The sequence below is a fragment of the Lemur catta genome, chromosome 10 (assembly GCF_020740605.2).
Source record: "Lemur catta isolate mLemCat1 chromosome 10, mLemCat1.pri, whole genome shotgun sequence".
In the NCBI taxonomy this organism is placed as follows: domain Eukaryota; kingdom Metazoa; phylum Chordata; class Mammalia; order Primates; family Lemuridae; genus Lemur; species Lemur catta.
The window spans coordinates 35265659-35554016 of record NC_059137.1 but is presented as its reverse complement, the minus strand read 5'-3'; the positions used below and the strand labels follow the sequence as shown (position 1 = coordinate 35554016).

Below are 288358 nucleotides of genomic sequence, written 5' to 3'. Positions count from 1 at the left end.
TGTTGATCATGTCAACAGGGAGACAGAGGGGATGGGAGCTGACACTTAAAAAATTCCTATGCAGAGTCACCCTCTCATCAAGCTATCTTCTTTTGTCTCCAGGTCTTGCTTTGCACGTCTTTGTTCAGACCTGCAGTGCCCTCTCCAAAGGGGACCTGCTGCAAAGCTCTCCGTGCCAGGGAACCAGAGCTCCCCTCACGGCACAGCAGCTGCTCACTGCGGCTTCCTCACCCCTGCCCAGAACTGTGTGCAGGCGCGCGGCTCGGATCTGGTCTCTTCGGGGTCTCCTAGAGGCAGAAGTGCTTTCTTTCTTGGGCTCTGCTGTAAGTGATTGTCACCAAGGCTGGGGGTTGGGAAGGGGACCCTCTGCCCAGCCTGTGGGCACTGTCTTGGGGTGCCAGCACCCTTCAAGTAGGCAGGATTGGGTAGGATGTGGCACCAATGAAGAGAATAAATTTGCTCAGGTAAAAATCCCATTGTGGAGGGAAACTGCTGAAGTTTCCAAGATGATTGTGGCTTTAAAGCTCAGAGTTGCACGCACAATACCGACGGGGTGTTGTGAGGTACAAGCTCCTGACTCCTTTGCTGTTAGGGGTCAGCCTCTCCAGGTAAAGCAAGGGGTCATGACCCAGGTTAGAGGAGCATAAACCGGTGTTTGGCTGAAATCACTGAACTATTGATTGAGACTAGCGGCCTGGTTCCAGCATATTCTGATGTCTGGAAGTGGTCCAGTATAAACCTGGGACTATGGCGCTCTTTGGTTCTCCCTGGCAGTGTCCCCCTGAAGGGCTGCCTGTGCTGCCCCGGGCTCCCCCCAACCCCGTCCAGACCCCTGTGCCTGCTCATACCTGAGGGAAGCCGGAAGAGGAGCCAGTCACTCCCAATGGCTGGGAGCGGGGAGGGCGAGGGAGGGGGAGAGTGGGCGACACTCTGGAACGCAGTCCTGTGATGCTGACTGCGCTTGCAGCCCGGTGGGTGGGAGGAGGGAGACAGCTGGTCAGGGTTTTGGGATCAGGGACAGTGTTCTAGTAAGCTCCGTGTCCCCAGCACAGAGTACAGAGTAGGTGCTCAGAAAATGTGTTGCTGAGTCAAAGGATAGGTAAGCAGGGGTCCCACAGGTGGCAGAGAGGGGGCCTGGGCACCGCAGACTGAAGAAACTGCATGAGTGAAGGCCGCGGTGCCAGACGCGGCTGAAGAGGGCGTGCTGTGAACTCTGTGGTGGGGGACAGAGAGCTGCTCCCTTCACATCCCCCCCCATGCTGAGTCACGCTAGAGCCCCAGCAGCAGCCTTCCTGCAGGTATTCTGGCTGCACTTGAATGCCTCTGGAGGCAGGGAGCTCATTCTCCCCTTGACTTCCCTTTGTGTCTCAGGGCATCTCCGATGGCTACTAAACGAATTTCTTAAACTAGGTGGGCACTGATTGTTTTAGGGGCCCCTGCTGCCCCACTCCCCAGGCTGCCGGCTGCTTTGGTGCCACATTGCCAAGGGCCTTGAGTGTCAGGCCAAGGAATTTGGTCTTTACTCTGTGTGCAGAGCAGGACCATGAACAGGCAGAGCTGTGCTCAGGGAGATGCCTCGGCTGGCCCAGCCAGGCTGGACTCCTAGGGGCAGGTGACCTGAAGTCTGTCTGTCTCTGCACCTATTCATCCCCACTGCTTGAATTAAAGGACCCGAGGGCAGAAAACCGGTGATAACCATTTCTCTTCCCAGACAGACAGGTCCAAAGCCAGAATGGGCTGGGAGGAGGCACATGTAAAAGTTTGTATCTCAGGATCATCCCGAGTCGGTGTGTCATGGAAGCCAGCGCCTCCCAAACGCCATTGTCCCTCTGGAGTCTGTCTTTCTGCAGAACCGAAGATGGTGGGCAGGTGGGGGCGCCTGGAGTCTTGGGGTGAAGGGTGTCTCCAGCTTCCCTCTGGCACTGATGGAGGATTGGCTCTTACTGGGAGGGGCGCTAGGCCCTCATTCGAGATTGGGGTGCACTAAGGTGGGCCTGCAGCACCTTCACCCACCCCGGGATCCCTGCTGACCTTTACGTTCTCCAAAAAAAGTCAAGGTGATGACAAGACACATCTATCGCATCTCAGCCATCATTGCAGTTGAAAGATGGGCCCGGAGCAGGTGGACTGCTTCAATTATGATGGATGAGGACAGTGACAGCTCTCAGGAGAGCCGCAGGAACCTGGCAAGTGTTCACTCAGCTATGACTCCTCTGGTAGCAATTTGACAAGATCAGAGCACTTTATGGAAGTGGAAAGTTTGGGGACCTCGGGGTTTGCTTGGCCTGGGGACTCTGGCTGCGGAAACCCTCTGCCAGCAACACAGGGCAGGTCGCCGCTGCTGGCTGCTCTCCTACAAGGGCTGTGGGGCAGGCAGGTGTGGCTGGGGGGAGGGGCTCTGTCTTGGGAGGCCCCCTGGCCCCAGGCACAAGTCTGGGACTTGCCTGCTTCAATCTCTCTTCCCTGCCACTGAGAATGGTCCCCACTGCCCACCAGGGGACAACATCACGGCTATAGTCACAACCTCACAGGATGACTAGGCTTCTCCTCTGAGCCAGGCCCTGAGCTGGGCACTGAGCACCAACAGTGAACAAGAGAGTCACATCCTGTCCTCAAGGCACTCTCTGTGTAGACTCTGAAGGGACCAGATGGCCCCATCTGCGGTCAGATGTGACACTGGGCACGGCACCCCTCCTCTCTGAGCCTCAGCTGGACGGTCTCTTTATGGGGATGGTGGATGTGTATTAGGTGAGCTGGCCTGTGGGGGGCGCCCTGCTTGTCCAGAGGTGGTGTTTAATAAGTGCTGGCTGTGCTCCCTCACCAGTTCAGTTGTCCCTTGGTACAATTCTTCATTCATTCAGCAAACTGGGCAGAGCCCTTCCTGTGTGCCAGGCACTGGGCTTGGCTCCTAGGAATGAGATGTGGTTGTAGGTGGGGGGCTGGCAGCTTTACTTACTTAGAGGATGAGGGTGTGGTTGGATTAGACAGTCCTGTGCCCTCGCTGCCCTGCAGTGGCTGCTGGGTGGAGGCATCCCCCTTGCAGAATGATGGCGGGCACAGTCCCGGCTGCAGTGCTCCTGGGCTGGAAGCCAAGGCCTGGTGACCCCTCGGCCTTCCAGGCATTGGTGGGTTTCTCTGCATCTTCTGAAGCCAGGATTCAGGGAATTCTTCGCTCCAGAGGTAACCTTCCTACAGCTGGGAGGGACCCCCAGAGTGGGCAGCTCAGTCCAGAGGTGTTCCAGTTCCTTGAACTCTTATTAACCAACTGTTGTATACCCTGGGGAGAGAGGTGGGGGAGAAGCAGACAAGACTCAGCCAGGTCCTGCCCTCCAGGGGCTCTCGGGCTGGCAGAGGGATAGCAGGACAGCAGGCATCGAGGCACACACGTGCCGGCAGGGGGGCCCCGAAGGCTCTGGGCCAGCTCTGAGGAAGGTGCCATCCATTCCGGCAAGGTGATCAGGGAGGGCTTCAGAGAAGGGAGGTTCTGTGAACTCTGAGGAATGCCCCAGAAAGAGCACCACGTTTGAGCCCTCACCCAGGGCACCTAGGCAAGGCCTCTCCCCTGGCCTCTGTGTCCCCGTCTATGTGGTGACAAGGCTGCCTCAGTCCTTCTGGCCCAGACACTAACAGGCTCAGGTCTCCACTTTCCCCTCAGAGCCAACGCTCAGCACCCTACGGTCCTCCCCAGAGACCTCCCTGTGTGCCCCTGACAGCCAAAGACAGCCCCGGGAGCCCCGCTGCACCCCTCACCCCTCTACCCTGGGAAGGATGCTTCGCACAGTCATAGCCAAGCAGAGATTGAATAAATGGGGTTATGTGTTTCACTAAACTACTGTTATTTGGACTGGAGAAGAGAAGATTTTGATGGTGATGGCAAGAATATTAAAATCACTCCCTAGCTATGAGTCCTTGGAAAAATCATGCCCTCTCTGGGTCTCAATTTGCTCCTCTATAAAATGGGGGTGTCAGTCTTGCCCAGTCTCCACCCTGGGAATGTGTAAAGTGCTACCTCCAGGAAACAGCCGATGGAGGAGGAGACCTGGTGAGGGAGGGGCGAGGGGGGAGATGATTTCCAAGAAAGTCAAGGCCAAAGTACCCAAGGGGCTCTGCCCTGCCCTTGCAGCCTCCTGTTGCCGTGTGTGTGTGGAGGGGGTCAGTTGCAGCATTTTCCTCCCTGGCACATGTGGCCGGATCCTAACAGGGCTGGCTCCCCCTGTTTCCATCTTGGGCTGCCTGTCACGACCTCCCATTCCACACACAGCGCCCCCAGCAGGCAAGGGTGCCTGGTAGGGAGAAGGGCTGCTCGGCACAAGCCCAGTCCCCATCGAGCTTGGAGGGGCCCCCAGAATCAAGCCTGCAGCTCACCTGCGTCATCACCTGAATCTTCCTTTCTGTCTCATCTCTGTCCTAACGATCACTTCAAGGAAAACAGAAGAGACCAGTCCAGATGCCACATGCCAGGCTTGTGGGCCGAGGGGACTCTGGTCATGCCCCCCTCAGCCCCACCCTGTCCCACCATGTCTTCTTGTCTAGGAGCAAAACCGTCAGCTCTGATCCTTCAACGTTTTTGAGACTGAAGATTTTCCAGCGTCTCTTTCAACTTGCCACGTTAGTGTTGCCGGAGTCGGGGGGTAAAGACATTGGACTTTGGGGTCCGACTGACCTGGCCCAGCCGCTTTCTACCTGGGTGACGTCAGGCAGATAATTGAATCTTCCTGAGTCTCAGTTTCTTCACCTGCAAGATGGGGATTATGATAATGCCTGTTTCCTAGGGTGGTTGTGAGGAATCATGAGATCACGTGTGTGACATTTGAGTGAACTTTTATGGGTTTTCTGCCCAGTCGAGCATTCCCTTCTCCTGAGAAGGGCTTCCTGTTGTCCTCAGGGCTGCAGGTCACAGTGCTGCACTGCCCTGGCCAGGCATGTGACCAAGGGGAGCCCGCCAGAGTCTGTCCTTGGGGATTTTATGCTCTGGCTGGGGAAAGAAGGGCTCTTCCCTCTCTGTTGTAAAGATATAAGCTGTGAGCTTGAAGTTGCCTACAGACAGGGTTCTGGTCTTGGAAAGACAGACGACCCATCAAAAAAAAACAACCTGGAGAGAAGCAGAGAGAGAGAGAGGGAGGGAGAGAGAGCCCTGACTGCACTTGGATCCCTGGTTCCAGTAATTTCTTGGTTCAACATCATCCCCGTCCTTCCTGTGGTTTTGCTATTTGAGTGAATGCCCACAACAGTTCCCTTTTGGATTAAGCTTGTTGGAGTTGGGTTTCTGTAACTTGCAACCAAAGGATCCCAACTAATATAAATATACTTAACATAGTCCTTGGCTTACAACAAAGGCTCGATAAGTGGTAGTAGCTCTCAGTATTAACCGAGTCAGGTTCCATTAGGCTTGATGTTGGTGCTGAATTTCCATCTCCATTTACCTCCGGCCACCCTGTCATGAGTACGTGTGTGTCCTCCTTGCTATCCAGCACCCACGACTCTTGGGCTGCCTGTGTGCAGCACCAAGCTGGTGGGTGGCTTGAGGCCTGAGTCTGCCGGGAGAGGAGGCGGCAGTGTGGGCCTATGTAAAGCAGCACCATGGACAGTGGCAGCCCGGCATGCAAATGCCTGCCACAGGACACAGACACAATCAAGCTGCCGACATCTTTCCCTGTGTCGGGGCCTGATAATGAACAAGTAATTTATGTCCAGGAGTCAGTGGAGCCTGTCGCGGGCCAGGGCTGAAATGTTACTACGAGGGATTCCTATGAAGGTCATTGCCCTGCTCTTGTCACTGTTAAGGGTTGTCTGTAAATGGCATCCCCTTGGAGGTGTCACCTTGTTCTCGTGGCTTCTTTGAGGGGAGAAGGGTGCACTTTTGAGAAGGTGGGGTGGGAAAAGCACTGGGCTTCTTTTGAGCCATGCCCTTGCAGTGGTCCTGGAATCTTTGCAAAGCGTGACCTCAAATGGCCCATGGTTGAGGAGGGGTGATCCAGGGTGGCACCTGTGCAGAATCTGCTAGTGGGGAGGGCAGGAATTGGACATCATTCGTTGGGGACAAAAAATGGCTCCAAAGACCTTCTGTCTGAATTAATTTGAATCAAATGCTAGATATGACAGGAATAGTGTTCTGGGGACAAAGTAACAGAGCATCTCTTTTGAGATCATGAAAGGACAAAAAGGCACGAAGGAGAAAGCGCTAGGCTAGTGGGTAGGTGAATCACTCAGCCCCCTCCCGTGGGCCTAGTTTCCCTACCTGTTGATGGACTAGAGAGTTTTTGACATTCTGGGATGTGGTCAGAGCATGTTTTAACAGTCCCATTTCACGGATGAGGAAACTGAAGCTTAGCAGTTAATTCGTGCAGCTTCTGTGTTCCAGAGTCAGGTCTTTGGATTCCTAAGCCAGTGCTCCATTTATTGCCCAGCTTTGCCTGCTGTTCATAGAAACTATGGGCTCTCTCCCCAGCAGAGAGATCTCTTGGGATCCCAGCGGCCTCCACTCTGTCCCTCTCCGTTTCAGAGTAAGGCTTCCTTAAGACGTTGCGGGCTGACTCCTGATGGGAAAGCTGGAGGGGAGAGGGTGCCCCTCGAGAAAAGGTTTGTCTTATAGCAGAGGTTTGGCCGCTTGTGTTTGTGTTTGTGCCTCAGCTGGGCCAGGTTCCAGCAGAGGGTCTGGAAGGGAGACCGTGACCCAGTTCCTGCACCACGGGGCCCGGCAGTGGCGTCTTTCAGCTCCTCTTCCCTCTCCTGGAGGCTGGAGTTTCCTGCCTGAAACATGATCAATACACCCTGAGCTGAGTGCTGCAGTTTTCTTTTCCTCCCAGGCAGGGACTACATTTAACTTTACTTGAAGGTTAAAAAGTAATACCTTCTATGGGGGACAAAAAAAGAAAGGAGTGGGAACCTTTCTACTGACAAGAGAACATAGCAACCCCAGCCAACCCCCACAGCTGTGAACTGAGCCTGCTCTGGACACCTGGGCCCTGGTGACCACATCACAGGAGCTGGGAGTGTCCACTGCGTAGAGGGATGCTGACAGCTTGGTTGGCTCCTATGGCTTGGGCTTCTAGAAAATACCCCCACACCCAGCTTTGCCTTTTAGATCCCCTTTGTAGAACTCTGGGAAGCAGGTAGGTCCTGGAGTATCACGCCCATTTCACAGGTGGGGGATGTGGCTCAGAGAGGGAGAGTGGAGGAGAACAGCGCTGGGCTGCAGGCCCTCACACAGGGCCCTGTCTGCTGCATTGATGGCCCCTCTGTCCCTCCACCAGCAGCAGGTGCAGAAGGGGCTGCGCATATCCACAGGGCTCCCGGCCACCTGGCCAGACGCTCCCTGAGCAGGGGCTGAGAGTCCCTGAGCTCCACGCACCTTGGGCTGTGTTTCTTCTGTCCCTCGAATGATCACCCTCCTTGTCGGTGAGAATGTACCCATCACAAACTGTACTGGTTTTATTTTTACGGGGAGATTTGCAAAAAAGGATACATGTCTCCTTTGAAATATTGGGAAAATAAAGCTGAAAGGGAGGTGATCTCAGCCCTTCCTCCCTGGTCTGGCTGGTGGTTGTTTTTCTGCCTGTTTCTCCTGACTGTGCCCTTCTTTGTTGCTCACCAGCAACCTGCGCTTTCCAGAGGCACCTGGAGTCAGACTGGGTCCGGGTCTCAACCCCACCACATCCTAGCTACGTGACCTGGGGGAGGTTACCTGACTTCTCTGAGCCTCTGTCTCTTCATCTATAGAAGGGGATAATAATTAGGGTGACTGTTAAGGTCATTGAGATGGGGACACCATTGAGAGTGAAAGCGGCAATCTTAGTAAGTACGTTGGGACAACAGGCATAAACCAAGACTGTCCCGGCAAACCAGGGTGTGCGGGCACTTAGTGGTAACAGAAGTACCAACTCATGGGCGTTGTAAGGATGAACTGGTAAAGTGCAGGGGTTGCAAGTTCTCAATATAAGACAGCTTTCTTGTTTTGTGTTCTCTTTTCATCTCAAGACACCGTATGACCTTCTTTTGAGACTGGGGGAGAGGAAAGTAGTGTGATACAGGATTCCTGCCTTCTGCTCATGCATAATTCCCTGCAATGTTGGTATCTTCTCGTTTATGGCTGTGCTTTGGGAGTGGGCCCGATGGCTCCGAAGCATCCCTGACTGGGGTCTTCAGACCATGATGGCACGAGGTCACATGTGGCCCCACAAGGTCACTGGTCGAGACTCTGGAGGGCACACATCTCTGAATTGGGGATGAAGGCCACCTTTGTAAGTTTATTCTTGCTAACACTTCCCATTGCTTATTATGGAGTGGGGGTTGTTAGGGTGATGGGTGGGTGGTGGGAAGGCTGGTGCTGTAAGAGAGGGGTTAAGCCTAGACAATCCTTCTAGAAAGTTCACTGTCCTAACGGTCTACACTGGAGAATCCACAGAAGCCAGCTACTGAAGGGGCCCTCATAATTCAGAAAAAACGCAGAAGAACATCAAAGTAACTAGGAGTCCTGCCGTCCTTGGGCACGGCTAACCACACTAACATTTGAAGGCCAGGTATGCCCGTCTGGTGTGAGTGTGTATGCACAGGTACTCCGTGGGAAGGAGTTTCATAGCTCAAGGTAGTTGCACCCAGATGTTACTTGACTTTTCCTGGAACTGGATTTTTCTTCTGTCTTGTGCCCCTGTTCTGCCTGGTGCAGAAAAATCAGTCTAGTGATTTCTTACTGAAGTCGTGATTATTCAGGAACTTCTCAGTGCTCTGAGTTGTGCTCTGTCACACTCGGGACTGATTCCCCTGTCAGGGTTTCCTCTCCGTCTCCTGCCTTCTGGTTGGTGGTGAGGAAGGTTCTATGACTCTGCCTGTTCCCTCCAGCCCCCAGCAGGTGCAGCCCCTGGGGCTGGAAACCCACCAAGTGTGGCTGAACCTGTCCCCGGGCCCCTTGGGAGGGCCGTGCTGGCCTTGAAACTCTCACTGGCCATGACCTTCTCTTGGAACCAACTTCAGTGCGCCATTTAGAGCCATGAGAATGCTCTGAATGGGAACTCCCGAGCAGTCTCTGTGTGGCTGGGGCAACACTGGGCACCACATGTCTAGATGCACCATGTCGCTTGTGTTTCTCCAGTGGCTGCCTCCTTGATAGAGCTGGGTGGAGGAGCTCTCTGTCCTGGGGTCCTCACACTTATCTGGGGGCTTCTAGTGTCCTCTCCCCTCCCGTGAGATTTGGCCCGAAGCAGGTAGATGGCAGAGTTCAGGGCTCTCCGGCACCAGCAACACAGCGGCATCCTCATCCTCAGACTCCCGCTGCCCAATCCAGGCCCGTGTGCCTTTATCTAGTCTGCTGGGCAGGGGACAACTGATCCTGGTGGCTGTGCCCCCAACCCCCCAACTTGTCCAGCCTCCACCTAGCCCGTGGCTCCTGACTTAAAACCTGAGAACTTTCTGACAGTGACCCTGGGGGCTAATGATGGGTGTGGAGTGGAGCATGACACTCTCACAGGGCGGAAGGGGAGGTGGGGGACAGGGAGAACATGCCAGATTAATGTCCCGTCTCAGAGACGTGAAAACAGAGCAGCTGATGTGGAGCGACAGGGACTCCCATTCGTTGCTGGTGGGGATGCAAGATGGTACGGCCACTTGGGAAGACAGTTTGGTGGTTTCTCACACAAAAAAGCACACTCTTACCCTACAATCCAGCAAGCATGCTCCTGCAACCATGTTGAAAACAAAGGAATTGAAAGATTGAAATTTTTATAAATACCTGCACATGGATGTGTATAGCAGCTTTACTCTGAATTGCCAAAACTTGGAAGCAAGCAAGATGCCCTTCAGTAGATGAATGGCTAAGTAAACTGTGGTGCACTCAGACAATGCAATGTTAACAATTCAGTGCTAAAAAGAAATGAGCTATGAAGCCATGAAAAGACATGGAAGAAACTTAAATGCATATTACTACGAGAAAGAAGCCAATCTAAACAGATATGTACTGAAAGACATTCTGGAAAAGGCAAAACTATAAAGACATTAAAAAGATCAGTGGTTGCCAGGGAAGGGAGGAGAGAGGGACGAACAGGCAGAGAACAGAGGATTTTTAGGGCAGCGAAACTCCTCCTATATGCTACTCTAGCTAGAGTACCGGTGGATCCATGTCATTAAGCGTTTGTCCAAACGCACAGAATGTACAATGTCAAGAGTGAACCCTCACGTACCCTGTGGACTTCAGGTGAAGACAATGTGTGAGTGTAGCTTCATCAGTTGTAACAATGTACCACTGCGGTGGGGGCTGTTGGTAGTGGGGGAGGCTGTGCATGGCGGGCGGGATATGCAGGAACTCTCTGTACTTTCTGCTCAATTTTGCTGTGAACCCAACACTGCTCTAAAAAAATTATTAAAAAAATAAAGCAATATCATCTGTACTTTTATTAATTTCTTTTACACATCTTGAATATTTACCACTGTCATTATATCATGACATATTCTTTTATAATTTTTTAATGTGTAAAAATATTTCACACACCAAATGCACCATATTTCACTGTATACAAGTTTCATAATTTAACCATTTCTCTATTGTCAGATGTTTAGGTTTTCATTTTTTTTTCCTCTTAGCAAAAAAATGCTGGATGAGATTCCTTGGACATAATCTTTGTACAGATCTCTGTTCCTTCAGAATAAAAAAGGACATTTATTTTCACATAAACGTCTGAGGATATTCCCACGTCATCCCAACACATGCTCGTGTGCGTGTTCCCACAAATACACACAGAGACACAGAGACACATGCAGAAACTCAGAGCTGCTCACAGGCTGGACCTCACTGTTGAGAATTTAGCTCATCTTCTTGAATTTAGACACAATGAAAAGAGCTCTCTCTTTCCAGGCACCACCAGAAAGTGAAGGCACTGAGGGCTGGGACACCTTGGGGTGTTTAGTATTTGGCAGTTGTCACCTTCCTGCATAAGTGGCCTGTACAGGTGTCTTCACTGGGCAGTAGAGTCACCAATTCATCCCAGTTTGCCTGGTTTTAGCACTGAAAGTCCCTCGCCCTGGGAACCTGTCCTGGGAGAACCAGGATGGCTGGTCACCCTAAAGGGCAGAGGTCGGGGGAAGGCCCCTCCCCTTCAGTGCTGGCCTCCTGGGCAGATGTCAGGAGCCCTGGGCTTACCCTGGGGTTACAGTGGGAGTGGGGTGGGTGTGGGGGGGTGGAGCTGGGGAAGGGCAATTTTGACTCTATTGGAACAGAGTGTGAAGCCCTGGTGCTCTTCAGGGGAAGCAAGGAAAAGCTGTGAGTGTTCACGTGCACGTTGGGCTGCGCCCTGCCAGGTGAGCAGATGAACCCTCCCCATTGCCCTTGGGATGGCAGGATGGTGTGGGCAGACACAGGTTTCAGAGTTAAATAGATCGGGGTTCAAGCTCCAATATTCTCAGGCTATGTGACCTTGAACTTCTCTGAGCTTTGTTTTCCTCATTTATAAAATGAGAACAAAATCTCCTCTGTAGGGCTAAAGGGAGAAGTAAATGAAATAAGATGACATATGTGTGAAGTGCCCTGCACAATACCTGCTATGCAGTAAGTACAAAATAGACAGTCACTATTGTGACAGAACATCGTCCAGAGCCCCAGTCTGCCATTCAGCAACCCCCCACCACCTTCACAGCCCAGCTTCATATTCACATCACCCACACCCACACTTCTGACTACTCCCCAGGTGAGTCCTCCCCTCCTCTTTCTGTCCACAACTTTTGCTGATTTGTTCCGCTGCCTGGAATTCCATTCCGCTGTTGAAGCTCCTACTTGTCCTACCATAGCCCCATTCCACTTCCTCCAGGAAGCCTTCCCTGATGTCCCCAGATGAAATGGAGCTTTGCTTCCTCCTTTCTCTCACACTTGCCCTACCCAGCTTGTACTTGGCAGCTGGCCCTGCAGTCAGAATGGTTTCTTCTGTGGCTATCTGCATACATATCTATCTTCCCTTGTAGACTATGGGCTTGTGGAGAGCAGGGTCTATGAGCTATTCCTCTGTGTCAGCTGCAGAGCCCAATGCAGGGCTTGGCACAGAGCAGCTGTTGCAGTGAAAGTGCTCATTGCCCTAAGAGTGGCAGACACCTGGCTGTGGAAGAGCAGAGGGAAGAGGAATCACGTGGCTGGGAGGCATGGATGCTGTAGAGAAAGAGGCTCAGGAACTTGGCTCTGGAGGAACAGGAAGGCAGGAGATAAAAAGAGTCGCAGGAACAGAGAGTCCAGGCAGAGGAATGGGTGTGGGCGAAGGCCTGGAATGGGAATGTGAGTGTGTGTTAGAGACAGGCCAGGGGTCCTACTGCTGAAGGGTAGGGTGGGTGCAGGTGACAGAGAAAGTGAGGTTGAATCTGGCCAAGGAGGGAGAGGCCCGGCGACCCCAGCTCTTGCTTGACTGTGAAAACCTTCCAGCCCGGCATGCCCCAGAGGCTCCAGGAGGATGCAGATTAGGGATGTGAAATTAGATGCAGATGCCCTGTTAAACTTGAATTTCAGACAGACAAACAGTGCTTAGCGCAACTATGTCCCATGCTCATGTGGGACATACTTCTGCTTCAAGATTGTTCCTCATTTGTCTGTAGTTCAAGTGTAGCTGGGTGTTCTGTTTTGATTTGCTGAATCTGGCGACTCTGTATGTGAGGAACACAGAGACACCGCAGCGTCAGAGGTGTCATTACCATTTTTTGGGCCATTGCTTCATGAGCAAAGACAGATCCGAGTGTGTGAATCCCCACCGCACCTAAATGCAGATAAACATGACGAACGCTAACGGCTCCAGAGGAGTCGGCGGGAGCGATTCCAGCAGCAGGTGAGTGATGGATGATGGAAACAAGCATTTGGATGCTGGAACTCGGGCCCCACCTGCCATCCTGGGGTGCAAGGTTCACAAGGGGGTCTCTCCTGAAGGAGCAAGGCTAGAACTAGTGATTGGGTTCCAGGCTAGCCCACTCGAAGTCTGTCCTGCTATTAAGGGGCGGGGTTTCAGCAATATTCTGAATAAGGTTGGTTTTGGGGGCTGGCCTGGAGCCCTGTTTCTATGGTGATGGGAACTCTGTGGCCTCTGATTGGACTGGAAGATGGAGGCACGGGAAACACAGCTCCTTCAACCTGCCCCCCGCTGCAGTGGTCTCTGGGCCATGGTCTGAGCAAGTCGGGGTGGGGGACACAGATGTTATTGGAGACTGGGGAGTGATAATAACGTGGGGTCCCCTCACCTTTCTTCTCCAGCTGCCAGCCCCTCAGGGGAGGAAGTATCATTGACTAGGCACAAAAAATGAGCTAAATGCTTTGGATACATTGTCTTTTTTTAACTTTACAACACTTGTTTTGTTACCTTATTTTATGGAGATGGGAACTGAGGTTCAGAGAGAAGAAATAATCTGCCCAAGGTCATATAGCAAAGCCAGGACTGGAACCTATGTCTATGTAGCTTCAAAATCTTGTTTTTTTATTTTGGGCCCCATTGGAAATAACTCCCTGGGAGCCCCTGCCACGGGCCCCAAGATTCCCTGTTCCTGATCCTCTGAGCTGCTCACAGCTCCTGCTCCAGCCAGTCCCAGTGTGGACTGATTGGTCATTTGTTCACCAAGACACTTGCTCTGTGGGTGCCAAAGCTGGTGGCTGTTGTAGTGCTACTAGGGGGATTCAGTGCTGCTGCTACTTTCCCCCAAAGTCCTCCTGCTTTCCTTTTGTCCCTGAACTACTTAGTCTCTGGGCTGCTTGAGCCTTAGTTTGTACCTGTTTGTGGAAACTACAGGTGCAAACTGTAGTTCCTGGGATGGGGGTTGGGCAAGAACTGAGTCTGTTCTCTCTTCCTCCCTGGTGCTCCAAATATGTCCATGGAGGGAAGAGAACCCTACAGGCTTACTGAGCTAGAGCAGTCCAGACAAGAAGAGCGGGTGACAAGATGTCCACCTGCATGAATGCTGACCAGGCCAGACTGAGCTTATTGCTTGGATTATTTAATATCTGATGCCTCAAGAGAGCCATGGTGCACTAGTTAAGGTAATGCCAGTGACCATAACAAACTCTTAAATATATGATGGCTCAAACACAGCAGATGTTTATGTCTCACTTGTAAAGTACCAGGCAGCTGTTCTGGAAGGTGTAGGGTTGCTTGATAAAATATAGCACACCTCGTTAAATTTGAATTTCAGATAAACACAAATAATTTTTTAGTATAAGTAGTTTCCAAATGTAACTATCTGCCCAATTTTCCTAAGGGCCCTGAACTGCTCCGAAAAGGGGGCTGGGGTTGCCTCTGTCCCCAATTTTGGACATATTATACTAAAAAAGTATACATATTCATTGCTAATCTGAAATTCCAATTTAACTAGGTGTCCTGTTTTTGTTTTTGCAAATTCTGGCAACTCTAGATAGGTGGGTAGTCCTCCTTCAATATTGGTTCAGGGACCCAGGCTCCTTCATCTTCCAGCCCTGCCCTTTCAACCTACGGTTTCCAAGGTCATGACACTCATTTGTATCAAACTGATGAAAGGGAATGAGCATGGAAGATCACCTGGGGGAGGTTTTTATGGACCACATCTGTAACCAGGGCACATGCTCTGCTCTCGTTTCATTGGCCAGAACCAATCACATGGCCATGCCCAACTGCAAAGAAGGCTGGAGAATGTAGTCTAGCTCTGTGCTCAGGAAGAAATAGAAAGAGGTTTCATGAACAGCTGGCCAGTCTCTGCCGCGTGCGCGCGCGCGCGCGCACACACACACACACACACACACACACACACACACATGCACACATGCATACAAGGCTTTAAAAAGAAGGTGTGATGTTTTTCTAGGGTCATCTTTTTAAGATCACAGCTTTACTTCAGCAAACACTCCAGGAGGGAACAAATCTGTGCCCACGTTTCTTGAAGATAGGTCTTTCCTGTGCTTCGTTTGCAGAAAACAAACAAACAAAACATTTATTTCTTGTAAGTTGAGGATATTTTTTCTAGACAAAGTCCTAGTACTGGATTGTAAGTTTTATGTTCTTAAGCAGCAGGAGGGAAAGCCATAACTTTGAACTGTCCAAAGGCCTCCAAATTCGTGTGTTGAAATCCTATGCCCCAAGGTGAGGGTATTAGGAGGTTCAGCCTTCACTGGGTGACTAGATCACGAGGGTAGAGCCCTCATGAATGGGATCAGTACCCCTATAAAAGAGGCCAAAGGGAGCTTCCTTGCTCCTTCAAGGACAATACAAACCAAGAAGCGAGCTCTCACCAGACACAAAATCTGCACCTTGATCCTGGACATCTCAGATCTTCAAACTATGAGGAAGAAGCTACCCAGTCTATGATATTCTATTATAGCAGCCTAAATGGACTAAGACAGCATCCAACACACCTGGGGTGGATCCTGGTAGAGCCTGGAACAGCTTACTAGTGACGGAACCCTGGGCAAGTTACTTAACCTCCCTGAGTCTCAGTTTCCTTATCTGTGAAATGGGGCTAATGCCATTTACCTAATGGGTTGCCATGAGGACACAGCCTGGTCCAACACTTGGCATATAACTAGAATCCAACAAATAGGAGTGACCTTATAGCTCCTGTCCCCTCTCTGTGCCTGTACCAGGGACCCAGCTTGACCCTGAGCTGAGCTCACCTGGGGGCCTTATTGGAGGGTCCTGCAGGAATCTGCCTGTGGCAGGCAGAGCCAGGTTGACAAACATAGCCTGGCAACCCGCCTGAAGCTGTCAGCAAGGAGGAGCATTTGTCTCCCTATCCAAGCCCGTCATGGATTCATGTCTGGGGCTCTGGGGAAGAGGTTGCAGTGGGTAAATGTGGGAAGGCCTGTACTAATAAGACTTCTGCAAAACACCGGAAGGCAAGCTTCCCTGGAACAACACCAAAGTGGGGAAGAGGCAGTCCCCCCAGGGACACAGACTGGCTGTGGGCCACCTCGGGTACGGACACATTTGCGATAGAGATGGTGCTGCCCGGTGGTGATGGCTTCAAGGCGGGCTCAGAGGCAGTGAGGGGGGTGTTCTTCTCCCATGACGTGGAGAGAGCTGAAGGAGGAGGAGGGAAAGCAGTCGCTGATAAGACTTACTGATAAAAACATAGGAGTTTTCCAGAATTAATTAAGGAGGTGCTGGAAGGAGCTAGACAGCCAGAATTATCAGGTGGAGGGGCACAGTAAATCAGTGGAACAGTAGTTGTCAGTAGTGATGCGACTCCATTTTAAACCCGGAGCTGGTGTGGCTGGGCTAACCCAGGTCACATCATTTCCTTCAGAGATTAGCTCCCCCAAGTACATTTGGTTGCTCCTTGCATGGGTGGGTCACCTTGACTCCCACCTACCAATTGATCTGTCTCCCCCTGGGGGGTCTGTGTCCCCCAGTAGAAATGGTTTGCCACCCTTGATTCGGACACAACCTCTCTGCTCCTTCCCTGCCTGCATCCCACACTCCTCTGATTATGGAAAGATTGTCTTTGGGTCTCCAAATCATTCATTTTGGTCATGGAGCTTTTGCCTAGCAGAACTTTATCTGCTCTGAAAAACTCTGATTATAAATAGTTCAGTAATAAATGTCCTCCCGAGTTTAAGACTCTGGCTTATGTAATTGGAAATCTGGATGTGAAGCAAGTTAAAGTTGATGCCATAAAGACAGTAAAATAATTAATCACTTTTGCTCCGTTTAATAGATTCAAGGGCACAGGAACAGCCTTGTGGCCAGGGTGAGTCGTCTGGGGTGGCGCTTGCTGCGATGATCGTGGTGATGTTGGCAGGCGCTGGGGAGGCAGGCCCCAGAAATCAGCACCGGGGGTCAGAGGGTGGGGCCTCACAAGGGGGCCCCCCTCCAAACTCCCCGAGGCCCTACCTGTGGAGGTGCCGGGCATCTGTGCCCCTCTGATCACCCCCCTCCTGTCCCAGGATTCCTGTGTATTGTGCATGTCCTCAGCTCACACAAGCCTGGTCTACCCAGCTGACTTCCTGGACACGGTGGCTCTGATTAGAATAATCTCTCTTCTTCCCACAAAGGACTTTAACACCCCTTATCCTGCTCGATCCTCACAAGGCCGTGTGAGGCCGGCAGCACGGTTATTCTTTCCCTCCCACTTGTCCTAAGGGAAACCGGAGGCTCACTGGTTCCAGGGGAAATGGTCCATCTCACATGTACCTTCCTCAAAGTCACACAGCCAGTTGGTGGAGCCCGGTCTTGCATTCCCATCTGGGTGGCGACGCCTCAGCCCGTGCTGTCTTGGCTCTGCCTCACTGGCTCCCCGAGCAGCCAAGGGCACGAGGGTGTGTGTGGGCGTCCACCCGAGGGAGGCTGCAGGGGCCAGCTGGGAGAGCCAACTTTATTTGCACATTACCCATGTGCGACACTATTCTAACCACTCTCACACCCATTACCTCATTTATTCTTCAAATCACCATCTGAGGTAGCTGCTGTTGTTACCCTTTTATAAAGAAACCGAGGCACAGAGAGGGTAGGAAACTCACGTAAGATCACACAGCTAATAAATGGTAGAGATGGGATTTGAACCTGTGCTCTTAACTGCTGCAGCCCATGGGCTCCTGGGAAGCCCATAAGCAACTTGAGATGGGGTTGATCTCTTACGTCACCTAGCGCCTCAGGGTGGATTCCAGGGCTTGGCACAGAGGAGGGGTTCAGGAGATTTTTGCTGAAGGACAGGAAAGCCTTGCTGGCTGGGGTCCTGCTGCCTGTGCCCTGGCCAGCTCCTCACTGTCCTCATTCATCTGTTCCTGTCAAAGCGTTTCCTGGGAACACAGTAGTGGACGGGCCGCAGCCTCTGTGTCCGCGGGACTGGTGGGGTGCAGTGGGACACATCACTATCCGGTCATGTGGTAAGTGCAGGGATGAGAGCACTGTGGGTGCCCTGCAAAGGACCACCTGACCCGGTCTAGAGCAGGGCAGCCCAGCAAGGCGACAGCAGAAGAGGGCAGGCACGTCAAGTGGGGGGGACTGCATCAGCAAAGGCCTGGAGGCAGGAAACAGCACGGATGAGTGGGATCCCCAGGAGTGGTAGAGACGGGTGGGAGATTGTAAGGGCCTTGAGTGCCAAGGTAAGGACTTTGGACTTTCTCTGGAGCCACTGGGGAGGGTCCTGACTCAGGGTGCTTTTAGGAAGCCAGGTCTGGTGAGAGAGACTGGAGTCGGGAAGCTGGGGAGAGAGACGGGGTGGCAGTGGGAATCAGGGCAGTGGCTGTCGGGGGCATAGTAGGGGCAGGACTTGGGGACCTGCCTTGACTTATGCATGTTTGTGTCCCCACAGCAAGGCCAGTTTGAGGCTTATTCTGTGGGTTGTGGGTGAGCTCTGGGGAGCGGGCTGAAGTGGTGCATTTGAGATCCCAACCAGCTCCACCTTTCAGACTCTCTGATGACAGCAGCAACTCTTCCCTGGGGGTTCTTGGTCCTTTTTGCCTCAGTCTGTCCAAGGTGACTTCTGAGGGGAGAGGGGCAGCCTGAGGCAGTGGAGAACATCTCTGAAGCCAGACTGATCCAGGTTTCAATCTCAGTCCCCACCACTCAGAAGCTGTGTGACCTTGGAGAAATAATGTCCGCTCTTCAAGCCTCAGTTTTCTTATCTGTAAAGTGGGGGCAATCGTGATGCTGTTCTTATAGCTGCTGTGAGGCTTAGACAAGCTTTATCTGGAAAGTGTCCGGCACACCTTCTGGCACTGAGAGGTGCTCAGTTACAGGCCATTCCTGGGACCTTTGTCATCTTGTCTTCCTGCTGGGATCACCACACAGTAGGTTCTCAGCAAGCACTTAAGAAACTGCAAAGGGATGTTGTTGAAGTTACCTTGAGGCAGGCAGGCAGGCAGCACGCAGATGGTGGCAGGTGGCCGTGTGAGGGACGCACTGTCAGGTGAGGAGGGCCTTGCTCAAGGTGACTGTGAGCTCCCAGCTTCTCAGCGTGCTGGCGAATGGACCCCGCCCGTCCCGGGGAGGGAGGGAGCCCAGGCCCTCGCCCCGCCGGCCTGCTCGGGACCCCAACAGCTGAGGACAGTGCCCAGCTCCCGCCACCCAGTGTCTGCTGGATGATCTTGTGGACCCAGCGTCCCTGGTGAGGGCTGGCGGGAGTGGGGGGAGGAGCCCCCCATCAACCACAGGATGGGGGGGATGTGTGTGTGTGTGTGTGTGTGTGTGTGTAGCGTGGGGGGCATCTCCCCAGCTTCTTTGGGGGCAGGAGGGCATCCAGCTGGGTCTCCTAGGTCCTGTCAGCCCGTCAGGCGGGAAGGAAACCTGGGAGAGACTGGCCCAGGGCTGGTCCCCTCCAAGTCCTCCCTGAGATCTGAGCTGGAGCCTGTTTCTGCCCGGTCTATCTGACTCATCCACCCACGATGAGCTACAACCACAATCACAGTTAACAGGATGTGTCGAGTACTGTTTTAAGTACTTATGTATATATCAACCCAGTTAATCCCTACTTTACAGATGGGGAAACCAAGGCACAGGTCACACAGCCACCAAGGGACAGAGTCAAGATTTGGAACCTGCTCCCGACACTCACTGGTCACTGCCTCCCATCGTCCTGCCTCAGAGGGATGCTCCCGACCTAAGGCAGCTCAGCATCTGCTGGGGGTGAAGAGAGGTCAGGTAATGTCCTGCGTCCTCCCAGAAGGAAGGGGACCACGATGACAGGTGTGTGGTATGTGTGTTTGTGTGTGGCACATGGCATGTGTGTGGGTATGTGGTGTGTCCGTGTGGTGTGATGTGGTGTATGTGATGCATTTGTACGTGTGGCATGGGCGGGGAGGGGAAGAGTTATGGAGGAGGTGGCGTGGGCCCTTAGCCACACGGGGAGGGGAGGGCATTCCGGCGAGGGGACCAGCAGTGAGCGGCAGCACGGAGGTGGTGCAATGCTGTGAAACTACAGCTTGGTTGGGATGTTGAGGGTGCAAAGTTTCGTCATGACAAAATAAGATTGGGGTGGGTGGTTGGCACAAGATCGTGGAGCACGATGATTATCAAGCTACAAATTAGGAGATTTATTGCGAGAGCACCTGGTGGCCATTGCAGGTCTTTAAGCAGCAGAGTGACACGGTCCGAAGCTTGTTTCTGGAAGGCTAATCTGGCAGTGGGCGGGTACAGATGGATTAGAAAGGGACAAAGGATGAGATCAGAGGAGGAGAGGGATGAGACGAGGTGATAAAGACAGGAACGAGAGCAAGAGGGACACGGGGTGGGGTCTGCAGGGCCGGACTAGGGAACAGCTGGGGACACCGAGTTTTCTGGTCAAGAAAACTTAGAGACTGGAGACACCACTGACAGAAAGAGGAGGGACAAGTCTGGGGAGAACTGATGTTTCTCCAACCAAAACTGTCTGCTCGAATGTCATCTCCTCAGTGGGGCTCAGCTTTCACTCCTTTGCCACAGTGGTTGCTATTCGGCAGATACACTCACCACATATTTGGTTTTTGTCTTAGCCCAGCTACCACAGAGAGAAGGGATTCCGTCTGCCTCATTCACAGCACTGTCCCTGGAACCTACAATGGTGTCCAGCACATAGTAGGTGACCACTACGTAGTTTTTAAAATAAATAAATAAATGACTTGTGTGCTGGAAGGGGACTGTGGGACAAGTGTCCCTCTGAGCAAACAAGAATCTCCCACACTTGGAGGTCAGTAGCACTAAGCCCAGAGTGCCTGAGATGGTCCAAAGAGAATGAACAGGAGGAACACTGGTTCACCTTTTGTGCCCCCAGCACCAGTACACAGCCTGGCACATAGTAGATATTGAGTGTTTGTTGACTGAATTAATGAGTGTACCTGCTCCTTGGCCAGGAAGGAACCTTCTCGTGCGTAGGGCTGGAGCAGGAAGCAAGGGTCACTGCGTGAACTGGGATCCAGAGGTTGTCTCAGCTTCAGGGGTGCCTGAGTGGGGTGTGTGGCTCCTGGGAGGCTCTGGGCAGGAGGCAGTGGGAGCATGGGGCAAAACGTATGCGGCACTTCTGTGCCAGATGCTGGTCTAGGTTCTGAGGACACAGCTTCGGACCCTGCCCTCATGGGCCTCACGGTCTATGGGGGGAAATCAAGTAAACAGACCCTCAGTCTACTCTATAAATACACATTGTTATAAGTGTGCCAAGAAACAAAATAATGGGTCATCATTTAGGTAGCACTACTGGGAAAGCGACATTTGAGCGGGGCTTGAGAAAAGGATCCCATTTCAGGTTGGAGATTGGAGACGTCCCTAGGCAGAGGGAACGGCATGGGCGAAGCCCGGAGGCTGAAATGAGCTTGCCACATGCAGGCCTGAGCAGCCAGGCTACAGGGGAGGCCCAGGGTGGGAGCAGAGGAGGGCAGGAGACACAGAGCTCCTTTGACTGTTTTTAGCAGTTTAGATTTTTTTTCCTGGGAATACTGGGAAGCCACTGAAGATTTTTACAGGGAAGTGTCTTGTGATTTTCAAACAATTATTCTGACTTTGTAGACAGATTGGGGAAGAGCAAGACGCTTTGTATTGGGGTAGCCTAATTTTCCCCTTCATGGGAATTAAAGGGAATTTGAGATGAGGCAACATCTAGAACCTTGAGTTGAAGGGCAGTGCATCAGGGCAGGCACATATCAGCCCCGATCCTCTCCGGAAATACGTAAGTTTGCCACGTGGCCTCGGGCAAGTGGCTGCCAGGACTCAGGAATGGAGGGACGGGAGAAAGACATGGGATATCTCAAGTGACATACATCTGCCCAGGTGCACCCACATTCAAATACATTCCTTGCATCCTACCTGAGGCCAGTTTTCCGTTCCTACCACAATCCCAGCACCCACTTTTCCCAGCTGAGCTCTTCTCTCGTCCTGGGCAGCTGGGAGGCAGAACTTGCATTCCTGGGTTCCTCCATTTCCTTGCTGGAAGCGCCCCCGCCCCCCGCCCCCCGCCTTCTTGCTCTGATGTTCTGTTTCTGAGAGTCATTTACCTGTAAGAAATCTGACCACCCCCACCCATAGTTGAAACAGGGTCCAAACAGTCCACAGCAAGTGAGAAATGCCCTGTCCAGCCAGCCAGCAGGGGTTGGAGAGGAGGCTGAGTTGACCCTCCAGGTTGTAGAGACCATGGCGAGCAGGCAGTGGTCAGTTTCCGTGCATCATTCCCAGCACCCTGCCTGGAAGGTCCTTAATAAATAGTCGATGTATACATGATGCTTTTGCCATGCCTTCTCAACTCTAAGGTGCCATCAACTATAAGAAACACTGTCAGTTCATTTGTAACTTCTCAGGAAATACAAAAGGTAGACATGACAATAGATATGTATAGCAATTATAGGGTGCATTCTGACAACAGGAACACTAAAATGTGAAAAAACAATGCATGCATTTGAGAATCAAGAACTTGTGCGCTAACAATCACACAACCCAACTCATGTGACCAATTCAGCTGTGAAGGGTCCGTTGCTCTTTCATTCTCCTGCCACTGCTTACTTTCCTGTAGACACGTCCCCAGGCCTGTGGATTTCTCGAGCCCAGTTTTTCTCTCCTCCAGAAAGTAGCCACAGCCGTCCGTCAGCAGATGTGCACGGGTGAGCTCCCCATGCCATCTCACCACTGACTTTGTAAATGACCAGCTCCGCAACATATTTTCTTTGGAGTTTATAGGAATAATGGAAGTGACATAGAACTGTGCAGCCAGATTCAAATGAAAGGACAAATGTAGTTGGCCAAAATGAACAATTACAGGAAACAAAGGGAAAATAACGATTAAAGATCTTTCATTACAGCCGGCTAATTATCATGAGTTCTGGACTTAACTGTTCAGGCATAGAATTAAAAACCTTAATTATATTGTCACCTTTGTCTCTCAGCTCCCATTGCCACAAATGAATCCATTTACTGTAAGTGCTGCTGATGAGCAGAAATTGATGGCAGTCCCAGCGAGGTGGGAGAGGGGGCCCAGGAATGTGGGGGGCGGTGCGCCAGGCAGTACTACCAGGCCCGCACAGCTGGGTGGCATCTGCATTCCAGGACATTATAAATTAGAAACACTTTTAATGAGACAAATACAGGTTTGATGGATTTTATGATTTCTTCTCCCCTTCAAACCACTAACAACGCTCCTCCTCTTTCTTCCTTTCTATTAGAGCCGGCCTCTTGTTAAGTGATTGCGTTAATGGTCTTTGGAGACAGGCTGAGCGTGGGAGGACAAGAGGGACTTCCCTTGTGAGGGCTTTGGAAGGCTCTTCTCTCTGAAGGAAGACAATTCCTGGCTGTTGTTCCAAATGGGAGCCTTTTAAAGCCCAGTGCAGTGAGTGGAAATGTGAGATTACTTGGAGAGCAAAGGAAATTGGAAAAGAGAGCAGCAGGCTGGCTGCGGAGACACAATCCTCGCACCGGCCGGTTGGTCAGCTTGAAAGGCCGGCGCTGCAGGGAGAGCCAGGCGTGGCTACCGCAGAGATGGCCTAGTGGCCAATTTCCTGACTTCGGGGTGGGCTGGGTACAGCTGGGAGTGAGGGGCCCTAGAATTATAATCAAATGTAGTATTGCGGCTCTGGACACAAACTCAGGAGCCGGACTGCCTGAGCTTAATTAAGTGCAGGCTCCATCTCTTTCTTTGTGACTCTGGGCAATTTACCTAACCTCTCTGTGCTTCAATTTCCTCATCTAAGGTGGAGCTATTGATAGTACCTACCTCCTAGGGCTGTTATGGGGATAAAAAGAGTTAATATGCATAAAGCACCAAACAGGGCCTGACATATTATAAGAACTACATGAGTATTAAATATACCAAGTGAAAAACAGCCCTGAATTCAAATATTTAATAGTCTCCCTCTTAATGGCTTTGTGACCTTGGGCATGATAGTTAACCTCTCTGGGCTTCCATTTCTTCTGCAAAATGAGGGGAACCACCATCTATACTTCAGAGGTTTACACTAGGGCGTCGATGGGACAATATGAGTGTATGATTGCTACGTACTATCACTGTGTGGGCTCCAGGTCTGCTGTGCTTAGATTTTAGTGCTGTGCAGAGAAAAGGCAGGTAAGTAGTCATGGAGAAACTTAACCTAAAATAAGCTGAAAGCCATCTGCCAACACACTCAGTGGCCATGGGTGTCTTGGGTGAGGGATTGTTTCTGGAGGCAGGCGCTGTGCTGGGCGCATAGTAGGAGCTCAGGCAGTGTGGCTGCCCGACAGGAAAGGAGCTGAGGTCTCGGCCCTGCCTGCATACCTGGGGGTGGAAAGCAGGCCCACCCTGGGGTTGGTGGCACGCCTATCTCCTATCTTTGGGAGAGCAGGGAGCCTGTGTTGCCATGGTGACGTGGAGGAGTTAATGGGATGGAACTTGTCACAGGGCTGGCGGTGGGATGGCAGCAGTGTTAAGATTCGGAAAACAAAGGGTGAGCACCTCAGCCACCACGCAGGGTCATTCCCAAAGCCAGCTCCTGGCGTTTCCAGAGAGCAGCGGGAAGGAGCCTTCGCTGCCAAGGGCCTTCCTGCCACTGTCCGGCCGCACCGTCCACCTCCACGCCCCAAGGTGCCACCCCTAGCACTTTCAGAGAAGGGTCCTGAGGAAGGACAAAGACAAGGGCAGGAAGAGATGTCAGGGGGAGGCCAAACAGGCTGGGCAAGAGGGAAGTGGCACCAGTTAGACACAGAGAGCAATGGCTCCCCCACTCTCTCACCCCATGCCTCAGCGAAGACCCCAGACAGCTGTGTCTGCGGGTGGCCACGGGCTTTCATGCCCCTTAGCACCTTTGCTTCTCTAGAAACCTTGGGAGGAACCAAAGCAAGGTGTATTATGCCCATTTTACTGACGAGCAAGCTGAGGCCCAGTGAGGTGATGAGCCCTCCCTGGTGTCAGTGACAGAGCTGGGCCTCCTACCTCTAGGTCCTGCGTCCTTTTCCTTAAAACCATGAGACTGGCAGGACTTGGGGGTTGGGGCGGGCAGAGCCCCTGCTGCCCTCGCTCCAGGCCTCTGGGTCTTGCAGAAGCCCAGGCCCCTTCTTCAGCCCTGAAACCAAGTCTCTGTGCGAGGGAAGCCAACCAGGTGCTCCACCTGCGGGTCCAGCTCCTCCCCCGGGCTGAGCGTCAGCAGATAGAGGGCCTGGTGGACATCAGGAGAGGGCAGCCGACCTGCATCCTTCCCCTCCCACCTTCCCCTGGGAGACCCTGGGTCAGTTTCCCCATCTGAGCCTCAGCTTCCTCATCTGCAAAATGGGCCAGGCAGGTTGGCTGTGGGTGCTGAGGCTGTGAGGAGGCGCGAGCTGGGATGCTGGCGGGTGTGGAGGCTGTCCTGTGCCACCGTGGCTCCTGACACCCTCAGGATGCAGTCTTGAGCACTCGGCCTGGCCCTGCCCTCCTGAGCTCTCCTCCCATCCAGCATGCACTGCCGCTTGCTGTTCCCGAACTCCCGAGACTCTTTGACATCTGAGTCTTCGCTCCTGTTGGTTCTCCCACCTGTAACTCCCCCGTAGATGCTTTCCTGACCCAGGAGCTGTGCCTCCTCCCTGCCCCACTGCACTGCACAGTCGTCTGTCAACACCGTTGCCCTATTTGAAGCCCCTGTTTTCAGTCACTAAGCGTCTGAAGGTGCTGGCCCAGTGAGTGTTCACTAACAGCCCGGTGGGTGTGGTGTGCACGGCTGTCCTCATGGTGAAGATGTGGTGACAGAGGCTCAAATGAGGCCAGTGGCTCCCCGAGTGTCCCTGCAGGCTCAAAGCAGAAGTCATCACTCTGGCCCCTGGTTCAGTGCAGGGCTGTCTCCTTCTTACTCATTTGGGTCCCACTTGAGGCCTGGTAAGTGGGTAGGAGTGTACCTGCAGGAATCAGGGTCCGCTGAGTTGCAGATAACAGAAGTAACTTCAGCTGTTTAAGATAAAAAGGGATTTAAGACAGGGGATCAGGTGCTTACAGAATCACAGAAGGGCGAGGGGAGCAGGGCCTTGGCGAGGTCTCCAGAGTTGATCCCAGGACAGCACTGCAGCACTGGCCTCTGCCACCAACAGGGGAGTGGGGGGATGCAGAAGCAGCCACCAGCTAGACCCACAACAGCAAAAGAGTGATGCCCAGGGCGCTGCTGCTTGCCGTGCTGGGACTCCTGCAAATACTCTGTGCAAACTGAAGGAGCAGGGGCGGAGGAAACACAGCCCCTGCCACACCTCCCCCTGCCAGAGGCACTTCCCGAAGTACCTCTGATTGGCTGGACCTAAATCACACCTTAGCTTCCAGGGCATCTGGGAAATGTAGCTTTGGGCCTTCTTGACTCTATAGTTCAGGCTGGCCCACTGGAAGGAGGCTGGGAAGGACATTGAGCCCTGAGCCACCATATCCACCATGCAGCCATGAGCTAAGGACAAGAGTCAGGGACGAAATTGGACCAGGAGGGTTGTTTACCTAGGGAAGAACCTGTCCTTGGCCAAAGGCTCCTGCAGTGTCCCATTTGAAGAAAGGCAGCTTTGCGCATAAAGTCCAGTGTCCTGAGATTCCCATTTCTGTCTGTAACTGGTGGGTGACCTCGGACAGCTCCCCACACGCACACCTGGACACACCTATGCGCAACTTCCCATGGGGCGAGCGTGAAGGACTGACGGGCAGGAGCCTCGATGGCTTCGTCTCTACCTTGTCCACGTATTAGCATCTTTAAGATTTTGTCTCTGGAGTTGAGCCCTTGCCACCTGGGCCACCATTCTGTGAGCTTGCCTCATTCTGCCAACATCTGCTGACAGCCAGGCCCAGGAGAGGTGGGCGTGAGTCCACACCTGACTGTCAGCTAAGCCTGTGCGCTGCCTACTGCCCTGGGGCTACTTCAGAGCTGGGGCTGGCTGCCGCCTTCTGCCCCGTGACTTCTCTGTGCCCCCTCCTTAACCAAGGTGAGGAACTGACACTCAGAGAGGTGAGGTGATGAATGTGTCCCAGCCGTGGGGCTGGAGGTAAAACCTTGTGACCTTGGCCAGGTATTGACTCCTCTAAGCCTCGGGCCCTTATCAGTAAAATTGCCTTCCTATCAGTGTCACCTGAGGCTGAAGATGAGGATGAAATTCACGCCAAGTGCTCAGCACAGCGCCCAGCGCTCAGTACAGTAAACATCTGCTTTGCAGTCATCAAGTCTGTGTCCCCACTGATGCGTCATAACCAGTGTGTCATCATTTCCGCCTCTGCTTGTACAGGTCACTGCAGGGGCTATCCCTGAGCCCACTGAACCCTGTCCTGTGTTAACCATTTGGTGGCTGACAAGGAGCTGATCTCGGGGCCTGAGGAAAGGAACGGGTGTGTGAGCAAACGGGGACAGAGCTTCCCGGCCCTGGCTGCACATTGGCAAATCCTGATCCAGCTCCACCGGCAGAGCTGGGAGGCAGTTGGTCCGGGCTGGCGCCTGGGCATCATGACATGTTTTCTTGTTTATTTATTATCAGCTTCCTGGTGATGCTGACATGTAGCCCAGGCTGAGACACCTGGGCCAGGTGTTCTGCTATGATCTGATTTGGTCAGGACAGAATAATGACAGCACTTGCGTCTTACCAGGGTATATTCTCGGCTTCTCTGAATCCCTGCAGGGTAGGAATGAAAATCTCCTCCTTATGGATGAGGAAAGTGAGGCTTGTGGGGCTTGGGTGACCCTGACTCATCCCCCCGAAAGCGTAATGAGTGAGGGTTTGGACTGTCTAGTGAGGGCCAGGCTGGCTGTCCCACCTTCCCCTGTTCCCAGCTGGCCTTGTCACCTGCTGCAGGGGACATAGGAGGGGTCCTGCCATTCTTTGAGGCAGGCTGCAGCTTGTCCGCCCCCAGGTAATGAAAATACCTGGTGGTAGGAGGAAAGAATTCCTGCTTGGAACAGGGGACTCATCTGGGTGGTGGCTTCTGGAGCCCAACATGCCCCGAGAGCAGATTGTCACATGGGCTTGGCCCTAAGATCTGCCGCTTGGGTCTCCCAGTGAGAATTTCACCTCTCGCCCATGACTGGGGGACATTCATCACACTGAGTATCTCAAACGTTGAAAGAGATGGGATTATAGATGGCGCCAGGAGAAAAATGGAGCTCCAGCTCCTGAGTAAATGAATTTATCTATTCCTAGACCCAGGTTGGACAACGCCGGCGGGAGGAAGTCATTTATCTCTTTGAGAGATGATTTGAGCAATACAGTCGTGGATGTGTCAGTTCTGTGCTTTCCAACTTAAGGCTGAGATAGGAGGGACCGAAGTGTCTTCTGCCACTGCAAGGCGGCAGGAGGCCCCCCCGTGACCAACTGCTCTGCCTGCCAGCGGGGTCCCAGCGTTGGGTGCTAATTACTACATCCTTTGCTGAATTGGAGTCTGTGTTGTTCCTCTTCACTTCCTTTTGATTATCTCAGGGCAATTTTGAGAGAGCCGGGATGAATTAAGCAGAGCTGGTGTGCACATTATTATGGCCTCTCTCTGGGCTTAAATGGCTCTCTTGAAAATAGGCCTTTTTATTTATCCTCTTGTCTCCTCTCCTTACATTGTAGCCCAGCCCTGAAGGCGTGGATTGATTGTGCAAATCCTGTGCCTGTAATGAGCCTGTTCATCACTTCTGTGGGTGGGAATTGGGAGGGGACAGGGGCTGCTGGGGACGGGCTCCTCCCACCACCTCTCCTGCCCACTGACACCAAGGGCAGCTCTGCCTCCAAACTTTCCTTGCTTAAAGAAGCCATTGACACTTCCATTAGGGACTGGTGGACACAAGGTGTGTGTGGTGGGCAACTGGAGTTTTTGTTTACTTCCTATGAGTAGAGGGGCCTTGGCCCAGAACCAGTGCTGTTAAAGGTCCATTTAGATGGGGGAAGCCACGCCCGTTAATGTCCTGGCCACAGGCTGGTGGTGGAGTCATAACAGATGGCCCTGGGCCCAGAAGCGGACACCCAGATGCACTGTCATCAGTCGGGGCCTCAGATTTGCATCCCAGGGCAGTGATCTTCACCCTGACTTCTGATCATGGGAGTCAATGGCAAAGCTGGGACCAGAGGATGGGTCAGTGACCCTTTCCATGACAGCCTTCTAGTCTCTCCTTGACCTTGACTTTGTCAACATTTTAACTCTTTGACAACTTTTTTTGGGAGGGTCAGAGAGACAGAGCCCACGTTGCCTGCCTTGGCTGTGCCCCTTCCAGAGGCAGCTGGTCCTGCAGGCAACACAGCCCTCTCAGGGCATTATGAGTGGACTTTGGGTCGGAGGGAATGACACTCACTCACTCGTGCTTTGCTTGGGCCGTACGGCTTTAAAAAAGAAAGGGTTGGAAGCTTCACATGGATTAACTCACTGGATCCTCACAACAGCTCTCTGACACTGTGCTATTATCATCCCCATTATACAGGTAAAAACACTGAGGCACAGCGAGGTTATGTAACTTGCCCGTGGTCACACACTAGTGAGTGGTGAAGCCAGGATCAAACCCAGGCAGGCTGAAACCACAGCCTGAGCTCTAACCAGCACCCCAGGGAGCCTGTGCCGGGTCTTGGGAGACGGGCAGGGAATCGTCCACTGCCCTGGCTCAGCCCGTTCATCTCTTGCCTGGCTACGTTCCAGCCTCCACCAGGTGCGGGGCCTGCAGTGTGGCCCACGCCTCCACCCCCTACTCCAGCCTGCAGGGCCTATTCTGACACAGGAGCCTCCCAGCACGACACTCCTCTCGTGTCCCTCCCCACCCCCTTTTTATGGCTCCCAAATGTCTGATTTCTGCCTGCTCCCAGCCTTCTTGTCCGAACTCCCACCACACCTTTCACGGGTCCTAACAGCCGAACAGAAGGGTTCACCACCTTTTCCATACAACAGGTTTTCCCACGTCCACGCCTTTGTCCAAGCTGTTCCCCCGCCTGGGATGCCTGTGCTCATTCCCCACCAGCTCTCTCCTCCGTGGCGCCTTCTCAGGCCCCGCACAACTGGATGTTGCTTTGTTCGTAAAGGAATTTTAATTGTTTCTCTTTTGGGATCCTAAAAAATAATACAAGTTCATTTTAGAAAATTAGGAAAATCTAGGCAATCTCAGAAGAAAATAAAAAATATTTTCTGTCTGTGTTTATTTCATAATTTAAAAATGAAAGAAAAAAGATTGAAAAGATATATACCAAAATATTGACTTCCAGACTACCTCGGGGTGGCTTTTAGGCTTCAGCCAAGTCTGCGAAGTGACCACACAGCCAAAGTAATCACCCTTCCTTGGGCCAGGTTAATGCACTCCTCCCTTGCTGCTTGGATCAATACCATACTTACTGCAGATTAACTAAATGAGCCAGCGCAGCTGGGAATGAGCTTCTAGAGACAATTACTATGGAAAATGCAGCCATATTTTAGCGGGCACCACATGCATGAGGCTCTTTGCAAATATCAATATATATTTGCTTGCTTGACAAAAATAGATCAAACCTGAGTCAGGAGATTAATCCAAATGATCAGACTGGAAATGATCCTTATTGTGCAAAGTGTGGTGAAACCTTGACCTTTTCGACAGTTGCTGTTGTTCAGTTTGTGCTGGAAATAACCCAAGACAGGCTGGTGGTTGGCCCATGCAGTTGCCTGCAAGTTTATTGCGGGAAGAAACAGTAATGATGCTGATGGTGGTAATATCATATTTGCATAGCATTATCTCACTTGATCTTCACCGCAACCTTGGAATGCTCAATAAATGCTTATTTAATAAAGTCATTCATTTAACAAATAATTATTGAGTAGCCTTTATGTTCTGGGCATGGCTCTAAGTGTAGGGAAACAGTAGTGAACAGGACAGGGTCCTTGTCAGGGAAACTTGCAGCCTGGTGGGGCAAGACTGACAGTAGACAAGAAAATGATGCAAGCGGGAAAGTCAGCTTGCACTGAGGCTAAGTGCTACCCAGGGAAAGAAAGACGAGGCTGTGCAAAGAAAATACATGGGGTGGTGGTGCCGGATTTCAATGGGTGGTTGCAGAAGTCTTCTCCGAAGAGGCGACCTTGGAGTTAAACTTGATGGATGAGAGGGAGGAAACCAAGAGCGAGCCAGGGCAAGAGAAGAGGAGAGAGAGTGTTCTAGGCTGAGGGAGCTGCGTGTGCAGCGGGTGTGAGCTGGGAAGAGACGGGCAGTCCCAGGAACAGAAAGGCTGCCGTGCAGGGCAGGGCTGCTGAGATAGGCAGGAGCAGCGCACCACCGGGAGGGAGAAGCCGACAGAGGCCAGACCGCACAGAGCACTGCCGGGCGTGGTAAGGAATTCAGATTTTATTTCAAGGGGGATGAGAAAGCCAGCAAAGGACTTTGCACAGGGGAAGGACATGGTCCAATTTACATTTTAAAAGATCACGCTAGGTCCTGGCTAGAGAATGGGAAGTATTCTATATTCATTTTGATAGCTGGTTGCAGAAGAATAACAGATGTAAGTATACGGGCTGGCAAGCTCTGTGTGTGTGTGTGTGTGAGTGTGTGTCGACCTTGGGTAGATCCTCCAAAGGGCTCTCTGGGACGTGAGGGCCTGCCAAGGCTGCAGGATCTGGTTCCGAATTTTGTCTGGTTTCACATCTCATCTCACAGTTTCTCTTTCCCTTGGGAAGGCTTGTCACTGGTATGATGCTTGGCCCAGTAAAAAGGAAAAGCGAAGGATGGACAGCAAAAGAGAGGGTTGGGAATCTCTGAGGTCATTCCCAATGTCCCAGCCCCGGGTGCTCTGGTGTGCTAGTTTTCATCCCAAAGAACAGCAGGGGAGCCCCTCCTCACTGCCTGCTGGGCCGCTGGGCGCAGTTGGGAGGTGCCCTTGAGGGGGCTCCTCCTTGTTGGTGGCCCAGGCTCAGGGAGCAGGTGATCTGAAATTTACTCTTCCAAAGATTGAGTGGCTGGTTGGCAAGGTCTTTGGCCACCTGAACACTCAGACTGTGCCCAGGTTCTTCTGCTCACTCACCCAGCACTACCCTGGCAACAGCCAGTTTCCTGTCCTTGGACCCAACAACGTCCCCTGTCCTTCCCCCCTCAATCTTCTTGGTCCTCAATGCACCTTCCCCACTCTGTCACACAAGTTTCACCTGAAAAAATGGCAGCAATGCCTTTGTTGTGTGTTTGAAAACAAGCTGTAATTCTAGATGAAGAAATCTGGGGTGTGGGGAATGTGAAAGGAGTATGATAAAGGTACTCATTCACTTTAGACTTAGAGAAGCACAAAACTCAGTGTGTATTTAAATGTTCAAAGGGTCAACACCAAACAACCAGGAATAGAAATGTATAACCTCAAAACTAGTAGAGGGGGAAGGCGCTAGAGAAAACATAACCCAACAGATGGCTGGATGACTTCTAGTAGAGCAAGTGACAGAGAAAGGGGAAGGGAGGGAAAGAGAGAACAAGAACAAGTTGAATTTCATTTCATAAACAGGTTGAACGTTCTTATCTTACCACAGAAAACCTGGGGCACGTTCTCTTAGGAGGTTGGTGGAGGCATGACAGGTGTCTCCAGTCCCCGGGTGCCAGTCAATGGTTTACACATCTGTCTTCCCTAATTTTAAGTTCCTTGGGGGCAAGGCCAGAACTACAAAGAGTGTGTGCTGTTATCATCCGACACAAGCGTTGCCCTTCCTTTTGGCCAATGCCACTTCTGAAAGGGGTGAATTCACATCCTGCTCTGAAGGCAAAGAAAGGCAACAAAGTGAACCTAGAAGCTCAGGGACCCACAGAATGTCACTGTCATCATGGATGAGACTGACAGACAGAAAGCTCTGGATTTGGGGGATATGAAGCTTTCTTACCGCACGGGGCTCCCTTGCCATTTTCTCCTCCTCCCTCTTTTGACTTTACCTGGTAGGGTTGCTTGGAATAAAAGCAGTTTTCTGAAAGGTGAACATGAATTTCCCCCAGGGAATACAAGAAACTTGAGGGCTTCCCTGAAATTCTCTCTGGTTCCCAGAGCACTGGGGAGCCATGTGAGACTGGTGCCATCCCAGAACAGCAGTGACAAAGGCAGTGAGTGCCCACCACTCGCAGACACGCCTTCCAGATGAGTCTGCAGAGATGACTGACACCCGCACGGTGACCTCCAACACAAGCACACCGCCAAGGCAGGGAAAGCGCTGCGGGGCAGGCTTTGCTCTGGGCTGGGAAAGCAGGTCTGTTCGCTACCCGACCTTTGCTAAGTACACCAACTAATGGAGCGAGAGACATGAAAGATCTTCACGGGCCGCGTGCAAATGTAATTCAAACCCAGCCCGAGGAGGTCACAGTCAGCTAGATTAATTTTCATCCTGCCTTTCTTTACAATGCTAACCTTTGCCGCACAGAAAAGTTCTTTAAAAAGAGATAAGTCAGTGTTTATTTGGCATTCGGAGGAGTTCAAATCCTAGCCGTCCTATTGGAAGCGTTTCTGTTTCCGTGGGATTCAGTGCAGGAAACTGTGCATGGATCCTTTAACATCAGAAATACTTGTTCCAGGTCTGAAATCTATCAACTACTGGAAATTTAAATGAAGCCATTTGTGAAGTTCTGTTTAATGAGGGTTATCAACTGAGAGAGTCGTTTATTAGTGGCGTCTGTTGGCCTCTTAGCCCCCTCTGCCATGCTTAAGAAGGGCCTAAATCTTCCTTTGTCTGGGCGACTGTGCCCTGTAAATGGCAGGCAGCCCACCCTGCCCCACTGCCCAGTTCTCCCTCCATCCCCATCCTCCTAAAACTCTCCAAATCCTGCTCCCACATGTTGCATTCTTGAATTATTAAAGTTCACCACACATTTTTTATTTATAGCACTTTTAAAATATTTTTTTTTAATTTCAGCATATTACGGAGGTACAAATGTTTAGGTTACATATATTGCCTTTGCCCCACCCGAGTCAGAGCTTCAAGTGTGTCCATCCCCCAGACGGTGCACACTGCACCCATCAGGTGTGAATATACTTACCCCCTCCTCCCGCTCCCATCTGCCCAACACCCGATGAATGTTACTGCTATATGTGCACTTAAGTGTTGATCAGTTAAAACCAGTTTGATGGTGAGTACATGTGGTGCTTGTTTTTCTATTCTTGTGATACTTCACTTAGCAGAACGGGCTCCAGCTCTATCCAGGATAATACAAGAGGTGCTAGATCACCATTGTTTTTTGTGGCTGAGTAGAACTCCATGGTACACATATATCACATTTTATTAATCCACTCAGGTATTGATGGGCACTTGGGTTGTTTCCACTTCTTTGCAATTGTGAATTGTGCTGCTATAAACATTCTAGTAGCACTTTTTTTTTTTTTTTTTTTGGCCAAAACTCCATCTTCCGTCCGCTATGGGCTGCCTCCGAGCACCGGGGCTGGGAGTGGAGGGCGAGTTCCCTGAGTCTCTTCTTCAGCCCTGTGGGTTTTAGAGAATGCAATCTTGTGTTCTTGCAGCCCGGGGTGCGCCACACTGCAAAGTTCTGCTCACCGGGATGCAGTAGAGTGGTGCTTTTGAGCACTTTAACTGTCTTTCTGTGGGCCTCTGTCAGCTCTGGGGTTTCTTGTAGGCAACAAAGGGCCAGACTGGAAAGACGCTTGGAGAGAAAGGGCTGCGGGGCCTGGGAAGCACATGGCAAGGGTGACACTGACAATGTCTCTTCCTGCTCCTCCTCCCTTTACATCTCTCCCAGCCAACCAGCAAACCCTGGCGGGGCCCAGTTTCCTAAGGTCACACATAAACATCTCGCACATTTGCCTCCATTCCTCTTTCTTCTAATTCTCTCTGCTTCAAACCTGGGAGGGGGATTTTCCCTTATGGATTTTTTCAGGGAAAAATTCCCTTCAGGCCCCTGCCGCCCCCTGCTAGCCACTCTCTGGTGTCTGGTCCATGAGGACCAGCCAGAGACTTAGTTTGTTACATGGCAAGAAATTAAGGGCATCCTCAAATGTTAATGTACCCAGGGGAGACATGGAGGGGGCAAGATGACAAAGTACCTGGGACCCGCACTGGGGAGCAAGGTTCTATAGAGCTGGGGTGCCTACACATGAGTTAGTTAGTGACAAAACCAAATGCAAAGAGCTTGAGCAAAAACATGGGTATGCATTGACTTCTGCCACTGACCTCGGGCCCCTGGATCTAGAGCTTCGACAGGAGCATCATCAGGACCCCACCTCTCTTGAGAAGCAGTATTGGCTAGTAGTCAGCACTGTCTGGCCCTGCTGTACGGGCTGTACTACCCTAGGCAAGGTACTTAACATCTTCATGCCTCAGTTTCCTCATTTATAAAATGGTGATAAAAATAGCACTGCCTTATAGAGCTACTGTGACTAGTAAGTGAATTAGTACATGTAAAGTTCTTAGATCAGCGTGGAACACATGGTAAGTACCACGGAAGTATAAGTAGCTGAATTAGTTTCCTGTTTCCTAGGGCTACTGTAACAAAGTATCACAAACTGGTTGGCTTAAAACAACAGAATTTATTGTCTCACAGTTCCGGAGGCCAGAAGTCTGAAACCAAGGTGTTGGCAGGGCCACTCTCCCTCTGAAACCTGCAGGGGAATCCTTTCTTGCCTCTTCTATGTTTCTGTGGTTTGCCAGTGGCCTTTGGCATTCTTGGCTTATAGATGCATCACTCCAGTCCTCTGTCTTCACTCCATCTTCCCTTTGTGTTTGTCTGTCTTTGTGTCCATATTTCTCCTGTTTGTAAGGATGCTGCTCATATTGGATGAGGGCTCACTCTAATGACCTCACTTTAACTTGGTTACTTCTATAAAGACCTTATTTCCAGGTACTGAGGATTAGGACTTCAACATATCTTCCTCTCTCTGTATTTGTCCCCTTTCCTTACTTTCCTCTGTGTTGGCTTCATTCAATGGCAGATTTTCCCCAGGCTTTGGCCAAGATGGTCATTGCAGTTCTGGGCTTCTGGTCTACCATCTTAGCATCTACCCGCTTTTCTATTCTAATAGTTCCAGGAAAAGTCCCTGATTGTCTTTGACTGGCTCGGCTTGGATCATCTGCCCACTCTGGAGCCTGTGCCTGTGTCCACGGCACGTGGTGCTCACATTGCTCACATTGGCTCCCTATCCTGGAGCAGGGGCTAGGGTCAGTCCCACTCAAACCATGTGATTATGGGCTGGGCAGAGGTGGTTTCCCAGAATGAAGACCCAGGTCTTCCTTCCTTCCTGGGAAGGGGCTGCTGGGCAGGCAAGAGAAATAGATGAGCCTTAGAGCCTAGGATGAGCATGGTCCTGTAAAGATGTCTTCAACTCCCTTAATGCTGCCATCTGGAGTGGGCTTGGGTTTCTTTGGGGAGGATGGTCAGAGAGCTGGAGAAGACCAGTGGGAGGGAGGACAAGAGGCAGATTTAAGCTCAACGTGAGCGAGCACTCCCTCGACACACAGCAGTCAACAATGGGAGGGGCCTTTGCCTTGGGAGGGGCCCACATCGTATTCCTGGAGGTGAGCAGGAGTTGCCATGTATCTTACTGAGAATGCGATAAAGGCAGTTTACACAAGGGGAGGGTGGCTCTCAAACATGTGTTACTGAGACCCACAGAAATGGATTTATATTGCACACACACACCTGAAACAAAAGTTTCACAAAGCAATATTATCTTTACTATAAGCAATGCTGCACTCTGACATAGTCCTTTCTCTTCTATCTCATTTTTAAAACACTTACAGCTCAGTAAATTGATTTCCCAGCCTGGAGTTTGGAAACTTGGACTAGATGACCTCTGATGTTGCTGCAGCTCAGTGATTCTGGGATTCTGTGACAGGTACTGTTGGGCCAAGAAAGAGGAAATGTGGCTTAATATCACCTGCATAATTAGTGGTGCCACCAGACTGGATCCCAGCTCTCTGGACCCTCAATCAGTGTTTCTCTCACACAACCTGCTGCCCAACTTCTGATGCTCCTTCTGGGCCTTCTTTTCCCTCTTCAGTGGCTGCCCTATGTGCCTGTAAAATGGAGCATTTGTGACCACATCAGTCCTTTGCCCAGACACCTCCCGGGGTTCCCTATTGTCCACAGGGTAAAGGTCAATGTCTTCATCTGCCAACCTCAGATGAAAGAATCTCTTCCTGTGTTCCCCAAAGCTCTAGCCCCTTTGAGCTGTCACCTCCCCCACACTCAAAGCCATACCCTTGATCCTACCCTTCCTTTGGCTTGGGTGACCGCCTACATGCCCCCTTCTCTAAATTCTCTCTGTCCTCCCAGGTGCGATGTCAATGCCCCTCTTCTAGGGGCACCCCTGGCTGGTAGGGATCTTCTGCTCCTCTGAGTGCTCTCAGCCTTGTTTGAGATGCCCGCTAGCCATCCTGGAGGCATGGCTGGTCGACGTGGACACCCGGGTCTGCAGTGCAGGGCTGAAGCTCGGGCTGGATGTATCAATTTGGGGTCATTAGCACCTGGACCCTCCATTGGTACAGGGTGTGTGCGTGTGTGCATGTATGCACTTGTGTGACGCATATGGGGCATTGGTTGGGATAACCTATGTGTGGCCGTCTCAGACACAGGGCTGCCCTTTCCCAGACTGCAGGCTTGGACTGAAGGGTCTTTCCAGGGAGTGTCTCAGGCCAGACTGAGGGAACGCTGTAGGAGTTGCCCACCCCACCGAGTGTTGCAGTGGTCTGAGCTCGGTGGGCCCCTGTCCCTGAACTGGGGGGCTGACAGTGGGGTCTTGAAATCGGGACAAGGTGGAACAGGTACCTCTCAGGTCCCTTCCTGCTGTGATCCTGGGACTTTCTGTGGTCCAAGGGTTCCTCTCCCTTCACTCCTCATACACCTGGCCCCGTCCCCTCTGGAGCCACTTCCCTGGGAGATGTCGCCAGTACTTCCCTTCTTTTATTCTCAGTCTCCTCAAACTTCCCAAAGATACGAGGAGCATGCCACCTGAAGAGGAGAGAGGCGCTGACAAAATGAATTCTGACAAAGATAATTGCATGAATCCTTTGTAGCTCAGCCCTGAACATGGCTCCACACTGTCAGTTTTTATTTTATTCAAATCCTGGAGTTAGCATCCACTGCAGGTGAGGGAGTGGTGGGAGGCGAGGAGAAGGGGACCGGCTGCAGGCCAAAGGCAGGACTGAGCCCCCTGCTGCGGGAGCCTTCTGGGGACAGGCTACAGGGCCATGTCCCTGGGCTGTATTTGGTTTGGGGACCTGAACGCTCTCCGGGATGGAGAGACAGACACGTGAAGGGCTTAAGGGACCACCACGCTGGCACTGCCTGCCAGGCCAGGAATCGAAGCCTTAATGAACATTGAGTTTCTTGATGAAGTAGGCACGGGCTTCTCCCTCTTGGGTGAGAAGAGGGGGCCCCTGGCAGGAGGGGGTCACAGTGACCTTGCAGAATCGCACTGCAGCTGGCTGTCCTCAGGGCTTGCTGCCATTATAGCTGACAGGGGCCTCTGGACCACCACCGCCCTCCAAGCGTGCTCTCACTCCAAATTTCCCAGCTGCCGTTCACTGGCCTGCACCCCACCACCCAGGCTCGTGGCGTTTTTTGAGTCAGGAGCCAAGTGCTCCCGGGGTGCTTGGTGTGCGTGTTCCCATGGAGGGGCCCCGAGGCCAAGCATTCACCTGTCCTGGCCCCTTCGCCTAGGGTGACCTTTCTCAATGTCCCCATTTTTGCTCTGTGAAATCCAGGTCATCCATCAGCACCTTACTCTGGGCCTCAGGATCCTTCTCAACACAGGCTGTAACCAACTGCCACCAAACAGTGAACATTGACATGTGAGATGAAACACATTTACCCTCCCTGATCCAGAAGAGGGAAGCAAAATTTAATCAGCATTTAGTGTTTCAGTGGTATTGGTTAGTTTACATGCGACCTGTGCCATAAGTATCAGAAGGTAGCCTGGCCCTTTTAGGACAGTTTTTCATAATGTTTGGTGGTGAACATTTGATCATTGTGTATAATGGTCTTAATTAAAAAAGAATAAACTCAAAGAGCTGGCTGAGAGAACCCATCCTTTTGGAGATCAAGTTGAACTGCCCCCGAGCTCTTCAATGCCTAAAAAATGCATATGAACAAATGCCTACATACTCACATTAAAGGCCCAAACACACACACACACATACACACACACACACACACACACACATATACACACACATAAATATAAATTAAAAAAAATTTTTTAAAGGCCCAAATAGGTGGGTACTTATGTCATCAATCACCTCTGTCAGCAAATCAGTCAAATCAGTGAAACTGGCCCAAACCCTCACTGAGCCAATCTCCATAGAAACCCGCCATCCAGAGCTAATGGGGGCTTTTCCTTTCTTCTTTATCTGGGGTGCTCCCTTGACCACGATTGCACGGAATAACATCTCAAAGAGCTGGGAGTGGGTTGGGAGCAGGGAGATGTTTATTCCAACTGAGGACATCTGAGATGGCTTCCTGGAAAAGCGAGATTATTCATATTGGGAAGGCAGAAAGTCAAGGTGCATGTATCCTTCTCTTAACCTTAGTGTCTCATTTACAAAATGAGAGGGTTATGCCCAGTCGTACATTCCAGAGACCTGGTTTTGATGCCACAGTCTTGTATGAGCACCCATGAGGAGGCTAGACATGTTGAAGATCAAACATAAGGTCTAAATATATGTCAGGTAATCCACCCAAACTAGTCAGCACCTGCTCGGTGCTGGGCCTTGGGCAGGTGGGTTAGGTGCGCAGGAAGAGCCAGCTTCTGCCCCCAAGAACTATACGTACTAGTAAAGGACAGGACCAGGATGCACAGAAGTGTCATATTATACACTAGGGGCTGGGCATGGTGGCTCGCACCTATAATCCTAGCACTCTGGGAGGCCACGCTGGGAGGATCGCTGGTCAGGAGTTTGAGACCAGCCTGAGCAGGAGCGAGACCCCGTCTCTACTAAAAAATAGAAAGAAATTAGCTGGACAACTAAAAATATATAGGAAAAATTAGCCGAGCATGGTGGCACATGCCTGTAGTCCCAGCTACTCGGGAGGCTGAGGCAGGAGGATCGCTTGAGCCCAGGAGTTTGAGGTTGCTGTGAGCTAGGCTGATGCCACGGCACTCTAGCCAGGGCAGAAGAATGAGACTCTGTCTCCAAAAAAATAAAATAAAATAAAATAAAAAGATTTGAAATTTGCATTTCTTTCTTATTTAGAGGAATATAGAGCAATGTTGTCCAATAGAACTTTCGGCAATGATAAAAATGTTTTATATCTGCACTGTCCAATACAGTCACCACTAACTACATGTGGCTATTGAGTACTTGAAATGTGGGTAGTGCAACAGGAAAATGGAATTTTTAATTTTATTGAATTTTAATGAATTTATCTTGATGTTAATGAATTGAAATTTGAAAGTAAACAGCCTCTTGTGGACCTGTGGCTAGTGGCTGCTGTATTGAACAACGCATTATTATTAAGCTTACCAGCCCATCACAGACTTGAGGCTCCCATATGGGACAAATTAATTAAAGGTAACTGGACAAAAGCTAGAGAGGATGTGTGTTTACATATAAAAGAGTGTCTGACATGGCATAAACTGAGTTGTGAACAGTGAGAGTCAAGGGGAAGGAGGTGCTTGAAATAGTCAATATTCTCCTGTGGGTTAAATAAGGAAGTAGTGAAGAAACAATGGTTGGACAGTTCCACATCTTGGCCACCAGGGACCCCCATCAACCCAGCACAGCTTGGTTGCTGAGGCAAGAGAGGCGAGGTGTTCATGGTAGGGAGAGGGAGGACCAGACAGAAAAACAGCAGCCTTCCAGTGGGACAAAGAGGAGAGCATGATGGCTCAGCACTTTGTGCCAAGCACTGCTTTATGCACTTTACAAACAACACTCTGTGAGGTAACTACTATTTTATCACCCCCATTTTACAGATTGGGCAACTAAGGCACAGACAGTTTGGATAGAGGACTTGGCTAAAGTCACAGAGCTGTTAAGTTTAGAATCGGGAAATGAACTAAACAGTCTGGCTTCAGCATCTGGGGTAACTATTATGCTCTGCTACTCCCATGGGAATCCTGCCTCCCTACGATTCTAGAGCCCTGTCTAGAATGTGTGAGCTCATCGCCACTCAACTGGGTTCTCTCCACTCACCTCTTAGTACGAAGCTATTGGGAAGGTTTGTGTGAAATACTATATTCTTTTTATATGTATGTATGTATTTATTTATCTTTGCCTATAGCCACTTCCTTTCATTTTTATTCATTTATCCTTTCAGGTGTTCAAGATTTCAACATGGAGCATGCAATGTGCTGAGGCTGTCCTTGGGAATTTACAGCTCGGCAGGGGAGATAGGAAGTGGGGGGACATAGCCGCTACACAATGTGAAGGGCATACTGCCTTGGAGTGGGGACAGAAACAGAGCACAGAAGGGGTCCTGGCCAGCTGGGGTATCCCAGAGGGCTTCTCAGAGGAGGGGACCTTGGAGCTGAATTCTGAGGGCCAGGCAGCATTTGAACAGGTCCACAGATCTCTTTTTTGGGTTTTAGTGCCCTCCCAACAAGCTACATTGTTACTGGGAAGAAGACCTTTTACAGGAAGTTGAGAACTCAGGTCATCCAGTGCTGGACTACCCTGTCCCTTGCTTGCCGTGGTCTGGTGTGCTGTGAGAAGCCGCCCGTTCAGACTCCACCTGTCTCCTCCACACACCGACCTCCCTCAGCCAGAACAGCGACAGCTGACCTCTGAGGCCCGGCCTTCTGCACAGGCCTTGCCCACACGCCTGGATTCCTCAGAAGCTGGCTCCCAGGGCCTGTCCGGCAAGGCCTGGAAGCCGAGGTCCCCGCAGACCTGCTAGTTAATGAGTTCTGCAAAAACTAGGTCTATCTGTAATCGAAGTGGGAGTACAAGGCTCGCGCAGTCCCTGAATTAATTCAGCCCTGTTAGAAAGGGAGCAAGGCAGAGCTTCTGCTGCTGCCTGCAAGACCCATGGAGGGGTTCTGTGTGCCATTACTTCCATTTGGGGACCCATTGTTTTCCATCACTTCAGCACAATCTGGAAAACATTCTCCAAGTCTATTATTCCTGTCTCTTGCTGCCACACTGAGGCAGTTGTTAACAATGCCCTCTGCCCACCCCAGGCTGCTCCTCCATTTAAATACCAGTTTGATGGGCAAAGAGAGTATTTAATGACTGCTCCAGACTAAAACGTTCCTATTATTTTATTCCCTTCTTACTCTTGCCCGATTTCCTTCCAGATGGGGACAGGTGGGTATAAAATAAATGAAGCTGGAATTACAATTGCAAGAAGACAGGTCAGGATGCAGTTGGGAAATTAGATGTGGCTGAAAAATTTGTCCAGGTCCCTACAGGTGTGTCTCCTGAGATCTCTCAGGCTGCCCCCAACCCCACCCCCAGCCTGGCTGTCCTCTGAATGGTCTGGGAATGGAGAATAAGAGTGACCAAAATGTCCCTTCCCATTGGAGCTCTCTGACTATCCCAACAGGAGGAATGAGACACTCAGCAGGGGGCTCTCAAATGGAGGCCTTTAAGAGGTGCAGGCCATGCCAACCTGAGGCCACCTTGACCATCAGATGTTAGGCCCTCAGTGTGACAGAACATAGCAGTTGTGCCTTTCTTCTGGGATTCCCTTCTCGCCTCTCTTTATTCAAATGCTATCTCCACTGGGAAGCCTTCCTTGATTACCCTAGAGTCAGTTTCTTCCTCCTTTGTGCTCCCCCAAATGTCTGTTACTGTCCCCATTAAATGTGTTATTGGCTTACGATGCCCTTCTGCATTCCAAGCCTGTCTCTACTTTTGGCTGGTGACTTCCTGTCCAGAGGAGGTTTAGGGACAGTGTTCCTGAGTATATGACTTCTGTTTCCCACTTGCTTACTGTGTGACTTTGCGCAAATTTCTCAGATCGCTAACACTCAATAACTCCATCTACAACGTGAGGACAATAAAATCCATGTTACAAGGCTGTTGTAAGGAGTTAATGAGATCCCAACTCCCTCCTCTCTGCCTCACGACAGTTTGTTTATATTCACTACTGCTAGGGCACTGGGGTTCTAGGGTCAGACCAACCTGGGTTTGAATCTTGGCGCCACCATTTTCTGACTGTTTTGGGGTCCACCTTCCTGTATCGAAACCAAAGGCTAGTTGGGGTGGAGCCAAGGTTCACACCCCGCCCGTCGGACTCTGACGCTGGGGGGCTCCCTCCGCCGCATCACGGTGCCCGTGGGGGAGGCACACACAGAAACACACGATGGCTCACGGCCTCCTGGGTGCTTTCCTCAGCGACAGAGTCTTGGCTGTTTGAGGGGTCTTGGGGCAAATTCAGAAATAAACAAGCCCCACTCTCTATTCCCAAAGAGGAGTTGTGTGTGTGTGTGTGTGTGTGTGTGTGTGTGTGTGTGTGTGTGTGAGAGAGAGAGAGAGAGGGAGAGGGGGAGAGAGAGAGAGAGAGACAGACAGACAGAACAGAGGCCCCCTGGTGCATCATCGTAGTGCAGACTTGCTGAGGGAGAAATCAGGGGAGGTTCTGGGGGATCCCTAAGGAAGCAGACATGGCTTCCAGTTGGTGACATTGGGCAGGCTTCAAGGAGGAGGGGGCATTTGCTCTGGACTTTCTAGATTGGGTGTACATGGAGATGGGGGAGGAAGGGCAGGATTTCTGTTCAGGGTGTTTGGAGGCGCCAGAGTATGGGCTGGGGGTGGGGGGAGAGAGACTAGGAGCAGCACTGAGTATAGCAGCGTTACCGCTAATGGTCGTGCCCACCAACTTCGGGCTGCCATCCCAGTCACAAATACAATAGAAAGGAACGTTGATGGTGACATTCCGGCAGATGGCGGCAAATGTCTGGAGGAAGGAATGCTGGGCTGGCCATCTCTGCCCCCAACCCCCTCCCTGTTGCCCTGGGCCCTGGAAACCTGACATCTATGGCCAGTGTCAACCAGGTTCTCTGCTCTCTGGCTTCCTGCTTAGCCAATGGAAGGTACCAAGAGGAGACAGGGGGATGGTGGAGAGAGAGGCTGGGCTACTCATTCCCTGGGCTTCCTCCCGCTTGGCTTGGCCATGGCTATGTCCCTCTGTCAAAGTCTCCTCTCCAGAGGCAGCTCTAGTGGGATTTCATAACTGTTTTCTCCTGATGTCCCTGAGGCCTTAAGGGTGGTAACGGCTTCCCTTTGTTGCTAGGGTGTTTTGCCCTCCTTCGCTGGTCTTTTTTTAGACTGGCTGGTCTTCACTGGCCACACCTTCACAAATACTGTCTTCACTCAACTCTCTCAATCACCCCTTTTGAGTGAGCTGTCTGTCTCCTGCCAAAACCCTGACAATACAGGGCTCTGTCATAATGTACACAGTGATGATGGCAGCAGCTTCAAAGGCCATCTGACCTTATTCTGTGGGCACCTGGGCATTCTTCTGAGCAAGGCTATCAGGGAACAGCTCAGACTCCATCTGTCATGGGACGCTGAAGCAAAGATGCAGAGAACAGGCAGCGGCAGCCTGGTGAGATCTTTTGTCCTTTTTCAAGACTTCTGGCACCTACCAGGATGTCTGTGAATGTTGTGCTCAATTCTTTGAATTCTGCAAGCCCGGGTGGGAGAAGTGGGGGCTCTGGGTGTAAGTCACAATGACCAGCAGTTGCTTGCCCTGCAGGGTGGGAGTGTTGCCTCAGTTTCCCCATTTGATTGTGAGCTCTCCAGGGCAAGGCCTGGCCTCTCACCTTTCTGCTAGCACAGCCTCATGGGAAAATACCGGAAGTGGGCTGAGTTCAGGTGGTTTGAGTTGACCTGAAAACCTCCTTTTGGTGGACCCCTGGTCTATACTGGAAGGTACACCTGCCCATATCAGAGGAGTCTGACTCAAAAGGATTTTGGAAAATACCATTTTATTCTTTTTCAAAACATACAGTGTGGGATCAAGAACATTCCTTCTGAGTCCAGCTCTGTTTCCTCTCCAGGTCCTGCCTCTCGGGCCAAATCCCAAGTCTGCTTTCATGAATATAGAAAACTCACTTGTCATTAGTTGGGGCAAAGGCTAATGGACTGGAGTCCTTCAGGACAGTGGGTCTCTTGAGCAGATTAAACACTCCCCTTGCAATTTTGAAGTCACTGTTAAATTGTTTATCAAACCCTTCCTCCCCAGATAGCATTAAGGTGAAATTTCCCAAGTTCTGGCCATTAGGGCAGAAAATTTTATTGAGCTGGAGACAGGAAGAAGGAGGCAATTTCAAAACAGTTTTGTTTTGAAGAGGAAAAAGGCATATTGGTTAGGGTCTGGGGAAGGGTCCATAAATATACTTCACCTCTGCTGTCACTCTGGCCTTAGCTCATGACAGACATGACTAATCAATCATATACTCCTTCCTATCAACTCAGAACAAAAACTACTTGCAAACCAGGGCTTAGGGTAAGTAGGTCTTGTAGTCAGAAAAGAGGATGCATCGTGGGGCAAAAGACTGAGCACTGGGCTGGGTGTCAGCCTGGGCCCAATTCTGCTTTATGACCTTCCTCTTTGAGCTGGTTCTCCCTTTGCTCAAATGGGGAAGACTTCCTTGCCTGCCACCGGAGGCTGTCGTAGGGACCTGTCAAGGGCTTGGCTAGAGGAGCTTGCCAGGGCTGCAGAGCTCTGCCACGCCAGCTGCAGTCACGGTTGTCCTGAGCACTGCCATTCGGCACACACAGCAATGAGCTCTCCAAGGAGCAGAGATACCTCTTCAATGGCCCCTCCTGATAAGGCTGTTGATATTTGGGTGCTATGCGCTACACAAACGTGTGGTGGCCCGTGAAGTGAGGGATGTGACTTGGGAGGATGTCTTGGGTCCAGGGCTCCCAGGGCAGTGTCACAGAAGCAGAATGATGGAGCATGGAAGGGAAAAGATGGGACTCTTGTCTTAAGTGGCGAAGATTCACTTGGTTGTCCATTTGTTTAATCATTCACTCACACATTTATTCATTCATAAATGTCTTCTGCAAGGGTCTGAGCTGGGCTCTGGTGACTCACCATCATCTCAAGTTGGAGATGGCCAACGCCTTTTTATGGACTTGGTTCTGAGAAGCCCTACAAGAGGTCATGGCTTTGGAGATCGATCCACCGTTGACTGGCTGTGCATCCTTGGACAAACCATTTCACCTCCCCAAGTCTGTTTCCTCATCTGTGAAGCAGGGGAAACATTCCCCTCAGAGAGTCCTTGTGGGAGACAAAATGAGATCACACATGTGAAAATGCCTGGCACATAGCACTCAAGGAGCATCAGCCAATGCTGGGTATCGGGACCAGTGACACCTCAGCAAACACTTACAGAAATGGAATTCCGTGCAAATACCCAAAAGAGGGGCTTTCGAAGTGCTGGAAACATTTTCATATTTGTGCAGGAAGAGAACAAATATTATTTGCTCTAAGCTGTGAGGAGCATGCTAAAGGCTCAGAATGAGGCCGTTGAAAATTGAATAACTTCACTTGCAGACGTTGCATCAATTTCATTCAATTTGTAAGCACTTGTCTCTGTAGTCAGGAGGAAAAATGAATTCAGCTCGATCAGTCACCCTGTTCCTGGGTGGATTGGGGGAAGCTACCCTCTCTCAAAGGCCCAGGAGGTTCAGTGTCACTTGGAGCAGAGTGATTGGAAATTGATTGTTTTTGTGGTGAGTTGGTGATAGTACACACACACTTTATCCATTGCCTTCTTTCTCTGTACTCCCAGATGAGGTATATTTGCAAGGAACAGGTTTGAGAGGGTGTCTCAGGCCCCTGTTCAGAGGCATGTAGAGAGGGTCAGTGAGTGTATGCTATGGCTACTTCTGCACCTGCAGTTCAATGCCAAGGTGAGTAACACATACGCAGAATAGGGGCATGTCCACCCAGGAAGGACAAAGAGCAGATGGAAGGGAATTCCCAGAGGCAGCCACTCTCTCTCTCTCAGCCTCTCCTTCTTACCTCTGTTTTGCAGTACTTAACCTGAATTGCCCCTGATCACGCCCCTGGCCATGGTCAAGTCCAGAAATATTATTTCTCTGGGTGTGCACATGACTGTGGAGGAACTCTGGAACTGGGTCTCCAAGGCCCACCTTGCTATTCCTCCTGTGGCCCACAGGAAAGGTGCTGAAACCAGAAACCTGACACTTGGAAGCAAAGAGGACCCTGATGGGATCACGGATGTTGATGAAAACAGTTTTACCTACGCCTTAGTGATCTTCTTTCTCCTTCCTGTCCCCTTCTTTAAACATGCCAGCCCCGCCAGCCCCGCCAGCCCACCTGTAGTCCCACCGGGATTCTTTAAGTCAAGACTTTCCACTGAGAGCTGTATTTCTATAAATCGCATGCTCAAGTACAGCAGTTGCTACAGGAGGCATGACAAAGTGTAGATGACCTATATTCCCCAGTCCCTGGCCACTGAAATGAGGCCAAGGCATGTCAGAATCAGGAGGTATGGCCAAGGTGGGAGAGGAGGCCCTCGAGTGGGGCCCATGTTTGCATTTGTCCTGCCCCACCTCCTCCATGAAAGGAAACCAGGAAACGGGGAAGGAGGAGGACGGTCTCCAGAGAAAATCCCGTCTGTAGGCGTTTGCACTCAGTTCAGAAGACAAGCCGTTCTCAGCCCTGCTCAGCCCTGCCAACACCACCCCCCGCCATGGAACAAGCTCTGATTGTGTTAAATGTTGACTATTCTCGTGCCACAGCCCCTTGGGGACAGATTCTGGCGAAGATGATAGATAGACCTTGGAGTGGGAAAGCAGATGATGTTTGAAAGCACAGCGCCTGGGGAGAACCCGGCCGGCCGGGGCTCAGAGAGAACACATTTTGTTTGTTTTTGTTTGTTTCAGCTGGATCGCATTGAAGGGAGCAAGAGGGGAGGTTGCAAAATGCCCTTTTCTGTCCGCTGTGGCAGCTTAGACTTTGGGCAGCTGGTGTTTAGCATCCTATGCTGCAATGTCAGAAGCCCTCCCCTCTGGATCAGACCCTATGGGGTGTCTGGGGACACAGAAAGAAATCAGATGTGGTTCCTGCCCTGAGCGCCTCAGTCTGAGGGGAGACAGAGCACACACACAGCAGGATGGTGCAGAGACTCCTGCTGAGATGGGGCAGGTCCTGGGGGCTGGGGAACGGAGGGAAAGAGGAAGGAACCGACATGCTTGTGTGTGTGTGTCTGTGCATGTGCATGTGCGTGTCTGCACGTGCATGTGACGGCCAGAAAACAATGAAAAGGATCAGGGAGGAGGGGATTCCTACCTGTTCATGGGAGGTGAGGTCTGGGTAATATGAGGTTTCTTACGGGTGGTGGCCAGTGCAAGGGTCTCATGCAGAGGAAAGACAGGAATACACACTGGAGAGGAAGCAGGAAATGGTTCACGGTGGGCCTTGAGTGCCAGAGCTTTCTTGTGAGAGCTCTGGGGAGACATAAAATGATCTTAACAAAGTGAGGGACCCAGTGAGGTTGGAGCTTTGGGAGAAGGGTCCTTCGGGATGGGAGGGAGAAAGAGAGGCACAGGAGAGTGGAACAGTGGGAGAGACAAGTCCATTCACTTCCTCCCCTGCCCTTGGGGTCCAGGCTGCCTTTGTAAACACCGTGGCTGCCCCATCAGCAGGCTGGGGTGGGAAGGCTGTGGGGCCCCAGGGAAATGGAGGAAAGGGGGCAATGGAATAATGTAGTGGTTGGAGCACAGACTTTGAAAGCAGACAAACCTGGCTTGAAATTCCAACTCCACAATGATGTAACCTTACACATATTCTCTAACTTTTCTGTATCAGTCAGGATAGTCTGGGTTATGCTGCAGTAACAAACAGTTCTGAAATCTAAATGGCTTAAAATGACAGAGGTTGATCTCTTGCTCACGATACATGTTCATGAAGGATTTGCGAGAGGCTGTGTTCACAGCAGTAACTCCAGAGCCCTGGCATATGTGAAGAGAGCATGGTGACTCATGTACTGACCCTTACAGTGGGCCCCTCCCTTCCATGCACATTTCCTTGGCAAAGCCAATCTGGCCATGCCTGTCTTCACAGCGTGTGGGGAGTGAGAACAGAAATAGTTGTGAACAATCTAGATGAGCCTTGACACGTGTCTCCATTTTCTTATCTGTAAAATGGGAATGAAGCTACCAACCTCAGATGGGCATTGTGAGTCTGATGAGATAGTGCACGCTGCAATCACACAGGTGAAATATATTCACACTCAAACAATGACAGCCCAAACCAAAAAAAGGTGTGGTCAAAAGGGGGATTAAAGTAAAGCATTTCTTGCTTTTGGGGTTTCCTAGAAAGCACGGTTCATTAACCTGGGAAAAGCCACTGTGTCTGAGACAGCTGTATCGGGAGCTGCCACTTCGTGTGTGACCCCAGGATGGGTCCCTGGTGCTCCTGGAACTTCAGCTCGTGAAAGGCTTTCGCATCCTCCATGAGTCTCGGAGCTGAGCTGGGGGTGTTCTCAGAGGCAGCTTTGGGGCTCCTCTCCAAGACTGTGCATTTCAAACACCAACCAAATGCCTTTCCTGCTGCTGCCACAGCCCCATGGAAATAGCATTTCTATTCCAAGAATCAGTTCCCATTCATCACCGTGAAGCGCGATACCTGGGGGGAAACAGTAACTGAGACTTTGTGATTCTCCAAAGACGGGAATGTGTCTGCATGAGCACAGTAATTAGAGCAGTTTTCTGCACACATGCCTAATCTTTATTTAAGACATTTCACTTAGGTACACATCTAAGTTATTCAAAAGTCAGTTAGATTTGAGACATGTATATCATCAAACAATTTCTCATCTCTATTGGAGAATAGTTCAATAAGCACCAACAACCATAACTGCAAGTATTTATTGTGCTAACTATGTAGTGAGCAACTGTACTCCACATTTTCCTTGAAATAACTCATTTAATTTTTACAACAACCCTTTATTGGTGTTTGTACCTGATCTGAGAAACTTACAGGACTTCTGAATTGTTTCCATATGAAGGAGTCTTAAATATCTTTCAAGGGAAAATGGTGAATAAATGGTGAGCATTTAGTCTATGAGACTAAGAAAATAGTGGCAGCCAACATGTACACAGGGCCTAGCATGTTCCAGGCACTGAGGTATATGTACTCATTAATCCTCCCAACAATCCTTTGAGATAAATGCTATTATTACCATTTCACCGTTAACTGAGGCATAGAGAGATTATATAACTCTCTCAACATAATAATAGCTAGTAGTTGATAAAAGCAGGATTTGAACCCAAATAGTTAGGTTCTTAATCACTATACCATACTGCCTCTTGGGGTCTAGCAATGTCAGTATCTTAAGATAGAGGAGGTATTGTCATGTGGATGACAAGGACAGGTTGACTTTTCACTTACTTCTAGATAATAGACCCCGGGCCAATGGTATAAAGCCACAAAGAGGCAGATTTTTGCCTCTACCTATGGAAGAACTTCCTCTCAACTGATGTTGACCAAAGGTCAGAGTTCCTTGTGGATAGTTAAGCTCCCTGTCACGAGAAAGCCTCAGGAATGGGCTGAGTGACCACCCTCCAAGAGGTGTGGGCAGGATTCCTCCCCTGAGGCTGACTTAGGTGGCCTCTGCCATCCTTGAACACCACTTTTTATGACCACAACAACTGCCATGACACCGGAACATTTGTAAACTCTTAACACTGGGAGCAGATGACAAAGCTACATGGCAAACAGGAAGGCCCAGGATACTTTACCAGAGCTCAGTGGTATCATCAAATTAAACTCATAGCAAAGCTATTCTGACACAGGATAATGATGCAAATAATTATTGTTACCTGGATGATCAATTAACCTCCATTCACTTCATCAATTCTAAGTAGTATAATTTTTATTAGTCACAGCCACATTTTTATGTTTTCCTGTTCTAGCTTTATTAATTTACCTGATTTTTAAAGCAGTGCTAAATGTGTAGTTTCTCTTGATGCTATGTAGAGGGTTTTTTTCCTTCTTGGAGCAGCCATAAGAGGATGGGAAGCTGAAACATCACTCTGGGTGGGTGCCAAGGAGCAGCTTGGTGAGCAGGAGCCACGGGTTGGGGCCCCTGATAGGAGCACGCTGAGGGCCTGGGGTCTGGAGGGAGCAGACACCTTGGCAGCAGCAGGTCACGACACAGAAGCTGTAGCAATCCCACAAAAGGGTCCCAGACCCTCAGGGGCCAAAGCCCAGGGCAAGGGGTAGGGAATTGGTCAGAGGCAACAAAACAGGGCAAGGGCAGGAGGCACATATGGAAGAGACTTGGCCCCTGCCTTGGCCTCTCGGGTTTTGTCTGGCTCCCCTGGGGCAGAAGATAATTCTAGATGAGTGGGTTTAGGCTCTGGATGCCAGGACAGGAAATTGGTGGTAATGGGTGAGAGCCAAAAGACCCAGCACAGGGCTCCCAGGAGCTCCGGGTGGCAAGTCCTGCCCAGCGTTGGCAGGCAAACCTCCTCCCTCCCCAGCACTTACCCCCACAGAGGCCGCAGGCCCAGGGGTCCAGTCCCAGTGCTGCCCCCACTCGGCCTGCAACCTCCTTCTCCGGCCTCGACTCCTCATCTCTACACGGGGAGAATTGAGGCCAAAGGACCTCCTGGCTGTGAAACAATCACCATGGAGGCAGCTCTCAAATATCTTCTTCCCCTTGCAAAGGTCTGGCAGAGAGGTTTAAAGCAACTTTGAGTCTCTCTCTCCTATGCTCAAGAATTGAGGATTTCTATGAACTTGAATTTTTGATTTACAGTCCCAAGAGCAAAGTGATGCAGGAGGGAATAATAAGCTCTTTAGACTTGGAAGCTCCTGCAAGAAATGATGGATGTCCTCAAGGGAAGGTACATCCAGGAAGATGTCCCCAGGCCCCCAGCAGGAATCAATCTCCCTGTCCCCTGAATGCCTGACATCTCCCTAATAGCATTTTCTGCCTCGTGTTTTGAGCAGCTGCGTGTGTGTCTTATCTCCCCCAAGTAGGTCGCACGCCCCCTGAGGTCAGTGACTGTGCACCTCGTAGGCTCTTGGGCCAGATTCTTGGAATGGCTGCTGACTGGCTGGACAGATGGGACTCCTCTGACTTTTAACCAAGCCTTCTTTCGGAAGATGACAGTGTCCTACATCATCTTGTTGGGATAAGCTATCAGGATCTGTGCCGCTTTAAAAATGCACAGAATCCCTGGTACTTTGCAGTTCTTTGCAAGTAGAAAAAATCATGGGGGCGGAGAGTGAGGGTAGGTGGAAGCTGACCAGTCATCCCCTGGGATGGGCCCCTGGGAAGCTTTGTTGCTCCTGCCTTTGGCCTTGACTCCATCAACACTATGGCACAGACCCCTGGGGAACTGGGTCTCAGGCTGGCATGGGGGCCCCCAAAAGCCTTCTTGCCACCTTTTGAGTGTTAGAGGCCCAAGAGCGGGGACCTGGTGGCATCATGCTCTAAACAACAGAAATAATTATAACATCCCCAAGAGCATGCATTTGAACAAGTCTGTGCTGAGCACTTTACCCACTGAGTCCTCATCGTGACCCTATGATGGGAGAACTTTTGTCACCCCTAATTCAGATAAGGAAACTGAGGCCCAAATCCAACAACAGCCAGGGATGCTTTTCCTCCGGCTTCTTGCGAGACCCTTCTTGTTCCTGAGGCCTCTCCTCGAACGTCCCTCCCTTGGGCTGGCCTTTTGGACCACCTGTGGTCAGGAGGCTTTTTACCACCCATCATTTTACATCCCAAGTCCTCAAACTCCAGCACGCACCAGAGCCACCTGGAGGGCTTGTTAAAACCCACTCGTCGGACCCTGCCCCAGAGTTTCTGACTCAGTAGGTCTGGGGTGGGGCCTGAGAATTTGCATTTCCAACGTGCTCCTAGGTGACATTGATAACTGTTGGCCCCAGGGCTACACTTGAATATCCATTGCTCATAGCACTCGTTTATTTCCTTTAGAACACTAATCAGAGTCTGTGATTATTTAATTTGTTTGATTAATTGATTATTGTCTCTTCTACCAGATAGTAAGTTTCAGGAGAGCAAGGACAATATCCGTTTTGTTCACCTCTCTGTTGCTAGCTCCCAGCACAGTACCTGGCACATAATAGAGGCTCAATATTTCTTGAACAAATAAGAAAAGTCGTGGAGCTGAGATTAAAGCCAGGCTTGCCTGGCTGCAAAGGCTGTTCCAAACACTACTCAATACCATGTCCCCCGACTTTACACCCTCCAGCTGGGCTGACTAGTCTTTGCTTGGTAAACGGACACCACACCCCTAACCGTGGCCAAAGTAAGAGTTCTGCCACAGTCCAGTTGCGTATATTCTAGAAACCACCTAAAACCTAAAGAGGCCAAGTGCACGGTATGTGAGGTTCCGTGAGAGGCAAGACCTCGGTTTCTGACAGTGCCCACATGTGCCAGGGCAGCCAAGAACATGGGATGAACTGACCCACCACATTGTAGACCGCGTTCTTCTGGGGCCGCGTAGACCAGCCGAAGGGGCCCCAGGTAACCAGGTCTGACCACAGAGGACACCTGATGGCATTGGGATCCTGGCCTGCATCCAGCATCCTTGTAGCTGTTTCCTCCTGAAGAGGAAGGCAGAGGAAGAGAAAAGGAAGAGGATGGGCAAAAAGAACATAAGAAAAGAAAATTGCTCACCCTGCCTCTCTTGGCAAAGTAAATGCTCATCGAAATTAAGATAAGCTTGACAGACTTTTGTTAGCAGTTTTGGGGGCATATGCGAGAATATCTTGCCCTGGGAGACTTCTATTAGAACTGACTCCATAACTAATAATGTGGTCTCTGTCACTTAACTCAAACGTCCCTCCTGGACCCGCACAGTGAAGCGTTAAGGAAATTTTTTTTTCCTTTTTTTTTTCTTTTACATATACAGCAAAGTTTGATTTGTTGAGAACATTTCTTCAACTGACAAGTTACAAGCCATGTCTGAGAGGCCCACTGGGAACTTTCAAAATTTGAGCAGCAGTTTCTAATCACTGACGATCATTAGCATTTTAGTGAATAGATTTTTGATAAGAAAAATCTTTGCTCTGTGGGAAGAAAAAAAAACCCTGACATTTGATAATGCAAACAGAGTAGCAATTTTAATTAGGCCTCCAGCCCTCCTTGGCATAGCAAACATTGCACAAGATCCAGATGTTTTCCATCTTGTAGGATGTGAGCTTAAGGCTGTGTCAAGGTCACTGGTACAGGGTACTGTGTCACCCACTGGATCTCCGGGGCAAACAATTTTAGCCACTATTTCCTGAGCACTTACTGTGAGCCAGATGCTCTGCTGTTCCACATGCTGTGTCTCAATTAGTCCTTCTATCAGTCTTAAGAGGTGGCTACCATGATTATCATTCCCATTTTACAGATGGGAAAACAAAAGCTCATTGTCAATGTACATTCACTAAAGTTTCACTAACCCCAAGTCCCCCAGCTTGTGAGTGGTGAAGACACTCACCCAGCTCTGTGTGTGACTCTGGATTTTCCACACTTACCCACTGAGCCTTACTGCCTCCCTGATGCCATTCAAATGGGGACAGGTTGAGTGGACTTGAGGAGCATTAGGCTCTCACCCTGGCTCTGTCACTGAGTGTGTGATGAGTCAGTGACCTCTCTTGGCCTCAGCCTCCCTGTCCATGCAATGGGGACACTGTCAGCCACATCTCCTTCACTGGACACTTGGGGGCTCAGGAGGGGGTGGCTGTGCTTAGGAGAATGTTCTTTCCTCTCATGGAACCAGACCCAGACACCACGTACCTCTTTCCCTCCATCTTAGTCCCACCCTTTGAGGCCACCCAGAACTCTGATCCCTTGCCCCGGATCTTCAGGAATTTGTAATCAACTCTTGGGTCTTCTCAATTTTATATTCTCTGGACTAAACACCTCTGATCCCTTCAAGCAGTCTCCATATGTCATGACATCGAGTTTCAACACTCTGTGTAGCACAGATCTGTCTCTGCACAGTGGAAAATAATAGTGGTCAATGTATTGTATGATGCTCTGAGAACAAGGTCAGGTATCACAAGTGTGTGAGTATAGTTGCCTGCCCAATATCCATCCTCCCTTTTTATTAATACTTAGTGACAAAGCCAAGCTATCATCTGTAACATCTAGAGGACATTATTGCCCAGTGCCCCTTGCACATAGGAGTTGACCCATGAGGTATAATTTGCATACAATGAACCATTCAGATCTCATCAGTTTCTGTGAATGTACATTGACAGAACCTTCCGGGCAACCCCCATTCTCATCCCAAAAGCAACCACTAGTCTGAGTTCTATTAAGTAGGTCAGTTTTGCCTGCTCTAGAATAAATGGGATCACATATTATATACTTTTTGAGTCTGGCTTCTTTCTTTCACCATAATATTTTTGAGATTTGTCCGTGTTGTTGCATGAATCTGTAGTCTGTTCTTCTGTGTTGCTGAGTGGTGTTCCACTGGATGGCTACAACACAGCTCACTCATTCATTCTTCTGTTGATAGACATCTAGATTGCTGACAATTTTTAACTATTTCAATAAAATTTCTGTGACAATTCTTGTACCAGCCTTTTTGAGGTCACAGGTTTTAATTTCTCTTGGATGAATACCTAGAAATGAAGTTGCTGGGTCATAGGGTAGTATGTTTAGCTCCTCAAGAAATTGTGAAGCAGTTTTCAAAAATGGTTGTACCATATAACACTTCAAACTGCAGCACATGTGAGTTACATTTGTTTTACGTCTTCTCCAATATCTGGTATTGTCAGTGTTTATCATTTTAGCCATTCTAGACAATATGTGGTGATCTCTCATTGTGGTTTTGATTTGCATTTTCCTGACAACTAATGATGTTAAATGACTTTTGGTGTACTTTTTAGCCATTTATGTATCTTTTGTGAAGTGACTGTTCAAGTCTTTTGCTTTTTTTTTTTTTTAATAAATTGTGCTGCTTGTCTTTATTATTGAGTTGTGGGCGTTTACACATTCTAAATACAAGTCTTGTGTCAAGTAATTGTGTTGTGGCTTGCCTCTCATTCTGTGGCTTGCCTATTTATTTTCTTGATGGTATTTTTTGATGAGCAGAAGTTTTAATTTTGGTGAAATCCATTTTCTCAGTTTTTTCCTTTTATGATTTATGCTTTCTGTGTCCTTTCTAAGAAATCTTTGTTTATCCCAACGTCACAATGATAGTCTATGTTTTCTTTTAAAAACTTTACTGTTTTCACTTTTACCTTTAGGTCTACAATCCACCTTGAATTTATTTTTGTGTGTGGTGTGAGATGGGATCAAGATTCTTTGTTTTTCACATGGATATCCAGTTCTTCCAGCACTATTTGTCAAAGACATTGTTCTTTCCCATTTAACTACTTTGGCTTCCTTATTAAAAATCAAGTGACAATATATGTGTGGATCTACATCTGAACTCTTTATTCCGTTCCATAGATTTGTCTATCCCTTTGCCAAAACCACACTGTTTTGATTGTCATACATTTATAGTAAGTCTTGAAATCTGGTAATGTAAGTCTTCTCATTTTGCAATTCATTTTCAAGATTGTTTTGGCTATCATATTGGTCTTTTGCCTTTCCAATAAATTTTAAAATATTTTTGATTGGGATTACATTGGATTTTTAGATCAATTTGCAGAAAATTGATGTCATAATAATATTGAGTCTTTCAGTGATGATTTTTTAATTCAAATTTTAATTTACTTGATTTATTTAGGTCTTTTTAATTCCTTTCAGCATTGTTTTATAGTTTTAGTGTAGAAGATCTGCCTATCTTTTGTTAAGTTTATCCTTAAATATTTGGTGTTTTTAAATGCTATTTTTAATAGAATTTTCTAAATGTTCACTCTTAATGTATAGAAATGCAATTGATTTTTATATTGCTTTTATATATTTTGATATTCTAAATTCATTTATTAGTTGTATTAGGTTTATATTTAATACATATTTTTGGTAGAGTCTTCAGTATCTATGTACATAGTCATGTCATTTGCAAATACAGATCATTTTAATTCTTCCTTTGCAATCTGTATGGCTTTTATTTATTTTTCTTGTCTTGTTACACTAACTAGGCTTTTTCCCTTTAATACATCTCAATACACTCTTGATTTTGGTAAAAGTCAGTCTTTGCACAGGTCTCAGGTATTGGGAGTTGTTCTTTTTTTTTACCTTCCTGAAGAAAAAGCACAACTAATCAGTTGCAAAAATTACTTCTACCCACAACCTTGATATTTTTCCAGACTTAAGGACAATCCCCAAAATTTGGCTTTAATTTTTCTTCTTCGCATGGGATGAAATTCAACGTGCATAAAAGTTATTAGTGCTGTTTACCAATTATTTCTAGTCTTCTCCATCTTCTGGGCACAGATGCATTGCACTTCCTGGATGCCTTATAGGTAAGCAAGTCTGTATGATTAGTTTTGGCCAATAAGCAAGCCCTGAAATGACATGTGTCACTTCTACATCAGGGCGTTGAACTTACTACCGATGCAAGAGTTTCCAGAACTCTTTTTTTCCCTCTAGCTCACTAACCAATGACATTTGAGGTGAGTTACTCCATCTGCTAGATTTCTGAGTGTCTACAGTGAGTAGAGCCCTGCTGCTGACCCACAGTGTATGTATGGCTTGAGGTAGAAATAAAATTTTGTTGTTTTAAGGCACTGAGATTTGGGGATTATTTGTTATGGCAGCATTACCTGACTGATACAACCTACATGAAGTTTCAAAGGAGAGGTGGCCAAGCAAAGTGATAAGTGGAGGCAATGAGAGATAACACATTGTTTTCCTCTCTGGATGAGATAAAGGGTATATACCCCCAGAGAAACCGATGGTGAGCCAGAACCCACTCTTAGGCAGGTCTTGTGTATACCCAAATCCCCAGTGCCCAGCACATAGTAGACATTCCAAAAAAATTGCTTGCATTCAATTAAGCCAGAGTTCTCCTTTCCCCTTGAGCTCTGCCTAAATGGAAGCACAGCACTTTCCTTCACTTTCCCCCACTACCTTCTCCTTGGCTGCAAATGGGAATGACAAAAACAACTTGTCCTCGAGAATCGTTGGGAGAAATTGTGCTGATTACAAAGCACTTTGCAAAATGTAAAATCCTATCTAAGTGGCAATTTTCTCCATTGCTCTGCCAATTGTAATAAATAAATACTGTTTTTTAAAGCTGGCTCCTGGCTTGCTTTCCTGCAGCCATCCCATCAAACACTCCCAAACGCCTGGGGTTATTGTCCACTCTGGATTTGCATGCGTGTGCATGGTGCTTATGCAATACTGTTTACCGAGGAGTTGAATGAGCCCATCTTGTAGCAATAAAATTCAAGAACGATGTCATACCCCATTGGAGAGGTGATGGGTCAGAAAAACTCAGGACAACTGTACTATGTGCTTCCAAGAGCAGGGGGGCTTGCTGCAGTCATTTCTGAAGCCCTAGTATGCCTGGTTTAGGGAATATTCTCTCTCTGTTGTTATTGTTGAAATTTTTCAGTTCTTAACCCACTTCAGATTAGGGCCCTAGGTTCCTGGCTCATGTTATGGCCATGAGTCGAGTCCAGGAATTCCCATAAACTAGGCACCTGCTGATGGTTAAACTCACATCCACTGACCATTTGCTGTGCCTATATGCTAGGAACAAGGAGGGGTGTAAAGACCACTGAGAGTCCGTAACCCCAGCGAGCTCCCAGTTAGTAAGGGGCTAGGGGAGACATTTATCTACTCATCCGCATACATATCTATTCAGTTATTGATTCTACCGATAGCTGTTCCACTAATAATGACTGATGTTCCAGGTACCGTTCTAGCTACAAAACAAAGTCTCAGCCCTCAGGGAGCATATATTCTAATAGGGGGATACAGGCACCAATCAAATAATCATAGTAATAAATATTTTGCTCTAAACTACGATAAGCACTGTTGAAGAGTTTAGAGTGCTGTGAGCACAAGAAAACCAGGGGAACAGATTTTGTCAGGGGAAGGCAGCCAAGGAAGGCTTCTCTGAGCAAGTGATCTTTGAGTTGAGACCTAAAGGGTGAATTAAGAGTTACCTAGTTTGGGGGTGGGATGGGGTGGGGGGAGAACAAGTCAGGCAGAAGAAAGAATAGAGTTAATTCAAGACAGACTATATGATAAACCACAAAGAGGGGTGGACAACATGCTAGGAGAGGTCCCAGGACAAGCTGCATTATTGCTAGGGGAATGAGGAAGGCTGCTTACAAGAGGTAGTGCTTGGGTTGGGCCTAGAAGGACAGGAAGGACTTTCACAGATGGGTGTTTCACAGGAAGGAGGAGGAATAGCACAAGCAAAGACCCAGAGGTAGGAAAGAAGGGATGAGGAATCTGGGGCAGACTGAAGAGTCTTGAATGCCAGGCTAAAGGGCTGGACTTTTCCCCATTGGCAGTGGGGAGTCACTGAAGGTTCTGGAACAGGAGAGTGGTGTGATCAGAGCACTTGGGTGATAGAGGATCTTTCATCTCCCCTGGAAACAGCCTTGCATGTAACAAAAAACATCTCAGAGCCTGTGGCCACCCTTGAGCCCAGAGAGGGGTTCCAGTGGTCAGCTTTCCTCTTCCCACAAAGAGAAACCCCAAGACCTTGAGAAGACAGTGTAGGAGAGGCAGGGAGGGACATAGGGTCCTGTCTCTGGAGTCTTCTTCCCTAGTGGTGAGAGAATGTATGTGTGAGCTCTATACTCAGAGTGGCTCAGAGTAGAGGCTGTGTCATGCCAGCTGTTGTATAAAATAGGCTGACACGAAAAAGGGTCTTGTATTAGTTTTGAGATTCTTTCAGGTGCAAGGAAAAGAACCCCAAATCAATCTTTAAAAAAGAATAAAGAATATTAATTGGCCCATGGGACTGATTCAGCCTGGCTGAATCCAGGGCTTGAATCAAGTCATCAGGATTCTGTTTCTCCATTTCTTGGGTTTGTTTTCATTTGTGCATTGGACTATTTCCCATTGCCATTGGGCTTCCTTTGTGCAGGTAAAGAAAAGAGCTGTTGGAAGCTCCAGCCTTACGTTGCAGCAGAAAGAGGGAGTTTCTGTGTATATAAATCCCAGAGAAGTATTATACTCTGGTCTTGATGGGTCACGTGCCCATCTCTTGGACCAATCACTGTTTCAGAAGGAAGAGGAAGTATGGTTGGCCAAGCCTGTCCCAGGACTGACGGGCAACCCCGGCCAAAGCACACACAGTGAAGGAGAACACAGCCCCGAGGAAAGCGAATCTGAGCTGACAAACATAACCCGAGAGCTAGCATGGACCTTTCCTCGGGCTGTCTACTGTAGAGGAAATGATCCACGGGGAGTGTTTACAAACCAGATTGTTCATCCCAGAAATCTGGGAGGCCAGTCATTTAGGAGAGAATAATAATTTTATATGTGTGTATGTATGCTTAGTAAGCTTTTAAAGACAGGCATGGTCCATAATTTTCATATGACAAGATTAATTAACGCTGTGGATATCTGCTTTAGCAGGGTCTAGTTGCTCCCCCGTGCAATTTTGATGCCAAGGGGATAGTGGTTCTGTTGTGTTGGGGGAAGAGCCCTGTGGGAAGTCAGGTGACCTGGGCTCTGGCTCTGGGCCTGTCTCTGACCTACTCTGTGATCATGGGGTCCTGAGGGGTCAGCCAGTAGAACCTGTGAAGGATGGCAACCAGGGACTCCGGCAGCCCAGAGTAGCCCCTGACTCTCTGGGGACAGGGAGATGCCCTGCAGTTTCCCTTGCTCAGAGATAGACAGCTCCAGGCCAGCTGGGAAGGGGGCTGGAGGTTGGGGGTGGGTGGCTGCCAGCTCCCTGTGTGCAAACTGCCCAGTGGGTAGAGCTTGCCACCAACACAATCTGTGAGGGTACGTTCTTGTTTTACTAAACATTCCTGGTGAAACATTTCTCACGGACAAGGGGCCACCTGAGAGAATATTAGCACTTACCTCTGCTTGAAGATGGAGACCAGCTCTTTGGGTCTGAATTAAAGGACATTAGAATTAAGGCTCTTTAAAAGACTTAGGAACTGCTGACAGGGGAAAAGAATGATCAGAAGGCCATAAAAATGAGTTTACATAAAAACAAAGCCAGCACAGTTACTAGGGAGCAATGCAGGATGTTTGTGAATCAGAAAGTGTAGTATGCACTGCAGGAAAGGAGAGGCGGGGTGAAGGCCTCCCGGTCGCCTTAGGCCTGGGGGTGGGTTGGGACTGGGCTGGCCCACACCTGGCAGGCCCGCCCCTCTCTGGCCTTGGCCTTGGCCTTGGGCGGCCTCCTCCGGAAAATGGGGCGAGGCGCCCGCGGGTGGGGGGCCTCCAGCCGGGCCGAGCTGGTGACGGCGCGAGGCAGGGATGGAGGGAGCCGCTGGAAGCTGGTAATTAATAAATGAAATGCCCTGGGACTGCCGCCGAGCCGCCTCAGATGACATATCTGTCGCGGGCTCGGCAAACCATTAAATGACCATTTTCTGACAGAACGACTTCCCCGCCGCTGCCGAGCTGCCAGGACTGGCGGGATCGTATTTTCTCTCCTTGTCTGTTCCCCGCCCCGCCCTTCGCTCTCCGGGGTCCCTGGCGCTCATCTCGCTGTCTCTGCGCACTCGCGGGGTCTCTGTGTCTCTGGCGACTCTCCCGCCCTGCGCGTGCGCGCTCTGCTGCTCGTCTCTCCATCTCGGTCTCTCTCTGCGTCTCTGTCTCTCCTCCCCTCCCCCAGCGTCCCCTCTCCTTGGTCTCGTTCCAGCCTTAGCAGGTTCGCTGCCCTCTGCTCAGCGGGAAGCCAACGCACGGAGACAGCAGGGGCACGGCACAGAAAGAGTTTAATATCGCTGGCACCACGCGAGGGGACAGGAGGTCCTCAAATCCTTCTCCCCGAGAACTGGGGAGAGAGGGTTTTTGAAGACACTCTGGTAGGCACAGGGCTGGACAGCTGGGTCCGCTGGGTTCAGCGTGGAGCCATAGGGGAGTAGAAATTGCCTTGTCGTGCTGAGTCATTTCCTGGGTGGAGGTCACAGGACCAGATGAGTCAGCTCCGTGGCATGGGCCACTGGTCCCGTGGGTCGGCCAGGCCACCGGAATGCGGGGCCTGGAAGACATCTCAAAAACTAGCCTTAAGTTTCACAAGGGTGATGTTATCTGTGGGAGTAATTAAGAAACTTAAGAACCTTTATGACCATCAGCTGTGTGACTCCTGAGTCGCAATGACAGGAAAGCAAGCTAGGGAACAATGGCCGGTTATATGTATATTTTGAACTGTGCCTATGGCTTTGCAGAGTTCGGGGCCCTACCACAGTCCCACCTTGTGGCCCTTTATTAGTTTTATAAAGGGAAGTTTCAGTCTCTGGCCCCCCTTCTCCCTGCTGCCCTCCCCGCCACCGCCTGGGCCCACTCCCACCCCCTGCGCTCCCCTCCCCTGCCAGCCTCTCCCCGCGCCTGGCTCAGCCTCCCCCTCCCTGCGTCCCCCCTCCCCGGCTGCCTGACGGCTCCAGTTCATTTCTGCCTGTTTAATTGGGCCCCGGATGAGTTTGGTCGACAGGGCCATTCATCATGTGGCCGCGGCTGGCGGCGGAGCCCGGGGGAGCGGGGCTGACAGCTCCGCCAGGCTGGGATGCGGCCTGCGTCGGGAAGTTCACATATTTGGGCATTAGTGCAGCTATTAGTTTAACAAGCTTCGTTTATCCTTGTCACTACCACTTCAGCTTCCCATGTAATCATTTGAAATGTAGATTACAGCCAGACAAATGGGACAGCGCAAGACGCGCAGGGTGGAGGGAGTGACACGCGGCTCGTTAGGGCCGCCTTCCCGGCCCCATCCCTTCCCAAGCAAGGCTTTGATTAGCTTAATATTCGCATGATTTCAGTGGGAAGCGCCAGGCACCTGTGCTGGGTGGAGGTGCCCCAGGTGCACCCAGGTGAGGTCCCGGCTCCAGCTGGTCCAGAGGCCCTCCAGCCCTGCGAGGAAACGCGTAGGTGGCGGGGGCCTCAGAGCCAGCCCCTGCAACACCTCCTGAAGAGATCTTCCTCCCAGGACCAGGTGACCCTCCCTCCGCTTCTCGCCCTGATTTCGGCAGCCTGGACCCCAATCCACTGTCTCTCTCTGTGACCCGAACAAGATCTGGCCCTCTCTGGGCCTCATGTCCCCATCTGGAAAGTGTGGGGTTCATATCGAATCACTTCTCCTATTCCTCTGGCAAGCCGGTCTCACCTTGGTTCCTCTGATGTCGTCACCTGCCTCCTGCCTTGCTTCTGTTCTCCACACTGTGGACCAAGGGCTCTTCTACAATGTGAATCTGGGCATGTCCAAAGGCCCTCTGGCCCTCAGGATAAAGGCAGAACCTCTTAGCTGGGCTTGTCGTGAGGTGGGGGAGGGCTGTGGCCTCAAGCGTCCCCTGTCACTTTCTCTCTAGCTGCCCCTCCTATGTGCACGCACTTCAGCTCCCTGCTCCCTCTGCAGCTGTCAGATGCCCCAACCTCCCGCTCACTTCTGAGGTTTTGTACATGTTTCCTCTGCCAGGAACACCACTGTCTCTGTGCCCCCTCCCGCAACTGCTTTCCTCAGACATCTCTCTTCCTCACCCTTCAGATTCTCAGTGTGGTTGTTCCTTTATCTGGGAAATCTTCCTCCTGGCCCCTCTGCCCAGAGCCTCTCCCCCTCTGCTCCTCAGAGCCCCAAGCCTCTCTAAGATAGCACTGAACACACGGGGTCGCCCATGGGACTGTAAACTCCATGAGGGCAGGGCCTGCCTGGCCCATGGTGGCTGTCCAACCAATGCTTGTTGAAAGAATGGAGGAAGCACGAGCAGGGATGTGCTGGAGAAGCCTCGGGCAGAGGGGCAGCCAGGCAGCAATATTCCTCATGGAGCAGTTGCATTATGTGGAGAGTCCTTCCTCCCCTCCCCCCCACACATGCAGGCAGTTCCAGAAGGTTCAGGCTCCTCTGAATCAGTCCCAGTTTCAGGTGTTCAGCCCACTTGAAGAGTTCAAGGGAAAACAGTTTAATGATGAGACTGCATGCAGAGATGTGAGCAGGCAGGAGCAAGGAAACCTCCGTAAGAGGGTGCAGCGTCTGTGGGGAACCCCTACTGCTCCTAGGGAAAGGGGGAGGGAATATTGTCACCAGCACCTGGGAGAAAGACAAGGAGCCATGGAAGAGAGGCCACAAGAAGATGTAACTTTTTCTTTTTTTTGAGAGACAGAGTCTCACTCTGTCACCCGGGCTAGAATACAGTGGTGTCAGCCTAGCTCACAGCAACCTCAAACTCCTGGGCTCAAGCAATCCTCCCGCCTCAGCCTCCCAAGTAGGTAAGACTATAGGCTCGTGCCATCACACCTGGCTAATTTTTCCTATTTTTAGCAGAGATAGCATTGAGACCTCTTGCTCAGGCTGGTCTTGAATTCCTGAATCGCTAAGGCGATTCTCCTGCCTTAGCCTCTCAGAGTGCTAGGATGACAGGTGTGAGCCACCACACCGGCCAGAAGATGTTGGTAACTTTTGAAGGCAGCACTATCAGAACTGGGGTGAGGAAAGGAGGAAGTGGGGGATAAGTCCTCTGACTTCTCACTCTTCTCTCACTCCGGTCTCCTGCTGGTGCCTCCCATTGGCTGGATCCATCCAATCAGAAGGCAGAGGGCAGGGAGTCAGGCTACGTGGTCCACAGAGGTCAACCTCCTGGGATACAGAGTGGGGCAGAGAAAGGTGATGGAGCTGGTGGGGCTTGGGGGCGAGTGGAGAGTACTCAGCTTGCCTTCCCTGGCAGGGAGGCCGTGACCACTTCTGCGGAGCCACAGAAAACTTACCTCAGGACCAAATGGAGATGTCTCTGTGGAGGGCTCTGCATGGTATGGACATGATCAGCAGCTGCCTTTTATATTCATCCCTTCACTGTCTCGCCTCCCTGCTCTCCCAGCTGGGCCAGAGCAGTTCTAAACTCTGAGTCTCTTTTTTCACCTCTCTCCCTGCTGAGGAGCTTGTCTCCGTTTTCTTCCTGACACCTTCTGAATAATGACACCAGACCTTGAAACCAACGAGTCGTGAATCAAAGTGGCTTCTTGCTATCATAAAAGAGATGTTCTAAACCCCAAACATAAAGATCATTTTATCTTTATTAATAGTTTAATGCATCTGAGAAAGCTATTTGACATTTTTTACACCTCCAACTCTTTCCTTCATGCATTGCTGGTCAGATTACACCAGGGTTCAGCCACTTAAATCCACTTAATAACTGACTAAATTCTACACTGAATTTACATTGAGCTACAAGCTGATTCTAGGATACAGATGAATTTTCTAGTGGGGAAAAAAAAACCCAAACCCATCACCCTGACTCCAAAGTTGTAAATCTGCTCTAATAATGAAAAAGGAATTAGTCAAACTATTGGGATTGATGTCCTGTTTAACAGCACTTCCTGACGGAGACTCGGCAGCACATGGTGAAAGAATTGTACCTTGATTAATAATTGGGAGTGAGACATTTTCTTCACCTCTATAATTAAAGCACCACACATGAAAACACACATGTGAAATTAATTGAAAACACATGGAATGTGGGGCATGAAGAACAATTTGACCTTTCCAACCGCTGGCAGGCCCAGGACACGTTAGTGCATGACATTGTGAGGAGAAAGGCTTGGTCATTAATGACATCTGAATTAGAATAACATCTAATTGGCTAATATTTCTATTATAGACACACACACACACACACGCCACCACCACCACCATCATCCCCATCATCACCATCACTACCACCACATCACAAACACATACCCAAATACACAGGACTACAGTTAACATATACATGCACACACACTGCAGCCCCCATACAAACATATAACCCCACATACTACACACATACATGCAAATAGTCTCTTAATAAGATGCACATGCATGGGCCCATACATTGCACACAATTACTCCCAAGCAAGCCTTAGTGGAAAAAGAGGAAAACCTTGTTTTCTGCCTCTCCCCAACTACCCAGAAAGAAAAAAAAAAATTGTAACTGTCAGAAATGTGATAGGACTGTCAAAGACATATGGAAAAAACCCAAACAGACCATGTAAGTTGTGAAACATAAATCCCAATTCTATTTGTCCTGCGACAGTGTATAAACCACACATTTTTCATCAAAATAGAAAATTAAAACCCTCACCAGGTTCAGAATTGCTGGGGAAGTTGGATAGAAACCCTAGTGTCCTGGCAAAAGGAGAAACATCTGTTGGCTGGCCTGGGGCTGAAGGATGCTTCATGACCATGGACAGCGGGGGTTTGGCTCGCCTCCCTCTACATTTTAGTGCCGCTGTGTCCACACACCCAGGGCTGTGATTGGCCAAACATTCCATAGGCATACTCCCTATTTTAAAAATTCCTTGATTAAGCATAGGTGCAGTTCCTGGGCAGTCCTGGGGCAGCCTTAATCTCTGCGTGGCCCCTGGCTCTGTCTTCTGCTCCAAATCTGTGGCTGGTTCTTTTCCGCTACTGAAAGCTCACCATGTAGCCTGGAAGCTCTTCCAATACTTGGATTCTGTCTGGCTTAACTCCTTCCTCACAAGGAATTCTCCTCAATAGTTATCAAATATTAACTAAAACCACTTAATCCCAGTCCCTAGAGGATTAGAAAATGTTACCGTTGTCCATTCAGAGAAGGGTCTGTTTATTCCCACATTTGGCTTTCTTGCCCTAACCCAGTTTGTTAACCACAAGGAAATAACCCAAGACTTTTTAAAAAACTCAATGCTTCTAGTGGATTTCCTGTGGAATGTCCTTAAAGCCATTTGAAGACTTTGGTTTATTCTCATCCAGACATCGTTCTTCCTAAAAAAAAAAAAAAAAAAAAAAGCCTCATGGGATCAGGCAGGCTTCTCTTTGCAGAAGCCACACTCCTCCCCACATAGTTTGTCCCTCATGGACCACAAGTCACCATTTTTAATAGTTCCCCTTTGAAAACTTCTGTTGACAAGCAGTCTGATTGGCATCCTGACACTTCTTTGGCTAGGGGGTTATGTCCAGTGGCAGGTGCCTCCTTGTGGCCAGAGTCCTGTGGTATCATCCTCCACTTTCTTCCCAGCCTTTGGGTGGGTACCAGTGTTCACTGAGATCCGGCTCGTTTAACCAGCAGGATAAACTGCCTGGGGGCTTTCAAGGGCCTTTTGAAGGATGGGGGGTCACCACAGGGAAGGCCAGACCCAAGGAGCTCTCAATCTCTTTGATCTCTCACCTTTGACTCGGAGTCTTCATGGTAAATGCTGGGTCCCTTGACTGTGATTCATTTGGAACCACACATGCATTGAGATTTTGAGATGGAAAGACCAGACATCCTGTGGTTCAACCTTACATTCCCTACTCCACTGTGCAGATGGAGAGACTGAGTCCCAGGTGAGGAACTTCTGACATGGGTATGAGGGGAATCAGGCAGGGTGAGGACAGTTCTCTCTGGGGGGTCTCAGCTGGCCCCTTGTGTGTTTCTGAAGCAGGTCTGAGCCCTCTGGCATCCCCACACAAGTCTGCCCTATCTCCCATCTCCCTTCAATTCAATTCAACAAACACCTATTCAATGATGATTGGTTGAATAAATGAAAAAATGTGTCTCTACTCTGTCCAACTGGGAGATGGAGATATGGTAGAAACTGCTACTCATGTTCCAATATCCACACTCTCCTGTTCCCAGGGTAACAGAATTTGTAGCTGGACAAGCAGACCCACTCAGAGTAGAGATCATACCTGCTGCCTCCCTTGCAGCTAGATGTGGCCCCGCGATCCAGTCTGGTCAGTGGCATGTACGCAGGAGTGTCAAGTGCCTGCCTCCTAGAACCTTACTCAAGAGACAGCTGGTTCTCTGTTCTTCATCTCCTCTGTCCTGCTGTCTGGGATCCTGATGCTACCATCTTGGGCCTGGGGCTGAGGGACGCAGCCTTGCGAAGGCAAGGATGACTGAGTCTGGTCCCTGTTGGCCTCCTCGGCCAAGTTGCTGTATCAGCCATGGATCACTGACCCCCAGATGCCACACGTGAGAGAAGATAATCTGTCTTGTTGTAGCCACTGTGATTCTGGATTTTTCGGTCATTCACAGCTGATCTAATTCTAACAATTACAGGCAGCATAATAAATATTTATCAAGGGTTTGAAAAAATATTTCACTCTTTCTGGCTTTGCCAAGAAAAAAATTGGACTTTTTCAAAAGGAAATTTTACTAAGAAACTAGATTCTCTGGCTGAAAATATTTTAAATAAAGTGATATGTGTATATGCACCCATACACACACTCTATATATATGCTTATATAATATATGCCTACATTATCTCTGGGAGCAAACACAGAGACTGCAGTCACGGGAAGGAGAGCTGGGAGGGAGCCGTGGGGTTGGGGTGGGAGTGAGACCCACTGCGTACTTTTTTGTTCTGTTTGAATTTGTTAATCACATATATGGGTTTTTTTAAATACAAAAATTGAAAAATAAATGAAATCCAGCTGAGCGCAGTGGCTCACACCTGTAATCCTAGCACTCTGGGAGGCTGAGGTGGGAAGATCAATTGAGATCAGGTGTTCGAGACCAGCCTAAGCAAGAACGAGACCCCGTCTCTACAAAAACTAGAAAAATTAGCTGGGTGTGGTGGCACGCACCACTCAGGCTAATCTCCTTTTTGATTGGCTTACAGTCAACTGGTCAGGGGTTTAATTACATTTGCAGAATCTCTTGATTTTTACTACCATTTGATCATCCCGTATGCACCCTCCCCAACTCCTGCACACAGGGCCTGGCTGGGGGGAGATGTGGCTGTTTCTTTTACTCCTCCCACCCCTGACAAAAGACCCCACCACAGCCTCCAGCTTCCAGAAGAGGCTCTTTGGGGTGGGGTTCCAGCAGGGCAGCGTGAAGGTGGCTGTCATCAATAGTGTCCCCACAGCTCACAAGGTATGTGCATATTTCCTTTCTCCTGCTTCAGTAAAAACAAGGGCAGGTCACCAGATCTGCTGGCCAAGCAGACGCCCATACAAGGGGTGAAATTCCACTCTCCCCTTCTTGAAGATACCTCCAGACTTCCAAGGAATTCTCTTAAAGCCATTGTCCCTTGGCTTCGGAGAGAAAGCAGTGGCCCTGCCCCCAGAGAGGGGAAAATCCAGCCTTTTCCTGAACCCCCACCTTCCCCCAATCTGACAACCTCTTCCTGTCTCAATCTTTTTACATTTGGGGTGATGGTGGTGGTGGGGTGAGTATGGGGTGTTACTGGGTAGTCAGGCCCATCCTCTGAATTGTCACCTCTCAACACTGTGAGAGGTGACTGGACCCATTCAATTTTGGGTCTTGGCTGTGCAATTCTGGGACAACAGGAAAAATTTCAGTGCTGGTAGACAGTTAGTGCTCAATAAATGCTAAAAGGTATTCTTGCTCACAACTCAACCCAAAGAGCCCCATATTTAGAAGCAAGGCAGAAGATCAGAGTGGACGAGGAGCAGGACAGCTGATGACAAGCCATGAGATTCCTTTGGTTCTTCCAGGCCGATAACACGCTTGTTCTCCAAGCCTGGTGTCGGCTTGAGTTCGGCCGAAGGCAGGGCACAGGTGAGGGCAGACAGCTGGGCAGGGCATGTCCAGGCCATTCTTTTGCTTCAGCTTATTCTGCCCTCCACTGCCCCAGAGTTGGCGGGAAAAAACTGAGTGAAGCTGAGTTTTGCATTCTTTGGAATTCACAGGTGTCGTGAAGATACAGTTTGGCTCGCTGTCCCCCATTTCCTCTTCTTTCTCAGCACGCAGCTGGACTCCATTTCTCAGCCTCTCTTGCAGCTGGGAATGGCCACAGGACTGGGTTCTGGCAGTAGAACGTGAGTGGAAATGGTGGGTGCCTCCTCCAGCCCTGCCCAGCAAAGCCTCGCAAGGCAGGAGCACCTGTGCTCTTTCCAGTTTTTGGAGGCCTGGTGCAGACACACAAGGTGAACTTGGAAGCCACGTGTGGAAGACGGCAGAACCAAAACAAGAAAGGAGCCTGGATCCCCGAGTCACCTTGTGGAAGACTGCCTGCCTACCGCAAATGCTACATTCGAGAGTTATGTGAACAAAAGAAGATTTCTATAGAGTTAAGACATTGAAGCTATGGATGTGTTTGTGACATCAGCTGGCATCACCTTAACCAACACACAAGTTCACACAGCAAATGAGAAAATGAATCTGCATCCACATAGTCCCTGCTTTAAGAACTTCTAGTTTTGGGAGTTTATTTGCCATGCTCTATAAAGTACGCACAATGTTTTAATTCCACTTCACAGGAAGGTTTTCTTTTCAAACCCTCTTCAGGGGCCTTCCTTATTAAAACAGCCCATTTATAGAAACTACTACTTAGCATTTTTGGAACTTGTTATCCTATTCAGCAGAGTCTAAGTCAGGAGGCTTTGAACTCGGACAATTACTGCTCTTGATTAACAACAAGAACTGATGAGTTGGCCTTTCCAGTGTGCTAAGCAAACTCAGCCAAGCAGAAAATATCACTGAAGGGGAAACAACGGGAAGTGATTTTCTTGGTTACATTAGGAGCCGTCGCGATATTTACACATGTCTGTGGATAATGTGGGAACCTCTGCTGCCTGCGGGGCTCCGAACGCCCTGTGTCCCACTTGACCTGGGCTGTCAACGTCATCCTGAGTCTGCAGGCAGCCAGCTTGGTGGAAACCCACAGACCTGGGGGTGGCCAGGCCCAGAGCAGGGTCCCCACTCCACCCCTTTCAAGTCCCAACCCCTCCAGGTGTCCCCGGGCCAGCACCCAGGCCTGAAGATTAACAAGCAGCCTTGGCCTCACGTTTTCAGGCAGCTCAGCCGCGGTGCACAGCAGTGCTCATTTCCCTGCACTCTCGCCAGCACTGGGTGTTGTTTTTTTTTTAAAGATCTTTATGAAATTGATTCATGTTTTTAATCTTGGACTGAACATTTACTATTATTTAGTATGTGTTCATTTGTGCATGTTCTTTACCTATTTCTATGTTGAAGATGGTATAATAGTATTCTTCATAAAATTGCATACAAAATTTTCATATACCAAGGGCATTGTACCTTTTCACATTTCTTGGATTTATTTTTCCAAGTTATTTATCTTTGTGTTTTGTTAATTTTTTTTGGATATATAAAATTAAAAAAAAATCAAGTAGTCAAATGTTTCAATCTTTTCCTTTGAGACATTTCCATCTTTTCAAGCCTACAAAGTCATATTCTGTTTGGAAGTTTGAAATATATTCATCTATAACCCCATTAGTTTTACTTTTAAAACTTTTTAAGTTACTCTTTGATCCACCAGGAGTTTATCTGAATGTAGGGTGGGGGGGTAACGACTTTCCTGGGGGCCACACTGGGAATTTGGATCTGAGGGCTCGAAGACTCTGGCTTGGACAGGCAGGGGGAGATGTCTGTCCCTGGGTAGAGGTGGCATCTAACCGGCTGGGATTGTGTCTAGGGGTCTCTCTATTCTCAGGTGGTCCTATGAGCTAAACTGTGTCACCCCAAAATTTATTTTTTTCTTTACTAAACATTAACAAAGAATACCCCAAAATTTATAAGTTGAAGCCCTTACCCTCAGTACATCAGAATGTGACTGTTACTTGGAAATAGGGTCTTTAAGAGGTAATTAAGTTAAAATGAGGTCATTAGGGTGGGCTCTAATTCAGTATGATTGACACCTTCATAAAAAGAGATAGTGGCCAGGTGCAGTGGCTCAAACCTATAATCCCAGCACTCTGGGAGGCTGAGGTGGGAGGATAGCTTATGGCCCAGAGTTTGAGGCTGCAGTGAGCTATGATCATGCCACTGCACTCCAGCCTGGGCAACAGAGTGAGTGAGACCCTGTCCCAAAAAGAAAAGAGAGAGAGAAAGCGAGAGATGAGGGCACAGACACATACAGACAGAAGCCCCAGAGAAGACCCTGAGAAGACACAAAGAGAAGGCAGCTTTCTGCAAGCCAAGGACAAAGGCCTCAGGAGTAAGCAACCCTGCCAACACATTGATCCGGGACACCCAGCCCCCAGAATTGTGAGAAAATAAATATCTATTGTTTCGGCCCCCCAGTCTGTGGCACTGTGCTGTGCCCCCCGGTAGGCTGAGGGAGGCAGACTCTTTGCTGGCGTCCTCAGAGCTGGTCTGGAGTGTGGCTTGCCGAGGCTCCCATCACAGTCTGCTGGTAAGACCAAGCCAAGGTAACAATGTTAATTTTTTAAAATTATTTTAAAATTGTGTATAATGCATGTTCAATGAAGAAAAATTGGACCGTGTAGATACGCTAAATATGTAAATAAGATCACCTGGGTGCCAACGCCCCCAGTCGTCCAAAATCATAGTGGCTGTGTCTCCTGCAGAGAGGGCCTCCCGGTGACGGCTCCCAGAGCTGGCCACCTCCTTGTCCTCAGGCCTCGCAGTCCCTGTGTCTCTCCCAGAGACAGCGGTTGAGGCAGTGTGCTGGGGAGGTCACTGTCGTTCTAAGGCGGCCAGAAGAGCCCCTTCCCGTCCTCACCACACGGCTGGCCAGGAGGTCCTGAGGCTGTTAGAGCTGCTCCCAGCCCCACCTGAGCCAAGTGCTCCTCTGCTGCCCCCGAGGGGGGCCGTCAGCCATCCCTGCCACCTCTCCTCCTACTGGAGCAACCCCGTCTGCTAGGAAATGACGTGAGCCCAGGCTAGCCCTGCCCTTTGACCTAGCAGTGCCCACAGAGCCTCAGAAGGCAGGCTGGGGGAGGGAGGGGGCCACAGTGCCTGGTTAGCTTAGAGGCAAATAGTGCGGTGTCTCTTCCCAATACACCCATTTTCCCACCCCTGGGGCTTTGTTCACACTGTCACCCCTGCCTGGAACACCTTTCTTCCTACTGTCTCTACAATTTCTTGTTGACGTGGTGCCCACCCTTCACAGTTCAGCTCACAAGCCACCTCTTCCAGGAAGCCTTCTCTGACTACCCCTTCCCCAACTGAATGGAATCCCTCCTCTGAGCCCACACCTCCCTAGTCTGCCCCAACTGCAGGTGGCACTGGCCACGTGATACCTAGAATTGAAATATCACATCGTCTGCCCCCAGAGAGCAGGCTCCTGGTGGGTTCATTTCTGCATTCCACCCTCCTCTTGCACACAGCACAGTGGAAGAACTGACTGGAGTTTGACCTTTGGGTGTAAAATTTTGGCTTCTTTACAACTGAGAAGCCATCTTGGCAAAATTCACATTCGTCATTTGGAAAAACTTTCACACAATGCATAACATTTTTTTCTCACGATATCCTTGAGGTAAATGCTATGATGTTTATACCCATTATACAGATGAAGAAATCAAGGCTTCTAGAAGTTAACAGACTGCTTACATCAGCAAACTGATCCCAATCGTGTCTCTTAGGAGGCCTGTAGTGGCTCCCTCTTCCCACAGGTGGTCTCTAGGTAGCCAGCACCTAGCATGGGGCCTGGCTCCCGAGGAATGCCCTCTGCGACTGTCACTGAGTGCAGAGGGGCTGCTGGAGGCTTCCTGAGGCTGCCCAGGGTCGGCACTTCCCCCCTTCCACCTGGTGGCCTTGCCCACGGCCTCCACTCTGCGGCCACAGGGGGGCTGCACATGCTCTGCTTATTGGAGATACCAGTGCCCCATTTCTGAGGAGGGCAGGCGGGAGGCTTCTGTTTCCAGAAAACCAGGGACAAGAGCCACAGCGTCAGGGTCTGACGCACCTGCCCTGCTTCACCAGTTCCCGTAGGTTTGGGGTCCAATTTCAGTCCAAAACATGTCTGCTTCTATTTGAAGTTTGTGCTCTGAGTCAGGAGCATGAGAAGAAAGGAGCCGAGCCAGCACTCTGCCATGTCTCTCTCTCCCCCCCACAGGAATCACCTTCGTCACCATCCATTGCAGAAATGAATGGAGGCCGTGCAGCCTGCTTTATTAAATATGAATGAGTTGCAGTCCACGGCCCCCGCGCGGTCACTCGCCCACTCCATCTCTGGCAATTACTGAGCTGCACACACTGTGCCAAGGGGCGCAGCAGTCCCTGCCTGCCCTTGCATGCTGACATCGCCCGGCAGGGGCAGGGCTCAGGGCTGCAGCTGCCCCGCCCCCTGATGAAAAGCCACCTCTGGGCCATGCAGCCAAAATGCTCAGTTCTAAAGGCTTAGGGATGGGACATCTCCCATAGAAGGATTGTGGACCCCTGGGCTCTGAGCTCTGGCCAGACATGGCCTGTGGCTTTAGGATCCAAGGCGAGGTCTCTTGGCATGAGTGGCTCCTGATCTCTGTCTGCACCCAGACACTTTAGGTCCCAGGAGGCTCAGCCTGGATCAAGGTAAAACGCCTGTGAACAGACACACATCATTTGCTGAGCCTTTGACGTGGGTTAACTTAATGCTCACAACGTCCCAGCGGATTGTCAGCCCAATGTTGTCAGGGGTCCTTGTTTGCCCTGTTCACTACTGTAGCCCTAGGGCCGAGGACATGGTAGATAATCAATATTTGCTGAATGAATGAACGAATGAATGGGGTGGGTATTGCTGACCCTTTTGGAGCTGGCGAAGTTGAGGTTACAGAACTTTGCCACAGTTCCACAGCTAATGACTTTCACAGCTGGGAGTCACATCCAGGGTGGGGTCTCAGTCATTACTTTACCCTGCCAAGCTGGCCAGCAGCTTGCCTGGGGACCTCTCCAGGGCAGACTGCCCCCACCAACCCCTGCCAGGCCAGACTCCAATGCTGCAGGACATCATTCTAGATGCACGGATTTGTTCCAACCCCGATTTAATCAGGAGATCCATGAAAGTTCCTGCAACCCCTCGTGATTTTGTCACGGTTGTCAAAGATCATCCACAAACTAGTCAAAACAAATGAGATCAAACTCTTTTTCTGAACTTAAAAAATTACTTTTATTTTAGGAACCAATAAAATTATGGCAAATATTTACAAATAATTATGTCACATAAAGGTTACATAAAATCAATTCTTCACAAGTAACAGCCACTCATGAAAAGACACACAGATATTGAAACTACGCCAATCTTATTGCATGTTTCTCCAACTAATCTAAAATAAAAGTGTTGCAGTCAACCATTTAACTTAAAATAGAGCCACAAATTCCAGGTTTGACAAGGAAAAAAAAGTTAAAAAAATTAAACCAAAACCCCACCCCTGTTTTCTCCCAAGTCCCACCCCCAGCCCTGCCCTCCTCCCAACAAAAAAAAAAATATGTCCAACATCTTTGGCAAATTGGCACTGCTGTAATTACATTCAAATATTATTACACACAAAAGCAACACACGTCACTAGGAAAAAAAACCACCAATATTTCAAGTCAGTTATTTTCTACTAGAAAAAAAGAATACAAAACATACACATTTTTAAGAAGCATTTTTTTTCAATCTGTTGGAGACAGATCATCTCCCACTTTCAAAGGCAATTCAATTGTGTGGTTTTTTTGTTGTTGTTTTTTTGTACTTTTTTAATTTTTTACAAGTAAGCGTCTATGCAGGCATCACAAACTTTGGCGGATACAGTAGATATGTATTTCTTTGATGCTGGAAGGTCAGTCCCTAAGACAAAGTCAAGTGTCTCAAAGAATGAAAAGTGAAACCCATTGTGTCTTCCTGGCAAAGAGTTCCATTTGCAAAGTTATCTGCATTTCTACAAATACTCAATGTCCAAAGGCCACTCGAGGGTGAGAAACCAGGGCAGCATCTTCCAGCAGGAATCAGGGCAAACCAGAGGCAGAACGCCACCCTCAGCCCAACCTGAGGCCCGGTGGCTGGGGCCGAGAAGGGGGGCCCAGGCAACGCCCGGCCCTCACCACCTGCTACCACCTACCCTGCACGGGGGCTTGGGGACAGGAATGGGCCTGCCTCTTCTTGAGCCCCAGGACAGGCTACTGTCGGGTCTGCTCACCTTCTCTGACCAAAGGCAAGGGTTGGCATGAGGGACTCAGCGCTTTTTCTGAGTTTCAAGTATGTCTGAGGTGCAGGGGTGCGTGTGTGTGCACGTCATGGAGGGGAAGGCCAGAGTCCGAGGCTCTGAGCTTTGCAGGGTGTTTAAAATAGACTCAGGATTTATTTATTTTCTTTTTAGCTTTATAGCAATTAATTGGCTATTGATTGGTTGGAATGTTCAACTCTCCATTTCCTCAAACACAATAAAATGGTTTCATTAAAATGTATTCATGCTTGAAAATAAGGGGGCCATTAAATGGTTTCCTTTCTGTTCCACTCCAAGGGAAATGCACCATTTGTAAATCAAAAATCCATCATCCAAAATCACTTGTTCTTAATGATGCTTTTGAAGAAGATGAGGGACGTGGCCACAAGCAGGTGATTTGGGGGACAAGGGCAGCCCAGCAGCCACAGCCACAGGGCCAGGCGGGCCCAGCTTGGAGCAGGGGAGGCTGCAGCATGGCCTCCTCCTGCCAGGGCCCAGGTCAGGGAGGGGGCACGTGACTGCCCTGTCACCCCTGCCCTGCTGTTTCACCTGCTGCCCTTCCTGGACCCCGCTCGGAGCCACTGGAAGCTGAAGGGCAGGTTCCTGCCTGTGTCTCTCCTGCCACAGGCCAAGTTCGCTACCCGAGACCGGCTCCATTTGGGAATTCATTGAGATTCCCTCGGTAAAGGGGGAAGCAGCTGCGTTTTCCCCTTGTGCTGCTCAGGGGTCCAAGATGTGGGAAGAAGACTGCCTAGACTTGCTGAATGGTGGTTCTGTTTACCCCTGGCCTGAAACTCCAGAATGGCAGTGACGCGATTCTGAGGTCGTCTTCCATCCTGGGGGCGGCCGGGATGGGGCCCCAGTACTGAGGAATTACCAGAGAAGGAAAGAAAGATGGTGCCTGCCTGCTCCCGGCAAGCAGCCCGGCGCAGAGAAGCTGCCGCCTCGTCAGGAGAGCCCCTGGGCAGGGGGCGCACGGCCCGGCCTCCGCTGCCGGCCCCTCGGGACCCAGCGCCGCTCGAGGCGCAGCCGTGAGCTGACAGTGGGGAGCACAGATCAACACCGTGGCTCCCCATAAATATGCAAGAGGGAGTCCCGAGGTCCGGGGGCAAGGGGGCAACAGGGCACAGGGGCTGCAGGGGCTGCCGGGAGGTGGGGCCGACTGAGGCTAGGAGTCATGGCCTGACTGTCCAACTTCCAATAATGCGTTTTGTTACCTCTTGAGAAATGCACTTGCCTTGGACCTCTCCGAGGCCAAAAGAACTAAAGGAATAAATTTACCAGGAGGGCCGATGTGCATGCCTGGGGATCATCAGAGGCAGGCTCTCGATGGGTGACAAGGCCAAGGCCGCGGAGCTGGCCTCTTAGCCGGGCCACCGTGAGCTGATCCAGCCCAGAGTCCTGTGGGACCCACTCACGCCAGCCGGGCCTGGCCTCTCCAGGGGCCCGGGTTTGTCTCTACCCTCCTGGGAAGCTGTATCTCAGACAGAGCTTGTTTCCAGCTTATTTGTCGGAGTGCTTGGTTTGTTTTTAAGATTTGTGCCCCATGGCTTGGAGCTAAATTCTGGCTGAAATGTCATCCAGAGGGGGTGGTTGGAGCCACAGGCTGCCAAAGGCAGGGCAGCCATCTGGGGTATGACTTCTCATAAAGGGATTTGCCCCTCAGTGCCCTGTGGCCACACATGAGGCTCTTCCCTGTGTATGTGAAAGGCCCCCACCTTAAACCCCCCACCTCTGCCACCTCTGACATTCCACCCCACCCACTTGAAGCCCACGGTCTGCGAGGGCCCAGGATGAGGCCTGGGAGGCTGCAGGGACTGGGTGTGCCTGTTTCTGCCAATGACTTGCTGCTGGACAACGGGAAGCACATCTCTCACCTCTCTGGGCTCCCGTCTCCTCCAAACCTACAACGGAGGACACGGAGGTGAAGAAGAAAGGGGCATTCGACAGAGACTGGGCATTCGACACTGGCTGGTGGCCAGTGGGTCAAATGTGGCCCATAGACATATTGTTCTTTTGGCTGACAGAGCATTTTAAGTTTTCACACTTGAACACCAGCTGGGGGGCAGCACCCTTCTGGGCCTCACCACGCCCTGCTGCCTTGCCAAGCTGCAAGGTTGCGCCGCCTGGCTGGCCCGGGAAGCAGGTAGTTCAGGGCCCTGGAGATTGTAATCTGTGTTTCCTGGGCCCGTGGGCTCCCCGATGGCCCAGGCTCCGGCACTCCTGCAAATTGTCGCAGCCAGCCCTGAACTCTGTTCCAAAGTGGGAAGAACAAAGAAAAGGGGAATGAAGGGACAGCTCATGACACAGGCAGCCCAGGCCCTGGGAGTCAGAGCTGGGCCCGTGCCCAGGGCCTGTCAGGGATTACAGTGGGACTTGGACAAGCTCCAGTCCCCTCCGAGCCTCAGGGTACAGGGGGGAAGGAGTCTGCATGAAAGCTCAGAAGTGCTGCTGTGAACCTGGGCAAGACTCTGCAGATTTCAACACTGATGGGAACCAATTTGGACCAGCAAAGCCACCAACCCTCAGGCCCCTAGGTCAGGCCAGCCTCTGTGTCCCTGTTCTTCCTTTCCCTGTTTGGGTCTGGAAGGTTTCTAGGGGAGTGAGGGGTGGTGTCTCTAAGCCATACACTCCCATGACAGGAGCACAGTCTGTGGAGAGAGAATGGGGCCTGGAGAGCTAAGGACTCACATCTCGCTGTCTTGCCACGCGAGCCCCAAGTGTCAGTTTCCCCCTCTGTAAAACAGGCATCCTGATCGTCCCTGTGGGATGGTCAAATGTTGCAAAGCACCGTACGACGTCAGGTATGAAAGGGCTGACCCTAACTAAGGCGCCTTGGGAAAGGGATGTCAGGTTTGATATGTCATCAGACTTTTCTAGGTTGGAGCTAGACTAACGGTATGAAATTTTTTCATAAAATCCACAATGTCCTTTTCAAAAAGTCAGAGCTGGACCACAGGGCTGAAGGCCTGTGAAGAAATGCCCCAGGCCTCCTGCCACGATGCTGGTGAAGTCCTGGACTTACTGTTTTCCGTTCAGAATTCTCTGGCACCTACTCAACGGCTTGTGTCCTTTGGAAGCCTGCTCACCAAGCCCCCAGCAGCTCCGCCGGGCAGCGCGGGTGCTCTGAATTGGTGAGAGCAGATATGTATGGATGAGAACATCCGTGTGCATCCGTGTGCTCTTGTGCTTCTGTCTGGCAGCCCAGGAATCGAATGGTTGTCTAATAAATACAAGTCCAGTCTGAGGACCAGCCGAGCCTCAGGTGAGAGATGAAAGGCCGAGAGGGAGCTCAGCACAGGGGCAAGAAGGAGAACAGGATGGGGAGAGGGGGCTGCCGGAGGCCAGGTGGGCTTGGCCAAGGGAGGATGCTGTGTGCCTTAGGCAGCTGGTGCAGGGAAGGGTGAGCTCCTCCCAGCAGCCTGGAATCACAGGGAGGGACCAGGATCCAAAGATGTGGGTGCTCATCATTCCAAGAGAGGGGTGGCAGGGGGCAGAGGCCCAAGGCCCGCGAGGAAGACTCCTGACCCAGCATGTCCTGCTTAATGGGGGGAGGGAGGAGCCAGGTAACACACCTTCTCCTTCCTTACCTGGCAGGTGGAGGCTGGAGCCAGTTCGTCCCAGCTCCTGGAGGTGGCTCTGGCTCCAGTGACCTCCCTTCTTTGCCCAGCGGGTTCCAGAGGGTGGGTGTGAGCTCGCTGGGCCTGGGTGACCGGGCTTTCTTGGCAGTTCTAATAGCCCCAGACACCCAGTTTGGGGCACTGGGCCCAGAGCCATCTCCTGCTGCCCCTACTGTCAACCTCTCTCCCCAGGGCTAAGATGTAGATAGATGGGGGTGACTGAGTCCCAGCCCCACCTCTACCAGTCACTGTCTGGGGACTCTACCTTGCTGAGCCTCTGTTTTCTCTTCTGTCCCACCACCTTGCAGGAGTTTGAGGGGTAAAACACTTAGTGCTAACCAGAGGAGGTCTGCTCTGCTCTGCTCTGTCTCCCTGCATGGTCCTGGGCTTCCCCAAGCTGGGCCTCAATTTCCCCTAAGGGAAGCTGAACTAGGTCTTTTTCAAGGCTCTTCCGGATCCTGCACCTCTGGGCATTCTTGTGTCCCACTTGGTCTAAGCATGGGCAGGACTCAGGCACCACCCCACGTGCTTGCTCAGGAGTGGAGGGCCTGCCCCAGCCAGCCCCGCCATGGCCCCAGCTCCCTGGGAGGGAGGAAGGGAAGCAGAGAGATACTGGGTGATCCTACAGGTGACTCTGCTGGACCACGGCGGCTGAGGCTCAAAGAGGTGAAGGGTCCTGTCTGAGGCCCCACAGCAAAGCAGAGGAATGGCCAGGACAAGACCTGCCTGGACTGATGACCCTTGTCCAGGCTCTCTCTGCCCCAGCTCTCTGCCGTCCTGGGGACATACCGCCATGGGAGACACTGTCATATGAGATTACCAAGCCCACTGTCATTGCTGTAATTCAGCCTGGGTTTGGACAGGGGCTGCACCTGGCTGTTCTAAGTTGACAAGAGAGACTGCAAGGAACTGAGGCCCAGGTGTAGAGATGGTGGCACCTGGCACCCCCATCTCCAAATCACTCCCAGGTCACATACCACCTCCTCATTGCTTTCCTGCCTCTCCCCCAGGAGGTCTTCCTCTGTCCCCCCGATCTTCCCAGCTGGCTTTCTCTGGCCACCCTAGCCCACAGTGAGTTCTCCAGGCCCCCTCTCCAAGCTCCTGTGGTCCTTGGCCACAGCCCTGACCATCACAGCCCCTTCAATCAACAGGTGGGCATGCACTGTGCAAAATTAGGCATCTGCCCCCAACCCCAGCACCTCTGCCCCCAGCTGCATGCTAAGCTCCATGAGGATGGGGAGGGGCCGCCCCAAGAGGACATGCAGAAGTGCTGGCTGGCTGCTGTAGGCTGTCTGTGGTCCTCGGTGCAGGGGAAAGTCCTTTGTGTTAATCATTGTCTACACGGCTGGGACAGGCTTGCCCAGAATCCACTCACAGGGGTCCTCGAGGGTGGGTGAAGTGTCCATGGTGGGTGTCCAAAGTGATTTGAGCCTGGATATGCCTCAGAAAACACACAATTCCAGGGGCTGGGGGAGTCAGGAGAGCCTCGGGCCCCTCCTGGGCTTGGATCAGACGATCTCCTGCATCCCACCCAGCCCGGACGCTCAAAGTCCACAGTGCAGTCAACACCTTGGATAAGATCTTGCTTTTGCACAGTAGCTGAGGAATCTCCTCAGCAGTTCTCTTTGAGTTCTTTGATCTGGAAAAGAGCTGCTAACACTCCATCAGCCCCAGGGAAATGGAGGCAGGAAGCCAGGGCATCTCCTGAAAGTATGTTCCTCTTGGGGAGGGCTCTCAGGGGGAGCTTGCGGCACAACCAGCCCAATGAGACTCCCGGTCAAGACGTGAAAGAAGTAGAGATGAGCAGGAGGCAGAGGCCCCAACATGGGCATCCTTGGTGTCAAGGACAGCTCTGAGCCCACGTGGCGGGGGCACCCAGGGCAGAGAGGATGCTCTGTGCACAGGTCTAAGATGTCCCGTGATGCACCATGAGTGCAGGATGCATAATGGGCCAGGCAGTCTGCTCAGTCGGACCCTTGGGCCCACAGAAAAGCAAGAAGGTATTTACATGAGTGCTGCTGAAGCCGCTAAAGCAAGCTCTCCTTCCCAGGCCTGGGTGGTTTTGACAGACAGATGGTCAGATGGCTGGGGGACGGGCAGGCTGGGCTGGGCTGCAGTTGTCCACAGAATGATCTATTGGTTCTCGGAGACTCAGTGGCCACTAGGAGAAGCTCATCGATTGGCTCTTAGAAATGGACAAGCATCGAGAAGTCCGACAGCCCTGCCATAAAATCCCAGTCCCAGGCAGGAGAAGGGGAAGGTGGGAATTTCAGGTGACTGGGGGAGGCTGCTGGGGACGGTCTCAGCAGGCCCCTCTGGCTGGCTTCAGAGGGGCTGGAGGCTATCGCCCTCAATGATATGTGTCACAAGTGCTTGGCGCCCGCCTGGCTCCAAGGGTCAGTGGCGGTCATAGGCAGTGGCGGCTGCAGGCGGGGCAGCTCCTCGGGCAGCGGCGCTGTAGTAGTAGGGGGAGCCTGGAAGAGATGGAAGAGGGAGCTGAGGTCAGACCTGGGGTCCCCTTTCCACCAGCCTCCTCAGGGGTGGGGCAGCTACGGGGCCCAGGTTCTCAGAACCACAGAGGTTAGAATCATCAGGCCAATATCCTCCTTTTACAGGTTGTGGAAACTGAAGTTCAACAAACCAAAGTCATGTGCCCAAAGCCACAGAGACTCTCAGTGCTGAGGCCTGGCCAGGCATTCGGGCTGTCTGCATCCGGCTCAAGACCCGTTCCAGTTCAAGGCCTGTACACCTACCCTGGAGGGCCCTGTTTGTCTGGGTGGGCAGCAGCTGGGGCCCTGTCAAGCTTCTTAGGTCCCCAGGTGAAGTGACTCATTCTACAATCTCACCCAAATCCAAACCAAATCCTGGCAATTCTCCCAGCTGCAGGTTGAGCATCCCCACTCCAAAAATGTGAAACGTGAAACGCTCCAGTGAGCATTTCCTTTGAGGGTCATGTCAGATTTTGGAGCATTTCACATTTCACATTTTTGGAGTGGGGATGCTCAACTGGTATAATGCAAATATTCCAAAATCTGAGAAAAGTCTGAAATCCAAAACAGCTTTGGTCCCAAACATTTCAAATAAAGGAGACTCCACCTGCACCACAACTGGGGGCCGAGTCCTGGAGTTTGCCAGCCTTGGCACACCTCTTGGCTGTGAGACCTTGGACAAGGGACTTCATTCCCCTGAGCCTCAGTTTTTTAATCTGTAAAAGGAGGTCACAGTGGGGCTATTGTGAGGGCACCGTGAGAGAAGGACTTGAAAGAGCTGTGTTTCTAAGCACTCTATAGCCATTAACTCTTCACTTCCACGACAACCCTACCAGGTAAGAACTATTACTATCCCCATTTTACAGATGAGGAAAATGAGGCACAGCGAGATTAAGTACCTTGCCCAAGGTCATACAGCTAGTGTGTAATCAAGAGGGTGGGATGGGGGTACTTCAGCATGTGCCACCTCCCCTCCAAACTCAGCCCTGATTAGCACATACACTACCACTCCCTCCCTGTCCTTCCTCACGCCACACCATGGCAGTATGGCCTCAGGTGGCAATGACAGTGCTGGAGCCGGCAGGCTGTACTGTTCTGGAAGGGACGGATCCAATCTCATGCCAAAGTATTCCCAGAGATGGAGTTTTCTGCTGCCTCCTCTGTCACCTCCCCAGTCAGAGCCCTGACTCAGAGACACCTGCCAGCCTTCCTCTGTTTTCTCTTCTGTGGGATGGGGACAGCATGGGGACAGTCACTGACAGAGCATCTGCAGCACTAGCCCTGCATTCTGCCTGCTGCAGCCCCGGGGGATAGGGGTGTGTGTGCGCGAGGGGGCCTGTCCCTTCAGTCTGGGCATGGCACTAGAGCAAGACAGTCACAGGGGCTGCCCGTCAGATGGGTCCCCAGCGGCAGGAAATGGAAGTCAAGGCTCCTGCCCAAAGGATCCCTGGCTCTGCCGTCCAAGCCCCACCCGGCCACCTCTGTCCTGGGCTCTGACTCGCTCGTGCCCAAAGCCTCGCCTCCCAGCCAGGCCGTCCAGCAGGCCCGGCATGAGAGTTTGCATCTACCGTGAAAAATGAAAACATCACCTCACAAAGCACCCTGTCTTCCTCGTGCCCATTAGACTTCCATCTAGAATAAACTTGTCCTTTCTTCTGTCATTTTTCCTCTCTAATTCACATTATCATCAATTTACTGCTTGACACAGTCACTCCGGCTCCGCTGCCCCTCTAATCCCTTTACAGCGGCCACAGGCGCCCGTTCTAATCCTAATTGACCACCCGCCCTTTCTCCCCTCCAGCCCTGCCCGGGTGTCTCTGCGGCCCCTCGCTGGCCTGGGGCCCCATGATGCTGAGTCACAGCCGCCCTGGCTGGGGATCGTGGGGAGGGACGTTCTCCCGAGACGCCAAGGTGCAATGAGCCCTTTGCTTTCTCTGCTGGCACTGCTGACCCTCCCTTTGGCAGTGTTTCTGCGAAGGAGGCTGCAGCCAGGCTGGCCAGGGTGTGGATGGCGTGTGCGAGGGCGTGTGAGAGCGGGAGTGAGGACATGAGGCTGTGAGCACACGCATGCGAGTGTGTGTGTGTGTGTGTGCAGGGCCTCACCTGGCCCCTCAGTGCTCGCTGAACCAGCGGGAGCACCAAGGAGCCAAGGGGTTTCCACGGCCTGGCACCCTCCCCAGATGGCCGAAACAGTCATTCTAGGTCTCCCTGCCCCGGGGGAACCTCTCAGCCAAGCCCTGGAGACGCTGTGGGGAGGGACAGAAGACGTGAACGGGCTGGAGCTATTTGCAGGGCAGGGCTGTGGGTCGGCGAGCCAGGAGTCTCACGCATCTTCGGGAAAGCAGGGTTACTGCTTATTCTGGCTGCGAGCCTCAAGACAGCATCGTGGGCAGCTCCTGCTCGAATGAGGCTGCCATGGCGACCATCCTCAAATCACACCGGAGGCACCTGAGGCCCAGACTGGTTGGTGACCTGACTAGGACTTCCAGGCTGTAGACCTGGGCGGCACAGGGACCCGTTCTCACGTTTGTAGCTGCCCAACGTCGCCCGTACTGTTCCTGTGTTTGCAGAGGTTCCCGTGGTACGAGGCCGCCTCCTGGAGCTAGAAGTCAGAGCTCCCCTCCCAGCTTGCCCTGCTGCTAGGGCACAGGTGTGTTACGTGGGCGCTGACAATTAGACTGTCTCACGTATGACCTTGACTGGGAAGGGAGCAACTTGAGGAAGCAGCTGGGGGACTCCACGCATCGGGAGTGGGTAGAAGGGCAGAGCTTCTGGCGCCCGGTCCCAGGCCCCTGGGTACAGCGCAGCAGAGGGGCAGCTGCGGTGGGGGTGCCGCTGGGGGCCTGCTGGCCACAGCAGGAGTGTGTATGCGGGAGCTGCCCCGGTGGTGTGGCTGCGTGTTGTTCCCAGCTGTGCCCCGTGCCTATCTCTTTTTGGTCCTCCTGAAGATTCTGGAAGCCCCTAATATCCCTTAATAAATTCATTTTCTGCTTAAACTGGCCAAAGTGGATTCTGTTGTTTGCAACTGAGAGTCTGTTACACAGTAACCTGGCTCTCCAAACTAGACCTGAACCGTTCTCATCACACACCAGGTCTGAGCATTTAGGGCTCGCAAGGCCTGTTTCTACAGAGAGATGAGGCCTCTTTTCCCGCTTTAGTATTGCGCAGACTGAATAAGTCGGGAAGAGTAAGAGTTCCACGTCACATACCGGTTATGAAAATAGACGCTGGTGTCAGGGGGACCTGAATATAAGCTCTCATTCTGCCATCTGCATGCTGTGTGACTTCAGGTGAATTAATTAACCTTTCTGAGCCTCACTCTCCTCTTCTGCATTATAGAGACAATATGTGTTCTGTAGACTCGTTTAAAGGATAAAATGGGATAACCCCCATGAAGGGTTTTCACGTTGGCAAGTGCTCACTTAGATGAACAGAGTTGGTTCTTCTTCCTCCTCTCCACACTGTCTCTGGCCCCCTTGAAGGCACCGAGCCCCTCCCAGTGCAGACATGCTGCCTGAGGCTCTGTCACCCCCGGCCTGTGTGCCCCCGGGACAGAGTCTGCATCTTTCCCCTGCCAGGCGCACAGCCCAACCTAGCGACTGGGCATGTAAACTGGACCCACTCCTGCTTGAGCAGCGGGAGCCTCAGCTGCGGTCTAGTGTCCCAGGCCCTCCCTACTCCCTCAGACACCCAGCTGCCCACACAGTTGGGCCCAAACTTCTCAGCCCAGTGTTCCGGGTCCCTGCTCCGTGCACACTCCACAGGCCACCCCACCTCTCACTCTGTCCCTTTGCTGCGCCAGCCTGCACAGTTTCTTCCCACTTGTCTGTCTTTTGAATTCCCAGGCAAATAAATGAGGGCCACTGCCAACCTCTAGGACACCTTGTGAAAATCAGAAAAAGGTATCCTTTCTCAGGGCTCAGGGCTTTGTGCCATGCATGGGCTGATTTCAGCCCCCACGTGTGCCCTTGGGCGTGCACAGTCATATGTGGCAGCCCTGGGCCAACATGACCTCCTTGGGGTCACATCCCCAATAGAAAGAATCACTCCCACGAGCGGATGCCCAGGTCTCCTGTGTGCCACCTTCCCTGTGGGTCTCCCAGCAGCACTGTGGCCAGGGCTCTGACCAAGGCAGATGCCCGGGAAAGGCTCCCAGGCTCAGGCCTCAAGGCCCACCCCCCTGCCCCACCCCTGGGGGAAGACCCTGGTTCAGGAAGACCATAGACAGCCCATGCCTCCTGTGTCCCGAGACTGACAGCTGGGCCAGCTCAGAGGGTCTGTTTAAAGAAAAGCATCAGGTAAGTAGAGACCTTGGTTCAATATTTAGAAATGATTTTTGACCAAAACCAAAAAAGAAGTTTGAGAAGAGATTAATCCACAGATCTTGCCCCTCCCAGAGACCACAGATAATAAGAGCCTGGTCATCTTCTGCAAGGCGCAAAATCTCCCTAGCACAGGGACCTGGAGCACTAATTGGCATTGTTCCTTATTTCACCCACAAGTTATGCACGACACACCAAAATGCTCTGGACCGCTCAGAGCCCAAGAGCATGGACTGGAGGTAGCAAGAGACAGACAGGTGGTGTCCATACCATGTTTCTGCCTAATCACCAAACCTGGTTTGGGAAGGGGTCAAGGCTGAGGCTTCACAGGCCTATGGCTTGGCAACTTGAGCTTGAAGATACCAGGTTATTGCCTTTCTGATGAAGCCTAGGTTTCTCAGTCCTGAAATAATTAAGGATCCAGGGAATTAATGGGCTCCTCCTTAAGGAGGCCTTGTTAAGCTGGACAGACAAACCTGAGTGGTCTCAGAGGGCTCTTCTGTGTCTGACCTTTTACTGCTCCCGCTGGAAAATTCTTAGCTGACTGTTGGGGGTGGGAGCAGTGTTGCTGCCTGCAGGCTGATTGGCTGGCTCTGTCCCCAGTGGTGAGTGACATCTGTGAGCCTAGGCCTCTGCTTCGTGTTCCAGAACTTTAGCTCCAGCTGGCACTCACTAGCTGGCTTCATGTAAGTTCATTTCAACACAACAAAAGGTTCTTCTTGGCCTTTTGAGAGTTGGGTTACCTGCGTCGACTCTGGCCAGCCCAAATGTCCTGATGATGTCCACACATCAGGCTGGCCCACAGGACAACCTGCCAGTCTGGCTGGGGCAGAGGGTGGGCACTGGCTGAGCCCTGGATGGCATGCCTCGGCAGGCCTTCCGCGACAGGGCAGCTAATGTCCAACGGAGCTGGCTCTGGTGACGTCCATGGCAGACATCACTGATCAATCACTGGCCTCGGAGTCCTTACCAAGGCAGCCACTACCAATCAATCCAAGTTGGTGTCTTTACTGCCTCTTATTCAGAGAGTTCTCACCTGAATATTTAATGAATGATTCTTAAGAAATACAAGTTACTCACGGGCAGGCACTTTTCCCTCCTTCCTCTTTCTTCCTCAATGCCCTTTCTTTGCTGTTCCCCTCTGTGTCATTTTCCCTGACCCACCAGACATCTTGGGGAGGGACCAGGGCACTGGCCGGGCTGGAGCGGTGCCCACTGCTCTAAGGCCCCCACGACACCCCACAGCCCACGTGTCTGGACAAGCTACCCACTCTCCCTCAGTGACCAGACCTCAGGACACCAAGGGCCCCTGGCCCAATGAGGAGGCCTAGCTGGGGTGGCCGATGGCCCATGGGGCCTCCGCCAGTACTCACCAAGCAGCCCTGGGTTGGGGAACCTCCAGGAGTCGTTGTACGAGGAATACTGCGGGTGGCTGTAGGGGCTCCCGGAAAACTCACTCCCTGCATGTGGTGGATGGAGAGAGAAACAGGAACCAAATGTCAAATCAAGTTCAGAAAAGGCCCTGGGTCCAGCCAGCCTGACTGCCAATGGCATCTGTCTCTTACATGAGCTGCAGGTACTTTCTGTAACCAATAAAGGCAAGTCAGGTTCACACCAGAATCGAGTAAACAGCTGTCACTGGCACTGCCCGTATGTCCCCTACAGCCCTTTATCTCACTGGGAGTGAATACCAGCCTCTCACATGTGTACCATGGAACTACCGTGTGCCAGGTGTTCTTTGGGGCCATTGGCCCATTTTATAGGTGAGGAGATGCCCAGGGCCTCTCAAAAAATGAACTTGACACATTTGGCCAAGTCCAAAGCCCCAGACTGCTTGGTTCTCATCCCTGACTGAGGCCACTCCAGGACCCCAGCATAAGTTCAGTTCCACTCCCCATGTGCTCCCTGGGTGGCCCTGGATGTAGAATACAAAGTTAACCTCAATCCTAGTCTGGCCCCCTGTGCTGTGAATCCAGGGTGGCTCTCCTGGGGCTTCAGTCCAGTCAGGTAGATGAGACATAAACCCAGGCCCTCTGCCTAGAGGAGGCAGATGGAACTTTGCTGAAATGAAGGGCAAGCCAAGGGCTCAGAAAGCATGGAAGAGGGAGTTGGGTGGGGCCTTCTAGACATGGGGTAAGGGGCATTTGTTAGCAGCTCTGGGCATGCTCAGGCAGGAGCCGTGAGGGGTGCCAGCTGCATGTGGCTGTGGCCCCAGCTGCTCCTGGAGCATGACGCTTGCCCCTGGCACTTCCCTGGGCCCTTGCTGCCTACCTGGGGGGAGCCTCTTACCACCCACCAGGTCCCAGAAGGAGAGTTTACAACTCTGTCCCTCCCAATCTTGCCACCTTGGTCTTGTGGCCAGCAGGGCCTGTTGGTCTCCCCGCAGAGGGTGGACTTTGGCCCTAACTCATTCCTGGGTCCCCCAGAGCCTGGCAGGGTGTGCTCGGCACAGGCCCTGGAGTGGGGCCTGGGAAGCAGCTGTTGAGAGGCTCTGTAAAGCTACAGGGTATGGAGCACACGACCCTTCCCTGCTGGGGCTGGTGGGAGTCACACAGCCCCACGAGACCACCTGCAGCCCAAGCGTGCCTCCACGACCCCCAAAGAAGCCTATAAGGGGTGAAGGGCCAGAGCTCACAGAAGGGACCTGCCAGGACTCAGGGCCAAGAGCCACGCTCTCTCCCCTGCGGCCAAACCCAGATGTGGGGCCCGCGGGGCCCAGCCAGGTGGGGCAGGAATAATGAGGCAGGACTGAGGGGCCAGCCGCTCCCAGCCCCTGGGCCTGGCCGGCCTCCTCCCCACCTCCACAGGCAACCACAGGCAGAGCGTGTCCACACACACAGGCGCGCACACTCACACACACACACACACACACACACTCCTCCTCGGGCCTCTCTGGGGGCCACTCCCAGCCTGACAGGCTGAGCCTTCCAATTCTCTGTTTTTTATGCCTCAGTGGTCAGGGTGTCAGGTTCGGCGTGCAGAGGGAGAGCATGGTGACAGTGCCGGGCCGCAGCAGCCCAGCCTCGGCGTATCCATCAGCGCCAGGCACCTCCTTCTCCTCAGGGGCAGTCTGGGGGGAGCAGAGAGCCGGAGCAGCCTGGGGAGGGGGGACAGCCACCCTCCCCTTTGGGTGCCCGTGAAGCTGTGCCGTCAGAGGCACTTCTTGACAGCGCTGTGCCTGGGCCCAGGGCATAGGCCATCTCGGCATCTCTGTTTAGCAACACTGCTTCTGCTGCCAGGCCCAGCTCCAAGGCCACCTCTTCCAGGAAGCCTCCCTGATCTCCAGCTCTACAAAGTACAAGTCTCAGGTCCATTCGGCTGGAGTTAGTTAATGTTACCCATCCTCAGGTTGGCATCAGCTCTTGGGGGTCTGCAAAGGGCCATAAGCAGCTCCCAACTCTTCTAGAGGATGTACCTAAGTCAGCATACACCATCCTCGACCCTGTCCCCACCTGCCCGGCCTCGCAGTACTGAGTGTAGAGGTACTTGGCTACCTGTTCCTGTGGGAAGCCCCTCTCCGCATCGTGCCACAGCACTGGGTTTGCCCTGACCTGCATGGGAGTCCCCTGTGGCATGGGCATGTCTGGCCCTGCCAGTCAGACTGATTCCTCTCTGCACCTGTATGCCGCCCCACCCACCAGTGTGATGCCCCATCCAAGGCAGACAGTGGGTGCTCCAGAAACCACCTGCAGCTCTCCTGGCTCCCCTGTAACACAGCGCTCCTCCACGGTCGGCACGGCTCTTCCTTCATCCCCTTCTAGGCTTTGCTCACACACGATCTTCCCTGTGAAGCCTTCTCTGACCACCACATTTAAAAAGAAACTCCTCCCACCCCATTCCTCTTTCCTTCTTTATTTTTATCCGTAGAACTTGTCCCAGTCCAACCTGTCTTGTTTTTCACACTCATCTTGTTAATTATCTGCCTCTTCCACTAGGATGTAAGCCCCAGGGGGCAGGGAGCTTTGTCTGCTCATTTCTCTATCCCGACCTCTAGCACAGGGCCTGGCATCCAGGTGGGATGGACAACTATCTGTTGAATGAATGAATGGGAACTCTGAAGTCAACCAGGACATGCTTTCAGAGCAGACCTCTCTACTCAGATGGTGGCTACCACCACTCCCACTATTAGCATCAACAGCCAGAGGTATATTGAGCACCTGCTGTGTGCCAGGATTCAAACCAATTTCTCCAACTCCATTGCCCACCACAACATACTGCCCCTGGGTGGAGGAAATGAACCCATCAGGGACCACCCCCTCCTGGCCTAAGAGCGGTGGTATGGGGAGCACCCCCAACATGGGGCCCCTGTCCTGCAAGATGCCTGTGAGACTGAGGCACTCTGGGAAGGGGAGTTTGTCCATCTCTGGGACATGAGATTGACATAGGAGCTGGTCCAGCCACATGTCGGACACTCTGTGGAGGTGTGCAGTTATCTGAAGTGCCACACAGGAAGCTGGCTGAGTGTAGGGAGCCCTCACCCCATGACATCTGGAGAGGCCAGGTCCTCAGTCACCAAGGAAGCTTCCGGGCTATAGACGTGGCCTTGCCAGGCCACTAAGCTGGCTGAGAAGCAGCAGACTGCCCAGGTTCAAGCCACATGCTGCCACCCGACCCCATGGGCCTCAGTCAGTTTGGCACAGAGGCAAGGAGCCAGGTCTCTGGAGCCAGACGGCATGGCTTCAAATCCTGGGTCTGCTTCTTCCTAGCTCTGTGACCATTAGCAGATTACTCAACTTCTCTGTGCCTCAGTTCCCTCCTCTGTAAAGTAGGGGCAAATGACAGGTTGTTGTCAAGACTAGGTGGTTGTTGTGGAAACCAAGTGAATTGATATGTAGAGCACCTGGCATCTAGTGAGTGCTCAGTAAATGTATATAATGACACGTAATAATGATCCTGTATTGGTCACGAAGGCCTCCTTGGCATCCAGAACTTCACTGAACCCTCCTGACAATCCTGTGATGCTCACAAAATGGGTACAACTGTCTAAATTTTCTATGTGAGAAAATGGAGCCTCAGAAGGTGGGGAGACTCGCCCAGGCCAGGGGGCGACTCCATGGCCAGGCTCCTGTCTTCCAGCCCAGGACCCTCTCGTCTACCTGGCACTGCCTTCCCTCCCTGGGCCCCTGTTTCCCCATCTGTAAAAGGACAGATCAGACTGAGTGACAGCCATAGGCCCTTCCTGTCTGCTGAGCCTGGGTGCTCTGTGGGCCCCACCTAATCCTGGCTTCCCTTGGGTCCGGGGCTCCAAGCCCCTGCTTGGCTTCCCCTGCTGGAACTCACCACCCTCACCACATCCGAGGAGCACTTGCCTTCTGTCCTGGAACCTCGTAAGAGTAGCTTAGAAAGTGTGGTTTGTCCTGCCCAGAGAAGGCCTGGGAACACTTTCTGGGGTGGAGGGGAGCGAATGAACCAGGCCTTGAAGGATGGGTAGCACTTCGATGGCAGGGGAAGGCAGGCACTCCAGGCACCAGCCAAGGCCTGGTCTGGGCTGGTCAGGGTGTCACCTCGGATGGCCAGGTCTTCCGTGAGGCCCTGGCAGAGGCAGCCGCAGAACAGAGGGGTGTGGGGCAGGAATGTAATGCTTTGCCCCTCTAGGGCTGGAACCAGGGAAGGCTTCAGACCAGGGAGTACCATTATCTGGAGGACAGGGCTGGAGGAGGCAGGCCTGCAGTCAGGGGCCCCACTGGAGGCTGTTGCCACAGTCCCAGTGAGAGGGACCCTGCCTGGGGGATGACACAGCTACAGTGTCCACAGGCAGGACATGATGTTCCTCAAGGGCAGGAATGATGTCCTCAGGGCAGAAAACAAAAATCCCTGCTCTGGCTTTTGTTGGGGCCTCCAGAGGTGCACCCAGAAGGCCCAAAACAAAGATCACACAATAAACACCTTTTCTGATGACACCACAGGCCCCCTGCCTCTTTCTACTAATTGATCTATGCTTTTGGCATCTCTCAAAAATATTAATACAAGCCCCTTAAGTGGGGAAACCTTTTCTTTATGTATTCATAGAAAAGCTTCTGTGAGACCTGACTGGGGTGCCAGCCTGCGCCTAGGTGGCTGTCACTCAGTGGGCAGTGAGACCTCCATCTGGGGCACACACAGCCCAGGGGCCCTCCCCAGAGAGAGCTCCTGGCGCTATCTGGATTTGGTCACACGTAAATCCCTAAGAACTCTTTCAACAACAAAACACATGCTGTGATCTTTTCCATCCTCAGCCCCTAGGACTGAGCAGTCTCTTGGGGAAAACAGGACAGGACCTGGAGCCTAGGAGACCAGGCCTGGAGGCAGCACTGAGCATGGGTCCCAGTATGGTGCCATGAGAGCAGAGAGCAGGCAGGTGGGGCAGGGAGGGTGTGTGCAGGTGGGCACGGGGATTCTGGTGGCAAGGCTGAGAGCACACTCTCTGGACAGCCCCTCTGCTCGCTGGCTGTGTGGCCCTGGGCAAGTGATTGAACCTGGAAGGACTTGAACTGTGGGAGGTTTTGCTCTTCAGAGTGAGAAAGGGGGAGGAAAAAGGAAGACCCATATGCCCTATGGTGGGGCAGGTAGAGGAACATTTAAGAAGTGGGATGTCCAAATTCCCTTTTGGACAAATGCCCAGTTGGGAGCTCAGCCTGCCCCCTGCCCGTCTCCCGTGCCCTCACACTCAAACACCGGGGATGACTGGGTTGGTGTTTTCTCCCCACATGGAAATCAGAGGAATTGGTTGAGTTCCGTGCTTGGGTGGCCAGCAGGGTTGAGATGAAAGGAAGTGGTCAAAGAACAGTGTGGATCACAGAGCCCGAGAAGAGGTGAGCATGGGAAAGTGACTGTCCACCTGGAAACAGGGCAGACACCTTGGGGAAAACACAGGACTTTTCCACTAGGTGGCCAGTGAGGGTCTGCATCAATCCTACCTTGAGTTCAAGGTGCTGGGCGAAGCCAGCCAGCTGTTGCGATTATTTGAACCAGGGAAAGGAGTGTGCAAAGGCAGAGAGCTACGATGGGATTCCAGGGTGCAAGGAACTGTTCCCCCTTCTTCAGCCACCAGAAATGGGACTGAGAATAGAGGGTTGGTCCCTTCCAGGCCCATGCCAGGGTCACACCCAGGGTCACACCCAGGGTATGCTCCACCCTCCAGTCATGCCCAGGGCGGCCCACCTGGAGAAGAAGAAAGAAAATGGCCCTTGGAGTCACACAGACCCAGGCTCCAGCCCACGCTCTACCTCTTCCAGGCTATGTGGCCTTGGGCATGTGGATTTACCTCTTGAGCCTCAATTTCCTCATCTGTGAAATGGAGAGAAGGAAAGTCTAATTTCTGCCCCCACCACAGCTCCCTGATCCTAGCTCCTCCCCTGCCCTAGGGAGGTGTGAAGAGGAAACAAAGTGACAGAAAGAAATACAGAGCTGCAGAAATGTCAGAACAGGAAGGGATTGGATTGTCACCATACTCAGCACACTCGCGTGTCACAGGTTGGGAGGCTGAGGCTCAGAGAGGAGAGGGGGTTTGACAGAGGCTGGGGACAGGGAGTCCCGCAGAGCCCAGGAAGGCTGGAGGGAAGGGCTACTTGGGAACTGTCTGCATGGGGCCATTGGAGGACAAACACGAGGACAAGCCCAGAAACAGAGAGAGCAGTCAGGCATCATCCCCACAGTAACCCAAGGAGAGGATGCGGGGCCCAGAGAGCCAGGGCTGGGGCCCGAGGAGTTGTCTCCCCCAACTCCCACCCCGGGCCTCTAAAGGTCTGACAATCACTGCCCTCATTTCCACCTAAACCCAAGCAATTTGCTTTTTCCCTACACTGATGGAAAATAAAATTAGCCTACACCCTTCACACAACAAATTTATTTCAGTTGAACCTCACCGACCTGTGCGATTACTCACAGTCACAGATGACCAGGCCTGGGATGAACGTTAGAGATAATTTCCCTCAACCTTCCCATCCTCAGGGTCACTGTCCCAGGACAGTGCAGGGCCTGGGACTCCGGCCTGTATTCCCAGGCCCCAGGCTTCCACCATCCCAAGGAACACCTTACTGGGCTGGGCTAGCGAGGGAAGAGGGAGTGCTCCCACCATACCTCTTCCCAAACCCCAGTGTGTTCGAAAATTTTCAAATACACAGCAAAACTGAAGGAATTTTATAGCAAACTCCTATGTACCCACCACCTAATTCTACCATCTATATTTTCTTATGCTTGCTTGTCATATATCTGTCCATCCCTCTTAATTTTTTTTTTTTTTTTTGCATTTCCAAGTAAACTACAAACATCGGTACACTTTTCCCCAAGTACTTCAGCATATCATTAACTGAAGTTCATTGTTTACAAGTTCTTTCTTTGGATGTAAAATTTACACATAATGGAATGTACAAATCTTAAATATGCTATTGCTGCATTTTGACAAATGCATAGATGTGTATAACTCAAATCTCTACCAAGATATAGAACATTAGCATCACCCCAGAAAGTTCTCTCATGCTGAAGCAGGAGGCCTACTGACCAACGGAGAACCCAGCTATCTGGGGATCTAACCAGGGCTGCCCACCTGGAGGAGAAGCCATCCCCCATGAACCCAGAGCTCCAAGGTTAGCACTGACAACCAAAACTCCAAGTGCTGAAAGAGGAGGCCCCAGCCCGCAAATTGAAAGCACCTCCAAAGCCACTAAATATAACAAAACCAAAAGAATATATGTTCTTTTCTCAAAGACTCAGAAAGGAAGCAGAGGCTTAAGAAATTCAAGATAAATGGCGAGTTTCCCCCAAACAGCACTGTCTTCCAAATATAGAAGAGCTGACTATAAAAACCAATGCAATAATTAGAAAATACTGATTAAAATGAAAAGTTTAAAGGGGGCTGTGATAAAATGCACTCAATGCAGCTGTCCTGGAGGTTCCGGGGGCAGAAACATCACCAGAATCAGAAGTGTTTTCAGTTTCCCCTTCGCTCAAAGCTCAGAGATGGCAAGAAAGTCAAAGTTTCCTAAAATTCTCCTAAGTGACAGGTAAACGGGCTCAGTGTAGCTCTTAATTAACCCAAAACGACACCTGCCAGATGACGGGCATTTGCAGAGCGCGCTGGGGGCCGACCCCATCTGCAGATGGTGGGTTCCCACCTCTGCTCCAGACCTTGGCCGGCTGCAATTAACATACGGAAAGTCTTTCAAAGTGACTTCGCAGCCAAGTTCTATTTCTGAAGGATTCAAACTGGGCTTTGAAGGAAAATCTTGGCGGAGGAGGAGGAGGAAGGAAAGATTTGAAAAGAACCATGAGATTTCTTCAGCTCCTCCCCATTGCTCTGTAGAACTGCGTGCGGCGCAGTTGCTCAGGGATCACCGGGGATCGGGCTGTGCCACACAGAACTGTCTGCAGCCGGAGTGAGCACAGCCACGGCGCCACATGCAGGCACAGCCAGCCTTTCATACACACACCCATATGAATATTTGAATGATATATACACAAATTACATTGTATAACATTACGTACATGTATATACACACATGATGTATACATATACGCATATACACACATACATATGTATGTGTGGACGGGTGTGTGTATATGCACACACACATGCACACACACGTACGCACAGTCTGGATTCAGGAGCTCTGCCAAAGCCTCTCGGAGTGACCTTGAGCCAAGTCACTTTTCACCGAGCCTCAGTTTTCTCACCTGTAAAGTGGTGTACGTGGGAGAGATTTAAATAAATGACCTCGAAGGCCTTCCTAAGCTCTAAGAGGCTCCCTTTTCCCATCTTCACGGCACCCACCCCACAGCCTGGCCCCTCGAGGCCCGAGGCTTCTCACCACCCCCTCTACAGCAAGACCTTCCTGGGCTCCCAACAGGGAGAGAAAACCCGAGCTCAGCAAAGGTCAGCCCTGTCAGCCCCGACAGCCCCGCATGCCGGGCATCGATCCATGGCTGGGAAAAACCTCTTCTCCCGCCAGCTCAGGCCAGCCACGAAAGCCTTCAGAAAAACAGAGGGAAGAGAAAAACCGAGAGAGAGGGCGCGAGTGAGGGAGAGAATGCAGAATGTGTCTCATTCCTGTCTCTCCCGACAGCCACAGGCTTTGCGGCTGGACAGCAGCGCTGGGTGGGCCACGGGAGCCTGGGCTGGAGACCAGGGCTCTGCCACTGGCCACCCTGAGGCGGTCGAGTGACCTTTCTGGGCCTCAGTTTGTTCCTCGTGAAGAAGAGGCTGCTGCACCCACTTCCTGTTGTCTACAACTACAAACCCGAATGCAAGGGTCCTTTGGGAAGCTCGGGGAACAAACCCCACTGCTGCACTGCGTTGCCTGCAGCACAGCACGGGGCACAGCTCGGACGCCACAGCTGACAGTCCAGCAGAGGCCAGAGCTGGAGCCTCGGGCCACACGGGCCAGCGGGAACAGATTGACGGGCTGCCCTGTGTTTTAAAGGGGCAAGTGTGTCATTAACCACAGAACGGGCAATTTAGATCTATTGTCACATCCCCCAAGGCCGACCTCCCTTCTGTCTATAACCTGCCGGGCCCTCATAGGCATTTCAATTTGAGATCCCTGGCCATGCTATGGCACATTTTTAGAGTTCTGGTCCAATTTTAATCTGCTCTGCTGCTGTGGTCTTATTCCAAACTTCGATCCCATGCTGCCCTCATCTAAGCAAACGATGGGCAAGACCATGTGCAAACGGTCCACTACAGCCTCCCGAGGGAGCAAGAACACCTGATGTATGTGCTCGTGTGTGGGGCAGGGGAGGTTCCGGTTTCTGGCGTGCCAATCCCTAGAGTACCACAATGCCCTGTCCTGGGAGCACCCACAGGTGGCACACTTGTGAGGACCAGTGCCCAAGAAGCTTCATGGTGGTGGTCAAGGCCCTTCAGGGCCTTCTAGCCACTCCTCCCACTGTCCCCCACCTGCCACATGCCAAGTTCCAAGCCCACTGCACCACCTGCCCTTCTCCACACATACTCTCCATCTGCTCATGCTGGTTCCTTCATCTGAAATGCCACCTCCCTTCCCTTCCTCGTGTCCAATCCCCAGCTCATCAGGACCCAGCTCAAGTACCACCTCCTCCAGGAAGTCTTTCTGGGTCAATCATCCAGCTGAGAGCATCCCTGCATTTACTCCTGAGTCCCCAGCCCTGGCCTATCACTGCTTGTGTCCCAGAACACTTCCTGGCCAGACTCCAGGTCGTCTGTGACCCTATCTTGCTTCCCCTGCTGTTGAGTCGGTGGCTCCTCCTGCAGGGCAGGAGCTGAGGCTGACCCTCTGAGACTGACATATGCCTGCAGGCCCCGCTGTGCCCAGCACAGGGCCTGGCCCACAACACAAATGCTGACCCAGGGAGCACTAAGTGCCCAACAGATATTCCTCAAGCCAGCCCCTTCCAGAGTCAGATCAGAAAAGGGCATGAAATCTGTGCTGGCAAGAATCAGAGAGACAGGGGTCCTTGCGGTTTCTGATAGAAGTCTGGAGAGAGAGAGGCAGAGACGGGGAGTGAGACACACAGAAAAGAGAAGTGGGCTGTTTGCTGCAGGGACCACAGTGCAGGTCCCGTGGGTGAAAAGGGACACTGGATGGGTGCTCTCCTGAGGGGTTCAGCACCTACCAGCCCCCAGGCCTCAACAGGCCACCCCTGCCATGTATTGACACCACTAGGGTTGGCTCACTCTAGAAGAACACAGAAGTAAAAAATAAAAATAAAAAAATTTTAAAAGGGAGGAGTAAAAAATTACTGATAGCTGCAGCTCGGAAAAGAGCAGGACCAGACTGAAGTGGGGTTAGAAAGATAGGAATCTTCTAGGTTTTTCCCCTTAGCACCTTTTCTCTGCAGCCATGTGGCTCTAGAAGATGCTCGATCTGGAAACCTGAGGACTTTTGCTGAGTGACCAGACCGTTGCCAGGAGCCCCCATCGCATGGCCTAACCCGCCAGGCCCCAGGTTCCACAGGGTTCAGTTGGAATAACATCGAATTGTATTGCCAAGAAACTCCAACTCACATATCCATGATAAATGTTTAATAAACTAACTAGGTTCTTGTGTGTCCAGCCTAAACTGGATTTGTGTGTGTTCACAGCCATACACACCTTCCATGGTTCTACCGAGAGCAACTTTGGAGTTGGAATGAATGACTAAAAAGGTAGTGCATGGTAGCAAGTAATACTTCTCCTCAAATTTCTAAAGTTCTTCGCTGTCCTCATATTCTGAATTTGGGGAAAACATGTTATATCTCTGATTTAAGGACTACATTTTACTTCTAGATCTACATCCTGGTGATGCTCTTTATTTTGGTAAATCCATTCATTTCAGCATCCATAGTAGTCCTCCTCCATTCAGAGCTCTGAGCTAGGCCCCCAAGGGGGTACACTCAGTAAAATGAGCCCAGACCCCAGTCCTCAGGGAGCTCCCTGGGTCGAAGAGGATTCTTAATCCCAGAACTAGACATTTGGGTACCAGCAAAGGGCACAGTGAATTTAGAAGCAGAGTAGAATTTAAAATTTACTCTAGCGAGGGTATCCAGGAAGGCTTCCTGTAGGAAGTAGCTGTGATTTGGGCCTCAAAGGGCATTCAAACTTCATTATTTGGTGGGTTACTGAAATCTGTCCCTATCCACCACCTGCCAGCCCAGGTGGCATTCTGAATACTGCCCTGTCCCTGGTGGAAGGGAGTTCCCCAGCTCCTCCCACAAAACAGGCCAGTGAGCAGGACTCGGTGCTGTGCTGGAGACCCAACTCCTCTTGCTTTGGACTCCCCAGCAAGGCAGCTGCTAATGTCGAACACTGGCTGATCAGCCCAGACACCCTGACAACTCTGAACCGCAACATGGTATCTATAAATAACTGTAAAAATGTTAGCTCTGATTTTCCACACAGGGACTACGAGCAGCAGTGGCCGCCACCCTGTGCTGGGGACTGGGAGGTGGTGGAAAGCCCTGGGGTGCAGCCAGTCAGTCCTGGTCAAAGCCTGGCAGCCACTTAGCTGAGCCGCCTTGGAGAGATCACTTCACCTCTCTGACCCTGAATTCCTGGTTTGCAGGGTGGTAATGACAACACTCACAGGAATGAATGATCTTGATGCATTTCAAAGTTCTTTGTGAATTAGAAAGTGTTATGCAAAGGTGGAGGGCTATTTGCTGCCTAACTCAATCCTTAGCACATAGCACATGTTTTGTGTGACTCTTTTAAAAAAGGATATGCTGGGGCTTGTTTTTTAACAAAAATTATATTTCTAGATACTTTTCTCATATTTCAACAGGTGTCTAAAAGTCTTGATTGAAAGGAAAGCCTCACACTAGGAGCCAGGGCCCCTGATCTTGTTCTGTCTCTATGACATTATGACTTTGGACACGTCCCTTCCAGGTTCACTTAGCCTCAGTTTCCCCACATGGACGATGGCAAGGTGGAAGGAGACAAGATTGCTTTACAGTCTTTCTGCCACTAAGGAATACTTTTTCTCCCCCAACTTCTGCTCAAATGACCCTTCACTTGCTTAAATGATGAGTCTAATCCCATATCTTTTAAAAATGTTCTGAGGCCTTTTTGTGTGCAGATAGACAATTTCCGCCAGGCTGACTGTAAATCTAAAACAAGTCCCCAGCCCCTATTACCAGCTCCCAGACTCAAAAACAGGCCCAGCCCCCTCCAGCTCAGAGACTCTCTAACCTCTCGGCACAGTCCCAGGGCCCTCAGGAGCTCCTCCTCTCAGCCCAAAGCTGACTTACTTTCCTGTGGCCTAGACCTTGGCCTGTCCCTCAGAGCAGCCAGGGGTCCTCCTCGGAAGAAACCACCTCCCCCTGCTGGGCTGCGCTTGGCGCTGAGGCCTGAACGTCCTGCCGTTGACTAATGAGAGGGAGGGTGAAGGTGTCGTACCTTGCTGGGAAGTCGCAGTGCTAGTCCCGACCTGCGCCGCCTGCCATCAAATTTTAATGCTGCAGCTGACATATTTATGGAATGCCTCACCAAGTGTTTGCGAGGAGACCAGACAAGATTTACCTCCACAATTACGACCACAATGTGCGGGCTTCACTGTGCGCTGGGAACTCGGCAGCACAGAGGCCCCGAGCCCCCCTGCGTCCCGAGGAACGCACTCAATTCTGCACACCTTTCCTGCCCCCAGCGGGCCAGCCTGGGGCCGGGCAGGTGGAGATGAATCAGACACGGTCCCTGCCCACGGAGAGCCCGCAGTCTGCAGGAGGGGGCAAGACACACATAAATTACATGCACCCCGGGTGGCTGGGGACCAGCGCGCTGGCACAAGTACCGCAGGCAGGCTGGGCTGCGGTGCGGAAGGGACAGTCATTGCTCCTGCCTGAGTCAGGGTCAAGGAGGAAGCCACCCAGCTGCCTCAGCTCTCCTAGTCACTCCTCTGCCGTGGAGGGGCTCCCCACGCCTCTCTGTCCCTCCTCCTGTGGGCCTCGGGGTCTCAGTGGCTCCCCCTCCTTCAGTGCCTGCATGCCCCACTCAATGCTTTGGGGTTCCTTCTCCCAAGGCTGACTGGGAGTGGGCTATGCCCCCCAGCCCCTCACCCCTCCTCAATGTGTCACACAATCCCTTCCTCTTGACCTTTTACTGCTCTCCCACCGCAAAGCTGCCCAGGGCTGGGGCATGGGGGAGGAATCACATACAGTGCCCCAGGCCAGTGACTCTCAAACCTTGCTGCACAGTAAAAATCATTTGGGGAGTTTTAAAAATCCAGATGACCAGGCCACACCCCATACTAGTTCATCAGGATCTCCAGTGGGAGGGTTGGGGGGCAGATGTCAACATTTGTCCAAACTTCCTAGGTGGTTCCAATGTGCAGCAAGTTGGAGAACCGCTGGGCGGTTAGTGTGTTAGAAGCACAGCATCCTGAGCCCACCCTAAACTTTCTGAACCAGAGTCTGCTCTGAGACGATCCCCAGTGATCTGTGTGCAACAAAGTTTGAGAAGCACTGATCTGTGTTAAAGAGCTTCCCAGCGTCCTCAGAGGCAAGCTGGTATCTAGTCCCCGGGGCCCCTGAAAAGGAGGCTAACTCCTAAGGAGCCCAGCTGCTAAGAAGGGCCGGCTCTTGTGGGTGGGCTCCAGGCAGGCGTTCCACAGATGGAGCTGAACTAGGACCACTCCCAGACTATCCTCACACCCCCAAGCTGCACCAGGAGGTGGGAGCCGCTAAGACGTGGTCCTGTGCTGGTGGAGAGCTATTCTTTCTTAACTTCAGGTGACACTTTTGGACTTGGCTGGGAGGGGGCTTTCCAGGGAGGAAGCTGGTGGGAGAGGAGGGGAGGGGAGACAGCTTTGGGGGCCGAGGCAGGAAGAGCAGAGAAGGCGCCTAGGGGAGCAGGTGCAGGGCTGGCTGGGCAGCCCCACAGGTGTGCTGAGGAGCCCGGCGTGTACCTGCCTTGCTGCCAGGCGCACTGCAGACAGTCGGTTCCCCAGCTACCCATTCACCCACACACAGTGACCAAGTGCCTACTGGGAACCAGACACTGTCCTAGGCACTGAGGAACAGCCCTGAGCAAAGCAGACAAAAGTCCCTGCTCTCACAGAGCTTGTATTCTAGTGCTACAAACAGAAAATAAACAAGACAAATAAATACAAATAAAGCCTACAGTGTACTAGATAATGATACATGCTAAGGAGAAAACGTAAAGGAGACAGAATTGGAAATGTTGGGGAGGAGGTGACATTTTCAGTAGAGTGACTAGGGACAACTCTGCTGAAAAGGTAGGTGACTTTTGAATAAAGAGCCAAGGAAGTGAGAGTTAGCCACGTGAGTATCTGTGGGAAGAGCACTCCAAGCAGAAGGAACAGGCGGTGCAAAGGCCCTGGGGCAGGAGTGTGGGTGGTGTGTGTTGGTGGAACAGCAGGAGGCCTGGAGAGGAGAAGGGATAGGGAAGTGGGGAGAGGGGACCATGGAGGGACTTTGGCCTCTGCTGAATGATCACAGGAGGGACATAACCTGACTCCGACTGGGGGTGGACTGAAGGAGCAAGGGTGGCAATGGGGGCACCAGGAAAAGGGCTGCTCAAAAACTTATGGGAAGATTGACCTGTCCACGGGGTGGATATCTCTGGCCGTTTGGGGCCTAATGCCACAAGGCCAGAAAGGCCAGGCAATGTGGCCACGTGAGCAGATGGTCTGCTGGCCAAAGCCAAGGACACTCACGGAGCAGGGCCAGATGCGTGGGGCTGCTGGGTGGAAGGGAAAGCACCTTGGCTTCTAGTCCTGGCCCTGCGTGACCCAGCGCCAGCCCCTCCCTCTCCCTGAGCCTGTAACAACAGCAGAGCAAAGGGCACCTGCGGGCAGTGTGAGTAGGTAGGGGAAACCTTGGGTAACCTGAGGAGGGGTGTGGGCGAGGGAGGGGTCCTATCCTGCCCCACATCAGGAATGCAGGAGGGCCATGCACCCCAGCTCTCCACTAGGGGGAGCCTGGAGCAGAAACGAAGTGTGCAGGCAGCAGCTCCGTCTCACTGGGGAATGTCAGCAGTCCCCAGCACGGCCCCCTGGGGTGGGAACAGCTGTGCCCCGAGCTGTCCCCTACTGCCTGGGGTCCTGTGGTTGGCAGGACTTGTTCTCTGCAAAGACACTCTGAACAGCCCAGCGGCAGCTATTTGAGAGGCTGGCACACGGAGCCCTGAAGTTCCATCAGTCTCGTGCCATGACCCCAAATAAACAAACCGAGAAGTAGATGGAAAAGAAAAGCCACCCCTGCCTCAAGGCGTTTGGTCTGAAGCAGGCAGGCTGGATGGCTCTTGGTTCACCCCTGCACACATCTGTGTGTTTGTTTCCTCTCTTGGTCCACAGGTTATTTAAGACGGCTCTTCAGTCACTGAGCACCTGCCCTGCACCAGGCTCTGTGCTGGGTGGTGGGTGGTCCTGTGATGTAGCAGAAACTCAGGATCACAAGTCTCCCACTCCCCAGAAAGCCAGGAGCCAGCTGAGATTTTTAATTTCTCTGGGTCCCTTTCATCTCTCTCATCTCTCCATCTATCTGAAAGTTAAAAAGGCCCAAAATGAAGCCCTTAAGACAGACAATGGAGTTAGGGCAGCCATGGAGGGATGAGTAGGTTGTTCACTGCACCAAAGCAACCAGCTGATTGGGCAAGTGTAGACGGAGACGCAACCTGCTCTCCACTTGCTGAACCCTGGACCCTGACATGGGGCTTCAACTGCTCGTGAGAAGGAAGGGACAAGGCCCTGAGAAACAGCCTGGGGACAGCCCAGGGGAGACTTCGAGTTAAGCCATGTAGCATCACCTCTCCTTCCTGCAGTGGCTCCTTTACTCTGCTGTCACGGGTCAGGAGGAGAACACAAGGACAGATACAGTAGCTCCCTAAAGACAGGCATACCTGGGCCCAGGTGGGTTCTCTTCTTTCAGCCCAGATTCATTTAGTACCAGAGATGCGTCAAGAGCTTTGAGAGGCACAAATCGTCTGCAAGGTGGTGTCATCATGCATTTCACAGACGAGGACACTGAGGCCCAGCACAGCAGGAACATGCTCTAGGACGCGCTGCCAGGCAGAAGTGTGAGCTGGCTCTAGGGGCCGTGCATTTTCTCTGCTAAAAGGGCTGTAGAGCCAGCAAGACTAGTAGGCTCTATCCTGGTGCTACCGCATGGGCAAGTTACTCTGTGCAAGCGGGTGCCTCAGCTTCCTCATCTGTAAAATGGGATAACATCAACACTGACCTGGTGGGACCATGGCTAAAGGCAAGCAGGTTGGGGAATGAAAAGCAGTTGGCAAAGGTCAAGTCCAGCCCTGTCCGTCTGTGATGGAGGGCATAGAGAAGTTCTCAGTAAATGTCAGCTGCTGCTACAAAGCAGGGCCCTCTCCCTCTCTCACTTGCCCTCACAGCAGTCCTGGGAAGAAGACCATAAAGATGCAGAGACTGAGGTCCAGAGATAGGAAGGTGACTTCCCTCGGGGGCTGGTAAACCTGGAGGCAGGACTAAGGCCAAGGGTGCCGAGTCCTGCCCGGGGCTCCTGCCCACACCGCACAGCGTCTTCAGCCTCCCCCACTCTCCCCTACAGTCTGAGGAGTTCCAGGCTGGATTTGGACAGAGATGTTCCAGGTATAGGGGAGTATCAGGACAGATATGTTAAATCAGGTCTGGAAGACAAAGGAGGAGGAGCAGGGTAGGACTTGAACTTGTCCTTGTAGATGTGCAGGTGGGTAAAGGTGCCCCAGAATCCTCCTGGGGCCAGTCTCAGAACCCACCAGCTGTGAGGGTCCCTGTGCCCCAGCCGGGTCCCTGGCCAGGGTGCCACCACTCCATCCTCATCTGCCCCCATCTCCCCAGGCCAGCCAAGGCGAGCGGGCCCGAGTGTGGGCCAGCCTCCCCCACCAGCCCACCCGCCTGCCCGCCTCCTCCGGCCCGGCCTGCATGGTGGCAGGCCCTGCCTGCTCCCCTGGGAGCCCTCTGCCAGGCCTGATGGCGCTGACGGAGGGAGGGAGGCCGCCAAGCTGTCAGTCTGGAGGTGCCCCTCGGAGCCCCTCCTGGCTGGAGCGAGGAGGGTGGGCCGGCGCCGGAGCCGGGCTGTCAGGGCCTTCACAGAGACGAGGCCGGAGAGGCACTGCCTGACAGCTCGCCCACCGAATTAGGACCATTTGCATGCTAATTTCCAGTGCTCTAACGGGCTGGCAGGCTGGCTGGGGTGTGTAGTGTGCAGAGAGAGGCGCTGCGGCCTCCCCGCCCGCGATGGAACAATGCTTGACTGATCTAGCTGCGTTAACGAGCAAATTATGGTAATTTTGTTATTACAAATGCATAGAAATTTCCAAAGCAGGCAGCCATTCAGGGCAGCTCCCTGCTCCTCCCGGCTCCTAAATACTGAACTCCCCATTTGCACGCATGGGCCGGGCACCCAATTTAGGAACCGGGATTTCCAGGGGCTTCACTCTGAGCCCTGCCAGCGAGGCCCGGGTGAGCCCGGCCAGGCTGTCCACCAGTCAGGGCACCCATCCCTGTCAGCCACCGAACCTCGGCTCCTGCATCCCCCACACCTCACCCTCTTTTTGTCCCCCGGAAGCCTCTGCCTGGCCCCTGGGCCTAACCATCCAGCAGAAGCTCCACATTCAAGCTGTTTGTTTTCGTTTTGATCAGGTAACATGGGTGATTGTCCCCATAGATGTTCCTACGTCTTGGGAAATTCATTCAGTCATTTCTGTGCCCAAGCTCTGAACTGGGCTCAGCACCCAGGAGGGGCTCAGAGATTGTCTGATGAATGAATGAGTGAGTGAGTGACGGAAGGAAGGAGGGAGGGAGGGAAGAAGACCAGATATGTCCCACACATGAGGACAGTCACGAGAGACCCTGCCTGGTCAGCTCGCTGGTGGTGTAATTAATCCAAGACTTCACCAGAAGAGTTTATTAATATTTGCCAACTGGCAGCCCCTCCCAGTATTCATAATTACCCACTGTCAAAATCACAATTTGTCCCAGTTTTTCTGGTGATCTTCTTTTTGATTAAAAGTATGTTTTTGGAAGCATGATCTGGAACGCACCCAGACAAGAACTCTTTCCAAGAAAGTGAGCTCCCAGTTCCCGGCAGCAAAGCACGGGTGGCCCCAGGCGCAGGGCTAGGCGCAAGGGAGGCTCGGTGGTGCACACTGCTAGAAGCCAGCTGGCCCCTCAGGCAGGTGGGGGCCCTGTGCCCATCCTGGTCTCCACACAGAACCACTGCAGTCCTCCTATTTTATGATGGGAATTTCAGGCTGGGGCTGGTAGTACTAAAAAGTCAAGAAGCCGCCTCAAATCCATTTTGGAAGTCAGTGGGGAATACAATTGCGGAGGAAACCAACAGTGAGGAAGGTCTGCTCCTGGTGGCTGGAGAAGCCGGGGTGGGCAGGGGCTGGCGGGGGCATGTGCAGCAGAGGCCTGAATAGGAGCCAAGACTTTACAACCTCGGCCAGGGTCGTGGTCAGATTTTTCTATGTGTCTGATTTTTCTAATTGGGTCAAAACTTCCAGAGGGAAACTGAACCCAGGAAAAGAAAACAATCACTTCTTTTTGTCTAGCTGCCTGACGCTGGGCAGGAGGGGACCTGTGGCTCTCAGGATGAAACTTGGACGGGCCACCCGCTGCGTGTGCTTAGGCAGGAAACCGGGTCCCAGGGCCGGGGGACAGTCCGGGCTCAGGAGGAGCACAGAGGCTGGGGTGGGGTCTTGCTTTGCATTGTTGTAGAAGCCAGGGAACCTAGGAGCATCCCGTTAGTAGCAAGTCTGCACAAGGACAGGAGACAAAAACGCTTGCTTTTCTATGCGGAACTGGGGGGGGGGGCTGGATAGGGCAGGCAGCTGCCACAGAAAGAGGGCCAGCCTGGCTCGCCTCAACATGCCACGTGACCTTGAACAAGTCCTTTCCTTGTCCTCATCTGCACACTCCCGGGTTGTCCATCCTCACGGAGGGAGAAGTAGCTACCGAACATATAAGGGCCTCTTGAGTCCTCTCTGAGACCCCCCCATGCCACACACACCCCAATCTAGACCTGTGCTGGCCGCCTTCAGTGCTTCCCCTACAGGGCAGATTTCCGCAGAGGCAAGGGCAAAGCCCTCGGCTGGCCTCTGTTGAGTCGGCGCCCCTGCTGCTGCCCTCAACAGCTGGTTCTACAGCCCACAAAAGGTCCTGGGTGCCGGTGGGTGGTACACAGCTGGTCTCCTGCTTCCCAAGAGGCAGATACCAATTTCTTTGCACCCATTTTTCCAAGTGTCTCTGGCTCATTCCTGGAGAGTTCTTCTCCTTCCAGGAAGCCCCCATCCAAAGTGCTCATGGAAAGGCTTCCACTCACACAGCCCCAGGGCAAAGTTCTAGGGGCCGTGGGAACCTGCTGCAGTGCAAGCCTCCCAGGTGCAGACACGGTGTCTCCCCTCAGAGCTACTCGTCCCAGGTCACACAGAGAAAGCGATTTCCAGGCAATAACACGGTGTTTCTAAGAGTCAAACTCCAAATTGGCAGGGTCCTTCCCTTGACGTCTAAGCCACTCACTAGCTGTGTGGCCATATGCAAACCACTTCCTCCTAAGCCTCAGTCTTCACCTCTGCAAAATGGGGCTAACCGTGTCTTTCTCAGGCTCCTATGAGGAACTGCTGCGATTACGCGTGACAGAGGCTGGTATTCACTCTGTCCAGATGGTGGTTCATATTCTTAGCGTTGTTGGGAACAAGATCTCAAAATGGCCACAGCCGTCAGGCATCCTGCCCTGGTAGGACAATGCCCATGGCATTGTGACCTGGGATTGCTCTTTAGACGAAGGGTATGATAACACAGTTGTCGTTTTTACATTTTCTTTCCCCCCTCTTTTATCTCCCTTGCTCTCTTTTCCACTCCTTCCCTCTTTCTTTCTTCCTTGCAACCCTGGATTTAAGTCTCCCTGTTTCAGGTCCTTTATTTGTGCCCGTTGCACATAGACTCCTTATAAAGAAAATTCATTTGTTCAGGGTCACTGCGTGGTTTTTCATTAAAAACAAATTACCCGCATTCAGGGAGGACATCTGGGCTTCGCGGGTCCCATTAATGACTATATTTCCAGCCTCCCCAACCCGGTTGGGCTCCCCTTGCCTGTCACCCCGCGTTCCTGGCCCCGGGAGGACAATGAGAGTGACAGTCAAGTGAAAGGGAAAACATGAGGGATGAGGGCGAGAGGCGAGTCCCCCGAGAGGGGAAGGAGGGAAAAGTGAAAAAAATAAATAACTCAAACAGAGGGTAACAAGGGCCATTGTCTCAGTGTCTTGCAGCGAAAAGCCAGAGCAAATATTGGAAGAACAAGCGGGGGCGCTTCAGTGGGGCTCAGGCCGTGTTTAATTACACAGTCGGGCCCCAAGCCCTTGACTCTGGACTGGGCAAGACAGGGAGGGGCATGCACTGTATTGAAATAAATTCCACCCATATCCACTGAGCACCTACTGTATGCAGGGACTGGGCAGGTGGATTTGAGAGGCATTCCAGGCAGGCCTCAGAAGCAAGGAAATGGGAGCGTGAGTCCCTACAGCAGGCCATGGGCAGTGCCCTGGGGGTGCACGCAAGGGAGAGACGAGGCCCCCAAGGGTGGAGGAGTCTTTGACTTGGGTCCAGGAGGACAGGTCAGACGTGGGCAGGTGAAGATGGGGTGGAGGGCGAGGATAGACTGGAATCTGAAGTGTGAGCTCCCTGGTGTCCCAGCAGGAAGAGATTTCCTGAGCCATAAAAGAACTGGAGTCAGGAAGGCCATGTGCAGCCCGTGGGAGCACCAGGGAAGCCAAGACCTTCCCCTGGGCCCTCTCAGTCCCCATGGGCAGCAGCGGCTGGGTGGGGCTGACGCAGGAGTTCCAGGCCCCAGCCCAGGTGCTCCCGCACCGGCTGTGAGTCCCAGGAACGGCATCTCACCTCTCTGAACTCAGCGAGCACGCTTCTGAAGTGGGGGTGCACATTGCAGCCTCACGGGGTGCTTTCAAATGGTAACTAGGGATAACAGGTATGTGCTCCCTTTATGACTACAAGGCCCCATGCAGGCTGGGTGGGGAGCGGGGCTTGTTGGTAGAATTAGCTTATGGGTGTGGGCGATCTGGCCTCATTTGTGAACACTCTCCTTTTGGAGGGTAGGAGCCAAGCCTCACTGATTCTTACTGCCCCTGAGGGCTCCGGACACTGCCTGAAGCTCTCTAGATAGAAGGGGCCCAGGTGGAGTGACCCTCAGGGTTAGAGGCGCTGGTTGGTCCAGCAGAGGGCTGACAGCAGCCAAGCTCTTGGAGAAAGAGGCTGCAGATTCCAGCAAGGCAAAGGGAGTAAAACTCAGGCAGCCCAAGCAGGTTAAAGCTGGGTTTGGAAGGACTCCAGCGTGTGGAGGAGCAAAGTGCATCTCAGAACCTTGCATTCGCTGTCCCCGCCCGGCCTGAGACACCCCTCTTCTCCCTCCTCACTCCACCTCCCACTGGCTGACATATGTTTCTCCCTCAACAACAAAACTGGGAAGTGTCTCTTCCTCGATTCCTCCCGTGCCCCAGGGGCAGCACCATGGATGACTTGGAAGGCTTTAGCTCTACCCCTAACCTCCCCCATTCCTTGACGTGGACAATGGTGTTTTCTCAAACTTCAAAAAACTTTCTGCAAAAGCACCTTCAGACATGCCCTACCCACCCACCCAACCCTTCTGTACAGAAATCCTGGTGCCTTCTTTGCCCAACACCCCAAGTCTAGGCTGCATCCCCCTTCTCTGTGTTCCCAGAGTCCCTGGGCTTACCTGTTACCACACCTGTGCTACAGGCCCGTGCTGACTTGCAGGACAAGGGGCATCCCTTTTAGCTTGTGTCCCTAGACTTATGTGTGGCACGTGTAGATGCTCAATAAATGTTGAAAGGGAGGGAGGAAGGAAAGGAAGGAAGGGACGATGGATGGATGGCTGGCTACTGCAACCTGATCAGCTCAAGGCCCTACTATTATTTATTATGTTCAATACGGTTCAACAGGAAATTGGGCTCTTCCAAGCCCCTCCTTCCAAGACACCCAGGTACCATCCTAGGGAGGCCCCTCCCCAGCCCACCTTATAGCACCTCACACATTAATGCACCATGATAATGACACTTTTCACTCCAAAAATGTAAAAAGCTTATTTTTATAATTTTGCTTTTGAAATTATTTGGCCATATGTACTTTAATTGACGATTAGCTATGATTTCTCAGCAATCAAGGCACAGACTTAAGAATTCTGGCAAAATGAGAAAATCTTATCAAAAAATTGTCTTCAAATGTAATGAAATTTTTATGAGCCCTAAATTTAATAGTTAATGAAGTTAACATGATGCTATAATTTATAAATATTTGATACTACATTTATTAATGCCAGTTTTCCAGTTTCCCTTTTCAATTTTAGAGGCAAAAGGAGTTTTGTTGAGGCTTCAAATTGTTGTAAATTCCTGGCCAGGCACGGTGGCTCACACCTAGCACTCTGGGAGGCCGAGGAGGGAGGATTGCTTAAGCTCAGGAGTTTGAGACCAGCCTGAGCAAGAGCAAGAACCCCTCTCTACTAAAAATAGAAAAATTAGCCAGGCGTGATGGTGTGCACCTATAGTCCCAGCTGCTGGGGAGGCTGATGCAGGAGAATCACTTGAGCCCAGGAGTTTGAGGTTGTAGTGAGCTATGACGGTGCCACAGCACCCTAGCCTGGGCAAGAGAGTGAGACTCTGTCTCAAAAAAAAATAAAATAAAATAAATTGTAAATTCCTGAAATGCTCTCAGGCCTTCAGCTCTGGGCCTCTCTGGGGCCCTGCACTCCCATTCGTGGTCCTGTGGGAAGTCCTGGCTGGGATGTCACTCCCTCTTCCAGGAGCTCAAGTCTGGCAGGTGTGAAAACACACTTACAAATGGTGTGATAAAAAATAAAAGGAAAAACAGCTAGGAAGAGTGACCAACTGGGGCCCCAAGCCTCCAGGGGGCACAGTGCCACTGTCCAGCAGCTAAGGGGCTGGTCCGAGCCCTGTACATTCCTGCATGGGGACTGCCCACAGTGGGGGCCGCCTGGCCCAGGCTCCTCTTGGGGCCTTGGCCTCTCCCTTCCCGTCTTCCCCCCAGGCAAGCCAGCCTCAAAGCACCTTTTCCTTGTTTGCCCCTAACCAAGACTCAGCCACGTAAACGTAACTGTCACCATGTCCTCTTGGCAGGCCTTTGGGCAAGAAATGGTACAGGGAGGTGTTTGTAGCAGCGTGGATAAATCTCAGGCCTGGAGCCAGGCTGCTCTGCCACTCACTGTGGGGCCAGGTGCTGCCACTCTGCTGGGCTCTGCACACCTGGGCTGCAGTTCTGTCCAATCCTTAGGGTTTATCTCCCTATTCATGTCCCCTCTACCTCTGGTCAGACCCTAACTCGGCCATCAGGACCTAGGAGGAGAAGGCCCAAGCCCCGCAAAGCCTCCATTCTGTTCAGGACGCCCACACTTGGGGCTGTGTACCCCCCGTGCTCCTCTCTGCACTAACCAGAGACCCTAATCTCTCAGGGCTGGGAGAACACTAAAGTCCACCAGGCCCAGCCGGACCCCACTTCAGCCACCCAATGCTCAGACCTTCACAAACACTTCAGCTTCTTCTAAAGCAAATCCTGATTGTGTTCCCCTGGGTCTCCTAAACAGCCATTGCAGTCCAGTTGTTGTGTTTGCTGTTTGTTTTTAAGAAACACCACTTATAGAGGAACATGAGGAAGAAACTGTAAGTCAGGAGCCCAAACCTATGGTCCCACACACTCATGGCTGGGTCAGTGCAGTTGGGTCTGGGTCCCGCGACTGCCATCAGAAGGAGCTGGCAACTGGGAAGACTCATGAGTAGGCTCAACGCAAGGCTGCGCAGAAGGAGATGAAGCTGTCCTCAGCCCCCAGCTCCGAGCTCCCCAGCACTTCCCACTCCCCAGGTGGGCCAGTAAGCACCTGGCTTTGGGCCGGGCGCTCTCCCAGCTGGACTCTCTTCTCATCTGCCCTTATGACTGCTCATGTGAAAAGGAGCTATTTCCCAGGAACCACTTGAGCCTAAGATTTGATGTCTCCCCTCCCCAAAAGGACACCTGGCTTCTGAAGCTGGAACAAATCATGGCGATCTTCGCTACCTCTCTTTCCCTATGGTTCCAGGTTCCAAAGTCTTTGAGCACTCTTCCCAGGTGTGGAGGCCCTGTAAGCCAGTCCTGGCCTGCTGCAGCAGTTTCTGGGGCTTTCTGGATGGATGCATGTGAAGGGCGCAAGAGGTTAGGATGTCCTCAGGCTCCCTGCCTTCAGCCCTCGGAAGTTATTACCAGGCTGCACATGACAGCTCAGGGCCATTGCCCAAACGCTTCATAGTCCCAGATCTGAAGGGAATTTGGAAGCATTTGCTGCCCACTTACAACAGAGGTGGCAGGGCTCAGGGAGCCCTCTAGTCCAGCTAGGAGGTGACGTCAGCAGGCATGGATGTCACTGACTTAGAAGCCCTCATGGTAGGAAAAGAAGGCCCCAGAGGGGTCTCTAGCCCAGTCTCCCAGCCCCTGTCTCTTGCTTTAAGAGAGAGCAGGAAGTCCCAAGGTTGTGCTGTGAGTACCTGGCAGCGGGACTCAGAATCCAGGTCTCTAAATCCAAGTAGGACCTTCATGCCTCCAGAGTCCATTCCCTTTCTCAGTCCTTTGTAATTCTTTTCTTCCCAAATGCAGCCAAGGGCTCAGAAAGCCTACACAAAGGGGGTCAGTTTCTCTCCAATCCCAGCATCACTTCAGTGCAGGGTTTATGGGAGCTTAGTCACATAGACTGTCCAGATCAGACCACTCCAGACCACTCATCCTCCACCCTGTGAGGGCACGGGCAGCCTCACCTCTCAGACTCACGTCCAGATCTGCCTGGGCAGAGCCTGCCATCCATCAAGGCTACCAGATCCACCGCTTCATGCCCAGAGCGGTTGAGGCTTGGGTGCTGGCGGAGGCCCTTCGTTAGGACTGTGCATCCCAGCCAGCCCTTCCTGCTTGTCTCCCATCAGCCCCCCAGCTCCTTCCTGATGCCCGTGCTTTCTGGTCCCATGGGGGCTTCTCATGCACTGGTCTGTTGCCCAACAATGTCCCTCCAACTTCTCAGACTGGCAAACTCACTCTCCAAGGTCCAGTTCAAACGGCCTCCTTTGGGAGCCTCCTCTGATTGCCCCGACTTTACGCTATTGCCCAAGTGGACTCAGCAGCCCCTCCATGCATTTCTCTGGTGCTTTGTACATTCCTAGGTTTTTGGTTTTGCTTTGTTTTTTTGAAACGGGGGTCTCAATCTTGCTCAGGCTGGTCTTAAACTCCTGGCCTCAAGCAATCCTCCTACCTCAGCCTCCCAAAGTGCTGGGGTTACAGACGTGAGGCACAATGCCCGGCACATTCCTGGGTTTTAGCTCTTAACATGGTGCGTAGAGATGACTTTTTACATCTGTCTCCCCAGCTAGACCGTGAGCTCCCTGAGGGCAGGCGCTGTGTCTGCAACTCCACTCCTAGCCCAGAACTGACACCCAGTGCCTCTCTGGAAATGTTTGAAGAATGAATGAATGAACATGTGAATGGCCACCTGCATGTCATCCTGGCTATGTCTGCATCCCCGGGGACGATTCTATATTCCTGGAGTGGTAGAGTGACTGGGGGCCACTAGAGGGCAGCAAAGAGTCAGGAACTAGCAACAGGTGTGCGCCCGGGGGCCCAAGGTGAGGTTGGCAAACGGATAGAGGGAGCTTAAAAAGTGCCAGGCCAGAGGGCCACCAGGAGCCCCAGCAAGGGGCTTAGGAAGACAGCCAGGGGTGGGTGGAAGCAAGAGCTAAGAACAAAGGCTGTTCACTCCCTAAGCAAACGCTCCCTGAGCCCGATGCTTAGGCCACGGAGGCTCTTGGAGAGCACTGGTCCAATCTCCCATCTGATGCTCCAGTCCCCTCCACCAAGTTTCCACCAGTGTCTGTTGGCCCCTCCAAGGCTGCCCATCCCAATATCTTCAGCTCGAATTGTGGGGAAGGTTCTAGATACACGGCTGAAAAAGGTGTCCCTCTGACTTCCATTCACTGGTGTTAGCCATGCCCATGGAACTGTGCAGAATATATTTTACTTCTGGTTCACATGGCAAACGAGACACACAGAGTGGAAATGACACGTCAGATCTCACAGTGAGTCCCTGGCTGAGCTAGGCCAGGATCCTGCCAGGTGCTGGGTCCCCACCCCTCAAGCTGGCACGCCCTCCCTCCACACAGCAAGGCTGTCAAGCAGGCAAGACTAGACTCAGGGATGGTCTTGCTATGGACAGAACAAGACACCATCCCCTCCCCTCCAGAACCTCCATACCATTTCTACCTCGCAGGGCTCTGCACCTGGGCAGCCAGCATTTCCAAGGGCCCTCACAAACACAGGCAAGACAGGCTCAGAGGGGTCACAGAGCTCATCACAGAGCCGCACCCTTGCATCCCTCACTTCTCTGGGGCATCTCCACATCTCTCCCTGGACCAGACCTCCCCCCTATGCCCCTGGCCTGTCTGCCACCTGCCTGCAGAGGGCCTCACCTGCATGTCTGCTTGGCCTCCAAGAGTTGCCAAGCCCAAATCCTGACCTTGCGGGCCAGCAGCCTCCACCCTGCCAACCCCGTTCACCTGGCCTGGGCTGGCTGGGCTGGGTGCCACCCATGGGAACCCACGCCACCCTGCACCCTTGCCTCCTACTTCCTCACGAAAATAAAACCATCAGTTCAGTGAGCAAGTTAATTGAAAGGCACCTGGAAATGATGTCCACCAAGCCATGGCGAGTAGAGTGCCCATGGCCACTGGGACCTGGACACATTCCTTTTGTGCACATTGCTCTGTCAGGGCACGTGGTTCCTGGATTGGCTCCCCTCAAAGACCTTACCTCGTTTCTCAGACTCACTGAAGCCAAAGGGCAGTGAACTCCCCTTCCTTTCTCCTCCAGCCCAGAATTTTTAAGAGTTTCAAATGCCATGTCAATATCTGTTAGGTTGCAAAATGTCGTCCGGCAGGAATCAACTAGTTATACCAATCAAGACACTGTGGAATCTTTGGTGCAAAACTTTTGGCATTTGCTGGGACTCGATGGAAATAAAATCTGAACACTGTCTCCATCCTAAGCTGATATAAGATGCTGTATTTGGTTTCATCAACATAACCGATCAGGAAAGGGCTACACAGAGTTAGCAGAGCTGCAGAGACTGCAACCCCCAGAGAAGACCAAGAAGCCACGTTTTGCAGATGAGAGGATGCCCTGGAGCCAGAAGGGGCAGACAACACCCTCGTGACAGCATCAGGATTCAAAGTGAATAAGAGTCCAGGCCAACAAGCTGATATTTGATACAGAAAAATGTTATGTCTGTTTTTTCAGGCCCCGAAGTAGAGCAGCCCAAGGGTGTCCTGGAGGCAAATGTTCTCTCCTCTCTATGTCCTAAAAGCAAACTTATAAATGGAAGTGGTGGCAGCCAGGTGTTTCTCAAAGCCTACGGTGGGAAAAACCCCAAAGGTTTCCAGCTTCCCCCTAGATCGCTCTGCCAGCCTGCCAAGGGCGAGGAGGGAGAGGGAGGCCTGCGCTGTACAGGGGAACCGACCCCTGTGGTGGAGCAGCCTCAGACACACGTGGGCTACGGGATCTCCCAGAGCCTCTCGCAGCTTGTGTCTGCAAATGTGCTGACCGGCCCCGGGGGCCTGTGAAATGGCATCAAGGGCTTTAGCAGCGTCTCAATCGAATGATTGCCTCCCGGACTCAGAAGTCTAAGAGGCCATGAATTAGAAATCTGAATAAACCCAAAGTTGAAATTCTCAAACAGGCTGTGGTATATCCATGTCCTAATCTCCGGAACTTCATACGTGAAGGTTCCTTACGTGTAAGCCGTGAATGTCACCTTACATGACAGCAAAAGGGGTCTTTGCAGATGAATTAAGGGTCTTGTGATGAGGAGATTATCCTGGATCATCTGGGTGGGTCCTAGATGAATGCGTGTCCTTATAAGAAAGAAGAGGAGGGAGATTTGGCAACACGGAGGGAAGCGGGCTGTGAAGACCTCGCACAGAGAGATGTGAAGCCCCCAGCCTTGCAGTAAAGCAGCCATGGCCAGGGAATGGGGGGAGCCACAGAGCTAGAGGAAGAAGGGACGAATCTTTCCTTAGTGTCCCCAGAGGGACCACAGCCCTGCCAACACCTTGATTTTGGCCTGGTGATACTGATTTCAGACTTCTGGGCTGCAGAACTGCAAGAGAATAAATTTCTACTGTCTTAAGCCACCAAGACTGTGGCCATTTGTTATTGCCACCACAGGAAACTAACACACAGATCGATACAATTGCACCTCCCTCCCTCCCTCAGCCAGCACTCAGAATAGGGACCTGGACTGTGCTAGGGGCTGGGAAGGGTGCAGAGACTAATAAGGTCCCAGTGAGAGCGGTGACGTGGACACAGCTGACTGCACCTTGGACACACCGGCCAGGTGGTACAGCAGAGCCAGGCATAGGCATCACCCCCAAGGCCACACCAGGAGGCTTGTAGGTACAGGTGATGTTCAGCCCGAAGGGTGAAGCTGGATTCTGACAGGTCAAGGCGGGAAGTGGCCCAAGCCAAAGGCACAGAATGAGGAAGGACACTGACCAGTAAGAGTCCGAGGTGTGCTGGGGACCCGAGAGCAGTCAGGGAGGGGGAGGCTGGGAAAGGGGGCCAGAGAGGCAGGTTGGGGCCTTGTCATGGTGATGCCTGGTGACCAGTCCAGGGCCCCTGCTGTGCTGAAAGGTGGCCCTCTCTGTGCTGTGGGACAGGCCTGGGGACAGTGCCTGCAAAGACAGTGTGCACGGGCCACCTGAGAAACAGATTTGGAAATCCTGTTGGAAACAAGAGGCACAAAGACATGACCCTGGTTTGGATGTTGAGGAACAGGAACTAAGGGCTGTGCCCGCTGAGCTGGGAAGCCCAGCCCTGGCGCTGGGCCCGGCACTAAGCGCTGGGCAGATGCCTGAGCAGAGAAGGCGATGGGGCTGGGGCAAGGAGGGAAGAAGGAGAGCCGATGCAGAGAAGGAAAGACGGAGGGAGGGAAAAGGAAGTCACAGGGGCTCCCCTGCCAAATTCTTGTTTTCCTCTTTCCACACTTGTGCACCCTCCCTCCCCACCCAGGGGACAGAGTCCTAGGGGACCCTGAAGCAGCCCCTGTTCAGCAGCTGCCAGCAGGCTTGGTCTGGCTGTGCCCTTACTTGGCCGTGATTCCTGCTGCCACCGTTAATGGGCAAGGAGCCACCATCCGTTCCCACTGGGGGCTCTGCCAGGCCTACAGCCATTTGTATCTTGAGCCTGGTAATTAGGGCTGGAGGAACACTGGGGCCGGAGGGCAGCCTCTGTTTGGATGAACTCAGCAAAGTTCAGCTGCTTCTTTGAACTGGGCCTCTTTGGGGTTTGCGGTGGGGAGCTGGGAGGGCCAGCGGGTGGCCTCAGCTTCACGGCCAACATGCTCTCGGGCCAGGTTCCAGGGCCATCTCCAAGCTGGTAGATCCTGAGAGCACACAGGCAGCACGGTGCGGTGCGAGGAGGAAGTGCCTGTGGGTGGGGGTGGCGGGGCAGGTGGAGGGAAAGCCTCCACCTGCAAGCTGCGTGGCCCAGGGCAATTCCCTCACTTCTCTGGGTCTCAGCCCTTTTGGAAAGCGGGGATTACACTCCTGACCTCGCCCATCCACAGGGATGTTACATCAAAGGGCTCCAGGGGAAGTCTTGGCAGCCTATCAGGTGCTACAGAAATGTGAGGGCCCCGAGACAGATATGGCTTGGGGTCCCTCTCTCCAGGCTGCCCTAAATCGCTAAAGGTTGGGAAGTAAGGAGCCAAGGGGACAGGGAAGAATGATGTGTGTCCCATCACCAGTCTGCCTTGTGCACGGTGTCTCCCTGTGCTCTGCAGGGGCAGCAGAGAAGGGGGCGTTCTGCAGGTGGGGGCCTGGCAGGCCTCCCCGGCAGTGGCAGGGCCCAGGGCAAGAGTACACGCAGAGGCCGTTTCCCATATGTCTCATATTTAAAAGTCATAAATCAAGCTAACAAACCGTTAAATGAAATATGCTCCGTCCTCCTACCTTGTTAAATACATCTTCGAAACAACCTGGAAGGCCAGGATGGAATTTAGAATTCTGGGCCTCCTTGGCGTTCTGCGCCAGGGTGTGCGCGGCTGCGTGGGGAGCCCTCCCGGCTGGGATCCGACCTGCTGCTCTGCCCACCCCGGGCTCCTCGTCACCACGCAGGGCCTCGCACACACCTGTGTGGACACCCAGCCCTCACGTCCAGGCTCTACACACACACACACACACACACACACACACACACACACACACCCCGCCCCAGGGAGCCAGCCCTCGGGCCCAGGTGCACACACCAGCGACAGGGGCTGTGTTTAGGAGCACGGCCCTGGGGAAGAGGCTGAAGAGGCCTGGACCTGTGTGGGTGGGACCCTGGGGCGAGCTAGGAAGAGGGGAGTGGGCACATCCCCCAGCCCTGCAGACTCTCCTGGTCTGGGGCGAAGGGGGCCACAGCCTCAGCAGGGCCAGGTGGGCCTCTAAGGAGTGGCTCCCAGAGCAGAGGCCCTCTTGCCTGGGTCTAAGGGTGTTCCAACTGGCTTCTAATCGTGACCCTGATTCTTACTTGCTGGGTGACTGTGGCATGTCCCAGACCCCTTCTGGACTCAATTTCCTCACCAATAAAGTGGGATGAATGATCCCCTGCCTACATCACAGAGCTGTAGCTAGACCCCAAAGACAAGCTATGGGGTGGCAGTGGGGGGTTGAAATAACTATTCTGGCTTTTTAAAATGCCCAGAGAGAGTCAACAGCTGTGTTAGGAGAGGATTGAGCCCTTAGAGCCCCCAGGCACCGAAACAAGGGTGTGGCCCCTATAAATGACTCCAAACAATTGACGGCATGGTGACTGTCCCTAATAATAATGGATTGCATATTTCAAAACAGCTAAAAGAGAGGACTTTAACTGTTCTTACCACAAAGAAATGATAAATATTTGAGGTGCTAGACATGCTAATTAGCCTGATTTGATCATTCCCCCGTGTACATCTGTATTGAAACACCACATTGTACACCATCGATATATTCAATCATTATTGTCAATTAAAAATAAAATTAAAAGAAAATTTTGAAGAGACAATGTTAACTCAAGTGCAACAGCATCCAAGAGAGGCCTGATATTTCCCCTGATTTTTTTTAAACATCTTTCAGAAAAGCTACTTTGGGTAACCCTGCTATGCTAATACCCTTACAGCAAGCACGAGGATGATGTGTTGTCTTGTCCCCACGACACCCCACAGTGCAAGGAGATGTGGTGGCCTCTTTTTCTAAATGTGTCTTGAAAATGACACTTCACTGGCCAGAGGGGATCAGGTTCTGATGGCCATAGGGTGTTGTTTAGAATCGAGTGACAAGCCCACCAGCCAACATCCTGTCTGTCTGGAAGACATCGTCCTCCACCCCAAGGAGTAAGGCCACTGAGAGTAGCTCTGGGGCTTCCCACTTGTCCATGTCACACAAACTGGTGGAAGAGAGAGGGTGGGGGTAGGGAGGGTGGGGAGGTGGGGAGAAGGCCCCCTCCATATGGGCTGGGTGGCCTCCCGGCAGCCCCTGCACCCCTCTGTGTTCACACTTCCCACATGGCCAATGGGGCTGTTTGAGTGACAGTCAAGGACCCCCATGTGTCCTCCTCAGTGCCAGTTGCATTGCTGGCTGGTCCCAGCCCCACTGCAGGCCCCAGCTGCAGAGAAAGAGGCCGGGAGCGCAGACCTCTGCCTGATTTATTCAGGTCCGCATCTCAGAAGCGTAGAGGTCACCCGGGCTGTTTGGGGGGATGTTCCCCCCACCGAAACCCCTCCGCTGCCTGCTGCGGAGACGCCGACAGTGCAAACTCACCAGGCACCATCCCTGTCAGCGTAGGCGCTGAGTAGCTGCCCTGTCCGGCGGGGGGGACGTGCGGAGGGTATCCGGGGAGGGTCGTGCTCGCCAAGTCACGGCCTGAGGAATCAAAGCAACAAATCACAGGGTGAGCATCTCTGCGGCCAGCCGCTCATGTCCACAGCTCCCCGGACACTTCTGCACATTTGTCACGTCTGGACGCTGAACGCCAACGTGCCCCCAGCTCCCCCTGTCGCTCACGCGTGCTCTCACAAACACACATACACTCTCATGCACACACGTCTCCAGCCACCCTGGCTCCACGCAGCAAGAATTGAATCAGGGCTCTGGCCTGTCCCTGGGAAACTGGAACCCCGTGCTTGGGGAGGTGGGACAATGCAGGTGCCAGCACGCCCTGGCTCTGGCCAGCGCGCCTTGCTCTCTGCTCTGCAAGCGTGGCCTGGACATCTCCACCCCCGCACCATTGCTTCTGCTGAGCCCTCTGTGCTGAGCCCTCCCTCCAGCTACACACAGGCTGCCACCACTGCCTGCAAAGACCAGCTCAAACCCCCCTCCTCTTCCTTGACAGCCCCCACAGTGGGCAGGGGCGTACCTGCCTACAGCTCCATACCAGCCCGAACTGAATTTTTCCTCCTTTGGCCTAGAGCTATTCCTTCATTCAGTGGAGATGCACCTCTCCCAAGCCCTGTGCTGGTGCCAGACATGGAGATGACGGCCTCCGCTCTCAAGGTGTGGACACTCCAATGGGCAGTGTGCAGCTCCGTGCAGGCCTCTGTGCTTCTGACCATGAGTCCAGAGTCTCCACGTCTCTCAGCTGGGACATTGTCTCCATTGCTGATTGGCTGCATCGTGCAGAAGGAAATTCATTCCACTGCAGTTTTGATGGGCATCATGTTAGGAGGGCTGCCATATCTGCCTCTTGAAAGATGGCGGGCGTCCTCCCCTGGAAGAGGCTGCCTGGCACAGGTGCCCACATCCTACCCAGCTGCCAGGGGTAGATATGGGGGTCCTCGCAGGGCACTCGCCCAAGGATACTCAGCTGGTTGGAGGCAAGGCTGGGGCTGGAACCCAGCTCTCCTGCCTCCTGGGACTGGATTCTTCCTTTAACAGGGGGCTTCTCTTTTGGTCATGTCTGAAGCCCAACAGACTCTGTTGCTATTACACATGCTTTAAAGCCTTGATCCCTAAAGCAAAGGTTCAGAAAATCAGTGCCTCACCAAAGCACTCAACTCAAGAAGCCAGATTGAAAAAACAATAAAATGAACCTAGGGCAAAGAGAAGGAAGGGATCGGTAAAGAAAAAGCAGAAAATAATGAATCAGAAAACAGAAAAGCAGACACAACAATAAATACAATCCAGAATTGTTTTTTAAACCAAATAAATTTAGTCTTATGAAAAAGTGAAAAGAACCCTTTGCAGTTCCTCCCATGGGAGCAAAGTGTACCCCTCTGCCCTCTAAGTTTGTGTCAGCCACGTGCCTTCCCTGGCCAGTGGAGGTGAGCAGAGGTTCAGCAGGCAGAAGTTTGACGCGCGCTCGTGTGGCTGGGCGAGAACACACCTGGCTCACCTGCTGGTCCAGGAGGAGGGAGACACGTGGAGCAGAGATGGCCCCAGCGACACTAGAGCCAAGCCCAGACTAGGTCAGCTGGTCCCCACCAGCCCCACATACATGAGCAAGAATAAGTGACCACTGCATTAAGACCTGAGTTTTGGGGTGGTTTGCTAAGCTGCGGTATTGCGGCCATCACTGATTGATACAAGACTTAATAAATGTTACCTGCCCATATCGTCATCATTATTCTCTACTTAAGAACACACTATCTGGGACCCATAAAACAGCAGAGGCTGGACACCCCCTGTTGGGAAACCCCCAGAGTGAATTCAAGCTTCAAGTTTGTTCCAATGGCCTACAAGGACTCTCCTGGCACTGAGCTGAGGAGTCTGTGACCTTGGAGGGTATGGGCATTTCACCTTCTCAGTCCCTTCTCTCACGTGCCTCCAGCGTGTTGCCAGGGCTGGGGGTGTTTAACAACCTGTGAACACAAGGCAGCTGAGGAGATGCTACTGCTCCTGTTTAGCTCTAATTCAGGTCTCTGGGCTGCAGTGTTAAACCAGAATTAATGCATCTAAACTCGATATGACATCAAAGCATATGTTTATATCATTTATTACCAAGAAAGAAATTATTTGTATCATTTGCAATGGCACTGAATGTTATTGATGGCCTGTAATAAATGTGCAAATAACTAAATAAAATGAATCAAATTCCTAACATAATTCCTCTTATTAATGGCAGGTAAGTACATCTTGTGCAACTCATGTGTGGCCTTCTCTTTCCGCAGAGAAAACCAAGACTTGGACTTGCTTATCATTAGCGAGGAGTCCACGCAGAACTTTGGAACTCAAGACAAAGACCGCTCCAGAGGAGACATACTTGGTTTAAAGTAACTCACTCATTTCAATCCTGAGAGAAATGGAAAGAATTGGTACCTACCCTGTTGTACAGATGAGGAAACTGAGGCTCAGAGATGAGCTCCAACTGGCAAAAAGTCACAGAAAAAGTGATAGAACAGGCGCTTCAACTCAGATCTCATGACTTCTAGTTAAATGCTATTCTTGCAGGATTACTCATAATGTTCCCCTCAAGGGAACTAGCCCTCCCAGATGTTAAAACATGAACTAAAAGTGTGCTACCAGCACTTGAATAGAAAATCAATGAAACAGAATAGAAAGGCAAGAAATAGACCCAACTATATAAGGATATCTAGCATATGATGGAGGTAGGATCTCAAATCACTTAGATCTCAAATACGGACTTTTTATAAATGATACTATGACAACTGGAGAGCCTTTTGGGAAAAAAGATTTAAAAAGATCACTTTTTCACACCATATACAAGAATAAACTACAAACGGATCTGAGAGGTAAATGTAAAAAATAAAACTATGCAAGTACTAGTAGAAAACACAGGTGAATTCTCTAACCTAGGTGTAGGGAAAGGCTTTCTAACTATGACTCAAAACCAGATACACACACCACATACAAAAATGAACTCAAATGAATCAAAGACCCAAATGTAAGCGTTAAGACTATAAAACTCTTAGAAGAAAACATAGGCATAAATCTTCATGACCTTGGATCAGGCAATGGTTTCTTAGTATGACCCAGACAACAAAAGAAAAAAACAGATAAAGTGGACTTCATAAAAATTAAAAACTGTGCTTCAATGGACACTATCAAGAAAGTGAAAAGATGACCCACAGAATAGGAGAAAACATTTATTTGCAAATCATATATCTGCTAACGGACTTCTACCTAGAATATACAAAGAACTCTTACAATTCAATAATAAAGACAAATAACTCAATTTTAAAATGAGCAAAGGATCTGAATAGGCATTTGTCTAAAGAAAAGTAAATGAAATGGCCAAGAAGCACATGAAAAGATGTTCAACATCATTAGCTATCAGGGAATGCAAATCAAAAACCACAATGCAACACTACTTCACACCCACTAGGATGGTTACAATCAAAAAGACAAACTATCACAATCATCGGCAAAGATGAGGAAAATTGAAGCCCTCATCCACTGATGGTAGAAATGAAAATGGTGCAGCCACTTTGGAAAAGTCTGGCAGCTCCTCAAAAGGTTAAACATAGAATTGTCATGTGACCCATCAGTTCCACTCCCGGCTATATACCCAAGAGAAATGAGAACATACGTCCACACAAAAACTTGTACACAAATGTTCATGGTAGCATTATTCATAATAGCCAAAAAGTGGAAACAATTCAAATACCCATCAGCTGATGAATGGATAAAGAAAATGTGGTATATCTATACAATGGAATATTTGGCAATGAAAGGAATAAAATACCAATATGTGCTACAACATTAACATTCATAATGAATCTAAAATCACTATGCTAAGTGAAAGAAGCCAGTCACAAAAGACTACATATTACACGAACCTATTAATATACATGTCTAAAATAGGCAAATCTACAGAGACAAGAAGTAGATTAGTGGCTGCCTGGGGAATGGGGGGAAAAGGAGTGACTGCTAATAGATATGGGGTCTTGAGGGGTATATTAAAATGTTCTAAAATTGATTGTAGTGTTGGTTGTACAACTCTGTGGTTATACTAAAAACCATTGACCTGTACACCTGAGATGGGTGAATTGTATGGTATGTGACTTATATTTCATTAATTCTATTATTTTTTAAATTACCATCTATTAGCACCATCATCTTGAAAAAGAAATGGTAATCTGACACCAAAAATGTAGGAAGGGCATAATATAAATATATTTGGTTTTAAAAAGTTAATATTAAATAAACTGTTTCTTCAACCAAATAAAATTATTTTATGGGAAAAAAAGATGCAATAAAAGAAAAGATTGATATATTGGATTACTTAACAAACAAAAACTCTTGGCTGATAAAAACAACATAAGCAAAATCAAATGATAAATGACAAATTAGGAGAAACTGTAGCATGTACCACAGATAAAGGGCTACTATCCCTATGTATCAAGGACTTGTAAAAATTTAAGGGAAAAGACACAAAAACTATAGAAAAATGGGCAAAAAATATGAACATAAAACTCATCAAAAAATACATATACATCCATATGTATATATATAAAATAGCCATTAAATGAATTGAAAAGATGTTCAATTTCACTCACAATACCAGAAATGCAAATTAGATGCAAAATGGTTCAACCCCATGTGGAGGGGAATTTAGTAATATCTAACAAAACTACACATGCATTTACCCTTTGAACAAGCAATCCCACATGTAGGGATTTACCCTGAAGATACATATACCTTCAACAATACAGAAATGCGTCAGGGTGTGATGGTTCACGCTTGTAATCCCAGCACTTTGGGAGGCCGAGGCGAGAGGATTGCTTGAGGCCAGGAGTTCAAGAACAACCTGAGCAACATAGTGAGACTCCATCTCTACAAAAAATTTAAAAATTAGCCAGGCGTGGTGGCACATGCCTGTAGTCCCAGCCACTCAGGAGGTTGAGGCAGGAAGATTGCCTGAGCCCAGGAGTTCGAAGCTGCAGTGAGCTATGATTGCACCACTGCACTGTACTCCAGCCTGGCCAACAGTGAGACTCTGTCTCTTAAAAAAAAAAAAAAATACAGAAATGCATATGCATATGCACAAGGTTACTTGCTGCAGCATTATCTGTAACTGCAAAATATTGGGAACGGGTTGAATAATGGTTGTACTGTGAAGCTGCACAAGAGAATGAGGCCCTTGTGGATCTTAGCCTGGGGCAAGTGAAGCCCAGGAGTTACATGCTGCCCCTACAGTAGGTTGCTATCCTCCACACAACCTCAGGTCAGAGCCCTTAGGGAAGTCCAAGGTCATGTTCCAAATGTCTACTAGAAAGCCCTGGAGGGACAATGGCAGGGAGGGGACAAAAGTAGACTATTGGCCTCAGAGCTGCGACTTTGGAATGCTCAATAGATAAACAAAGGGAAGGTGTAAACTCTTAGCATGCATCTGGGGAGAGGGCAGGGCTGGGCAAAGCCAAGCCCCGGCTGACACTGGTGGAGGAAGCGGCTTCCAGAGGGCAGAGAGAAGATGCTGGAGCCAGCTCCGAGGGTGTCAGGCTTGAGGGGGCATGAAGCCACCCACATCTGCTCCATCCTTCGCACAGGCCCCCCCACCCCCTTGCCATTGCCTCCAGAGCCAAATCTAGAGCCCTGAGTCTGGCAGGGAGAGGTAGAGTTTGAAGTCTCACAGGCCTGAGTTCAAATCTTCATTCATTCCACCACTTACTAGCTGTGTGACTTTTGGCAAGTAATGCAATTGTCTGAGCCTCTGCCTTCCTTTTATAATACAATCAGAAAAGGAGGGCATTTATTGAGAGTGAAACAAAGGTACCCTCTGTGAAAGTATTACAATGTATCTGTAAATTCTCTGTTGCCCTTCACATGGAGGAGTGAGGTCAATGTCCCCTCACCTTGAATCTAGGCCACCTGGTCAACCAACAGGGCTCCAGCTTCCTTAGCAGTTCCTCCGAGCCCTGGCCAGGCACTTTCCATGCCTCATCTCATTCAGTACTCACAACCACGCCATAAGGTGGGTGGTGTGATCTCCCATCTTACAGAGAAAGAAAGGAGGGCTCCTAGGAGTTGACGTGCCCAAGTCTCACAGCTGATAATAACAACAGCTAACATTTTTGTAGCACTTACTGTATGCCAGGCCCTGTTCTAACACTAGGCAGTGTTCCAAACACTCTTCATTGTGCTTTATAGATATTGACTTGTTTATCAAAAACTATAAGGTAAGCCCTATTATTATCCCCATTTTACAGATGTGGAAACTTAAACACAGAGCGATTAGGCACCTGCCCCTACAATTGGTAAGAAATGGAGCCATATTCAAACCCTTCACATTCTCCCAACACTGGGCTCTGGGCCTCCTCCTGCCCCTGGACTGAAGGCCCCAGAGATCCAGGGCTACTCTCATCCCTCCTTCCCCTGCACTGACCGGGCACACACTAGGTGCTCAGAAAATCTTTGCCAAGATGCAATTACTCAAATGCCATTGGCTCTACGCGTCTGAAGGAAATATGGCTCCCATCTCACCAACATCCCAGAAAGCCCTTCATCACGAAGGCCGCGAAACAACTAGGCCTGATGTATCAGTTTTTGCTTAGATGCAACTTTTTCTTTTTCATAGAGCCCATTTCTAGGTGGCTCTCTCTATGTACACTAATGGGGGGGAATGTGAATCCAATTAACTTCAAATTTAGCTCATAATGAACTTATCTCATTTTGCTACCAGCTCGGTTCTCATCGTGTGGCAGTAATTAACCACTGGGGGTTGTCACTCCCAGACACATGACACAGAGATCCTCCCAGCCCCTCGCTTCAAACCCTTGCAGAATTCATTACCCTGACAGTGTGAAAACCCTTCACTTTGAATACCACAGGGCACCAACCAAACTCCCCCTCCACCTACCTGACTGTGTGTGAGCGAGAGAAAGAAGGAAGCAAGCCACTCGAGAAGCCATTAATTATTGCGAACAAGATGGGAGGTGGGGGCGGGACGCTGGCAATGGCTTGATGGCCAGAGAGGGTCTGCCATCCTTGACAGCCCTGGGGCGAGAGGCTCTGCCCGGAGGAGGGAGATCTTGGCACGGAAGGCCCAAGCTATAAGGGAATATGGCGGAGCTGGCTGGGAAAAGCAAAGTCCTTTGAAAGCTGGTGATTATATCCACTGGAGACTCTTAATGCCAAGGAAGCCAAAACACTCAAGGCAACAGTGATTGCTGTGTGACCTCAGGTAAACTCTACCCCCTCTCTGGGCTTTGGTTTTCCCATCTGAACACTCAAGCAGTGGAAACAGATGGCCTCTGAGGGTTCTTTCCGCTGCAACATTCCATAAGTCAGCAGCATCATTTTTTCCCGTGTTGATGGAAAAGGAGGCTGGTGCCGATTGTTATAGAGATGGATCCGGCGGTGCTTGCCCACCCTGGCCTCAGCCCTCCTGCCCACAGCATCTGCCTGACTCCCTGGAGCCCCTGAATTAAACCCCACCGAAAGGACGTTAAGCTTAAGGAATTTATAGAAGGAGATGGGAGTGGTCAACCTGCAAACAGAATAAAATCTCCATTTTACATACCCTTTATTTTATATTTGTACAGGAGTTATGCTTTGAACTCTTTAAAAAGTATATTTTGACACCTGTTGTAGGAAAAAGTGAACCATGCCTGACACAGTGGCACGAACTAAAGATTTTCAACAAGCACCAAAGCAGATGACAGCGAACAACTGCCACCTTAGGGGAGGGGAAGAAAAACAGCCCAATACCTGGGATTTGGGGAGGGGATTAATCCTGCTCCACAAACCTTGGTGTATGTGTACACGAAGTACGTGCACCAGCAGACTCGCTCGTTCCAGCTGGTGTTTGAAATGTGTGACAGTTTGAACAGGGGCCGCTCTGGAGTCTCCCTTTGTTCAGACCTGCCACTAGTACAGGGTGTGCTGATGGCAGTAGCTGCAGAGGGGAATATTTTACCCAGAGGAGAAAGGCGCTGGGATTGGTGGTGTAACAGCCTACCTCTGCCTGCCGACAATGGATGTGCTAATTGCAGATGAGCTGTATCCAGTCATTAAAGCAGATCTGGCAGGCTTCTAATGACAGGTTTATTAGCCGTTAGTTTAGGTGGTGTTATTTACTTAGAAATTATAAGCCTAAATTTCTCTTCCCAAAATTACTTAGTCTCTACTTTTAACTAATTCTGACTGGCCTCCCTCTAATTGTCCTGGCTATAGCACTAACCTGGATTTGGAGAGCCAGGAAGGTAACCTGAGAACCCTCTAACCAGGGTGCAGTTTACTTTGCCGGGGCTCACCCTCTCCATTGAGATGACCACGTCCCGGGAATCTCTGGGAACTACCAGATTCCAACACAGTCTTTCAATTTTGAGAGCATGTTTGAATTTCATTTGCCTGTTATTTTAGAGCAGACACTGGGACTCAGTCAATATTTCCACGCACATTTATGACATGATCTTCCTAGAACCAGCAACTGTTGATCCAACTTAATGAAACGACAAAGGCAGGGTTCTAATTAGTAAAGCCACAAAAGCAGCTCGACCACATTGATGGCTCTGGGCCTCCCTGCCAGGACGGGCACTGCTCCAGGGACAGGAGGAAGGCAGTGTTTACAGCAAGAGGATCCCAGGGCTACTGCAGGCTAGCTCACATCTTCATTCATTCATTCACTCATTCACTCATGCATGCATTATGTGACACCTGCTAAGTTCTCAGCACCATCCTGAGTGCTCCAGTGGACCCAAAGATGATGATAATATGGTAATAATAGTAACAACCACAACAAAAACAACTATCATCGATGCAGCATTTGTACATACTATCTCATTTAAGTATCACAGCCACTCCAGGAGATATAAATCTTTACAATCCCTAATTTGCAGATTCTGTACCCAGCTAGTAAGAGGTGGAACTGGATGCCAACTCGTGCTCTGACTTCACAGTCTGACATTCCCTGCCATACATGCTGTTCTGTTTCAACAGGCGAATTGCAAAATACAAAAAGCACCTCCCCTTGGACCAGCAACTCTACTTCTAGGATTTTGCCTGTGGAAATGCACAGAAAAGTATACCAACACTTACATTTAGTGGGAAGGAAGGAAGCAATCCAAGTGTTTATCATCATGGCCAGGACAAATAAATGATGATACTTCCCTATGATGGAATATTATACAGTTTTGAAAAACAATGAGGTAGATTTGAATGTGGGGATTGTGGAAAGATCTCCAGGGCACATTACTAAGTGAGTAAAGCAAAGTGCAGAAGAACACTGTGTACGATATGATTGTGTTAGTAAAAAATTAACGAATCTGGAGGCTGATACATGCATAAAGACACTACTGAAGGTATCTGTTAACTTAGGGGGAGGGACTTTGGTTGGGAGGGTGAGGATGGGGAAAGGAGATTTATTTTTCATTTTATATTTTTCTGTATGGTTTGAATATTTAACCACATGCCTGTATTACTTTTTATTTAAAATTAACTTTTTGATTTAAAATTAACTTTTTCTTAAGAACCAGACACTGTCTGTGCCCAAGGGGCTCACTTTCAGTCTAGAACGGGAGATAATAATGAACCAAGAGGCGTGAAGTGCAGGGCTCCTCCCTGCCCCCTGCTGCCCCCAAAGTGGCTCTCAGGTCAGGGCGTCACAGTAGGAACTTCTTGTTTTCAAGGACAGCATCATGATGCCAGCAGCACCTTGGCCAAGTCACAAAGTTCATGGCCCCCCCAGGCCTCTCCCAGGCCAGCAGCCAACCGTCAGTGGCGGGCTGCCCTGCTGATTGATCTGCAATGCACCATCTAGCAGTCTCAGCCCCTACAGTCTGGCCATGAGTAGCCAAAAGGTGGGGACAAGGTCTGTCCCTACAGTCCCTCTTGGCACCGACACTGGCAGGCCTGATCTTCATTTGCGCACAGTTCCAAGGGGCTCAGGGGCTTGGCTTCCCAGCCCCTTAAAGATTAAAAATAGTAAAATAAGGAGGAGGAGAAAGACTTCTAAGGCTAGGCAAACTGACATTAGGAAAAGGGACAGTTTAGCAGCAAGGACAGAGACAGGAAAACAATATAATCAGACATGAGAAGTCCAAACCTCAGCAGTCTAGGGTGCCTGGCAGGAGAGCAAGCTGCCTGCGTACAGACCCCAGAGGCTTTGCCGCTCCATCCAGCAAGGTTCAGTAACACCGGTTCCCAAAGATGAGCCCAGGTGCTGTCATCGGAGGAAGGCGATAGTATTCACACCAGTATGATTATGCGTGTCTCTTATTTGAGAAACTGATATGACAAAGCACTGTTTGATACACCCATGTAATCCTTTCTCCACTTAGCAGGTGGAGAAAGCCCAATTGTCCACCTGGATCCAGAGTGGTTCCCTGGAGAACCCCTGTGCAGTGCCTGGCAATGGAAGGACCTCCAGGAGATTAGATTTCTGGTCTAAGACCCACCATTCCCCCACTCCTGGGCTCAGTACGTGCCCGTACTAAGCCAGCTCCAAACTGGCTGGAGAACATCGAAGACATGTCTTTGCCTCATGATGTTCCAGAACCATGGCCAGGGCTAGACTGAAACTTGGAGCCACCTAGAGTCCTCCTAGCCAGGGCTGACACTATTCCCGTCACATGTTTGCCCAGCATCTCTTGCACACTCCTAGGTAGCGGCTCCTAACGCAGAATGCGCTTCCCACATCTAATTGTTAGGAAAGTCTGCCTTCCCGGGAGATGGAATCTATGTAAACTAGATGATTGCTAAATGAACAAATGAAATGAACACACAGAAAGCATAGAGTTCTCCTGAACTGGCCTTCTAGATTTGGGGACATTACATCTTTGTAAAAGGGGACAGGATGGCATGGTAGTTAGGGACAAGGACCGCAGGGCTGGTAGTCTCCATTCATATTTTGGCTCCACATTTGCTGGCTGTGTGATATTGAGCAAGTTGCTTAGCTTCTCTGTGTCTCTGTTTTCGCATTTGTAAAATGAAGATAATCCTACCTGCCTCATAGCGTTGTTGCATGGATTAAATTAACAAATGCATGTAAAGCCTCTGGCACAGGGCTTAGCACAGCATGAACACTCAATAATGCCATTATTGTTAACGGTGCCTCCCTAGCCCACAGCCACCCTCAGTCCATCCTGAAAGCACAGCCAGATCAGTCTTTGAAAGCATAGCTCTGTTCACATCAAGCTGCCATCAGGAGTCTTCGATGGCTCCCCAGTGCTTACACAGCAAAGTCCACCCTTAGCTAAGGGCATGGGCTCTAAAGGCCCAAATCCCAGGTCTGCCACTTGCCAGCTGCGTGACCTACCCTTCCCCAGCTGTGTAAGGACAGGGGCAGGGGCCCCACCAGTGCCTCTCTAACGGAGTGACTATGAGGCCGAGTGAGAGGATTCTGTGGACACGCTTAGACGTGTGCCTGGCCTGAAGCCTCCCAGCTGCCCGCTGTCTGCTCCACTCACACTCACTGCACTCCCTACCGCGTGCCTTCGTTTGTGCTGTGCCTCCGCCAGCTCCAGCACCTGAAAAAAGTATATGAAAGTCGAAATGTGGAAGATGAGACGTGCGGAAGAAAGCGGCCCTTTGCGCAAAGGTGGGAGATTGCTCGGGAGCCGGTCACCCTGCCCCGTGTGCGCCAGCGCATCTGCTGAGTGCGAGTGCGGTGGACGGAGGATAGCAGCAGGCGCACTGGGCTCTTTCTCCTTGCCAGAAACTCTCCTAAATGCTTTCCTCACCTTGTCTCATTTAGTCATCAGGACAATCCTATGAGGCAGAAATTATTATTATTATTATTATTGCTATTGTTGCTACTGAGAGGCTGAGCCTAGCGGTTAAGAGCACAGCTCTGGGAGCTGACTGCCTGGATTAAAATCACTAGTTGTTTTGTAACCTTGGGCAAGAATACACTTCAGTTTCCTCATCTATGAAACAGGCTTAATAATACCACTTCCTTAGACTTTTTAAAAGCTTAAAGACTTAGCACCTGTAAAGCACTCAGGAAGGGACCTGGTCCGGGCAAGTGCTTCCGATGTCAGCTTTTACTTTCAACGCCTGTCGTTACCACCGATGTACAGAGGAGGTGACTGAGGCTGAGAGAGCTTAAGTGATTTGCCCAAGGTTGCACAGGCAGAGCATGGGCCGGCAGGGTGGAGGTCGGGGGCAGGCAGTGGAGGCAGGATTAGAAACCCCAGCAGCCCATGCTCTTACCCACCAAGTTGCACTGAGCAAGGCCCTTCCTGGGGCTGAAATCTAGGATGGGTCTGAAGTCAGGTGTGGTAAGAGAGACCTACTGGACCTTTCAAGCTAAGATAAGGTCAGGGCTGGAGGGTCAAGTGCAAGGCCCATTGAGGCACAGCTGTCCTGGACTGGAAACCTGAATGCCCCCCACTTCCTCACTGTGCCTTCAGGCAGGGCCCTCTCCTTTCTGAGCATCCTCACCTGTGACCCAGCCACCCACCTGGGGGGACAGCAAACAATGCCACAGAGAGGTGAGGAACGCACAGCCTCCTCCAGCTTTGCGGATAGCCCATATTATTTTAAGAAAGAGTCAATAGGTAAATGTCTCAGCCTCTAATAGGCTTCTGATCTCTAAAGGAACTGAGGCCTGTCACAAATCCTAAGCAGTGCCCCGGCCCACCGGCTTCTGGCCCAGAAGGCAACAGGATGGCATCTGTCACAAAGCCAGGCCTGGAACCGAGAAAGCCCAGCCAGACAACGCCGGTATTTTGCAAACCCGGCTCCCACAGCTCCAATTGTTTCCCCAGACCAAACAGCGAGGCCAGGATCAGTAAGCAGCCTCAGAGGAGGCCCACATGAGAGAGGGGGGCCGGGCAGGTGCACTGCTTACCAGGGAAAACCAAGCCCGCCCTGCAGAGGCGCCTCCCAGGGTGCAAGGCAAATTAATGTGCTGCGGAGAACATGCATTAAATCGCACTGCTAGGCTGGCTCTGCGGGCTGCCAAAGTGCCAGCCCATCCCTCCCTCGCCCTCCCTTCCCAGAGAAGCGGTCAGGTGCCAGGGCTCTACTGTCTCACAGAATTACTGGCTGCTTCTGAGAGCTGCCGGCGTAGCTCAGGTTCTTGCTTGCAAGCTGTCGCCAGTGCTGGGTCTCAGTTTCCCCTTTGTAAAACCTGGCTGCTCACCCCTGCCCTGCCTCCCTCATAGGCCATCAGAAGCCCCAAATGGGATCACAGAAGTGAAAGTGCTTCATGTAATGCCCAGGCCGGGGGCCCTACTGACCAGGAGCAGCGCGTGGGGACAAGTACAGGGGTCAGTCAGGCTGGGCTGGTGGCTATTCACCATGCCCCAAAGGGAAAGGGTCCTGCCCAAGGTCTCACATGTAGCAAGTTCTGAGATTGAGTTCCTGCAGTCGGACTGCAGACTTCCTGGAGGAGGAGGCACTGGAACCGGGCCCCAGTGCATAGGTTCCTTCAGGAGGATCTAAGGGGGCGTTCAGGCTGAGTCAGGGCAGGGCTGGACCTATGGGTGGGTGTCTGAACCTGCCAGCCTCCGGTCACAGCAGCACATGAGCCTCGAGGGGCAGATGTGCTCAGCACTGAGCCTGAGCTTCCCAGGCACAGGCAGCGGCTGGGGTGTAAGGTGTGAGGGCTGGGGCCCCAGAGGGGGAGCTGAGAGCTGGGACAAGCCAAGGACACGTGTTCTGTGAGCCACCTTCGCACCAGCTTGAAAACCACTGTGGAATCACAGAGCACCAGAGCCCCAAGGACGCTAAAGGTCAACCAGTCCAGTGGGGTCAGTCTGTTCCCCTGAGCCTTCAGGGGGACCTCGGGGGCCTCTGGGATCCCCATTCTTTCAACCAGTGAACTTCGCTTCTAACTAGTTTACATAAAGCTTCCCAGGAAGGTTCTATCTGATAAAAAAAAGGCCTTTAGGAAAAAAAAAAAACTTTAACAATTGTTGGAAAACCACTAATTGCCCATTCTGCGGGTGAGTGAAGAAGCCCTGCAAGGGCCTTGCCCAGAGAGCCGTGCACAGCCAGGCCTGAGTCCCAGACCCGCCCCGGGCCGAGCCAAGTCTCCTTTCCCCGCTTCCCTCTGTTCCGTTCCTGCCCTTCCCTCTCTCTTCACAGAACACCCCTCAAGCTCAAGAAACTGACTCTCACTTTTTTTTCTCCTGGTAGTCCAGGGCGCTGAGGTCCCGGGTAAAGAGAACCAGAACGCTCGATTTTGTGAGCGGTTCTGAGAAGGCCATCATTGCCTGGGGCGCAGGCTTGGCTAAAGTCACAGTGTCCCGAGCCCGGGAGCCTGCTGGCCAGGGCCAGGTAGGGGGGGACACACAGAGAAATCAGACTTCCCAGAATGTGCCATTGACTGTCTCCCTCTGTACTACCAGGAAGAGTTTTACAGTTCGGCAGGCCAGTGCTCGCATCCCAGCCACTTGTGTGTTATTTATGCAGCCTCAGGGGCGGGTCACTTAGTTTCTGCCCCTCAGTTTCCTTGTGTACAAAATGGGGCTAACAGCACCCTCTTCACAGGGGAAAAGGCCTCCGTTCTTCCCTCCAGCCTCCGGCCCTGGACCCCAGCAATCCCCTCCCATCACAAGCTGCTTCCGCCCCAGCCATCCTCCAAAACGAACCTCACCGGGCAGGAGGACCCGGAGAATTAAAACATGCAATCAAACAGCTTCTTGACGGGAAATGCTTTGGAAATTTTCGGCTCCATTTACTTCTCAATCTAATTTTGTCCTCGGATGCACATTATGCGCGAGATGGGATCTCATGTGGTTTGCCCAGCGCTCGGCACACCAGCAGGAGGCACCCGGCGTCTCGATCGCTGCTCGCGTCTCTGCCCTCCACGTGAGAGGCATAATGAGGGCCCCAGCAGGCTCCGGGGGCGCCCCTGGGCAAGAAGGCCCAGCCTGGACACCCCAGCACCCACGGCCCAGCCTCTGCCACCAACACCCCAGGGCGGGCACTGGGGGGTGTCCTCCACAGCCTACTCCAGCCACAGTGGAGACTCCCATGGCCACCTGCCCCTCAACGGTCCCCTGCCTGGCTGCAGCCTCCTCCAATCAGACCCTGCACTCCTCGGCTCCCTGCCACTCTGGGTCCAGTCCAAACCCCTCACTGCCCCGCCCCCCCCTTGTCCAGACCATTCCCACTGGAGTTGTAGACTCCAGCCCCCCACCAGCACCACAGCCCTTGATGGCTTGTTTCCCCCAGCTTGCTCCGTGCCTTGGCCGATGGTGCTGCTGTGCCCAGGCAGGTACCTGGCAAACACCACCAATGTCATCTCCTGAGGAAGCCCCCCTAGATGCCCCGGCCCTGCCCTCACGGTCTCACACTCCCTCCTTAGTGCCCTCAGCGCCCCTCTGCACAGCTCCACATCCCAGACGCGTCAGACTGCTGGGACAGTTGGCCGACAGTAGAAGACACTAGACTGAACCCTTCCAGCTCAGGGACCGTGTCCTGTTTACCTCTGTTTCCCCATGGTGCCTGTCACGATGCTTGGCACAGAGCTGAGCTCAAACAAATGCTTAGGTTTGTTTGTTTTTTGTTCAGAAAGCATTTTCCGAGCCATTCCTCTGGGCCTCGGCTGCTGTAGGTTTTGGGGATTTTGTGCCCATGAAGACAGAAGGCTTTTTCTTTGAGACCAACAAGTCTCACTTTCCATTCTCCCCTCTGAGAAAAGCCACAAGCCAAAGCCCAGAAGCCACCCGAGTTCTCGCCAAAGGGAAATGCCTCCCCGCCACCCTCAGGACCCCTGGGGTTGGGACTGGGCCACTGGGATCTTGCTTCTTCCCCCTCCCTTCCTCCTGCCCCCAGTCCAGGCATTCCAGGCGAGTCACTCACGTCCTGAAGGATCAGCTCCTGCGCCAGTTTCCTCTCCTCACTAGGGCTTTTCCCGGGCTCTAGGGCTCAACCGCGGCACCCCCACCAGAATCCAATGCAATCATTTCCCCCTTTTTCTGGGTGGTTTCTGGCCTAGGTGCAGAAGCCCCATTACCTACCCAGTCTCCCAAACTCCACCCAGGAGCCATGCTGCCTACTGCCCATCCTACCCCTCAAAACTCCTCCTACACCCCGAACTCCACAGCCTGGGTCCTGGGCCTCTTCCTTTCTCTCCTGGGCTCTTACAACCACCTCAGTGGGGCAGGTCTTCTTGCTGAGTCTCATCCTTCTTTTGTCCACCCTCTGCTAAGACCCCAGAGAGATTTCTGTGAAGATGCCACTCCCTCGGGGGCTGCCCCATGCCTGGAGGTCCTGACCCCAGGTCCTTGGCAGCCTTGGTGGCCTGGCCCCACCGTCACCTCCAGTGCTCACCCTGCCTCCTGCCTGCTGCACTTCCCTATGCTGTTCCTCACCCTTATCATGCTGTTCCCTCTGTCTGGATGCTCTTCCCTGCCTCTCTCCCTAGCCTAGTGAATTCCTGCTCATTTCAACATGCTCAAGTGTCACCTCCCGCAGGAAGCCCTCCCCACACAACCTGGGAAGGCATTAGTGGCCCTCCTCGTGCTCCTGGGACACCTGCCACGTGCCCCCCACTATAGTTCCACCTTTTATTGATCATTTTTGATGGGCCAGGAACCTTGCTAGGAAACTTACGTGCATGATCTCATTTAATCCTCATAACAACGCTATGAAGAGTGTTAGTCTCATTTCCAGGTGAGGAAACTGAGGGTCAGAGAATTTAAGTGGCCTTCCCAGGGTCAGCTGCTAAAATGTGGGGGTTCTAGGGTGGAGCCCAGGGCCGCCTGACTCCATGCCCTAAACTCTTAATGGTGCTGTTCTGTTGCTGCACCCCAGGGAGTCCCCTCTGCATCAGCCTGGGCTGGCATAACCCTGACCAAGCCACTTAGCCTCGCTGAGCCTCAGTTTCCTCCTCTGTAAAATTAGGGTCAAGAATGGAAGGAGGATCTGAAAAATAACTCTAAAGCGTTGTGCGTATGCAAGAAGGTATTAGCATACTTTTAGGATTTGGTCTGAACAATTTCCTTACTCACCTTGAAATCAAAGGCCTTCCACCTGCTCCTTCTTTTACAGTGAGGGGGAGGGGAGGACTCCCATTTCCTCCCTAAACCAGGGTGTCCCTGCAATTTCTAAAGTCATCATATAGCTGTCCCCATCCCCCCTCCCAAAACACAATTGTGACAGTCAAGCAAAGAAAGGGAAGAGGAGGGAAAATCCATAAAGGCTGGGCAAGGCAATGGCCGGTGGAATTCTCCAGCTCCTGGCCACCAGTTAGTGACGTCAGGATTTATAACTGTATTAAATGGTGTGACAGGCAGCCTTGATATATCAGTTCCCCCTTCTTCCCAAATCACAGACAATAAAAGCTTTGGCAGTGAAAGTCATTCATCATCATAAAGACCTGAGACATCCCAGTCATCAATTTCACTCACATCCTTAATACACTGGAGAGAGTGCAGGAGTCGAGCACCTCAAAAAGGGAGGAGGAAGAAAACATGAAGGAAGATTGAACAGGAATAATTACAAAGGTCAAAGAAGGGATTCATCCGGGAGGGTGCCGTGGGCAGAGCCTGTCCCTGCTGGACGTGTGCTCAGGCCACAGAGAAACAGGGCAGCCCGAGGCCCAGCCCTTAGCTAGGCCCTGTGAGCCTGGGGTCGGGGGGACCAGGACCCTGCGGGACCTGAAGAGGGGTTGTGGGGGGATGCAGAGCCACACCCAGGCTCCATGGCCTTAGGTGAGGCCTTTTACTCCATCAACCTCATTAGCACAAGAGAGATTCTAAAATAACAATAAAACCACAGGTCTCTTCACAATCTACCCCCACATTGGCACAGATGGCTATTTGTGACAGCTGTAGTCTTCTTGGGGGTGACACCTTTTGAGCAGCTATCCAGGGCTGACATTCCTGGCTGTGCCAGCCCAACTAGTAAACAGTCACTGCCCGGAGCCCCAAGTGTGCCCTCTGCCCTTCCCCCGCCCCTCCCTTCCCCCAAATCCAGCCGCTTTGCTGGATCATATCTGGAAGACAGGGATGCCAGGAGGGAGGAGACAGACTCCCAGGCTCCTGCTGAATAGGCCAGTCCTCCCTCTCCTACTCGCAGTGTGGGGACAAGATAATCCTCGCAGAGCCCCAGCTCCCCAACTCCTGTCCTCCCGTATGTCATCCTCGGCTGGGGTCCCTGCTGCGCTGCCTGAGTGCCGGGACCAAGGCTCCCACCCCTCACCACCAGACTGCTGCTCAGCCTCTTTTGTCCTCTTGGGTGGGCAGGGCAGCAAAGGATAAGGAAGCAGGACCGTCGTGACTCCTTTCCCTGGGGGTCTGGCCCTCTCCCTCTCAGACTTTTCTTTTTAAGATAAGCAGTGACAATTATTTTTCTTTTACGTTTTCCCCTGAAAACAAAACAACAGAAGAAAGCTTTGGTCTAGGCGGGGAGTTCCCTGAAGTGCTGGGCTCCCTGCAAGGAATAACATGCAGGGGATGGGAGGCTGCCCTGCTGGGGCTGAGAGCCCTGAGGTTGCTGGGGCATCACCAGGTGGCCTGGCCCAGGTAGGAACATGCCAGAATGTACACAGCCTAAGTTTCCCAAGGAAGAAGGAATAATGATACCTGTTATTGTCTGCCCATCCCCTCACCAAGCCTTCACCAACGCCTACTGTGTGCTGAGGTCTGGCCAGGCTGCCTGAGGTCTGTCCAAGTGGGAGGCTGACTTAAGGTGGTGGCAGCTTTTCCTGGGTCCATCAGCCCAGTGCCCTTCAACCAGATACCACCTAAGATTAGTACAAGCCCTGGCCCCCACGTGTGGCTCTAGACCGACCCGTCGGCCTCATCTGTGCTCTGTTCCCCAGATCAGGGTCTGTCCAACTCAGGCCTCCTCTGGTCAGACTTCCTGCCTGCCACATACTCACCAGGTATAGAGAGAGTTGTGTGGCTCAGAGGTCAGGCACATGGTCTCTGGAGTCTGACTGCCTGCATTTGAATCCTGGCTCCACCACTTATAAGCCGTGTGACCTTGAGCAAGTTTCTATGCTTCTCTGTGCCTCAGTTATTACACCAGTAAAATGGGGATAATAAGAGTAACTCCTGCATAGGGTTGTTATGCAGGTTAGACAAGTTAACGTAAGTAAAGTGCTCAGAACAATGCAAGGGAATGCAAGGATTAGTTGTCACTCCTGCTGGTGACTCTTGGCTTATTGGATCCTAGCTTGGGCCTGCCTCTCTGGCTGCTCAGGATTGAGACCAGCTCTGGGGGGATAGCCCCCTAGACCCTACCCTAGATACCAGCTCCCCAAATACACTGCTTGGCCACCCTATCCTTGAGGTGGGCATGTGGCACCACCCTGAACCTGGGTTGACAGGGGTATACAGAAGGCACACACTTCTCCAGACAGGCAGCAGGTGCCCCTAAGCATTCATGCTGAAAGCAGTCTTACCATTTATAGACAATCTCAGGATGGGAGTAGAAGTTCTACAGCCTCTCAGATAATGAAAATAAAAGCTAATAGAGATAAATTAGAGAGAGGTTTTTCCTGAGCTATGAACATTGGCAAAAAAAAAAAAAAGGCAGCAGACTAGTAGAAGCTAATGCATTTGGAGAGAAATAATAATTATGATAATATCTTGAATTCAAATGTGCCTTTATGCTAATCAAAGATATGTATGTGAGTGTGTGAATCATGTCAATAACCTTGACAATGACCTAGAAGGGTGGACTGTGGGGCAATTAGTAACAACCAATCAGAGTAGACAGCTCATTCATTAATTTATCCATCCATCCATCCATCCATCCATCCATTCACTCAACAACCACTTCCTGAGTAGCTACTGTACTCTAAGTCTCTCGCTAGGCTGTGCTGCAGGAGGCAGAAAATTCAGAATCTTATAGACTAGAGGGAAAGTTAAGCTGGACATAAAGAATCATAAATCAAAGCACAATGGGATAGGAGGCATAACAGCAGACTCTAGGGCCCAGATGAGGGGGACGTCACTTCTGACTGCAGGGTCATGGGGGAGGGTTTCCTGGAGGAGGTGGCACCTGGACACTGCTCTCAGGAGACATGTGCTGAAGCCACATGGGCAGAGATTGGCAGGCCTGCTGGTGAGAGCCTTTCCCAGGCAAAGCCCTGGACCAGCTCACATTCACCTCCTGCTGGCCAGGCAGGACCTGAGTACCCGGCACAGTCAAGGTGGTGGTTCTCCCTGTGTCCACCTTGGGCTCATCAAGAAAGGGCCGGGCTCATCAAGAAAGGGCCCGGCTCCTTAGAGCTGATGGAATATTTTCACACACTTTCTCTCATGTGTGCTTCACCATAGTCCTGCAAGGAGAGGATGAGCCAGCATTGTAATTCCTACTGGGCAGAGGTGAAAACTGAGGCTCAGAGAGGGGAAGGGTATTCTCAAAGTTACCAGGAGTTATGGCAGAGCTGGGATGAAGATCTGTGGCCCTGACTCCTAGCCAGGCCGACACTTGTCCTTCCACAGCAGACCACCAGCACCTCTGAGCAAATGGCAGATGCATCTGAAGCAGAGGAGCCCACGGAAGCGAAGGCTTGGAGTCAGGACCCGGCATGGCTGAGCAGGAAGAGGGTAAAAAGACAGGCCTGGATGAAGGGTTCCACTGGGCAACTTCTTCATGGAGGAGGCAAATAGATGCCTGTGGATCAGTCAGGCTGAGAAGTGACGATGAGAGAGAAAAAAGCCTGGTTCTGGAAAGACGAAGGCTGTATCCCACATGGGGGAAGGAGCACTGGAATAGGAGTCAAGGGCTGTGGATTCCAGAGCTGTCTCACTTTGTTCTCAGTCCTCAGTGTCCCCATCTGTTCAGTGGTGGAGTTGAACTAGGTGATCTTTAACAGGCCCATCCAAAACCAATATTCCAAAGTCCCTTGACCCAGGGTACCCGGGGAGGGCACAACTTGTCACAACACTGGGGCAGATGGAGGAGACAGAGCGAGAACTAGCCAGTGCTCGCAGAGATAGTGGGGGAAGGACAGGCAAGGGCAGAGCAAAAGAGGGGCCCGATGTCCTCACAGATGATGGGTCATCCCAGGAAGTAAGGAACGCAGAGTGCTCAAAGAGACTCTTATATGGGGCCCTGGGGAGGTGTGGCAGACAGAATCATGGGCCCCCAGATTTCTAATCCTGATCCCCAGAACCTGTGAATATAGTATCTCACATGGCAAAAGGGACTTTGTAGGTGTGATTAAATGAAGGCTTTTCACATGTGGAGATCATCTGGATCATCGGGTGGGCCCAATGCAATCACAAGGAAGGCAGAGTCACAGAAAGACGTGACAACAGAAGCAGAAGTCAAATGGGAGAGAAGATGGTACTCTGCTGGCTTTGAGGACAGAAGAAGGGGCCACGAGCCAAGGAACTGGGGCAGGCCTCAGAGGCTGGAAAAGGCAGGGAAACGGACTTTCCCCGAGCCCCCAGAAGGAATCAGCCTTGCCATTCTTTGGTTTGGGGACTTCTGACTCCCAGAGCTGTAAGATAATAAATTTGTGTTGTTTTAGCCACGGAGACTGTGGTAATTTGTTACAGCAGCAACCGGAAACCAGTACGGGAGGCCAGTGGAGCATCCAGGACAGGGAGCCATCAAGTCTGCTCCGCGCTGGACAGATCCCGCCCCGTGCCCGTGAGAGCTCTGCGTGGGTACTCATGAGGGCACCAAGCCGATTTCCAACGGCAGCGGGACAGTACAGGAGTCAGGGGAAAGCCATCACTACTACTTACTAGCTGTGAGAACTCAAGCAATTTAACTGTTACTTGGGACAAAAATAATACCTATGTTTCAAAGAGTAAAGGATTAAATGAAGCAAAGTACATAACAAATGCTCAATAAACATCAGCTATCATTGTTATTATCTCCAGAGGCAGCCCATTCAGCTTTCTGAGAGCTCAAACTGTTAAGAAGTTAAACTGAAGCTTGCCTCCTAGTGGCTTTCCGATACTGATGTGGGAGCGGGAGCTTCTAGCAACCCCCTTCCCTCCCCACACCCCAACTGTGAGCACAGGGAGGCAGCAGCCAGGCCCCAAGTCTCTCATCCCATAGCCCTGGGCCTTCTGTGGTGACAAGGTTCCCTGCCCTCTGCCTTCCTGGTCTGTCCTCTGCAGCCCTGAGTAGCAAATACTGAGGGGGAGCCACCCCCCAGCCTGAGGACATGGGCCAAGACAGCCGTGTTGCTACAGAAAAGTCCACGGCTCATCTGGATTATTAGAGAGGACAGGTTAGCATGTCCATAAAACGTGAAGCAACATTTTAAAGAAATTAAACAATATGTAGAGTATAAACCCATTTGTAGTAAATAAACTGTGTGTGTATATCCTGACATGATTTTTATGCACAGAAAAGGTTCTGGAAGGACACATATCAAACCGTCAACTCTGACGACACCTGCAGAATGGGTTCAGAACAGCCTGAGGAGATATGGTCACAGGTTGCCATACACACATCTGTACCACTTGCATTTATTTTACAGTGAGCACATCTGCCTTTGTGATTTAAAAGGAATTATTTTTAAAAGGGGGAATGGCGAGAGACTAAACCAAACTTCGGAGCGGAGAAGCCAAGAGTGCATGGCTTCCCTGGGGCAGCTTAGATGTTGCCTCCTCCATAAAACCTTCCCCAAACCCCACAAAGAGAAGCAACTGTTCCCTCCTCCATGCCCTCAAAAGCACTTGACTTCTCCCACGGTATTTCTCTTTCTTTTCTGTTTTGTTTTGACGTGCACAGGCATCCACGTTTGCCTCCCCCATCAGACCATGGGTTTGTTGAGGGCAGGGACTCTACAACCCTCAAGCCCTCACCTAGGCTGAGGTCTGACACCAAGGAGGAGTTCAGTTTTGATGGAGAGATAAGTGAATGAATGAATGAGTGAATGAATGATGAATGGCAGCAGCTCTGCAAGGTGCTCTGGTGCTATCATTTGATGCCTTTCCTCCTCCAGACAATGACAAGGCAGTGGAGATCTCTGACCAGGAGAATAAGCTAATGAAATCGCTATTTTAGGAAGATGGATCACAGCAGGGTGGGCTGGGAAGCTGGAGGCCCAGAGACCTGCTCAAAGGCTTCGGAGCTGCCGCAAGTGTAGAAATCTGTGAGTGCATTACTGGGAGGGCCATCCAGCTTTGTTTATTTTTATCCTACAAAATACAAGGTCAGAAACAACTAGAGTACTTTGCACTGAAATTATTTTTTTTAATTGACACTGCACTTTACACAAATATTAATTCATTTTATTCAACAAATAGTTCTTGGGAACACTGTGCTAACCTGAAAGCAAATCATATTTTTCCTCGATGAGCATTTTAATTATGGAGATGCTTGAATTTCATTTAGGCTTTAAAATGATCAGACCTCCAGCATCTCTGAACCTCTGAGTATCCTTCCAAACACTAAGATTCCAAAATTCTAGGTTTCTAGGAATTGAAGAATCTATAATCGTGAGTCTATTTAACAATGTAAAAACAAATATTTTAAATCTCAGTAGGATTCAGCCCTAATCGGTCTGGAATGCAAATAGCTCTATATCTCTAGGGAGAGTTCTAATCTTGGATATTGCGTTTTCATGCTGCAGCCCAGTTAGTGGCTCTGTCTGGACTGTGGTGCCCTGGAGCAGGCCACTGCTGTTGCAGAGGACCATAGCATTTAGTTTGGAGAGGGTGTGGTGTCACTGCGTGGGGACAAAATGCTGTGTGGTTGCACATTCTTGACAGCTTTGCACCTGGTGCTCCACGCCCTCCCCACTGGATGGTTTATATGCCGAGCTGATAATTGGGACAGCCATCCAGGCCAGCAGAACAGCCTGAGCAGAGGCCTGGAGACAGGGACAGGCAAGGCCAGCTGGAGGGCCTGTGGGCAGCCCCTCCTGGCTTGACAGAGGGGTTTCTGTTGGGCAGGAGTGAGGGTCAGAGGAGGCAGCCATGATGGGGCGATGGACTGGAGCAGGGTCAGAAACTCAAATGCCCACAGATGACAGCAGGCAAGGTGTAAGAGCGAAGCTGGCCAGGTGGTGTCTGGGGCAAACAGGAGATGACTCGTTCATCCAAAGGGACAATCACTTCCCAGCTCTTCCCATGTGTGGCCGCACGGGAATGTAGACCCAAGGTGGGCGAGTCTTCCAATTCTTCAAGAGAAGCTACACAATTTACTCCATATCTCCTGATTTTTAAGATATTTTAAATTTAACTTTTTGATAGTTGAGATAGTGACAAGGTTCAAAAAATTTTAAATGTAAACAGTACTCAGTAAAAAGTGCTTTCCCACACCCTCTGCCTAAACGTGGTTAAGTCCTGAGTATCCTTGCAGTGTCTTTAACTTGCACAAATGCAAACATATATTCACACGGTCCCTTTTTTACATAAAAAGTAGTGTACCGTGCACACTATTCTTTATCCTGTCTTTTTCATGAATAATGTACCCCAAAGACCCCTCCCTGTCAGACATGAAGAGCTTCCTCATCCTTTTCTGCAGGTGCGCGGTGCAGTAGTGTTCGCAGGAGCTGCTCTTCATTTGACAAGTCCCCTCCGATGCACATCTGGGTTGCTCTCTGCTCATCTTTAAAATGTTAGGTCTAATTTTTTTAAAGTTTAAAAACACTATGCAGACCAAACCACCTTTGGGCTGGGCCGTGGGTGCATGTGCCAGGCTGAGGGATGTGTTGGCAGTGCCTGGGTCTGTGCGTTCTCGGCACAGATGCCCACCTGGGCTCTGCACACACATCAGCTGCCGGGCTGACAGCTGAAAAGGGAATCACTTCAACTGAGAACGGCGTCAAGTAAGTGCTGTTTGCAGAGCCTTTGCCTTTGGGGTAGTGAAATCCCTGACAGCAGAGGTGACCAAGCCCTGACGTGGAACTGATCCAGGCTGGGTGGACAGTCAGGTCACCCAATCTCTATGGCTTCCTCTGACTCTGAGAGTCCTCACGGGCGACTGACAGGCTGAACCCAACTGAGGAACGGCCCCGCCCTTTAGGTATGCATATCATGTGTCCATTCGTTCATTCATACATTTAAAAGGCATGTCTGAGGCTACATCTTCAGCCAGGAATATCTTTCCCCCAAAGCGTCTCACCGTTTAGATCTCAGATCAAACGCCACGTTTTCAGAGAGGTGCTGCTTCACCCCTACCTGACCCAACTCACCACATCCCCTGAACCCGTCTCTCTATGCTCTCCCCTAGTTTTCTTCAGAGCACAGGCCATTATGAAATCACACTACATGTTTGTTCTGTGCAGACTGGCAACTGCCTGGCTCTCCCCAGCAGGTAAGCCCAGTGAGGGCAGGGACTGTCCATCGAGGCACCATCGTCGTCCCAGCCTGGCACAAAGCAGGAGCCCAGGAAACACTAGCTATTAACATAACCCCCCTTTCCAGTGTGCAAAGCAACTTTGATACCCCCGCATCATCCACGGGATTCCCGGGAAAGCTCGTGGCCGCGCCCTCGGTGCGAGGTTTTATGCTGCGCTGCAGCTCTGACTGTAATTTTTTGCAGCAAGTATTGGCAGCCTGGACCCACAAGGCATTTCTCGTATTTGTGCTTTTGCTAGTCGTTACGACTTTACTCTGAGGGAAAAGGTATTTACTTGCGTCTCATGAGCCTTAAAAAGGTCCATTAAAAAAAACAGGTCCGGGAGGCCCCTCCCCAGAAAGATAGACGAGCAGCCAGAGAGGGCCACAGAGCAGGCAGAGCACGGCTGAGGCGAAAGGTCCTGAGGAAGCCCCAGAGTCACTCGGCCCAAGGGAGGGTCTCCCCCATCCAGCCTCCCTCGCCCTTGGGACCACCCCAGGGTCCAGGGTCTGTGGATTCGTGGGCTGAGAGCAGCACCATGCACAGGTTTGGAGTGTTTCTCCAAGCCCCCAACCACACAGCAGATGTCACTGCTCCTGACGATGGACACTGGGACTCTAAACACGTGGGACAGAGACCCTCGACTGCACCCAAACCTCCATGCCCCCTTGCCCTCAGCTGGATGTATGGACAGGGTCTCTAAGACTGAACCACCTTCCGTGGATTTCTGCAGGATGAGGGCCCTTCTGAGAGGACCCTGAGAGATAGTCCCCACACAGAGAGTTGTCGCTGGGCAAATTTCTCTTTGTCTTACACCCCCAGGGCAGAGGTAAAGGACTCTGGTACGAGAGTCTGGAAACAAACACAGTAATAACTACTATGTATTCAGTCTTTACTGCGTGACAAGCACTGTGCTAAGTACCCTACATGGACCCCTTGTGTAATCCTCACCAGGAGCCTGGGAGAGCTCCAGGGCTTGCCCCATTTTACAGATGGGGAATCTGGGCTCAGAGGTTAGTAACTTGCCCAGGGTCACCCAGCTAGAACATGGTGAAGCTGGGCTTCAAGCTCAGGCAGTCTGGCTTCCCTGCGGACATCCTCAACTGCAAGCTGACAGAAATGCCTTCCTGAAGTTTGAACTGGGAATTTTCAGTCCATCCAATCATAAAATGGCAGCAGGCTGTGGAGGCCAGAGCCCTGGCTGAGCCCCAGCTCCAGCTCTGACTCACTGGATGTGGCCTTGAGCAGTCACCTCCCCTCTCTGGGCCTGGGTCTCCCCAGCTGTGGCGTGAGGAGTTGAACCCCATGATCCTCCCACCCTGCCGTGTATGGTCAGGATGTTTGCCCTGAGGAAGGCTGGGATGTGCCAACATGGATGCCGACCCCTCCAAACCTCCTTCTCCTACTGCTGCCCACATAAACTCAGGTGCCCCCTTGGTAGCTCTTGCCATCCCTATTTCACAGGAAAACAGGCTTAGCGAGGACGATCAATTTGCCCAAAGATAGGACCAGTTAGGTGCAAAGCCCAGAATCAAACCCCCTCTTCCGACTCCTGTTCTAGTGCTCTTTCCCGGCCCTCAGCTATTGCTCAGATTAAAAAGGTAGAAGAGAGCAGACTTGCTTGGGCTGCCAGGTTTTGGGTATTGAGGCTCCAAACATTGAACCTGAGGGATGCAGCAAGTCAGAGCTGGTGGACTCAGGGACTTGGCAGCCAGTCTGTCTTGGTGGGTGTCTCTGTTACTAAAAGGGGGCAGTGCTCAGGGGAGCCTCAGGCCCCAGGCCTGGGCCACCTCCCCGGCTAGTGTTTCCCAAACTCATTAAGATCAGAAGAAGCCTCTCTCTCTCTCTCTCCCCCTGACATGCCTCCCTGCTGGTGCAGACGGTCCTCAGGGGAAGTGGATACAGACTAGCCCTGTTCCTTTGTTCTCCCAGGCAAAGGTCAGGTGGGCCTGGCTGGGGGCACGACTGCCAGGTCCCTCACCAGCAGGGAGGTGAGCAGAAGCTGGGAGCCTTGTGCCTCACCCGCAGTCCTCTCTGGCAGGTAGGCACAGTGGCTGCCCCATCAGCAGGCCTGTGGCCCAAGGACACACCTGCAGATAATTAGTCCCAATCAGGACAGGCCCAAACTGCTGACGGTGCAGTAATAGGCTGGTCATGTCACCAGTTTGCAAATGGCGAGCAGTTTCTGAACCGTGGCCCTGGCTGGTAGAGCAGGGGTTTAACTTAATATTTAATGCGGCATATAAACGATGGAGAGAAATCGACTCCTCTAATGAGATCTTCCCTGGGAAGCCCAGAGTGTGAGGGCTGAGACGTAGCAGCACGGAGGCCGCCTGTCTCCCAGACCCCAGGCTGGCACAGACCCCAGGCCCCAGGTAGAGCGCTGGGTGGGGCTCACCATTCAATTGAGCACCTACTGTGCTCTGGGCTTGGTGGGGAGGGGACAAGGAAAGAAGAGGGGCTGGAAGACTGTCCCCTGAAGAGCTCAGAACTTGTCAGCACAGCCACTAACACAGGTGGAGTTAAATGAATGCCATGAGGCGACACGGAGGCCCACCCTAACAGCTCTTGGGAACATTCCTTCATGATGTTCTAACAGTTTTCAATTCTCAAGGGGGTTGTAAATACCCCCTAGAGGGTATTTTACAAATTTGTAGGGGCTTTTATATGACTGAGGGGCATTATGGCTTGCAGTGGAACAGTCCCACAGAGTAAAGAATTTGTGTTCATCCAGCACTATTTTCATGTCCTGCCAAACATTCAGGTAGGTGAGAAATCTGTTTATAATTATTTTAATCTAGAACTGAACTTCATTTACATATAAATGTGAACTTGCAATTTCCATGGTCTTAATATGCCCTGAATTTTCTTGGAATGCAACTACCGTGTAAATGGAGCAAAGCTTGCACTTTGTTTTACTTGGAATTTTGCCAAGAATTCCTCATATATTTGTAAAATTACACTCGCAGTGTGAGCCCGTGTTAGTCCCAAGTCCACACCCCTGCGAAAGCCCGTGTTCAGGGCTGTTGCATTCACGGTGTTCTGTGCATAGGAAAGCCCTGGACTGCTTCATTATGTTTTGCAGTATAAACATACAGAGTATTTACATATCAAAGTATAAAATAAATAATATTGCATTCGTTACTCATTCACATCATAGTTAGGGCATCGTTTTGATTTTATTTGAAGTTAGATGTGAAGATAGATTACATTCTTTATTAACTTAATTTCAGGACAGTAAAGGGGCTCTGTAAATATTTGCCATCCCAAAGGGACGCTGGGTGAGACTGGGTGCGGAATCCCACTGTGATGCACCCCACCATGGCACCCCAATGCCCCAAAAAGCAGAAGGGGCTCAGGGATCTCCCACCAGATCTTCACATACAAGCATCTGTACAAATGTGTGTGTCTGTCCTTTATATTTTTTCATATAAATGAGATCATACTTAACATATTATTCTACAACTTTTTTTGTTTTTTGTTTTTCTTTATTTTTTTCTACAACTTTTTTTACTTAAAAGCACGTCTCAGACATTTATTCACGTCAGTACAGATAGTTCCACTTAATTCTTTTTAATGGTTACATAGTATCTTATTATGTTAAAATTTATTTAACTTAGGTTCTCATAGTAAAGATTGGGAAAAATAAAAAAAATTATTTAGCTAGCTCCTATTAATGGACATTGCATTGTTTTTATTTGTTAGACATTATAAATAATTCTGTAATTATTATGCATATATAGATATTGTTGTGCATCTGTGTGAATATATCTGTGAGACAAATTCCTAACAGTGTATAAAAGTTCTGAATCAAAAGGGTAGGTATGTGCATTTAAAATTTTGATAGATATTGCCAAATTTCCCTCCAAAAGAGATTTTACCAATTTATACTTCTATAACAGTGTATGAAAAGCTCTATTTCTCATATCCTCTCCAACACCAAACCTTAATCTTTGACAAAATAATGCTGTTTTTTTAAGTGTCTCATGATTGTTTTAAGGTACAGTTTTATGGTTATGAGTCAGATGTACATCCTGTCATATATCGTTGGACATTGCATTTGTCCCCAATGAACTATCTATATCCTTTGCCTGTTTTTTCTTCTGATTTTTTCTTATTCATTTTTAAACACTCTTTATATATTAAAGAAATTAGCTTTTTGTCATCTGTGTTCCAATTTTTTTTTCAATTTTGCTCTTTGTCTTTTAGATGTTTTTACATACATACCAAATATTTACATTTTTAACAGTTAATAACTTTTTTGTCTTCTGTATTTGGAACATATTTTAAAAGGCCTTTCCCATTCTAAGATTATAAAAATTCCCTTCTTTTATAGTTTTATTATAATTTCATTTTTTACATTTAAACTTTTGTTCAACCTGAAATTTATTTTGATATAAAGAGTGAGGCAGGGACCCAGCAGGCCAAATTGTCCCAACACCATTAACAGAATGAATAATTTATCTCTTCTCTACTGATGTGAAATGGTGCGTTTATGAATGTCCACATATATTTAGGTCTATTTCTCAACTCTCTATGCTGCTCCATTTGTCTATTTACTTCAGTTTCAGTAACAGAAAGTTTTAGTTATTGTAGCTTTATCAGATGTTTTTAAATATGCTAGGACTTTTACTTATATCTCTATTTTAGAATTTTTCTAACTATCCTTGAGTGTTTATCTAGCATTTAGCAGAATTTTGACAAATTCCAAAAGAAATTCTGTTGGCATTTTTCTTAGGATAGTTTTAAATTAATAGATGACTTAGATCTCTTTATGATATTCAGTCTTCCTATCTAAAAACAAATGACATCTCTCCATTTATTCTTATGTTACTTAGGGGAGTTTTAAAGTTAAGTTTATTCCTAGGTATGACATATACATACATACATACATATATATGTATGTATGTATGTATTTTTTTGTTAATGGGCTATTTTCTTCTATTATGTTTTCTAGCTAAATATTGTTTACTTACAAAAAGGTTAATGATTATATTGATAATTAGAATACTTCTAATATTTCAAAATTAAGCACAATTCTGACTTTGGCCTGCGATATTTATATTTTTTTCTCTGTAACATAAAAGTGCTGTCTCCATAACATAAAAGTGCAGGGTGAAGCAGCAAGTGCTGATATAGAAGCTGCAGCAAGTTATCCAGAAGAGCTAGCTAAGATCATTGATGAAAGTGGCTACACAAAACAACAGATTTTTAATGTAGATGAAACAGCCTTACACTGGAGAAGATGCCATCTAGGACTATTCATAGCTAGAGAGGAAAAGCCAATGCCTGGCTTCAAAGTTTCAAAGAACAGGCTGACTCTCTTGTTAGGGGTAATGTAGCTGGTGATTTTAAGTTGAAGCCAATGCTCATTTACCGTTCCAAAACTCCTTGGGTTGGTGACAATTATGCTAAATCTGCTCTGCCTGTGCTTTAAAAATGCAACAACAAAGCCTGGATGACAGCATATCTGTCTACAGCATGGTTTACTGAATATTTTAAGCCTACTTTTGAGACCTAATGCTCAGGAAAAAAAGAATCCCTTTCAAAATATGACTGCTCATTGAACCTGGTCACCAAAGAGCTCTGATGAAGATGTACAAGAAAATTAATGTTGTTTTCATGCCTGTTAACATAACATCCATTCAGTCACATCTTCAGGCTCCACTTCTAATTCTAATAGCAAGAGCACCAAGTTCTCTTCCTACTTCCATCAAATTTGCAGTTACTTCCTCCACTGAAGTCTTGAACACCCAAAGTCATCTATGAGGGTTGGAATCAACTTCTTCCAAACTCCTATTAATGTGGATATTTTAACCTCCTCCCACGAATCATGAGTTTCCTTAGTAACATCTAGAATGGTGAATCCTTTCCAGAATGTTTTCAATTTACTTTGCCCAAATCCACCAGAGGAATCACCATCTATGGCAGCTATAGCCTTCCCTAGATAATGACCATAACTTTTATATGTGCTGGGAAACAAAAAAAATGTATGCGAGTCGCTTTATTGCAATAACTGCTTTATTGTGGTGGCCCAGAACCAAATCCCCGTCTCCAAGGTGTGCCTGTAATATCTTCTTCTGATCTGCCTAAACTCAAACTTCCCATGAACCCCAGTAACAAACCCTCGCCTCTGCAGAACAGTCTCCTCTGGGCTCTCATTCGATCCTCACGAGGACCCTGAGAGACCAGGACCATTTTACAGACGTAAAAACTGAGGCTCAGAGATGTGTCCAAAGTCAGACAGCAAGGCAGTGACAGCACTGGATGAGCCCCAGGTGACCTGTGTGGCAGAGTGGCCGGCAGCACAGGCCCTGGTGTTCAACTGTAACTCCGCTGCTCACCAGCTGTGATCTCAGGCAAGCTACTTCAGTGCCCCAAGCCTCAGTTTCTTTATTATGAAATGGACATGATAATAATGTCCCATCTCCTGGGGTTCCTCTGAGGGTAAACCAAGTTCACTTAGCGTAGTGCCTGGTACCCAGTACTCAATAAAGTGCTGGTTACTATTATCATTAGCTAGTCCAGACTTCTTTCCACTCTTCCAACCCCACCTCCCTAATTATTTGTGGTTCCTTGAAAAAAATAAGGATCTAAGAGACAGAGGGCCAGATCTAACTCTCCCTTTACCCCTTATGTTGGGCAAGCCACCACCTCTCCCTGAGACTTGGTTTCTGCATCTGTAAAATAGAGGTGTCTTCAGACTCTGGTGACACCAGGGGAGAAGACCCCATGGGACACCTGTGATGTTGGCAAAGGCTCACTCTGACTGAGGCTCCCTGGCTCCCTGACCCATGGTTCACTGATACCTCCCTGCCTCAGGCTCATCTGCACTCCAGGCTCTTGCCCCTCTCAGATGGACAGGGGACCAAGTCACTCTTGCCACTTAACTGACCCTCACATGGTGCCCGGATCTACAAACAGGGCCCTGGCTACTCCTGCCTGAGCCCCAGGGCCGACCTGAAAGCCTAGGTCTTAGATCTGGCCCTCCCTGCCTTGGGGCTTGGCCCTGAGTGACCCACCCCTAAAAGGCTAATTCAAGTCTAACCCAGCTTCCCTGACGCAACCACAGCCACCTGTGTCCTGCCTACCCGCCCATGGGGACATCCTGCTACCTCAGACTGGACCCAAGGCTCTGCCCCAAGCGCAGCCCACCAGCCCCACTGTCTACTTGCCCAGTCCCCAAGAGGGCCTCCTGCCTGCCAGGGTGGACAACCTCCCTGCGCTGGCAGCTGGGTCTGTCCATGCGGAGAGACGCCACGTTATCCCAGTGCTGCTGGGGCACGGGGTCTGCCCGTCCTGCCCCACTCGTCCGGCCCTTCTGCAGCAATGAGCCCCAGGCTGAGCAGCCACCAGGAAAGGAATAATAGCCACATGCATTGGGTGCGTACTGTGTGCTAGACTACCAGACTACCATCTAAGCACTTGTATGTATGAACCCTTTAATCCTCACAGCAGCCCTGTGAAGTAGGTGCTAACACCAGTCTCACTTTACAGATAAAAAAGCCCCAACCCAGAATTCTTACATGACTCACCCAAGATTACACAGCTAGGAAATGGCAAGTTCAAACCCAAGAGCGTGCCTCCAGGGCTCACACTCTTAATCTTCACACTGACAGCCAAGGAGGCTGGCACTGGGCCTTCCAGAAGGGCAGCTGCTTTGCACCCACCAAGCGAGCACCTTCCAGCCTAAGCCCCCTGCCCTTCTTGACTCAGCCTCTGCCTAGAAATGTGAAATGCCAAGAGCCATCTGTGAGGAATCCTTCTGGAAGCTGGTGCCCACCTCATTTATCCCTTTGGATAAATCCCAGGCCTCTGAACACTCGGCCCCACCCACACGAGGTCCCCGACAGGACCTGACCTGCCCCCACCCTGCCCACAGGCCATTTGGCATTTGTTCTCCAAGGCTTTATCAGAACAATATACAGCTACGTCTCATCACAGCCACAAGCCTGGCCCAGCACCTGACCTGTTCCTGGACCCCATAACCTCATTAATAGAAAAAGAGCCAGTCACATCCCAAGGCACCAAGAGTCTGTTCTTCCCACCATGCACGTACTCATTCTCTCTCTCTCTCTCTCTCTCTCTCTCTCTCTCTCTCTCTCTCTCCCCGCCCCCCACCCCCACGCATTCCCCACCCCTGGATGCCCTCACCTGTCACAATGGGGTAGGACTGCGGGCCAGGCACACTGCTCCCGATGTCAGCAGGTGTGGGACTGGTCAGGTTGGCCTTCATGTCGTCCAGCCCTCCAGCCAGTGAGGCCATGGCTGAATACTCAGTGGTCTGAAAGAGGAAACAGAGACGTCTCAGCACCAAGATCTCGAAGCCCCCTAGTCAAATACCACTGCCATGTTCTGAGCTCAGCCACCAAGCTGGCCTAGTCCATGCCTGTGCCAAGGCCCACAGAGGGCTCACGAACCCCCCAGGGTTGAAAGGGCAGATTCAGCTTTTAAACCATCCTTCTCAGCGCAGGGAGGGACAGATCAGTAACTAAAAGTAAGGCAGTGATAAGAGTCTTCCTGCCAAGAGGATGGAAAGAAGGTTTTTGATTTCTGTGCTCTCAAATCACAGAAGTGGAATCACAGAAACAAGGGTTCAAAGGTACCTGGGAGACCACCCAGTCCAAACCCCCATTTCAAAGACAAGCAAACCAAGGCCCAAGGGGAAGGGACTTTGCCCATGGTTGACAGGGCTGAATCCCAGGCCAGGGGTGGGTCACTATAACGCCCACCCTAACCCAATACATCAGACCAACCGTGCCAAAGCTTGGCATGTGCTTGTGAATTCTGGAAGCACACAAACACCTGTAAGCTGAAAACTAGGGGGTACACACATCTGATTCACCAAGTCCACACCAGCCATGTGCATTTGGCCCATGAGTCATGCTCCTTTCTTTAAGCCAGTTCATGAAATCAGAGCTTGTGACAAGCCATTTCCTTGCCATCCAAGCCACTGTGTCCAGAGAAGACAGCAAAGGTGCCAAGCTGGATCTTCCCTCTCAGGACAGACTAAATTATAAGCATGAGCAAAACACATCTCTTCCTCAACCCAGCCCCCAGGCCTATTTTCACGTAAAGAAAATATTTGCAAACACTTAAGACAAAGAATTTGGTTGTGATGCCAAGATTTGGTGAGGGGAGTTTTCTCCAGGACGCTGGCATTGCCAACAGAGGACACATCTCTGTCGGTCCAGGATTATGTCCTTGTCAGGCAGGGACAGGGAAGCTAGCAGTCTTCGGGAAGGAGTTGCAGGCACCCTGGGTGACGAGGACTGAGCCACTGGGAGGGAAACCAAAGGACCCACTGGGCAAGTGGCAGGCGAAAGGGACTCTGACTGGCACTTTTCTCTATAAATCAGTTAGTAAGTACTTTCTGGGCAGCTTAAGAGCCACCAGGGTTGATGGCGGTAGTGAGTCCAGGAGGCACTGTGGGCCCAGGCTCTCCGAGATGACTCTCACTGAGGACAGCTTAGCCAGAGGCCCCTGGGGCTCATCCATCGTCTTCCATCAGAGGCTGATTCTGAGACATGTGGGGAAGAACACAGGCCCCAAGCGAGCCACGTACTTCTCAGGGAGAAGAACAAGGCTGGGGGGACAGGCCGACCAGACATCAGGAATCACTATGAAGCTACAGTAATTAAGACAGTGTGGTATTGGCACAGGGATAGATAAATAGACCAATGAAACAGAATTGAGTCCAGAAACTGATCCGCGCACATATGGAACTGTGATATATGAGAGTGGTGGTGTACAAATCAGCAGGAAAGGATGGACTCTTTAATAAACAGAGGGGGGTAACCGGTTATCCATTCAGAAACAGGGGGGAAAAAGAAATTGGATCTTTACACCAGACACAAAAATCAATTCCAGGTGGATTAGAGACCTAAATGTGGAAGGCAAAGGCATCTCGTGTGGTCAGCTCTGGGTCCAGCCAAAAATCCTTGAAAACAAGTCTGCCCTTCCTGGAAGAGAAACTAGTGCCTTTTCTGTCCTGGGATGCTCACATGGGGCTCCTGGTCACTATGAGGACAGTGTTGGGGCCCTGTCATCCTGCCACCCTGCCTCAGTGCCTCCTCCTCCAGGAAGTCTTTCCTGACTGCCACTCCCCAGGAGGCGTGAGTCACACCTTTACTCTGATGGCCCTGCCAAGTGCTCCCAGGACACCAACAGCCACAATCTTCACAACTGCATCAAAAGCTCACACTTAGCACTGATTCTGTGCCAGGAGCTTTACCTGTACTGTCCCATTTAGTCTTCACAGTCACCCCTTGAAGTAGGCTCTGTGTCAGATGAATAAACAGAAACTTCTATTACAGAGGGGAAGTGACTTGCCTAAGGCCACACAGCTTCTAGGTGCCCAAGCTGAGATTCAAACCCGGGTCTATCCGACTCTAACATCTTGACAATTACCCTAATGATTTCCATATTGTGGGTCATGCCCCATTGAAAGGTAGTGAAATCAATTTGCTAGTCCCAATATTTTAAAAAATGAAATTAGGATGACATACAACAAAAAATATCCAAGGATCTCACACATGGAAAGGGTAAGTCCTGATTTGTGTATCTTTGCTTCACATACCCGTGGGTACTAGGTGGAGATTGAGATGTATTTCTTGCTTTGGTCACAACAAGCAAAGTTTGGAAAACACTGCCTTCATTCCATACAGCAGAGAGCTGTTGGGAAAAGGTCACTGTCTCGACTTCATCCCCCACAGAATGGGACTTGATCATGGCATTAGCCTCCTGATTTGCTAAGAACGGATTTGGAATAGAATCCCACTCGCCGGAAGCAGCTCCTTCAGTGTATTGCTGCATGCAAAGATGAGAGGTCAAAATGTCTCTGATAAGGGGCATCTTCTAAAGCTCCTGGGCCCCAGGAGTAGGTCCCAGCTCCTCCCTCCTCTCTATGTTCCATAATGCCCTAGTGAAGGCCTGCGCATAGTGGGTATGTATTCACCCAACATTTGTTAAGCCGTGTTGAATGCAACATGGTGTGTGAAACCAGACACACACTTTAACTCTCATCCACAGACCCCAAGAGAAAAGACACATGGCCCACAAATGCCATCCAGAGGGACAAGAGCACAGGGTCATTGATTTACATGGGAACTGGTCAGGAAGGGTTTCTTAGGGCAGGCCATATTTAACCTGGGACTAAGCCGTCCCTGACCCCCAAGGCTGAGAGCAGCTGAAGGAAGGCTCCAAGGCAATAGGACAGGAGGGATCCAGAAACAGGACATGCAATAGCTCCAGGGAGTGAAATATAAAGGGGAAAGATGGAAAGATAGAGGTAGACACACTGGAATTTCGCTGTGAAGGGTTTGCACAATCAACACTAGGTGAAAAAAAGAACAAGTGCTCCTTCCTAGGGCCAGGTGGCATCCCAGTCAAGAGCCAGCATCCCCTCGCCCCTCCCGGGCCTGCCCCATTCCTCAACTCCAGCCTCTCCTCTCTGACATGGGCTGGGCAGCGGGGTCTGCAAGGCAAAGCCTCTATTTCCCCCAAGAAATCAGAGCTGACCTGGGTTTAAGAGAATTGCAGAAAGGGTGGCCAGCAAGGATATCCTGCCTCTTAATGTATTTAATTTCCAGATAGAAGAGCTTTTTTTGCGATTTGCTATTTGTTTTAGTCAATAAATTCAGTATCAAACAAAGTTCATCCAGTCACTTCAACAGTTGGGTTTGGATCATCTTTTCAAGATGTGAAATCATCAACTTTCGTTAAGCATGCAGTGGGAGGTCCAAAAATCCAGTCACTCAACCACTGTTGGTTCCCAAAAGGTAAAGCGAGCCTCCCTAAAGAGGTGGGGCCTGGAGGACAGTGGGATTCAGAAACAAGTTCCTTTATCGTCTGTGTCTCCACCATCCCCACCTTGCGGGGCTTGCCCAGAGCCCCGCCCTCCTCTTTGGTGGGATTCCCAACTCTTACTCTGTTCTTGCATAGCCAGGGGAGGCTGTCATGTAGTTTCGATGTTTAACTGTTCCCTAAGTCCTCACCACTGTCTGTCCCTTTGAGCTGCCTATGATTTCTAAAGGCAACTGCGTTCTCCCCAATCTCCTGGGCTCCCTGCAACATCGCTACCCTGGCTGCTCCTTAGCCATTCCACACACTGTCCCACCTCTTCCTGGAGGGCCCATCTCACTCAGTCACTTAGGGAACTCCTACATTATCCACAAGACCCAGCTCAAATGTCACCTCCTCGGTGAAGCCATGCAAGGACCCCACATTCCTTCAAAGAAATACTCTCTCCCTTGCCTATGCTTCCATACTTGGTGGCACTTTGCACAGACCTCCATTATCACCATATATAATGGCTGTCTGTCTATCTCCATCCAGGTTGTCTTGAGAGCATGAAACATGAAACATCCCTGGAGTCCCCTAAGTGCTTGTTGAATGAATGAATGAATGTACGGTCCAGTAGCATGTCATCAGCTACAACACTCAAAAATTAACTGGGAAGTGTTTGAACAAGAGCTCCACGTGATAGTCTAACAACCCCCATCCCCTTTCCCCCTCTACCCCTCATCAAGTCAGGTGACCAGAAAGCAACATCCCTGTCCGACATGTTAAATCCCTAGGGTAGCACCTTCACTGGTCTCTGATGGAATATCAGACATTCCACATTTGTAAGAGGCAATAAAAGAAAACAGCCACATAAAGAACATTTTTTTAAACCTCCCGAGACACTGTTCATTAGGATATTCAAATTCCTTGTCAATCCCTCCTCCAATTCAATACCAGGAAAAAGTTATTTTCCCCAGATGAATCGTTAATCTGCCTCTGCCTGAACAGAGGGTATGTATTCACCCAACATTTGTTAAGCCGTGTTGAATGCAACATGGTGTGTGAAACCAGACACAGGAACACAAGAACACTAGAAACCACTGCGTATCCCTTTTTGCTTTGACTGCCAGGAAACTCAGTCAAATTCAGTGCTTGATCACCACAACCACATCATTACTGTATCCTGGCGCACCAATCTTCCCCTTTTCTCTACATAATTTCTAAACTTTTTTTCAGACTTAACTAAGACACATGTAATTGTTTATTTTGCAGGCCACCACAAGTCATTTGTGAAAGAGGGGGCTGAGAGAGATTGGCTAATAGAGAGAGAGGGAGAAAGGAAGATCAGGGAAAGAGAACAAGAGAGAGAAAGAGAAAAGAGAAAGCATTATTGATGCCCCTTTTTCCAGTAACAATGGCCATCTTCTTCCATTTCTCATAGTTATTTGGGAAGCCAAGGGCGGAACGGTGGGGTGCAGAGGTACGCACACAGTCACACATGCGTGTGTTGGTGCACCCATGCACTTGGCTACCTTTTGTCCACCCCACCCCACCCCAGCTACTGACAGCCACAGGCGAGAGCTGTGTTCCACATTTCTTCTCTGAGCCTTTGGGCTTCTTTCTTAGGATGTAATTTCAGGCTTCTGCTCCCTCCTCTTCAGGGCCCCCTGGTGCTGTCCTTGACTATGACCCAGGAAGAGAAATGAACTGAGGTCAGCGATTCACAGACTGCCCATTCCAATGCAACCAATTCAGATAAAGCTTCCTCTGCCTGCTGCCGCAGACTCCTATAAGGCCTCAAGGTCAAGACCACCAGGCCCAGGTGTGTGCACTCTCCTCGCAGACAGCATGCTGCAGGCGAAGGAAAGCCTTGCTCTCTCAAATGTCAGCACGAGAAGGATGCTCAGGGTCATCTTTCCCAATGTGGAGAAACTGAGGTACAGGGAGGGGGATGACTTCCTTAGTTACTTTTTATCCACATCATTTATAGCCCCTGACCCAGTGGTGGAAGAAACACTGAACTAGGAGTGATAACACAGGGCTCTTGTCCCAGCCCTGCCTCTTTCTCACTGGTGTGGGCCTAGGTAAGCCAGGCCAGCTCTCTGAGCCTCGTTTTCCTCATGAGTAAAATGGGAGTTTAATTCTAATCCCTCACTGCCTGCTTGCCTGGGCGATCATGAGCATCTAAGGAGTAAGGAGAGAAATAGCACTTTGGAAACTAAGCGCCATGAGAGTTAAGGAATCCTAGCAAGGGACTCAAGGAGGCATGTGCCCCAGGAGAGTGTGTGCTGAGCGTCATTTGGGTCCCTAGGAAATTACCTGGAAAAGGACTGCCTGGGGCTGCACCAAGTATTGTCTCATCAGCACGGGGCACCACTGCCATAGCATGGAGGAGAAAAGAAACACAGACACGTGAGAAGGAGGGCAGTAAGAAGAAGGGCAGTGCTTGGGGACAAGGCTGCAGGGCTGGCCACCTCAGATGGCCACCTCAGGCCAGGAGGCTTCCCATCACCTGCTGGGCCCCTCCAGGCTCACCACCAGGCCACCTGGCCCTTGGGAGCCAGGCCAGAGCCAGGCCAACCACTCCCATCCTGACCAGACACCTGCCCGCCTCCACACCTACCCAGAGAGGGACAGAAGCTGGAGCAGCAGAGGTGTGTCCCCAGGGCCTGGCACAGGGAACTGAGACTAAGGAGGCAGAGGGATCCGCAAGGCCCTCCATTCCCTGGCCTCTGCCTCCCCATTTCCCTGAGCACTTGAACTCGATGATCCCTAGGTCCCCTTCCACTGCTGACACTCCCTGCCTCTAGCACTGGGCATGTGACAAAGTTTGGAATCCCTCTTCAGCAAGTGAGTTGCAAGGCAAGAAAAGAGAGATGGTGAACTTATAGGTTAAAGGAGACTTAGAGACACAGCAATAGATCACTATGTGGACCCAGATTCAAACAAGCTGTAAAAATATAACCATAAAAAAAATCATGACATGTAATGATACGATTGGAAATATGGGAGCCAAGTCAGCATCTGATGACATTAAGGGATTTGCTCACTTTTTAGGTGTGATAATGGTATTGTGGTTATGCATTTTTAAAGGTCTTGTCTTTTAAAGATTCACTCTAAAATATTTAGAGATGAAATGATATAATGTCTGGAGTTTGCTTCAAAATAAAGCATGGTTCACAAAATGTGGTCTGTCTATGCAATGGAATACTATTCAACAATGAAAATGAGTGAAGTACTGGCACATGCTACCACATGGATGAACCTCAAAAGCATTATATGCTAAGTGAAAAAATCAAGATATAAAAGACATTCCACATAAATGAAATGGAAAATCTACAGACACACTAAGCAAAGCAGTGGTTGGCTGGAGCTGGGCTGGAGAAGCGATGAACTATAAGCCGGCAGGAGGGGTCTTTTCAGGGTGATGAAACTGTTCTAAAACTAGACTGTGGTGATGGTTGCACCATTCCTTAAATTTACTAAAAATCATTGACTTGCACACTTACAACGAGTGAATTTTATGGCATAAAAATTAGACTACAATAAAGCTGTTAAAAAATAAAGTGGAGTGTGGGAGGAGGAGTGTTGAAACAGACTAGCGGTGAGTTGGTAATTGTTGAATCTGCGGGAGGGGTGCTTAGAGGTTCATTAGACTATTCTGTCTACGTTGAAAGTCTCCATAATTAAAATAAACTCAAACAGCACGTATTTGCCTTGTGGCATGGCCTGCCATCACGCATCAGCTGTCCAACAAACCCTTGTGGAATAATGAGAGAATCACACAGGCCAAGGACAGCCGGGAGTTTGCTCCCTCACTTCCTCTTCCTTGTGCCCCTGCCTTGTTCCTTCAAGGCCATTATCCCTGCAGCTTTAGGGACTCCAGAGTTCCAAACACAAGAAGCCTAAGACTTCCTGTCTGCCTAGCACTTTCCAGTTTGCAAAGTCCTCGCAGGTCTGTTATGTCCTTGGGAATCCTAGGATGTGGCAGACGTGGAAGTGGAACTCGGAGAGGGGAGACCTGGTGAGCCAACGCCAAGCTCAGTGCCAGCGCCCTGCCCCACAGGCAGAGCTGGGATTGGAAAAGATTTCACTACCAGCCCTGAGCGTGAAGCTCAGACACTCATGAGGGGATGTCTTCCTCCCTGAAGGGCCCTGGCCACAGACCCAACTCTGCTCTTCTAGCTAGGGAGAGAGCCCTAAATCTGTAAGCAAGAAGGAGGAAGTTCCACACTTTTTAAACCTGGGTGCACAAAAACTGCACCCAGCAAAGCCTATATTAAGAAGTAGGTCTATCTTGATTACAAGGGATTACACTGGCAGGGGGCCTGGAGACCTGGCTCTGTCCTGAACTCCCTGCGACCGGGGCAGACCCCTCCCCTGACCAGGCCTCAGTGACTCCATCTGTCATAAGGGAGGCTCTGAAGCCTCACTGAAGTCTGTGCCCCATAAAGGTGGGGTCCTCACCCTATGGAATGGGGTGCTCCTTGACATGGCCCTGGGCTGGGCTTGGGCTTCACTCTGTGGATGGGTGAAGGTGTTGCCCATTGTACCCCAGACCCCCTAACCCAGAGGCCTGGCAGCCATTGGGGGAGGCTGGGGCTGGGGCCTGGAGCCAGGAGGACAGAGTTCAAGTCTGACAGGGCCAAGTTTGTGCTGAAACTAGCCCAGGCCCCTCATGCTCTCAAGGTGTCTTTTCTCCTTTATAACATGGGAATATGTGACCTACTTCACAAGGTGGTGAGAGGGCACAAAACGGGTGATAAGAATGTCAAGTCCTTGAGGGCAGGCCTTTTTCTTTTCAGTTTTTGAGTTGCCAGGGCCAAACATGTAAATAAATACTTTTAAAATATCTACTGGAAAAAATATCATCCTTGTGATATAATATGTAGTGTGATATAATATGGTGATGGAAATATTCTGTATCTTGGACTCAAAGTCTATCAATGTCAATATATTATACTATAGTTTTATAAGATGCTATCTTGGGGGAAACTGGGTAAAAGGCTATGTGAGATCCCTCTGAATTATTTCTTGCGACTGCGTGTGAATCTACAATTATCTCAAGATAAAAAGTTTAATTGAATGATGCATGCAAAAGTACTCCATGATCTACAAAGTGCTACCATTAGTATTAACTAGGGAAAGAACATCTAAGGATGCTGAAAGGCCTCCCTCTTCCAGGAAGTCCTCTCTGGTTTCCTCTCCTCTGTGTTCCTGAAACACCCAAGTGTGCATCTTTCTACCACAGCACTTATTATTCTGCATTATATACTTAACTGTTTAGGGCCCTCCTCCCCCAGCTAGAGTGTGAGCTTCATATGGATGAGACTGTGTCTCCCTCATCTTTGTGGCAGCAGCTCCTGGCCCAGTGCCCAGCTCTGAACAGATGTGACATAAATGTCTGTGGAACCAAATGAACTGGGACAGGTACCATGGCCTGGCTCTTCCAACAGTGCCAGAGGTACTTCCCAGGGTCACTGAGAGGGTAAGTGATGTCAAGGTGCTTTTATTCATCAGAAGGCACCACAGGCATGAGCGGAACATACTCTATTCATTTTGTTCTCCAGAGCTATGCTGCACCTGGTTCAAAATGGTTTGCAGGGGAATCGAGGGGCTTCCAAGAAGAGATTTGCAAAGTTTCAATGATTCATCCCCCCTTTCTGTTTGCAGCCTGCCAGGCAGCCCTCCAGCACCCCGCAGACAGGCTCCCAGGTGGTGCGTACCAGCAGGGGAAGCCCAGGGCAGGAAACTAAAGTCAGATATTGTGGCTTCTGCTGGGAGAAACTTTTCCAGCAATGACTAAGCAGGAGGCCCTTTTCTCTCCCTGGCTTCTTAGAGAATTTTAATGAGTCTGAAATCTCAGGGCCCAAAGGAGCTCAGGGGTTATCTCCAGTGACAGGGAACTCACTACTTTTGGAGGCAGGCACTCCACAGCCACACAGCTCTGGTGTGAGAAAGTGCTAAATGTGCCCCTTGAGGCCTCCCCATGTTGGTCCTGGGTGTGTTCTCTGGGACTCCAGTTCCAACAGATGTCCTACAGGTGCCAGTGCCCTCCCTGCCTGGATCCAGAGCAGGGCCCCAGGCCCTCCACTCCTCATCCAGACATGGGTCTGACTGGGGCCTACGACACTTTCTGCTGTTTTCCTGGTAGCTTCGTCACCTGACTGATTCATGCTATTCTCACAGTCAATGCAGAGCTCACTCTAAGTTCATTAGAAATGGAAAGTGATTACGTATATGATAATAAAAAAAATAAAGTAAGTATTCGTTTTCTCCTTCCCCTAACCAGTGTGCTATTTGCAAGCTCACAAGTCTTCCCAAACACAAGGGCAGAAAGGTTATCCTAACAAGGATATCCTTGTTACACTGGCAAGGCTTGGAGCACAAATCTCCATTTCTGGAGAATGAGAACTTGGACTTGGTAGCCAAGGACCCAATATTCAAGGCGTCCTGAATGATAAGATCCCAGTGGGTCTAAATCCTGGGCGGGGGTTGCGGTGGGGACTCCCTGTCTGGGGAGGCCCTGGCCCTGCTTCAGCTCTGCCTGGCTGCGTCACGAGCAGTTCCAGAGTCCGAAGTGAAGAAGGGGGAGTGAGAGTTCCAGAGACAAAGCTCCATCTCCAGGCAGCCGAATTTCATGGGCTTCCTCAGGTGATTCACAGTGGGCCTGGCTATCCCTTCCTGCCACAGGGAGGCCCCTTAACCCCAAGGAATGCAGGACTCAGCTACCACAGGGTCCAAACAGGGTGTGCAAAGGGAGGAACCCCATCCTCAAGTACCCACATGGGAGGGGAGGGGGCTCCCCAAAATGCTCATAGCTCTCTTTCTGAGTGACTTCCCAGCTGTGGGGAGGACAGAAAGGTTATCCTGGGGCAACAAAGAAATGAAAAGATGGGCCGGGTGTGGTGGCTCATGCCTGTAATCCTAGCACTCTGGGAGGCCGAGGCGGGTGGATCGCTCGAGGTCAGGAGTTTGAGACCAGCCTGAGCAAGAGTGAGACCCCGTCTCTACTAAAAATAGAAAGAAATTAGCTGGACAACTAAAAATATATATAGAAAAAATCAGCTGGGCATGGTGGCACATGCCTGTGGTCCCAGCTACTTGGGAGGCTGAGGCAAGAGGATCACTTGAGCCCAGGAGTTTGAGGTTGCTGTGAGCTAGGCTGATGCCACTCACTCTAGCCCGGGCAACAGAGTGAGACTCTGTCTCAGAAAAAAAAAGAAAAAGAAAGAAATGAAAAGATGGCCAGATGCGGTGGCTCACATCTGTCATCCTAGCACTCTGGGAGGCTGAGGCAGGAGGATCGCTTAAGGTCAGGAGTTCAAGACCAGCCTGAGCAAGAGCCAGATCCCCGTCTCTACTAAAAATAGAAAAAAATTAGTCAGGCGTGGTGATGCGCACTTGTAGTCCCAGCTGCTCAGGAGGCTGAGGCAGGAGGATTGCTTGAGCCAGGAGTTTGAGGTTGCTGTGAGCTAGGCTGACACCACAGCACTCCAGCCTGGGTGAGAGAGGGAGACTCTGTCTCAAAAAAAAATTTAAAAAGTCACTTCTATCAAAAAAAAAAAAAAAAAATGCAAAGAGAAGACTTCCCTCTGTACTGCCAGATCAGCAGTAGGGGGACAGGGTAGAGGCAGGGAGGCCTGGATGCTCTTCCTCCCACCACCTCTGGCCTTGTGGTGATGCACGCACACACATGCACATGGACACACACGTGCCTCAGGCCAAAGGCCACCTCTCTGCCCTTCTGCTCCCTGTCAGAAAGAACTTTCTAACAGGTGATGCTCTGGAAAGGCATACACACAGCCTTGGGAGGGAGTGCCCTCCTGGTCACCAAGGATTCCTAGGGCCAGACAGAAACTGTGCAGGGGAACCACCAGGAAAAGAAAGCCGGGAAGGCCAGGCCTCCCACAGGGAATCCAGACTCCTCAGTTTGCAATTCAGACGACTGCCAGCTCTCACCTAGACCCTCATTCACCTTTAACAAGAGTCAGAAACGCTTGCATTTACTGGGTGTCTACTATATCCCGGGTACTGTACTAGGTATTAAAAAATGTATTAATTCATTTAATTCTTTCAACAACCCTACAAGGTATGACTAGCCCCCCTTTACAGATGATGAAAATGAGACACAAGGTGCCAAAATAACATGCCCCAAATCATCCCCCAGAGGATCTTCAGCGCCACTATAAACTACTTCTCTGCTGCTATTATTAACCCCGTCATGTTACAGATGAGAGCACTGAGGCTTAGAGAAGTTGAGTAAGTTGAGAGCAGGGGGTTAAACCCTAGTTCTGTCTGATTCCAAAGCCTGTGTTCCTTACCATGATTCTAAACTGCCTCACAACAAGGTGCTAGAGCCAGAGGGGACACCAACCACTAGGCCAGGCGCACCTGCCTGAGTTTTGTGACCTCTTCAGACAACCTACCTGACCCTAAGCCTCTGACGTGGCCATGCTCCCCACCCTGACTGCCCTCTCCCTTCCTCTCCTCCCGTCCTGTCTGTCTGCCCCTCCCAGTCCTGGCTGAAGAATGACCTCCTATAGCAAAGGTTTACAGACTGGTTCAGCCTGGGAGTCATTAACTTTATCCTTTATTCTCCCCATATAGACAGAAGGCTCCTATGAGAACGACTGAGGGGATGGTGATGCTCAGATTTAATGTCAGCATTAGCAGTTCATCTTAACATTAGTGGGAAAAAACAGAGAAATAAATGGTAACATGTGGCACTGTTAGGACCATCAAAGAAAAATCAGGCATCTGACTGTTTGCTTGATTCAAGCCCTTTCTGTTCTTTATTGAAGGTGACATTCTGGCTTTTAGAAGGGAGACACTAGGCTAAGGTTTTAGGTATGATGTGTAAACCCAAATTTTAGCTAATGATAATAATAGCTAAAAAACTAGTGCAGTGACAATGGTGTTTTTGTTTATATGCCTTTTTATCAAGGTTAACTTCAGAGCCTCTGCTTTTAATTATGAAAAATATATTTGCATTTTGCAGTTATGTGTTAATTCCTTGAATCTTGCATTTCACACCTGGAAACAAAGCATAATCACTATTTTTTTGTGCTAATACCTACAATTTACCTAGATAAGCAAGCCATTTGCCTTGAGACTGGACAAATAAACAAACACTCTTCTCCTGAAGGCTGGGTTTTAGTTTGATTTTTAACAATTCCTTTTTTTCCCTCATACACATACAGACATTAATTTAGCTTCTGGATTTTATTTCCTTCACCTCTCTCCCACAAATCAAACCTCAAATAACATAAAACTGCTGGCTAGAAACGGGCTTCGCACAAGCAAACAAAAGCTTTCAAGCCAAAAGCAACGGAGATGTTCCCATCTCGCCATCCAACTATCTCTACCTCCTCTGCCTGGTCCAACAAAACAGCCTCTCTCTGCCCAACTGCCCTGGAAAACCCTGGAATATCTCATTTTCATTTCCGGGAGGGTTAGAGGTTTGATCCTCAAATCAAAGAAAAGTTCAGTAATCACAGTAGGCTGGGAAAACCCAGGCAGGAGCCTCCTTGCCACCCTCTGTCAAGCTCACAAAGAGAAAAATCGTACCATCCGACATGGTTGGGAGAGTTTAATCCAAAGCAGTGCTAATTAATATCCCCAGCTTTCCAGAAGCCAATGCCACATACAGCTGCGAGGGCAACAAGGCTGTTCTCCCTTCAATTTTATGGGAAGAACATTTTCATTACAAAGCCTCCTCCCAGATCCTCCTCTCTCAGCCAGATTAGCCTCGAGAAGGAAGCGGATGATCCATATATCAGAACTCCTTCTCTCCCCATTAATTTTATTATTTATACTCCATTTTAAAAGTTTATTGGTGAAACTCCCTATGCACCTGGCCAGGGCCCTCTGACAAGCAGGTTATCTTCCCAAATCCCTTTCTCAGAGGGAGTTTATGCATATGTCACCAGAATGTGCCGACTTTTTGAAATTTGCCTTGGAGAAAAAGCAGACTCCAGTGGCAGTTTCTCCCACCACCTTTTTTTTTAAATAAATGTGGAAGGTTCTAAACTCACCCTTTTCTGAGATACATGAGAACTTGACCGCTCAGTGTGAGCTATGGGTAGATCCCCAGAGACCCTGACAACCCTATGGGATGGCCCTATGTGTCCACCCTCTCCCAGTCAAGCATCCTCAGCTGTTTGGGCAGTTTGACCCATTTTTAACCCAAACCGCCAGACCCCGGGCAGGCCTGGTGAGGCCACGTGTCTTACCATTTTGTTCTAAAACCCCACGTGCTCAAGGCTGTCTCTTTCCAGCCTCCTAAAGGGACCCCAAATCCAATCTAAATGTCTCGAATTTACCTGTTTGTCTTTTATACATATAAATAGCTGCATTTCCATTCTCTCTTTGTTTCTCATTTTCATTTGGTTCTAATATCTGCATGTAAATGTCGGAAAATAGCATCTGTAATTGGAGATTATGAAGTATGGCCAGCTCCTGACAGGCTGCTAAGGAAGATGGATTATCCTCATTTTTCTGTAAATTTTGTCAATTTTGGAATTCATAAGCTATCAACACTGATCAAAATGGGACTTCACAGCTGTGTCAAAAAAAAAAGAGAGAGACAGCAAGAGAGTGCTGGCAGGCGGGTGCGCGCAGGGGCCAGCGACAGGCAGCCGTCGTGTGGGCGCAGCAGATTGGATGCCCGGCTCGCAGCGGCCACCCTGCTGCGCCCACCCTCGTCCCTGTCCCCCTCCCCTCCTGGCAGCTCCCTCAGCACCGGGCCTCACTGAAACTCGGGCTGGGGCTGCCTCGTCCCCTGGCTAAATCAAATAGCTAAATCACGAGACTGGAAGGCCGCAAATCCTCCAAGGCACCCACTCAAACCCGGGCTTAATTTATTGCCCGGCGCTGCCTTCCCTTATTTATCCGGAGTCGGCGGCTCCCCGGCTCGGCCTCGGAGGTGTTCTACTCCTTCCAGACCATCACGGCCCACTTGAGGCAATTGTGTCGGTCTCTCTCTCTCAATTTTCCCATTACTGGGAGTAAGTACTGTTGGGACTCTGTAATGGCCCGACTGCAGCCCATATCAATAACAGATGAGGTTTAATCGTCCAACACAAAAATTATTTAGGCGCAGTAAGGACATTCAATGTCATTTGCATAATGGCATTTCTATCGCACGCACCTAACCCGTCTTGCATAAACAAGGCCTTGGGACCATAAATAATAATAAATCATGACGTCTGCACGCCTCTTGCGGTAATAGGAGCCACTCTTTGTGGAAATTATTTCAGCAGGAAATGGGCACTGTAATTTTAAAGACATGTGGCGCAGGGAGGCGCGGTAAATCACGCGCCTGCGCACAGGATCCCCAGGCGCGCCCAGGGCCTGCCCCGAGCCCACGGCGACATCCCCCGGGTAGCTGGAGAAAAAGGGCAGGCCTCGGGGACACGTCTGGGGGCTCTGGAGCCAACGTCAGGATGTGCCACTGTCCCGGGAAACAGTGGGCGGGAGGGGCAGGACACTCAGAGCCCAGCAAGAGGAGGGAGAATCGGATTTGGACCTGCAGAGGCACCCAGGGCTCAGGGTCACAAGCCATCTTTGCTTGAGAAGAATGGAAGCTCCATGAGGGCAGTGATTTTCGATTTGCATCTGGGGCAATGACAGGGGAAGTTCCTGGGGGCAGGTAGCGAGTGGAGAGAAGAGCCCTGCAACAGGTTAAGGTGGGACAGGCAGATGAGAGGAGGAATTCCGGCAGGCACTGGCACAGAGGCGCTGGCCCCGCCGACCTGGCGAGCAACAGAGTGAAAATGCTCAGTAAACTCCAACAGGCAGCTGTGGGTGAGAGAAAGAGCACAGATGGGAGGGAGGCAGACACGCAGGGTGAGAACTCAGCTCTGCCAGGCTCAGAGGACCGCCTCAAACCTCCGTGCCTTGACTTCCTCGTCTGTGCAACGGGCTGAATGACAGTTCTCACCTCAGGGAGCTGTTCCAAGCATTAAATGAGGATATGTGTGCAAAGTGACCAGCACTTGATTGAGCTTTGCTAGCATTATTATTTTTATTGCTGCTTTATTCTTCAGGAAGCAGCGGAAATGAGTTCAAGTACAAGCCCTGCCTCTTACTAGCTGTGTGATTGGAGACCGTCTGTCCTGAGGGGACACCTGCACTACCCAGAGTCTCTGCGGCAGTGTGCTTGGCAGTTGGTGGCCAACACATGAATCTGTGTGTCCAGGAGCCTGCCCTACTGCTCGGCGCAGGGGAAGGAACCAGTGTCCGAGCTGCAAGGGATTTGGGTCTCCCCATCCCCATCCCCCCAATTTTCTTTTTTACATTTTAAAGTGTCACTCTTGCACAGGGGCCATGCTCATCTTCTCTGTATCGTTCCAATTTTAGTATATGTGCTGCCGAAGCAAGCACCCAATTTTCAGATAGAAGTTGAAGGGGAAAGACTTTATCAAGGGGACATTGTTGTAAGACAGGTGGCCCCAAATCAGAACTCGCAACACTTGCAACTGGGAGGAGCAAAGAGGCTGCGTATCTCCCACTCTCACTTGCTTGCAAAATGGGAATAATAGCTTCTGTCTGCTCTCATGTCACAAAAGTGTTAATAGAGATCAAATAAGCTCACAGATATGAAAGCAGTCAGGGAATTTCACAGCCCTTTTAACAGACAACCTCCAGCACCACACCATGTGCTGGTAGAGCTTGAGGAACATCCAGCGGTGGGTACAGATACAAGGCCCTGTTCTGTTGCGAGAGTTGTGCTTAGCTCTGATGCAGCTTTCATGGCGGGCTTTGCTCTAACTCAGAGAGGTATTGTTATCATTCTTCGTCCTCTTTTATAGATGCAGAGACTGAGGCACAGAGAGATGAAGTTAGAGTCTCATGATCACACAATTAATAGAATTTTAACCTAGATCATGAAGCTACAAATGCAGTTGTTGGAGGCAGAGCTTTTAGCAGAGGAGCTATAGAGATAGTGGAGCTGGGCTTTTCCCCCAAAGTGGTACGATAAAGCTGATGTTACTCAATTACTTCAACTCCACTGAAGATATTGCTGAGGATTTGCGGATTAGTTCAACATTGACACATGCACACACAAAAGCCACATCTTTGCAAACTACTTAACACCAGAACAAAAAGCCCTAACGATTGATATGTAAGGATTTGGGGTAAAATAATGTGGCAGGAGAATTTTCACAATAAAGGTAGAAAAGATACTTGAAAAACTTTGAGAGGAATAAACGCGTCCCCAAACAACCTTGTGCCTATTAGCCATGGCAATGTTCATTAACTTTATTTATTAATTCACTCATGTTTTCATACCTCACTACTTTCCAGGAAAGATTTAAGCAGCTCACAATGATGCAAAAACATATATATATGGAGGCATGGAGGGAAGAAAGGAAAGCAAAGGAGAGAACATAAAATGGTGCCAACCACAAACACAGATGACATGCTCATGTCGACAGGCTCCATGCTGCACAGGGACCCTGCCTCAAACCTCCAACAGCCCTGTGAGACAAGCACTCATCATCCCCATTTTGTAGATAAGAAACTGAGACTTACCAAGGCCAAGTAACCTGCCAGAGCCCACCTAGCTGGTAGGTGATGGAGTTGGGACGGCACCCAGGCAGTCTGGCTCCAGATGACCCACACTCTCCACACCCTCAAAGCCCAGAGATGAGGCTAGAGGCTTATGAACTTGCTCCAGGAGAGACTGCGTTTGGCTTCCTAACTGCCTACTGGAGAAGACAAAGGTGGTACAGGACTTCACAGAGTCCATGAGATGCAAACTGTCCATTCATTACTGAGAGGTTCTCCCACTGACCCTCAGGCCAGGCAGGATTTCTCCCAAGACCCCCTAAAGAGCAAGCTGAGAAATCACTGAAGCCATTCAGATCCAGGGATGATTTCCACAGGCGATTTCTTAGGGTGTCCCTTATACAGGGTCAGACATCACCCCCAAAGTGCAACTCAGTGTAAGTAACTTTAAGGAGACCACACTAGTGGTTCCATTACCCAATTGCATGGCTTGATCTGGGAATGATTTGAAAATAAATGAAAGGCACGTAAATCATATGTTCTCCCAGCAATCCTCCCTAAGTACTACTTCCTGGAGCCAAACTAATGATAACAGTGGGAGGCACTTTGATTCCTAACAAGTGGCAGGGGGGAAGCTGCTCTGTGCCCACAGCTAAATACAGACTCAGCTGGCAGCGGCACTGATACCCCTTGTGAACACAGCACAGCCTGATGGGGACCCAGGCCTGAAGCTGCAGAGTGAGCCAAGAAACCACCCACGGACAGGGACAGGAATCTCCTGAGAAGATTGCTCTGGACTCTCTCCAACACCCAGACCTACAGATGATGGAGACTCCAAAGTTTTTCTCCATTCAGCATAGTCACAGGCGCATGAACTAAAAGGGACTTGCAGCAGGAGCAGTCACACGCCCACATCTGTTGCAAAAAACGAAGGACATAAAACTCCCTTTGGACAACTATCTTTGGTCAGTGCTACTTCCAGTACCTTCCAAGATGAAATCTATGCCAAGATAACCCACTCAAGTAGCCTGTCAAAAGGGATTGTTATTTATAAATCTGTTTAATAAAGAAACAGATCCTATAAATAGTAACTTTTATTTTAGAATGCTTGCTCTGCCGCCATTCTTTCTGGCAGGTTGGATCAGCTAGTGCAATTGTTCAGGCCACTCCTTGAATGAGATGGAGGAGCCGGTCTTCAAATCCCAGCACCACAACTCACCAGCTGTGTGGCCTTGAGAAAGTTACTTGGCTATTTTGCTCCTCAGTTTCCTTTTCAGTAAAATTAAGATAAAAGTACCCAGTTCATAGGGCTGTTGAAGGAATTAAATGAATTAATACACATAAAGTGCTCAGACCAGTGCCTGGCATGTCATAAGTGCTCTATCATTATAAAGTGAGTAGTCAGGGACTTGAGAGTGTTTAGCTTTGAGTTCTCTACACCAGGATGCACACATACACCTCCTCCTAAAACAGTGTGCAGGAGACTTTGTACTGCTCCGTCAGGAATCCATTCCCTCCAGCCCTGAGGTTTGCAGAGTTTCCATGGCCCAGCTGCCCCTGAGCTTCAGGAACTCTGCAATGCCAAGCCACGCTGCTCCGAGCATTCCTGTGCATGTCTCCCAGTGCACAGATGGACAGCTTAAATTTTTAAACCAGGGATCTGTTAATGGAACCAGTCAGAGACCCAGAGAAAACCCAAGCAGTTGACCTCAGTTTGCAGCACTGGGAAAACAAGCTTCCCCAGAACCAGCCAGAACCCCAGCCACACTCACCAGGTTGAAACCTCTAGAGATTATGACCCTAAACCTTCCCTATTAAGGGATCTAATGGCCAATGTCAGGCCCTCCCATAAGCCTTTCCTATAGCTAAGCTTCTCCAAGGCAATGAAGGGTTCATCTTTCAAGGTCATGTGTGAATATGTCTGAGCTGTTTTGCCCGCACAGCATAGATTCAATTTTCTGACCACCAGGTAATGGAAGAGAAAATCAGGTGCTGGAGGTGGTAGGTCATGAAGTCACCGGGACCCTCTGTGGTTTTAGTCCCTTTTAAGTTATTTGGAATTCACTGGTGATCTCAGAAGCATCCCCAGGAGACACTTGAGGCAACTTCTTTACCAACAGGCAGGTCCTCAACAGAATTTGAAAGCGCCATGGCCCACTTTCTACGTCTTAGTTCCTAACCTCGCAAACCCCAATGTATAACGACAAGCCAGCCATGTCCAGGGCCAAACAGGAGGGACATGGTTATTTTTTCCAAATCCCAAATATTCATTCTAAAGAGGGTCAGAAGTCCAGAAAAAGGATAACAGCAAGAGAATTTATAGTGCTGCCCCCAGGGCAAAGCTATCATAGGATCTCCAGATTTATTCCATATGCTATAATTGACACAGATTCTGTTCATAGATAAATTTGTTGAGAAGAACCCACATAAATGAATATACTTGTTCCTAAAAAGGTAGCCCATAAGGAAGCAACGCACCCCTTCCCAGCGGCTCCGGATGTGGCCCTGTAGCCCACCACCAGTCCTCACCCTCGAACGTCCAAAAGTGAAAAGTGCTGAAGTTTAAAAGACAAGAAAAATTACACTGTGCATCTAAATCTACCATATGTCTTCCAGGTAAATGTAATGTAGAAATTTTAAACCTTGCTGTGGATCAAGTATGATTCCCTCAGTTTCCTCATCTTTTAAATAAGAAAAATAAATAAATACCTACCTGTGAGGGTTTATTATGAAGATTAAATGAGATAATACAATTAAGGCATTTAAGGATATGCACTGTCCATATATTATATTATTATATTATATTTCATTATATTATATATTTGTGTGTATATATGTGTGAGAGAGTACATATATATATATATATATTTTTTTTTTTTTTTTCTAAACAGACTTCTCAGAGCCATCACCCCTACCGCACCTCATGCTCCAGCCACCTGAAACCACTTCCCCTTTCCCAGACTCAATGTACATGCACCTGTCTCTGTGCTTTTGGTCTTCCTCTTCCTCTTCCCCCTTCTTCTCCACCTGGCAACCTCTTGCTCATCCTTCTTCCCACCCACAACATGTACAACTCCCCCATCCACCAATATAAGCACTGTGGGGGCAGGAGCCTGATCTGTCATTGGCCCATTCCCTGAGTATGTAAATAACAATGGTAAATAACATCCACTGAATATCTCCCATGTGCTGGGCACTGTCCAGGGTCTTACACACACACAAGAGCCTCACACTCACACCAGCATGGCCACCTCCGCTTGCAGATGGGTAAACTGTGGCTCAGTGACGGTGAGCAACCCATCCTGATCACACAGCCAGCAGGCACATGTGCCAGACTCCAGGACCAGGCCCACTCCAGAGCCCTTGCTCCTACTGCCTTGCCACGTGCCAATGTGTAGGCACGGCCTGAGCATGAGTGGGAGCGTCAGGTGTCCCCAAGGGCACAGTCATGAGGGCTGGCAGTCCCATCTCTTCCTCCAGGAGGGCCATGCAGAGCTCTGCTAGGCTAGTCCCTTAGGCCAGCAGTCCCCAACCTTTTTGGCACCAGGGACCAGTTTCATGGAAGACAGTTTTTCCACAGAAAGGAGTGGGGAGAGGGTAAGGGGAGGCAGAGCTCAGGCGGTATGACTGTAAATACAAATGAAGCTTCGATGGTTTGCCCGCTGTGTGGCCCCTGGTTCCTAAGTTTCATGGAAGACAATTTTTCAATCTTTCTACAAACAGCGGCCGGGGTTGGGGTGGGGGCTGCAGCAGAGCTCTGTGGCCCAGTCTCTAACAGTCCACGGACCAGGGCTTGGGGACCGCAGCCTTAGACTATCACAATCTGAGTTTTAATACCTCCTCCCTCCCCTGAAGGCAGATCTAGGAGACCAGAGAACTCCTGTCCTCTGATGCACCAAAAAGGAAATATTAATCTGTTTGTTTGTGGGGGGAAAATTCTTATAGTACAACCCGGAATTAATAATTTATTACAAAGATTTCTTAGCTCCTCAGGCAGAAGTTCTAAAAGTGATACAAATTGTTATTTTGATTGCTTTAATGGAATTTTTCCCTTGAAGCCGGGGCTCATTTGCCTGTGTAATCTGCAGCCAGGCAAACAGTGAAAACAGAAGAAGGCTGGGGAGGGAAAAGTCTGCAGCAACTCCTCAGCGCACACACTCTGCCACTGCGGGTCCAACAGGGCCTTCTGGTTACCTGTCATCCCTCCCTCCAACAGTTCTCAGCCACTCTGCCTCCCTGGGGCAAACTCCCTCCTACCTCCTCCCCAACTCCTTTCCTGACCCACCTGCCCTTATCCACCTGGGCTTTCCTGATCCCTTCCCCACCACAACCCCGTCTCTCTGCCCTGTGGAACCTCTGATGTGGCAAAATGCTCCTTAATAACAATAACAATAATAATAAAAGTAACATTTTGAATGCCCATTGCGGGCTGAACCCTCTGTTAAGCCCCCTTTATGAGCATCTCATTTAATCAGTACCACCACCTATGACACAGGTACTGTTATTATCCCCATTTTGCATACAAGAAAACCTGGGTTGAAGCAGTGGAAAAGACAAGTCAGTTTGAAATAATAACTCTGCACACAGAGGAAGAAAAGCTGACGTGTGTGTGGGATGTGAGGGTAAACAGCATGCTCAAACCCCAGCAATAAAGGGAGCATCACACAGACCCTGGAGGTAAGCCTGCAATCACTTTTATTACCATAATCTCCCAAGAGATTACATTAGCTCAAAACTAGCATAACAGGTTGCAAAGTCACAGCAGCTGCTTCCAAAGCCTGTGCTCCTAACCACGATGCTGTACTGCCTCCAGCAGTTCTCCAGACACGGGTCCCCGACGGACTCTCCAATGCAAAGCATGCCTCCCTGCTCTCTCCGGGACTCTCGGGGTCAGGCAGAGGGTCTGCACACTCACTGTTCCCCAATGCCAATTCCAGGCCATTGTCACCACACCATCCTGCCACAGTGTCTCCTCCTCAGAATGCCATGTCATCTGCCCAAGCCAATCCCCTCATATTTTCAGTGAAAAGCCTGCATCCCTCCTGACAGATCCCCCCCTTTCTCAGGACTTCCCACTGTCACCTTCACCTGCCCTCCGTCTCCCTGAGCTACACCTCCTTGGCTCCACTGGTCTTGATCTCCATTCCCCAGTTCCAGCTCCATGGATGGCCACAGATAGGACCTTATTCTATCACTTAGAACTGGCCCATCTAAGACCTCGAATCCCTAAGCTCCCTTCTGTGAAAGCTCTTTTCTCATCATCTTCCTTCCACATGCTCAGTGTGATGAAATGGCTCTGGCCAAGAACGCCCAGACTGTTATAACCAACAGGTAGATGGTTATCTGATTTCTTGGTAGTCTAAAATGAAAACATCACCAATTATGTTGCCCTAACCCAAGAATTGTCTACATCTTCTTAAAAGCAGTGATACCAAGCTGGACTATGTGACAGTCTTCAATACTTCATCCCATTTTGTTTCATAACCAAGACTTCAGGAAAGGATCAACAAATCTGTCTGTTCTTTAAAATAGAAGAGAGGAAAAACAACCACATCTATCACAGAATGATATACTCAGAGCCAGAAGGGACCTTCGTGTTTGTCTCTGCCAAGCCCCAATCTAATGCTTGAAGCCCCTCCTCAGCCTTCCTCCCAAGTGGCCACACTGCCCATGCCAGACAACCCCAGTGACAAGAAACCCACAGCCCAACCCACAGTTGGGCAGTTCTGCCTGTTTGGAAGGTTGCCTTCAACTGAACCGAAAGCTGCCTCTCTCTAAGTTCCACCTAAGTCCTGAGTCTGCCCACTGGGGCCACAGAGAAGTCCACCTTTGCTCCTGTCACACGGGAGCGCTCCTGAGATCAGATCACGTTCTCGTGTATCCAGTTTCCTTTTCCACAGGCAGTCAGCTCCAGCTCCTCCACAAGTTCCTCACAGGACAGGTTTGGGGGTGGGGAAGCCGGGTGGTGGGGTGTGAGTGGGGGGCAGGATAAATGGGGACTTACGGAAGTTTTCCTTCCATGTGTGTTTGAAAAGCATGTGTATTCTCTGATTGTTGCCCTTTTGTATGTCTATTTCATTAAGTTTGTTAATTATGTTGTGCAAATCTTACAAATATCCTTGCCAATTTTTTTGTCAGCTTGATCTATTCATTAATAAAAGGGGCATATTAAAGTCTCCCCCAAAATATCATGGAATCTGTTCATTTGTTCTTTGACAATTTTTGCTTTAAATACTTTGAGACTCGATTGCTAAGTGCATGCAGGTTCAGGATTGTTATATCTTCCTATGGGTTATTCTTGTTATCATTAAGTAATGATCCTTTTTGTCTTTGAGGATGCTTTGGGCCTTGAAGTTTATTGCATCTAATAATGATATTACTCTTTCTACTCTCTACTATCTAATTTTGCATTTTTTAATTTACCATGCTTTTTTCTTACTTCTTTTTTTCTCCTCTTCCTTCTGTTGGATCCACTGAGTCTTTGATATATTTCTTTTTGCCTCTTATGATTTAGAAGTTATGCATTCTATTACTATGCCTTTAATGGTTACCCTTAACTTGCTCACCTGCACCCTTGACCTAACCCAATCTAAAATTTATCAATATATCTAACCTCCTCCTGAGCAATGCAAGGATCTTAGAATGTTTTAACTTAGGTCAGCCCCCTCCCAATCTTACATATTATTATTGTCTTTTATTTTTCTACTTTGTCATACACCCCCAAAACTAGTCATTACTTTTATAGATGGTATCCTTCATTAGATAAATCTATTTAGATTATCCTTCACTTATCTATGCATTTGGTTACCATTGCTTCTTTTTTTTTTTTTTTTGAGACAGAGTCTCACTCCCTTGCCTGGGCTAGAGTGCCGTGGCGTCAGCCTAGCTCACAGCAACCTCAAACTCCTGGCCTCAAGTGATCCTTCTGTCTTGGGCTTCCACAGTGCTAGGATTACAGGCATGAGCCACTGCACCCGCCGGTTTTTATAGTAATTTCTACTCTTGGATTTCTTATGCATAAGACAAAGTGAGATGCCACAGTTGTATGTGACACAGGCTTGGGATTTCAATTTACCATGGGAAATTTTTGTTCTCCTCTGAGTCCCATGCAGAATCCAGTTTCCTCACTGCTTTCCTCAGCTTGTAGGAGAAACTTACCTAGTCCCCATCTCATGGAAAGTGCAGGCTTTCCAGGTTCCAAGTTTTTTGCGGGTCCAACTCCCACATCACACAGGTCGAAGGCTGTATCTTTTGTTCTGACATCAACATCAAACCCGCTTCTGTTCACTAGGGACTATATCCAGGACCAGTGCCCTGAGCCACCGGGGACATTAGCTCATGCACCTAAAGTTCTGGCTCTGGGCCCCTTGTTAATTTTCAGCCCCTGAACACTTCCTTCTCTTTCTCTCAACCTCAGATATATATCAAAAATATTTTATTGTTATATTTGATCTAGTCTTTCTATTGTTTGAGATGGGGAAAAAGCCTACAATAGCTCAGACCTTGTTATCGGAACAGAAATCTATGTACTTTTTAAAAAATAATTTACAAAACAATACAGGTTTGTTTTTGTTGTTTTTTAAAGAGCTTTGTGAATAGCTAAATTCCTTAAGCCAAACTTCTAGTGTGCCCTCAAAATAAATAAGCTGTCGGACCAGAATTATCTGGGGTTTTTTTCTCTCTAACCTGCTTCACAGAAAGATTGGGTTTTTTTTTTAATTGCAAATATTGGTTAGCCTTGTTTGAGGGGAAATATCTCTACCCAAAAGTCAATTTTCACACAGTACCTTTGGCTGCATCAATTGCTGCTACTTTATGCCACACAGCATTGCACATGTGGTCAATGTCACTGACATGGCATATCTGTAAAAATTTCTTGGATGAATGAATGAATAAATGAATGAAAGAACATCCCAGCAAGGTGCAGGCAGCTCTTTGACAATTCACTTGTAATCTTTAAACCCCACATATACAGAATTTGCCTGTCATTGAAAAGAGTGGAACAGACAGGAGAAAAAGCTGTAAACAAGTCAAAATAAAAATAAGAGATGGATTTCCAATTTGTTTTACCACTCACAGAATGTTAGACTTGCAATGGATCTCAAGGACGACCCAGTCCAAGCGCCCCCCGACCCAAATGCAGAAACCATGTTCCAGAGAGACTAGCCCAAGAGCCATCACTAAAGCCCAGGCACCCTGGGTTTTACACTATGGCCACTTGCTCAATGTAAGACATCCCCCAGTTTTACAAAACAGGTGCAATGATTTTGCTTGGGAAGCTACCCTTGTACTTGATCCACAGCAAGACAAAGAATACTGGGAATATTCAGATGTTTAGAAAATATTTTAAAAGCTGTTTAGGAACAAATGTGCATCCCCAAGCAAGACTCCAGTTAGCAAAGCAAGTGACAAGGGCTGAGGCCCCACAGAGTCCATGTAATTTTCACCCTTGGGTCACTTTGAGATGATGACAATAGAAGCATAAGGGAGAGTATGGCTGGTCTAGAGGCACCCAGTCCTCTAGAGATTTAGGGAACAAGAATTCCAGAATAATCCTTGTGACTATCTCATTCCAAAGGCAAGATAACATCAATGTTAAACCTTAAGCTTCTTAGTGTTCAGGAAGGTATTTCTACCCCCTCTCCTCATGCTTGAAGAACTGAGACCAGGACTGCTGGCCCCTTCACCCACCCTCTTGTAGCTCCCTGACACCAGAGGAGTCACTCGTCTGACTGTTCAGAGCCCAGGACATTCGCTGGGCTGTGTTCACTAGTGGGTAGTGTCACTGTGCCTTGAAGGTCAGAGTCTTCCTCTAACTTCAGACTCCCGGGAAGCAGCTAGGTCCGGCCGTGCCTATTTCCCGTGAGAAAACTCAGCCCTGTCCCCTCTCTCAGTTCCACCCTGTCCAGCTGCCACTGGGTGGGTAAGCCAGGGAGGGTCTGCTCTACAGCCTAGCTGGATCCAGAGATAATGTGCCAGAAGCTTCACTTGGGTCTCCTTTGGCCTAAGTAGTGCTGCCCAGCCCAGGTTTGTAGAGAATCCCAGGAGTGGCTAAGCAGGTATGGCATGAGCATCCGTGCGCTTGCTAAGACACCCACTTCAGTGCCTGTCTATTTTCCCTAGGCTGGCAATGCTAGAGAGGAAGAGTGAGGGAGAAGATGCAAAGCCCCACCCAAACCCCAATTCTTCCTGTCGGCAAAAGAAGAGGCTACAAATAATGTGCCAAGGTACCAAATTCTCTCAGCCTCTGGATGACCAGGTGGGACTTGAGGAAGCCAAAATCTGCAGGCCAGTTGCCTCCACCCACAAGCATCCTGTTTATCCTGGTGTGTCATACAAATGTTAACAGCCTCTGTGTGTACTGCGCTGTGAAAAAGACTGGAAAGTCCTCAACAAAAGCATGTCCGGCCCACCGTCTGCTTCTTTAATCTCTAAAACATAGGACCCTCCCTCCGTCAACATTCCCCAAGTCCCTGCATACCAAGCCCTCATCAGAGAAGTCGAATGCAGACTACTAAATTCTTGTTTTCATCAAGAGTTGAGTTGATGGAGTTGGGTTGATGGTGACCACCTGAGGTGCCTTCCTATAGCCTGAACCTTCTCCAACTGGGGAAGACATTCTCCCAGGGGACCCTTTGGGTGGCAGGAGGTCTCAAAGCCCCAAGGTAGTAGCACATCTTCCTAGAGCATCAAATTGGAAAATCTGGGAAAAGCTGCCCCAGAGTGTCTGACCTTTTCTTAGTTGAAGCTGGGCTATTAGAAAGGCTGAATTCTTGAGCCATGTGGCCCCAGCAGCCCTGCCCCTGCAGAAATACACTGGTTGGCATGCGGTTATCATGTTCACCTATAAGACAGAGCCCTGTAAAACCTACTGCAGGGCCTCCAAATGTGCTGTTGAGGACTGTGACCATTGCCTCCCCACTGGAAACCCCTGTGATCCTTAAACTTCTCAAACAGCATATATGAAAAAGGATAGAGTCTGCTTACATGCCTCTAGTGATGGGAAGCTCACTACTTAACAAGGAAGCCTAATCCACTGTTAGAATGCCTGGGCTATTAGCCTATCTTCTTGCGTATTTACAGCCCCAAGTCTTCTCTTCAGACTAAACAGCCCCAATTTCTCCAGTCATCCCTCCTAGGAAAGAATCTGCAGTTGCCTCTTCTTAACAAACTTTACTTTGTCGGCAAAGGAGGAGCTTGGCCCTGAGCACAGCCCTTCCAGGGGAGGGACAGGGCAAGAGGAACAGACCCAGCTCCGAGTAGAAGACAGTCACGACTCTACACTTTTGCTTATACTGCAGAGACCACACTGGTTTGTGTGGAAGCCCCAGCACCTCCTAACTTGTGCTTGGCTCCCAGCATGAGTGCATTGAATCCCAGGGCTGGATCCCCAGGAAAGTGCCCATCTCTCAGCATCAGTGGGCAGCCTGACTGTGCTGCAACTGGGGGTAGCCCAGTGGCCACCAGCCCAGGCTCTGGAAGGGACTTGGCTTCCAGTCTTGGCTCTGTAGTCACCATGTGCCCATGGCTAAATCACTGCACTAAACTCACTAAGCCTCAGCTGTTCTGTCTGCACAATGGGCATGACAGGAGTTGTGACTTTGTAATAAGGTAGGGCAAGTAAGGTTCTAGGAGCAGAGCCAGGCACGTGGCAAGCAATGAATACACAGTAGCTACAACAATTACCACAGCAGTAAGAACCCAAGGCATTTATGAGCTCAGACACGTGGGTCAGTGAAGACCTCACAGGGCAGGCAGGACTGCTACTGGGCCTGGACAGGGCAGGATTTAGAATCAGGCTGAAAGAATGTTCCATGCAGGGAAACAGTGAGCAGGGCCTTAGAGTGTGAACAACATTAAGAAAGTAATAATAACTGCAGTACCTTCCACCAAGCATGCTCCAAGCTCAGAGCCCTGGAGTTCATGTGCTTATGCACACACGTGTGCACATGCACATACACAAATGTGCATGCACACGCCAGCCCTGGGAGAAGTAAGGCCACAGTCAGTAGCCCCCTTGGACACAGGAGCAGCCCAGCACACGTGGGCAGTGAGGGCTCAGGCCTGGTCACAGCCAAATTTCTTGCAGCAAGCAGAGGGACATGGGGTGGCGAAGGGTTGTGAAGGAGAGGGAGGTCTGCGGTTGGGGTTTCAAGTGGTGGGAAACCATGAGGAGCTGTTATGGGAGTGGGCTTCAGGAAGAAAGCAATCCCACGGTAGCAGCAGGGACAAGACAAGAGGCAAGAGGTCCCAGTGAAGGTTGCTTCCAAGGTGAGCAGAACAGTCCAGGCCATAGACCCAGAGCTCTTTGTGGCACACTGCCCCCAAAGCAAGGTCAAACCTCCTCACCTCCACATTCCAGCCCTCTGGGGTGGGGTCCCTGACCTCTGTTCACTCGCCCACATTCCAACCACCTAGACCCCCTCGTGCTGCCCACACCAGCCTTCCCCAGACCTGTGCCCATGCGGTTCCTTCTGCCTACGATGCTTTCTCCAGCCAACCCTCGACCGTCTCCACACGTCTGGATTCTGCCCCTCCCTCAAGGCACCTCCTCCAGGAAGTCTTCTTGTCTCTCAGCCTGGCACACCTGTCTCCCAACCCACTCTTCTCCTTCCCCTCTGAAATTAGGAAATGAGCTCCCTGAAGAAAACAGGCGTGTCCAGACCATCTACTTTCTCCCCACGGTACTCAGCCCTTTTTCTGACTCATGGTCAGGGTCCAGGCCACCCGTGATGACCAGGCTCCATCATGCCCAGCCCCTTCCCAGGAGTAGGATGCTACAGGGGTGGGCAATGCTAGGATTCTGCTCAGCCCACCAGCCTGGAGAAATGCCACCATTCCCAGAGCAACACAGCTTATGAGAGCAAGAGGCATTGCTAGTAGTTTTCTCTGTTAGACAAGGGACAGACCTTCTCCTGGTTTAACCCCCTGTGACCTTTGAACTTCCTGGGAGGTCAGCAGCACGTCCCCTTCCCCAGCTGTCTCGCTGTCTCTGGCCCAATGGGAGGGAGGGCCTGGCCCGTTCCATTTTGCACCCGTATTGATCTGCTGGCAGCAATGGGCTGGATAATTAGCCAGGAATTAGGGTTTCTATTACAGCCAGGAGGCTGCTCCAGCTGATTTATCACCTGAATAATTTACTGTGATTGAAAGGAAATTAAAATGAACTCCATTTGACAACTGTGAGCTTTTATGGGCTTTAGTGAAGGCTCAAAAGCCAGATTAATAGCCTGGTGTTGGTTAATAGTCTGCCGAGAGTAAATACGGCAGGCTGCAAGCGGCCTTCCTGCCGCGGCTGGAGGAGGGACCCGCTCCGCCAGGAGCGCAGCCCACGACAGCGTCAGTGTGAGTTTTACTGAAACAGATTCCACTGTTGGAAACACATGCGCGCACACCAGCAGTTGTTTCTTTTTTTTTTTCCTTCTCCTCCAAGGTGATTTTTACTCACTCCACATGTAGGAAAAACAGAATTGCTTTTTCAATAACCATTTTGAAAAGGAAGTGTTTCATTGCCCCAGGAGTGGGTCTACATTAACCCCTCCTAGCCAGGGCAAAAGGTTTACTAAGTTTCCATATAAAAGCCAGAGGCCTGGGCCCACTTGCCCGGGGAAGATCTTGGCAAGAAAAGCAGCAAGGTAGGGACAGGCTCTGAGCTCATGGCAGCGACAGCCAGGACCCCAGCCTGGCCCTAGGAGGGACGTTCTTCCCAGGACGGCATGAGGATGTGAATGCTCAAAGCCTGTGGCAAGATTCTGAGAGTTCTGGAAGGACAGACAGACTCTGGCTGCAAAAGGTCAGTCCTGAAAACCAGCCAGACAGAAAACCGACTCCTAGAATCATCCAGGGCATGGAGACCCATGGAATCATCTTGCACAAGATGAAGACAGAAGATCCCGAGGTCAGGCTCCAGCTCTCAACAATCCAGAAACTCCCTGGGCCTGAAAATGGGGTGAACAATCTGGAAAAAAACATTCCAATCTGTCAAATGGGGCTTACAACTCCTGCCCAGCCTGCTTAGCAGGCATTAATTGAAGGCCCAATGAGAAAAGGGGCATGAAAGCTCTTTGAAAACTGTGTAGTGTCACGCATAGATGAAGAAGATCACTGTTGTTAAGTTGCCATTGCTACTGTCATTGTTGTCATCTTCGTCATCAAAATCATGATTCCTACTGTGGATATGGAAACTAAATCCAGGGGAAAAACGACTTGCTCAACAGGGTAGTGCCAGGACACAAATCAAGCTCCCCTGACTCCAAGGCCAAGAAATGCTCTTCCCCACCCGGTTGCTCAATGAAAGTGACAGCAAGGCCCTCGAGGAGGCCACAAAGACACAGGGATGCAGACCCAGACAGCTTGATCTGCTCAGAAAGGAGGAAGTAGCCAGGCTCTGCAGCCAGCACCTCGGACCCCCTTCGTGTCACCACTGCTGTGTGGCTCTGGGGCTCACAAGGCCAGGCCTGCAGAATATTCCCCTCCCAGGGCATGAGCATCAGGGGCTCAAGGAACCTGTACCCTTGACGCGCATCCCTGCCCAGCCTGCGGCCCCTTGCTCGGGCATCATTTGTCCACAGTGATTGGGAATCGGGCGCGAGGGTATGTCATTCATAGTCCAGTGCCTGTGTGCGTGCAGGGCAGCCCCGCGGCCCCACCTCCCATCTCTCCTCATTAAGGCACATTACAGGGAGGTGAAGCAGATTAACCAGAGAACACTGAGTCAGTCATTATCCCGCTGGAGCTTCGCCTGCAGGCCCCACCTCGGAGCCCGCTCAGTCAGCACCGGCCTGCAGACGTGCCCGCGGCGTTCTGAAGGACACTGCTAGAAACGGAGCCCTCACAGAGTCTGTAATCCAGACCTCCTCCCCTGTGGACCCTCATCTCTGCATGAGCCTGTCGGGTTCATGGTCTGTCCTTCACGACCCCGCCCAGCATCGCCTCCTCCACAGCATTGTCCCTGATGCCGCCAGCAAGACATCACTCTCCCTGGTTCCACACTTCATCAGCACCCACAGAGCCTTACCTCTTGTCCTGCGGGCTCTGAGTCCACGTCACACCGCCCCGTGAGACAGGGCAGGGCTGATGAGTGCGTGGCACTGTTCTAGGCTCACGGCCCGTGGGCAGGAAATATGTTGGAAAACGAGCATATGCGCATCTGAGCGTGAGTGAGTACCTCCCAGGGCTGAAGCCCAACCGACTGTCTCTGGCCAGTCTTTCCGGGAAGTCGAAGCTGAATGAACCATGGTTGAGATTCTGAGCCTCAATGAGAATCACGTGACACACAGGGCGTCTAACCCTGAGTGTCTGCGTTAAGAAAATGAGGGCTTAACAAGCGCCAGGGGCTTGTGCTGTGGAGGCCAGGCTGCATGCAGAGGCCTCCCTCACTCTTTACCACGCACTTGCTGGGCGACCTCAGACAAGCCCTGGCCTCTCTCTGGGCCTCTAAAAAACAAGGGGCTTGAGAGCTTGCCTCCATAGGCCCTGTTAGGCCTAAAAGTATGTGCCAGCTGTTAGAAGATAAAATTTTCTCCCAGATTCTGGAGGGAGAGGTGGGCCTCACTTAGGAAAGTTTCCTGACTGAGTCTTCTCTCTTGCTCCTCCTGTGTCAGATACAATGTGGCTCCCACCATCTCCCAAAAGGGCTCTGTGCAGTGGGGAGAAGCTGTTTGTGATGGAAACAGACTCTTCCTCCTAAAGCCCAGGATCTAGAGTATATGGGATCAGCTCTGTCCAGCACATAGGACCACATCCTTCCTGGCAGAGGCTTCACTCGACTTGTAGGAGGAAGACCAAAATCCTCACCCCAGTCTATAAGGCCAGGCCCATCTCCCCAGCATCCTCCCCAACCCGATTTCTGAACCCCAGCCACACTGGCTATCTTTCCACTCCTCGTTCCTGCCACACTCCCTCTCACCTCAGGGCCTTTGCACTTGCTGTTCCCTCTGCCAAGCACAGTCCCTCCAACCCACATCCTTTCTCCTTGTTCTGCCCAAGGCCTTCATCGCTCAGCATAAATGCATTTCCCCCAGAAGGCCACTCAGCCTCTGCCTTAGGCTCTCAGGGAACCTCAGACATCTCCTCCTCAGCACCAAGCACACCTGGAAGCTGTGACCTTTTGGGTAATTTTTATTTATTGTGATTCTTCCACAGTCTGTAGGCTCCCTGAGAGCAGATCCAAGCCTGCCTTGTTCACTGATGTACCCCTAGTGCCTGGCTCTGTGCCTTGCACAAAGCAGATACTAATGGATGTTTAAGTGAATCCATGACTTGCTGGGTAGCCTTAGGCAAGTTGCCTTGCCTCTCTGGGCCTCAGTTTCCCCATGTGAAAACAAAGTGGCTAAATGATCTGTAAGAGCCCTCACAAAAACTGCTCAGAGACAGCCAGAATGTCATAAGAGGGTGGCCCTAGAGGCCTGCTCACTCCTCAGCACCCAAGTTTCCCTCCAGCACCCCACCTCTGGGTGGGAGCTTATGCATGGGGCCTACATTGTTTTGAATGGCTTTGAGGAAAAACTCCAGAAGCATCAACTCATTAGCATTTAGAGGAAACTCAGCAAGGCCAGTCCTTGCCCCCAGTACCAGCTAGGAAAGTCCTAGGGAAAGTTGTTGTTCATAGGGTCTCTCTGACTCGCCCAGCAGATGGGAGTGCTTGGCGGGCCAGAACCATGTGCGAGCAAGGTAACCAGTCAAGGGCCTGGCACAGTCTTCTCAATCAAATCTGGTACTTTAGGGACCTTGCTCAGGCCCCAAGAGTCTCTCACTGGCAGAGCCTTTCTGGTCCCATCTCTACAGCCACAGGCAGTGACTGCTCCTCTGCCCAGCGTGGCGCACACTGCTGCTCAGCCAGGGGTGGTCCTGCTGCTTTCTACCCTCTCTTGCAAATAACTCAGGGGGGGATTTCTCCAATGAGACATTTCTTTATCTGCAGACTCTTGGACGCAGTCTCTAAAAACATGACAGGGCAACCTGACAAGAGGGCTGACCCAAGAGAGGTGTGCACAAGTACCATCCTAACAGTGCTCACGGCCAGCAAGCCCCCGGGCCACACGGTGGCTACATATTCCCACCATCACGCTGACTGACAGGAGAATGACCCAAGACCACCTCAGGTAGCCCAGATGATCATTACAGCCCCCTGTCCAAAGAGCCCTGGGAAAGAACACCATCCAGCAATGGCAGGACAGCCAGGCAAGTCACCCGTCCCCTGGCTGGCCAGAGAGACAGGGGCACCAGGGCAAGAAGCCACCAGAGCCCCAAACAAGTCCTCCCGACATCGTGGGATGTTGTGACTGGCCAAGTTTGACCAAGAACAACGAAAAGCCCACCCTGAGCAGAACCTGGAGTGCCCTCACCCACACGCTGCCAGAGGCCTCTGCCTTCAGGAGAGTGGCCCTGGCCTGTGTGGCAGTGGCGGCTGTGGCAGGCACGAGTCATGGGCGTACCTGCTCCGGCTTGATGGGCTCTGTGGTGGTGAAGATGTCCGAGTAGTGCTGCCTCTCAAACACACGGTCCAGCACCTCCAGCTGCTGCTGCGTGAACAGGTCTCCCCGCATCTGCTTCCGGAGGAAATCTCTGCCCGGAAGTGAGTGACCGTTGGGCACCGGAGACTCCTGAATACCTTTGATGAGCACAAGAGAGGAAGGGTGAGTGGAGGTTACACACGTTGCTAAAGAGAGACAGGTCAGACCCTGAGACTGGGAAGAGGGCCTGAGAGATCCTTGGGCCCAGCTCCCTCCCTGACAAGAGAGGAAACAGGCAGGGGTGCAGGTAAGGGGGTGCCTTGTCCAGGGTCACCTGCTAGTGAGTGCAGAGCCAGCCACCCACAGCCACATGCCAGGCACCGTGCAAAGCCCTTTTGACGTCCATCATCTCATCCAATCCTCTCGAGGATCCCCAATGTAAGTTATTATTTCCCTATTTTGCAGATGAGAAAATTGAGACCTAAAGAGATTAAATTATTTGCCTGAGTATTTGAGCTCAGGCTGACTCAGCAGCTTAGTCACCAAGTGCTACTGCCCCTCGTGTACTGAAGACCCTCCTTGAAGGTACAGTTTTTGCCAGAGCTGATGTCCTTACCCCAGACCTTTGCCACCACATCACGTGACCGATCAATAAAATACTGTGCTAGGAAGGTTGTAGACAAACAGACACTTTAATACAATTCTGGTGGAAGTGGTCACATACCCGTGCTAGACAATTTGACAAACTCTGTCAAAATCACAAATGCACATCCCTTTTGATAGTAATCGAACTTCTGGGAATTATTTTACACACTAGACTTACACATATGGGAAATGACATAGGTACAAGGTTCTTGTAGCAAAAGACTGGAAATGACCTAAGAGTTTATTTGAGGGGGGCTGGTTACATGGGTTACGGCATGCTCACATAATGGAATACCGTGCAGCAGCTAAAAGGAATGAGGATTCCCTCTGTGAATTGATAGGATCTTCAAGATGCATTGGTATGTGAAAAATAAAAAGCAAGGTACAGCACAGCATATGTAATATACAACTTCTTCTGTAAAAGAGGAAGAAAATAAGACTTTATATGCCATATATATATATGAGATACACGAGAGAGAAACATTTACAGTGGTTACCCATTCAGGGAGGTAGGAGCTGAGGGACAGGAGGTGAGGGGGAGACTGTTCATAGTGTGCCTCTTTGGTTTGGTTTCAGAAGTTTAAATGTCTTGCCTATTCAAAACCATAAATTTAAGAAAATACAAGATTCAGTCCCCTATGTGTTTTGTATTGTTAGCTATTCACACTGTAATTCTCTGGTGATGATGCTTAATTTCAAAGAAAACATTATGAATTATCAATAAGAAAATAAGGAGATGAAATATCTTTTGTGAGTCGGGCTTGAACTGCTCAGAATGAAAGCAAGCATGAAGGGCAAGTTCCCAGAGGGATACTGGAACCTAGGCCAGAGGTGGCATCTGCCCTCATTGTGGTGAAACCCTGGGGAAACCAGCGAGGGTCAGCTCTCACACTGAAAGGCACCCCTATGGGGGCCCCGTCTGACCCCCAATCCCGCCAGGACGCTGCTGTCAAGACCAGACTTCATCCATCACATCAAGCCCCCACCCATGGGAGGAATGAGGCCAGACCAAGGAGCATGACCAGTGGGGTATTATGTCACTGAGACAACCAAGAAGTCAGTGCTTCCTCAACTGTCCCACCTGGGGACACCTGCAATGCAGGCACTGATGTCTGAACAAAGACACCCGCTTTGGGCGTTCATGTGAGTGTTGGCATCTCAGAGCCCCCATGGAAGCCGGCAGGCTCAGGGGACCCAGCATCGTCTATGGGAAGGACCTTCGGAGGCCGCTCCTGAGCCCTCTGAGAAAACGGAGGTTTTGACCCAAGAGGACACTGAGGCTGGGCCACAGCCTGAATGACCAGACACCCCCATGTTGGGCCGAAGCAGAAGCTGGTCTCTGACCAGATGTCCCCAGCCTAACGCCAGGGTCCCTCCTCTGGCAGCCTGTGACACTGGCCTTCGACAGCACAGATGCCTGCTCCTGTCCGCAGGATGTCCTCCTTAGAGAACCTTCTTCCATCCTTAGAGACCCCAATGCCCATCCCCGGGGGGACCATTCCCACAAGGTCACCAAGACTGGCAGCACAGGGGACTCACAGCCCAGTCTACACCCAGCAGTGTTCTTCCGTCAGTTAGCATCCACCAAATGACCCTATTCTCAAAGGTTCTGTGCACCTAAGCACACATGTATGTGCACACATACACACACACACACACACAAGACGGCTCAGCCTGTTCCTACTGAGCTATTGCTTGCACTGTCTGGTCATCCTGGTCCCTGTCACTCCTGCCAAAGCTTGACCTTAGACCCCCGTGCTCCCACCAAGCTCCTCCCTGTCAGAGAGGTCACACCCACTTTTAAGAGACTTCTCCTGCCCACCAACTTCAATTACCCTTTCCAGCTCCCCCCATTCTGCCAGTCCAGCCCAGAACTCAAGAAGCCTCCTTCCTGTCAGCCAGTTCCTAAGGACGTCCACGGAAGCCTCACTCGGCCCCTCTCTGGGCAGGGCCCAAGTGCTCCCTGCCCTCAGGCTGCCCCATCAGCCATGCCCAGCTCTGCTCCTCGAGGGAGGCTCCCCGGCCAGGCCAGCGCCCCCAGGTGCCCTTGGGCCTGCTCCCTCTCCCATAGGACTCACCGGCTAGGCTTTTTCCACAGCTCAGAGCCTGGGAAGGGCAGAACTTCACCTCCACGGAGGGCCTCCTTGGGCAAGGTCACTGTCTGGTCACCGAGAAGGGCCTGGCACAGAGCAAAGCCCCAGGCCACAGGGCCGACTTAAGTGTATGCACCAGGGGTCCTTGGACCCTCCCCTTGAGGACTCCACATGTACTAGGCACAGGCAGCCTCACTGGGACCTGCACCATCCTCTGCAGAGTCTTCCAGAAGAGGACTGTGTTCTGCTCTGGCTTTCTGAAAATCAGCTGCGGCAGCCATCCGCTGAGCCTGTAAGAACACCCAGCCTGCCTTGGGGAGGATGGCAAGCTGGGAACAGCCTGCCTCTCGGGGCATTCACCTCGACCCCGACCCATCCCCAACCCATGGGTGCTCTTGCTGCTGTCACCCCCGCCAGCACCTCCACTTGCTTTCTTTATAGGGGAGGGAGGCATTAAAGTCTGTTACTTCCTAGAGAAGGCTTGGGAACCCTCCTAATCATCATTCATTGATTTTACAAATATTGATAAAATGTTTACTCTGTACCAGATAAGATATTTTTAACAAATAAACATTTTTATTTATTTATTTTTTATTTTATTTTATTTTATTTTATTGTAAGACAGGGTCTTGCCCTCCAGGCTGGAGTGCAGTGGCATCATCATAGCTCACTGCAATCTCAAACTCCCCTGCTCAATCAATCCTCCACCTCAGCCTCCCAAGGTGCTGGGACTGCAGGGGCTCACCACCATGCCCAGCTAAATTTTTTTGAATTTTTTATTTTTTGTAGAGACAGGGTCTCACCATGTTGCCCAGGCTGGTCTTGAACTCCTGGACTCAAGCAATCCTCCCGCCTACCCTCCCAAAGTGCTGGGATTATAGGCTTGAGCCACCGTGCCTGACCTACTTATTTTCATATTTTTAAAAATAAAACAAAACAGGGGATACAGTGGTGACCAAGACAGGCCTCTCTTTACAATCCAAAGAGGGCGGCCCACTTTAGTCAAGCGATTCCACAGATGAACACAGGATTCCAAACTGTGATTGATGCTCAGGAGAAAAAAGCACGTAGAAATATATGCATATGGCCATGTACAGCCGGGGAGGGGAGTGAGCGCATGTGGGGAAGAGTCAGGGACGTCCCCAAGGGGAAGCCACACTTGAACTGCAAGTAAAGGATGAGGGGTCAAAGGGCAGAGGGTGGGTGGAGGGTGCCATGCAGAGGAGACTGCTTGTGCGAAGGCCCCGAGTCAGGAAGGGAAGGCAGAGAGGGAGGGAGGGAGGGAAGAGACCCCAGGAGATTGTGGAGAGGGGGCCAGGGACAGAACCTCAGCCTTGCTGCAGGAGCCGAGGGGACACCCCGGAGAGGGCCGGGGAAACAACTGCTCTCCACGGGTCTCAGTCCCAGGGCCTGAATTGCTCGTTCCTTTAGATCAGGCCATACTTTCTGAACTCTGCTCCCAAGCCTCTTCTTTTGGTAGAAACTAGGGGTCAGCAAAGGTGGGAATTTGCATTTGTGAGTGTTTGAAGGTGATGAGCTAGAGTCCAACTGTCGGCCACAGGTGACCCAACACGCCCATATGGAATGGAAACCATCATCATTGACATGCACCTGGTTTTCCAGACAGACACACCTGCACGCACACATGCCGCCTCCTCCAGGACACCTTCCTTCATGCCCCAGCCAGGGCCCCAGCTTTGATTCTCAGAGCTCTCACCACTTTCTCCCTTATCTTAGGGGCCAAGTCCCCTGGGCCCTTCACTCCCATACTGTGCTCTTAGCGAGCTTCAGGGAAAAGACTGCGGGTAATTCATCTCTCTCCTCCACGAGGAATATTTGTGGGATAGATAAGCAAATCAGTAATACCTGTGACAACCACCTTCAGTCTGCAAGTCTGGTCTGCAAATGTCAGGGTGCCTCCATCTGACCTCACTCATTCATTCTTCCCTCAGCCAAGCTCAGCGTTAGTGAGCACTAACACTAGGGATACAGGCAAAAGCTGACCCAGCCCTTGACCTCACAGAGTCATGTCCAGCAGAGGAGGCAATTATTCAATTATTTCAATTATTCATTGAAAAATACTCAGACCAGTAAAGGTGCAAGTATCAGCCAAGATAAGTATTCTGACAAAAAGGTGCACGGTTCTAAGAGGGTGGGGACATGCCGACGGGCCTCCGGTGTCGCACACAGTGAGTGCACAGTGACAATGAGCCACACAAACAGATTATATGCTCACAGACAGATACAAAAATGAATACCAAAACTCATCCTTTTGCACAAGGGCAGGTCTGAACCTCCAGGCCTCCGGTGTAAGCTTCCGTAGCATTTCTCATCTGCGCTGCAAAGATGCTGTCTGACTTAATTGGAGAATGTGGTCTTGGAGGCAGGCTACAGAAATGCTCAGACCCATTTTATTCCAGGGAGAAAAATCTAAACTCACAATGTGAATGGTATGCTTAAATATATGGACAGACACAAGCAAAAGTACAAAGGTATACACGGGGCATGGTATCTTTAAATCTTTTTTTTCTACTCCAAATCAAATAATATGTAATAGACCCAGTGCTGGGCTTAGTCAACCATGGCTCGCAGAATTAACATTCTGGAAGCTAGCTTCAGGGGAGCAAGGGGCAGGAAGCCCCGTCTCAGGGAGCAAAGAAATGCTGGCTTTAAATTTCAGGTTAAACCAATGTTATTCACAACCCGGCTTTGAAGCTAAAAGCTTTACACAATCGGGTCTGGTCACGCAAAGAGGAGGAAGCCAAACAGCCTCAGATGCCCATCTGTCAAGAGAAAGCTGTCTCTTGTGTGTCTTAAAAGATCATAAACCCATTGCGTTTTCTTCAGAGCACAGCAGATTCAGAGGTTTTGCATTTTTCTTGGAGGGTTCTGGTTTGCTTCTTTAAAAATCATCATGTACTTTTATGCCTGCAGATGCTCACTGGGAGGAAAAAAATAAAACAAACAGGAATCTCCGAAATCCCTTCTGGCACCACGGCCTTTGGGAGGCAACCCCAGCGGGAGGCCAAGGCACCCCAGGAAAGGAGGCTAGAACCACTGGTTCGGCCGCCAGCCTTTCTCAGAGTCCCCTGTCACTACAGAGCCCTTACAGGGCCTCCTTCATGCTCACAGCTGATCCTCAGCATGGCAGGGCGGTGGCAGGGCCCAGTGGGAAAAGGGTTGGGAGCCAGCAGACCTGGGTTCTAGCCCCAGCTCTGCCCTTCCTTGCTGTGTGAGCCCAGGCAAGTTCTTCGCCCTCTCTGGGCCTCAGAGCCCCATTGGTAAGCTAAGAAGGCTGAGTCAGTCACTTCTAACCCTTTTCTCCTCCAAAATCCACCTAGATTTGGTTTGCTAAATAGTATTATATTAAGTGAGCATTAACTTATTTTCCCATTCTGGCTGTTTGTGCACTCTTTGTAGGGGACTCCCTCCCTGGTATCCATTCTGCCCCTAATTCGCTGTCCAAGTCAGCCAAGGGGATCCCATTGTCTTTGCTGATGGTCAGTCTAGGGATGAACATACACGTGAGGGGTAGCCTGTTGGGGAGTTTCTGGGAAAAAGGCAGACAGGAAGAAATCTCCTTTTCTTCACTGGGATGCATGTGCTCTTAAACTTTTGAAATTGTGAAAGTATCTCCCAGGTTCCATTATTGTTTTTATGCACTACAACACCCCTCACCCTACCCCAGGTGCAAGGTCATCTCCAGATCAGCCCATGTGCTGCTTCTCACCCCAGGACTCTGGCACCCACTGCGTCCCCACACCTGCCTCCCCCATTGAGGCTGGGGGACAGAGCCAGGTCTTGGCAGGTCATCTGCCACTGGAGTCCAGAGCCGGGGTGGCTGGGAAGACTGCACTGATGTGACCTGGGGCATCACCAACTTGGGTCAAGTGAGCCCAAGGAGCTTGAAGCTATCTCCACAGGTGGCTGCAGCGGCTAATTCTACAAGCAATCCATAAAGCAGAGAGCCGCCAAATTCACATCATGCTAATTTGCTACTTTAAGAAATTGTTTCAAATGCAACTTTTAAGAAGCTTGCTGAGCACAGTAGTGCCTCCAGAATTTCTCCCTAGGTGGGGCTAGGCATGACCTTGGGTTATAAAAGGGAGAGGGGGTCAGGGGACTTATTCTGGGGTTATGTTAGCAAAATTCCTTACATTATATTGAGAAATAATCATCGGTCCCTAGCAAAGAATGAAGGGGCGCTGACACAAGTTTCTCCAAGCCCACCCCCCATCCTCATCCTGGATGGAGCACCATTCACTGCCAGGCACTATTCCAAGTTATTTTTGCATCCCTTAGTTTCTTTGATCCTCAGAACATCTGTGTGAAGTATGTATTCTTGTTCCATTTTACAGATGGGAAAACTAAGGCTCAGGGGGAGTTTGAGTCACTGAGGTCCTTCAGCTCCGAAGTAGTGACGCTGGGATTTGCACTGAAGCCTTGTGTCTGCAGATACAGTGCTCATTACACTTCTGTTTACTCTTCGTGTCAGCTACTAAGAAAACCCCCAGTTTCCTCATCTGGAAACTGGAAACGATGGTATGCAGGGCCACCCACGGGGCTTTTATAAGGATTAAATGAGATAATCTCCGTGACATGTGTAGCACAGTACCTGGCCCAAAGTTTAGTGTCCAAACAATGCTAACTGCTGCCATCACCATTTTCATCAGGAAAACCCATCCAAGGCTCCCCTAGGACAAAGCCCAAGGGCCCCCGGCCTCCACGATCCTGCCCCTCTGCATTCACCCCACATGCCCTCCCAGCAGGCTACTTGTCAGCCCTCAAGTGTCCCTTCACCAGTGCTCCCCAGTGCCACCGTGCATTCTGCCCCCTTGCTGGCACACCCTGCCCATCAACATTCAGTCTAAAAGCTACCCCTCTCTAAGCCTGCCTTCAGTCCAAAGGCTGAATTAATCACCCTTTCTTCTGGATCCCCTCAGCAGGTTGTACGGGCCACCTCTACGGCCTGGAGTTTACACTTCACAATCCATCCTGTGAACTTGGTCTTCTTTCCCATTTTAAAGGTGAGGAAATTGGCACAGAGAGATTGAGTAACTTGCTCAAGGTCACACAGCAAATCCACAGCAAAGCACTTGCACTCCTCATACAAGGATTAGAGTGAAGCTGAGCACTGACAGACGAAGCACATTGGGGAAGCCTGGGCGCTCCAAACTCAGACAGGCCCAGGTTCAAATCCCAGAACTCTGTCTCTTACAAGCCCATGATATTTGAACAACTTCTTCACCCTCTCTAGTCCTCACTTTTCTTATCTGTAAATGGGATAATGATGGCATCTGGAGTTGAGGAAAGAATTGAACAAGAATACATGTAAAATACTTAGCATAACACCTGACACACAGTAAGTGCTCAATAAACATGAGCTGTTTCTAGCATTATTTCTTTCTTTCCCTTCTAAGAGTATGAGCTGAGGGCGGAGCCCATGTCTGATTTACCTCAAGCATAGGAGATGCTAATCAATGTTTGCTGACTGAATGGGTGACCCAGGGAGACTTGAGGGGTTACAGGGCTGTATGATTCAGAGGAACTCAGCAGAAGGACAGTCTCTGGCATCATCAGAGAACTCAGGAGTAACCTCCTCCTCCTCCTGATCCTGGAGGAGCAAAGAGTAAAGCAACTAAGAGTTTATGTTCCACCTACTTCCAAGAAAGATTTGAGGCAGTTCATAAAATTTTGAACTAGAGAGGATGATAAACTACTAAAACTCAGGTGAGCTCTAAGCTTCCTGGCAGCACAAACCAAAAGGAAAATGCATCAAGTCATATATTGCTCAGAGTCCAACAACAACAAAATGCCATTCACATACTCAAACTCAAACCAATTCAGAGAACTTCTGCTCTCTGCATGGTGCTGTTTGGGGTGCTTAGAGTGACCCAGAGATGACCAATAAGAGGAACAGGGTGTCCTAGAGAAGAGACCATCTGAGGCAGGCCTAGGAGGCAAGGTGCCAAGGTGAGGGGATGAGATTCCAGGCACGGGCAACCAGTTGGCAAACATTTCTAGGACATTTGCTATGAGCTGGGCCCCACGCTGGGGGCCAGGGTGGCAGGGGTGGAAATTTCCGGTGGGAGCCCAGCACCAAAATCAATATTCCAAGTGATTTTCTAAATCCTGTCCTAAACTGGGGCCACAGACTGAGCAAAATCAAAGTGGCATGGAGGAAAATTCCATTGGAACTACCATTATTCAGCCATTAGTTTCACTCAATCTTCCTTCTCAGAGAAGGAAAACGCAAAACTGTAAAACTGCCAAATACGTTCAGGCTTGACCAGAGTGAATCTGATTGTGCCGGGTGTTACCCAGTGAGTCATAAGCTGTCTGTCAGTGAGCGGATGGCCCCAAGGGTTGGATTCCACACCCAGGGATGTCAAAGGTGAGGCCAGATGGCAAAGGGATTTGTCTGGGGCCAGACTGCAGATCCGAGGTGAGCTGGGCCCAGGACATGAGGTCCCCAATCCTGCCCGAAGCCTCATGGATCTGCTCATTCCTGAGCAGCCTGCTGGGGGTCTGACCCTGCCCTTGGCACCGGAGCTCTATAGAGAGGGGTTCAAGTCTTAGCCCCTGCCCTTGAGTGGAGGATGTGGACAAGTGAATTATTGCAATGTTGTAAGATAAATGTTGGGAGTCTCAGAAGCAGAGACAGCCCTGGGAGCCAAATGGAAGTAGCCAAACCCTATTCGGAGCTTACTCTGAGAGGCCCTGTTCTTACCTTACCTATTGAATCCTCACAAAACCTATGATGTCAAGTCTGTTATTACCTCCTCCCATTTTACAGAGGAGGAAACTGAGGCACAGGGACGTTAAATAACTTGCCCGGGGTCACACAGCTAAGAAGTGGAGGATCTAGGATTTAAAACTGAGCCTCTGGTTCCAGAGTCTGCCCCTAGCCCTACACTAAATCACTCCACTGAATCCAGACTGGAGGCAGCCATGATCCAGAAGGGCCCCCTGGAAAAGATGTAGCCGGAGTCTTAAGGATGCGTAGGAAGGAGTTAGCCAAAGAGAGAAGAGGAAGTGCATTCCAACCAGGGAGAAGAGTATATGCAAAGGCCTAAGAAGCACAGGAAAGTGCAGTGGTGCACGGGAATGGCTACATTTCAGTATGATTAGAATGCAAGAGTTAGGGGTGGGGAAGGGAGTAAAGCGTGCAAGGCTCTTTCCTCTCTGTCTAGCCACTCAGCACCATTATTCATTATCCAGAATCTAATATACATTCTGATATACAAACAGTACAAACACATTATTGAAGCTTTCACTGTGCAGGTATGAAGAGATGTGATGTCTTTGTGCTGAAATGAATCAAGATGACCTCAAAGAATAGGCAGAAAGGAAGTAATACCTTGTGCATTGCCCCAGGACAAGTCTGTTCTCTCTAATCCATACTGTCCAAGTCCATTACCTCGTACAGTGGTACCTAATTACTCCACCTTACAGAGAGATATGCACACTAATTAGGAAGGATGTTAAGCACCATAGTGAAAACATTCCAAAGCAAATGAAATATTACTATGAGCAAAAGGGTGATTTGTTTCTGTGAATTGTGCTTCCAAATGAGATCAAAGACTGCTAAAGGCTTCATTTTAATTATACCTGGAAGGACTTTTCCTTTATGCATCGCTTTTTGGCTTTCATGCACACAGTAGTCTGTCCCCCATCCCCCACGGCACAGAAATAAATAAACAAATGGGTGTAAAAATCATATTTACTCTGATATCTTTGCATTATCCCCGTTTGAGTTTTTAAATTACTGTCTTTATTTTCTTCCCAAGGATGATATAACTAAAAAGAAGGTTCATATTTTGAAGTGTATCTATCTGATCATTGCACAAATGTTTTCAGGAGAAATCACTATATTTCTCCAAGATGGGTATGGGTTTTTGTCATAGATCAAAGTGAGAGGGAGGAAAAAAAGATAAATCATCAGAGATCCAAAAATACTTTTCATTTGGAGAAGATATCAGGCCATTTCGATGGGGCTGATGGAGTCCCGTTCTGTCTCCATTACCCTCCGCAGGCAGCCCCAGCCAAGGAGGCAACGACTGAGATTATATTCCCCATAAGATGGTCCCCGATATATATATATATATATGATCTTCAACCTCTATTGATTGACCAATTTCACAAGCAAAGACTGGTGAAATGAAGCTGAAATGAACATCATGCTTTAACTCATTGAACCTATCAGGCCTGAGTTAATCTCACTGTCCACTGTCTCTGATAGAATTCAATTGATCAATCATGTTTCGGTGATAGTACCATTTCACTGGCTTATTGCTTCTTCATTTCAAAGCTTGACCTGTTAGATATACTCGGACTGGCTTGACTCCTCTTGGATACACAGAGATCAGCCTCTGTCTGCCAACGTGTGTCATCTCCTGTCCCAGTTGAAAAGAACCTGAGAGGCTTTTGTGTATAACTGTGGTATGTTTTCCTACCAAATGCGTGCACACAAATGGTGGATTTATGATGGCATGGAATTGAGCAGGCACAGATTATAAGAGGGGCTCTTCATTCTTCATGGAAGCACCATTATTTCTCTTTTACATAGTTAAATTCACTTGTTCGGGCTCTGAACTCAGGAGGGGCATATTCTTGTATTATACTGGCCAGCATGTATGCCTGGACAGAGTAAAGCATATTTGAAAATAATAACAACAGCAATAATAATCATGACATTTGCCAAAACATTCATCAGTTTATCTGATTCTCATGATAGCCTCAAGAGATGGGCAAGACATTACGGCTACCATTTTACAGATGAGAAAATGGGCTCAGAGAGGGGCAAGTGGCTTGCCCAAGGTCACACAGCAGAGTTTTCAGGCCAAGCGAGACTGAGAGCCCTGGTGTCTCAACTGCTCAGTGCCTCTTACCCTACTGAGGCCGACCTCCAGGCAATTGCAGAACTGTTGAGCCATTTGGGGAAAACCACTTTGTCCCTGATGACTTAGAGGAAATCAACATCCTCAAAATTCAATTTAGAGAATTTTAGAGCTTAAGGTGGAGTCCAAGATTATGTGCAGCTTCCTATAAAACTTGGATACTGAGGCCCAGAGAGGAGTAAACTGTTGCCCAAAGTCACCAAAATACTTAGCAGCCTAAAAGGGATTTGAACCCAGATCCCGGGCCCTCAGCTCAGGACTTTTCCACTTTCTCTTGATGCCTCCCTAATTTATGTCAAACCAGTGAGCTCCTATCAACAGAGAGAACTTCATTCTCCACTGTTAACATGGCCCAATGTGCTGTTATGGTTCCTTTGCGGCATTTAATTAATTTTCCCAACTCCAAGCCAAGACTACACTTTGGGAAATCAGGGGACAGCGGCTCGCCCCGGCTGGCTGCCCGAGGGAGGTGGCTCTTGGAGACACAAGACTGAGCCCAGCATGAGGGTCTCTGGAGGAGGCCAGGGCAATGACAGTTTGCAAATAAGCCTCGCATCTGCTCAGAGCTGGCAGAGTCTGCAAACACACTAATGGACTTTCCTCTGCCTGCGGGGAGCGAGGGAGAAGCCATAAATAAAGCAGGCGCCTCTGGGGGGAGCCATTGCTGAAGCCAGAGGCAGGGCTGGGGAGGAGGGGCTTGAGAGTTGGGGAGGGGCTTTGGGCCACCCACGGCACTGCACTGCCTCCTTTCCCTGCAAAATGACAGCCCATGTTCCCGCAGCCCCAATCCCCACATCCCAGATTCCCCAGTTTCTGTTCCAAACAGTCGGCCCCTTGTCTGATCATACTGATATATTCACAATTCACTCTGGACACAGAAGGGTTGGGGGCGTGGGGCCTCTTATGGCCTTTCTGGCCACTGTGTAGAGATCCCATTGGAGGGACATGGGACAGAGCCCCAGGGGTAGGGGGGGGCCACTCACTCAGGACAGAGCTAATGGTGGGAATGGCTACCCAGAGAACTGGGCAGTATCAGGGGATGATTAGGAGGGAAGGTCTGCTGGAGTTAGTGACTCACTGGAGGTAGGGGACAGAATGCACCTCTGAAGTTCCCTGTTAGAGGTTCTGGGCCACCGCTCACTGATGCCCATCTCACGCTGAGAAAAACCTATAGTCTCTCTTAGCTTACCAAGCCTTGCTGTGTCTGGGTAACCCTCAGCAACCCCACCTCTCTGGCTTCACTTCCTCCCACTCTCCCCTTGCTTATTCTGCTCTATCCACGCTGGCCTCCTGACTGTTCCTCAATCAGGTCATGCACACTCCCTACCTCAGGGCCTTTGCATTTGCTTTTCCCACTCTCTGGAACATTCCTCTTCCAGATATCTGCTTGGCTTACTCTTCCCTCCCTTACAGTCTCTGCTCTAATGTCATCTCATTATTAAGACCACCCTCTATAAAACAGCAAATGCCCTACCCCACCCCTCTTCATCCCGTCTCCTTACCTAGCTTTGTTATCCTCCAGAGCTTTTAACAACATGTTGTTTACGTTCTTTATTTATTTATCCTGTCTTCCCTCATTAGAATGTCACTCATGTGGGCAAATATTTTTGTCTGTCTTGTTCATTGCTGTGTCCCCAGCACCTAGAACAATGCCTGGCACATAGCAGGAATACAATAAATACTTGTAGAGTGAATGTCATTGAAACTGGCAAAAATAAAAAATAAAAAAAGGTACAAAGGAGACAGCTCTTCCTTGGTAACCTTCGGCTGCAGTGGTACGATGGCCAAACCCTCCCTGGGGGCATCTGATGCTCCCCTTCCGTGCCTGTCCTGGGAAGGCAGAGCTCTCTAAGTAAAAACAAAGGAGGCCACCAGGCTTTGCCTAGCACTGAGACCACAGTGCCAACACCAAGTCAGGAGCCAGTAAGTGGATGAATGGCTCCCCAGGGAGGAGGTTCTACCTTGGAAACATTCAAGTGACAAAAGGGGTGGAGCACAGGGTGCAAGCTCTGGCTCTGCCACTTGCCAGCTGTATGACCTTATACTTTCCTCATCTCACCTGTGCAATGGGGTCAATAAATCATAAATCACACCAAGCCTACAGCACTGGTCAGAGCATGCAAGCTGGTGGACTCCGACTGAGACAGCACTGTCTGCACAGCAAGCATCTCCTGTGAGTCCATGAGGACCAGGAGTGAAGACAGGAAAAAGGAAGCCATCTGCTTAATTCAAAAGGACAAGATGTGTACAGAGAGGGTGCCCGGCTAAGCTGAATCCCCAGCTCAAGCATTCATTTATCTGTTGCTGGTGCTCCAACCCCAAGCATAGCCCTGTGAGGGAACCCAGTCCCAGCCCTCAGGGAGCACATTCTCTGGCAGGGAGACAAGGCCTGGAGATGGAGTTACAATCCAAGCATGGCAAAGTACCCTCAGAGGGCCCCAACAGCAAACATCAGGAGTCCAGAGACAGAAAGAAGTTGTCTGTATGGAGGGAAGGGAGTCAGGGAAGGCTTCCTGGAGGGACCAGGGAGTATTTGAGCCAGGATTTGGACTTGGGTGCATGAGAGAGGAGGCAGAGGGCATCCCAGACAAGGATAAGATGTAGGTGGGGCTGTGCTCACTGCCTGAGGCCCTCTGGGAGCTTAGCACCCATGGAATAGGGTCATGTAGCTCTCATAGCCCCACATATAAATCAGGCCATGCTTCTTTGTCTCCCCAGGGCAGGTCTTGCACACAGTAGGTGCACAACATATACAGATTTTGCCTTTTAACAGATTCACAGAACATCCCAAAGGAAGGGGACCCGAGAGAGAGAGAGACCCATTTGCTCCAGTGGTTCTCAACAAGAATGATCAGATCAGAGGAGATTTGGGAAATCTATGAGTTGTTATTATAGCTATTGGGGAGGAGTTGCAGCATTTAGTGGGCAGGGCCAGGAGTATTACCCAGCACAGTCCAGCACAGAGAAGAACTGCCCTGCATCTCACACATCTTTGGAGTGAGCATCATATATTGAGGTTGGTGAAAATTCTCCTTATAAATATTTGGGCCGTGAACTTAACTCTGTTTTACTGACGTACACAAAAACTTGATGTTTTCGTTTATACTGACTTTTCCAAGAATACAATCACCATATAAATTAAGGAAAGATTACGCTTTGCTTTGGTTGGAATTTTATCAGGACATGCTCACAATTTCAGAAAATCAGTTTGTTGATGGCAATATCACCGGAGATATTTATATTGCCAAAAAACACAGCTGTCCACATTTGTAGCTGCTGCATTCATGGAGATTCTACACATAAGTGCAAGCAACTAACTACTTTATTATGTCTTCTGGTGTAGTCATGCCTGAGCATTTGCATAATGAAATATATCATTGTATTATGATTTTACTTTTCTTTCCCTTTTTTGTTACAATTGGGCATTAAATTGATTTTTTAGTTATATGTGTAAGTAGATTATATTTTGTCTAAATTTCATTTTAGGATCACAAAGGAAGCACTACAAAATATTTGCGTTAAGGAGGGAACATCGAGTTAACAAGATTTAAAATCACTGTATATGATTCTAAGGCCTCTCCAGTTCCACCACTTAGGACTATCCCATATTAGGGACTATGTTCCTAATCTATCTTGCTGAAAAAGGACTATCTCTGGAAAGATAAAGAATTCTCCAAACCCTTTCGAGAGAAAGAAAGGTGCCAAAAGCAACTCTAAAATAAATGTACTTCTTGACAACGAAGAGTGAAGAGTTTGTTCCTAAAAGACAAGATCTGGATTCCTTCTACCCATTTTAGAAAACCATTTCCCAAATAAGAGAATCAAGCTAGGAGTAAGCCAGGAAGGGACCCACGTTCCCACAGTAGCTTCTCCTTCCTGCCAGGGCTGTCTCTCAGCTGTCTGTACCTAGGGCAAGAGGAAAAGGCCAGGGGAAGAAAAGACACCTTGAAAAATCAGTGCTACAGCTGCCCTGCAAACACGCAGGATGTGCATGGGAGCTCCAGTTGCACGGGAGCTGGGGCTAAGACTGGGATGAAGTGTAAGTGCAGGGAAGGGGTCCAAGGGGGGGTTTCTATGCTGCCCTTGACAACTAGCAGAGTGGTTAAGTGCACAGGCTCCGAAAGCAGACTGCTTGGGCTCAAATCCTAGCCCTGCAACTTACTTGTCTGTGTCCCTGGGTTGGTTATTTAATCTCTCATCTTTTCTATCTGCAAAAGGAAAACAATAATAGTACCTATGCTTCTTAAAGCTGCTATGAGCACAGTGCCTGTAACACAGTGAGTACTTCACTCTCACCATCAGCCTTATAAAGCTGAGGAAGGACAGTGATCCCCCTGTCCCCCGCTGTCTAATGGTCACAATACAAGACCAAAGAGTGAGCACTGGGCTTGGGAGCAGAGACCTGGGTCCTGGCTCCATCATCGCTGTAGACCACTTACACTGGTCTACAGAGACCATCAATTGCAACTCCCCTGTTTTATAGAAGGGGACCCAGAGGCTGAGAGAGGAGATGAAAATGAAGCTCTCACAGCAAACTCGTGTTAGGTTCTCAGTCTAGACCTCTTCGACAGCATCATGCTGCTTCTCAAGCACACTGAGCATCAGTTTGTACATCTGTAAATCAGGGTCACTATCATGAGGTGGCACCAGGGATCCCTGAGTACAATGACAAAGGGAAAAGGCCTTAACCAGCCAGTATTAGGCCTTTGCCAGCTCAGGGGAGTTCAGCCACTACTCAGCACACAGTGGGTACCTGACGCATATTCTCTCGTGCGTTACATTATCATCTCTCACTGGCCAGCAAGCTCACCAAGGGCAGGGCCTTGTTATATCAAAGGTTGGTTCTCAGTTTATGTTTGTTGAGTGAGTGAGTGAATGATAGCATGCCTGAAAACAGAACTGGAAAATGGAAAAAAAAAAGGAAAGGGGAACTCTTTGGTGTCTGTAACCAGACGGAAAGCCAGAGATTGCAAAGAAAGAAGTCCATTCCCTCACTCACTCCTTCCACGTCTGTGCCAGGCCCCATGCTGGGCACTGAGGGCACCTGGGATGAATGTGAGGTGACCCCTGCCTTCTTGGAACGCCTGGTCTGATGGGGGAGGCGGGAGGAGGCTGTGAGGGCTCAGAGGCAGCATTCTTGATATGGCATCCTTCTCTGTGGGGCAAGGAGAGCTTCCCGAGGCAGGTGCCATGCACAGAGCATGGGGGTGCCGGCAGGGGATAGAGATGGAAGGAAAGCATCTCTCCAGGACACGGAGCACGCATGGTGGGTAACAATCTGCCCCCAACTCCCCAAGCCACCAGACCGCATTTGAAGAAAGGATGCCTTTGTGCCCTTTTTCTAATTTTCCACTGGTGCAAGAGACAAAAAGTTTATGTCAAGGCATCACCCAGCAAGGCCAGAACCCACCCCAGGCTCTGGGGCAGAAGGAAGACGAGGTAGTAGGCAGCCCAGGAGCACTGGCCAGTCCAACAAGCAAGCGAGGAATTCCAATAACCTCCCATCCCAACTCCGCACTGTGCGTCCATCACCCACCCCGGCCCCTTCCCGCTGGGCGCGGCTCTCCGGGCAGGCTGGGTTCTGGCACCGGTCTGTCCCGGCGCCCCGCGCCCCGCGCCCCTGCGCATCATCTGCTCCGCTGCCCAGCTCCGGGCTGCCGCCGCGCCCGCGCCCCCCGGGGCCCCGGAAAGCTGGCATCCGTTGTTACCATAACAAACTCAATTGTTCTCAGCAGGGCCCCGGCAAATAAAGTCATTCATTACGGGCCTCTGCCGGCCGCCGTGGGCTGCGGGCGATCAGCGGCCGCCGAGGGCCGAGCCACGCGCCAGCGCCATTACCTGCCGCGCCGCCCTGCGCCGAGCCCCGACCGCGGCCGCCGGCGGGGGGAGCGCCGGCCGCAGATTAGTTTTATCTCGGAACGTCAATTGACTTATACTGATTGGCTTCCTGCCGCCAAATGTCAATTAAATTGCAAATGCTTGGCGGAGGCCGGCGCGGGCAGGCGGGCTCCTTCCCGAGGGCGCCACGCGCTGCCTTCTTTTCGCGCCACGTTCTGCGGCGGTTGAATTGATTTCTCCTTCCACATCGCGCAGGAAATCCGGATCCCCGCCTGGAAGGCGTCTGCGCTCCGTCCCCGGCCCAGGCGGGCCCGGCCAGGCCGAGCACTGAGCCCCAGGGGGCGCCGGGGCCAGCAGGGCCGGGGAGGAGGCGCTCTCCTCCCCGGGGCCTTATTTGCAAGGTGGCACAGCCGAATCCCTGGACATCCCTAAAGGTCTTGGGATACGACTCTTGGTGTGAACTTGAGCAAATCCCTTCCCGCTCCCTTCCGGCCTGGCTTTCTTCACCCGCCACGAAGGGGCTTAAAAGAGTTGGTGACTGGGGTCCCGTCCAGCCTAGCCCAGTGTCTGGGCACACTGGGGGCGAGGTCTGGCAGAATCACCAGCATCCACCTGGCGCTGACTCTGTGCTGAGTCGTATGTGGGCACGGTCTCATCTTCTCCACGACCCTTTGAACCAGATACTATTGTTATCCCTCTTTCACGGAGGAGAAAATTGAGGCACAGGTTAGGCAAGTTGCCGGAGATCTCCCAGCCACAGCTGGGTTTCAGACAGGCAGCCAGACTTCAGAAGCTGTGGCTTACCTACTGTGGCTGTACGCAGGGAGAGGCGCTGCAAGCAACAAGAAAGGGAAAGGGGAAAGGCCCTAACCTAGACATGGGCACCTCCCACTGCCAAGAGCTGTGCCAGATGTGTCACATCTGTGATGGAATTCTCACAGCAATTGTATGACCTAAGTGTTACAGTCCCCATCTTACAGATGGGAAACCTGACCCTTGGAGAAGCGAAGAAATTTGTCCAAGGTCACAGAGCAGGTATGTGAAATGAACTACAATTATACTCTCATTGGTGATAGAGCCTTACAGTTTTTAAAGCACTTTCTCATGTATTGCTTCTCACTGAATTTGCCCCAAGATTTTGAGGAAGGCATTCTGCACTCCCTTTATAGCCTGTAAGAAAATCGAGGCCCAGAATGGGTTGCCCAAGGGAGTGCCAAGCCAGGACTCAAACCGAGGGCCCAGTGACTCCAAGTCCAGGACTCTAAGCCCCATCTCAAAGGCCTTGCACAAGCATGGCTCATAGGCTCTGCTCTTGCCCCTCTCTCGTTCTTTGGGGAACTAAGAGGGGGACACAAGTCATAAGCTGGAGAGTCAAGCTGGAAGATGCTCGAGGCCATGGGGAAGAGCAGGAGAGGGGCTCCCAGGAAAGAAAGCATTTGCTGGAGGGATCATAAATTAGACCCTGAAAGAGGTTTTGTTGTTTTTCATCCATTGTCTCCCGTAAACCTTCCCCTCTGCCACTCTGCCTGCCTGCTTAGGGTTGTCTCCGGAGAAAGAGGTACGCAGGTTCTTAACTGATAAAACGTGCCAGCGTTTAAAAGATACAAACCTGACCAATCGTCCTTTTCAGAAAAGAGATGTTCACGGAACAAAAGTACCATTCAGAAGTGCTGGATGGCATTTGTGTCTCAGACAGAAAGGAAATGAAGAGAGAGAAGATGGAGGAGGAAGGAGGGGGAGAAGAGGAAGGCGGAGGAGAAAGGACCAGGAGCTAGGAGGTTGTCCAGGCTTGGTGCATCCAAACCGAGGCTCAGAAAGCGCAGGGACCTGACTGAGATCACACAGCAGGGCAGTGGCCGATCTGGGCCGAGGAACCCAGGCTTCTCCAGCCACGTGTCAGGCTCACCCTACCTCCTGCCAGCTGCCCTCATCGGCAACCTGGATTACGTGAGTTTCTGAAACATGGAGCTGCCAGTATAAGTACTATTCTTTTCATTCTGACCCTAGCCAGTTTAATCCTATCATTAGACTTGGTAATAGCAATAAAATGACCATTTGAAAAAGAAAAAGAAAACAAAAGGGCTGGGGACTTAAATGGTTCTCAACAAAGTCTTCTTGAGGAATCTGGATTCAGGGTATAATAGAAATAATAATAGCTGACCTTTTTAAACGTTCCATGTGCCAGTGCTAATCAAAATATTATAGTAATATTTTCTAATTACCAAAAAATGCAGGAATTATTATCCCCTTTTGACAGGTGAGGAAATGGAAGCCCAAAGAAGTTAAGGCCCAGCTAGGAAATGGAAGGGCTGGGCTCAAAGCCCCGCCTGCCCACTGCGCCACTGCTGTGATTTAAAACCCACACGTGATCAGCTGACTGCATTTAAAGCAGACCAGCTTACAGGTGTGACACGGGAGTGTGCACAGCTATGTTGGGGAAGCCTCAGAAATGGGGTACCTGAGTGATGAAGCAGGCTCTGAGCCAACGTCCCCTGAGCTCAGCCTGGTAGAATGATGGGGACAGGCAGAACTGGGGGGGGAAAGTAGAAGAAAAGCCCCGTGTTGGAGAGAGCTGAGGACATCCCCATGGGGGACACTCAGCCTCACAGTGATGTCCTCCGGTTGTGACACTCTCTGTCACATGGCAGGTAAAGCTACTCTGAAGCCAACTACCTGGGTGCCAGTCCCAACACTGCCACTGATGAGCTGTGTGGCCTTGGGCAATTTCCTTGATCTCTCTGAATCTCTATAAAATGGGGACAATAAAAGTAGCCTCCTGGTACACTGGTTGTGAGTATTAAATGTGTTAATAATGTAAAATCTATACCATCAACACTCAGGTGGTGCTAGCCATCATAGTTGTACCATACTGCACTTCCTATCTGGGGCCATGGCCTATACACACCCACACCTGAAGCATATGCTCAGGTGAGGCAGGCAGAAAGAGGACTGCAGGCACCAGCATGCACATCTGTGCATGTGTATGTGCATGTGTATTTGTGTGCATGCGTGTATTTAGACCATGAGAGAGCTCCCTCCCCCTCTAGAATGGTTGTCACATGATCCTGGAGGATGGAGGCTTTGGGCTCAGGTGGGAGTGGGAGGATGTTTGATGTGCGAGGCTCTGGGTTTCACTCAGCCGCCTGCACCCACTGACCAGGTGGGCTCATGGCTTCTGTGATATCCACAGCCCCCCATTCAGTACACATTTGCTACCATGAACCACGCCCCATGCTGGGCACTAAGGTAAAAACAGTGACTGCTACAGACATAGTTCCTGCCTTCACAGAGCTCACAGCCTCGCTGGGAAAACTGACAAGTGACAAACGGTATATTTTTATTAACAGGCAGGTTCTGTGTGCTGGAGGTTGGGGGAGCCTGGACGGGAGCTAACAGTTAGCAGTGAACATCAGGGAAGCCCTCACTTAGGAAACGACGTTGAAGCTAGATCCTGAAGTTTTGGAATGTGAGCAGGGTAAATGGTGGGATGAGGGAGAAGGACAGTTTTCTAGGCAGTGGGAACAGCATGGTTATAAAAGGCACCATTTATGAGCACTTATCATCATGTCATAGGGTCATCGCGGGCACTGTGCATGCATTACCTCATACAATCACACAGCAGCCTAGTCAAAGGCACAACTGGTGCCCTTGTTTAACATATACGGTAACTGAGGCTCAGAGAGGTAAAATCACTTGCTGTAGGTCACAGGAGTGGCCACTGGTGGAGTCAGCACTAAAACCTGGTTGTCTGACTCTACAACCCATGCAACTCTCAGGATGCGAGCAGGACAGAGCATATATATGGTGTTCAAGGAATGGAAAGAGGTTTGGTGATTGGAGTGAGCATGAAAAGAGGAGAGCGGAGAGGGCCTTGCAGCCTTGTGAAGAAGTCTGGATGGCTTGTGAGAACAGAGAGCAGATTTGAAGGGTAAAAGTCTTTGGGCAAGTCACTGATCCAAACTGTATTTCAGCTGCTACATGGAGGGCTGATTGCTGTTTGGAGAAGTCAATGACGTTGGAGGTGGGGACCAGCTAGAAGGCTGCAGCGGCAATCCAAACGAGGGAAGAGAGTGCTTAGACCAATGCAGTAGCAGATTCAAGAGATATATCAGACAGAGAGGCTGTGACCTTGAGCAAATACCTGCCACAAGGCCTTTTTATGTCGTTCCATGTAGAGACACAAACTTCCTAAGCAGCAAGGATGGTGGAACCCCTACTTCTGGCTAATTTAAATTCTAGGAAAAATTATAAATAGCAAACTCTCCCCCTCCTATAGCAGCAGAAAAAATTTCAAAAGCATTTTTCAACCTAAAATTCTATGAGGAAGATATTACTATAGCCTCCACAGGTGTTAAGTGACATGCCCAAAGTCACACAGCTAACAGAGAAAGATCCAGATCTAACTCCAACTCTGTACACCAGAGTGTCAGAGCCCAAAAGACCCTGAAAAATCACCTGCTCAAATCTCCACATTTTAACATGAGGAAAACAAGGCTCAGAGGGAAGTAACTTGGCCAAGGTCACACAGAAAGTAAAGGCTTAGAGTAGAAGCAAGGACTTCCAGGAAGGTTTGTGTCCGGGACATTTGGACCACGGAGGTGAGACCTCCAACAGCGCTCATCCAGCCTCTCCCTCCCCAACTGAATGCTGGCAGAGAAGTGAGACTTAGGCAAATGGTCAGCCTACCTGGGCACTGCTGCCCACGATCCCCTTACAAGCGTACCAAGCTCATGAATGGCCAGCACACATTGCCCTGTTACCCCTCTTGTCCCTAATCCTGGACAGCAACTAAGCTGTCCTGGGTCAATGGTGCCACCTGGTGGCTGGTGCTAGGAATTGTCTGACCCTTTCATCACTTTTCAACCTCCTGTCAGTTGCCGGAAGGGCTGTGCCTTTCTCTCTGCCTGTTTCCTCTCATAGATCAGTTAATTGCACTACGAGCAATCTCTTTCTCATACATACCTTTTCTAGCACCTTTTATCCTTCTTCCTCTCAATTATTCTCAAATCACCTTAGAACATTCTCTTTTTCTCTCTCTTCCCCATTTTATTCCATCAGTGGAATAAAATGATCCAAGAAAGGACTAATGCAAATGATAACTTGTACCAATGAAAATGAAAACCGGGAATTCCAAAGTGAAATCAGACACATGCACACACACACACACACATACACACACATACACCCCAGACATGCACAGGAGTCACCAACCATTGTCATTCCAGAAACACCCAGAGCCCCCTATAGAATCAGAACAAAAACCTTCCGTTTCCCAATTGCCTTTCAGACCTGCTTTTCCTCAAATATTAAGAGTCAAGATAAATACAAAACCCACTTCCTTATTTCATTCTATTTTGTTTCATTCCTAATCAATATCATTGCTGGGTTTTCTCCCACCAAAAATATGCCCAGGGTGGGGTCTCCAGGAGTCTGCAGGCTAGTGTAGGGCTCAGCTGGGAGGGGGAGACGTGGCAGGGTTCCAAAACTCCTGCTCCCCAGGCTCTCAGGGAGCATAGGGTAGCTGCTGTTGGCACAGAAGGAAGCCTGCTGGGGGGAGATCAGACTCAAACCCTGCAGACATTCTGCTGGGAAGGAGAGGAACCTCAGTAGCTGTGCCTTTCTGTGGGAGCTCAACCTGGAATGGGAGCACAAAACACTATACATCTCAGTCTGCTAGAGGAGGATTTCCAAAGCCCAGTGTGCCTTGTCACTCCCTCCCCAGCTCAAAGACCTGCCATGGCTCCACTGCCTTCAGGAGCTAAGCATGGGAGAAACTGATGGCACCTTTCTTTTAACTAAAAAAACTACTTAACTGCTCTCCCTATCTGTGAGTGACAAGCAGGCAAGTTCAGAGCTTACAGCAGCCTGGAACAGAAATTCTCAAAGTGCTGAGAGTGGGAGGAGGGATCCCCAAGATATTTTCAAGGGATCTGTGAGGTCAAAATCGTTCTCATATTAATGCCAAGATATTATTTCCCTTCTTTCCCCTCATTCACAATTATACAGTCGAGTTTTTCAGAGGCTATAGGATGTGTGATGTCACAACAGACTGAATACAGAAGCAGATCTGAGAATCGAGCCATCTTCTATTAAGCCAGGCACTAAAAAGATTTGCAAAATTGTAAGCCAATGCCATTCTTACTAAATTTTTGGTTTGTAAAATATGGTCCTTTCTTATTTTAAAAGTATTACATTACTTATTTATTACTGTTATCCATTTTAATTAAGCCACATAAAGTAAAGCTCCTTGAAGTCCTTGATAATTTTTAAGAGTTGAAAGGGGCCCCAAGACCAAAAGTTTGAGAACTGCTGGTCTAAATAATGACCACCAAGAGGACTTGGGATGGGACCAGGAGAAATTTAAATTTTGGTGCCAGAAAGAACCTTAGCAATCTCTTAATCTCACATTTTAGATGGGGAAATTGAGGCTCGGATGGAGGATTCCCCCTAGGACACCAGCAAGTCAGCCACAGAGTGAGGACAGCCCAGGGCTCCTGGCTCCCACCTCCCAGGGCTTTCCCCTCCCCCGTGGCCTCTAGTAGTTTGGAGTCTCATCAAGTCCCTGAACCAAAGATGCAGCTGCCAAGAATTAAACCATATCCCAAAGCCAGAAAGGACTGTGGGATTCTCTGCCCCACAAGGCAGCAGGGCATGCTGGATGGGGAAGAAAGCCAAGTGCATTTCACCTTATGTTCCAGACTGCCTTGCCAGGGGGCTGCCCACCGTGGATGAGACTCTATCCCCTAGCATTGGCCCCTCCACCCTCGGTCTGGTTGACCCCCCAAACTGACTCCCTGAACTGAGATCCTCACACTGCACCACCTGCCCTCTCCTATACCCGCAGGGCTCTCCAGAACACGAGCACACAGCCCCATGGGAGAAGGAGGTGGGGGTGGGAGCAGGGGCAGGGGGCCGACGCAAAGCAGGTGTGCAAGCAGGGAGGGTGGGGGTTCCGTGGCGTTGGCTCTCACACGGGCTTTCACTCACTGAATCAAAGTGAAACTCGGGGACACAGGAGCCGGGAGGAACTGAAACCTGACCCCCACCCATGGGACAGCCCTGGGCACTAGGGAAAAGCCCAAGGAGCCCCTCCAATTGACCACCTGGCCTCAGATTCCCTGATTTACCAAGGAGGCCTCTGGCAGTTGTCTGCCTGGGTCTCAGCTGAGGTGCCCATCACTGCGAGGCCAGGATGGGGGAGAGTGGCCAGCCAGGCTGGAAGATGGAAACCCAGGACCTTACCACTTGTGCCATTAACCGCCCCCTGCATGTGCTTAGGCAGAGCCTGCACCCTCTGTGCCTGGACCCCACTATCTGCAGGGTGCGGGGTAAATGATCTGCCAAGGAATGTGGCTCCTTGGCCCTGCCTGAAGTACTTGCCTCTGCTGCCCTGCCAACCTCTGGCCTGTGAGCCTGACTACCCATTTCCCTGACCACCCCCTCAACACACACACCCCATGGCCCCAGCAGGCCAGTTGCAGGACCTGCCTCCCGTAAGCTGCAGCTGCCACAGATTGGGCTGAACCAAACTCGTTTCTTTACAGAGTTCATGCTAGGACTCCAGAAGCTCAAAGGCCTCCAAGCTGAGAAAACCAGAGCACAAGTGCCGTGAGCGAGTTGGCCAGGTGGGGAGCCTCTGAGAACGGCAGGCACAGCAGCCCCACGTGGTGGTGCCATGAAAGGAAGCCCACCCGGTGTTGCCAGATCTGGGTTTTCTCCCCCAAGGAAAGCCACACATCATATACAAAACTTCCTGAGTGTGAAATGTTGGTAACTAATTCAAAATCACTGTAAATACAAGGCAAGTCAACTAAAGCAAGACTGCCAGGCTGGCAATCGGCCCCTGGGCTCTGAGTGATGCTCTTCCAGCAAGAACCCTGGTCTGGCCCCTGCCTGAGCAAAAAGAGAACTCAGGGATGGGCCCTTCCATCCACGTGAAGGTACATCCAGGGACACTTCATGGAGGGCCAGGGAGGGGACCAGCCCTGGGGAAGCCCCAGCAGAGCCAAGACAAAATGGCCCCCAAAGCCACTGTGGAACAAGGGGATGCCTCCCTCTCTGCAGAGCCTTCCTGACCACCAATGCTCCATATTGGCCCCTGATGACTCCTTGGGCCTTAGACAGCTGTGAGGGACCAATGGCCCAACACTGGAAATCCCCCCAGGCAAGTGGGCTGGCTCTGGACAACCAGGCCGGGTCACAGACCAGCCCCAAGGACAGCATCCCAGGTAGAAGACCCTGCCTGGGGAATAGCCCGGAGTCAGGAAGCTCAGAGCACACACTGAGACCGCAAGCACAGAAGGGACGAAAGGAGGGACAGGGGCACTGGCGGGAGGTCAGGTGTGCACGCAGGGAGGGTGTGTAGCCCATCAAGAGCTGAGGCAGCCCTGGGGAATTAGTGGGTCAGCACCCCATGGGGTGACAGATGATGATGGGGCGAGTGTCGGTGGCTTTGAACAGTGAGGACAGCAGATGGAACTGTGAGGAGGGGAAATGAAGGAGGAGGATTGAAATTTATCACATCGAAAGGCAGTAGGAGACCAAGGATTTTCCGAGGAGCCATTCTCTCCCTCTAGGTTTTCTGGGTTTGACTGTGTGACCCAGTCAGTGGCTTCTCTTCCCCGAGCCTATTTCCCGTCTGAATAATGCCTGGTGTGGGACGTCCCACACGCTCTCCAAGGCCCCAACACCTCCCACCAGGGAAGTCTCCAGGTCCAAGCTGGTGGCCCCAACAGCCCTCAGACTCCCAGCCCTCCAGGCCCCGCGCCCTGCCCTCTGCCTCTACCCTGGAGGCCTCCACCTCTGTGCACCCCGCACCTCTCTTCATGGGAAACTGAGGCTTGGCCCTTTTCTTATTCCATGAGAGGGGCTAGGAGACCCTGAGTCCTGAAGGGAAAGGAAGAAAAGGAAAGCAAGTGGCCCTTCGTTCTGCAGCTGACACCTGGGGGCACTGTTGCTCAGTCTGGATGCCCACGGGCTCCCGGCCCCTGTCACTCGGTTTCTTCAGTGCTCCCCGGAGTAGACTGCTACAAACAGGAAGTCCGTGGTGGGCAGATCAGCTAGTTTCAGACGCCAAACACAACTGCGGCTGGAGTCTGCTGTCCCCGGCCTATGACCAGCCTCACACCCTCAAGCGCCCGATTCTCTCAGTGGCCATCTTCTGGGGCTAAACCCTTTGCAGAGTCACTGCTTTTCATCCTAACAATAACCCACGCGGCTCGTGTTGCCTCTTTTTTTCAGGTAACAAAATGGAGGCTCAGAGAGACTAAGTCACAAGATTTTCGCAGAAGTCTTCATACCGTTTCACCCCTTGCCCGTGAGCCTGTGGCCTTGGCGTGACATCTTACACGGGGCTCTCGAGATCAGAGCTCTGTAGAATCTTGGTGCCACAGGGCTGCCTGTAACCCCTGACTCGGGAATCCTGAGCTTTTCCACATGCCCCTCCTTTCTGGGAAATCTGAGGGGGGGGTCCCCACTTTCTGCTCCAGCCTTCTGCCCCCAGCCAGGAGCAGCAGAGTGGACCCAAATGTCCAGGAAAGGAAGAGGGTCCCTGGTCGGAGGGGCTCTGGGGCCCAGAATGGTCTGCAACCCTCTGAAACCCCTTCCCTCCTGCCATGGCTCCCATCGGGGTCTGCTGCGCGGGGCTGAGGTGTTGGTGAGAGAGAGAGCAAGAGAGAAAACAAGAAGAGAGGGAGGAGAGAATGCGTGTGTGTTTATGTGAGAGGGAGAGAGTGTGTGGATGTGTGTGTGAAAGAGGGAGGGAGAGAGAGTGTGAGTGTGGGGGTGTGTGTATGAGAGAGAGAGAATCTGAGAAAAAGAAAGCTAGTGAGCACTAGACCAGGAAACAGACACAGAAGGTTTGATAAACAAGGCGTAAATAAAGCCAGATAACACAGAAGGAGATGCATCCCCAAACAGAAGACATGGGGAAGGACACAAAAATGGAGAGGAGACAGGTACCCCCAAAAGGGAGATAGTCATAACAGGAGCCCCCGCTAGATGCCCCCAAATCTCCCATGAGGACCTCACTGGACTTGGCATCTTTTGAAAAGGACAGGCTACCTCTTGGTCTTGGCCGCCTTCCTGTGCCCTGCTCAGCCAGAAGGCCGGAAATTCCACTTGCAATGTACCCCGACTGCCCCAAAAGAAGCCTCTGGCCCCCACAGTCCACACTGGTGCTGGACTGCTGGGCTTTCTGAGCTGCTGAAAGGGATTCGCACTCCACTGACCTCGGTGTGCTAAGGGCCTTTCAAACACTGTGGGGATTGGAGGAGGGATCTGAATGGGGGAGATAAGCGGAAGGAGGCCTCGCCAGAGATCAAAGGCCCAGGAAGGAACAGAGGGTCTGAGGCTGCCCTTTCACCCATGGCCGCTATTCACAGCCCTGCCCGCTCTGCCAAGTCCAGCCCTGCCACCACCATCTCTGGGCCTTCCACAGACCACAGACGGAAGAACCACCTCAGGCTCTGTCCCTAGCCCGGCGGGATTCCTGAGGTGATGCCACAGCTTCCTCCACGAAAGCTCTCAGTTCAGAACAACCAAGAATGAGGCTGCATCTCACGACTGCGCAGGATCCCAGCCTGACTCTCAGAGCCACCCAAGCCTCCAAGCACCTCCGTGAGCCAGGGGGCTGGGCTGGGGGTGGACAAGCATGCACTGTGGCCCCGGCCCCGTCAAGTCCACAGGAATGGCAGGCTCAGAATCAGGCAGGGAAAAAGAAGTGGGTAGAACCACTTGCAGACCCAGCACAGTCACAGAAGCACTAGACACCCAGATTGTAACAGGCCTGCAAAGTCACAGAGTCCAAACCAGAATGCCCTCTGACTCTTCTGCCCCTCATTTGTGCAGCTCCTGCTCACGACCTATCCAAGATAATGCTTCCATCCTTGGCCTGGCCTGGCTGCTGTGTGAAAGTTGTCACCGCACTCGGACCAATCTGCCTCCCTCTAGCTTCCTTCAACCAGGCTCAGCTCTGCCTTCAGAGGCCACACAGATCTTATCTGCTGTGTCAGATACAGAACAGTTCATCTGAGACTTGGACACAGTGGCCACATTCCCAAGTCTGGTCTTGGAGGCAAACATCCTGGGGAGAAACCTAGAGTTTCTGACCAAAAGGGCCCTTGCCAATCCACTGGTCTAACAATGTTCTAATTTATTTCTTTCTGCAACACAACTTTCTGTGAAAGCCCAAAATACCAAATAGAAGCATCCATGATTGAGGAGAGTAGAGACACCCCCCAATTCACCCTCCTCATTAATTGTAAACCCTCTAAAACTGATCCGGTTCTACTAAGGAGCAATTATTGAGCACCTACTATGTGCCAAGCACTTGTATTAGAGCTATGTTGTCCAATACAGTAGTCACTAGCTTCATATGGCTATTGGGCACTTGAAATGTGGCTAATACAACTGAGAAACTGAATTTTTAATTTTATTTGGTTTTAATTAATTTAAATTTAAAAATAGAACCAGTATAAGATATTTTTCCACTAAACACAACTTTATTGTTCTGGTAGGACTACATTCAACTATCAAATGTTTAGCATCCAAATTGAGACGTCCTGTAAGTATAAAATACACACCAGATTTCAAAGACTTAGTACCAAAAAAGAAGGGAACACAAGCCATCCAATTTTTTATATGGATTACATGTTGAAATGATAATATTATTTTGGGTATATTAGGCTAAATAAAATATACTATTAAAATTAGTTCCACCTGTATCTTTTTATTCTTTTTAATATGGTTACTAGAAAATTTTAAATTACATATTGGCTTGTATTCTGTTTCTATTGAATAGCGCTGGGCTAATCACTTTCACATCCACCCTTATATCCAAAACACTCAGCACAGTGCGTGTTTCTTTTTTTAATTAATTAATTAATTAGTAGAAACTGGATCTCACTATGTTGTCCAGGCTGGTCTCAAACTCCTGGCCTCAAGGGATCCTCCCACCTTGGCCTCCCAAAGCACAATGTTTCTTGAGTCTCTAAGACACACAGCTCAAACCATCTCCCCACTACTTGACTAAAAGTTCAGAGGACTTGGTCAACTTCTGAGCCACCCCAGTCTCTCTTTCCACCTCTCCTCTTTCCAAATCCTGCCGTATTGGTCTCTCCCTGCACGTGCTCATTGCAGGCCTAGCCTTGGCACAGGCTCTCTTGCCTTTGACTAGAATGTCCTCTCCTCCCTCTACCCAGCCCTCTAATGCCACCTCCTATGAGGAGTCTTCCCAGATCCTTTTGATCCAAACTGGCCCCTCCCTGCCTTACTCTTTTCCCTTGGTGTGGCCTCACACATTATGCTGCCCATCAGAGGGACTCTGGGCTTGCCAGTCTTGCCCACCACCCTCCCTCTGTGACTAGACCCTATCACTGCCCACTTCTGCCCTGAGGTCAGGGGAGGAGAGTGGCCCCAGGAAATGCCCACAGGGAAAAACCCAAGTCCAAGCTGGAGATGACTACAAACCAGAGATCTGAGCAAGTGACTACACCTTGCAAAGCCTCGACCACCTCATCTGAAAAATGGGGGTGAGGATCTTGCTGTCCTCCTCTTGGCCCTCTAATGCCTCTCTGACCTCATGACTCCTTCCTCAGGTTGCTTCCCTCCTGAGAAAAATGGTACCATCCTAGAGGCCAGCACCCTCAAAAATCCAGTCTGCAGCCTTCACAGGCCAGCCCTCCAGTGTGCCCGTCAATTTCCCAGTGTTTCCCCAGTGGCTGGTTCTCACTTTCTCTGCTCTCCTCAAACCTCTGACCTTCAGGTCTCACTTCACTCTTGGTAGCATCCACCCTTCTGCTCAAAACTCTTCCCCACACGGTCCCCAGGCTCTGCCTAGCCCCAGGCTGCTCTTCCTCCAAAGGGCCTCTCTGGGGGGCTGAGGGGCAACAGGTAGCCAGACAACACCAGGACACTGGGGGCTCAGGGACCCTCCAGCTCCTCCAGACTCCCCATCCCATACCAGCTGTGGCTTTGCCAATGTCACGGAGCTCGATGGGGCCTTGGTTACTTCCCCTAATAAAATGGGGGTGGCAATCTCTGCCTTTTCACCTCCCCCTGGAGATACAGAGAGAGGATGGGAAAGGCCAGGACGGGGCACCAAGCTATACTCCCCCCAGACACTTCCCTAATGTGACCAAAGGCATTTCTGCCCACCCCTGTGCCCCAGCATGTACACTCAGTGAGGGGGAGGCCCTGGTTGCTGCTTAGGTCCCCCACTCTTCCCACTCCTATAAGCCTCCAGGAGCATCACGTCGTTCTCCCTTAACCCACAGACCACAGACTGGACTACCCCCCAAGTCTTCTTAAGGATCAGGACTCTCCCACAAATTTCAGAACTGGAAGGATCTTGAAGATCATCTAATCCCACATCTGATTCTTAATACTCTTATATGGCAGCCCAACAAGTGGCCACCTAGTCTCTGCTTACATAACCCTAGAGATGGGGCCCTCGCTACCTCCCAAGGCATCTCCTTTTATCCCCAGACCACTCTCACACATACAAAGTTCTTTCTCACATTGAGCTGAAATCCCCTCTGCATCTGCTACACACTGGCCTTTAGGGCCACACAACGTCTCATCCCACTCTCCTTCCTTGTCAGCCCTCCAAACATGTGACGACGACAGTCCAGTCCTGCTTATTCTGCTCTTCTTTGTGCCAGCGCATCCTAGATCCTTGAGGTGTCCCCAGATGCTATATCAGATTGCCCTCCACCCAGGTTACACTTATCTGGACACATCCCTATTTGTCACTGTCCCTCTTTAAGATCAATAGCCCCAAACAGGCCACAGTCCTCAGGGAATGATCTGACCAGCACAGAGTAGTCAAGACCAACACCACCCACGTTCTGACCACCCTATACCTTTTAAAGCAGTTTGAGAGTCCAAACAGTGACTGCTGACCAGAGACGACAAGACAATACCGCACTCCACAAACACAGTAAACCAATCCCGCCAAACCAGGACCTGTCTGTTTGGTGGTAAACATCAAATTGTATTTTTTTGGCTGGGCACAGTGGCTCACGCCTGTAATCCTAGCACTCTGGGAGGCTGAGGCAGGAGGATTGCTTGAGCTCAAGAGTTCGAGACCAGCCTGAGCAAGAGTGAGAGCCCGTCTCTACTAAACATAGAAATTAGCCAAACAACTAAAAATAGAAAAAATTAGCTGGGCATGGTGGCGCATGCTTGTAATCCCAGCTACCCGGGAGACTGAGGCAGGAGGATCGCTTGAGACCAGGAGTCTGAGGTTGCTGTGAGCTAGGCTGACGCCACGGCACTCTAGTCCAGGCAAGGGAGTGAGACTCTGTCTCAAAAAAAAAAAAAAAATTGTATTTTTCCTTTCTCCACAAATCTCTGCCTGGATCCCTCAGCCCCTGAGGGACCTCAAACAATCCACCCCTCCATTGTGATCCAACAGAGCCAGGCCCCGGCTTGGGCATATCTGCTGCAAGTCTAGGTGACAAAGGGAGAAAAGATGACACCATCAACCCAATAAACCAACAGAGATGGCAGGCCCACTACCTCCTGCAGCATCAGAGCACAGCAGCCCACTGAGTTAAAGACGTGTGACATCTGCTCAGGAGCGGCAGGAGCAGGGGAAAGAGACAAGGCAGGTTCCAAAAAGCCATGAATCGTCCCCTTGTGCCCCCCAGCTCCAAACAGAGGCCCCAGGCTCAGCTTCTGCACTGCCTGGAACACGCAGACCACCGGCCAGTCCACTGCTGGGCCGACTCAATTTTCTAGTTACAGATCTTAAGTACTTGGGCATGTGCTCACGAGAACATACATCCCTTACACGGAGCTGAGAAAGGGAATTGTGCCAAGGAACAGAATAATTGAATCAAGATTTCTGTCACGCAGCTCTCAGGGCCTAGACCACAGCCCCGGGTTTTTTTCTTCCTTTCCTGACTAAGATTTTACAGACTCCCAGGGGGTCGTATCTCCTCTCAAACCCATTAATGTCAGCCAGCGCTGGCAGCCCATCCAGGGGAAAGGAGACTCTGGTGAAGGTGCCCCATGTCCGGGATGGAGGTGACTGGCTCTGAAGGCCCAGGCGGCACACCGCACGCCAAGGGGTTGAGAAAAACCAACCAGGAAGATTGCCATCTTTGTAATCCCCACGAGGCCCCCTGCGCTCCTTTCTTCCAGGCCCAAGGGCAAGGATGAGATGATTATTAATTTCCTCAACGCCCACCATCAGCAGGGCTGAAGGCCTTCTCCGTTGAGGGCCTGCCACAGGCTTTCAGACATCCCACCCCTTCCCCGCCAGCCCCCAGTGCCCCTCTCACGCTGGACAGGGAGGGGGCTGCTTTGCCCAGGCTCCCCCACAAAGGGGACATCGCGTTGTGCTCAGACCCCTGTGCACTCTGCCCTCGAGCATCATATCTGCACACACAGGGTCTTCTTAAAGGCCACAGGGCTCTGCCCGGTCCCCTTTCTCTCCCCAAGGGGTGCCACGGAGAGAGGCCAGCAAGGATTCCACCGTCCCACCCTGCTGCCTGTCTGCCCTCGCCGCAGGGGCTGAGCCTGGGTCCGGGCGCTCCTATGGGCCCCTTTGCTTCCACCCCTGATGGAGCGCCTGAAACAGATCGCGGAGCCATCTGTGACAGGGCGACAGGGCTGTGTGGCGTCTCTTACCTTCATCTCTCTTGCGCTTGTTGGTGTCGGCGCTGGGGGACGTGATGCCCAGGATGCCGCTGATGGAGTACGAGGAGCCGGCCGAGTCCGTGCTCACCGACGACACCTGCGTCACGGAGCCCGTGGACACTGCGCAGAGGGAGAGGGGCTGTCAGGGCCGGCCGGAGGGCAAGGGGCAGGCGGCGCCGCACACTGGGCTGAGGGGAGCGAGCGTGCGGGATGGGAGGACGCTCCGGGCTGAGGGGAACGAGCGTGCGGGATGGGAGGACGCTCCGGGCTGAGGGGAACGAGCGTGCGGGATGGGAGGACGCTCCGGGCTGAGGGGAGCGAGCGTGCGGGATGGGAGGACGCTCCGGGCTGAAGGGAGCGAGCGTGCGGGATGGGAGGACGCTCTTGAAGGGAACGAGTGTGCGGGACGGGAGGACGCTCCGGGCTGAGGGGAGCGAGCGTGCGGGACGGGAGGACGCTCCGGGCTGAGGGGAGCGAGCGTGCGGGACGGGAGGACGCTCCGGGCTGAGGGGAGCGAGCGTGCGGGACGGGAGGACGCTCCGGGCTGAGGGGAGCGAGCGTGCGGGACGGGAGGACGCTCCGGGCTGAGGGGAGCGAGCGTGCGGGACGGGAGGACGCTCCGGGCTGAGGGGAGCGAGCGTGCGGGACGGGAGGACGCTCCGGGCTGAGGGGAGCGAGCGTGCGGGATGGGAGGACGCTCGCCCTGTGGCGGCGGCCACACCTGGGCCAAGACAGCGGCCTCAGCCTGGGCCTCAGACGTTTGCCCGGGTTCTCAGCTGCGGGGGAAGAGGAGAGGCAGGATAGGCACGGATTGCGCAGAAAGGAACCCAGGGACCGAGCCAGAAGGGCACTAGCTCAAATCCCGCAGGGGATGGAGAAGAGAAAGAGGGGGCTGGGGCCCACCACCAGCCAGTGCTAAAAAACCCAGACTACTCATTAGACCTATTCGGTCTCTGCTGGCATATTCCCCTTATACGCAGACGTAAGTACCTGCGCGCACACTCACACACAAAGCCAGCAAAGCTCCACAGGCACACTGCCACTTCTTTTCCCAGTTCCTCAGTGTCCGTTCTCCTTACGGTTTATTTTACCTGGACTTGATTTTCAGTATTAATCATGATGATAATAATAATAATAAACACTTTCTGAGAGCTTACTCTGTGCCAGGCATTGAGGCATTATCTCATTTAATCCTGAGAACAACCTTATAAACTAGGCAATGTCATTATCCCATTGAAACGGTGAAAGAACCAAGGCTCGGAGAAGACGAGTGACTCACCAGAGATCATACAGCTATAATAATTGGAGGCAGAGTGGTGACTGGAACCCAGAGACTAAAGTCTTAACCCCTATAACTCATCTGTTCCTCACTAACAAATAATGAAGAACAATAATGTACTTCACGTTCATGCAGTGTTTTTCTTTTAATGATCGCAACAGTCCAGAGTGCTATTATTTATCCCCATTCACCAAACGAGGACACTGAGGCTCCACGAGGTGAAGTGAGTCAAAGTCATCTAGCTAATATGCAGCAACACCAGAACTTAGCCTCAGGGCTAAGGACTTAGAGTCGACATTTGCCCTGCCCAGAAGTATGGCAGAGGTCAGTGACTCATTATGACTAAGGCCAGATCTCTAAGTTCCTAAGGATAAGAATCGGGGAGGGGACTTTTGTGCAAGTTTCACATTCACTCCTGGCCTCAGAATCCTAGGGAGAGACCAGTCCATTGTCAGGGTCCTCAGCAGCCATACAGCTGAATTGCCATTTCTGGACTGTGGGGATTCTTTCTTGGTTGGTTAAAACCAACAAACCAATCTCAGACACATTTCCTTGGGCTATAACTAGCTGGAGGCAGGTAGAGCAGCCTTTGACTCTGAAGTAGGAAATTACTAGAAATGCTGGCAATTTGGAAGCCCGAGCTTTCCTTGGAGCACATTGAGCTCCTCACTTCTGCAGACCTAGAGGGAATAGTGCCTTTCTTATATTTCAGTTTGATTTCAGATCTTCCTTAAGCGACACAGAAGCAGAAATCGTTAACTTCTCTTTTTCTTCACCAGATGAAGCTCCTCAAAATAGATTTATGCAAATCTCACAACCTTTTCTATATTAAGCTACAAAAAACAGAGGAAGAAAGAAGATCCCAGGTAACTTGGTACTTTAAACAACAACTGCCACATGTCACCAAGGCTTATCATGTTGCTGGCAGAGCTGATGACATTTGTTTCAGTCTTTTGTGATTGCTCTAAGCTCAAAAGGACCAGACTCCTGTACTGGCTCCACCATTTACTGGCAACATGACCAACGGCAAGTTATTTCATTTCCTTCTAAGTTTCAGTTTCCTCACTCCTCAATAAGTTTGTAAACTCTAAGGGGCTATATACATGTGAGATGTAGTTTTAATAAAAATGTATGGGTCTGGGACAAAACAAAACATTCTGCTGAATTACAGTAGAATTATTCCTCCAAACCAATTGAAAGAATATTAACAGTTACTCCTAGTTTGATTTTCATTGTTACGTGACCTGAAATAGTTAAAGCCACAAGTGAAATCTCAGCCACACACATCCTCCCAGGAAGCCTTCTTCAACCCTCTTCACCCCAGCCTGGCAAAGCTGGTGGTTCCTTCCCTCCTACTCCCACGGCACCCATCCTTTCTTCTTGAGTTTCAACTCAGTGTTTTGCAAACTTCTATCCATTCCACTCCCCTTAGACTGAAAAGCCCTTGAGAATGGGGATCTTTGTCCTGCCTCCTTTGTCACATTGGTCTCCAACTCCAAGGTCGGCTTAGTAGGGGCTTAGCAAACACTTCCTGAAGGCATTGCTTAAATGAAGAACTATTTCATGGCAATTCTGTCTTACCTTTATCCAAAGAGGTAACCATAGAGGATCAGAGACCTCAGAGAGCACCTGGTTTGTGCCCCTCCATCCACAAATGAAGAAACTGAGGCCCAGGGAGGTGAACAGTCTTTCACAGTTCATTGGGTGAGTTGATGACAGAGCTGGAACTATAAGCCAGTCCTCTGCCTGTTCCCCATCACCACGGGGAGTTCAAATTTTCAGTTAAAGAAGGAGTGACAAAGGTGCAGAAATGTCACACAACCTGAGGTGTGATTATGTAGAAAGGACTGTGGCAACCAGAACCATCAGAGGCTTGCTGAATGGTCACCCACGTTCTTGTAGTAGAAGAACTTTTCCTCCAGCTAACAGGAAGCGTTTCCTTTATCCCAAGCAAAGAAATAATACACCTTAAATAGACATGTCATTTTCACTTCCCAATCTTTGCGGGAAGGCAAGGGAAATTTCTGAACTCTTGAGTGATAGGAAATGCAACTCCCACGCTTACGAGTCACAGTCACCCTCAGACTTCACCTGCGAGCGCCAGCAGCCCCACTGGCAGCCCCTGACAGCTCACAGAGTACGTGAGAGCGAAGCAAGACAGAGACAGAAAGTTTGGGAACTTTTGCCACATCTTCACTCAAGACTGCAAGTGCACAAAGAATTGTAGAAGGGCTGGTTGATAGAAGAAAAAAACACATTCAAAACTACTTACTGACTAATGATGCAGAAAATGTTATGAATAAGTATCCCTTTCTTGATTTATTACTTTAATTATCTGACATTCTATAGACCCCCATTAGTGGATTTTTTTTTTTTTTGGCTTAGATTTCAATTTTCTGTCTCATGGTGAAAGCTATTTATCATAATAATCAGTAAAATTCAAAACCTTTTAGCAGTATTTATAAAATTCATTTACCAGGTTCAGCCCTTGGAGAATGACAAAGAAGGCGCATTAGTACGTGTGCCGAAGTGTTTTATGCAGAATTATCTGTCCATAAGAATGATTAAAAGTTCTTTAGAATATTTGGAGCCCATTAGATTTTTAAATTTTTTTTAAAAGTTCTTCTTACCTATGCTGTGACTGGAAGCTGGGACTGGCTGGTTGGGTGGCTGCTGTACTTTTGTCCGGATGATCCTGTGGGCAGTTGGGAAAAAGAAAAATGGCTATTTACCACGAAGTAAGAGAAGAGACCTGAACCAGCTATACACAGACAACCAGAAAACCCATCCCCAAGCTGGGCCATGGATCAAGCTGGAGCAGAGAGGCAGAGGTCGGGGGGAGATTATGAACTCAGGTTGGGCCTTGGGAGGTTGGAAGAATTACGGACTAGTCCCAGCTCATCCTCTATCTGTCTGGGTGTCTTTGGGTAACTTGCACCCCCTCCCTAGCCTTCAAGTATCTCTTCTGAAGAAAGGGGATGATGTGTTAACATTTCAAGTAGGCATCCCTTTCTCAGATATAGCTCCAGCTCTTAAGGGACTCACTGAGTGACTTTAAGGAGTTCTTTCCCTTCCCTAGACCTCAGCCTCCCATCTGTGGAATGAAGAAATTGAACCAGGTGACCTCTCTGTCCTCTGACAGCTCTACATGCTGGTTTCCCTGCCCTAAAGAACTCATAAGGAGGATTAACACCCCTGCCCACAGGAAATTGCCAAGGGAGGGGTTGTAAGTGTTGTTCTGAAACTAGGGAGGGTTAAAGAGCTGCCACCTGGCTTGGCTTTGCTAAGAGGAAGCCCACTTCGCCCAAAACCTCACAGAAAAGATTCACAGGGCTGGAGCCAGGGGTATCCCAGCCTGTCTTTCTGGAGACCTTGCTTAAGTTCTGCTAGGAACTTGATTGTGATCTTGAGCAAGTCCATTCCATTATGGGCCTTAATAGAATGAGGGAGTGGAAAAAGACCACTCTTTGCTTGTTTTTAAGTAATCAAATCCTTTAAAAAACAATCTCATGGGAAAGCCCAGTACCAGTATATAAAAGAGATAACAGCTGTACTGCCTTCCCTTAGCCACCTGGCAGCTCTGATGTCCTTCTGTATGTCCTTGGGCTCTGGGGAGCCTGGGCTGCAGACTTCCAGCTGGGACAATGTATGGGGCCTCCATGAGACCACAAGAACAGTGAATCTTACAGCAGCAGAACAGGGCCAAGCCAAAGTCCCTTGGGATCTACAAGAAAGTTCCTTCCTTGGCATTTGGGACAAGAGCGGGTCATAAAAAAATGTTCAGCTCCTTTGGAAAAGTTTTAGTCCAGCCTCAAACTATTACCTTTTCAAAGGACATTTATTAGAGTTTTTCCTCATTATAAAAGTAATATGTGCTCATTGTGGCCTATTTGGACAGCATGGGAAGTTATAAAGACATCTAAAACCACATTTTGGTATATATTCATTATGCCAACATTCCTGTGCATATTTAGAAATATCCATTTTTCTCTTAACAAAATCAGGATTAAAGCATATACACAGTTTTGCATCCTGCTCTTTTTATGCAACATTCTATGAGCAGCTTTTTCACATTCCAGACCATTATATCTGGAAGCTTGTTTCAAGGCTGCCCTGGGTCTCCAGTTTGTACGACAGAAGAACAGAAGTAGCCGGTGCCTCCCCTTAAACTCACTGGACAGTAGCTTCTGCCTCTCTGATCTTACAGCTCAGTGCTGGGCACCAAGGGCACTCCGCGTCCTTCACCGGTAGCCTGGAATGAATTTTTCTGTTCACCCTACAGTCTAACCACAGAGGCTCTCTGGTGCTCTGGCTACTTGAGCTCAGCAAAGGACATTTTGTGCTTAAGTGTTACCTCAAATACATTCAGGGTATTTGTTTGTTTGTTTTCTACAATATTCAAAACACTTATTTTCACTAAGCAAACTCGAAACGTACTGGACAAAGACCTGGGAATGAGGTAGTCCTTTTGACCACCTGGAATTAAGCTGGCATCTGATCTAATTTTGTATTTTTGTATATGTCCCTTCTCTGTGTGTAATTATCTACAGAGATATATTGCTAGATATGTGAATATACAAATATATCAGATATAAATATAGTTTATTTCTATATAAATATATGGCAAAATATATCACTGTAGTTCAGCTTAAAGTCCTAAATTTTCAAAGCAGTGTCTGTCTATTAAATTTGTACATAAGCAAAGAAAATTATGTTTTCCTCATTTTAAAAAAAGCATTTATAAATATCACTGGTAAAGCATTATTAATTGTCATAAATCATTGAGAGGCAGCCACAGCATAGTGATTAATTATACAGTCTCCAGAACCACACTACTAGAGTTTGAATCCCATCCTTGCAATTTGCCAACTACATGACCTTGGGTAAATTACATAACCTCCCTATGCCTCAGTTTCTTTATCTGCAAAATGGGACTATGAATCAGTCCTATCTGATAGGGTTATTACTAGGATTAAATTAATTAAATGCTTAGAATAGTAGATACTTTATAGTAAGTGATCAATAAATGTTAGATGTTATTTTCAGTGGTGTCTTCATAAAGATTAATGACCTGCTTCAACCCTAAAAAGTTCATATGTTTCACATTTGCCTTAGAAAGCACATGCAGGGCCCGGCATGGTGGCTCACGCTTGTAATCCTAGAATTCTGGGAGGCCGAGGCAGGAGGATTGTTTGAGTTCTGGAGTTCAAGACCAGCCTGAGCAACAGCAAGACCCCATCTCTACCAAAAATGGAAAGAAATTAGCTGGACAATTTAAAATATATAGAAAAAATTAGGCCGGGCGTAGTGGCCCACGCCTGTAATCCTAGCATTCTGGGAGGCCGAGACAGGAGGATTGTTTGAGCTCAGGAGTTTGAGACCAGCCTGAGCAAGAGCGAGACCCCGTCTCTACTAAAAATAGAAAGAAATTATATGGACAGATAAAAATATATACAGAAAAATTACCCGGGCATGGTGGCGCATGCCTGTAGTCCCAGCTATTTGGGAGGCTGAGGCAGGAGGATCGCTTAAGCCCAGGAGTTTGAGGTTGCTGTGAGCTAGGCTGATGCCATGGCATTCTAGCCCGGGCAACAGAGTGAGACTCTGTCTCAAAAAAAAAAAGAAAAAAGTTAAAAATATATAGAAAAAATTAGCCAGGCATGGTAGCGCATGTCTGTAGACCCAGCTACTTGGGAGGCTGAGGCAGGAGGATCGCTTGGGCCCAGGAGTTTGAGGTTGCTGTGAGCTAGGCTGACGCCATGGCACTCTAGCCTGGGCAACAGAGTGAGACTCTGTCTCAAAAAAAAAAAAAAAAAAAAAGTGCATGCGGTCCCCTTGGAAGCTAGGAGGAGAAGGTAGCCACCCTCATGCCCTATTTAAGGCTGCAGTGTGGCTATCGTTTTGGGGGGATCCAAAAATTATAGGGAATCATCCAAAGCCATCTCCAGGGGTGAGAGATTTTGCCCATCTGCTTGCAGCAACTGCCAAGTCAAAACAAAGAGCATTGTTTCCCACTGAGAAGAAATAGTAGTGGTGAGAACAAGGCTGTAATGGAATCATAACAATGCTAAAAAAAAAACTAAAAATCAAAAATGTAAGCTATCATCAAGACTTACCATAATAAGAGCACACTCAGGACTTTTTCTAAGGCAGAGATAGTTGGGGTGAATTGGCAGTCAACCCTAAAATGCATGTCCTTTATTTGGCTGAGTAAGAACACAACCATGGACACCGTACTGTATGAACATCCTAGATCGTTCAACAGAGAGAGCTCAGCAATCAAGCTGTTCCTATGGATAAGGAAACTAAAGCCCAGAGTGCTCAAGTGACTTGCCCAGGGTCACACAGTAAGTCAGCCAGACTCCCAGCTCCCATGGCTGAGTACTTTTCTTTGAGCCGCCTTCAAAGGAAGCAGTCCCTCTGCTAAATACTTCCTGTATGAGGCATAAAGCCTATTTGGATTCAAAATCCATTTAGAATTTGAGGCTTAAAATTCTGAAGGATTTTATGTATTACAGACATTTAAGGATCCCATGTAAACATCACTCCCCCTCCTTTGAAAGGCTAGGTCTTTTCCGAGGTCAGAGGGGAAGAAAAGGAAGCTCCGCCAAGGGATCGCAAACAAAAAAACAAAACGAAAGAAAGGCTAGGTCTTCTCACCACCATCCCCCCACCATCCCTCACAAAATTACATTGAAAGAGAAAATCATGGCACCTTGAAAAAGGAAATGGGGAGATAAGGCTGAAGAAACACCCACATCTACAGCACTGATCAAACTACCATCGGTGCAGTAAGAAGCTTGTCCATCAGCTATGCTGAGAACCGAGAAACCAGGGGCCCAGCTGAGCCAAGCTGGGAGGGGACCCACAGGCAGCACCCAAGCCTGCGACTGTCGTGGAGGAGAAAGGGGGAATGGGTAAACAATCTCCGAAGGTTTACCACCAACATTAGGATGAAGACCAGAATTAAGAAATCATCTTCCCCAGGCCGCATCCAGCCACAAACAAGTTTTGTTTGGCCTGTACAGTATATTTATTTTTATTTGAATTAGTTACTAGTATTTATAAGTTGGGAGATTTTTCATAAATACCTGGTTTCTAGCTTTCCTTAAAAAATCAAAATCACATGACAACCAGTTGGTGCTAATTGTAGCTGCCCCCCACTAAACTGGGAATGCCACTCGTAGTCCCCATCACTTGGCCCCTGAGATTTAGAGCCATAGGACTGGAACAGAAGAAGGAAGACTCCATTCCACCCACTGTTTGGGTCAGCTCTGGGACAGCCACCTCCAACTGACACTCAGACTGGATCCCAAGAATCCCTCATGTGGGTCGTGCAGCATCCCAGCACATATCTGTCCTTAAGAAGTCAAATGAACAAGGTGGTTTTTTGCTCAGGAAATCTCTCCCAAGCCTAGCAGAACTAGTTCAGTGTTGTTGAATCCCTTGTCAGTCGTGGCCTCCCAGGTGGGTTCCCCTGAAGACAGCAGAAAAGCACACACTTCTAGGGGTGGACATGAAGAGGATCCCGTGGCCACCAGAATAGCTACAAGTCTAGCCACCACTCCCTCCCTAGCTGTTTGAAACAGGGGAAGAGTGAGAAGTTGCCTCCAAGGGAGGCAGGGGCTGGGAGAGAGCTGTGGACCCTCTTACACAGTGACATTTGCAAGGCAAGTATGTAGAAGCTGCATCCATCTGAACGCAGTGGCAGCTTTGCCTTCATGTGGAAAATAAAACTGGATGCTGGGAGGGCTCAGGCTTTCTGGGGGTGAGGGGTGGGGAATGCAGTGGCAGGAGATCGTCCCACGCTTAGTGAGCTGTCACTGAAGAGTACAGGGAGGAGTCAGGGAGTGCTCCCAAAGAGGAGCCCCCAGAAAGGAGCACTGGAAAGGGCTAAGGGTGAGAGGGAGTAGGCAAACAGGCAGCAAAACATGAAGCCCTTGAGGCCCTGAAACGGAGGAAAGACTCCTAACTCCCCTTTGCCTCTCTTCTCACAGATCCTCACTGCTGTCACTTGCGGAGTCCTACAAGACAGTGGTGGAAAGAGACTAGCCCTCCTCTCACCATCTGGAGACTCAGGCTCTCCTCCCATCTCTATCTCAAAGTCACTTTCCGCTGCACTCCCCATCTGGGCATCAGTGTTTGTCCCTGCCACAGGATAGAGTCAGGCCTTGAGGACAGTAGGAGACCACAGATGGGAAAGCACTTAGAGGCATGGCCAGCCGGGCCACAGCTTTGGACCAGGGCACTCAAGAGGCCCTGAGGCTAGCCTGGCTGCAGCAGCCAACACCACTGCAGGCAGAAAGCATCAGCAGATCGGTGATCTCCCTAGACCACTCACCCCATACCCCTGCAAGGCCTTTGCCACATCCGTAACCACTGCTCTACTTGCCTCTAAGGTTTCTTTCACATAACTTACTTTTTGACTTAAATTTATTTTATAAGGCAATTATAGTTCCCTACTGTAAGGGTTGGGGGGGGGTCTCAAGTGGATTTCACAAAGTTCACAAACTCACTGGTTTGGTATGTTATTTATATTTTTCTAAAATACATTCAAATAAATTCATCACAAAATAATTTTCATCCTTACATTATGAAGGACATAAACCTATGCTCAGGAAATGGGTTATGTTTGTCCCATAAGGCTTTTTTCTATTGAAATTAGTTGCCTTCATTTAAATATATAGAGATTTCGGGGGCAAGGGCAATATACATAACCTAAACTTTTGTACCCCCATAATATGCTGAAATTAAAAAAAAAATAAAGAGAGATTTCATATACAGAAACACCCATACATACATACACAAAAGTCCTGGTTTCTGGCTTCTCTCGAAGAATAGAAAAAAGCTGGCACCTGTCTTATTCCTGGCCTGCTTCCTTCCTTACCATACCTGCCTGGCCCCAGGTAAGGCATTAGAGTTTGTGAGCCCCAAGGACAACCTGAAGTTATCTTGCAACCCACCAATTCTATGTGTTCCCTACACTGGGAAACCTGTGGGCCCCCAAAGCCTGACCAGGGGGTTGGCTGCAGTTCCCCTGCAGAGCAGGCCAACTGCCTGTCATGTTACTTTGTGTCATGGAAATCCTACACCCAGCCAGAAGAGAGGACTCACAAGACACACTGGAGCCCCTCATACTTCAGAAAAATAACAGGAGTTACTCCCCCACAAACCCGCCACAACCACTGCTAACTCCTCAGCAACCTTGTCCAGGCAGCCCAGCCTCCCAAGTGCATGACAGAATCCCACCCTGGACAAGGACCCCCTCTGGAAGAGAGGCTGAGAACTGTGTGCCTGATTCCCCTCAATTCCCTCTGCACCTTGCATTATGCCAGGGCCTCCGTGAAGGTTTGCAGTTTATGAAACAGCTGGACTCAAAAGGTCAACATGATGCACACAGTGATTTTGTGCATTTGACCCGTCACAGAAGGAACAACTGCCAGGACCAGAGGGAAGCTCAGAGACATTCTAGTCTGACCACCTCTTTCTGCCAGGGGTAAGTGTCCCCTGTGCCCACACATGCTCTGCACTGATGACTGTAGGTGTAACCTTGGAGAAATGGGAACTGTTCAAGTTTTCAGTCTTCCGGCTTCTCCTTTCTCTGTAGAGTTTAAAGAACAATCGTTTCTGTTCATGTCACAACTGCATCCTTGACTCTGAGTTTAAATGGAGTTGAGAATGCACCATCTACAATAGAAAACTTTCCTCCAAACATTTATTTTTAATGCTCAGAGAGTACCCTTTGATGTATCTTGGCTCAGACTGGAGAGGAGAGGGAGCCGCTGTGGCCCCCAGGAAGATCCTGTGCCTGGCACCCAGGGTGTTTCTCTGGTTCTTTCTCTCCGTGTGTGAGATTCAGTGGAGTTGAGGACAGGGCAATCCCCTAACTCTAGAGCATCTTAGCATCCTGGACAACACCCCTGGGGACTTAAGACCTGCATCAGAACCACCAGGGCCCCAGGCTCTTACAGAGAGGAAGAGCCTTGTCAAGGTCCCAATTGTGGCAGAGCTGTAACACAGAGCCAAGTCTCCCAACTCCAAGGCAGAGCTCTGTTCCCCTCACTCAATGGCTCAACCTCTGCCCAAACTAGAGCAGGATTTTGTTCCTAGGAACCTCTGAGATGAGCCAGCGCTAAGACCTTGAGCCAGACTTGCAGGGACAGTGACATTTATGAAGGCCTAGTCAGGACAATTCACTGCAAAGTGCTCCACACATATAGATGGGCAGTGAAAGGAGGGATAGAAATCACTCTGGGCTCAGAAGAGTCTCAAGCAGCCTGGGTGTTGGCATGGCCCCCTCTCCCTGGGTCTAGGACTCCTGTTCACTTTGGAGAGAAGAGAAAGGTAACAGAAACTCAACAGGCCTCGTGAGCATCCCCTCCCGTCCAATAAGCCCTAAAGGATCTTGGTGAAAGGAGAGAGCAGATTTCAGAGGAGGCACATGCAGAACCTCCAGGAGCCCCATTGACCCCCAGATCCCTAGCCACCCACAGGCATGAGCTGCTCACCTGTTGATGGAACTGACGCTAGGCACTGTGTCATTGTCACACACCCGCTCCGCCAGCAGCCGGTCCCTTATCTCCCAGGCAAACATGGTAGGATTTTGGCGTTTGTACTCAGCGATTTTTTCCACCACTTTGGGTGTGGCGACCTTTGGTTTGGATCCTCCAATTACTCCAGGCTTGATGCTTCCCGTCTCATAATACCTAGGACCCAAGGAGAAAGGAGCTTAGCCATGGAGAACTGGCAAAATCAATGTTGGCAACAAAATAATGGGCTATTCTCTCTAGGAAACATGCAGATCTGATTGTTCCAATACAGCAGCCACCAGCCATATATGGCTTTTGAACATTTGAAATGTGGGTAGTCTGGGCACAGTGGCTCACCCCTATAATCCCTGTACTTTGGGAGGCCAAGGCAGGAGGATCACTTCAAGCCAGGAGTTCAAGACTAGCCTCAGCAAGATCAAGACCCCATCTCTACAAAAAATAGAAAAAATTATAGGGGTATGGCACACGCCCATACTCGCAGCTACTTGGGAGGCTGAGGCAGGAGGATCACTTGAGCCTAGGAGTTTGAGGTTGCAGTGAGCTATGATGATGCCACTGCACTCTAGCCCAGATGACAGAGTGAGACCCTGTCTCAAAAAAAAAAAAAATGTGGCTAGTCTGAATCAAGACGTGCTATAAACATAAAACACACAAGATTTTAAAACTTAGTACCAAAAAAAGAATGTAAAATATCTCATTAATGATTTTTATATTGGTTATATATTGACATGATAATTTTTATATGTTGGGTTAAATAAAATATATAATTAAAATTAATTGTACCTGTTTCTTTTTACTTTTCTTAATGTAAAAGGAAAACTAGAAAACTTTAAATTGCATATATGGCTCATGTTATATTGGCATTGGACAGTGCTGACAGGAGGCTATGCATTAACAAAATTCTTTCACATTCATCTACCATTTCACAGTCCACAGAAAATTTTCAAGTGAGTTTTCCCATTTGATCTTCAACAGTTCTAAAGTGCATAAATTGTTTTGAATGAAGGAATGAACAAATAAATGAATAGGTCCCCATCTACAGGTCTAAAACTGAGATTCATAGAGCTTGGACGGCTTCCCTAAGGTCACACGAGACCAAGTGGCCAAGCCAGGACTGTGGCCCAGCCTCTTGAACTAAAATTTTCCCAGCAAGGTGGCTTGTACTTTAATTTGCCAGCTTTCTCATCCCGTAGCAGAAACCCCAGCATTCTGTGAAACTGCCGCCTAAAATGCAACTTATCTTTCCCTAAGAGAAAAATAATAACCCTGCTGTAAAATCAAAAGGAGTGTTGGATTCCAGAATTAACTGGAAATGTGTGTTGTAAGTCAAAACCCGAGCAAGTCGTGGCAGCTCTTCCAGGGACCTCCCCTGAGGTAAATGGCTGTTTCTAAGGACATTTCCATGCTATCAGCTTTTCCTCATTAACGAAAATAGGATGTCAGGGTTTTACAGTAAAACCGAGACCAGGGAGAAGAGTGCCATGAAAGATCATTTCAGGGGGAAAAAAATGACTTGATTCCTTTTCTGAATCTGAGCCGTCACTGGATGTCTCTCTCAATATTTACAGAGGAATTCTTGATTTCCTCTTCCAAAGGAGATTATGTTGCAGTTGAATTTTTTTTTTTAAACAAAAAGACATTTTAGAAATGACTGGTAATTTTTAAACCTAACAAGAGTGTATAATAGGTAAGGGAATGAGGTGATTCAGAGACAGGTGGGAAATGTTAGCCAGAAACAATGATTGGTCACATTTACAGAGATGCTGAAATCCTCAGTCTATGTAAGTCTGGCTAGGGCCAAGTTAGTGAAGATTCTAGAAAAGATGAAATAATTTGGGAGCAGTGATGTGGAAGCGAAAATTCTATTTTTCATTGAGTGAGTCACTTACAAATTTTGACCATAAGGCAAAATTCAACCTATCCTCCCTCTTTCTAAAAAATTGCTTTCAGCAATTTTTCTGTAATTGCTGAAAAATTTATTGCTCACAAACAGCTCTTTTAAAATATCCAAGAAAATACTTTGTTGCCAGAAGCCTAGAAAAGTACTTAAACCAGGGCACACCGAAATCTCTGCACCCTCCAATTATCCTATCAATTTTACAATAGAAAGTTGATTTTTACTATAACACAACTCGTTATTAGACACAGCACTCTAAAGTATATAGAGCGCTTCCTCAAATTATTTTGGTCCTCCCAATAATCCTGTGAGGTCACAGAGCTTTATAGAAGGGAAAATAAATGATCAGAAGACTAAGTGTAGTCCCAGCTACCTGGGAGGCTGAGGCAGGAGGATTGCTTGAGCCCAGGAATTTGAGGTTGCTGTGAGCTAGGCTGACGCCACGGCACTTTAGCCCAGGTGAGAGAGTGAGACTCCGTCTCAAAAAAAAAAAAAAAAGAAGAAGAAGAGGAAGACTAAGTGACTTGCTGAACTCCCTTCTGTAAGTTAGAGAGGCAGCCCTAGCTTTCCAATCTGACTCTGAGCAAACTGTTACTTTGGTTATAAAACTTACAATAGTGATACTAATGATCCCTTGCAATTGCAGAGAGCTTTACTGTTCACCAGGCATTTTCATATGCATTTTTGCATTCAGTCAGCCACTCAATCAAGTCACCAAGTGTCTGTTAGGGCAGACACAATCTCAAGGAAGCGGTTACAGACACATAGACAACCCTGTGCTGGATGCCCAAAACATGCTAGTTGAATGCAATATTCACACTGCAGCTCTGAAAGGGCAGCAGGATGAAGCCCCCGGCTCCAGCTCTCACTTACATGGTTGGTGGGTGACAGCACCCTGGCCTCCCTGCCCATCCCACCTGAGCAGTGCCAGCGAGCGAGGCTATGGTCTTGGTGTGAGAGGTCTCTGTCTTCCTTTTGACTGACACATGGGCCAGGCACTTTGAAGGCTACCCTGACACTCCTGAAACCCCAACTTGAAACTGTGTCAAGTGAGGATTCAGATTTAATAACTATCCTTTCATCTCAGCAGAACAGCCGTGCAGCCCTTTGGCTTACAGACAAAAGACAAACAGCAACCACCAACGCACGGCATCCTTCGTGCAAAGACCATTTTTGTTGAGCAGTCAAGAGGTGCAGGTGCCAGTCAGTGGCTCTGACACTAACTTGCGATGTTATCTTGGCCAACTCTGTTGGCCTCTCTAGGTCTCAGTTATCCCACTTATATAATAGAGGGAGGATGTTTGCCTGCTTGCCTTGCAGGGCTGTTGTGAAGACAGAAATATAGAAAGTTAAGAAAAAGCTTGGCAGAACATAAAATAAAGAGCACATGCTGAGGATTAAAACCCCAAGTGTTTATTATTACTGCATAACATACCACCAATCCCAAACGACCTGACCTCCCAACCAGGCTCCAGTGAGAAAAGACAACAGCCGAGCTCTGGGTGGATTTAACTCGGCCTCACATGCCACCAAGCTGCACCTCTCAAGCCCCTCCAGAGCCATGAGCTCTGTGGACTGAATGCCCACACTCCTGGCAGACCGCCCACCTTCCTGAGATGACGGTGGTCCCTGCCTGCCCCAGGGACTTTGCCTGCCTTGCCACACAGCCTCTGAAAACCACAGCCACCACACACCACATGCTCTCTGCAATCTGTCACCTCCTGTGCACCCATCAAATTCTTTGGTGACCAGAAAAAAAAAAAAAAATCTGCGGATCAAACAGCCCCAGTTCAGAAATTCCCAGTCACACTGTTTTAGGGCTGAACTTGTTTCTTAAAAGGCAGTTCTAATTAGAGTGACATTTTGTCCACTGTGATTCTTAGTTATGAAAATAATGAGCTATGAAATTCCAATTTATTGTTGACAACTTAAACGGCCAGGCACCGGAGAGGCGCATAACTTCCGAGTGCCACTCTACCTAGTGACAAATCTATTCTGGGCCGTGGGAGGCTGCCAGCTGGATTTGGAAGGGTCCCTGTTCCCCTCTGTCTCCATGGGAGATTTGGAGGTCTCCAGAGCACCAGAAGACCCAGCATTTGGATGTCCCATCGGAAAAAGGCTCAGTATCCTGCCCTGAGAAGATTTCAAATAGCGAGCAAAATGTCGGCTCAGCAAAGATGTCTCAGCAAAAACAAAGAAAGGGCCTCCTTTCTCTCTCCCTCTCCCTCGGTACAATAAAGAGGCTCCACAAAAAGATATCTAAGAGCCATTCAGCTCTAGAAGTCTGATGCTGAGATACTCTAAAATATTTTTCTCTTCTGTCTTTCTCCCTCCTTCCATCTTGTTTGTCTTCATTTTTCTATCGCTTTCTATTTCTCTTTTAAAAATCATTTTCTTTTCTCTTTCGTTTCTTCTCTCTTTTCTCCATCCTCTCTGTTTTACATTTCTTCTTCTACTCTCTCTCTCATTCTCTGTCTAAAACAACCATCAAACAAGAACACCACGTTGATGTCCTGTGTTCCTCCCTTCCCTCTGTCTGGTGCTCCTTTGCTTGCCGACTGCTAAGCAGGAGTGGAGACTGCAGCCGCACAGCTAAAGGGACCTGCACCCGGCCACAGATTGCGGAATAAACACAGGGATCGAGGTCCCTAAAGGACCTGCCAGACCCCTGGCCCTGAAACTTCTTCCCTTGGCCTCGAGTAAGGTTATTAGAAACTGTTGCTCCCTCCATCTGGAGAATTTCTTGAATTCCAGCAGATGAAAGGAAAAGTGCAAGCAGAAAGTCACAGTGTCACTGATATACTTGAAAATATTTATTTTCTATTCAGGCATCTGTTCTCAAACCATAATGCAAGCCACAGGACACAGGTTGTTTTCTGACCTAGGAAAAGAGACAGAAAGAAAGCACGGAGCAGCTAAACCCGAGAAATGCTCCTGCCTCCCAGGGCAGACCTATGACAACATCACATGCCCAGAAATAAACCCGTGGCTTTGTGTTGGGGGTGTGGTGAGACGAGGATGGTCTAGGGGTCCTTTAGGCCTCCCTAGGTTTGTTTCCTCATCTTAAAACATGCTTCACTGGATCATGCTGAGGTTACTGAGAAAATAAATGAGAGTGCTAAAAGCCCTCTGGGAGAATCGTCATTGTTAGTATTTTGCTTGCAGCAAATCGCCAGGTCAAGTGGCAACTTTCAAATGTCAGATTTGAGAGTTAGTGTTTGGTTTTTTTTTTTTTTTCCTTCTCTCTAATTTAATATATACTTAGGAGGACTGTCACTATGAAGGAAACAAAACATAGAGAAGGAAAACACTGCAGCCCAACATAACAAGGTTGCTAATAACCAGCCCAAAAATAAAGATGACAGCTGACTTTTAAAAGTGGAATGTGGTTTTTGAAAACACTGAAATGAAACATTGAACTCTGGTTGTGTCATATTATAATTTAAAGATTTTCCACCCAGTCCTGCTCGGGGCCCTCGCTCACCTAAGATACGTAGGGGAAATTCCCAAGAGCCTCTTACTCTTGGGTTCTTTAGAACAATTCACCAGGCTTCAGAAAACATGCCGTCCCTTCTGACTAGTTCACCCTATTCCACATGTCACTTGATACAGGGGTTTCCCAGGGATACTTTGAATTGGATGGCCTCAAAAGGGCTTTGCAAACTCTAAAGTGCTGTGCGTGTAGAGCAAAATGCCACCATGATTCTCACTATGACACTGGCACATTTGACAGCTGCTGGGTCATGTTTTAGGTCTTTATTCGAAAGGTCAAGGGAAGCCTGGAGATCCTGCCTTTACCTGCCAAGAATTTTGCTGACACAACCATGGCTGACCCGAAGCTGCCTGGAGATGTCGCAGGGCCTGACACCCTGATGAGCAAGTTCCACTATCCTTTGGCGGACTACATCCGGGAGTGGCCGTCCATTCACAAAAACCCCCCCAAGCTGATTCACTCCTCCATGTCCTGAAACAGATCAGAAACAAAAGGAAAGGGAAAGAGTGGTTAGAACCAGTCGCATAGTAGAAGCATCGCTGTGAGCACCCTGTGCCCCTCTGATCACAAATGGCCAGCAGGCTGGAAGTCTTGTGCCTGGAGTCCTCTTGTACAGACTACACAAGGACCCCAGATTGCTTTTTAAAATTAATCTTAGTCTTTGTCCATCTGCAGCCAGTCAATTGAGCTATTGATAGCAAGCATCCCCATGCTAGGTTTCCTTTAGTTACTAGCATTTTCCTTATAACCTTTTTTTAGCAATGAAATGTGTGAAGACCCCAATCTATACTAAAGGGGCATAACTTATTACATGATTCTAAGGTCTAAGGAAAATCTTGGGGAGAAAATATGTTTTAAAATACGTGAAATTTAAAGAGAAAAAAATGAAACTGTTTTCCTTTTAACAAATATCTTTAAAAGTGAAAGGGACTACTCCAATAAACCTGTATCTCGGAAAAAAAATTTAATCATAAATCTAATTCAAGGGCTAAGGACTTTTAAAATTTTTTCCTGTGCAGAGTACTGAGAAAAAAGACTCAACCACTGCCTTGTTAAAAACCCTTCCTTTAAGAAGGTAAGGCTGACATGCAGACTTGACCATTGTACCTGCTCGGAGCACACAAAAGAAATGTGTCATAGGATCTTCTACACACAGCACACTCCACTCCACTGCATCAGATTTGTTATAAAGGAGTTTCCCTGGAATTTCTGGAGTGCTTTACAATTGACAAACAGCTTTAATTTGGTTCGGGGGAAATAAAGAAGCCAAAGAAATCTTCGAGTCCCAGGTTTTACAACGACCCTGGGATAGATTTTAAGGAAATGAAGTGTGGGAAAGTGCCTCCTCCACCTATATGCTCCCTTTTCTTACATCAGGGTCCATCTGGAAGGAAACAGGGACCCAAGGAAAATGAAGACCAAGTAAAACCACTAGTGAACATAGAGTGATCCAATGCAGCAACATCATTGACCTTATAGCTATTAATCAGCCACTAACTGACATTGCTGAGGACTGGAACCAAAAGCCAAGTCCAAGCATGTACTGATGTTGCTGGAAGCTCAGAGGCCAAGGAAGGAGAAACCTCCTCCTAAACCAGGACTGGGCTGGGACTGGACTGTTCAAAGGATGCCAAGGCATGTCAGAGGTCACATGCACAAACACACAACTCTAAGACATTAAATAGCTGCCTCATCTCGGCTGTTTCTCCCAGTACTGAGCTAGTACTCAGGTTCATGAACATACGATACGGAGGGGTCAGAAACAACAGAACATAACCTATTTCCTAAAACTTGTCCAAGCAATCCACTGAAGTTTCCCATGCATATTTCCCAAAATTTCTAAGTTCAGGCTTATTTCAAGGAAAAACATAATTTTATAGATAACTGCAATACTTAGTTCAGTTCTAAGCTGAATTTCTCTCCAATTTTCAAAATGAGCTTTAATCAGTTTTGATTGTTCTAAAACACTCTAGACATAAGAAAAAGGAAAATCATTCCAAACAAGATTTTGCAGTTAGGAACACAATTGTATAGTTTACCTAAAACAGAAAGACTGCAGTCACCCTGATCAAGAGCTTTGTTCTGGGGCTGGGAACATCTAATAAAAAGGGTTATACAGATCTTTCAAGGACAGACTGGATTTAAGTAAAAGAAAGTAAATTCACAATTGTTATGAGCTCATCTGGGAGGACAGGGGAGAAAGAAAGCTAAGACACCTAGCACACTTTTGATATAACCTGGGAATCCAGGTATTGTGACCCATCTGCAATAGCCTGTTCCCTATATCACTGGCAATTGAGACTTTCTGCCTAAAACACAGTAGTAACTTTCAGAAGACTTAAATTCCAAAAGCAGTCCTACAGGATATTTGTAAGCTTTGGGGGCTATTTTGCATCGTAGGAAAAACCCTAAGGGTCTCCTAGAGCCTGGTCTTTCTAGGTGGCAACAGACCCCAAACCCTCTATCCTTGACCACAAAGGCTGAGTGGCTAATGCTCTTCAGGAGACTGATCCACAGGTCCACAGCTGACACCAGACCCAGGGTGACCGCAGGGCCTCTTACCCACTGTAACTTCCTGGAAAGGGCCCCAATCCCACTTGGCCCTCTCTGCCTTGGTCACAGTCCTACCCAATAGAGCTCTTTGAAGGTGATGGTGAGAAGAATTACAACTGTAGTCTGAGGAAAGCCACTTATTCTGGGATTGGGAAGAAGTAAAGCCCAAAGTCTCAGAGAAGGAAAAGAAAACAGGAAAAAAGAGGTGTGTGGAGAAGGGTGCAAGGGTGGGAACTAAATGAGACAGACAGCAAGGAGAGAGTTCCTGGAAAGGAAGCAGCAGGCTAGGCAGGCAGAGGAGAAGAAAAAGGAATGGAGAAGCTAGAATGGGCCAAGAAAAGAAAGGTGAATGTGGTGCAAGTAGGGAGGGAACAAGAAGAGAAAATGGAGGAAGCCCAGGAAGGGAGTTTCCAGAGGATAGGGGACTCCTGTAGAGGGGATTTTTGTTTTCTGGGACCCCAGCTCCAGCCCTGCTTAGGTTCTCCTTGAAGAACCTAAGTCCCAGCCCCTACTTCCTGTGGACCCCAATTAGGTCAGGGATCATCCCATGGAAGGGTACCTGGAGAAGACTGGACTCAGCTACACTTTTCAAGGCAAGCAGAATTTAGAGAGACTAACACAGAGACAGTTGCAAACAAATCAGATGAAGACCAGGAAACAGACCCACAGATACATGGGAAACAGACCAGCCCCCACAGGGCAGACTGAGCAGGGTTTAGTGGGGGATGGGGAGAGAAAGGTTGAATTGCAGATGCCCCTGGGGCCTTTGTGGCTCTGGTCTGGAAGGAGCTGGCCTCTACAGATGCTCTTCAGGCTCTGATATGAACATGGTACCAATCAGGGGCCCTGCCCATGCCCCAAAGACCATAGCTGGGCATAGGGTCTTGGGAGATGGCTCTTTGCTGACTCAGCCACAGAGTGAACTCCAGGACCCACAGGATCATTGAACTTCCTCCTAGATGCACCGGAGAAAAAGAATGAAGGGGCACACAAACATGCAAACAGGAGCACAGGGAAAGGGCAGGGAAGAAATCTCCCTAATGGACTCTCCAATGGATAGACAGGTGTTGGCACACATGGACAGTCAGACCGTGGACACAGATATGGTTGGACTAGACAGAGAGAGAGCTTTGCACATGTATACTCACTTACACAGTCCATTGCCCTCTCTCTGGAATCTGAGTCCCTCTCTCTCCGCTTCCATGAGTCCTCGGAAGCATCATTTTTATCCCTTTGTCAGAAAGTCTGGGAGACCAAAGAACTGGCCATGGCTTTGCCCATGTGAACTTCCTATTAATCCTTTTGTCTCTCTAACCTCAGTATCATGTTCTGTAAAATGGGTATAGCTAAAGATTTAGGCAACACTCAGGTAGGATACTGGCTACAAAAGTGCCTTATAACTCATAAAGATACCTAGGGAGGGAAACATCTCAGGAGGCGGGCAGGAGGACATGGTGCTGATAAGAATGATGAGGCTTGACTAGGGAGTGAGGGCACCTCAGAACTCAGAAGCCCATTTCTTGGCAGTGCCTGCCCCTCCCCACAGAATCTGTCCTGCTTTGAAGCGGTGGGGAGGGAGTAGAGGCGGGGAGAGGTGACAGGAAAAAATTGACCATGGCTAGGAAAGATGAGGAGGTGGGACTTGGTCTGAGCCACTACTACCCCAGCCACCTCCCAGGATCTACTGTACCCCCCACCTCCATTGCCAGCAAGTTGGGGCCCCCAGAGCAGGCCTACATTATGCAAGCAAACAGCTTTGGGCATCAGAACCAAGAGCACTTCCAGAAATTCCAAGGGCTCAGGGCTCCTACCAGCTCTGGAGCTAGGCTGGCTGGGGCCCAGCCCCCACTGTGCTGCCAGGGAGATTGAAAATGGGAGGGAGCACTTCTCAAGGAGGGAGCAGATTGAAGGCCTGGACAAGGAGGCACAGACATTAGCAGTTGGCTAACCTGCACCTGGAAGGAGCTGCCTTCTCCACGCTGACGCACAGCAGGGAGACCTCTGGGTCTGATGCTATCTCCCCAAGGGCCAGGGCACGACCTCTGGGCTGCGGAGGTCTGGGCAGAAGGAGGCAGTGAGAGCTTGTGGATTCCTGCTGGTGAGGAAAGAAGTGCAGGGGCTGGTCCTCACCATCTTGTCTTCCCAGTCACTCCTTGGCTGAACCAAGGGCTTGCCCACCTCTCAGAGTATTGCCCCAATTTGTTTGTTTGGGGGCATGCTCCACAAGATCAGAGCCTCCCCAGAGCCGGGCTGTAGTGCAGCAGGAAAAGGCTGCGGAGGGTGCTGGGGTCACCATGAACTGGAAACCGTTTGGGCACAGGCTCCAAATGGTGAGGAATCGTTTGGGCTGGGACCAGAGCAAGTGGCTTCTCTGCACAAATGTCCCCATCGCTTTGGTGGATTACTTCGGACTCGGGAAACTGACACAAAGAGAACCTGACCTGCCCGCAGCCTGCCCGGCTGCCTAGAGCAGCCTTTCTCTGCTTGCCGGGCCATTCAGCCCTCCGTGGCAGACACGGACATACTCGCCGGGAAGCTTGCCTTCTCTCCAGCCGGGTCTCTGCAGCCTTTGTTAAATAGGGGACCCATGGCTGGGGAAGCTGGATCCCGGGCTGCCCAGGGGAAACCAGGTTTGGGGAGGGCTCCCAGCTCCGGAGCAACTCCCTGACCTGCAGCCCGCAGGGAATCGAGCGGGTCACCCGACTGGAGGCTGCCAAAGCCTGGCGCCTTCCTCCAGTCCGGCTCTGCAGCGAGCAAAAGGGAAACGCGATTCGTTCCACTTGGAATTTCCTTGAAATCTCCGAATCTAATCCAGCGTTAACTCACCGTGAGAGGAGTGCTCATCTCACAGGAGGCTGTGCTAATGGGTGAACTGGCAGGATCCCCGCGGGTCAGGCAGCCGGGTGGGCCTTGCCCGCGCCCGAAATGACCCTTCCCGTCTCCTACATACGCGGCGTCTTTCAGAAGGCGGGGGCGCCTGTGTGGTGACTAATTGGCTTCTTCTTTCTTTCTTTCTTTCTTTCCTTTTTTTTTTTTTAGGGGAGAAGCCATGACGAGGCAGGCGTCCTGCAGAGAAGGACCCGGTGGGGTCTTTAAGGGTCTCTGTATGAACCGGCCGGCTCCTAATCAGAAGCTTAACTCAGGGACCACTACTTCGTTGATTTTTCAAATCCTCCTCCTCAACTCCAAGACGCCTTGCGAGCCCTGGACCCAGTGTCCTCGCTTAGCACTCAGCCTCTTCCTCCACACACACAGGCACTGGCCAGGGCCTCACTTTCCTTCAAAGCGCCAGTCTTGATCAGTCCCCGTGGCTAAAAAAAGGCGCCATCGGGGTTGGGGCGTGGGGCGCTGTCTGAGACTCAGACTGACCTCTCCCTACAACTTCGTGCCCTCCAACTGGCCCTGCCCGGAATCCTCTACGGGTGCAAGCCAGGGTTCTCTGAACGCGCTGAAATGTCGCTGCCAGAGACCCTGAAAGGCTGCAGCCCGCAGCCTACAATACGCGTTGCCGGAGGCGGGATTCCCGGACCAGGTGCTCCGGCCTGGGTGGCCAAGCGCGTTGTTCCACGTTCCCTGCCTGGGAGCCCTGCACTTTGCAAAGTTTGCTGAGAGGCTACAGAGGTCCGGGGGTCCCCCCGGCCTTGGTACCTGCCCCATGGTCCGGCACCCCCAACCCGGTCCCGGCCGGAGAGTGAGAGAAGCGAGCTCGCCGCCTACTTACTATGCATGGATGCAAACGGGTCGTGCTTACAGTGTATTTCCATCGGGGCGCTCCAGACTGCAGGCCGGCCCACGCCGCCGCCTCCCGGCGCCAAGGGGCTGCCCAGAGCGGCTAGGGAGCCGCGCCACCAGGCCGGGCACCGTACTAGCTGGGCTCAGAAATCACTGCTGGAGCTTCAGGGTCTCTCTCAGAGTCTCCCAGCTGGAGACCGCCGGGAGCTGCGCAGAGAGGCGGGAAACGGCGCTAGCGCAGTCCAGCGGGGAGCCGGTGCCCGGCGCCCAACTCTGGCTGGCTTCGCTCCCTGGCTGGCTCAAGCGGCGGCTCCGGGCCCAGCCCAGGGTAGCTGAGGCCAAGGCGCCCGCGGCTTCGGGGGCATAGCGTAGGGACCCGCCTCCAGGACCGCTAGGATCCCCAGCTCGGGTTAGGAGCGCCTCTGAGGACGCCACCGGAACACACGGCCCTTGGCTTCACTCGGGGGCAGCGAGACCGGGATCTGCCAGGCTGGTTCCGCGGCCTCGCTGCCTCCAGAGTCCCTCCTCGACCCCTCGGGCTCCGCCAGATCCTTTCTCTTTCTGCTTCTTTGAGTCTCTGTGGCTCGGACTTGCCCACTCAGCCTCTCTCCGACTGGCTTTCCGACGTCTGGGACGAAGTTGCAAAGAACTTCCTCTCCGGCAGCGCAGGGGTCCTAGCGGGTTCGGAGACGCTTCCGCCACTGACGCTGGGGCCGAGATCCGGAGTCGCCAGGAGCTGGCAGCCCTCAAAACCCGGGACGCGCTGCCTTCAAATTTCCCGCGGCCCCCGCTGCTTCCCCATCTCTAGGACCAGGAATGGGGACAACAGCGACCGGCTCCTCCTCGCCTGGGTATCTGCCTCACGCCTACCAACTCTTCGAGTCCCGCTGCCCTCCCTCGGCCGTCCGGTTTGACTGTCTTTCAGCTGCCTCTTCCGGGACGGCCGCCGCGCCTGCCCCAGGCGTGAAGCGAGACACTGAGGAGAGAGTGGAGGGTCCCCGCCACTAAGGCCGCCGGGGCTTCCGGGGCTGAGACGGAGACGCTGCCGGCTTTGACTGCCCGCCCTGCTCCTGCCGCCGCCGCCGGCGCTAGCCCTCCGCCTGCTCGGCGCGCACAGTGCGCCACCGCGCCGCCCCGGAGCCGCTTTCAGGACCCGCTGCGTGTGGACAGCGCCGCCCGGGGCTCAGCCTCCCTCCGGGCGGGGGCGGGGGCGGGGCGGGGGCTAACATGCCAATCACGCTCCATCAAGCCAATCAGAACGGCGGTAGCCTGCCCTGGCCCGAAACACCGCCCCATTGGCTAAGCAACCCACGGGCTCCGCCTGATTAGCGGACACCTGGGCAATGGGAGAGAATAGGGGGCGGGGCCCAGGCGGCGGCGCCACGTTCATTGACAAACGCGCTGGGTGAAGGCCTAGCGGATGGAGGATGTGTGGAGGGGGAAGTGGGCCCACGCAGTGCCTGGAGGGTCCCGCGGGTCCCACCGGGGCTCGACCTCCCCGCCGCGGCGTTGGGATCCTGGGACGCCCTGAGGGATTGCAGGCAGCCGAGGCAGGAGTGAGGGGTGAGGGTAGAGGAATATTCTCCAGAAAAAAACAAAAAATCAAACAAAAAATCAATGTATGTTGGAGTAAGACAAGGAACGCAGTAGAGATCTCGTGATGGCCTCGGAGTGTGCGTATCTGCCCATTCTGACCTCACTTAACCTCATCTGTAAAATGGGCAGAGTTGGGTTAACTAGTCTTTGATGAAGGCTCCTTCCACAGAAGTATTTAATAATTTTTATCAAGCACCTGTTAAACCACTGCCGCCTCCTCCTTGTCCACCCTCTTCCCTCACTCTTCCTTCACGTCCCCAGTTCTGCGTAAACTAAAGGCAGAGATGTTGCGGGGAGGAGGGAGGAACATCTCTCACCCCTTTAAAGCTTGTAACCAGAGCGCTTCGTGGGGAGGGGCTGAGGCTTTGGACCAGGTTGCCCAAGCACAAAGCGGCAGGCCCTCTTTCCAGCCTCAGACCAGGAGCTGCCAGGCGCTTTGGGGGCTGCTGATGAGAGCAGCTGAAAGTTTCTGTCGGCAGGAGCAATTCCGCATCCGGTGTGAGGACTCTTGGGAACCAAATGAGCTAGCTGAGCGGCTTCCAGTGCTAATGAGGGTCCCAGGAGCGGGCGGGCGGGTGCACGGGCGTATTGTATCTGCAAAGATCGAGCAAAGCTGCGCCAGGCACCCTACAATGATGCAGCTTCCAGCTGTCAGGAAAAGCCGACCTTCCTCTTCTGAGGAAGTCCCTGTTGCTATTTAGACAAAATGGATGGATTCCTAGCAGAACTCTCCTGACCCAAAAGGACTTTGACCAGCGAGTCTCAGTTTCTCGGGGTTGAAAGTCCCTGGGACCACAATCAAAGGAACTGGACTTTGAAAAGGAAGCCATTCTTCACCTGGGAGGCTACAGTTCTGAGAGCCCTACGGTGTGCCAGGGCCAAGCCCTGGTACCAGACACTGAGGATTCCCCTGCCCCAGCGGCTCCTGGGAGTGATGCGAAAACTCACCTTTGGAATTCATAAGTGATGATCCTTTGATATTAAATATAAATCCACCAAAACAAGGGCTCTGAGATGCCTGCTCCAAGCCTGGGCTTGTAAGGAGGACATAGCACAGGCTGATCCTGGGAGGATTCCTGGATCATCCTCTCGCTTCATTCTCTGCCTCAGTTTCCCCTCCTCTCCTCTCTCTCAACCCCTACTCCACTTCTGACACTCCTACACTGGATCGGCCCTTGGACCCACCTTCTGTTCTAGTCCCCAAACCAGCTGCCCCTGACCGGTAGACAAGTTTCCGGCGCTGACACCCGTCCCCACCCCCACCAGGGCACAGCTGCAGAAAACGGCCCCAGGCGGGCCTCCGGGGACCCGCGAGGCTGCGGTGTGCGCAGGGATGGGGTGACGGCGTTCTCTCTCCTTTGTCTGGAACCCTGCCAGTCCGGATGTTCGCTCCCCTACCCCACTCCACCCCTACCTTGGGGCAGGAAGATCGCAATAGTAGAGAGGGACCGCGGTGGATTAGTTTTCCCAAATTCACTTCACCCAGTGGAGCCCAGTGGATCTGAAATGACTAGAATTCAGAGTCCCAGCCCAGACTAGACGTGGCAGCTCTGCCTACCTACTAGAGAGGCGGAAGGGTTTGTTGGTTGGTTGTTTGTTTCCTTCCCAATAATTGCATTATAAGAGGCCGAAGGGTTTGGATGCCCTGAGAGTCGCAGCCAGTGACACCTCCACTCCCAGCTCTGCGTGTTTGTAGGCTGCGGCCTACAAACTCAGACGCTAGAGTCTTAGAGCTAAAAGGGCCCTGAGGCTATGCTTTCCCCATTTTGCAAGGGCCGAACCTGAGGCCCAGAGGCGAGATGAGACTTGTCCAAAGTCACACAGTAAGTCTCGGGTAGAAGAAAGGCTGTGAGCCAGAAACCTCTTTCTCAAAAGCGCCTCTCCAGAGCCACTCTCAGGATGGCAGGGCATTGGTGGGGGAGAGGGATGCTGCCAAATCAAAGAACCCGGCTAGTATATGCCGGCACAAGGCAGTTTTTCTTCCGACACCTGTGCTGTTTAGCTAGAATCCCTGGGGCACTGCTGAGGTGGGATGGAACCGCAGATATTACCCGAACAGGAGTCGCCTGGATACTCCATTCCATACAGTAGGTGTTTGGTTTGGGGACAGTGTTCTGCTGCGTGGCATACACAGGACCAGCCTTACCTGAGCACCAAGATCAGTCCCCCTCCCGCACACCCTGCTGCTGCGGGCAGAGGGAGTTTCCCCCTGAGTGCCCAAAGGGGCCAGTCCCCGAGAACTTCCAATCCCCAAAGGCGCGACCAGATCTGATATCTTGGCCACCTAGCCCAGCCTTACAGGCCACCAAACAGCGGCTCAGAGAGGTTATGTGACTAGCCCAAGACTGCACAGCTACCGCACCTCAGTCCTGCCTCGGAACAACCGCGAGTCGCAGTCTGGGCCCCGGAGAGCCTAGCAGGAAGCTGGTCTTGCCGCCGCCCTGAATGCGGTCCGGCATTGCTGTGCGCTACAGTAGCGTGGTTTCTTTTTCCCAGTAGCAGGGCTTTGGGCCGGACCCCGTGCTAGATACTGGGGGCTGAAGACCAGGAAAGGAAACCATATGGCAAGGAACTGATTTATGTAAATGGAATTGCCTTTGAAAGTTTTGCTATTGAAAGAAAGTCTATTGAGAATAATGTCTGAGAAACACAAACACCTGAGAGCACTACTTCAGTCTTTGTCCAGAGACCTCCCTTCACTCGGGACACACACCTCTCCCGGCTTCCTCTCTCTTGCCTCCCAGTGCACACTGCTACTGCAGCATCAGGATAGGATGTTGGGGCTGCTATAGAACTCTGGGGGCCTGAGATTGACTCCCAAAGCCCAAATCCACCCCCTTTCCCTGCTCTTGCTTTGGGCAAAGTGAGGCCTATAGGGTTGGACTGGTTGCTCAGTTCAGGGAAGATCAGAGATGCAGCAGCCATCTCTGTCCTAACCTAGTGGGCTCTCGTTAACCCTCATTTGAAGAAGAAAAAAAAATGTATCAGAGGAAAAGCAACTAACTGACCTGAGATTACACAGCAGGTCAGAGCACAGGAGATTCCTGCATGATTCCTGCGCCTGGATCAGGAATCTGTTGGCAGGAGTTGTTGAAGAGGTTAGGGGGTGGGGAGGAGAATTTAACCAAGTTTTTCAAGAACTGTGTAAACGTCCTTAATAAGAGTTTTTTTTTTTTTTTTTTTTTTACCAGCACGCTGGGATTAACTCTCTCTCCGAAACACTTAAGATGTGCAGCTCATCCTAGGGCATCTGCTTCTCCCTGTGTCTAATGCTGAGAACAACACCTGACTTCCCACCTCCTAAGGCTCTGTGAGATGAAATTTTATGAATAGGGGATTATTACTATCAGTCCATTCTGGGCTCATTGCAGAGCTGTAAGACTGGATGCCAATGCCCAGTGGGAAAGGGTTCAGCCTACTGAGGTCTTCCTGGCCTAGGGACTCAAGGGCTCTCATTGCAGGCAGTTTGCCCAATATTAGCTTTTCTCCATCCATTACTATTCCCTGCATAACTCTTTATGGTCTCCTACAAGTCCCAGGACATACTCCCTCCCCATTATGCAGACGGAGAAACTGAGGTTTGGGGAAGGAATGGAATATAGTTCTGAAGGAAGAAAAGAGAGGTCTAGTGGCCCATGAAAGGCCTAGAAGTTGGGATAGGGAGGAAGCCCTCACAGAAACCAGACCTGGACCCCCCCTTTGAGGGACAGTTTGGACAGCTTCTCAGCCCCCTTCTCTTCCCCAGTCCTGGCCCAAATTGATACCTACAGGCAGAAGTGCAATGTCACCTGAGCTGTTGCCCTTTCCTGGGCAGGCAGCCCTCATCCCAACATTCTGGAGAGGAGGGGGCGTGGCTCTCTAGATTTCAAGCTCTGGCCAGCCTAGGGCTCCCCCACCCCACCCCAAACCCCACCCAGTCCAGCTGCGCTGAGGAATGAAATGCTTTATTGATTAAACGATTATTCAGGCGATTGAACTAATCAAAGAGCCCATCGACCGCCATGAATTACATTCTTTGTAGACAGCTTGTCGGGAGAGCCAGCCCCTGTGCAGACCCTCTCCCTGGCCCTCACACACCTCCAACCCATTCCTAACACACACACAACCCCTAGTCCCAGGTGCAGGTCCCTCTGAGAGTCCCATCTACTGAGGGACCCATCACCAAGGGAAAGGAGGGCCTTCTGGGATTAGGGATGGGGAAGAGGGTGTTTCCAGACTCCTTTTTCTGAGCCCTCATCCTGGGAATCCTCTTCAGGCTTCCCCGCCTCTTAGATCTCTGCCCTTACTTCTCTTCAGTCACAGTTTTGGAAATACATCTACGCCCAAGAAGTTGTCCTGGGTTTGGGGTCTAGGTTCACTTCTCTCTGCTCTTTTATCTGCATTTGGGGCTGGAGTAGAGGTGGGGCTCACATATGGCACAGGGATGGGAGAAGGGGATTTCTCGCCAGGGCCAGGAGTGTGTTCAAATGGGAGCTAGCACAGTGGCCTAGCGAGTGAAAGAGGCCTCCATACCTAACATGCCTCAGGGCAGACAGAGGCATACTGCCCCTGCCACCTCCTCTCAGACATAAACACACCCTGCTACCCACTGCCTGGGCCTGTGGGAGGCACACCCAGCCCAGTGCCATATGTGACTGTGTGAATACAAGCAACAGAGATGAATGCCCAGAATGGGCACACACATCCACCCACTTGTGCTCTCCTCCATTGGAGCGGCACCCACAGGATAAAACCTGAGGACACAGTGTGTGTCTGTGTGTGCACACACACACACAAGTGTCAGAGGCTTGCCTAGGTAAAAGCAGGGTAGGCTGAGAGTCCCTAGAAATGTCCAACTAGCCTGTAGACTGCCTGCTCTCACCTGCAAGGTTGTGCCTGCCATAGGAGACCTTTTTGTACAAATAGTAGGCTTGACAGAGCAAGGCAGTGCACACTGCACCCTGATAGGTTACACACCCTGAATTCACACCATCACTCCTGGTTCCATCTCTCAACAGAATGGGACTTGGGCTTGACCATGCACATGCTTAGCACCACAGACCTCCATAGGTCCCATGTCTGTGCCTAGAGGCAGTCACCTTTGTAGTCATTGGTTTGCACATATTGGACAGCTGTTGACATCCCAAAATGGATAGGTCAATGTTACCACTTCTTTCTCACTTCCAAAAACTTGGGATAGGACAGGTGAACACAGACCCTTAAGAACAGTAGATGTACACTCAAGCACTTATTCCAATTATATAAATGACACTCACAGACACACAATTTGAATACTCAAAAGAACATACACACAAATACTAACACACACACTGATACAGTCATGATATAAAGACACACACAGGCACACAAACTTTTGGATACAAACTCAGACATTTTGAAAATACATATACAGCGGCACACAAACTTATTGTCACTCATGCACACACTGAGCCCCTTATGTAAACACACAGACCCAAACTTGCAGACCCCCCCCCCCATAGAAACCTGCATAAGCGTTCAGAAACAGAAACACACAGGCAAACTCACAGACACTTGGACTGATGCAGAAGTGTGTGAACAGATAGATGAAAAGACATACACACACATGACAATCTCTGAGAAAATGCGGCGCACCCCCTCCTCCAGGGTCGCGCTGTGTGGGGGACCAGCGCCTGGCTGTGTCACTGAGTTAGTACGCCTGGAGCCCGTATCGCGGTCCTACCTGTCCTGCTGGTCCGAGGAGTCGGGTAATTTTTCTCTAAATCCATTTTGATTTTTCAGGACTTGATGGAATGGACAGGGCTAAAAAAGTTTCCACTTTTTTGTGCCTTTTTTTTTTTTTTTTTTTGTGCCAGGGGCCGCTCACAGGTCGGAATAATTCAAGCCTTCCGCTCCCCCGCCGAGCTGGGGTAGCTGATCACTGAGCTGAAACTAAACGTTTTAGGTGGAAAAAAAGCGTCCGAAGGCACCGTGAAATGATTAAGGAACTAAAGAGCTTCTCGCCATGTGAGATCATGTCCTGTTCTCGCCAACATCACAAGATGTCCCCAGACACGCCGCGCCCCCAGCGCGCAGCACAGCACAGCCGGCACGGAGCGGGGAACCAGTGTTGGCGCTGCGCGGCCGGGCCTGCTCAGCGTGCCAGACGTGGCGGACCGGGCCGGGCCGGAGCAGAGCGGGAGGCCGGGAGAGCAGCAGTGCCGCCGCCGCGCAGCCCCAGACTTTTATAGGGGGTGGGGGGGAGGGAAGGAAGGCTTCAGACTGCGCCCGGCGCTAGCCCGCGCGCCTACGGGAAGGGGCACACAGAAGCCGAGCCCGGATTCTGGGCCTCGCGGCCGCACCCTCCACTAAGCCCTGCGCCTGGGGGTCGCGGCCCTCTGCGCTGTGCGCAGAACCGGTCACCCCTCCACCTGCATACCCCAGCGCGTAGGCGGGAGCAGGCCCGGTTTTTGTTTTAAAAGAAATTAACCACTCTGCCAAGCAGGTGCTTTTGAAGGGGGTGCAAAGGCTAGCAGCGTTGCCAGGCACAGAAGGGACGTTTCAATTTCCTCAGATTCACCCCTAGGGCGGCGCCCGCCCCTAGGGTTCCCAGCCACCCCACCCCCACCCCCACCCCCACCCCCAATTTGTAGTTCCAATGCTATTACTGAGCACCTGACTCTAGGGCAGCTCCAGATCCCTAAAGCCACCAGGTCCCATTCAGCCTCCTGGTCCCAGAACCCCTCCCTCCGGCTTGTCCCATTCTAGCCCGGAGCGTAGAGGTTAAGCTGTGAAACGCTGGAGATGAAATCCAGGCCTCCGCTTTGGAGCAGCAGGGCAGAGCAGAACATTTCAGCGGGTTCTGGAGATTGGCGGGAGTTCCGGACACCTTACCCCGGCCCATAAATGGAATCCCATTGCCCTCGAGCCCCCAGACGTTGCGGAGTCCCCGAGCCCCAGGACCTGATTCCAGAGGGGAAATCAGATCTAGAGAGATGGAGCAGAGATGTGGCATGTCCAGCACGCTCTCTTCGGCCCAGGCTCAAGTTTCCCCTCCCAGTGCCCCTCCCCGGTCCAGCCGCTGGGCCTCGCCACTGGAAGCCTGTGGGGCCCCGCTGCGGGGTGGTCGCAGGGGAAGGTTCTCCAGGGCGGGAGAGCGCTCCGCAGGAGACTCTTGCTTGGCCTGCCGGACAATGGCAGTTTCAGAGAGTGAATCGTCCTCAGCGAGAGTGTTGTTTGTTTTTTGGAGGGGGTGGTCACGAGGCTGGGCCGAAACCTAGGGGGAAGAGCCTAGAGCTCTAGGAAAGGGGGGCCCCGGGCGGGAACCGGACATCGCACAGCCACTGAGCAGATTTCGCCACAATCGGAAATGTGGCTGTGGATTCCCGGGCCGCCCCCCCACCCAGTGGTCTGCGCAGTCCCCTTGCGCTGCCTCCTCCCTGCAGCCGGTGGGTCCGGGTCCCTACTCGGCGACTAGATTTTTGACCATTTCGGAGCGCTCGATTCATTCCCTCCGCAGCCGGGTCCCAGCCCCGGCTTCCCGCCCTCCCGCCTCGCCCGCGCTGAGAGGCAGCGCCTGGGAGGAGCGGCCTGTCCGTGCCCGGAGATCAAAAGCCCTCCCGGAATTGACATTTCACCCCGGGCTGGGGGCGGGGGTGTTTGTGGTTTTGTTGTTGTTGTTTTCTATTGAGGGGGTTGTTTTGTTTTGGTTTGTTTTCATTGAGTTTTCTTTTCATTATCTATGAGAGAGTCTTTTGTTTCGGGTGTTTTGCGTGTTGTTTTTCCGTGGAATGATTTTACTGGGTTTTGCTTTGTGAGTCTTAGACTTTGGGCTGGGTTTTGTTTTCTGTCTTGTGTGTTTTGATTTTGTGTGGTTTTTGTACTTTGTCTTTATAGGTTGTCTTTTTGTGTGCCGTTGGTAAGGGTTTTCCTTCAGCGTGGTGTTTTCATGTGTTCTCATTTTGCATTAGTGGGTGTCGTTTGTGTGTGTTGCGTTGGTGAATTTTGTGTCTGTGTGTGTTTTGTTTTTTTCTGTTTGGATTTTGTTTTTATGAGCTTTGCGTTTGGATGGGAGTTTGGGGTTATGTTTTCATGTGTTTGGCTTTAGTTTTTGTGTTTGTGGGATGAGCTGGTGAGTTCTGCGTGTGTATTTTGGCTTTGTGGGGCTTTGAAATTAGCAAGGGGACGCCGGCCACTTTCCTGCCGCACCTAGGAAGGGCAGAGGATTAGGCCAAGCATCAAACGGTGGGTTCGCGGTGCTCCAAAATACCCGACCCCGGCGCCGCCGCGTCGCGCTCCGCACTCTCCGGACCCGCGCGAAACAAATGTGCGTTCCCGAGGGGGCGCCCGCTGGTAGTCACAATCCCGGGTCAAAAATTCGCAGAACCTCCCTCGCAGGGTACCCAGGGCCAGCCGCCGTCCGCTTGCCCACCCTATCCGCTGTGAGTCGGTCTCCCCTTGCGACTGGCCAGCGTGCTTCGGAGTCCGACTCCCACAGCGTTGGCCCAAGGGGCGGCTCCCCGCCGCGGAGCAGGTGACGAACCACTTCGGAGGACACGGAATTGATGCCGCGGCCCTAGAGATATGGGACAAGGGGCCAGAACGCGTGGAGTCCAGGCGCAGATTGGGGTCGGGATCTCCTAAGAATCCCCCATCTTCTTGCCCGCAGCCCTAGAATCCCAGAAACCCAACTCCGCTCGGCTTTCGGTTTGGAGAGCCCGCCCCGGTTTGCTACCATAGATACACAAATCCACACCCGCACACACAGCTGGAGAGCGAGCGAGAGCCAGCCCGCGCCGCGGTAACAGCGGCCTGCACGGCGGAACCCGCGCTGGCGCCGCCTCAGGGGGACACCAAACTGTAGTAACCGGAAATGTTCCGAGGACAGAACAGGGCATTTTTCTGCCCACGTTGCCCGGACTTCTCCAACCTCAACACACCTTGGTTTGCCTAATGCTACATCAGAGAGAAAAGGAGAGGCAAATTTAGAGGCAGAGAGATACGCTGGCTAAATCGGCAAGGCAATGCGAGGAAGAAAGAAGCATGGAGTGGGAGAGACAAGACTGTGGGCACAGACTGGGTGTCCAGGAAAGGGGCTGAAGCGGAGGCTCCTCCAGGCCCTGCACGCTCTGGCATTCTGTGAGAGGGAGGAAGCAGAAACAGAGAACAGAGAAAGGAAAAGAAAAGATACGCAGAAGGGGTTGGCCTAGGCACGCTGCGAGCTTCCCTGCAGCTAAGACGCTACATCAAGGGAGGGGAAGCCCGACGTCGCGAAGCGAGGGGCCAAGGTCGGGCCCTTCTACGCGTCCAGGAAACACTGGGGGATTCAGGGCTCGTGGAGCAGGGACTGGGGCTCAGTTCCGATCCGGCGCCCCCAGTCCCCAGACCTCCAGCCCGAAATCCAGCAAAGGTTGGGCCATCGCTGTCCGCCGGTGGGTGGGCCTCCCTGTGTGCACGCCCTGGGAGAAGCCGCAGGGGACGCCTCTGGCCCTGAGGCTCCGAGCGGGAGCTGCTAAGGGTGGGTGGGAGCCGACGTCCAGGCAAGAAGCAAGGAAGAGGCCCCGCCCTAAAGCTGGGGGCCCAGTTCTGCCAGAGTCTGTGGCCGGAGCTGAACTCGCAGGATTCGGGGTTCTCGCAGCGCGCACGTGGTACTGCATCTTCCGCAGGCGGCGCCCCTAATGTCCAGCCCCGCCCCGCTTCGTGTGCCGGGCCTGGACGGTCACGATTGAGGGTGGATGCCTAATCTCGGCGAAATGGTCCCTTGCGGTATAACTTAGGGCTCGCCTAGGGGAGGTGGCGGGATAGATAGGGGCGCCTCTCCATCTGCAACTCCCCGGGCGCAGAGCGCAAAGAAGCGCACAGATCCGGCCAGTCGGGAAGAAAACTGCTGAGGACTGGTTTGGGTCAAAACACCCATTTCGGCTGTCAGTGGGGTCCTCTGCGCCTACAGGGCTTCGAGCTCCGGCTGCTGGCTCGCTGGAGCACCATGTGCCAGGGACTCGCCACCCGGAAATACTTGCGTTGCGCTGGAATACACGATGGGTCTGTGTTCGGTGGAACCTGGTGGGTTATTGCTATTGTTTTACTTTACTGCTTTTCTTGATTTAATTAAAAGTGTTATTGAGAGAAGCCTCAAAGAGCGAAGACCTGGGTCTTTTGGATGGGTTCATTTCGACTCAAATCCAGTAATTCAATTCAGTTCCACGACTGGTTTCCTGCGCAAAGGTACACATGGCAGACGTCAAATGTATGCCGTATACATATGCACAGAGAAGCGATTTGAAGGCAACTCTTGGAGAATTTTGAGATAAAATTCACTCTCCTGGAGTTACATTCGCACGCAATATATGAATATGGAAAACAGGCAGTCAGTTGTATTTAAAATTTGCCAACACGTCCTAGCAATCCCCTCCTACCTAAGAATCCAAAATGGAGCATTGAAAAGATTTACTGGCATTCTGATTGTTTAACATTGAAAACAAGTGTAAATCAGTTTATTTCTCTCTATATTTCCTTTTCAATTCAACAATACCAGAATTTGTAAGCAATAAAATAATATTTTGCTAAAGAAAGTTTACATGTAGGATGTTTTATTTCTATCAGTATTTATACAATGAACTGTTAGTTCTCCTCTCCCCTTTTTCTTCTATTTCACCGTGTAATGTGAGCTTTAAATATTCATGTGCCAGCCCAGACTTACATTTATGTAATGTGTTTTAAACTAATAACATTTTAATGTGATATAATTTGATTCCATGAAGTATTGGAACATAAAGGAGCCCACTTCACAAGTGATTTGAGTGAGGGTGAGTGCACAGGCTAAACGATTCTTATAGTTTTGGTCGCAGATCAGAATGTTAAACGGAAGGGAAGCGCACCTCTAAGTAGGCCCTTTAATATTCTCACTTACTTCATTCTCCATTTTTCTGTAATAACTTCCGTGCTGTAGCAGAGGATCACAGCAGGATTGGAGCGCTTTCCTTGGAGCCTGCAGTGTGAACCCGCAGACTGCCAAGTGAATACCTCGTTCTCAGGGCAGGTTATGGGCTGATTTTTATTTTTTCTTTTGGGGAGAAACTCTTTTGAGGAGGTCAGGGGGCCACAGGATATAAAGCCTGGATTTGAGAACATGTGTTTTAAAAATCTTTCAGATTTTCTGCTGATTATCTATTTTTAGCAGCACAACCAGTTATTTGCTGGTAGCTTCTTCCAGAACTCAGCCCAAAGGAAGATGGAAAAGAGGAGCAAGGCTTGGGTCCAAAGTGCCTTTGAGATGTGCCCTAAAGTCAGCCCCAGTGTCTAGCAATCACCACAGACACTTCCCAAAGCCTTAACTTCTTCACTTTGTACTGGAGGTAAGGGTCAGACCTTATGACGAATGCAAATCTACTAAAAAAAATGTCTACAAAAAGAAAAATTAAAGATATTCTCTAATTTCTTTTTGGTCAGTTGAAAGCCATTTGGAATATTAAGTTAGTATGAGGAGCTTATGAACTTAAAACAAGAAAGTCATTTTCCCTCTAACTCATGCAAATATTTCTAATGGGGAAATCATGACCTTGCATTCTCTTTAGAAATACATAGTGTTCCCCTATCATAAGGAAACTCTAGCAATCTATTGTTACCTAGGAATCCAAGGTAGAACATCAAAAAGATATGAAGTCTGAGGACCACATATTCAGACTAAATACATACTAAAATAATTGTGCTAAATGATTCATACTAAAATGCTGCTATAATTTCAGTTAAAACAATTCTTAGAACAAGTACTGGTAATTTTCTGGAGAGATCTTTATAAATTCCCACAAAAAACAATTAAGGAATATGTACTCAAATTTTCTTTTAACAGTATTCGTGTATATGTATATATAGATAGTTAGATATATGTGTAAGGTTCGTCTCATGGCTGTGAGCTTGAAGATGGGCTTCTCCATGCTAGGCACAAATTCTTATAAACAAGGCATGAGATGGAAACAGTTTGGTGAATTGAAAGGGGAACAATTTTTTCCTACTTTTGTAGAGCAATTGGTGTCTCATTTATCATGCAGTTTACATGTAGACTCCTGTACCCCATGAAGTGACAAAAGAGAATTAGGCAGGAATGAAAACCTGCCGGTGTCTGCAGGCGGTGCCTCAAAGCACTTCCTTGGATACACGTTTTTGGTGGTGGGGAGTTTGCTGCCTCTAAACCAGGCCTGACCTTTTGTCTTTTGACCTCTGATGCATGAAATTAGGTAGCAAAAAAAATGTGAAGAAAAGGATACAAAAACATGGAAAAACAGCTCTTCTTGACAATAGTCATTCTATCAGATCATAGCAGAGCTGCCCTGCACAGCCCGAAGTGCTTGTTTATAAGGCTGCAGGTCTTCCTGGCCACTGGCAGCCCTGTTCTCCTTTGTGGGCAATCTGCATTTGTTGGGGGAGGGATTAAGTACTCTTTTTAATTAACCTCAGGGCTGGGTTTTGTCCCAGCTCCTTTCACCAAAGCCCAGTTAGTGAGCATTTGGTTTCTCCATTTCCTCTGAGGCCCTCTGGGTAGGCTGGTACCTGAGCTGTGCCAGCCAGCCAGGGTAACTTCTAAGATCCAATGGAAAACTCTGCCCCTAAAGCCCTTCTGGCCACCCAGGCTGAAGCTGATTCACAACTGGCATAGGTGGGGGAGGGTGGTGGCATTCTTGGTCCTGAATGACCAAATACCCCAAATGGATAGCCCTTCACTGTTTCTCCAGACCCAGTCAGGGAGCCTGAGGTACTGGGGTTTTCTAGCCCTTCAGCGTAATGGGCCAGCCCTGTGCCCTCCACTGTCAAGAGAGCCAGGGAGGAGGGTAAGAACGTTTGCAGAGAAGCCCTCAGCAAGCCTCCACACATCAATCATCCTTTGACCCTCAAAGCCACCCTGGGAAGGGGAGCACAGCCTTGGGTCAGGAGCCAGGGTGCAATGTCACTTGAGCCCCAGGCCCTGCCCAGAAGAAAGACAGACCTCTACTTAGACCATAAGAATGTGAGTGTAAACAGCTGGGGATCTGGGAGAACCAAGCAAGGTGCTGAAGCCAGGCTCAGGAAAGGGGGAGGCTGGAGGAGACTGCGCTAGGGCAGTGCCCTGAGATGAGTGTTGAAGAGTCAGTGGGACTTTGCTAGATAAATAAGGATGCAGATGACATAATTAATATCCCCATTTTGCAGAAAAGGTTACTGGGTATCAACATACAAGCAAAATGCTATGAAAAGAGCTGGCCAAGGGCTTGAGGGGACAGTAGGAATGGCAAATGCTTCTCAGGGAAGGAATTCATGGTGGTTTGAGGAGGGGGCCAAGAGGAGGGATAAGGTGGACAGGCCCCTGCCATGCCTCGCTTAAGATTGCCAGAGCAGTAGCTACAGATATGTGTTCTCCCCTTACCAGGTGAAATAATGGACCCAGAGGCCAAAGGGAAGATGTAAGAGACAGACCCTTGAACCAAAGGAGGGAAACACAGGGGAGCTTAATCTTTACCAATTTTTTAGCTTTTCCCCTAGGAAGTTTGCACAAAATTCCTCAAAAATCTCAGCCTGGAATGTTCCTTATGCACCTTATTAAATCCTTCTAGGCTGTGAAGGACCCTCTCAAAGCTCACAGCTCATAGCCACCACTTCCTGCTGGGCCACCCAGCCCTGAGTTCTCCCTTCTTGTTACCCTGTGAGTTGGAGATGAAGTTGTCATCACTTCTCTTGGTCTATGGGCTTCCATAGGCAGGGCTTCTCCTCTGGGCACCAGCTCTTCCAGCAGTCAGTCGTTCTGTTCCTTTGTAACAGTAGCTTCTAAACATCAGTGTGAGAAGAATCACATGCAGATCCCTGGGCCCCAGCTCCAGAGAGTTTGATTCAATGCTATGGGACAGAGCTAGGAAGCATGCAGGAGGTATCTGGACTATTCATTGAGAAACACTGGTTTAAAAGCTTTTCCACCAGCCTGAGCAAGAGCGAGACCCTGTTTCTACTAAAAAAATAGAAAGAAATTAGCTGGACCACTAAAAATATATAGAAAAAATTAGCTGGGCATGGTGGCCCATGCCTGCAGTCTCAGCTACTCGGGAGGCTAAGGCAGTAGGATTGCTTGAGCCCAGAAGTTTGAGGTTGCTGTGAGCTAGGCTGACGCCATGGCACTCTAGCCTAGGCAACAGAGCAAGACTCTGTCTCAAAAAAAAAAAAAAAAAAAAATAAATAAATAAAAGCTTTTCCAAGGCCGGGCGCGGTGGCTCACGCCTGTAATCCTAGCCCTCTGGGAGGCCGAGGCAGGTGGATCGCTCGAGGTCAGGCGTTCGAGACCAGCCTGAGCGAGACCCCGCCTCTACTAAAAATAGGAACAAATTATCTGGCCAACTAAAAGTATATATAGCAAAAATTAGCCGGGCATGGTGGCACATGCCTGTAGTCCCAGCTACTCGGGAGGCTGAGGCAGTAGGATCGCTTAAGCCCAGGAGTTTGAGGTTGCTGTGAGCTAGGCTGACGCCACGGCACTCTAGCCCGGGCAACAAAGTGAGACTCTGTCTCAAAAAAAAAAAAAAAAAAAAAAAAAAGCTTTTCCAGGGCAAAGACTAAAATACCATGATTCACTGCCCCCTGCCCCCTCACCAGCTCTACACCTGTCCAAACATTGAGAACCTGGAACTTGTCATGGCAGCGGCATTCAGATCCCAAAAGCACCAGCAGCCATATTTTACAAACCATTCCTAATTTGCCCCCCAAATGACCATAGAACCATTTGATTTTGGTGATGGATGTGTTCCCTCCTCTCATTTTTAATTCAATTCCATTCAGCAAAGAAAGCCTTGTGCTTCGTCCTAGAGGGAGATGAGAGTCTCCTGCCCTCCAGTTACTCACAGTCAGATTGGAGAAATAAGCCTATAATATAAGGTAGAACTTGATCAGGCTTTTCATTAAATACAATTAGGAAAATGAAGGAGGAGTCCTCCCTTCCTGCTAGGTGAAATCTATGAAGATTTCTTAAAGAAGGCAGCATTGATCTGCATCTGGAAGGCTGAATGGGAAAAGATGGGGAGAAGGATGCTACAGACTGAGAGTTCAGTATGAGCAATGGCTTGGAGGTAAAAAATGCTTGGCCTATTTAGGATTTGGCAAGGCAGGAGGATAGAGAGAATTTGCTGGTGATGAAACTAGAATCAGTTGAGGAAACAGAGTCCACAAGCAGTTATAGTAAGAACTACATTAGAGCCATCTTGAGGTTTGGTCCACTTACCCACCATTCCCAGGTGGCAACATGGGAACATCTGAACTTCCTTTGGAGCTTTGTGAGACTGTCTTTCTTGCTGAGCCTCCCTGGGTGAGCAGAAGTCATGTTGCCTGCTTCTGTGGGCTTTTGTGCCGGTGCTGCGCCCAGGCTTACTCCATGAGTGAGCACACTGGGCTTCCTTTGGGTCTCACACTTCTGCTAATGCCTTTGTCACACTGTCATAGCTCCTTGTCCTCTTGCCTTCCTTTCATTAAAGCAGTGGGACAATGTCTGATCCATCTCTGCAACCCCAAAACAGCACAGGACTTACACATAAAAAATGTTCATTTGAGAGTCTGATGAATGAATAAATGTGAAGGTGAAATCCTCCCTGAACTGGGCGTCTGTAGCCCATGACTCTAGCTCCTGTTTCACCACACCCTAGAAGTATGACTTCACCTTTCTGTCTCTCAGTTTTCTAATCTGTATAATGGGGAGAATAATTGTCACCCACTCAACCTACCTTTCACAGCTGTTATGAGGACCAAATGATACAATAGCTGAGCACTTGCTTTACAAAGTATTGTTAGGACAGGTTTAGATTCCTCGATGCTGTTTAAAGAACATCTTTTTTAGTTCACTAAATATATTTCTCCTTTGGTAGAGGAGCTGATGGTCCAGCATTTGACAGGAGCTATGAATGAAAGTTTGTATAGGAAGGGCCAAGCATGGTGGCTCACGCCTGTAATCCTAGTACTCTGGGAGACAGAGGCAGGAGGATCGCTTGAGGTCAGGAGGTCAAGAGTGAGATCCCGTTTCTACTAAAACTAGAAAAATTAGCTGGGCACACTGGCGTTTGCCTGTAGTCCCACCTACTCAGACGGCTGAGGCAGGAGGATTGCTTGAGCCTCAGGAGGTTGAGGTTGCAGTGAGCTATGATGACACCATTGCATTCTACTCAGGACAACAAAGCAGATTCTGTAGCCCCCCCCCAAAAAAAAAAACCATTTGTATAGGAAGAGACTGACAGTACTCATGTGTGTGTTTCCTTTAAAAGTATCCTTTCCAGTACTGAAAGAGAGAAAGCAAAGTACAAAAAATTCAACTCAAGCACATCTGAGCGCCAGAAGGTTAACAGCTGTCATGATATTGCTGTGAAAATTCTGAAAACACAATGTTGGATCTAGACTTGCTGGGATAAAACACAGCTGGGCAGAGCTGAAGAGGGAAGAAAACCTTAGATCCTAGAGGAAAAATGAAAAGACATAATTACAGTCAATAGTGCATTAATGAGGTGAACTCTAGTGTATATACACACACACACATTCTATAAATTACAGAAAGAATTTCACTCCGTAGAAAAGGAGGCTCAGGAAAATGAGTCATACTAATGGACATTCTCCTCAGAGAGAAACTAGAAGAGGCTGGAGCCTCTAAGAAGGTACAACCATGTGGGGTGTGGTGGCTCACGCCTGTAATCCTAGCACTCTGGGAGGCTGAGGCGGGAGGATCACTTGGGCTCAGGAGTTCGAGACCAGCCTGAGCAAGAGCAAGACCCATCTCTACTAAAAAGAGAAAAAAAATAGCAGGGCAACTAAAAATAGAAACAAAAGAAATAACAAAAAAAATTAGCCCAGCGTGGTGGCAAATGCCTGTAGTCCCAGCTACTTGGGAGGCTGAGGAGTTTGAACACAGGAGTTTGAGTTTGCTGTGAGCTAGGCTGATGTCACAGCACTCTACTCTATCCTGGGCCACAGAGCAAGACTCTGTCATAAAAAAAAATAAAAAATAAAAAAAAAGGTACAACCAGTAGTTTATCAATGAATGTACAGATACTTCTCAATTTGCAATGGGATTATGTCCTGATAAACCGATCATAAATTGAAAATATCGTCAGTTGAAAATGCATTTAATGCACCTAACCTACCAAACATCACAGCATAGCCGAGCCTACCTGCCTACCTTAAACGACATGCTGAGAACACTCACATTAGCCTACAGTTGGGCAAACTCATCCAGCAACACAGTCAATGCGGAGTATCAGTTGTTTACCCTCGTGACAGTGTGGCTGACCTGTGCCCACTGCCACCACCCAGCATCATGAGAGAGTATCAGGCCACACATCCCGGTACAATAGCCCAGGAAAAAAGCAGAATTCAAAACTGAAGTACAGTTCTACTGAGCTTGTATCACTTTCAAACCATTTTAAAGTTAAAACATTGTAAGTCAAACCATCAGTAATCTAGATTGTCTGTATTGCTAATTAAGTTTATAGCTGTAATCCTGGCACTCTGGGAGGCTGAGGCAGGAGGACTGCTTGAGGCCAAGAGTTTGAGATTGCAGTGAGCTAGTATGATGCCACTGCACTCTAGCCAGGGTGACAGAGTGAGACTGTCTCAAAAAAGAGAGAAAGTATTAATAATAAAAGTAAATAGCTCACTAAATAATAATTGGTAGATAGCACAGGTACTACTTGGGGCCCTCTTACATTGTATGAACTGTATCCATGCTGGCCTCTATACCACCCCGGTAAACAGTCATCTAGCCAAGATTGAATACCTCCAGGGACGGTGGGCTCACCAGCCCCTTACATGTGGGATGGCTGCTAGGAAGTCCTTTCCCTCACTAAGGACATAGCAGCTTCCAAACAGTTTCTGTCCACTGGTCCTAGTTCTGCCTGTTTGGGGTCATTACTCTCAGGAAATAACAAAGAAGGTAGCACAGTGAGGGTTCCTGTGAAAATATCTGCTCAGACATCTTCCCTGTCTTTGGATGAATAATCTTGGCTGGAAGGGGTTGGTGGTCTTGGAATGTCAGCTAGAGGAAGCACATTCAGTAGTAAAGCAGGGGCAGAATAATGGGGCTGAGAGCCCAATCTGCAGAAAATTTCCGGAACCCCATTCTCATGACTGTATTCCCATGGGCTATAGATTCCCACATAATCTAGTTTGTTTGTTTGTTTGTTTTTTGTCTCACTCTGTTGCCCAGGCTGGAGTGCAGTGGCATGATCATAGCTCACTGCAACTTCAAACTCCCGGCCTCAAACTATCCTCCTGCCCCAGCCACCTGAGTAGCTGGGGCTACAGGCATGTGCCACCAGGCCCATCTAATTTTTCTATTTTTAGTAGAGATGGGGTCTCACTCTTGTTCAGGCTGGTCTCAAACTCCTGACCTCAAGTGATCCTCCCGCCTCAGCCTCCCAGAGTGCTGGGATTACAGGTGTGAGCCACCATGCCTGGCCCTTAGCCAAATCTTTTAACCACTACCTCCACAGGGCTTCCCTAAAACCCAGGCCTCCTCCTTCCCCTACTCTCACCCGGCTCACACCTGTATATCGTCCATTATGTCACATTGACTCCTAAAGAAAAAAGATCTGACTGGACACAGTTCTGGAGGATTTGCAAAGCACTTCTGTGTCTTCCTGCACATTGTCTCAGGGGATCCTGACACCAGACCCAGGTGGCAGCCTGGGCGGAAACAGCATGCTCATTTCACAAAGCAGGAACTGCTGGAGTCCCTTCAGTCTGACTGGACTTGCTCACCACTGTCTATACACCTGAGTGGAGGATAACAGGTAGAGAAACACATATGGTAGGAATGGGGACCCATGCCCTGCCGACAGGAAAGAACAGACATGGGGAACTTGGCCAGGGAAACTTTTAATCCAAAAGAAAAAAGAATGCATTTTCTTTTTTTATGTGTTTTAAATAGAATAATAAGATAATCCTGGATTTTAAAAACTCAACTCTTGGTGCTTATATTTTAATTTATTCTCAGAAGAGTAGGAGGGTCCTAGAGCAAATGCAATATGTGGGTCTTATTTTATGATTTGCTATGGTAAGCCACATTTAATCCCTTTCTTCAGTGAAAGGATTTATGAAGGATACAACAGAATGTACCTATCTGTTGCTTCCATTGTATTTTCTTCAGATTTTTATTTAGTTTATAATGTTATAACAATAAGGGAAATTAAAAGGAAAGAAAATTATCCATAATCCTACCATCCTAACAATTGAACTGTTCAGTATTCTTCTTCTTACATGCAGGCAAAATTTACATAGGTGATTTATTAGTGTTGCTACAGCTTTGAATTCGGCTTTCTCACTTGACAGTTTATCATTATAATGCTGCAAGGTCTTAATAATTATCATTTAAAAATAAATGTTTTAATAATTATTTTAATGGCTGCTTAATACTCTTTTAAGTGGATATATCATTCCCTAGTATTATATATTTAGAAGGACTCCAATTTTTCACTATCAGAGATAATCCCAAAGTGCATGTCTTCATACATATCACTTTCTCCTATTTTTTGTCATTTCTTTAAAATCCCCAGATCTAGATTTGCTGGGTCAAAGGGCCTGAATTCTTGCGTAGTTCTTGATATATACGGACAAATCACTTTGCAAAAGTCTTTTAAAAATTTATTTTGCCTTCAGTAATGGATGAGTATGATAGCTTCATACCGTGTTCTTGCCACAACCAAGGGAAATCTACTACCAATAAATGAAATATAACTTGATAAGGAACATTTTTACTCTATTAAAAAAATGGCTTGAGAAACCTGTCACAGGTTCTCTTATTCTCTTATATCTGTTGCTGTCCTAAATTAAATGCCTATACCAATAATTTGGGAAAGCACCAAAGCAATTATTATACCCATTTTATAGCCGAGAAAACCGAGTCTCAACTCAGGGTTTTGTCCAAGGTTGCAGAGTGAGTAAGTGGAAGACTTTGGCAATATCATCGGTAGCTATTGTGAACCAAAAATGATTACATTTGTTTCTTATAACCTCCTGGAATATCTTCTGGTTTTTTTTTTTTTAATTCCCAGGTTTTGGAGAAGCTGGAAAAATATGTTCACATCAGGTACATTTGTAACTTTTAACAAGTATCATAGACACTCTTGCCTCCAATTGCTACTCAAAGCATGGGCTCACTCCGGAGGTGATCTTTGATATATTTTTGCCAGAGAATCCCTCACCTTCAGAGCTAGAAGGAACATCCGAGATAATCTGTTGGCTTATTTTGGAGATGGAGAAACTGAGGCCCAGAGGGGAGAAAGGACTTGCCTGAGTTCATTCACATAGCTGGCAGCAAAGTCAGGTTCTACCCTCTGGTTTAAAATGTTGCCTAGAGCACATCAGTGGGTCACTTGTGCTTTGTGAGACATGAAGGACATCAGAGTCAAAACCATGTGAGAAACACTGGACACTTAATGTTTCTTTTGGAGCTTCCTGGTGAAACAAGTCTGGATAACACAAACTTAAAGTGAAATAGGTTTATTTATTAAAGGACTTCCCAAAGTCTAATATCCCAAATGACATTTGTTTGTTTTTATTCATGTGTCTTATTTTGTTTTGTTTTTTTTTTTCACTTTGAAGAAAATTTCTTTTTGACTAGATTTTACTTTTAAATCAGTATTTGTTCTATATTTTTTTCCCCTTTTTAACTAGGGAGTGCCTACATATGGCTCAAATTCAAAAGGTAGAAAAGGAACCCGAGGGAAAGTTTCTGCCTACCTCTGTCCCTCAACCACCCGGTATACCTCCCTGGAAACCTGGTGATTAATGTTACCAGTATACCAGCAGAGGTAGCCAATATGTGTACATTTAACAATATACCTCAGTGATTGTTCCACACTGGTACATAAAGAGCTTCCTCATCTTTGTATTGGTTTTCCTATAGGATGGTATTCTCATCAATATGCATTTGAATCTGCAATTGGCATATGGTCTCCATCCTCAAGGAGGACACAGTCTCCTGAAAAAATGAGGTATGTTCATTATGACTACTAAACGAAGGTAGATAGTGCTCAAGGATGAGCATGTAGTGTGGTGGCCAAGCAGGGGACAGAGAAGATCACCCTCAGCTGGGTTTGGATACTGGGTGGGAGCTGGAACCTAAAAAGGTGTCTGCTGCAGGTGGGTCTCTGGCTGATGGATAGTGACAAGCAGTTATTCATCACACTGACCTTTGTTTTAAAACGAAGAAGGCCAGCATGTGTGAATCTGGCCAGCATGAATATTTAGATGCTGAGCACAAAAGCTTGATTTTTATTAGCTATATCTGTTGCCCATATATTGGAACAGATCTTAAAGTGGAAGTCAGACATGTATTATCAGATATCATTTGGAGTAATGAGTGTATTTTCCTAATCTTTCCAACACCAACCTAACAACTCATCTCCAACAGCATGCATACTAATTAATTTGTTTTCCATATAGTAATAAGATTAACAACTTCGCATTTACACGGGGTACTGAGTCATGTTCAAATAAAACAAGTTCTAATGAGAAAAATTGAATGCAGCAGCAAATCATGTCCCACCCGGCAATCCAGGTTTATGTGTGTTTGTCTGTCTTTGCTACACGTATTTTTGTCAGGATCTCACTGTAAACAAGATGATTTCTTTCATGTTGGGTTAGTCTGGGTAAATTTGTTTAATGAACAACAAAGTCATTGTAAACATTGCACAAATCTGAGTGCCTTGCAGCATGGCTGGGAATCTTTTAAGCTGCTTCAAAAAATGAAACGTGTTAACCAAAAAAGCAATATTGGGAGAAAACACTATTAATATATCAAGGCTCTTAGATATGCAGTCTGGCTCAGTCCTATCCTGGAAGACTGGAGAGTTGCTGATGGAATGAGATGTGGCCCTGCACAGTGACTCTACCTTTCCTAATCTGAGTCTCAGTTTCTTCCTCTGTCAACTGGATAAGTTGTCTAGGACTGTGACTGCCCCAACTGCTAATTGTCAGAATCAGCTGTGGGGAAGGGGTGGGAAGTGGAGGCTTTGAAAAATACACATGGCCAAGCTGTTCTACTAAATCCCAGTCCTACTAGACTTCAAAATCCCAATCTCTGGGGGCTACTGCCCCAGAATATGTTTGTTTGGTTGTTTTTTATTTATTCTTTTTTTGAGACAGGGCCTCACTGTCGCCCGGGCTACAGTGCACTGGCATCATCATAGCTCACTGCAACCTCAAACTCCTGGGCTCCAGCGATCCTCCTGCCTCAGCATCCCAAGTAGCTGGAACTACATGCATAAGTGCCACCACACCTAGCTTATTTTTCTATTTTTTGTAGAAATGGGATCTCGCTTTTGCTCAGGCTGGTCTCAAACTCCTGGTCTCAAGTGATCCTCCCACCTCCGCCTCCCAAAGTGCTAGGATTATAGGCATGAGCCACCACACTCAGCCTCTAAATCTGTATTTTTTAAAACAAGTTCCTCAGGTGATTTGATAACCAGCCAGGCTTGGGACCCACTGGACTAGACAGATCACCACTAAGATATTCCCTAGCTCTTCTGTTCTCTTTTTTCATGATTTCATGACCATAAAAACTCATGATTCTAAAAACTCACCTTGGAAAATACTGTTGTGTGTGTCTAGGCCGAGGAAGAGAACTGTTTAGGGAGGCAAGAACCTGGATTCTAGTCCTGGGTTCCCCTCAAGCTATCCAGATGACATTGGGAAAGCCACTTTACTCTGCATCTTAGTCTCTTGAGTCACAAAACAAAGGCACTGGGCGGGGCAATGTCAGAGGGCCCTATATGGCTCTGACATTCTGCAGCCTAGTTCTGATCCCTTTGGGATTCATTGTTTGCACAAAGCTCCTGTAGAGTGGAGACCACTTCTTGTCTTTGTATCCCTACCACCCAGCAGAGTAACTGCCATATGTAGAAGAGTAAACACCACACCAGGCTGTGCTTCCCCTACCAAGTTGTCTAACCTGTCTGAGCTTCAGTTCCCTCAAATGTAAAATGATGACTGCAGCATGGTGGGGAGTGTGGGAGGTGAGTATATAAATAAGGTATCAGGACCCCAACTCGCCATACCTATGATTGGGTCTAAATCTGTGCATGTGGCAAAGAAACAATGTGGAAAATGGAGTTATAGGCTTTGTGTTGATAAATCTGAGAAAGAGTGGGGAAAAATCATTTTCCATTAGGAGACCCAGTTCAGCAACACTTCAGTATTACCTGCCCGGGCTGCCTTGTGCATTGCTCTGTGGGGAGTCAGGGTTTAATGAAGTAGGATAAACCACACACACACATTAGTTAGCCTCAGCACGGGCAGGATTAACTTTACACTCCATTTGCAAGAGCAAAGCTCCTCTCCTAGAGTTTGTTATAAAGGGATTTAGAATCACAGAATGATAGAGCTGGAAGAGAGCCCCGAAGACATCATCATAATCCTCCCCTGTAGTTTTATAGAGGGTCAAACTGAAGTCCAGAGAGCAAAAGAGACCTGCCCAAGGTCAGCTACTGAATTAGTGGCAGAGCTCAGGTTGAACTCCAGCCTCCAGATTCCTAGGCCTGTATCCTCTGCACTTTGTCATGTGTTACTTAACCATTGCCTTAGAACAAAGGCAGGGTGACACATTCCTCTCTATGGCTTCGCCCTGCACCCCTTTATACTTACACCCTCCATATTCAGGTTTCAGGGGTGTATGAGTAAGCTTTGCGTTTACCCAACTGAGCCAGGCTCCCTCACATCAGTGTAGCTTTGCACTTGCAGTTTCCTTTGTCTGCACTGGTCTTCCCTCTCTACTCCTTCCAGAAAGATTCTGCTCAGTGTTGCCTCCCCCAGGAATTCTTCTCTGAATCATGCCCTCTCCAGCCCCACTAGACTGTGAGCTCCTCTAGAGTAGGGACCACTTTTTACTGTCTGTGTAGCCCCACTGCCTACCAGATGAACCGCCATGTAGAAGAGTAAACATTTGTTGAATGAATAAATAAATGACCATATGAATAAATTAATCCATAATTAAATGCCCAAATAAATGAATGAAGTCAAAGGCAGGTAGGAGGCAGTATGGGTCTCAAGCAACCTTGAATTCTTGCCAACTTGCCAACATTAGGTCATCTCCATCCTTGTGGAGCTCTGGCCTTTTCTAGCCAGTTTCTGTGACTGCCATGGTCCATGACCTGCCTCCTAGGGATGACCTGGACTCTGACCATGTATCACTGAGTTGAGTCTACCGTAGCCCTGGGCTTTCACTTCAGGCCCCAAATAGGCCTGCAATGAGCCATCATTTCCCTCCTTGTCACCATCTCCAACCAGTTTCCCCAGAGCTGCCTGCACTGGGGGCCACACCTAGGAAACTGTCACATGAGACCTGAAGCCAGACTTTAGGGTAGGGTGTCAGCACAAATTCCTCATGGGCATCTCAATTCTAACAACTCTCAACTGAAGAAGGGGCCCTTGGAGGTCCCTTATTTATATACAGATTCCTGAAAGGGAACTTGGGAGTGTGTATGTGTAAATCCATGTACCTGTGTCTATGATCATGGAATAAGCATTGAAATAGAAGTCAGGAGACTTGGGTTTCAGCCTGAACTTTGTCAGCATAGCAAAATGGTCAAACATATGGGCTCTGGGTTTGAATGGGTTTGAATGCCAGCTGTACTACTTTTTTTTTTTTTAAGCCAAATTTAGCAGTGGGGGGTTGTATACCAACTTTAGTGACACTAATGTTAATAAGTTCTGATAAACCAATACCATTGCACCAGCCTGGCCCTGCTACTTACTAGCTGTTCAGCCTTGTGCAAGATACTTAACCTTTTAACATTTCTTTATCTGCAGAATGGAGATAATAATATCGCCTGCCGCAGAGGGCTGTTGTGAAGAATAAATGAGGTCATATATGTAATGTGTTTAGAACGGTGCCAGGCATAGAGTAAATATTAGAAATTATTATTACCTCAGACCCTTAGTTCATGTCACTCCTTGTGCCTGGAATATTCTTCCCTCTGGCTTTCTGCATGCCTAGCTCCTTCTCAACCTCCAAGTCTCCAGCCGATGTCATCTCAGGAAGACCTTCCTTGACGTTATCCGGAATATATTCTCCCCCAACCCTGGTTATTCTGAATTACAGCTCATTGTTTCATTCACAGCACTCAATTTAATTTGTATAATAATTGACTAATTACCTGTAAGTGTTTATTGCCTCTCTCTCTCTAGACTGGAAGCTCCACAAGGACTACAGTTTTGCCCAGTGCTCAGCACAGGGCCTTGCAGATTGTAGGTGCTCAGTAAATGTTTGCTTATCAAATGAGTGAACTAACTATTCACTACGTGACCATGAATGCCCCACCCTCCCTCTGGCTTCACTGTCTCCATCAGTAGATTGAAGGGTCTGAGCTAGAGGCTTCCAGGGTTCTCGGAGTCCAGGATGTCTGCATACTGGGAGACAAGGTTCTTGAGGGAACCTAGACGGGTATGTGGAGGGGAGGGATGGGATGGGGTGAGGTGGGGGCTGGAAATGTCACATCAGCATCTGAAACTGATGTTGGCCAAAGTGACTGGTGCTGCCTGGGACTCAGTCCCTGTCCTTCCAGCTCAAAGAACATAGCCCCCAGTCAGCAGTCAAAAGCCCACACACACTCCCAGCTCAGCTTCTAACTTGTTGTGTGGCCTTGGGCAAACCCTTTTCTCCTCTGGGATTTACTCATTGGTTGAAAGGATTCCTCTGTCACAGGGTCTGTATTACACCATTTAAAAAAAAAAAATTGAAAGGATTCTTCCAGATGCCCTGAGGTAGGTGCACTGTGTAAATCAATGCCAAAATCATGGGAGCCATGGATTTTGGCTTCACACTTTTTATTATTTATTTATTTTTTATTTTTTATGTTTTTATTTCAGCATATTATGGGGGTACAAATGTTTAGGTTACATATATTGACTTTGCCCCACCCAAGTCAGAGCTTCAAGTGTGTCCATCCCCCAGACAATGTGTACCGCACCCACTACGTGTGTGTATATATATACCCATCCCCTCCCCCCTCCCATCTGCCCGACACCTGATGAATGTTATTACTATATGTGCACTTAAGTGTTGATCAGTTACTACCAATTTGTTGGTGAGTACATGTGGTGCTTGTTTTTTCATTCTTGTGATGCTTCACTTAGTAGAATGGGCTCCAGCTCTATCCAGGATAATATAAGAGGTGTTAGATCACCATTGTTTTTTGTGTCTGAGTAGAACTCCATGGTATACATATACCACATTTTATTAATCCACTCATGTATTGATGGGCACTTGTGTTGTTTTCACATCTTTGCAATTGTGAATTGTGCTGCTATAAACAAACATTCAAGTGCAGATGTCTTTTTTTATAGAATGTCTTTTTTTCCTTTGGGTAGATGCCCAGTAACGGGATTGCTGGATCAAATTGTATCTCTGCTTGTAGCTCTTTGGGGTATCTCCATATTACTTTCCAAAGAGGTTGTACTAGTTTGCAGCCCCACCAGCAGTGATTGAGTATTTCTATCTCTCCGCATCCATGCCAATATTTATTGTTTTGGAACTTTTTGATAAAGGCCATTCTCACTGGAGGTAAGTGATATCTCATTGTGGTTTTGATTTGCATTTCCCTGATGATTAGAGATGTTGAGTTTTTTTTTCATATGTTTGTTGGCCATTAGTCTATCTTCTTTTGAAAAGTTTCTGTTCATGTCCTTTGCCCACTTTTGATAGCGTTGTTTGATTTTTTCTTGCTGATTTTCCTGAGTTCTATATAGACTCTAGTTATCAGCCCTTTATCTGATGTGTAACATGCAAATATTTTTTCCCATTCTGTATGTTGTTTATTTGCTCTCATGATAGTTTCCTTGACTGGGCAGAAGCTTTTTAATTTGATCAGGTCCTGCTTATTTATTTTTGTTGTTGCTGTGATTGCCTCTGGGGTCTTCTTCATAATTTCTTTGCCTAGGCCAATGTCTGTAAAAGTTTTTCCAACATTTTCTTCTAGAATTCTTATAGTTTCATGCCTTAAGTTTAAGTCAGTTATCCACCGTGAGTTGATTTTTGTGAGAGGTGAAAGGTGCGGATCTTATTTCAGTCTTCTACATGTGGCTATCCAGTTTTCCCAGCACCATTTACTAAATAAGGATTCTTTTCCCCAGTGTATGTTTTTGTCTGCTTTGTCACAGATTAGATGGCTGCATGAGGATGGTTTTATATCTGGGTTCTCAGTTCTGTTCCATTGGTCTATGTCTCTGTTCTTGTGCCAATACATACTTTTTTTTTTTCTTTTTGAGACAGAGTCTCACTCTCTTGCCCGGACTAGAGTGCCGTGGCATCTGTCTAGCTCACAGCAACCTCAAATTCTTGGGCTCAAGCGATCCTTCTGCCTCAGCCTCCTGAGTAGCTGGGGGACTACAGGTATGTGTCACCATGCCCGGCTGATTTTTCTACATATTTTTAGTTGTCTGGTTAATTTCTTTCTATTTTTTAGTAGAGACGAGGTCTCATTCTTGCTTAGGCTGGTCTCGAACTCCTGACCTCAAGTGATCCTCCCACCTTGACCTCCCAATACACACTGTCTAAATGGGAGTCTCTCCACTCCATTTTTTACCCCTTCTTTTTACAGAAATCTGATATCCATGCCCATTGGAATACCTCAATCACCCTTAACTGAATCTTCTGCATCTCTACAACCAGAAGAACACATCAGGGCTTCGTAGCAGGGAAAGATATGTGCTCTCTCACTCTCTCTCTCTCTTTCTCTCCTTGGTTTCTAAAAACAAATGTAGTTAGTGGAAAAGGGAGGGGCAGGAGATGGCTCCTGGAGCCTTGTTTAAATCTCAGCTTCACCCCTTATTGGCTTTGTGAGCTCAAGCAAGTTGCTTAACTTCTCCAAATCTCAGTTTCTTCATCTGAAAAATGAGAGTGACAATACTCACTTTGTAGGATGTGTTACAAGGATTAAAAATAAAAATGCCCATGTTTTAGTGGATTTGTGGTCACTTGGGCTGCCATCTTTAACAGTGAACAGTCATCTCTAGCTCCTCTGCCCTGGGTCCCCAGTGAAAAGCAGAACCCACCTCTTGAAGACAGAGCATCTCTGGTGATCATTCTGAACACAGTCAGTGTACAGCACCAGGCTGGTTGGGACCAGAGACCTCAAAATATTAGGAATGATTGAAGGCTATGGGGCTCTATGGTCCTGAGGGGGACAGGAGGGTGAGGGGAACACAAAGGCTGTCTTCAGTATCTTAAGGGCCATGAAAAGAGAGCCATCAAATGCCCCTCTTTGACAGGGCAGGTCAGGAATGCTTCTGACCAGCTACTGGGGCCGGAGGCTTTTGCCAACATTATGTTTTGGAGGGAAAGGCAAGGGTGAGTGAGCAAAGCATGCTGAAGACAGCCTGAGGGAAGCAGTGGGAGCCAGTAGAGACATGGGACACCAGAAGAGAATGCAGCAGGGCCAGGAAGGGCAAATAGGGTGGCGTGGATCCATGCTGGAGGTGGGAAGGGCTGCATAAGGTAGGTTGGGGCAGGAATGCTGTGGGCCCCAGAGCTGAGAATCAGACTGACTGGGGAGGTTGCAAAGAAGCAGATTTGGGCTTCCTCCAGGGAATATTTTTATACTAACTAAATTTGTCTCTGATAATCAGGCTTATTTTTGGGTTACAAGTGACAGAAACCCAAATCAAGGAAGATTAAGGAAAAAAGAACTATATTGGTTTGTGTACATGGGCAGTTCAGGATAGAGCTTCAGGGACCCTAGGAACTTGAAGGATGTCATTGGGTGTCACCCCATCCCCTTGCTGGTTCTTTCTCTGTGCTAGCTTCATTCTCTCACTGTGCAGATGAACATTGCAGACGTGGCTGCAGACTGCAATCTTATCCCATCCAAGCTCAGTGACCTCCACCAGAAAGAGTGTAGATAGCCCCAGAGAAGGAATTTTTTTTTTTTGAGACAGTGTGTTTCTCTGTCACCCAGGCTAGAATGCAGTGGTGTCATCATGGTTCACTGCAACCTCAAAATCCTGGGCTCATGTGATCCTCCTGCCTCAGCCTCCCAAGTAACTGGGACTACACGTGTGCACCACCACGCCTGTGCACCACCATGCCTGTGCACCACCACGCCTGGCTAATTTTTCTATTTCTTGTAGAGAGGGGGTCTTGCTGTTGCTCAGGCTGGTCTCAAACATCTGGCCTCAAGCGATCCTCCCACCTCTGCCTCCCAAAGTGCTAGGATTATAGGTGTGAGCCACCATGCCCAGCCCAGAGAAGGACTCTTGATACCAGCTTGGGGCATATGCTCCTCCCTGAACCTATCACTGTGGCCAGAAATAGGCACTATGATTGTCAGGCCTGGCTCACATGCTGAACTGTATCAGCAAGGATCCAATCAGGAAATAGAAAGCACTTTGAGTACAATATTTAACAGAGGGAATTTATTGGTTATACACAAGTGATATAAGAGTTTCAGAAGCCTATCTGAGAACAGCTAGAAGCCACTGCCAACCCCAAGTTGCAGGGATAAAGGGAAGAGGTGGTATTGCTGGAGTCACCTAGTGGAAGTTGGAACCATGGTGGATCTCCCAGCGGAAGCTTGAGCCAAGCTGTTGAAGAAATGTAGCTGCAGTCAGAGAGAGAGAGAGGAGAGAGAGAGAGAGAGAGAGAAAGAGAAAGAGGAGGAGAAATACTTTGGCTTCTCCTTCCCCTCACCCTCCAATCTTCTGCCAATGCCTCCCATAGGTCAGACCCCTCCCCATCCCAACCCAGCTGACAGAGGGCCTGGGACTTAAAGGCTGAGTCGTCATTCCCCTACACCGTGCAATACAGAGAGGGGCAGAGGAAAAGGAGGGCAGAGGAAAAATAATGGATATACGGGCAAATAGGCCAGGGAGCAGCACACACCACCCCTGTAGCCAAGGAGGCTGACTCCTGTGGCTAGCTATCCTGTTGGAACCACATGGAATGAAGAAGTAGCAGTTCCCCCAAAGAAGGAGGTGCTGCTATTACAAGGAGGACATGATCCTGGGCAGTATTTGCCGACTGTTCAAATATGAAACAGTTTGCTTCATGAGGTAGTGAGATGTCCATCACTGGAGGTATTCAAACACATACCAATGCCCATCTATCAGGAATCCTATAGGGGCATTGCTGAGTACATAGAGGATGGACCCAGGTGTCTCTAAATCCTTTTCGAGTCTTACCTTGTTTATTTTCTACAATGTTATAATTTCTTAGACATGCTGTTTCTCCCATAAGTCTAGGCTATTTATTCATGCAATTAACTCAGAACAACAAACTCATAAACTGCAAGCATATTTGATTTGGAACACACCAAGAAATCTGTCACCATCAAGGGGGACACTGATTGTATTTCCAGCTTACAGCTGGTCCTTCTTGTTACATATTTGCCCCTGTGCCAGAAGTATCATTGCCAAAAATGGTCGGAGACCTAAAAGTTTACTTTTACCTTTGGCAGAATCAGTAAACTGGATTATTAAAGTTTTGTCTTCCCTCTTTGAAACTCCCAAAAGAAAAGAAATCACAAGAACAGATCTTGGCATAGAAAGAAAATGAGACAAAGAATGCAATCATAATGCTAGAGAATGGTTTTCAGACTGACATCTGTACATTAAGAATATGTAAAAATACCAATTTCATGCTCTGACAACTTATTCTGCATCAGGGGTGGGGTAATGCCTTGGGAATGCCAAATGTCAAAGCATTACATAATGTCAGCTATTCATACGCTTCTTTGATGAGATATCACTGGGAATGGGAATTCCTTAAGGGAGAGATGTCTTTTAAAAAGGGAGGGCAGAGGGAAGGCAAAGAAAAGAAAGAAAGGAAGGAAAGAAGGGACAAAGGAAGAGAGAAGCTGTCGAATCCGAATAAAAGAGTGACTGTGTAAAGAAAAGTTAATGTATATATTTTTAAACAATACATACAGTCCCGAGTCTATGCCACCACATGAAAGGTTACTTATTTCTGTTTTGATTTTCCACAGTTAGAACAGCCATGTTTAATTTATTTTCTTTCATATGTGTAACAGTGTTATTTGTATAACATCACCAGAAATCTAAGTGTAAAAATTCATCCATGATCCTATTGCCCCAACAAAGCAAACTTGCTTAATTTTTCTGTTTCATTCTAGTTCTTGTCCAAATGCATAATTTCACATGGTGGCTATCATAATATAAGTACAAATTAACAAGCTTTCTAAAATTTCATCATAGGAGTCTCCTGTATTATTATATGGGCTTCATAATGACCACTTTGATTACTTAGGAATATTCTAAGGCATACTCGTACTATAATGTATTGATCTATTCTTGTGTTACTGCACTTTGTTCTTTCCCACTTTTTCATTGTTATAAATAATACCTAATGAACATCTTCATATATTCAATGCATTCAAGAAACTTCTGTAAGACAGGTACTGTATTAGACAGTAGGGATTATCTGGAAGGATCCCACTTCAGGGTCTAGAGAGAGAGACAGACAAATTGAACACACAATGGTATACAATAATTCCAAGCTCTAGCGCCTTGCTGCCCAAAGTGTGGTTCACCAACCAGCAGCATCAGCATCACCTGCAGGTTTGTTAGAATGAAAAATCTCAGGCCACCCCAGAGCTATGGAATCAGAATCTGAATTTTAACAAGATCCCCAGATGTTCCCTGTGCACATTAAAAGTTTGAGAAATCCTGCCATTCCCAGGGTTTCTCTGTCTACCTTGGTGGGTCACTTGACTGATCATTCCCGGTCTCCCCAATTTCTTCTCTACTCTCCTGCAGCCACAAACATGCTCAGGCCTCTCCTATCTTAAAAACACCACCAAACCCCGCCCCCCCCCAAAAAAAAACCTCCCTTGACCTAGGTCCCTCTCTAGTATGGCCCTCCAAAGAAGACTTTCTTTGCACGTCTCCATGAGTTCATCTCCCACATCCCCCTCACGTCAGAGCGCTGTGGCTTCTGCTCCCCATGTCGTTCAGACTGCTCTGAAGATGGGCTCTGGGATCTCCTGGCTGCCCACACATCTGGGGGCCTCTCCAGGTTCCATATTCCTTTATCTCTTCCTGTTATCTGACACCACAATCAGTCCTGTCTCCCAAACTCTCTTCCCAAAGTCACCACTGCCTCCGGTGTTTTCTCCTACTTCTCTTGCTAGGCTGTAGCAATATCTGATCCTTCCCCCTCAAGCCTGTGCTGCTAGCTCCTTGGTCTGCCTCTGAAACTTTGGGGACCAGCCCCAGGGTTCTAGCCTTGATTCTCTTTTCACTCTACACATTGTCCCTCAATACTTTCATTTCTGCCCAAGGTTTCAATGATCAAATCTCAGCTGAAGACTCCCAAATATACAACACACGTACATGCAGCTCTCCCTCTTGGAGCCCCTTTCCTCTAGATCCAATTTACCAGGCTTCACCACATGAATGGCCAAAGGCACTTCAAAGTCAGTAAGTCCCAAAAGCGGCCCCTTTGGAAATCTGCCTTCCTCCGGTTTCTGTCTCAATAAATGGTTCCGCCAGTGGCTCTCTCCTCCCTCGCACTGATTCAGTCACTATGGATTGTTGATTCTGCCTCTGTTGCATCGCCAGGTCCATCCCCCACTGCCATTTGCCAGGTTCAGTTCTTGTCACCTCTCCCAGGTTGACTGCCACAGTTGCTCAGCTGGTCTTCCTGCCTCTGCTCCCACCCTCTTTACTTCATTCTTCTTCAGTCTAAAGTGATGGTATAATCTGTAATAGGAAAATGTGATCTTATCATACCCCTGTGACTGCTGCTAAATCTTCCCAACGATGCCCAGGCTTATTCAATCAAAACCTCAGGGAGGTGGGGTGAAGACAGGGGATTTTTGCCATTCCATTCTCCCTTGGTTGCAAATAACTGGCCCTGCAGTCGAGGCCCTATAGAATCAGTAGAGTCCTTGGGAATTAAAAGAATTCCCTGTTCCCTAATGCAAAGTCCTTGATGAACTATAGAACAGCACAGCACCCCTGCAGAGAAAGGCTACTGAAAGTGGGGGAGTTTTTAAAAACTAGCACATTGACTCTGCCCAGATAATGGCCAGAAGTTTTTACTACTTTCCCTTTCTCTGAGCATCTCTCTCCAGGCCACAGTGACCTCATCCAGTGGTGGGCTGGTAAATGTCTAATAACTGGTACACAGGGCAGGCATGTGGAGAATGTTCAATTTAAAACAGCTGCTGATTTCCATAGTATAAATATTCTCACAATGGTTGATTTCGAGTTACCAATGTGATGTTGAATGCTTTGTTGGGAAGAGATGCACGATAGCATGCCATTATATTAATATAGTATCTCCATCATACACATAAAATAGAAGTGAATTACCTTAAGAACAAAGATAATAGTATAACAATTAGGAAGTAATGAATTTTAAATATTTACTACCATTTGAAAAATATATTTAATTAAGTTTATATAATTTAATTTTTAACAATGACTGTTTTTAACAACCAGCTTGCAAAATTGCTGAAAATTTGACAACTGGTTTTCATGAGCCAGTATGAGCCAGCTCAAGTGCATTTCGGCCTCCATCCCACCGTGACTGTGTTACCCCTCACCTGGTCTAAGGCAATAACCTCCTACCTGGCCTCTACCCTCTAGTCTCACAATCCCTACACTAGCCACTAGAGAGATTGTATAAAACACACATTTGACCATGTTACCCTTCTTGAAACCTTCCATAGGTCTTGACTGTCCTGAGGATAAAACCACATTCACTACCTAGCATGTTGACTTGGCCCATGCCTTTCCCTACAGCTTCCCAGTCTATTCTTTTTTTTTTTTTTTTTTCTGAGACAGAGTCTCACTCTGTTGCCTGGGCTAGAGTGCTGTGGTATCAGCTAGCTCACAGCAACCTCAAACTCCTGGGCTCAAGCAATCCTCCTGCCTCAGCCTCCCAAGTAGCTGGGATTACAGGCATGTGCCACCATGCCCAGCTAATTTTTTTCTATATATTTTTAGTTGTCTGGCTAATTTATTTCTATTTTTAGTAGAGACGGGGGTCTCATGCTTGCTCAGGCTGGTTTCGAACTCCTGACCTCGAGTGATTCTCCCACCTCGGCCTCCCAGAGAGCTAGGATTACAGGCATGAGCCACCGCGCCCGGCCACCAGCCTATTCTTTCACAGTGCATTTCTCTCTCCCTCCATCCCCCAACACACTGTGCTCCAGTCAGGGCAGCTCACTGGCAATTTCACAGACACACAAGGCTGAGCCCTGCCTCTATGCCTCTGCTCTGGGAGAGCCTCCTGCCGGGTATACTCCTTGCCTGATCCTGGTTTCATCATAGAGAACATTTATTCTTCTGTCAAGATTTAGAGAGTTACTTCTTCTGTGGACTTTTCTCCTTCTTTTAGTTATATATGAAACCCTACTCTAGTGTCGCCATGAACTTCATAATATAATACTTATCTCCATATCTTAGAAGCTGTGAGCACCTTATTTCACATGTATTATAGATCTGTTTGTTTTCATCAGATTATAAACACCTGGTATAGGACTGAGGCAGAGCAGGATTTCCAGTAAGTATGTGTCAAATGAATAAATGAATGATGGCCAAGGAAGCTCTGAAGCTGACAGATCCCAAAGGCCTGGTTGCAAAGACAGTGTGGTGAAGACCAGGAGGCTGGATCAGTCCTGTGGTTGCTCTTGATTAACCAAAGAAGACACACCTTCCTGCAAAGGTCTGCAGAGGTAGAGGACCTCAGCGTCGGAAGGGAATTTAAAGGTTCTGCAGCTCTCAAGAAGAGTCAGTTCCGACTTCTGACACATGCTACAGTATGGATGAACCTTGAAGACATTATATTCAGTGAAGTAAGCCAGACACAAAAGGACAAATATTGAATGATTCCATTTAAATGAGATACCTAGAATAGTCAAATTCATAGAGTTGGAAAGTAGAATAGTGGTTGTCAGTGGCGAGAGGGAGAGGGAGTTACTATTTAATGGGTACAGAATTTCAGTTTGGGAAGCTGAAAAAGTTCTGGTGATGAGTGGCACTGACGGTTGCACAGCAATGCGAATGTGCTTAATGCCGCTGAACTACATGCTTGAAAAGGATACAATTGTTGAATGTTTATGTTGCATATATTTTAACACAATTTTTTTTTTTTTTTTTTTTTTTTTTTACAAAAGGAGAACCAGTTCCTAGATCTAAGGATCTGAGTTTAGGGGATCAGAGGAGGAAGGTCGAGTGGAAATGGAACAGGGATGAAATGTCTTATGAATGATCTCTCTCCCTCCTTCCCTTTCTCCCTCCAGTGCTGGCTCTGGGCCAGGTCCTTTTTGGGGGACTAATGCATGTGTGTATGCATACTCAGAGATAAATGAAACAGAGCACCTACCCTGGTGGAGTCACGGCTACAGATAAGTCAGGGGAGGGACATATGGGAGCCAAGTTCACAGGTGGGATTATAAGGGAGGTTATATAATATGATCCTAAATCTTCCCCACCTTCCCCCTCTGACACCCCCTGCCCCCCATGTTTCTGAGTCTCCTCAAGAGGAAACTCCACAAGATTCCTGGAATCAAGATTAGATGAGGCCAGGCATGGTGGCTCACACTTGTAATTCCAGCACTTTGGGAAGCCGAGGTGGGAGGATTGCTTGAGCCCAGGAGTTCAAGATCAGCTTGAGCAATATAACAAGACTTCTTCTCTACCAAAAAAAAAAAGATTAGATGAGAGGATTTAATGCATTAGGAGAAACATCTGGCTCCAATTATGGAGCTTTAAATAGGGCCTTTACATTTGACACTTGGAATTAAGGCTAGTGAATCCTCCAGATGTTTTCAAATAAACCAAACTATCTTATGGACAACAGGAGAGTAATTGGAAATGAACCCTGAGAGACCTTGAGCATAAGCAGTCTGAGGAAACGGTTTAAACAAGTCCACAGTATCACTTGCAAAAGATGTATTAGCACTGGATACATATGTTGAAGACTTAGAATTTGGGACCTCAACAGACCTGCCTTGGCAACAATTGAGTCTGGCTCCTGCTTTTATAGGGGAAGAAATTGAAGTGTACAGAGATCAAGTGGCTTGACAGTTCACACAGTAAAATCATATCATATCTGGCATTATAGTCCTGTCCTTTGACTTCTAGTTGAGGGCTCTTTATTTTCTGCTCACCTGTTTCTTTCCTTGAATAAAATGTTCTAAACTTTTTATAGGTAAGATTTTCTCTTCCAGGACTGCAATGAATCAGAGAGGTAGAGGCAAGTCCTTGCAAAGGATAAATATAAATTGTTATGGGTTGAATTGTGTCTCCAAAAAAGATATGTTGAAGTACTAACTCCCAGTATCTCAGAATGTGACCTTATTTGGAAACAGGGTCGTTGCAGATATAATTAGGTGGACCCTTAATCCAATATGACTGGTGGCCTTATAAGAGGAGTAGCGAGACACACAGGGAGAAGATAGACTTGTGATGACACAGGCAGAGATGGGAGTGATGCTTCTATTATATAAGCTGACAAATGCCAAGGATTGCTGAAAACCTCCAGAAGCCAGGAAGAGGCAAGAAGGATTCTTCTTTAAAGCCATAAGAGAAAGCATGGACCTGCTGACATCTCGACTTGTAATTCTAGCCTCCAGAACTGTGGGAGAATACATTAATATTTCTGCTGTTTTAAGCCACCCAGTTTTTTTTTTTTTTTTGTAATTTGTTGTGTCAGCCTCAGGAAATGAATATAGTACATACGTGTTGCAAGCACATAAGTGTCCCTGGGCCAAGAGAGGTGGGGTCTGTTAGGTATTCGGGAGAAGGCAGTTATTAAATATAAACCAAGAGTTGGGCTGGGCTTGAATCTTTGGGAGCCTTAAGTCCCAAAGTTCAAGAATTCAGCATTTCAGTGTTAGGGGCTAACCAGGATATTGGCAAGGGATGATGAACAGAAGCAGAAGCAAAGGTGGAAGGAATATTTTTGTTACCATTTCAAGAAGTCAAGAAGTTATGGCCCAAAATCTTTGATCTGACAATTTTGATTGGGATAAAGAACTTTATGGTTTCGGTAAGTCTCATATGTCAGGTATGCATAGCTGACAAAAAGCAGCAAGCTCTCTTCCTTGCTCTCACCAAATTCCTTCTACTCCATACCCAGCCACAGACTTATGTATGTTCAAAAGCCAGAAAAGACCGCAAGGTGATTGTTAAAACTTTTCTCATCTTGGAATCTTGCTGAACTGCTGCGGGATGACTTTAGTTCAGAGAGAAGTGCCCACATACTAAGTGGTAGGTCTTTGAATTAGAGTCCCAGCAGGAAAGAGATGGTATATTCTAAATGAGTAATTGAGGAAAGTTTAATGAAGGAACAATTTACAAAGGGGTGGGCAGGACTTGGGGTAAACAACAAGGATGGTAGAGGACTTAAGGGCTAGCCATGGTAAGGAGCATTCACCAACCCGAGACCAAAATGGGCAAGGAAGGGAAGGAATGGCTGTATGAGAAGAAGGCCACCTGACAGGAGCTGTAGTCTTCTGTAGAGGAACACAACCAACTCATGGAGACCCATCAGAGAGGGAGCCAGCAGACTAAGAACTTGACTGCACTCCCCTCCTGCTCTCCTAAATCTAGCTCATGCCTCTTATTGTCCAACCCCAACCAAAGGCCAGAAGATAAGGAAGCTTATCATACTGAATGGTGATAGACTGAAAGCTTTCCCCCTAAGAGTAGAAACAATATAAGGGTGTCTGTTTTCATCACTGCTACTCAACATTACACTGGAAGTCCTAGCCAGAGCAATTTGTCAAGAAAAAGAAAAAGACTGTCATCATTCGGATGACAATAGTCATCAAAACTGCTGAAATAAATTAAATAATCACTAATTATATGGAAAGACTTTCCACAGTCATGTATAAAAAAACCTTAATATTGTTAAGATGGCAATACTCCCCAAATGATCTACAGATTCAATGCAATCCCTATCAAAATTCAAATGGTATTTTTTTAAGAAATGGAGGTTGGATCAGGCCAGGAGTTTGAGACCAGCATGGGCCACATAGTGTGACCCTTGTCTCTACAAAAAAAAAACAAAAAACAAACAAGAAATAAAAAGTAAAAAAAAAAATTAGCCAGGTGTGGTGGCACACACCTATAGTCCTAGCTACTTGGGAGGTTGAGGCAAGATAATCACCTTGAGCTATGATTGCATCACTTTACTCCAGCCTGGGCAACAGAGCAAAACCTTGTTTCTAAAAAAAATAAAAAACCAAAAGGCATACATGCACATGAAAAAAACGTTCAACTTCATTAGTCATTAAGGAAATGTAAGTCAAAACCACAATGAAATACCACTTTATATCCATTAGGATGACTATAATTTAAAAAATGGAAAACAACAAGTGTTGGTGTGTATGTGAAGAAATAGGAATCCTGGTACATTACAAATGGGAATGTAAAATCATGTGGAAAAAAGTGAAACATTGAATTACAGATTAATGGATAATCAAATTGTGGTATATACATACAATGGAATATTATTCAGCCATTAAAAAGAACAAAGTACTGCACAGCTGAGCATAGGCACAGAAGAAAGAGAGTAAGTTCTGAAAGCAACAGCACAGCACAGAGAGAAAAAAGCCACTCTTGGGAGAGACGTATCAAACATTCTGAAGAAAATGTGCAATAGTTTCAGGCTTTTAATAAATCTGTCTAGTAGCAGAGGAAAAAAAGGGATTGCTAAAGCCATGCAAACCTAGTTGCTGAAGACTGTACAGAAAGTGTGAATTGAGGTATTGCAAATAGGGATGCAGAATCGTATGCAATTAATAGTTCTGATATAAGAAATACACTGCCCAAATGTAGATGAGTATCAGTCACAGAAGAATATCAGATCCAGAATGGAGGCAGAGGAAGAAGATATGGATTACATCAAAATAGAGACAGTCTTTTTAAAGCCCCACATTGCTAAAGATTTCACCAATTTAAGAAACAATGGATATTAATAGTTGAAACACAAAGCATAAAAATTATAGTTTATTAATATACATCATCGTGCTTAAGTTGACTGTAGTAAACTGTGGCTCATTTGATAAAGTGATCTTAATTATTTTGAATTAGTTTTTTCCTGTTGTCAATCTAAAGTCTTGACTAAAATGATTCATGATAGCATTGTCACAAAGACACGCGGAGACTGAAAAGTTTAGGGATAATTCTGGGGTCCAGCATGAGCGTCTGAGGAAGGCTGTTCTGATACAGAATGAGACCTAAATAAGACCTGTCCTTGTTTGAGCATGTGTGTCTCTTCATGTATTAGAATCTGTGGATCCAGGGCTCATGGACATTTAAAATAAAGGCACGCCTTTTGGAGTACACAGCTTCTCAACACATTACCGATGACATGCTTCAAGATTTCTTGTACAGACTCTGATGATTCTTAAACAAATTAGAATCTCAATAGTTTTGCTAGTCAATATTCATTATATAGTCACTTAGATCTAAGCCTTGAGGAATACAATTCCAACTAAGAATAATAATACATGGGAAGGGAGTCCTTGAAATACTAGCTCCTTATCCCTAGGATTTTATTGTAATGAGAATATTATTATTTACCTAGTTTAACTTATAGTATATATATTTTTAAATTTCACGATTTTATAAGGAAAGGCAATCTCCAAGAAAATTAAAAGCCATCTATATGAATGTCTAAATTTTCAGGAATGATTTCATAGCCTGCTTGAAAATTACGTGCTCTCTCCATCACCTTGCAATTTGAAGAACTGCAAAATCATGAATAATAGAAAAGGATGTTAAACTTTTCAACAAATCCAGATGGGTACCAATGTCATTGAGAATTCCTGAGAATCACCTTGATTGCTGCTTCAAACCTAGGAGCCTGAGTTGAATACCACTTACTAGTTGGAATATATTGGCTTAAGTGACAACAATTTCTACAATCACGTTGGCACCTATATTGTTTGCTTTTAAAATTGTACAGACATTGTATTTTTGACAAACAAAAAACATCCAAACTTTAAAGGGTGACATTCAGTCATTTTCCTTGTTTGCCTTCTGTAATATTTCTTCTGCCTTATCCTTTAAACTTTGGTGCAATACAAAGTGATGGATTATGAACTAGAGGCCAGTTTTAACACTAAATTTTGCTGGGACCTTGCTGGTTTTAGATCTTAGTTTTCCCTTGTGCAAAATGAGAGACTTGGATTAGATGTCCCTTTCAGCCATGATTCTAGGGTTTCTATTGTTCTACAAAATCACTGGATGAAGAGAAATTGCCAATGAAATGACTGACCAGCTATGAGAACTCAAGTTATTTCTTGCAAGGCTTGAGGCTGGGCATAATGAAGGCATAAAATCTTCACTTCCAATTTTATGTAGCAGGGAAACGCGTGCATCTGTGGAGTATGTTGCTCATCATTCTTATTCTCCTAATTGCCTTCTCCTCACACCATCCTATGTTCTGGATACTCAGAGCCACCAGATGTTTCTCAACCCAGAAGACTATTGCCCTTGTCAGTTTCCTTTGCTTATCTTGTTCTTTTGCCAGAAGATTCCCCCTGCCTTCTCTATCTGGCAAACTCTCACTCATTCTTTTTATATTTCCTTTTAATTTTATATTTTGACATAATTTCAGACTCAGAGAAAAATTACAAAATTAATACAAAGAATTCTCATATACCTTTACCCAGATCCCCCAAATGTTAACTTTTTATCATACTCCTCTCTTTTTCTCTCCCTCTCCTCCTCCGGCCCCCACAATTTTTTTCTAAGTCATTTGAGGATCAATTTCAGACACGATGTCCCTTACTCCAGGTAATTCATTGTGTATGTCCTAAAAAGATAGACATTCTCTAACATAACCATAATGTAATTATAAAAATCAGGAATATAGGACAGGTGTGGTGGCTTATGCCTGTAATCCTAGTACTTTGGGAGGCCAAGGCAGGAGGATTGCTTGAGCCCAGGAGTTTGAGACCAGCCTGGGCAACAGCGAGACTCCATCTCTACTAAAAAATTTAAAAAAAAATTAGCTGGATATGGTGGTGCATGCCTGTAGTCTCAGCTATTCGGGAGGCTGAGGCAGGAGGATCACTTGAGTTGGAGGCTGCAGTGAGCTACCATGACACCAATGCACTCTAACTCAGCAACAGAATGAGACCCTGTTTCAAAAATAAAAAAAAAATCAGGAATATAACATTGATACAGTACTGTCTTCTAATCTAGATTTGGATTTTGCCAATTGTTCTAATATCTTTTATGGCAGCAGTTCCCAACCTTTTTGGCACCAGGGACCAGTTTCATGGAAGACAATTTTTCCACGGACTGGGTGGGGGGGTAATGGTTTCAGGACGATTCAAGTGCATTACATTTATTATGTAGTCAAACCTCTCTGCTAATGATAATCTATATTTGCAGCCACTCCCCAGCACTAACATCACTGCCCCAGCTCCACCTCAGATCATCAGGCATTAGATTCTCATAAGTAGTGCGCAACCTAGATCCCTGGCATGCACAGTTTACAGTTGGGTTCAGGCTCCTGTGAGAATCTAATGTCGCCACTGATCAGACAGGAGGCAGAGCTCAGGCGGTGATGTGAGTGATGGGGAGTGGCTGTAAACACAGATGAAGCTTTGCTTGCTTACCTGCTGCTCACCTCCTGCTGTGCGGACTGATTCCTAACAGGCCATGGACTGGTACTGGTCCACGGCCTGGGGGTTGGGGACTGCACATTTATGGCAAAAGAAAATCCCAGATTGTGCATTGCACTTATTTTGTATCATGTCTCTTTGGTCCTTTAATGTGGAACAATTCCTCAGTCTTTTTTTGCATTTCATGACACTAACAGTTTTGATAAGTTTAGTATTTTGTAGAATGTCCTTCAATTTCTCTGATAGTTTTCTCATGGTTATATTCAAGTTATACACTTTTGATAGGAATACCATATAAGTGATGTGCTATCTTTCTCAATGAATCACAACTCACTTTTTTTTTTTTTTTTTTTGAGACAGAGTCTTACTCCATCACTCTAGGTAGAGTGCAGTGGCGTCATCACAGCTCACTGCAACCTCAAACTCCTGGGCTCAAGCGATCCGCCTGCCTCAGCCTCTCCAGTAGCTGGGACTATGGGCGTGTGCCACCATGCCCAGCTAACGTTTTTATTTTTGTACAGATGGGGTCTCACTATATTGCCCAGGCTTGTTTCCATTTTTTTTCTATCACAATTTTTGTACATACGTTTAAGAGTTTAAGAACATTGCTCATTTATAATTTTGACAGATACTATCAAATGGCTCTCCTAAAACACTTTTCCAATTTGTATTCCCATCTACTGTGTATGAGAAAATTTGCATTTTTCTGACTTATTTTTGATGTTGAGTCCCTACCATAGTTTATGGCCTTTTGGATTTCTTATTCGGTGAATTGTCTGTTAGTGTTCTTTGCTATTAGAATGCTGAATTGTTGGTCTTTTTCTTACCGACTACTTATTTGTCCAGGCCTCATTCAATTTTCCTCCTTTGTGGAGGCTTCTCCATTTCCCCCAATCAGCCAGCTACCCTCCTACCCCACCCTCCCCTGCTGTCACACAACACTGTTCGTACTGTGCACAGGTCCTGGTGTACCAACCATTCCATACAGAATTCACTCATTCCACAAGTGTTCACTGTGTGCTTGGCCTTGGGCTAGGTGCTGGGTGGCGAGATAAGAGCAGGTCATTATAGTCTCCACATTCCAGTTTGGTTTTGAAATGTAGCTTTGGGCATAGAAAGGAACATGAGTTCTGGATTTAGACAAGACTTGAGTTTGAATCCCAGCTCTACTACTTCCCAGCTATGTTACTTAGAGCAAATCACTTGACCTCTGCAAGTCTCAATTTCCACACTAGCAAAATGGGGCTAATATCAATACCTCCCTTACATAGTCCTTTGAGGCTGGGTGAAAGACAATCTATCTGAAGTGGGTAGGGAGGGCCTGTTACACAGTAGGCTCTCAGTGAATGAAAAGTAATTGAAAGGCAACTGTTAAAAGGACAAAATGGTCAGTTAGTTCTTAGAGGCTCTAGGAGCTACTAAGAAACTGGGAAAAAAGAAAGGAAGTAGCACCTGTCTTTGCACTGGGAAGGATAGGGATGCGTAATATGTGCCACTTGCCCAGATCCTGCTACAGAATATCCCCTGTCTTGTCTGCTATCTGCAGCAGATTTCTGTTTTGTCCTTGCCCCTCATCCCAATTTAGCTGCTCACTGTTGATGTAGCACCACTGCTGCCCTGGGGAAAACAGGTGCTTCCTTTCTCAAATAAATGGTGTCTTTGGAACATTCTCTGTAAGAGAGGCTTCAGGATATTTATACACGTTGCCACCGATGATTTCAAGAAGTCAGGACCAGAGACAGCTTTCAAGTGGAAAGAGAAATGCTACGTGTGTGCGTGTGTGTGTGTGTGTGTGTGTGTGTGTGTATGCAGGTATGTGGGTAGAGATTCGGACACCTGGATCCTAAATAGACACAGCTCTGTCTCTGGTAGGTGACTCTTGGCAAGTCTTTTCCTTCTTGGCTTCAGTTTCCCCATCATGGCAATAGGAGACTGGATCTCATGATTTCTAAGGTCTTCTAAATGAGAACTCTCTATGTAAAGGCATAGGGCATGTGTATATACACTACTTTCCTTAGTCAGAAATCTAAATATCCTCGGGACCCCTGAAGCTCTTTATATCTGTCTTAATGTCATGGAGCACCACCAGTTCTATGGGGTCATGACATGGTTTTTCCACTCAACTAACAGCTGGTGGATCCCAATCTGGTTCTTGGTTTTCTAGAGCCTACATGTTTACTAGATGCTTTGCTGTCTGCCAGGCACTGTGTCAGTTGGTGAAAATACAAAGATAAAATGTCATAGCTTCTGCCTTCAGGGAGTCCACAGTCCAGCTGGCAGACAACTTTAAGACAAATACGATATAACTGCCTTGACGG

The 288358-nt window shown here is 49.6% G+C and overlaps 1 protein-coding gene and 1 non-coding gene across 5 annotated transcripts; both read right to left on the bottom strand.

The window, feature by feature from the left end:
- Window positions 1-79479: 79479 nt before the first annotated feature.
- PAX5 (paired box 5) lies at window positions 79480-250417 on the bottom strand. Of its 4 annotated transcripts, XM_045562481.1 has the most exons (10): window positions 250190-250417; window positions 236913-237078; window positions 231176-231373; window positions 223298-223362; window positions 219380-219508; window positions 186250-186425; window positions 152669-152798; window positions 119216-119317; window positions 87297-87383; window positions 79480-81586 (listed from the first exon to the last, which is right to left on the bottom strand). In XM_045562481.1, the coding sequence occupies exons 1-10, from the start codon at window positions 250233-250235 to the stop codon at window positions 81510-81512; spliced, it is 1176 nt and encodes a 391-aa protein (XP_045418437.1). In that variant the 5' UTR covers window positions 250236-250417; the 3' UTR covers window positions 79480-81509. The 4 variants fall into 4 exon arrangements, with proteins under 4 accessions (XP_045418437.1, XP_045418438.1, XP_045418439.1 ...); XM_045562482.1 differs by lacking the exon at window positions 87297-87383 and having other exon boundaries at window positions 81118-81586; XM_045562483.1 differs by lacking the exon at window positions 119216-119317 and having other exon boundaries at window positions 81118-81586.
- On the bottom strand, window positions 168584-168685 carry LOC123646734. Its single transcript, XR_006737995.1, has one exon. It is a non-coding gene; the product is annotated as a U6 spliceosomal RNA (small nuclear RNA).
- Window positions 250418-288358: the final 37941 nt, after the last annotated feature.

Bases quoted from the DNA above. Each gene is read 5' to 3' on its own strand.
- PAX5 (XM_045562481.1), bottom strand. From the start codon at position 250,235: ATGGATTTAGAGAAAAATTACCCGACTCCTCGGACCAGCAGGACAG. The intron at 223,363-231,175 runs GTGAGCAGCTCA...AACTGCCCACAG, and splicing joins AGCGTCAGTTCCATCAACAG to GATCATCCGGACAAAAGTAC. The intron at 87,384-119,215 runs GTGAGTTTGCAC...CACCACATGCAG, and splicing joins GCTGACAGGGATGGTGCCTG to GGAGTGAGTTTTCCGGGAGC.